Source organism: Pezoporus occidentalis, unplaced genomic scaffold, assembly GCF_034315485.1.
Source record: "Pezoporus occidentalis ecotype Australia unplaced genomic scaffold, CSIRO_AGI_Poc_V1 ctg292, whole genome shotgun sequence".
NCBI lineage: Eukaryota > Metazoa > Chordata > Aves > Psittaciformes > Psittacidae > Pezoporus > Pezoporus occidentalis.
The window spans coordinates 156,452-415,857 of NW_026914852.1; the positions used below are offsets into that span (position 1 = coordinate 156,452).

General features: G+C 55.1%; 32 protein-coding genes and 1 long non-coding RNA gene across 71 annotated transcripts in view; 18 read left to right on the forward strand and 15 right to left on the reverse strand.

Moving 5' to 3' along the window:
- Positions 1-507: 507 nt before the first annotated feature.
- Positions 508-14,398, reverse strand: GPS1 (G protein pathway suppressor 1). Of its 2 annotated transcripts, XM_062626425.1 has the most exons (15): positions 14,246-14,387; positions 13,776-13,910; positions 11,588-11,680; positions 9,459-9,640; positions 8,144-8,308; positions 7,808-7,943; positions 7,565-7,642; positions 7,114-7,174; positions 6,635-6,720; positions 6,044-6,138; positions 3,534-3,639; positions 3,149-3,229; positions 2,883-3,020; positions 2,522-2,656; positions 508-1,778 (listed from the first exon to the last, which is right to left on the reverse strand). In XM_062626425.1, the coding sequence occupies exons 3-15, from the start codon at positions 11,663-11,665 to the stop codon at positions 1,704-1,706; spliced, it is 1,416 nt and encodes a 471-aa protein (XP_062482409.1). In that variant the 5' UTR covers positions 11,666-11,680; positions 13,776-13,910; positions 14,246-14,387; the 3' UTR covers positions 508-1,703. The 2 variants fall into 2 exon arrangements, with proteins under 2 accessions (XP_062482409.1, XP_062482408.1); XM_062626424.1 differs by lacking the exon at positions 13,776-13,910 and having other exon boundaries at positions 14,246-14,398.
- Positions 14,399-14,519: 121 nt separating this feature from the next.
- Positions 14,520-20,607, forward strand: RFNG (RFNG O-fucosylpeptide 3-beta-N-acetylglucosaminyltransferase). Its single transcript, XM_062626427.1, has 8 exons — positions 14,520-15,111; positions 15,908-15,956; positions 16,463-16,565; positions 16,950-17,103; positions 17,460-17,548; positions 17,634-17,799; positions 19,169-19,254; positions 19,475-20,607. The coding sequence occupies exons 1-8, from the start codon at positions 14,707-14,709 to the stop codon at positions 19,539-19,541; spliced, it is 1,119 nt and encodes a 372-aa protein (XP_062482411.1). The 5' UTR covers positions 14,520-14,706; the 3' UTR covers positions 19,542-20,607.
- Positions 20,608-22,940: 2,333 nt separating this feature from the next.
- On the forward strand, positions 22,941-26,338 carry DCXR (dicarbonyl and L-xylulose reductase). The gene is made up of 8 exons (XM_062626433.1): positions 22,941-23,097; positions 23,175-23,272; positions 23,415-23,569; positions 24,717-24,759; positions 25,063-25,162; positions 25,326-25,390; positions 25,484-25,601; positions 26,043-26,338. The coding sequence occupies exons 1-8, from the start codon at positions 23,040-23,042 to the stop codon at positions 26,144-26,146; spliced, it is 741 nt and encodes a 246-aa protein (XP_062482417.1). The 5' UTR covers positions 22,941-23,039; the 3' UTR covers positions 26,147-26,338.
- RAC3 (Rac family small GTPase 3) lies at positions 26,329-33,377 on the reverse strand. Of its 3 annotated transcripts, none has more exons than XM_062626429.1 (6): positions 33,250-33,377; positions 29,285-29,356; positions 28,891-29,008; positions 28,218-28,280; positions 27,569-27,728; positions 26,329-27,448 (listed from the first exon to the last, which is right to left on the reverse strand). In XM_062626429.1, exons 1-6 carry the CDS (start codon positions 33,294-33,296, stop codon positions 27,318-27,320), a joined length of 591 nt encoding a protein of 196 aa, XP_062482413.1. In that variant the 5' UTR covers positions 33,297-33,377; the 3' UTR covers positions 26,329-27,317. The 3 variants fall into 3 exon arrangements, with proteins under 3 accessions (XP_062482413.1, XP_062482414.1, XP_062482415.1); XM_062626430.1 differs by lacking the exon at positions 33,250-33,377 and adding an exon at positions 31,550-31,695; XM_062626431.1 differs by lacking the exon at positions 33,250-33,377 and adding an exon at positions 31,550-31,681 and having other exon boundaries at positions 27,388-27,448; positions 27,565-27,728.
- On the reverse strand, positions 32,988-43,263 carry LRRC45 (leucine rich repeat containing 45). 7 transcript variants are annotated; one of them, XR_009966233.1, is made up of 18 exons: positions 43,029-43,263; positions 42,274-42,335; positions 41,412-41,482; positions 40,920-41,098; positions 40,060-40,188; positions 39,401-39,513; positions 38,785-38,843; positions 38,586-38,663; positions 37,773-37,908; positions 37,286-37,363; positions 37,003-37,114; positions 36,777-36,847; positions 35,848-35,940; positions 35,150-35,242; positions 34,149-34,322; positions 33,907-34,054; positions 33,237-33,489; positions 32,988-33,148 (listed from the first exon to the last, which is right to left on the reverse strand). XR_009966233.1 is itself a non-coding variant. In XM_062626414.1 (18 exons), exons 1-17 carry the CDS (start codon positions 43,246-43,248, stop codon positions 33,293-33,295), a joined length of 2,013 nt encoding a protein of 670 aa, XP_062482398.1. In that variant the 5' UTR covers positions 43,249-43,263; the 3' UTR covers positions 32,988-33,148; positions 33,250-33,292. The 7 variants fall into 7 exon arrangements, 6 of the variants coding, with proteins under 6 accessions (XP_062482398.1, XP_062482399.1, XP_062482397.1 ...); XM_062626414.1 differs by having other exon boundaries at positions 33,250-33,489; XM_062626415.1 differs by having other exon boundaries at positions 32,988-33,489; positions 34,149-34,319.
- On the forward strand, positions 43,232-44,641 carry CENPX (centromere protein X). Its single transcript, XM_062626432.1, has 5 exons — positions 43,232-43,345; positions 43,422-43,473; positions 43,555-43,608; positions 43,768-43,856; positions 43,956-44,641. The coding sequence occupies exons 1-5, from the start codon at positions 43,247-43,249 to the stop codon at positions 43,968-43,970; spliced, it is 309 nt and encodes a 102-aa protein (XP_062482416.1). The 5' UTR covers positions 43,232-43,246; the 3' UTR covers positions 43,971-44,641.
- Positions 44,642-46,911: 2,270 nt separating this feature from the next.
- On the reverse strand, positions 46,912-85,230 carry ASPSCR1 (ASPSCR1 tether for SLC2A4, UBX domain containing). 4 transcript variants are annotated; one of them, XM_062626420.1, is made up of 16 exons: positions 85,084-85,229; positions 84,956-85,011; positions 83,996-84,107; positions 81,058-81,158; positions 77,667-77,724; positions 76,780-76,853; positions 75,540-75,978; positions 69,033-69,172; positions 66,644-66,725; positions 65,010-65,076; positions 64,053-64,115; positions 63,699-63,751; positions 50,337-50,388; positions 49,571-49,640; positions 49,061-49,248; positions 46,912-47,968 (listed from the first exon to the last, which is right to left on the reverse strand). In XM_062626420.1, exons 1-16 carry the CDS (start codon positions 85,180-85,182, stop codon positions 47,955-47,957), a joined length of 1,668 nt encoding a protein of 555 aa, XP_062482404.1. In that variant the 5' UTR covers positions 85,183-85,229; the 3' UTR covers positions 46,912-47,954. The 4 variants fall into 4 exon arrangements, with proteins under 4 accessions (XP_062482404.1, XP_062482405.1, XP_062482407.1 ...); XM_062626421.1 differs by having other exon boundaries at positions 85,117-85,197; XM_062626423.1 differs by lacking the exon at positions 84,956-85,011 and having other exon boundaries at positions 85,084-85,214.
- A 6,309-nt stretch (positions 85,231-91,539) lies between these two features.
- On the forward strand, positions 91,540-99,069 carry NOTUM (notum, palmitoleoyl-protein carboxylesterase). Its single transcript, XM_062626434.1, has 11 exons — positions 91,540-91,873; positions 92,096-92,148; positions 92,247-92,342; positions 93,349-93,409; positions 94,249-94,307; positions 95,726-95,828; positions 96,513-96,704; positions 96,999-97,099; positions 97,199-97,346; positions 97,953-98,000; positions 98,091-99,069. Exons 1-11 carry the CDS (start codon positions 91,566-91,568, stop codon positions 98,395-98,397), a joined length of 1,476 nt encoding a protein of 491 aa, XP_062482418.1. The 5' UTR covers positions 91,540-91,565; the 3' UTR covers positions 98,398-99,069.
- A 3,422-nt stretch (positions 99,070-102,491) lies between these two features.
- On the forward strand, positions 102,492-104,097 carry MYADML2 (myeloid associated differentiation marker like 2). 2 transcript variants are annotated; one of them, XM_062626436.1, is made up of 2 exons: positions 102,492-103,658; positions 103,774-104,097. In XM_062626436.1, exons 1-2 carry the CDS (start codon positions 103,025-103,027, stop codon positions 103,863-103,865), a joined length of 726 nt encoding a protein of 241 aa, XP_062482420.1. In that variant the 5' UTR covers positions 102,492-103,024; the 3' UTR covers positions 103,866-104,097. The 2 variants fall into 2 exon arrangements, with proteins under 2 accessions (XP_062482420.1, XP_062482419.1); XM_062626435.1 differs by having other exon boundaries at positions 102,494-104,096.
- Positions 104,098-107,655: 3,558 nt separating this feature from the next.
- On the forward strand, positions 107,656-111,162 carry PYCR1 (pyrroline-5-carboxylate reductase 1). Its single transcript, XM_062626438.1, has 7 exons — positions 107,656-107,788; positions 107,860-107,930; positions 108,020-108,199; positions 108,657-108,878; positions 109,351-109,443; positions 109,831-109,994; positions 110,102-111,162. Exons 1-7 carry the CDS (start codon positions 107,722-107,724, stop codon positions 110,259-110,261), a joined length of 957 nt encoding a protein of 318 aa, XP_062482422.1. The 5' UTR covers positions 107,656-107,721; the 3' UTR covers positions 110,262-111,162.
- Positions 111,163-112,287: 1,125 nt separating this feature from the next.
- Positions 112,288-117,513, forward strand: MAFG (MAF bZIP transcription factor G). 5 transcript variants are annotated; one of them, XM_062626439.1, is made up of 3 exons: positions 112,288-112,442; positions 115,899-115,960; positions 116,042-117,513. In XM_062626439.1, exons 2-3 carry the CDS (start codon positions 115,925-115,927, stop codon positions 116,492-116,494), a joined length of 489 nt encoding a protein of 162 aa, XP_062482423.1. In that variant the 5' UTR covers positions 112,288-112,442; positions 115,899-115,924; the 3' UTR covers positions 116,495-117,513. The 5 variants fall into 5 exon arrangements, with proteins under 5 accessions (XP_062482423.1, XP_062482427.1, XP_062482425.1 ...); XM_062626443.1 differs by lacking the exon at positions 112,288-112,442 and adding an exon at positions 112,670-112,688; XM_062626441.1 differs by lacking the exon at positions 112,288-112,442 and adding an exon at positions 112,757-112,927.
- Positions 117,514-119,624: 2,111 nt separating this feature from the next.
- SIRT7 (sirtuin 7) lies at positions 119,625-123,953 on the forward strand. The gene is made up of 10 exons (XM_062626444.1): positions 119,625-119,775; positions 119,841-119,978; positions 120,560-120,664; positions 121,616-121,686; positions 121,783-121,855; positions 122,314-122,412; positions 122,863-123,099; positions 123,342-123,422; positions 123,517-123,623; positions 123,708-123,953. Exons 1-10 carry the CDS (start codon positions 119,680-119,682, stop codon positions 123,913-123,915), a joined length of 1,215 nt encoding a protein of 404 aa, XP_062482428.1. The 5' UTR covers positions 119,625-119,679; the 3' UTR covers positions 123,916-123,953.
- A 2-nt stretch (positions 123,954-123,955) lies between these two features.
- PCYT2 (phosphate cytidylyltransferase 2, ethanolamine) lies at positions 123,956-133,672 on the forward strand. Of its 4 annotated transcripts, none has more exons than XM_062626445.1 (13): positions 123,957-124,116; positions 124,433-124,521; positions 125,250-125,411; positions 127,164-127,230; positions 127,699-127,783; positions 128,790-128,834; positions 130,081-130,219; positions 130,828-130,910; positions 131,081-131,158; positions 131,713-131,778; positions 132,039-132,104; positions 132,565-132,653; positions 133,302-133,672. In XM_062626445.1, exons 1-13 carry the CDS (start codon positions 124,031-124,033, stop codon positions 133,390-133,392), a joined length of 1,146 nt encoding a protein of 381 aa, XP_062482429.1. In that variant the 5' UTR covers positions 123,957-124,030; the 3' UTR covers positions 133,393-133,672. The 4 variants fall into 4 exon arrangements, with proteins under 4 accessions (XP_062482431.1, XP_062482429.1, XP_062482432.1 ...); XM_062626449.1 differs by lacking the exon at positions 123,957-124,116 and adding an exon at positions 125,096-125,210 and having other exon boundaries at positions 125,291-125,411; XM_062626447.1 differs by lacking the exon at positions 128,790-128,834 and having other exon boundaries at positions 123,956-124,116.
- Positions 133,673-134,692: 1,020 nt separating this feature from the next.
- ANAPC11 (anaphase promoting complex subunit 11) lies at positions 134,693-135,126 on the reverse strand. The gene is made up of 2 exons (XM_062626452.1): positions 134,993-135,126; positions 134,693-134,921 (listed from the first exon to the last, which is right to left on the reverse strand). The coding sequence occupies exons 1-2, from the start codon at positions 135,099-135,101 to the stop codon at positions 134,776-134,778; spliced, it is 255 nt and encodes an 84-aa protein (XP_062482436.1). The 5' UTR covers positions 135,102-135,126; the 3' UTR covers positions 134,693-134,775.
- An 80-nt stretch (positions 135,127-135,206) lies between these two features.
- Positions 135,207-139,819, forward strand: ALYREF (Aly/REF export factor). The gene is made up of 6 exons (XM_062626450.1): positions 135,207-135,440; positions 135,651-135,782; positions 138,227-138,374; positions 138,489-138,552; positions 138,663-138,840; positions 139,562-139,819. Exons 1-6 carry the CDS (start codon positions 135,207-135,209, stop codon positions 139,574-139,576), a joined length of 771 nt encoding a protein of 256 aa, XP_062482434.1. The 3' UTR covers positions 139,577-139,819.
- Positions 139,820-139,969: 150 nt separating this feature from the next.
- On the forward strand, positions 139,970-148,280 carry ARHGDIA (Rho GDP dissociation inhibitor alpha). The gene is made up of 6 exons (XM_062626451.1): positions 139,970-140,076; positions 145,100-145,309; positions 145,653-145,736; positions 145,993-146,069; positions 146,347-146,410; positions 146,774-148,280. The coding sequence occupies exons 2-6, from the start codon at positions 145,120-145,122 to the stop codon at positions 146,971-146,973; spliced, it is 615 nt and encodes a 204-aa protein (XP_062482435.1). The 5' UTR covers positions 139,970-140,076; positions 145,100-145,119; the 3' UTR covers positions 146,974-148,280.
- Positions 148,281-149,147: 867 nt separating this feature from the next.
- On the forward strand, positions 149,148-157,437 carry P4HB (prolyl 4-hydroxylase subunit beta). Its single transcript, XM_062626453.1, has 11 exons — positions 149,148-149,338; positions 149,464-149,670; positions 150,371-150,504; positions 150,674-150,811; positions 153,187-153,291; positions 153,563-153,688; positions 154,101-154,301; positions 154,763-154,883; positions 155,103-155,284; positions 155,714-155,800; positions 156,415-157,437. Exons 1-11 carry the CDS (start codon positions 149,188-149,190, stop codon positions 156,499-156,501), a joined length of 1,539 nt encoding a protein of 512 aa, XP_062482437.1. The 5' UTR covers positions 149,148-149,187; the 3' UTR covers positions 156,502-157,437.
- A 151-nt stretch (positions 157,438-157,588) lies between these two features.
- On the forward strand, positions 157,589-161,166 carry PPP1R27 (protein phosphatase 1 regulatory subunit 27). The gene is made up of 3 exons (XM_062626455.1): positions 157,589-159,596; positions 160,609-160,759; positions 160,913-161,166. The coding sequence occupies exons 1-3, from the start codon at positions 159,410-159,412 to the stop codon at positions 161,034-161,036; spliced, it is 462 nt and encodes a 153-aa protein (XP_062482439.1). The 5' UTR covers positions 157,589-159,409; the 3' UTR covers positions 161,037-161,166.
- Positions 161,167-161,263: 97 nt separating this feature from the next.
- On the forward strand, positions 161,264-163,174 carry MCRIP1 (MAPK regulated corepressor interacting protein 1). The gene is made up of 5 exons (XM_062626456.1): positions 161,264-161,349; positions 161,437-161,481; positions 161,551-161,669; positions 161,740-161,838; positions 161,938-163,174. The coding sequence occupies exons 2-5, from the start codon at positions 161,474-161,476 to the stop codon at positions 162,000-162,002; spliced, it is 291 nt and encodes a 96-aa protein (XP_062482440.1). The 5' UTR covers positions 161,264-161,349; positions 161,437-161,473; the 3' UTR covers positions 162,003-163,174.
- Positions 163,175-166,946: 3,772 nt separating this feature from the next.
- Positions 166,947-175,961, reverse strand: GCGR (glucagon receptor). Its single transcript, XM_062626457.1, has 14 exons — positions 175,813-175,961; positions 170,098-170,241; positions 169,797-169,893; positions 169,573-169,680; positions 169,330-169,451; positions 169,130-169,236; positions 168,856-169,009; positions 168,633-168,792; positions 168,493-168,553; positions 168,196-168,265; positions 167,978-168,066; positions 167,724-167,862; positions 167,588-167,629; positions 166,947-167,511 (listed from the first exon to the last, which is right to left on the reverse strand). Exons 2-14 carry the CDS (start codon positions 170,146-170,148, stop codon positions 167,236-167,238), a joined length of 1,476 nt encoding a protein of 491 aa, XP_062482441.1. The 5' UTR covers positions 170,149-170,241; positions 175,813-175,961; the 3' UTR covers positions 166,947-167,235.
- A 1,423-nt stretch (positions 175,962-177,384) lies between these two features.
- Positions 177,385-184,747, reverse strand: SLC25A10 (solute carrier family 25 member 10). The gene is made up of 11 exons (XM_062626458.1): positions 184,627-184,747; positions 182,442-182,561; positions 182,190-182,304; positions 182,065-182,113; positions 181,669-181,710; positions 181,429-181,472; positions 180,915-180,985; positions 180,719-180,811; positions 180,482-180,559; positions 180,344-180,400; positions 177,385-178,367 (listed from the first exon to the last, which is right to left on the reverse strand). Exons 1-11 carry the CDS (start codon positions 184,714-184,716, stop codon positions 178,266-178,268), a joined length of 861 nt encoding a protein of 286 aa, XP_062482442.1. The 5' UTR covers positions 184,717-184,747; the 3' UTR covers positions 177,385-178,265.
- A 263-nt stretch (positions 184,748-185,010) lies between these two features.
- MRPL12 (mitochondrial ribosomal protein L12) lies at positions 185,011-188,460 on the reverse strand. 2 transcript variants are annotated; one of them, XM_062626460.1, is made up of 4 exons: positions 188,212-188,460; positions 188,023-188,100; positions 187,758-187,889; positions 185,011-185,340 (listed from the first exon to the last, which is right to left on the reverse strand). In XM_062626460.1, exons 1-4 carry the CDS (start codon positions 188,443-188,445, stop codon positions 185,224-185,226), a joined length of 561 nt encoding a protein of 186 aa, XP_062482444.1. In that variant the 5' UTR covers positions 188,446-188,460; the 3' UTR covers positions 185,011-185,223. The 2 variants fall into 2 exon arrangements, with proteins under 2 accessions (XP_062482444.1, XP_062482443.1); XM_062626459.1 differs by having other exon boundaries at positions 187,758-187,892.
- Positions 188,461-188,669: 209 nt separating this feature from the next.
- Positions 188,670-197,255, reverse strand: HGS (hepatocyte growth factor-regulated tyrosine kinase substrate). The gene is made up of 21 exons (XM_062626464.1): positions 197,090-197,255; positions 196,744-196,828; positions 196,280-196,355; positions 195,778-195,870; positions 193,928-194,051; positions 193,500-193,552; positions 192,990-193,058; positions 192,661-192,785; positions 192,372-192,450; positions 192,191-192,289; positions 191,752-191,847; positions 191,406-191,444; positions 191,179-191,322; positions 190,823-191,036; positions 190,469-190,641; positions 190,189-190,329; positions 189,934-190,111; positions 189,723-189,856; positions 189,344-189,460; positions 189,080-189,175; positions 188,670-189,004 (listed from the first exon to the last, which is right to left on the reverse strand). The coding sequence occupies exons 1-21, from the start codon at positions 197,124-197,126 to the stop codon at positions 188,894-188,896; spliced, it is 2,283 nt and encodes a 760-aa protein (XP_062482448.1). The 5' UTR covers positions 197,127-197,255; the 3' UTR covers positions 188,670-188,893.
- Positions 197,248-198,573, forward strand: ARL16 (ADP ribosylation factor like GTPase 16). 3 transcript variants are annotated; one of them, XM_062626462.1, is made up of 5 exons: positions 197,248-197,351; positions 197,576-197,635; positions 197,716-197,829; positions 197,944-198,059; positions 198,204-198,573. In XM_062626462.1, exons 1-5 carry the CDS (start codon positions 197,265-197,267, stop codon positions 198,328-198,330), a joined length of 504 nt encoding a protein of 167 aa, XP_062482446.1. In that variant the 5' UTR covers positions 197,248-197,264; the 3' UTR covers positions 198,331-198,573. The 3 variants fall into 3 exon arrangements, with proteins under 3 accessions (XP_062482446.1, XP_062482445.1, XP_062482447.1); XM_062626461.1 differs by having other exon boundaries at positions 198,296-198,573; XM_062626463.1 differs by lacking the exon at positions 197,248-197,351 and having other exon boundaries at positions 197,533-197,635; positions 197,700-197,829; positions 198,296-198,573.
- A 1,650-nt stretch (positions 198,574-200,223) lies between these two features.
- Positions 200,224-207,088, reverse strand: TMC6 (transmembrane channel like 6). 4 transcript variants are annotated; one of them, XM_062626466.1, is made up of 20 exons: positions 206,901-207,088; positions 205,974-206,080; positions 205,692-205,810; positions 205,259-205,390; positions 205,009-205,167; positions 204,815-204,920; positions 204,630-204,723; positions 204,287-204,541; positions 203,809-203,993; positions 203,590-203,734; positions 203,341-203,496; positions 203,055-203,230; positions 202,837-202,918; positions 202,219-202,316; positions 202,041-202,136; positions 201,683-201,758; positions 201,360-201,493; positions 200,849-201,025; positions 200,635-200,713; positions 200,226-200,511 (listed from the first exon to the last, which is right to left on the reverse strand). In XM_062626466.1, the coding sequence occupies exons 2-20, from the start codon at positions 206,027-206,029 to the stop codon at positions 200,440-200,442; spliced, it is 2,397 nt and encodes a 798-aa protein (XP_062482450.1). In that variant the 5' UTR covers positions 206,030-206,080; positions 206,901-207,088; the 3' UTR covers positions 200,226-200,439. The 4 variants fall into 4 exon arrangements, with proteins under 4 accessions (XP_062482449.1, XP_062482450.1, XP_062482451.1 ...); XM_062626467.1 differs by lacking the exon at positions 206,901-207,088 and adding an exon at positions 206,778-206,796; XM_062626468.1 differs by having other exon boundaries at positions 200,432-200,511; positions 200,635-200,688.
- Positions 207,089-207,191: 103 nt separating this feature from the next.
- On the forward strand, positions 207,192-209,456 carry SYNGR2 (synaptogyrin 2). The gene is made up of 4 exons (XM_062626479.1): positions 207,192-207,356; positions 207,641-207,878; positions 208,170-208,309; positions 208,414-209,456. Exons 1-4 carry the CDS (start codon positions 207,249-207,251, stop codon positions 208,609-208,611), a joined length of 684 nt encoding a protein of 227 aa, XP_062482463.1. The 5' UTR covers positions 207,192-207,248; the 3' UTR covers positions 208,612-209,456.
- A 269-nt stretch (positions 209,457-209,725) lies between these two features.
- On the reverse strand, positions 209,726-212,903 carry TK1 (thymidine kinase 1). The gene is made up of 7 exons (XM_062626480.1): positions 212,805-212,903; positions 212,637-212,668; positions 212,435-212,548; positions 212,262-212,355; positions 211,883-211,972; positions 211,680-211,799; positions 209,726-211,161 (listed from the first exon to the last, which is right to left on the reverse strand). The coding sequence occupies exons 1-7, from the start codon at positions 212,868-212,870 to the stop codon at positions 211,000-211,002; spliced, it is 678 nt and encodes a 225-aa protein (XP_062482464.1). The 5' UTR covers positions 212,871-212,903; the 3' UTR covers positions 209,726-210,999.
- AFMID (arylformamidase) lies at positions 212,901-215,799 on the forward strand. Of its 3 annotated transcripts, XM_062626476.1 has the most exons (11): positions 213,215-213,369; positions 213,480-213,570; positions 213,656-213,760; positions 213,838-213,886; positions 214,045-214,130; positions 214,204-214,276; positions 214,592-214,689; positions 214,933-215,011; positions 215,097-215,232; positions 215,420-215,524; positions 215,701-215,799. In XM_062626476.1, the coding sequence occupies exons 1-11, from the start codon at positions 213,340-213,342 to the stop codon at positions 215,728-215,730; spliced, it is 882 nt and encodes a 293-aa protein (XP_062482460.1). In that variant the 5' UTR covers positions 213,215-213,339; the 3' UTR covers positions 215,731-215,799. The 3 variants fall into 3 exon arrangements, with proteins under 3 accessions (XP_062482462.1, XP_062482461.1, XP_062482460.1); XM_062626478.1 differs by lacking the exons at positions 214,204-214,276; positions 214,592-214,689 and having other exon boundaries at positions 212,901-213,369; positions 215,701-215,790; XM_062626477.1 differs by lacking the exons at positions 214,045-214,130; positions 214,204-214,276 and having other exon boundaries at positions 212,901-213,369; positions 215,701-215,790.
- A 358-nt stretch (positions 215,800-216,157) lies between these two features.
- On the reverse strand, positions 216,158-219,542 carry LOC134167627 (uncharacterized). 6 transcript variants are annotated; one of them, XM_062626470.1, is made up of 7 exons: positions 219,290-219,542; positions 219,034-219,117; positions 218,293-218,381; positions 217,871-218,035; positions 217,603-217,740; positions 217,288-217,480; positions 216,158-216,940 (listed from the first exon to the last, which is right to left on the reverse strand). In XM_062626470.1, exons 1-7 carry the CDS (start codon positions 219,501-219,503, stop codon positions 216,603-216,605), a joined length of 1,221 nt encoding a protein of 406 aa, XP_062482454.1. In that variant the 5' UTR covers positions 219,504-219,542; the 3' UTR covers positions 216,158-216,602. The 6 variants fall into 6 exon arrangements, with proteins under 6 accessions (XP_062482454.1, XP_062482453.1, XP_062482457.1 ...); XM_062626469.1 differs by having other exon boundaries at positions 217,871-218,056; XM_062626473.1 differs by lacking the exon at positions 219,034-219,117.
- Positions 219,543-220,572: 1,030 nt separating this feature from the next.
- Positions 220,573-221,221, reverse strand: LOC134167632 (uncharacterized). Its single transcript, XR_009966237.1, has 2 exons — positions 221,028-221,221; positions 220,573-220,736 (listed from the first exon to the last, which is right to left on the reverse strand). It is a non-coding gene; the product is annotated as an uncharacterized LOC134167632 (long non-coding RNA).
- Positions 221,222-233,270: 12,049 nt separating this feature from the next.
- SOCS3 (suppressor of cytokine signaling 3) lies at positions 233,271-235,661 on the reverse strand. The gene is made up of 2 exons (XM_062626481.1): positions 235,616-235,661; positions 233,271-235,013 (listed from the first exon to the last, which is right to left on the reverse strand). The coding sequence occupies exon 2, from the start codon at positions 234,944-234,946 to the stop codon at positions 234,329-234,331; it is 618 nt and encodes a 205-aa protein (XP_062482465.1). The 5' UTR covers positions 234,947-235,013; positions 235,616-235,661; the 3' UTR covers positions 233,271-234,328.
- A 1,560-nt stretch (positions 235,662-237,221) lies between these two features.
- PGS1 (phosphatidylglycerophosphate synthase 1) lies at positions 237,222-253,258 on the forward strand. Of its 4 annotated transcripts, none has more exons than XM_062626486.1 (10): positions 237,222-237,379; positions 240,503-240,692; positions 240,797-240,874; positions 241,926-242,025; positions 242,718-242,907; positions 243,258-243,436; positions 243,997-244,530; positions 248,435-248,583; positions 251,417-251,559; positions 252,646-253,258. In XM_062626486.1, exons 1-9 carry the CDS (start codon positions 237,246-237,248, stop codon positions 251,534-251,536), a joined length of 1,674 nt encoding a protein of 557 aa, XP_062482470.1. In that variant the 5' UTR covers positions 237,222-237,245; the 3' UTR covers positions 251,537-251,559; positions 252,646-253,258. The 4 variants fall into 4 exon arrangements, with proteins under 4 accessions (XP_062482470.1, XP_062482473.1, XP_062482471.1 ...); XM_062626489.1 differs by having other exon boundaries at positions 242,718-242,872; positions 243,316-243,436; XM_062626487.1 differs by lacking the exon at positions 252,646-253,258 and adding an exon at positions 251,963-252,575 and having other exon boundaries at positions 251,417-251,563.
- DNAH17 (dynein axonemal heavy chain 17) overlaps positions 252,579-259,406 on the reverse strand; it is a 33,095-nt gene continuing 26,267 nt past the window's right edge. For 2 of the 3 annotated variants that reach the window (XM_062626483.1, XM_062626482.1), the window contains exons 67-76: positions 259,176-259,340; positions 258,635-259,051; positions 258,325-258,447; positions 257,981-258,174; positions 257,737-257,885; positions 257,462-257,589; positions 257,022-257,249; positions 256,368-256,559; positions 255,643-255,822; positions 254,915-255,323 (exon numbers count right to left, since the gene is read on the reverse strand). In XM_062626483.1, the coding sequence (XP_062482467.1) occupies positions 255,111-255,323; positions 255,643-255,822; positions 256,368-256,559; positions 257,022-257,249; positions 257,462-257,589; positions 257,737-257,885; positions 257,981-258,174; positions 258,325-258,447; positions 258,635-259,051; positions 259,176-259,340 (1,989 nt within the window). In that variant the 3' untranslated portion in view covers positions 254,915-255,110. Of the gene's footprint in view, positions 252,828-253,529; positions 253,756-254,282; positions 254,427-254,559; positions 254,743-254,914; positions 255,324-255,642; positions 255,823-256,367; positions 256,560-257,021; positions 257,250-257,461; positions 257,590-257,736; positions 257,886-257,980; positions 258,175-258,324; positions 258,448-258,634; positions 259,052-259,175; positions 259,341-259,406 lie in introns of those variants that run through there. The other variant, XM_062626485.1, reaches the window with a different exon arrangement.

A 259,406-nucleotide genomic window follows, 5' to 3' on the forward strand; every position in this document is an offset into this window, starting at 1 on the left:
TTCTTGTTTGAATTAGACCATTTTTTGCTAATACAGCTACCCTTCGGTCTGTAGCTTTTCGTACGTGTACTGAATTATTTCTTTGCTGACAAGAAACTCATTAGGCATTATGAAATACGAATTTACTCATTATGCATTATGAATTTACCAAACTTCTAACTACTCAATCTCATACATTTCTCTCAGAGTTTTCCCATGACAAATGGAAGACTTTTAACCAAAGAACTTACAGGAACTATTGCACCTAAGTCATGAAAAGCACAGAAAGCCAGAGGGAGAGAGCACTGCTGCAATTGAGCCTCTGTGCAAATGCAGTCCAGGAGTTTTGCAACCAGAACATTCTCTCAAGTTGTCCTTTCTTCACAGTTCATCCAAACTACATCTTGAATCAGATTGGAAATGACAATACAATAGCCTACAAAATACAAAACATCATCAAGCTTAGCAAAAAATCAATGGCTTGAGACCAAACCCCAACTTTAATACAAAACTCCAAATACTCACAAGCTTTTTAATCCTGTTCTTTAATGCACGAGATAGAACAACTCATTAAAAAAAAAAAAAAAAAAAAAAAGGAAAAAGAGGAAAAGCATGAACACAGTAACAGGAATATCTGGAGTCAGCTGAGGCAGTTGCCAGACCAGTCAGGGCTGGATCAAAATTCTTAGCTTGCCTTATGCATCAGCTGAATGCAAAGCTGCAGTGACTTCAGAAAATTCAGTGCATATCTCCTTTTGTTAACACAGAACACACACACCTGGGCTGCCACCTTTAATCCCTTTATAAAAGGAAAAGCAGAATAAATGCACCTGGAGAGCAGGCACCTAAATTGGCTGTTTTCAGCTCTTCCCCAGGACTTGAGTGGTATTTTATGGCATTTATCCATGCTACCAGAAGCAAGTGTTGCACATGTTGGGAAACCATCACACACTATGGCAGTAAGACTGGACAAGCAGCAGTATTTGCATGAAGTAAGAAATTTACTGCTATGATAACACTAGACCCCAAAGGCAGGTCACACACAAGTGGGAAAAACATTAGCAAACAGGTCTTTGAAAACAGAGTCCAAAGAGAAAAAACCTGTATCCAGGTAAACATAACACCCTAAAATAAAGGCCTGTGACTGAATGCATGGAAGCGGTGCCGTGTTTTCTAGTGTAGGTGAAAAAGTCATTAAGGGTTTCGCAGAGGAAGTCTCCTCTCCCACCAGAACTCTACCTCCATAACTGCAAGCAATGGAAGTTTATCTGGAATAAACTGAAAGCTCAGCACTGCTAAAAATCAAGGCAAAACTTCCAGGCCAGTGAAATTCATCTTAGATCACACATGTCCATTCAACTTAACACTATTTTTGCAGCTTTGAAACATGAAAACTAATAGCAGCTGAAAAACTCTTAAATCAGCATCTGTGTGAATAACCTGACAGCTCTTTATGGAGTGGTGGAGAAGGAAAATGGAGGAAGATGTTCTACCAAAATTGAAATGATGACCCATTGCAGGGATGCTGTTTTTAGAAAGAATTTCTTTTCAAGGAGAATTGAAGTTATAGGAATATTCATTATTATCCACCGTCAGCCCTGACCCTCTCAATCTGACCAAGAAGTGAGGGAGACAGGGACAGTTTGTGAAGCTCAGCAGTTAGTGGGTGAGACAATGGGTACAGTCCTGGAGGGACCATTTCTTTTGGTAGTACACAAAGTTTTTCACATGTTGGTGCTCATCCTGGACTGGCTGTTTGCTGGAGTAAGTTCCCCTTGGCTACCTTCTCTCGGAGGAGACTGCAACAAGACCAAAACACATCCTCGTTAGTGACATGTAAATATCCTGCAGGGTGCTTCCTGAGAGACCAAATGAAGCATAGGTGAAGAACAGCAGGATTAACAACAGTGGGAGAGAACACCCCCAACTCATAAATAACGATGGCTTTCAAAAGCTTTGTCTTTACAACTTCTACAGTTACAGTTCACAACAACTGTTACTAAAAAAGTCAAATCAGAACTTTTAAGCCACTCTTATTTACTATGTACAAGTTGCTGTTGGCCCTAGAAGTTGAATCCTATCTGCTATTTAGTCATCATAGAGATTAATATACTATAGAATTTTACATGTTCTGTGGCAGACGGCCTATCTTCCCTGAGGGCGTTCTTTTGGAACTGCATCCTGGAAGGAATACTCCAAGCAATTCATGCATTTTTTACTTCCTCTGCCAAAAAAAATTACTAAAACCAATATTTGTTTTGATAAAAGATATGTAACGAATGAGTAAGTTAGAATCAACCCAAGCATGTGACCTTCAAAGGACATTCTGCATTGTATAAGCAGGTGAATGTGTTGGCCAGAAACATCTGTTCCTTATGTATTTATATTTACTACTGTGAGAATCTGTCCAATCATAAGCACAAAAAATCCATTTCCCCCCAGAATCTTCAATTCACCAACTTTGATAGTTTCAGTTACAAAAAAAAGAAAAAAAATTAACATCTTTACATTGTCTCGAAGTCCACATTTAACACGCCCATACCTTCACATGTATTTGGTTGCGCAAGACCGCAGCACGCAGGATCATGGCTTTGGCACGGCGCTGAAACTCTTTGCCCATTAGTAAAGACTTCTCAAAAGTTGTGCTACGCTGATCTACATCTCGAGCGTAAAGAATCTGTAACCAATACAGAGAACTGTACACAAGAGCTGTGACAGGGTTCCACAGCAGGAAGTCCTTTCTGCACAAGGGTACAAACCCAAGGTATCATGGACTCTGAGTTCACACACAGCTCAGCCCTACTGAACATACCAGTCACAACAGGTGAATTCAACTTCAAAGTGTTCCAGAATGGAGAGTTTCTAGTCTTAGTACAGCTGTTCAGTGGCTCTAATGCACTCACCTTACTGTGCGAGTCTATTCTGGCATTGATCAGGCCCTCCAGGATCAGCTGTGTAAGTTCATCTTCCAGAGCAGCCACTGTAGTATTAAAAGCAGTGGCCATCTTGCGCATATCTGCTGACACATAGGGGCTGAAGTACTAGGAAGAAGAAAACACTCAATTGCCAACTGTACCCCCTGCCCTCTGGAAAACCATGGGAAAAGCAATTACAAAGATACGGCCTTTCTTACTGTTCATCCAACTCTGAGGATTACAGGAACAATTACCTGAATAAGGGCACGATTTCGAATCTGGGTGTAAAGTGTCCTGACATGAGGTGCAAGGTACATGTCCAGCAGCAGGTTGTCCTGTGCAAACAAACACAAACACAAACAGACATCCAAATATTATTCTTATATTCTGAAACAAATACGTGTATATAATTGCACATTAAGGGTATTACACTACAGCAAGACAATACCATAAAACAAGAAGGAATAAATATAGCAATCTATTTTAAAAAACTTGCTAAACTACTCCCGATTTCCATTTGCCTTATCACGAGACAGAAGACACAGAACAGCTGAACACTCTTAGCTACTTTTAACAGTCTCTGCTTCTCAGTGAAGGCAGGCGAAGGGTCTGGCTCTGCACTCTTATCCTGCAACTCACCTTCATCTCATCCAGCATCTTCAGGCATGAAGCATATTTAGATTCATAAAACTTGAAGATGATGTCACGAACCTGTGGCTCCAGCTCCAAAAACAATTTGAAGGAGCTACAGGTAAAGATGACAGTGATAAGACATTGGAACCCACCACTTAAATAGCCCACAACCCCATCACTCCAAGTTGCAAGGTTACAAACGCTCACTAAGATTTGAAAATGCCAAGATTTTACTCTCTAACAGACCACACAAACCATTTTCAACAGGGCTGGGAGCCTGGAATACAAAGAAATGCAGCACAGCATCAGAGCTATGGTGAAGGAAGGCAAGAGACTTTTGACAAACCAAGCAGTAGAAGTGTCTGTCCACACAAAACAAAAAAAATATTAGTGGGAATAGGTCAAAATGAGGACACACCACCAGAAAAAACAGGCCATGTTTGTGCATGCACTGTGGTCTGCGCTAGCCAGCTTTACAGCCTTCACTAAGGACAGCATGGCATAGGCAGGTTGAGCATGCAACTGTCTTAGGAAAATAACCTATCGTAAGTGTGGGAAATCTTTGGGGTGCACACTCTTTCTCAGCACTCTCCCAATTCTCCATCACAGATTTGCAAACCCTGGGATCTCAACCTATGAATCAGCCAATAAAATAGCACTATAACAACCCTTTTCTCACATCAGTTTAAAATTACTGCTTCCATACACTTGGCTGACCACCTTATCCTTGGTGCCATCTTAAGGCATGTCAAGGATAAGAGGGTTATGAGGGGCAGTCAACATGGCTTCACCAAGGGGAAATCATGCTTGACCAATCTCTTAGCCTTTTATGAGGAAATAACACGGTGGATGGATGATGGCAGAGCGGTGGATGTGGTCTACCTTGACTTCAGCAAAGCATTTGACACAGTCTCCCACAGCATCCTCACAGCTAAATTGAGGAAGTGTGGTCTGGATGACCAGGTAGTGAGGTGGACTGTGAACTGGCTGAAGGAGAGAAGCCAGAGAGTTGTAGTCTATGGGGCGGAGTCTAGTTGGAGGCCTGTAACCAGTGGAGTGCCTCAAGGGTCAGTACTGGGACCGGTATTATTTAATATATTCATCAACGATTTAGATGAGGGAATTGAGTGTACTATCAGCAAGTTTGCTGATGACACTAAGCTGGGAGGAGTGGCTGACACGCCAGAAGGCTGTGCTGCCATCCAGCGAGACCTGGACAGGCTGGAGAGTTGGGCAGGGAATAACTTGATGAAATATAACAAGGGAAAGTGCAGAGTCCTGCATCTGGGCAGGAACAACCCCAGGTTCCAGTATAGGTTGGGGAACGACCTGTTAGAGAGCAGTGTAGGGGAGAGGGACCTGGGGGTCCTAGTGGACGACAGGATGACCATGAGCCAACACTGTGCCCTTGTGGCCAAGAAGGCCAATGGCATCCTAGGGTGTATTAGAAGGGGGGTGGTTAGTAGGTCGAGAGAGGTCCTCCTTCCCCTCTACTCTGCCCTGGTGAGACCCCATCTGGAATATTGTGTCCAGTTCTGGGCCCCTCAGTTCAAGAAGGACAGGGAGCTGCTGGAGAGAGTGCAGCGCAGGGCAACAAAGATGATTAAGGGAGTGGAGCATCTCCCTTATGAGGAAACACTGAGGGAGCTGGGTCTCTATAGTTTGGAGAAGAGGAGACTGAGGGGTGACCTTATTAGTGTATATAAATATATAAAGGGGGAGTGTCACGAGGATAGAGCCAGGCTCTACTCAGTGGCAAACAATGATAGGACAAGGGGTAATGGGTACAAACTGGAACACAAGAGGTTCCACTTAAACTTGAGAAGAAACTTCTTCTCAGTGAGGGTGACGGAACACTGGAACAGGCTGCCCAGGGAGGTTGTGGAGTCTCCTTCCCTGGAGACATTCAAAACCCGCCTGGACACATTCCTGTGTAACATTATCTAGGTGCTCCTGTTCCGGCAGGGGGATTGGACTAGATGATCTTTTGAGGTCCCTTCCAATCTCTAACATACTGTGATACTGTGAATTCAGTATCACTGCAACTCAATCTATGACACACAAATATCCATTTTCTTCCCAAGGCTGTAATTCTCTTAACCTCGTATACATCACAGTTAGATTACGCCGCAAGTTGCATTAAGAATTATTAAATTGTATTAATACAACTAATGTACACCAGAACAAGTGATAACATGATGGCAAATTGTCTTACAGCTGCCTCTGTAGGGTTCTACACCTCTGAATTAATATCTGATATGCACCAGTGAGGAAGAGAGAAAACTGGGCTATGCATATGCTGGATTTGACCTGGGCTGGAAACTGCCATTGTAATACAAAAATTAACCACTGTGGTTTAGACAGTGAAATGTCACTTAATGCTATAGCCAAACTGAAGCTCTGTGATTCTTTTTGTCCTATATAGGAAAGCTATTACTTCTGACAGAATCCACTCTCAACTCCCATGTCCCAAAAGATGTCCAGGACATACAAACTCCTCTCAAGGCATCACTTACCTGCTGGAGATAACATTTCGTTGCAGTTCCTGACGGTCAAAGGTAGCAAGGGCACAGAGACCACCATACACAGCCACATTGCTGGGAGATAACAGCTGGAAAGAGGGCAGGGAGAGAGACAGGAAGCTGTCACTGACTACTAAAATGGCAGAAGGATGGAATTAAATATTCTACCCCAGTCCTCCCCTTCACACAGTGACAAGATTAGGCCCTGTCAAATGCAGTGGAACCACTCAGCATGCTCTCAGGCATTCACCCTGAGCCTGAGTGACTGTCCACTGTTAGGACAGGAGAAGCCAATTCCAACAGACAGATTGAGCTACGAATACATAGATCTGAGATGTGAGATATACAAATCTCACAGATAGTTCCCATGTGATCTAGAGTATATCATTTAGAGAACCCAAGAATTGAGACTAAAAAAGAAAAATGAAACTCAAAACTGAAAGCCCAAAAAACCAACACAATTCACAGCACCAAACTATGCAGGAGTGCTGTGAATATAACTACAACATCTGAATTTTACAGCCTAATACTTCGATGAATTACAACCCCTTCAAGACATGCACACACCTCCCTCTTGGTCCTCACCTCAGGGAAATCACAGTGATCAAATGATGCCAATAAGAAGCACTTTGCTGCCTGTTTGTACTTCCGAGCAGCTAGTTCAGCCAAGCCTAGGAACCAAGAAAAGTTAGTTTATGACAGCATACAAATGAGGAGAAACTGCAAAATCCAGAGAGTCCAACAGGCCCCTGGCATGGTTGCTAGTGCCTTCAATACTGAAATGAAATGAGACTCTCAGGCAGTATCTAGTGTCCTTTGAACTACGCTGACTCACACTGGCATCCTCTCTGAAGAAATTTACGGAGAAGAAAGAAATAGCAAAAACAAGTCAGCAGTTACATCTCATCAGCTCTGTCAAATTTTGCATTTCTGGTGAGAAAATAAAGTCTGACAAATCTGAGAGAAAAAATAAACGAAGTGTACACTGCCATCAGAGAACCCTGTGGATAGTTAACAGGCAGAATGATGGGGAGACAATACAGGAAGCTGAAGGATTCACTCACCTGCTGCACATTTCAGTTTGGTGAGAATTGCTTGTGTCTGGCTGTCTCTTTCTCCTCTTTGCTAAAGGTTAAGAAAAGCAGTAGTGAGCAAACAGTATGAAAACCATTTTGATCACAACTGTCCTTGAGATAATTCATCCTAATAATTAACTTGCAAATCTCAACAGCAAGATAACTTCATCTTATTTGTCTTGGGAAATATAGCAGGAACGAGGAAGTCTGGTTTTACCATGAGTCAGATTTCCTACAAACAAATAATGGTATAAAAGCAACAACAGAAAAGAAATAGTACAGCAGCCAAGGAGACTGAATTAGAGAACGAACAGGCTGTAAGATGAAAGGCGTCTTATAGAGAGCAAGTAATGAAAGGGGAAAGGAATAAATAGTTTTACAAATTTTGCAGACAGAAAACAAAGGGAATACTCATGCAAGTTAAAAAGCAGGACCTTACTTCTGCAATTTCTGGTGTAGACTCAGCCTTGCTTACATAGCTCAGAACATGAGACCAATTCTGGAGGTAGACACTGACCTGTAGAGAGCCAGAAACAGTGCAGAACAGGCATGGATAAATGGTGTTACTTTAGATAAGCAGTATCATTACAGACATGAGAAGTGTAACCAGAACAAAGTATAGGTGGCCTTCATAGCAGATATCAGAAAGACACCAAGTACCACTTCCTGCAAACCCTCCTACCTTGATGACATTGAGGCACATGTTGATAACATGTTTAGCACTGGTGCAGTAATCACGGGCTCGTGAGTAACACTTGAGAGCGTTGCTGAGGTCCCCACAGTCAAGGTAATGATCCCCTAAGTCATCATGGCCTCTCCTGGAGCACAGGAATTAAAATACCAATGAACTGTGTGCTCAGAAAGGGCCACAGTCAGTTTGTTCCAAACAAGTAACTCAACACACTGACCTAAGGCACTGAATGCAGTTGACATCCTGTGTTAGGTGCCTGGAGGAGCAAAATGCTCTTCCTTGCTCCAGCAGAGCCTTCTGCATCTCACCTGATACTCTCCATCTCACCTGATACTCTCCTTGATGGAGTTCCCTTTGTAATTTTTCAGATCTGTGTCGAGTTTCTCCAGTTTAAGAAGAGCTTTTTTGCGTGTAGCTTCAACCCAAGCTGAGTCAAGAGGAGGGGGTTCAATTCCACTATCAGGGACAGCATCGGGTGTATTCTGCAGTTCTCTGAAAGGAAAGAGTTAGAGTGGGGCTATTATTTTGCAAACTTTTCAAAACAGAGGTCTGCTCAGTGGCCCTGCTATCCTAACAAACAGCTCTGCACACATAAACCAGACCAAAGAGAAAACAAGAATGGGGGGCGGACGGGGGGAAAGATGCCAAGATCTCCAGTGAAAACAGTAACATCGATCAGAAAGCACCACAGATGTTTACAAATTCTTCTCAAAGTTATCCTACTGATCTTTTGGAGTTATTTTATTGACAAGCAAGTCATTGCTAATTTGTCAGGAACAACCTGCTCTATAAAACAACTGAAAGCAAGTTAATAACAGAGCTACAATGGAAATATTTAATGACTCTAAAGAGTCACTGAATCCAATCAAACATCTCTATACAGGACACAGGGTGCAAGTGTTTATGAGCTCTCCCCCCAGTGATATTGCAATGGCTTGGTTGCAAACCTACACTGTACAGATACTATCCAACTTCTTTTTCCATCCAGCTCAGATCAACAATACTAGCACTGAACTCACATGCCAGTATTTTAAACATTCTGAGTTTTTTGGGTGGGGTTCTTTGGGTGTTTTTGCCAACAGTCCTTTTCACAGCCTGCAATGAACATACTGTCACACGTACGTGGTAAAGACTCCCAGGGCAAAACAGAAAAGAAATCAGTATGCATAGGAACAAAAATAATGGAAAGACAGGGAGTGTGGATGGCCAAGTAATGTATCAAAGGCTACCCTCAACCAGCAAACTTGTTGTGGGAGGGGGACAAACCAAAAGAAGACAAACAGACATGGTTTTAATTTCTGAACACCAGAGCATCTAGAAGAGGCTTCATCTGCAGAATCTACTAAGAAAAGACAACTATGCTAATTACTATCTGAAGTAGTTGCAAGGATTAAACTCCCCTCAATATCTGCCTGTAGCCTTTTAAAATACTAAGACTTCAGAATGAGATTATGTCTTTAGTGTTAATCTTCTTAAAAAGCGTGAGACCTTAGGCCTGAACACAGATATTTCACTGTTATCAAATTCTAAGGGTAAAGACTATTTGCATATGGAACCTCCTGTTATTATATGCAAAGTCCCAAACTGTGGCACACTGCTCTTAAATAAAAAAGCTCCCCAGGTTCCCATGATCTTTTAGTACCTGGTGGCCTCAGACAACTTTCTGTGTATTTCTTCGTACACATCAACATTGAAAGTTCTCTGGACAAATGAAAGAGCCATCTTGAGAGCTTCCACCCGCAGCTGGGGGCAGTGATCAGCAATGAACTGCAGTCGCTCGATTCGCATCAGCCCACTGTAGCTCGAGGCGTACTGCTCCAAATCCTGCAAACAAGACCTGCTCTTAAAAGGTGAAGATGCAACACAAAATCAGGCTACTACTTTGTGACCTGCACAGGTTTGCCTGCAGCCCTGACCCCTCTATGGAGAGCAACACGACTCAGACAAATGAAATATCAGGTAAGCTTATTCCATTTCCATTTTCTTCAAAGGTTAGCAATTTCCTCAGAAACATGCAGTACATCACAATTTTCCTTTCTTTATTTCAGGTGTAATGCTGTCCATAAGGCATCAGATCATCAATTGTAAGCATCAGCTGAATCACCTGCTAGTAACTTTATCAAGTTTCCATCATTGGAGCTGAAGTTTTCTAAACCAGAAAACCATTCCAAATGTGGTTCTTCCTTGAAAAATAATTAAAACCAGTTTCTATATGACAGTTTGCATTCTTTTTTTCCCACTAATTTCTTAAAATATCTCCTCTGAGAACATATAGGATCTTTTACTCTTGAGGAAGGATTTGAGTTTTAAATTCTGAACACTTAACAGATTTTAAGCCTTGGGGTGGAAGGGAGAAGAGAAGCACAAAATGACTAGTAAAGATATGATACAGCATGGCAGGGAGCTTGCCTGAAGTCAGAAGTCCACATGCAAGCAACTATAGCAGAGTGTTCAGGGCAAAGTCAAGCATTTAGTCAGTAGGAGAGACCCAATGCAGGTTGCCTGCCTACATCTAATACACATCCTGTGTCATGTCTGACCCCCTCACCCCTGCATGTCTAAATTAAGATACCGTTACAGATGTCACGGTAACATTTTCTAACATGAACGACCTTGCTCTGAGATTTAAACACCATCGTGTGCACTGAAAATTTGTGTTTAGGATTCCTGCTTTATTTGCCTCATAACTTCAAACGTATAACATGAGCATTCTTTCTTCCACAATTTCATGCCTGATGGCGTGCAATACTCCTGAAATACCCAAGTAATTTCACTTCACTCTTCAGCTCTTTGAATGTCAAAGGGTAATTATGGTCCTTCACATAAGTTACAGTGAAAAGAAAATTGCTAAGTTTTGCAGCACACTAGATCTATAGCAATAGCAAAGACAAAGGTCACAACATAACTGCTTCATCACTCTAGCTTCAGAACAGAATTGAAAGGCAATGAAATCAAACAAAGTATCAGGTCATAGCTAAAAACCAAACCAAACAACAAACAAAAAAGACCAAACTAACAAATCAAACAAAAAACACTAAAAAAGAGAGTTGTGCAGTACAGAGTGAGTAACCATGTGACAATTGCTAATTACGCACAGGGACAAGAGGAACCATTTAAAGCTCCAGAAGTTATGTGAGATCCAAAGCTTCCTAACTAAATGCTTTATTTTGCAATTTTAATGTGGCTTTAACTTTTTCAATCAATATTTTCGTTCTCTTCTGCAACAACCATCTCTCAGTGTTACAGAGCTAATACATAAAAATTGCTCTAAGTATCAAACAGTCAAAAACAAACTAAAAATTGAAGAAACTGATACGAGCAAATACAGCCTTTTATAACTCTACAGTTCTGTGGGCTTTAGTCAGTCTCCAGAGGATCAAACAATGAAAGAATTCAATCCTGATTTATATACTTAAAGCACCTGAGCCTTGCTCCTCAAAGACCAAGCCTCAAAATACAGGAATTACGCATCTCTAAGTAATCAGAGATGGACTAAACTATCTCAGAACGGAAACTGTCTCAAACAGGCAGCAAGCAGGAAGTCACAAAGCAGCGATTCCTCCTTCATCTCAGAAAGTTCAGTAAAGGTCAGTACGTGACTAGGAGCTACAGAGGAGATCATGGCTATTCTTACCCCACCTTGCTTTGAAGAGAATCTGTTAATCTCTACATAACAATTTGATAAGGAGTAAAATGAGGGTTTTTCCAAAACCTCAAAGGAAGAGTCCATGCCCAAGAAATGTAATCCACTAGCCCTCAACCAGCACATACCAGAGTGGGGTTCTCCACGACATAGTTGATATCAGGTGCATTTTGCTGATCTTCTTGTGGATCTACGTCAATCTGCATGGGTTCTACTGCACCCTAGAAATGCAAAATGAAGTGAAAAGTAGTTTATTACATTTGGGCAAAAAAACCTATGTGATTCAATCTATTAAGAACTTGGTTAAATACACATTCATTTTTTAATGAAAAAACACTCCTCAGTCTTTGGACATGTTTAGCATTTTTCTCTAGCAATACCACTACTCAGCACCATGCTTTGTCTCAAACAAGCAGCACTAAGGCTCAGCATTCCCACAGAACATCTTATTTTGTTTGGTAGATTATTAGGCAAGACAGTGAAGGGGTCAATAAATCTGGTTCTACAAAGTATCTCAGGCATGCACCCTAAATGCCATATATTGTTGCATTTCTCTTCCTTGAGCAAGTGCAGGCATTAACATTCAGCTCAAGGAGCTCCAGAAATACCCCAAAAATCACAAGAACCTTTCAAAGGTGCTTTACTCAATGCTTAAAAGTAGTTGTTGGGTATTTTTCGGGGGGGAGGGGGGTGGGGGTGCAGAGACAAAAAAAAGATGACAACTGTTACACTTTTAAGAGTATTAAAAAAATGTAAAGAACAGAATGCAGAATGATAATTCCAGAGATCCTAACAAATACTGGGGAAAAAATAATTATCAGTTGAACTATCCCACTATCTGAGTCCAACTGGTCACACAGACTGTCTTTTGCAGAACAGCAGAATTTTTTTCTCCCAGTATATCTTGCACTGCTTTGAACCAGTTCAGTGACATCAGTACAGCTATATCAAGACAACGCCTGCAGGTCTTCCCATTTAAGAAGTAACCTGGTTAGCATTTGGATGGGAGACCACCTGGGAATCCTGGCTGGGGTTAAACCATGACAAAGACCAATTTACTATACAGTCCCACTAACAAAACCGGCATGCTAGCATGAAATTCTTTTCCTTCTCCTAGTCAAAAGTGTGCTGAACATTCACTCCATATATTATTTTCCTGATTTGATCTCAGGAAAATCATGCTGAATATGTGCAGATATTGCCATAAGCAACACCTGATTCGAAGCAAATTGTACAAGTGGGCCTTAAAAAAGACAAAACCACCTTGTCCCCACCAACACCAAATTATTTCCATGGTTTAATCGATTTTGTTGTCTGTTAAGAAATAAATTATTAGAGGGATCTGGGGGTTGGGTTGGGGTGTGTGTGAAGAGAAACAGGGCAGCTCCAGATTCCCTAGCTCTAAAATTTGATCCATCTTGTATTCCCCCACAGCCTGCTTATTCTTTCACAGACTGATATGTACCAAATATGTACATATCTCAACACTGATGTGGGTCTCCCAAAATCTAAAGTAAAGCATATAGATGTCTGCTTCCTAGCTTGGTATAGTAAAGAATACGATTCTCTGCATGAAGGAAAGAGAGGAGGATGCAAAGGAGAGTTTGACTGTTCAGTTCACTACCCAGGAAAACCGTGCATATAAACATTTAAGACATCGTACATTGAGACCATTACTTTTTCCATTTTTATCTACCTTATCTCTTTTCTTATATCAGAAACACTAAGTGTCAGGGTTGGGTTTTTTTAGGCTGTGTTTGCCTACCATAGGAAAAACCTGATATGGGCTCCTTAGAAGAAATCAGCATTACAGAAATTAAGAGTAACTCCAGCTGGTGGAACAGAATGATTTGTGTCCTGCTGCGCTGGTAGGCTGTACTCTGCCTTTCTCTCTTAACTCCCAAATAAGGAAAACCACAAGTGGGCTGGAAGCCCCACTAGGACAGGCAAACTCAGGCATTTTCAAACTAAGTCTTTATTTTGGAAGATGCAAAGTTCAATTAAGAACTACTCCAGCCAATAAAATAATGCTCCTTCCCCAAGATTTCCTGAGCCCAGCAAGGCACCCAGTTGGAAAGTTCCTCACAAGGCCTCATACAGGCCGATTCTCCGGCGTTCCCCTGAAGTCTCCGACTGTACTCACGAAAAGGTGCGACCTACTGCGGGGGTGCAGTCCAGACCTGCCACTGATGAAGAAGCTGAGCTGGATTCTGAACTATCCCTCATTCTGTCCCGACTTCCTGCAACCCTGCGCCCTGACAGAGAACTTGCTAGCTGCTAAAGGAAAGAGAGACCGTTAACTCGCAAAGGGATCACCTGTGCTGTTACTGAAGGTCCAGGCTCTGTACACCGACCCTCTCTGGGCTCCTGCGGCTTTCCCCCTGCACTGCCGACTCTCAGTTCCTCTTCATCGCCACCTCGGTATACCCTGCGCCACTACCCAGGCCCTACCTACGGCACATACAACGCGGAAATCAAGCAAGGGGGCCGCTGCGGCGGCGAGGAACGCCGCGGGCGCCAGCAGACTCTAGGCTGGGCGCTGTTCACTGCGATCGCCAGCGGAAGCGACACAACAGACCCGGCGGAAGGGCGAACGAGGGCCTACGGCCGGCCGAGAGCGGCTCCCCTGCCCGCCAGGCAGCCACGGGCGCGCACCCGAGGGGGAAGGCCGCACCGCGCCACCCGGGGGCCGCGGCAGGGCCAGGCCGCGCCGCGCCATCGAGCACCGCGCGGGAGCAGCGCGGGAGCGGGAACGGCGGCGGGGGGAGGCGGCGGCTGCCCCGTACCTGCAAGTTAAAGACCTGGACGGGCAGCGGCATCCTTCCCCTCGCGGCTACCACTTCCGGTTGACCTCCCCGCCTCTCCCTCCGCTTCTGCTTCCACTTCCGGCCCGCGCGGCACCGCCGAACCGCGTCCGACAGGTGAAGCCCTTAAAGGGGCCGCGGCCCGTCTCGCCTCCGCCGCCGGAGCCCAGGGCGGCGGCCTGGGGGGTCCCGTCGCTGTGGGGCCCGGCCGCGCTCGCCGGCCTACGGCGCCCGGGGCGGACCTCCGCCGCCGGTCAGAGTGGCCCGGGGTGCCCGGGCGCTGCCCTCTGTCGGCCGCGGCGACCGCCTGGCCGGGACCGAGCGCTGCTGGGGAGAGCGGGAGGCGCGGCCGGGCTCCCGGCGCCGGCCCGCCCGGACCCGACGCCTGCCTGCGGGGCCATGAGGCGGCCGCGCAGCGCGGCGCGGGCCCGCGGGGCTGCAGCATGAGCCCCTGCCTGGGGCTCCGCAAGGCCTGCTTCCTGCTGTCCGTTAGCGCTGCCGCCCTGCTCCTGCTCCTGTTGCCGCGGGGGCAGCCCCCCGGCGCGCCCCGCCGCCGCCCTCCGCCCGCCGCCGGGTCGAGCAGGCCCCCGCCGCAGCGGCCGGTCTCCGGGAGCAGCGCTGTGTCCGGCACGCGGACGAGCTCTCGCGGGGAGCCGGGGCACGGGGTTGGAGGCCTCGCCGGCAGCTCGCAGCTCGTGCGGAAGAGCCGCCCTGGGACCGCCGGGGGCTCGGGCAGAGAAAGCCTGGAGCTAAAGGACATCTTCATTGCCGTGAAGACCACGAGGAAGTACCACAAGAGTCGGCTGGACTTGCTGCTTCAGACCTGGATCTCCCAGGCCAGGGGACAGGTGAGCCGGGGCGGGCGGCCGGGGCCTTGCCCCGGGGCTTTCCCGGGCGGCAGCTGCGTTTTCTCCTTGTACTTGTTAAAATCCTCTTTCCTAGGGAGACTGGGGAAGGTCTCAGCCTACCTCCAAAAGACTTCATCGTTGTTTGAGGTAGTTACGTGCAAGCTGGGATCAGTGGTCCAAGCAGAAGCAGTTTGCTGACTTTTGTATGACTGGAAAATGCTACAGGATAGTGAAAGATCCTGAGTGCTGGCACATCTAAGTGGAAGTTTTGTCTAAGTAGTTCAGCAACTTAGGATTTCCATAGAATAATGTGGAATTTGTTCCCTTGTTTGGGAATTTCAGTCCATTCAAGCATGTTAATGTTTTGCCCAGCAGTTGGAACAAGACTGTTACCACCAGGACCTTTCCACCCTTTCTTTCCTTTCTTTTAGCTTGCTTAATACCTGAGGATGACTCTTAGCCAAAGAGAGGGCATGGAGTTGCAGAGGGAGGGAGGTATTACCAAAAAAATCAGTCATTCCTATATGGAAATGAGCTGTCTGTAGCCCTAGCTGAGGGAAGTAAAATCTTGGATGCTGAAATGAATTATTATTTTACTGAGACTCTTCTGTTTGCAGTGTAAAAGCTTATCAAATAAGGCAGGGGGTAAAGTTGCTGGGGTTCTCCCCACCCCGTTTCCGATGGCTACTGTTAACTAACGAGAGAGAAACCTTCCGACTTCTTACTGCAGATGACCAAAGCTGGAACTAGTTTCTGAAATTCTTGAATACGGACAAACCATTTTTGTCTTCCACAGACATTTATATTCACAGACTGGGAGGATCGGGAGCTACGTCTGAAAGCAGGTAAGCTGTGTAGTGTAGGTGCATGCTGTCTGCTAGAGCTGAGTGTTGTCTCTGTCATACTTGCCCTAGAAGTTGTTCTTTCATGCTGTACAAGCAATTAGGGAAGTTAAGATAGAGAAAACTTCTCCTTTCACAGGAGAATATGCTGCTCCTTCTTACCACCTGGACAAGATGCCTGGAACTTCCTGAATACTGGGTTCCCCTTTGCACCCACTTCCTTCTTGTTAGTAATGTTAAGTCTATCTGTTTCAAAGTTATATTAGGTATTTCCTTTGCATACGGTCTCATGGCACTATTCACATACCCTGTACTCACATTTTTATGTTCTGTACAGCCCACATGCCATATGCATAACCCATAAGACCTGTCCTGCAGTTTACTCTCCATTTGTGCACCATATGCACTTCAGATGTACTGTATTTGTGCCAAATGTGCCCTTCTTTTGTAGTCTTTTCTGGACTATGCATGCTTCTCAAACCTGAAAGAGCTGGTCTCTGATTTTCTAGGGGATCATATGATCAACACCAACTGTTCCGCTGTCCACACCCGGCAAGCTCTCTGCTGCAAGATGTCTGTGGAATATGATAAGTTCCTGGAATCTGGGCAAAAGTAGGTGAAACACATTGTTCTGATTGACTTTGTTTCTTCCAGTTCTGTATTCACAGGAAACTTTGAATAACCACCTCTGGTCCAGTAAGGAGTGCAGCATTAGCTAGAATGTAGTAATGAGCAGAGGGAAGAAGCACAGTATGAAGCCGTGTTTGTAAACCATCATTATCTGAAACATGGAAAAGACGATAATCTAAAGAGGGTTATTCATTTCAGCCTCTTTCCAGAATTAGAATCTGTGGGTGCTTTCATCTTGCAAAGTTTGTCATTCAAGACAATGGGAAATACTTTTCTGCTCCAAGCATGGAAGACTAAGACTCAGCTGTTAAACTTGTAACTCGTTTCTTTGCTCTGCGTAACTTTCTTATTTTGTTTTATTTGAAGATGGTTTTGCCATGTAGATGATGACAACTACGTGAACCCTCGGACTCTCCTGCGTCTCTTATCTGCCTTCTCACACAGCCAGGATGTCTACGTGGGACGACCGAGCCTGGACCATCCCATTGAAGCAGCTGATCATGTCCAAAGTGATGGATCAGTAAGCAAACTTTGCAGTTAGTCTGAAAGACATCCTGACCTTCTAAGCTTTTAAAACCTTGAGAGTTTGTAGGATTCCCTGATAAAAACAAGTTATATAATCTGCAAGCAACAAACCTGGTGGTTTTTCAGAGGTAGGGTCCTGGGTTAAATGAATCTTCAGTCTGACCTCCTGTGCGTATGTATAATAGGTTTGTTTCCTGGGTGGATGTCTGTTTCTCTTCCTTTACTCAGGTATGTTGATGAACTCCAACAGTATGTGATATCCAGTTGAACCTCAGGTTTCCTTCCCTGTTCAGCCAAACGGGAAAATCTGATCATCAGTAACTACTGTGTGTTTTTCTTATTGTTCTTCAGAAGACAACCGTGAAATTCTGGTTTGCCACAGGTGGAGCAGGATTCTGTATCAGCAGAGGTCTTGCCCTGAAGATGAGTCCCTGGGCCAGGTAAACACTGCTCCTAGCTGACCTCCATCAACATGTGTGTGTTAGGTTTTAAAGCATATTTCATCTCCTGTGCTCCTTCTCACAGCTTGGGTAATTTCATCAGTACTGCAGAAAGAGTGCGTCTTCCTGACGACTGCACTATTGGCTACATCATTGAAGGGCTGCTGGAGGTAAAGCTGCTGCATAGCCCATTGTTCCATTCCCATCTGGAAAATCTGCAAAGACTACAAGGCGAGTCTGTGCTGCAGCAGGTAGGGAAGCCTCATGTTCTGTTCTTATAATTACATCTCAATCTGATCACAAAGAGTACTCTCCATAAATTTCGCACTCTTCAGCAAAGAAGGATGTCTGCAGACTTGGTCTGTGCCCTGGGAGCTGTGTCCCATCCAGTTTGTTCAGTTAGGTAAAAAGCACACTTTCAGCTTAGCCAGTTAGGTCATACAGCAGTGCCCTCCTTTGGGGATATGTTCTGCTACATTGAGCCCTGATATGATGCTTCCATCTCATTCTAAACTCTGACTTTCCATGAGTCACAATAGGAGCAAGTGTAGAAGGGGGCAGTACTTAGTTTACTTACTATGAAAAAAAGTATTTGTGTCTTTGCCTAACAAAATCTCAGTCTTAATTCATGCTATTCAAAAAGACTAGTGTAGCAGCTGTATCAAGTACCTCTTCAACAGCTAAGACGTAGTTAAATGTCTGATCATTTTTAAGAATAATTTGTCTGAATCTCAAGAAACAGAATCAATGTTTCTAGGAAAACAAGTATTTTTAATTGCTTGGATACCTTTTTACTCATGGGCAGTAGATGGAGCTGTAAGGCTATTCAGAGGTTTCGCCTTTTGCTGTTTGGCACCATAAACAAAAGGGAGCGTGGTTTTGCCCCTGCAAACTGCTTGGCTGCATTTTCCTGGCAATTGTATTAGGCAGCAGAAGTGTACACCTAGGGCCAAATTCCAGCAGCATTTAATCTCCTTCACACTAGTGAATTTAACTGTAGGCTGAATACAGCATTGCATTGATGATCATTGTTTCCCTGAAGCTGTAACAGCTGACCCAAAATCCAGAAAATTTGCAATCAGAAAGAAACTGTGAGTCATCGTGTACCTGGCACCTGAAGATTTCTTAATGCAGGGCTTCTGTGGTAGAATAGCACCAAATTGGAGTTTGAGTTATAAATGTTGCTGCCAGGTTTGTCACATGGCAGTCCTTTAACAGCCAAATGTTTCTATTTTCCCTCTGTGCTAAGACACTACTATTGCAGATTTCAGGCAATGGCCAGTGAGGGTGAACATATATTATTTAGTGAAGATACAGGTATTAGTGGAATTAATGCCCTTAGAAAGCTGCTTATAACTCATCTTGTCCTTCAGAGCAATGCAGCTTTCAGCTCCTTCGTTTATTCTTCCACGTTGCCTTTAAGTGAGCTGTGGTCCATTTGATAGCTACTGTTCAGTGCCAGTATTGCTTATATTAAAACTAAACACTGTTTTTCAGATGTAATCCACAGTTCAGATTAGACAGGATCCTTGTCTTTCCTTATACCTCATGAATAATCCTACTGTCCCCACTGTTCTCTGCACTAGTGTTAAAATCTTGAAATTTTATTTACTTTTACAGGTAACCCTAAGTTACGGAGACCCTGAGAACAAACACAATGTTGTGAGTGTGGGAGGAGTGTTTGGCCTTCAGCAAGATCCAACACGGTGAGTGTCCACTTCCAAAACAAGTTCTCCCTACCTTGTTCATGTTTATCAACTGTAAGATGTTCAGACCCACTTCTGGGGTTATTTTCTCAGGTCAGCTCTCGCTACTGTGCCAAAGGCAGATAGACCCACTCTCTCTGCTCAGACTGCTACACATTCAATGCTAGTATGCTCCCTGTATGGAGAATTCCAATCTAATTTTTTTCCCCTCTCTTCATAGATTCAAATCTGTCCATTGTCTGCTCTATCCTGACACTATTTGGTGCCCTGCTAAGAAGATGTCGTAATTCTTGTCCAGTCATTGACACCTGTATCTTACCTAGTTTGCATAAGATGGGAGTTGTGGTGGACTTTTTGTGGTGGTTTTTCTTCTTCTGGAAGACAACCAGAGGTATCTACAAAGGAGGTAGACAGACTGTTTACAAAAGCAGCTGTTCAGCTGCAGCCTGGGACATTCCAAGAAGAATCCTTGTTCTTTTGTGTAGCGGCTCTTTGCATAATGACTACAGTCATATGTGTTTGAGTCACTTCACACTTTCATCTGATGCCATGTGAATCTGTGCTTGGACACACGCTAGGCAAATGCAGTACTTGCAGTGTTAGCATTCTTACTGCTGCTAGGGGCTTTTAGAGGCCACTGTCTTGAAGCTGGAGTGCTATAGCAGACTGTAGTCCCCATGGTGACAAGAGGGGAAGTTTTCACTCATCTTTCTTGGGAACAGAATTATTTAAGAGCTTCTATGGCCTGACATATTAAAACTGCAACTGTGCGCCAGAACAGGGTCTGTAAACACCAGAAATCTTGGAATCACTAGGGTAAAAAAGGCTGAAAGCTTTACTCATGGGAAAACTCATGTAAGAGTAAGCTTACTCAGGACTGGATAAGAGTTGCTTGCATGCATGTTCTCCCCTGTAGTCCATGTGTACCTCCCATGGAGGTGATTGTCAGACTTGTCTCTCTTACCAGCTGAATTGCAGTGGTTGTTGATTATGATGGTGGTCTGTCAGATCCAAGCCTATTCCCTTGATGTTTGATCCTGAAGAAGTATTTGCCAGACTACATGGTAATCATCTCTCCTGTGTTGCCCACAGCAGGTGGTATGAGCTAGAGCATGCTCACTGGCTGAGGAAACACCTTGTTTCTGATGCTGTGCAGTGTCTTTTGCTGTCTGTGACGGAGGGGGGATGCTCAATAGCAGTTAATGCCCTAAGGAAGTTTTTGATGGTATCATTTGAGGACCTTTAATTGTATGACTGTGATTACTCCAGTTTGTTCAGATAATCTGTTGATTACCCTAAGGTCTAGATCAGTGTTTATTCAATGTTTCAATAAACAGTTCATGCTGTCTCTAACAGGAGACTGTACAAGCACAAAGGCGGAAGTTCAGTGCTGCTGCTTTTTAAATTAAGTAACCTTAGTTTAGAAAGTGGAAGAAATGGAGCTACATTTGTTTCCTTTGCTGTTAGCCCAAACTTTGGCCATGTCAATCATACCTGACATGAAGAACGATATAAAAAATGATTCTGCAAAACCTCTGTTTATTCTCACAAACTCCTCAGAAAATACTTGCTAGATTAGTGCTAAAGTCCGAGGCTGAGTTAACAGGTGAATAATAGAATGGCATTGTGCAAACTGGAATTGTGGTTCCAGGCTAGAATGTGGACCTAGCAACAGTTCGAGATTTCTGAACAGCTGAAAAGTGGTGTCATGTAGGCAGAGGCCTGCAGCGGATCCAAGTATGAAACTGAGCAGTGGTGGCAGTGCCCTGCCACACACTGCTCTGCCACACACTGCTCCCCCACACTCTTGTTTTTAACAGAAACTTGTCAGTGCCTGCCTGGGTACAGTGTCCTCTCTGCATGATTTTAGTTAATTCCACTGAGGAGCAAACAAGATGATGCTACTTGCTCCAGTCCTGCAGCTCATGCTTAAATTTCTCCTTCATGTCGACTAAGGTGACCATGAGGTATTGGAGTAAGAATGCTGCAGGGAATTGGCTCCAAGTCCAGCTTAGCACAGTGGCTGTTCCAGAACAGTTACACCTGTAACTCTAACAGCCTGTTCAGAGGAGGACTTGTGGAATTCCAAGCTGTGGAATGTTCTACCTCTTTATTAGGTCTTCTGCTCACTAGAACTGAGGTGTCCTGTGGTTTTAATGATTTGTCGTTAATGGCTCTGGAGATTCCTGGTATCTGCAGAAACTTTTTTTTTTTTTCTTTTCCTAAGCCTTGTTTTCAACAATGTTTCAACAATGTTTTCAACAATTCTTGTTTTCAGTCTCCTGTAGCAGAAAGCCATGAAACTTCATGAGTTCTTGATAAGGTTTTGCCTTCAAACACTGATTCTGCACTCTTCTGTTGGAGCCTTTCTTTCTCTTCCCCTGACAACAGCTCTTGTAAGGTATCACAGCCAGCATGGACTGAGTCATGATTGTGGCAAACTTGAGTTCAAAAATAACTATATGTGGATGGCAGCAAAACTGAGTAGTACAAGTTGCAAACTGTAGTCACTGGTCACCCTGACATACCTAGTTTAAAGAGCTGCCATACTCTAAGCTGCTAGGGTGTTTCTTAAACAGAGAAATGACCACGTTCTCCTGCATGGCAATACAGAACTGTTCAATCTGTCAAACTTCTAAGGTTTCTTGTGTTGACAATGCCTTAGGCTGTGTGGATACATTTGGATGCAGCTTTTTAATCAAACTACTGTCTCATACATAAAGTGATTCTGCAAAATAAATATTTAAATATATCAAAGCCTAGTTTGTGATATTTCTTTACATATTCTCTATTCCAAAAGAGGACCATAAGCCTGCAATCCAGAAAGCTACATCCTCCTACCAGGCTCTTGTAATGCCAAATGGCTAAAAATCGTGTGAGTTACATGACTTGGATGTGCACAGGAACAGACACGGATGAGAAGAATCCTGGCACAATCTAACGATTAACAGAGTAAAGTAAAAGAATTTAAAGAAGAACTAAGTTAATTGTTGTAAACTTGTCTCTTGCACTTTCCTATTCTGTTTCTGCACTTACTAAATATGCTGCAGGAGCTCTTAAATTTAAGAGTCCTCAGCAATGATTGGATTGGGTAGTATTACAGACCTGGCTGATTGCATTGTGTAATTGTGCTTCTCTGCAGTTACACAATGCCAGCTCTGTACATCAGGCAGTGCAACTGCCATGCTATCACTGGAAATAAACCGTGGTGTAGTAGCTTATCTGTGACCTCTTGGCTAGTTCTAGCCTGTTTGTCTGTTGTACCTTCTAGTACGTTGCTGTTGTCACACAGGTGCTGCATGCGAAGTGCTGCATGCCCAGATCCTCGGGCCCACAGAGCCAGAGTACTTGGAGCTGATTTTCTAGGCAGTGACTATTAGGTGAGGGCTGCAGCTCGAAGTGGGCATAGTCCTGGGTCTTTTCATCCTCGGGTGAAACAGCCCGTTTTCCTGCGGTATCTCGGTGACACTTCAATGGGAACCAGAGCCTAGAGGACCGACCTCTGCACCCCCATCTCCTGCTGGGCGGGCCCAGGAACGGCTTCTTCCTGCGTCCTCCGGGAGCTGCCGCAGGGCGGGTCCGCGCTCTGCCCCTCCCAGGACGCGGAGCAGAGCCCGGCGCTCCCGCTCCCGCTCCTCCCCGTCCGGGCAAGCCTGGCCCGTGCGGGGCAGGCCCCGCTGCCGCCCGGCCCTATCAGGCTCCTTCGCTCTCGGGCCCCGCCCGGCCTCGGCGCCGCCTCGGGCTGGCGGGGCCGCCCCGGCCGCAGTCCGCTCTCGTTCCGCAGCATGGAGGCGCCGCTCGGCTTCCGCGGGCGCCGGGCGCTGGTGACTGGAGCTGGGAAAGGTGACGGGGGGCCGGGGCCGGGGCCGGGGCCGCGGCCGGGTCCGGCGGAAGCTCGGGCTGACGCCGTCTCCCCGCAGGGATCGGGCGCGCCGTGGCCGTGGCGCTGAGCAAAGCCGGGGCCCGCGTGACCGCGCTGAGCCGCACAGCGGCGGACCTGGAGAGCCTCGGCCAGGAGGTACCGACCGCGCCCCCGCCTCGGGACCTCCCGGGACCCCTCCAGGGCCGCGCCTTCCCCGCCCGCTGTAACCTGGCTGGGCCCCGCCGCGCCTCCCGCTCCCCTGGGGCCGCCCGACTCACGGGGGCCGCCCTCGCCGCAGTGCCCGGGCATCGAGCCCCTGTGCCTGGACCTGGCTGACTGGGACGCCACGGAGGCGGCGGTGGGCGCGGCAGGGCCCTTCGAGCTGCTGGTGAACAACGCGGCCGTGGCGGTGCTGCAGCCCTTCCTGGAGGTGACGCGGGAGGCCCTGCAGCGGTGAGTGCCACGGGGTCAAGCTGCCCGGCGGCCGCTGCCCCCGCCTGTGCTGAGGGGACGCTGCCGGCCGAGCCTCAGCCGAGCCCGGGCGCCAGAATATGGCAACACTGTCCAGAAACGGGTGTCTCCTAGAGGGGAAGCAGCTGTGCAACGGCACCAGACACGCACGCGTTTAAAAATGCTATCGTTCCCCTACTTGATGAAGCCGTCTGGTTGCTACTGCTTGTGTCTGTTTACTGTATTTCGCACTTCTCAAAATCACCTTGCTCCCCGTAAGCATTAAAAGGAAACCAAGTAAAGCACTGCCTAGTCCAGCTACTGAATAGCCAGAGCCTGTACTTTGACCTCATAGAAGGTGGTGTGCGCACACCAGCCAGCCTGTGTGGGACACAGGAGCACCTTTTGCTGTTAATCGAGCTCAGAGCTTCCAGTCTAGCTGCAACCCAACCTCTGCTAAATCGAAAGGCACTTGTTAATTCAGATATAGAGAAGACAGAGCCAGGTAACGGAGTATAAAATTGCTATGGTGGGAAATTAAATTTGCTTGCTGCAATAACATGATACCTGTTTCTCAAAAGATCCATAGTTCCAATCGGGGCTAAGCTTTAGGATACAGGATGTGGTGAGTCTGCTTCCAAGAAGATGGGTCGTGCTTTGTCCCTGTGTTAAGAATTGCTTTTGCAGGTCTATAATCAAGGATTCATTTGTGACTAGACTATAAAACGTATGAATTCCACTGACTGTTCTGCAGAACTAGCAGGTAAAAACCTGACCAAGGAAGGCCTGTGTGACCCATCCTACAGATTTGCTGTTTTACTGCCATATGAAGGGTTTGATTGACCTAGGAAGAATCACTGGCTGAGGACCAGGGCTCACAGTTTAAACTTCAATAGAGGAACTACATCAGGCTGCTCAAGACCAGAGTCCTGCTGGACTAGTTCACCTCCTGCTGCATCCGGTGAACGCTTTGCTGCTGGGAGCGCACCCTTTCTTGCTGGCCACTCAGCTGCCATTCTTGCCCCTGTTCTAGAGTACCACCAGCATTTCCACGACAGCAGCAGCAGCACTTAAGTCTCTGCTGCCTCCCAAAACAACTCCTCTCTGACCTGCAACCACTCTGTAACTTTTCAATTTGATTTATTTGTAGGTCTTTTGATGTGAATCTTCAGGCTGTGCTTCATGTTTCCCAGGTGAGAAAGAATTGTCACTGCAGGTGTTTCCATGAATAGCAGTGACTAAGCTGTTCTACATAGTGGGGATAAGTGTGCTCTGTGGGGACTAAAGGGACTCTAACCGAAAGTTAACCTGACAATTTGCCCTTTGTTCTCACTTAGACTCTCTCTTGTAAGTGGAAGGCAGGGAGGACTTACTTCCTCTAGATGTTTTTGCTCTTTTGGCTACCATAATAGCCAGCAAGATTCCTCCTGAATGAAATAATGATTTCTCCTGTTATGATTCTGGCATCTCTCTTTGTTTTCTCCCCCTGCTTCCAGATTGTGGCTCGGCAGATGATTGCACAGGGGGTGGCAGGTGCTATTGTGAACGTCTCGAGCCAGGCATCTCGGCGTGCTCTGCAGGATCATGCTGTGTACTGTACGTACATGTGGTTTAGCAGCACCCCTCATATTTCTGACTGAGCTGGAGCCCCACAGCCACCAAGCTGCTGGCTGCCAGCTCTGGGTGGTGAAATAGTTGTGTGTGTTTCAGACCAAGCGCTATGCGCTTAAATGCCTTGTGTTCTTCCCTTCTCTTGAAGGTTCCACAAAAAGTGCTTTGGATATGCTGAGCAAGGTAATGGCAATGGAACTAGGACCCCACAAGGTAGGATTCTTTCTGAGACAAAGAAAAGTGTGAAAGCTGAACCTGAGCACTTCAGAGCAGCCTGGTTAGATTGTTGCTCTTGCTTGATCCCAGATTCGAGTTAACACTGTGAACCCCACAGTGGTTATGACTGACATGGGGAGAATTAATTGGAGCGACCCTCAGAAATCTGCTGCCATGATTAATCGAATTCCACTGGGAAAGTTTGCAGGTCAGTGGTATAATTTGTTGTATCCAAGCCTTCCCTTTAACTGACATCACAGCCATAAGCAACTTGCTGCTTCTGTGGGAAAAGCTGCAGGTCTGCTGAATGGCTGCAGCTGAATTCCTGAAGCATTTGATGAGGACAGGATGAGAATCAACCTTATCTCCTCTCCTCTACAGCCCTCTTACGTTAGGAGAAGTGAAATGCACACTATGACTGGGAGGGGAGCATAAGTACTTGCTTTGAACTATGTATCACTTGATCACAACAAGGACTTTTTGATGTCCAGCTCTCAGCCACACTGCCCTGCATGCTGTGTCAAGCACAGGTTGGAGGTGGAGATATTTGCCTGCTCCCATTACAGCTAGAGGCCAAAGCATACTTTTTGGGATGTTTGTTTCTCTAGTACAATTTGAGGGGTGCATCAGATGTTCTCTCTGATTCCAGAGGTGGATGATGTAGTAAACAGCATTCTCTTCCTGCTGAGTGACAAGAGCGCTATGACAACTGGCAGCTCACTGATGGTAGATGGGGGATTTCTTGTCTCCTAAGATGACACCTGCATTTCACACCTGGCCTTAATTTCCATACTAGTACTTCATAGATGTAAACTGCATAGGAAACAATGACACAGACCCAGTCTTGCTGGAGAAGAGGGGCAGCAAGCTGGAAGCTTTATGAGAAGTGTGGCAGAAAGCTACCTTTAGAAGATGGCTATATAATAAAGCTCACGTACACCGTCATGGAGAATGTTTATTGCACCAAATAAGGTTTTATCTTGTCACTCTACATGATGATTAGAAATTGGACCTGTCTTTCTTCCAACCCTATTCCCCCAAAACACCCCTTGAGAAGCTCTCCCTATTCCATCCAACTCCATAGAGCTGGCCTGCACTTTCAATGGGAAGGGAAAGAAGAAGCTAGCAGACTCCTCATTGCTTCCTTTGTTGTCTTTAGTAGAAAAAAAACAAAACAGAGGCAACAACCACAGCCCTGCTCTGCAGAGACTGGATTAAGAGGGGGGGAGGCCCTGCTAAAGCCTGATGGGGGGGGGGGGGGAGCCACACCATGCTCTCCTAGTGTGTGCACACACAAAGAGGCAAGTACATCGACTGCACAGAGCTTCATTCAGTGAGTTTAGCTAGTACCCAATAAAGCACCTAATGGTTAGTTCTTCATATCTCATTTACTTCGACTCCCTCCTAGGCTGGTTGTGATTTCTTTAACAGTCTCAGGCACATATCTGCTAGAGCACCTATTTGTTACCTGCTAGATACAGCAGGCTGGGCTAAGAGAGACCTTACCACTCTCCTAGCTGCTCTTATCACACAGCACCATCATATCAGCTTCCTCCCCACTCCCACAAGGATCTTCACCACCTGTTTCACCTGCAGGTTGTAGCCAGGTGTTTCCAAGACAGGATGGATGTCTCAGCCCTTTTAGCTTGGGGGTTCAGGAGAGCCAAAACAGCCTATTGCCCCAAGAAGCTACTTTGCCTTCCCCACTGTTCCTCCCCTGGGGGCTGTACAGCCCCAGCGAGTCTCCGGCCCCCGCTGCCCCTTCACATCAACACTGACGTTAAATCAAAGAGACATTTAAAAAACACTGACTTCGTACATGATGAAGGGCCCTACACATCCCAGCCCCCTCCAGAAACACCCAGCTAATACGCAATCTGTCAGAGGACAGCAACATGCTGAGCCAGCGCCTCCGCCACAGCCCTCAGAACACAGTACACTTTTTGCCAGGCTTCTTCACAGGCGGTGGGCAGAGCACAGCCCGGATGGCTTCATCAAACACTGTCTTCAAGCCCCGCTGTGTCAGGGCAGAGCATTCCAGGTACTTTACTGACCCTAGGGGGAAGAACGAGAGCTGCAGCTCAGCCACTCCAGTCCGACCAGGACATACTGTCCCTCAGACACTCCAAAGGAAAAGCTCAATGCCACAAAGATCTGCCAGCGCGTAAGACTCACCAATCTCCCGAGCCATGGCCAAACCTTGAGGGTAGGTGATGGGGGCCAGTTTCTTATCACGTAACCTTTCAATGGTGTCTTTATCATCCCTCAAGTCCAGCTTGGTGCCCACCAGGATGATAGGTGTATTTGGGCAATGGTGTCGCACCTCAGGGTACCACTGAAACAAGAGAGGCATGGTAAGAAAAGTAGCTGTAGTGGTAGCTGCAACAATGAGGATGCATTTATGATTAGGAATGAGATTTTTACTACTATCTGACACAGTGGCAACACCTGAACAGGATACTTGGATACTTCTGCCTACAGTTCTGAGCTCTGCAGGAAGAAACTGGTGTAGATGTAATTATGAAGGCACTGAGACATGGCACCATGACAGACACTGCCAGTCAACTCTGCACAGAGTTTTTCCCCTAACTGTATTTTAGCTTCCAGGACATCCTGCATCTTCTTTAAGACGCAGATTCAAAAAGGCTAAAAATTAGCCAAAGAAGTAATGAAGAAGAGGTAGACCTCTCTTAAAGCCTGCAGACTCTGACCTTTCTTTATCAAAACACAACTGCTAGAAATTTTGGGCTGGTATGTGTGGAGGGGCAGGGGATTCCACTGAACCTTCCCTTCCCCTGTTTCACCCAGAAGTGCAATACTTTACCTTGGCTCTGACATTCTCAAAGGAGGCTGGACTCACAAGGGAGAAGCAGATCAAGAAAACATCCTGTGTGGAAACAAGACGGTCAGACATGTAGAAAGAAAAAGCTAAAGATTATGGAGGGAGAATGGACAGAAAGCCCAATAGATGACAACCTCCTCCCGTAAGCAATGATTGTGGCTATAAGAAATTCTTCCCCATTAAGGGTGATAAACTATTGAGAGAGGAAGAGAATGGACTTTTGAGTGTATGATTTCATCTTCTTTTACAATATTGGGCCTTGCATGTTAAGCACCCATGACCACAAATACCTTAACACTGCTACAGGCCTCACCCCTGGCAGGGGAGCCAGGGAAACACAAGTGACCTGTGGCCCAACAGTTACCTGTGCCACTGAGAAAATAGGAGTATGGCTTGACTGCACAGCAGCCCCACAGCATTCCTTTCACATGAGCCTCCCTATGGCATGCATAACTTCAAATACCATCACGAAGCAAGGACTAGAATATGACAATCTCAGGAGAAATTCAGCTGTGATACTCCTTAAACAACCAGAATGATGGCTGCAGCTGCAGGAATGTAGACTTTCCTCAAAGGAAAAAAGCCTGGCTGTTCTTGGGAACCTCCCTGACTCCAAGAGGGAGCAGTTAAAAGCCAGTCCAAGCTCAGCACTCACCGTCTGTGGATAGGAAAGAGGCCTCAGTCGGTCATAATCCTCTTGCCCTGCTGTATCCCAGAGGCCCAGATTCACTGGTTTTCCATCTACCATGACATTGGCAGAATAGTTATCAAACCTGCCAAGGAAGAGTCCCCATCAGTGACAGTCTGGTTGTCACTCACACATCTGCTTATGTAAAATCCAAGGGGGCAGTGAATCAGGAGAGGACACTGCAGCACAGTTGCAGTGGGGCTTGTCTGCCTTCCTCATACACAGCCATCCCACCAGCACCCTCCTTGTGCTAGAAGTTCACAATCTGATTTGGGACAGCCTCCTCCCACCTACAAAACCAACTTCTACACACCCCTGCATGCAGAGCAGAAACCAATTGAAGCCCAAGGCCATTACTCACACAGTAGGGATGTATTCCCCAGGAAAGGCATTTGTGGTGTAACTGATCAGTAAGCAGGTCTTCCCTACAGCTCTGCAGGGGGCAAGAGTGACAAGCATTAAGAAGGGCACAGCAGGAAGCCCTATGGCAGCAAAACTCATCTTCCCCCACCCAAAAAGAGGTTAAGTACGTAAAAAGTTACTGAGAAAATAAAGTTACCATGTAAGAAAGCAAAGCTCTAACAGTCTGGAGCTGTCAGGGACTAGGCCTAAACTTGAACTGTGCACCTTGCCTGGGCCCGGCCTCTCTCCCTCTTTTTCCCACCAGCCTCAGAACACCAAGCAAAAGTTGCTCCAAGAAGCAAAAGAGAGGGAATAAATTAGGGTTCTGTGCTAAGCTCAACACATGCATAATAATCTATCAAAATGAGCAAACAGTGAGATGAAAAAACATGCGCAACCACAATTACTCAAGCTCCTCAGATATAGGAATTCTATGACAATAAAAACAAGGGGAAAAATAAGTATCCGTAAACAAAACAGGCTTTAAAATTGACCACTGTCAGTTTGGAAAGAGATCAGTGTAGATCGTTGCAAATACCAGAACAGGGCTTTGCTGAAGGCTGGTGGGATTGATAAACACATGAGCTTTCCTTAGCCCTGTAGCATCAGGGAAAAGCTTAGTTACAGGAACAGAGGAGTCCCATGAGCATAAACAACCTTCTTATAACTGTGAAAGCTGTGAAGTGAGGACAACCTTCCAGAGAAACAGATCATAGTGCCAGTGACAGGGAATGCTGTCTCTTCAGTGGCCAAGTGAAGCTGAACAGCCAGCAGAGATGGATATCCTCTACCCAGCTCTGTAACTGGAGTGGCATAAGGAAAGAATCCAGGAGTAAGCAAGACCCCAGGGAACCCCACAGTCCCACACCAGGATGACACAAAGCACAGCAAGAACCATCACAGCAATCCACCCAGCCTTTCCCTGGGACCAGGTCCCATCTCTTGGAGAACAGGGAGGTTGCATAAGGAGACACTGCACTGACTTCCCTCCTGAACCCTGACCTCTCTCCCAGCAGTCAGGAAAGGCACACGACTCACAAACCCCACATATACCCGTGACTGAAGAGTTTTGCTGAGTTAATTTAGTGTCTGCCCTGTCAACGTGCCCTTAAAGCAAAACTCTGGACTGCAAGCTTCCAGCTGAAGTCCACTTCCATCACGCTGTGCTGCTGCTCTCCCCGCCACAAGGCTGTGCTGTTTTGCCCGGTGGCTCTTTCTCCTGACCCCTTCCTTTTGCCCTGCAGACCAGAACCCGACAGGATCAGCTCAAGGTGAGGGGGTGACATGCATGGGAAGGTAGAAAGACCAGTCCCTGCCTAAGACCAGTTCCCATTTAGCTCTCCACATCTCAGCTCTGTGCTTGGCGTGGTGATTATAAAAGCAAACAGGAATTATGAGGAAAAATAGGCAGGACAAAGTAAGAAAAGTTACGGAGCAGCATAAATCTATTGTGCGTCTGCAGCTTGCATATAGGTGTGTTCTCAAAAAAAGGCATATAAGAAAAGCCTAAAGAGCAAGAAGGATGATGTGAGGCACATGGTGAAATCAGAAACAGCGTCGTATTTCACCTTAAAACACAAGCAACAAAAGGACGTAAGAGAGAAACCTCCGAACATCAACATTTTTAGTGAGGACTTTGCGATGAATCAAGTTTGCACGACGAAAAAGGCGAAATGACGGCACCAAACAAAACAACGAGGAGACAGATTTAAACCCCACGGAAAGAAGGTGTCTGTGCTCCAGGCCAACCGCGAGCCCTGAGGCTCAGCAGCGTCTGGGGACGAAGGCCCAAGTTTATGAACTGAACAGGGAGCGGGACGCGCGGGGAAGGACAGCAGCGGCCGCCGCGGCAGCAAGGCCCCAGTCTCCCTTCCGCTCGGCCTCGGCTCACCGCTCCGACACCCGCGGCTGCCGGTGGGCGAGCGCGGCGCAGGGCCGCAGGAGCCGCCTGCAGCGCTGCTCCCCAGGTGAGGAGCTACGGCGGGGCCAGGCGGCCGCAGACTGGCTGGTGCAGCCCCGTCGGGCAGCGGGCCGGGCCTCGCCGCCGAGCACCGCGCCGGGCCTCGCCGCCGCGCCTCCCGCTGGCGGAGCCGGCTCCCCCGTGCCGCGGGGCGGAGCCGCGCCGGGTCCTCCCTCCCTCCCTCCCTCCCTCTCGGCGCCGCCAGGCCCGGGCCCGCTTTGTGCGGGGCTGCGGAGGGTCGAGGCGCGGCCGCCGCGCACTCACCCGTCGCCCACCACCACACACTTGATCGCCTGCATCTGCCCGCGATGGCGGCGCCGCCGCGACTCCGCCGCAGTGACAGCCCGCGCGTGCGGGGCGGGGCCGAGCGAACCGAGCCCAGCCGAGCCTGCCCGAGCCCGCCCGAGCCCTGCGCCGGGGGCGGGGCCTCCCGCGGGCGGAAGGCGGAGCTCAGGCGGCGCTCGGGGCCCGCCGGGGGCGGAGCAGCCGCAGGAGCGGACGCGCGTGACCCGGGCCGCCCGCGCCCGTCCCGCCGGCGCGCGCTGTGCTGCCCGTCACCTGCGGGCCTGCAGCGCTGCCCGGGCCCCGCAGACCTCCCCGCGCCGGCTCCCTCCCTCCTTGGGAGCCGCTTCCGGGCTCCTACCTCGGGTCAGGGTCAGAACCAGAACCTGAAGCCACACGTGGCCTATCCCCCTGCAACAGCCCTTCAGCCCCCGGCAGGACTAGCAGGTTCATCACGGTGACACAGCAGAAGGGTCCTCCCCCGTTAGCCAAACATCAGCTCGCCCCTGTCCGGCGTTACAGCAAAATGCAAAAGCTCTTTATTAAAAACAAAACAAAACAAAACAAAACAAAAAAAAAAAAACCACAAAACCCAGTAAGAAAAATCATACACACAAACCAACCGGTCCACACAGAGCTTCACCCTCCCACTGCCTCTCAAAACACAGACGGCAAGTTCATTTCTCCCACCACGGACTCACTACAGAAACAAAGAGAAGACTCTCACACTGCTACTTTGAGAGAGGTCTCCACTTCCTCTGATTCAGGTCCTCGCCCCCCTCCCCTTTCTCCACACCACATGAGGACACATTGACAGGAAAAGGAAGCACCTTCTCCCAGTTGAGCTCTGAGACAAGCAACGCCCCAGTGAGTTGGAAGCATCTGCAGGGCAAGGCAGAGAGAACAGGTCTCAGTTCTGGGATCCCAGGAAGCCAGCAGGAGAGTTTTGGTATTTGCCATAGTGGAATGAAATCCCTGATGCATTTTGGCTGTGAGGCCTCCAGCTCACAGCAAGGAAGCACAGATGCTGGCCCTGACCGTCCCACCAGGGTGTGTAGAGGCTTAGACAGGCCAAAGCCCAGCTGCCCAGTAAGGATATGGCCAGCCACTGCACAGTAGCCCCCCTCTGCACAGCTGGTTGCGTACAGTGAATACCTTCTGTGCTCCACTACCACCAGAGCCATGAGGGGTGGGGTAAAAGGGCCAACATGAACCCTGCCAGCCACTATGCATGTGGGCAAGAACTGGTGCGTCAGCAGCTTTGGGACCCCATGAGCATTCACAGTTCCACTTTCAGGGAACTGTAAATGCTGCTCGCTGCCTGTCATTTACCAGGTTTCATTGTAAACAGCGCTGGCATCCACACAAATGCGTCAGAAGGATCACTGCCCAGGGAACACAGCCCCTGGTAACCACAGAGTGTGCCAACAGACTGGTGCTGTACAAAAGGACACAAACTACTTCAAATGGTGCAGCAGTGCAGAGGAAGGGCTCCAGATCAACAACTCAGACCCATGAGCCTCCATCCCAGTCCCAGACAGTTGTTTCCTCCTCTCCTTTATGTGGTCAGGAGCAAGATTTCTGAAGAGCAACAGAAATTTTCTGTTTGCAGGCCTTTGTGTCACCCCCCTCTGCCAAAACTGTTTCACTGAGAAAGAAGAGGCTGTACCTGAGTTGCTCACCTTCTTCCTGACAGCAGGTATCTGGATGTTTTAAGCAATGCTCTCATTTCCTAGAACTGTGGGTTCCCAAGGGGGAGCCCTGCACATATGCCATGATGGCATTCTGCAAGAAACTTGCTCTTTGGGCCTCTTCTTCCCTCATCCTGGAGATGTCAGCCTCTTTCATTCTCAGCTTCTCCAGCAGCACAGAGATTTCACCTTCTTTGTCCAGCATTGATTCACGGTGACTACTTGATAGGGCTGCAAAAGAGCAGCAGTATTAGTGAAGAAAATTAGGGTGTCCCTAGAAATAACAGGAATAACACGTTACAGCCACAGCCACAGCCAAAGGCAATGGAAACAGGATGATCAACAGGCCAATGAGAGAAGCTGCATGGGACACTGTGAGAGGGTTTGCACAGACAAGATGTTACAATTCACTGTGCAGGAAATCCAAATATTTTGCTTGATGCATGGCTTTCGGTAGTTATGTGAGTCTTGGTCTCCATAAAATGAAGACAAGAATCCCTGCAAATATGTCAGGATGGAGGGTAAAATTCCTGGTTGTGTACACAGGCAGGAAGCACCATTGTCACTACCTGTAAGCGTAGCTAAGTTCTAGGCCCACTGTAGGGTAATTCGGCATTACCACTTGAGAAGCATGAAAGGATTCATCACCTTTCAGCTGTCTCTCCAGGGCTGCAATCTTCTCTCTCAGCCCGTCCTGTGCTGTGCGTTCAGCCTGCAGGTGTCCAATCTGCTCCTGTAATTCCACTTTCACTTTATTCACCTCTGTCACTTTCTCTTCTTCCTTACTGTTCAGGTCCTGACACAGAAAGACAAATACATTACTAACCGAACAACTTCGGCAACATGCTGTGCCCCTGTGGTGAGAATCTCTCTACTCCAGTCCAAATTACCTGCTGAAGCTCTTCTAGCCGCCTTCTGAGCCCATCAGCATGCAGGCTCAACTGACTGGCTTTGGCTTGGGCCTCAGCAACCATCTGTTTTTGCTTAAGGCAGCAGTTCTGAGCTTCATCCCGTGACTCAGTCATCAGCCGCAGCTTCTCTTCCAGGTGTTCTAGTCGTTGCTGCTGTAAGACACAACCAAAATGAAAATACATCAGTCCCATTCCATTCCTGCAAAGGGATTCTCCCCTTTTTGTTCCCAACATAGTGAACCTGCTGCTTTCTCTTGCCCTGGAAAACATTCTGATGGCAATGCTGCAACACCCAACTCGCCCCTGAGAGACAGCGGCATGTCCTTGGCAAAAGCACCAACACCAGTGCCAGCGTTCACAACTAATGCTTTAGCATTATTTCCTCCATATCCTAAATGGCTCAAAACCTCTGTAGGCAGCTAAGCAAGTTCTGTGCCCCACCACAGACACACATAGCAGCTTTTGTTTGTAAACACAGTAAAGCCTTTTCTTTTGCGATGTTACACCAAGTAAATATTCTAATAGCTTTGGTGTATTTTCCTTATCCCTTGTTCTCTTTCATGGGGTGTTGACTTCATTGCCATTTTCACAAAGTTCAATTGTACAGTGACTTTTTCTATCCAGCAGCAGTAGCCACCTGCAGAAATTTCTCTGAGTCCAGAGAAACAGGAGCAGCCCATGAATGCTGCTGTAAAACAGAAGGATTGACATCTGGCTGTTAGCTTCAAACGTCAAATGAAATCTGCTATGACAATATCCACATCAATTCTGTTACTACTGAAAAGCACAGAGCAGGTGGGGATAGTGGTTACATTCTGCAGACAATTCAAAGCAGATTTTTCATTACTCCTTCCTCAGAAATCACACTATTCGCAGGTCAGTCAAACCCAGGGCAGGGAGTTACTCAGCAGTTCCCCAAGACAAAAACACAGACTAGGCAGCCAAATGCACTCCCTCCCACAGACAGGTCTTATCTTTACCTCCTCCAACCGTGCCCAATTCCGGACTTTTATTAACTCCTCCTCTGCCTGGCCTCGCTCAGTGAGTGCAGCTGCTTTGGTTTGGCTCAGCTCCTAGCACAGAAACATGACAGACAAAGAAGCTGCATCACTGCAACACTCACCAGAAAACATGAGCAGCTTCCCATTGCAGGCTACACACAACACAGCCGTCTCCCTCACTCAGGGGCAAGACAAACAAATCCAGATTACACGTACAATTTCACATCCCACGATTGCCATCTAAATTCAATGAGAATTTCAGTCACATGAAGCTATGTAATGGGTGAAACTTTCTGAAGACAGTGGAATAGGAGAGGGCAGCACTGGATCTAGCTGGAGGAACAGGTAAGGAAAAATATGCTACCCTACTTGGATCTAGATGGGAAACCTGAGAAGTCAAATCCTGGTAAGAAACTAATAATCTTCAACAGAATCTTTATTTTTGTTTTATCAGAATCTAAAGGTTTCCCCTTGGAACCTTCTCCTTCCTTAGTCCAAAGCAGTAAAAATACTGAAGTAAAATTTTAGCTGGTAAACTGCCACTTTCTGTTCCTCCCTAAAGCACATGACAATTTTTACACAGGTTACCAACAGAAGACTCCACAGAGCTCCCCTCACAGCCTTCTCCTGCCACCACTACATAAGCATTCCATTGCACCTGGAATATCCATTCTCACCTCCTCCAGAGCTATCCTGATGGCTTCCAGCTTCTGGATCCTCTCCTGCATGGAATGTTCACTGGCCTCCATGTGCTGTGTCAAATGATTCACCTGTAAAGCAGAAGAAACCATTTAAGTAAGTGCCAGAAAACCACTCCTATCTCCAAGCATAGCAGCCTGGCTATTTGGCACGAGAAAGAGTATCCTCTCATTGACCCAACTACCACGGAAGAAAAATTTATCTCCATCAGAGCTCCACTAGGACACTGCAATATAGACAGAATCTGCCCTCTGGAAACTGGGACTATTAGAGAGAGATCCCTTCCAGGCCAAGATGAAAGATGGAGTCTGACCTCTCATCTTCAAGAGGTACAAAAGGCCAAATATTCATTTTCCACTTGTAACATGGCTGAAATCTTCCTGTCCTGAGCCTTTTCTTGCAAGGCTTCAAAATCTTCAATCTGTTGGTATAATTTTATTTTTGAGACATTTCACACCTCAGTAACACTCCAAAGAGAACCTGTCACAGCCTCTTGTCCTGTCCACTCAGACAGAATCCCCATGAAACATAACTGAGAAGGATCTAGTAAGCTGACCCCCCTTCAAGGCATCTTTATTTCAGTAAGCATGATGAAACTGCTTATTCATAACTACCTCTGTGCAAGACTGACACAAGACCCAGTCTCCAAGGCTCTAGTAGAATCACATACCACTCTGGCCCATACTCTTGCAAGCCACAAAATCTTACTCGCTGGTAGAATGTGCTGTGATCTCTTCAGCCAGGCTTTGCTTGCAGAAATGGCCTGTTACTCCCAAGGAAGCCTGAGGCCACCGATTTTTAAACTTGTTTAAGAGCAGCTGACAGCAAACAATGACCTCCAGCGGCGCCTGTATGTCAGGAGCAAAGTGAGACTAACCTCAGGATGCTGCAGAAACCCCATTCTTACCTCTTTCACCCGAAGGGATTCCACGTCTTCAAGGCTTTGTTTAAATCTTCTTTTCTCTGTCTCCAGGCGTTCTGCAGATCAAAACCAGGCATATCACAATTCTGGCATTATTTATACTCTATCACAAACTCTTCCACCCTTCCTCCTTAGTTGCCTTACCCATTAACTCATGGGCAGTAATCCCAACCCATAGGTGTCCATGAGCTCTTTCTGCTCCTCCACCTACCCTCAGCCTGCATGGCCCGCAGCTTCAGCTCTGCTGTTGTGTTGGTCAAGTCTTGTTTCACCTGGAATAGCTGATCCTGCTGAATTTTGCACTTCTTTTCCAACTCATCCACCTAAAAGGAAATTACCACCACAAGGGATTTTCTTCTCGTGTTAGCAGAGAAATTTGGCTGTACAGAACAATCAGCAGAGACACAAACAAGGATCCAAGTAGAAGCATATATACACAGCAGAACTGAACAATGTCCAAATCCTGCTCCTCAGCCTTGTACTTGCTCTCGTACCTGGTTTCTTAGAAGCAGATTTTTCTCTCCGGCTGCAGACAAGTCACGGAAAAGCTTCGCTTCCCGATCAGCACCTTCCTGCAAACAGAATCCTAATTATAGAATAGAATCATAGAACAGTTAGGGTTGGAAAGGACCTTAAGATCATCCAGTTCCAACCCCCCTGCCACAGGCAGGGACACCTCCCACTAAACCATGCCACCCAAGGCTCTGTCCATTATGAACCTGTTCTCACCATAGTTCTTGCACTGATCTACACCTGACAAATCCAACCTACCCCCTGAACACTACGGCTCCTCTCTGCACCCACCACTCACCTCTCTAACTTACTTGACAATTTTTGTCACAGCAGCTGTCATTAACCCACTAGTGTCAAAACATCACACTCACCTACCCCATCCACGCTCCCCCAAATCTACACAAACCACATGTGACCTGGAACCCTGCTCTCAAGCCTAACTATGAAACTAGGACTTATCCAGCTCACCTGTTTTTGCTGCTGGAGCTCCTTCAAGTGGCACTCAGCCATGCTGGTTTGTTCCTGCCTCATGGCATTCAGTAGCTCTCCCAAGTTGTGCACCTTCTGCTCAGACAGAGCCAGGGCAGCTTCAGTCATCTGCAGTCTACACAGAGAAACACTTTCCAGAGTCCTTTCTACAGGAGACACTTCAGTGATCTCTCTACACCACATGGTACAAGATCTTAACACATCTTTGGCAGCAGATGAAATCTAGCTAGCTAAATCTGTACAAAGGACACGTCCACACTGACACATAGCAAAATGAAATTACCTTTATCTAAGAGGAACTGAACAAGCCAGGCTTATCAGTCTGAAGTCTAACCACTGTCATGTGGATACAGCTCTACACAATGTAACACTGCTTTCAGGCAGCTCCACCTCATTGTTCCTGAGCACACAATCTTGCTGGCCAGCTCCCTTCCTATCTGCAGCAGTTCTCAGAGAACACTACCAAATGCCAGGGAAACAGGTACAGGCTCTTGCCACGCTGTAAACTGTGCAAGCAACATGCCCCCATCCCAACCACACAATCCTTTTCTTCTTTTTACCCTCTGTAATTCACTTGCTCTTACACAAATGCACTGTAATTTTACTTAAAAGCAGGCTAAATATCTAGCATGGCAAACACAATGGTCTGGGTAATTTCTGGATACTCCTGCAGAACTAAGTGACACTGTAAGCCAGCCACTCTGAAAGATTATCCCCCTTCTTAGCAGCTCTGCCCAGGATGGCCCAGACAGCACAGAACAGTGGGAAGGCAAAGGTTCTCCTACTCCATACTTGGCTTTCAGTGAATTCATAATAGAGTGCTGCTCATTCAATGCTTCCTGCAGCTGGCTGACTCGTGCTGCAGACATCCTGCATGTGGGGGGGAAGGCAAAGAAAAGGAAAAGAAAAAAGGTTGGTGATTTCTGCCAGGAAATGGAGAGGGCCCAATTCTGGTATCAAAGAGGAGAAAGCATTCAAAAATGCAACTCACCTGTCACTTCTGGCTATTTCTTCTCTCTGCTTATCTATAGTGTCCATCAAATCCAAGAACTGTGAACAAGGCAAACATCAGCGAGGAAATGGAACTGCATCAGTTTCATTTCCACTTCTCATCTTTCTCGTCCTAGTGACAGCTGAAGACAGGTCAAGTCACTCTACTGAAAGCAAGCAAACTGGAGGTTTGATGGGTTCATTAACACATCAGACTGAGGTCACCAAGCGTAGGGACTCTGCACCACTGGGTGTCAGAAGGAAGAGACTCATATTTCTAGGGTTTTGCCACTTGGAATATATCAAACCAGTTGCAAAAGAACCATCAAAAGCGTAAGTATGAGTGAAAAGAACATCAAAACTCCTCCAGAATCCAGAATGAATATGTTCAGAAGGGCATGTGTCCACACCCATACTGCCCTGGATCTGATCCCTGGGTATCCTAGCTCAGAAAAAGGACCCAATTTGCTAAACCATGCTGTGTGCTTGCCCATAAAGATGCACATACAACTTCAGATGCACAATAATCCTGTCACTGAGTGTTTCATAAAGACACTAAGGGAAAGCATAGGATTCTAGCTGCCCCATTGGAACTGCCAACATGTAAGACTGCTGACCTGCTTGGTCTTCTCATCCTTCAGACTCAAAACCTCCTTGCTGAGTACGGATGCTCGGTTCTGTGTCTCACTCAGGATAGTCTGACGGTCTTGGTTGTGATTCATGGCTTGTTCTGATGCAGAGAGAGCAGATCATGCACATGTTTCCAAAGCAACAGCATAGCAAGCACTGCTGGCAGAGACAGCACTCAAGTGACCCCCCTGGCTATGAGAAGCACCAGGATAGTAGCACTTCTCATGCTGGCCCACAGGTTGGGGTGGCATCAAAGACAGCAACGTATATGGGGTAATTAACAGCCCAGCCACAGGAAGCCATTCAAATCCAGTGATGACAAAGGATGTGCTGTGCTGGCTACATCAAAACTTGGCTACTCAGAGGTGAAGAGAGTCTCAAGTTCTCCCGTGTTCACACACAACAATAATCATCAATTCAACCATAATTCATTTTTTTTCCTCTGGCTGGTAAGTGACACCTCCATCTTGGCCAGCCCTCCCCAGAGGACACGAGCAAGCGATGTAGGGCACTGTGTAAGTGCTATTGAGAAAGGGAGGGGAGTCAGGATAGCTCTCTTCTTTAGCAGCAACTGCTCTATATCCCTCAAGTGTAGAAATGGGAAAGGACTTACTAATTTTTTTCCAGTGCAACAAGTAATACTTACCCACAGCTTTTAGGATATCACTAGGAACGTTGTTCCCAGCCAGTTCCAACCTCTTCAGGGTCTTATTGCTGTGCAGGCAGTTCAGCAAAGCTCGGCCACCCAGAAGCCCAATATTATTCCAACGCAAATCTATACAGAAAGTAAATTTTCAGCCCAGTAGACACAAATCTGCTGAAAAACACAGGCCTCAAGAGAAACCATGCTCCTTACACATCTACAAGCACGGCCAATAATCCCAGATGGTCCCAGCACAAACACAGGTGAACACTGTCTTGCTTCTCAAGACAAACAAGAGGAAGGGAAAATGACAGCCAAAGCAGGCAAGGCAAGAATGAACCTTCAGTGCAGTGAAGTGCAAGAAACCGTTACGATTCAAGAGGGATACAAATGTGCCTCTCACATTTTCATCTCATGAGCCTTCCTTTCACAACCAGAATCTGTGGATGAGGAAGAACTGGCACTAATAGCCACAAGTTCCTGAAGGAAATTCTGGCAAAATTCCTTACTTAGGGCAAAGCAAGTGTGAAGCAAGTCTCAGAGTCTGACATGAGCATGCCATCAGCATCCACAAATGGGAAGGCACCCAATCCCCCCTTCACTAAGGACTATTCTGCTCCAAGCACACAATTCTTCATCTCCAGATTTGGTTCCAGAGATTCCAGTTACAGCTCCCACTCTCCAAAGGCCATGGCACCATGAGCTCTACTCCCTGCACAAAGCCTGCAAAGCACTCCAGACTGATGCAGATTAGGAATGACTCTTAACCAGCTGGCACAGATCAGGGCAGGCTGCAACAAACCTGAAAATATATGTGTGTGCATTTGTATATATAAAGGCAAACACAGAACCATCGCTCTTACCCAGCTCCTGAAGGCTGGTGTTTTGTTTCAGTGCCATGGCCAGTTCTCCAGCACCTTGATGGTTGATCTGGTTACTGCGCAGATCCAGCCACTGGAGAAAGCTGTTTGCTCCCAGTCCCTGGCAGAAAGACGAGAAGCCCTCCTCCCCCATGCCAAGGCTGTTCCACTCCAAAATTAGGCTAGGAAAAATCAGGCAGGATTGGAGTTCATGAAATAAAAGGAGAGTTGCAAGAGCTTGAATTATACCAGAAACAAGCTACTCATTCAAACATCCATCTCTGCTCACAGACTCAAGTTTCAGAAAGCAGGATGCTGCTAGGATCCTGCATCCTCCAGAAGGGTTCCTCCAGTTCTCACTCCTTCACCTGTCCCATCCCCCATAAGAAACTGCACTTGACATTCCTCCTAGCTCAACCAAACGCACTCCCATCCCTTTTCTTATGCTGTGTGCCATCTAGCAGGACTGAAAGAGAGGTAGACACAGGTTTTTACCTCCTGAGGGATTTGTTCTGCCTAAGAAGTTTTCCCAAAGCCTCGGCTCCCATGCTTCGCAGGTTATTTCCCTGAAACAGAAGCCCCAGGTGATCAGCAGGCTATGACCCAGCTACCCCATAAACACCACCAGACACACACGCTGTAATGGGGATGTCAGTCTGTCAAGGATGGTCTGAGTAACATTTGTCTCACACATCAGTCAGCTTTCCAGAAGAGGAAAGACCCTGGGAGAAGTGGAGGACACACGCACTGCTGGGATCACACAGGACCAGTGGGGCAGGAAACGCTGGTTTGAGATAAGCAAAACATTTTAACATACTTCATTCAAAAGGGCTCAACTGGCACCAGCACAGGGGAGAAGAAAGGTATGATGTAGTCTAGGATTGTGGATTCAAGGGAATAGCTGTGCCAAAGGACTACAGACAGAAAGTCTCACAGGAGAGTGATAATCACATCTGAAGTTCCAAGCCCAGGCCAGCTGAAAGACACGCACAAATTGGATAAACTCTGCAGAGGCACAAGTCAAACAACTAGTAACTCACTGATTAATACAGCAGCCCAAAGAAAAGCCTACATATGCCTCATCTGATCAAGCAGCAACCCACAAGAGATACACAGCAGTAACTTCCTATCAAAACTGAATAAAAATAGACAAAGATGAGCTACAAAGTAACTTGGGAGAGTTGTGGCATTGCGTTAAGAAGGCAAGGACTGAGTCACTTGAGAACAAGGACTTTATGGAAATATGTATCTTGTAGAACAACCCTGCACCAGGACTGTCTATTTCTAATTCTGATTAAGCTTATACTCCTGTTTCCTTCCCCACCTTTTGATCTTAATTTTATTTGAACAAACTCACCTTCAAATCCAACAGTTTGACCGTGGTGTTGGAGCAAAGACCATGCAACAGAAGCGTTACACCTGAGTAGAAAAATACAACATTTATTTCAGAGGCACAACCCTCCGCCTAAGCCGAAGGGGAACCATCCATCCTTCCTAACAGCCGGCTCAGGAGCCACAGCTCTGATTCAACACGGGCCTGGTGAACGGCCACTGCTGCAGGAAAGCGCGAGTCTGAACTTCCAGGGCAGGTTTTTTGTGTATTCTCAAAAAAAGAAATGACCAAGTGAAGAGCTGCCGGTCCCGCTGCGCATCCCCCACCGCAGCTCTGAACGTAGCCCACGTCCAGACGGGCCGTTCAGACAAGACAGTCGCTGGCTCACCGAACCCGTGCTGGTCCCAGCAGGGACGCATTCCGCCTCCTGCAGGATCCCATCCAACGCTTACCAGCTTTAACGACCCAGCGATCAGAGCCAGCAATGGCAGCTGGACGGGGGGAGCAGCCCGCCCGCCGCACGGCCCCCCGCCAGCCGAGCCCGTCCGGTACGAGCGCGAGCCGCTCCCTCCCCCGCGCCCCGCTGCCAGCTCCAGACCCGCCGCGGCACCGCCGCCGCCACAAGGACCCGGCCGGGCGCAGGGACGGGCACCCCCCGGCGCCGCTCCGCCTCGCCCAGCGTGAAGGGACCCGCGGCCCCGCCGTCAACAGCCGCTCGCTGCGCGGCCGGGCCGAGGCCGGCTCCGGCCCAGGGAACCCCCCGGCGGGCCCCCCCCCACCTTCCCCGCTGAGGCCGCAGTCGCCCAGCGCCACCTCGGTGAAGGGCGCGGCGCCGGGCAGCAGCCGGCCCAGGGCGCCGCACGTCTCCAGCGACAGGCTCTGGGCCGCCAAGTCCAGGCGGCCGCGACCCGGCGCCGCGCCGCGCTCCCGCAGCCGCCGCAGCACGGGCTCCTGCGGCGCCGCGCACAGGCGCGCGTAGGCCCGGCGGAACTCCTCCATGGCCGCGGCCCAGCCCCGCCCGCAGGCGAGAGGCGCTTCCGGGGGCGGGGCCGCCGGGGCCATGGAGCGGGCGGTGAACGCTGGCGGGTTCCGGAAGGTGTGGCGGGCGCGGGCTGTCGGTACCGGGGGCTTCCTTCCCCCATCCCCGCTTACCCTCTCTCCTCTCCGTGCAGGAGACCGTGGACCGGCTGCTCCGCCTCCACTTCCGGGACGGGAGGACGCGAGGTACCGGGGTGGCTGCGGGCAGTACCGGGGCCGCGGCAGGCGGTGGTGGGTGGGCCCCCACGCTCCGCTTTGTCTTCGCAGTTAACGGCGACGCGCAGCTGCTGATGGCGGAGATGCTGAACGTCTTTGTCCGAGGTGAGCTGCCGGTACCGGGCCCACGGTCAGCCTGAACCGTGATGGGGGCCCGTGACCAGCTCGCGTGGCGGAACCCCCTCCCGCCGAGCTCCGGCGGAGCTGTCCCAGTCCCGCACGCCCCGAGCCCTCGGCGCTCTCCTTTCTCCCTTCCTCCGGCAGAAGCGGCGGCGCGAGCTGCGCGGCAGGCGCAGGCCGAGGACCTGGAGAAGGTGGATGTGGAGCACGTGGAGAAGGTGCTGCCGCAGCTGGTACGTACCGGCAGAAGGACGCAGCTCAGCGCTGTGCTATGGGCGGTGTTCTGGGGAGCCAGCAGCGCTGCAGGCAGGTTTGCTGCTCTCTCCTTACAGCTTCTGGATTTCTAGAGGTCCCTGAAGCATCTGTCCTGCCAGCAGAAGATCTTGGTCTGACTGCATGTCTGGTTCATCTCTGGAGTCCAGCTCTAGGAAGAAGAGTCTCAACTTTTTCTTTCCCTGCTATTTTGCTTCTGTTTCCTCTCTTCTTTACCAACAAAGCCCTAGGCAACTGTGCCGTCAGATGCTGGGTTTGAAAGGAGGCTGCCGCACGGTTGGTTTGGTCGGCTGAGGCACTGGCTTCCATCTTGAGCCTTTAGCAGGAGCCTGCTCTGCACAGCACAAGAAGATGCTGTTGCTTTCTCAGCTAATGTGAGATACAGGTGCTGCATCAGAGAGATGCATGGAAAGACTTAATGGCTGGAAATGTCAACCAAACCAGGCTCTCATCGCCTCAGCAGGCAGCTGTGGCAGAAACTTTAGGTCCAGCTCCAAGCCTGTCTAATGAATAGGTCATTAACAGGAGCTCAGGCCCAGGCTCTTGCCAAAAGCAGGTAACTGATCTTCATTTTATAAATAAACAGTGTCTGTCCCTCACTACTTTCCAGTATTTCTGCAGGGCTGTGACATCAAAGAACGCTTGGAACCTTTTAACCATTTGATATTCTCCTCAAGCTGCTTCCTCTCTGCTATAAATTTGTTCTCACAAAGAAACATCAATAAATTAAAACTGAGTCCCCCTCCCTCGTGTAGGCTTCTTTGCTGCAATTAATCATCGAAAGTCAAATTGCTTCAAAGGCTTGCAAAGTTTCCCCCTCACCCACCCTCTTCTCCAAATCTTTGTAGGACGAAAGGAAAAAGGACAGAATAACAAACAGCATGTGTGAGAATCCCACATCATGGGCCAGCCTGGCCCCGCGGGCAGCGGGGGGGGAGCTGGGAAATAAGAAACCTTACACATGGAGGCAGGACCCATGGAACTGAACTGCCTTTGTTGGGAAATCCGCAGCCGGCTGCAGGAAAGGCAGCTGACACCAGTGTGCCTGAAGGGTGCACAGTGCTGGCAGCTTGCTCTGCGATTAGCAACACCCAGCGCTTCATGCACTGACAGCTGGAGCCAGGAGAGGCTCTGTAGGTCACTGGACTCTTTCAGCCAAGAGCTATCAAGGTTATTGCTCAGGACATTAGACACTGGGAGACTTCAACTAAACCCACGATTTAATACACTTGCATGTTCTTTCTGATGACAGTACCAGCTTCAGCAGTGCCCCATCCCTCAGCGCTGCAGCTTCTTTGCCAAGACAACTGTTTGTGCAGCTGTACAATGAAACCAATGAAGGAACTGACCTAGTTCAGCCTTCAGCCCCACAGCCATATGGTGAAAAAAAAAAAGCAATAGCAAAAAATGCAAGTAGTGCTACCTCTGAATGCCCCAAAACGCCAGGGATTAGTTCAGCTACGGTGAAGTGGTACTGAAGCAAATCCAGCACATCGGGTATCTGCATGTATTATTCTGTGGCAGGGTAGGAATCCTTATAGCAGCTACCTTGGTGAAAAGCCTGGAGTTTTAAATATCTGGGCATCTTGTCCCCCATATAGAATTAACTCATACCTTCTTGCCTCTTCCAGATCTCGAATCTTTCCCCCTGTTCTGACTCCTGCTAACATGGAGGTCTCTAAAAGCTGCTGCCCTAAATAGGCTTGAATTACATACCTAGTCCATGTATAGCATTCTTGACTGAGGAGGATTGCTGATGGTAATGTTAATAGTAAAGCAGTATTTTAAAAGCAGCAGATAAAACTAACTCTAGGAAAAGAGGAAAGTAAGACTTCTGGTCTAGCTGTTGAAGGTACCAATTTTTCATCCTCCTGAAAGAGAAATAGATTAAATTCCATTTGATGCATGGCTGAGTTACACAGGGATAAGTATGGGCAGAACTGACTGAGGTATTGCACGTGGTTAGCGATACGAAGTCTCCTAATCCTCACCCCTGTACTTCACCTATGAAACTGACTCAGTAATAATGATATTGTTGCTTGTGTCCCTAAACTTTTCCTCTGTCCTCCCATATCAGGTACTTACAGGTGATAGTTATGGTGCTCCCTCTGTCAAAACTGGTGGGATCAGAATAGCAACATCAAATCAGCAGCTACCTGATGTACTACCTGATGTCTTTGCTCTTCAAAAATAAGCCTAGTTCATCAGAAAGCACAATACAACTTCCTACCAACCAGACTTCTGTTTATTCTAACCCCATCAATCTAAACCACCAGCACAAGTATCTCCACCTATCTTTAGCTATGGCTGTTAGCTGCCCCCTGATATATCCTGCATAAATTCAGCAAAGCAGCTCTAGCTACAGTCTATCTTCAGCCTGACTAAACACCTGAACAGACAGTCCTAAGTGTAGGCTCAGCCCACACTTAATTCACTAAAGTAATAAACCTTAAGCACTATTTCAGTATTTTTGGTCTGCTGCAGTATGTCTTTTATAGCCTGTCGAGCACCAGAAGGTCTTCCTTTCCACAGGAAGGATTCAGAGTAGCAGCTGTACACGGTGCTCTTGCATTAACTGCTGCCAGCGGCCGCACGCATTCCCTGTTTATGTTTGGGTGTCATAGAAGACATCAATTAACATTTTTTGCTAAAGCATTTTGCTCCCTCCCCTTTGAGCCTCCTTCTTCATCTTCCACCTTTCTTTCATGCCTCCCCCTCCCTCTGAGTTTCTTCAAAGCATCTGGGAGCATTTGGAAGTAATTAGACCTGAAGGGAAATGTTGGCCAAGCTGGGAGACAATGACAAGTGCCAGGAACCCTGGGTGCCCTTTCTAGCCACTTTGAAGTTCATTCAGATGGTACAAAGCTCCAGTTTGCTTTGTTGGGAAAAAAAAGGGGGGAGGAAGGGAATGAGGCATGACAGGCCCATTGAAAACGGAGCAGGTTCCTGTGAACTGACAGAGGAACCAAGTACTGGGGGAAGAAACATATTATCAAAGAGACCGACAGAAAGGCCTCCTATGGCCACTCTGCTTTATTACATTTACAAATTGTGCAGATGCACACACAGTTCAGGGAACAATTGTCTATGGCAGGGAAAATGGAAAACATATTACCGTAACATGGAACCCCAGCCTCCCAGTATGAATCATTGATCCATGGAGATGACTTCAAATAAAATACAGCACCCTGGCTACTGTGGCACTACACAGTTCACCTCCAGTGTAAGTGCAATTCTAACCAACAGTATTAAGCACCACACAACATCTGCAGGAGGCAAAGATCTGGACTAGTGCTTCCTGCTGTACCTGAATAGCACTGCAGAGAACAGAAACTCTGCTGAGAAACACTCGGACCATGGAAGTCCACAGATGGAGTGTCACATGAAGAGACCCTTTTACTGGATGCTTTTTTCCCCGTCACTTTTTATTCCATTAACAGATACCTGTGTTCTTTGTCAACAAGATTCTGGCAACTGAAAACAATAGGAGTGCAGCAGAAGAAGAGGTTCACACGAAAAGCCTATCTGAACTGTTGGAAGTCACCCAAGTACTTCCTCTTTGCTCACTTTCCAGCCATCTATACCCAGAATTATCAGCAGCACTAACACCAACCAGCAAGAAGCAGAGAGGTCTTATTCTAGACAGCACTTAACTATAGGTAAAACCGAATGGGATTGTATCTTGCTGCTAGAGTTCAGGCAGCTTGACTCGAGTTATCTCTGAAGGTAGAACTGGGAAGATTTAAAAATACGCATAGAAACAAAGTCCTTCACAGAAAGTATATAGGAATTATTTCCCTCTTAATTCTCTGTTCATATTATTTGCATGCAAAAGAAGCCTTAAACCTTTAACCTTGCTTCTGTGGCAATGAAGACTACAAACAGGCCTTCCACTCCTCCAAGTGGTGCAACTGCCACCTGAAATAGCAATTTTCTATTTATTACTAATGTTCATACAGAGTAGACCTCTCCAGGGTCACCAACAATTTCTTACACATTCTCAGTAATTTCCTCAGGGAAGGGGCAGAGCTGACACTGATCCAGCAGCCCAGAATGTTTCATCTCTTTCCACCTACAGAACAAACATAAGAGTATTAGAACACTTAACTGGGTAATTTGCACTGTATTGTTTCTCAATAACATGATCAGGCCAGGTTGGATGGGACTTGGAACAACCTGCTCTAGTGGAAGGTGTCCCTGCCTGTGGCAGAGGGCTGGAATCGGGTGAGCTTTAAGGTCCCTTCCAACTCAAACCAGTCTGTGATGCTATCTGGTTGTTAAGGGTTCTATACACTGCTGTACTTGGGCAAGAGTTGGATAGTATGTAGGAGTGCTTCTACAGGAGATGGAATGGTGAATGCATCATAACGTTCAAATCAGGGAACTTCATTCTACATGTTATTAACATGCACGTTGGAGCATGTTACTAACCTTTCATACCAGATACTGATAGGTAACCTGCACAGGTGAGATGTTATTTTGTACTTTATCCAGATAATCTTTACTCAGGAAAGAAAGTTCTACTCTTAAGTGGAATGCTTCAAGTATACCAAAAGTAGGAAATGGTAAGGATTCGGTTTCCCACATGATCTGCATCAGTATCCCAGTACCAGTCTAAAGCAGACAAGCCACAGCAGGGAAAGACACCAACCTACTGTCTGCAGCCTTCCAGCAACCATTTCACACCTCACACTGTGCTTGCTGGAGTTGATGGCCCCACAGTATCTTCCAGAATCAAACTCTAAAATTCTTATTCAGGAAGTTAACATTTGGCACTACTAGCCAGGGAATTCCATATAGTTCTTCCTAGTTTTATTGACATTAACAGGATTGACTGTCTTCCTTCCACCTCCTTTGCCACTGCACCAGAAAGTGAATACCGCCCATTGTTTAATTCGGGAATCTTTCATATTTTGTATAAATTGCCATATAAAAACCACATATAAGTTACTGGTTCTGGGACTAAAGTCAACGTTGCAGTCTTCTGCAATAAAAATTCTTAATGGAAATTTGGCTGCAACCTTAACTATGTAAAACCACTACTGTTGTGCAGGGAAGATTGAAAACAGAAAGACCAACTCAAAAAAAAAAAAGAGAGAAGTACTAAACCAGATTGTAACAGCAAAGGAAGAATGAGAAGAACTCTCCTCTGATTTCATGATACCTGGCAGCTTCAGCCATTTGGGTATTTTCCCAGGGGCCCTCCTCAGCACTGGTGGAGCTTCACGCGCGCTTGCTGGCTCTGGCTGCTCATTGGTCTTTTTGTCTCTTCCCACTTCTGGTTCAGACAGGGATGGAACTGTTGATTGTAAAGATGATGAAGCAGAAGAAACTAATGAGTTGGACAAACATCTGAGGAAAAAAAACAAGCAAATAGAATTAAGCTTAATCTTTTTGTAATAGCTCCTTGTACCACCTCCACCTTTAAACTTTTGAAGTCATACTGAAAAGGTTCTTTTTCATCATAAAAGGATTTACTTGATGTAGTCACTGAAATCCTACTTTGCAAAGACGGACTCACAAAGCCATGAAGTCAAGTATGCCAGTATGACTGTTTCAGGAGAAAATGAAGTCCTAGTATCTTCAGAGCACACTTCTTTGTATTAAGATGGGCTCATTTCATGCTTCCCATTCCAAAAATACCCATTTACAACTCTATTCAGTCACAACGTACCTGGCTACTAATACATCAGCTGCAGAAGGGGAAACAGCAGAGCTCAGCATGTCTGACTTCAGGTAACAGTCTGTTTAAAAATGAAACCCAAACACTTGTTTGGTGACAGAGACACTTCAATCACCACACAATCACATAGCTCTCAGCTCAGAAAATACCTGCTGTATACTACAGTAAATCTCCATCACTTTCCCCCAACTGACAAAGGACACTTGTAAACTATGACAGTTTCTTTCACAAGTTGAGGTTCCCATTTCCACATTCAGAGCTCAAAATTTTGACATTTTCTTTCAGTGCTCACTGCATCTCAAACTTTTCTGTGGAGCCAGAGCTTTAATCTGGGAGAAAAAGATTCTAAGCATAACACAGAGGTATCAAAGAATCAAATATTCAAATCTATTCGCCCATCTACAGCCAGTCCACTACAACAGGAAGTCTGTAAAAGTCTTTCAGTGTCACCTGTCTAGTTAACATTTTGAACAGCAGAATTTCCTTCTACAGACTTCTAACATTCTTGTCTCCATAGCAGACAATGTCCACTCCACAGCCTAACAAATCTCATAGGAAAGGTGCTGTGTTTACATGTACAATAAAGCTAACTGACCAAGCTAGTTCAGAGAGCTTAAGCCATTCCGAACAGGAACATTTACCAGCACTCGCAAGGACTGCATTATCTTTTACCAGAAGAACTCTACATATAAGGATGTAATTCTCCTGGATCTACTACAGGAGCTATACAGATGAAGAAGAGAGGAAATTTACTCACCCCTGCACTCTTCAGATCCAAAATGAATGACAGCAGTTGGAAAGAGTTTAGCCTGCAGCAAAAAGGGAAGAGGTCACTGACTGTACATGCTTTCACAGGTCACTGTGAACGTTAGAGACAGGTTAGACAGCTACAGACAAATTCAGAGTTCAAGCTGAGGGCACTGAGCCATCTATAATTTGGAAAAGGCTCAACGTGTGTAGAGCACAAGGTGTTCAGGGAGAGATCATAAGACATGATCTATTCTTCTACACACAGGTGTACAGTATGTGCTCATGGGACTGATGACCTGCCATTTGTCCTCCTCTGTCCCCATATCTCAGGCCATTATATTTCACCCACATTCTCCACTGCTGAGCAGACAACGTGAATATGATTAAGAATCTTTCAAGACCTGAGTGACTGATAGTAAGAGAAGGAAAATCAAGCTATGCCCTCAGAAACCTACTCTAGATGATACGATTACATTTACACCCTGTCTCTAATTGGAATTTGTCTAGTTTTCACAGCTTCCCAGGCTACAGTCTACCCTTCTATAAATCCAGCCTGAATTCCAAGTTCCTACTTGTCAGAATAACTCTGCCATATTCAAACATTTTTTTCATCCACTGAGCTCATCGAGTGACCCAGATAACTGCAGGACTGCACGTTCATTGCTTTCCACACTCAGTCCCTTACATCATGGCTCAGTAGCTTTACTCAATTACCTCTGCATAAATATATACTGAATAATTCAGTACAAAATTTGAATTATGTTCAACACACAGAAAAACAATAACACTGTATTTCTCACCTTGATCCAAAAAATAAAGAAATAGATAAAAGCAAGCAACTGCCCCTCTTCATATCATTAATGCATACGTAGGAATTGTGCAGGACAGGCTGCCTGCTCTTGAGTTTTCTTGAGCCTCTGTTGCCAGAGACATCAGCACAGTCAGGATACTGGAATAAGGGTCCTTGGACCCGATCCAGCGCAGCTATTACCAGAACTCAAAGGTTCTGTGCATTCATCTGTGGATTGATACCTAATACTTAGACTAAAAAACTGTGTTAACCAGAGGCAAAATGAAACATTGTCACCTCTCTTCCTGACTACAACCTTCAAATGAGTACATGGTATTACAACTCTGACATTAACCAAAGGCTGTAGACTTCCACATACAGCATAGCCTACATCATATTAAACTGAAGCAGGAGACTACTCCAAGTCTCAGCTCCTGCTACAGCAGTCAGGCATCTCCACATCCTTGAACTGCCATCTTAGCAGAAATCATTATTTATTAGGTCTTTTACCATTTCCCTCCTCAGCCGGCAGGGCCGGGGGTGCTGCTCCAGCCACAGAGACGGCTCGCCATAAACTTTTTTAATTAAAAAGTACCAGACACGGTTTAGAAACCCCAGAGAAAACTCTTGCAAGAGCTTTGATGTTTCCGCTGCATTTGTCTGAAGGGATCCCTCTATTTAGGAAATGGGTGCCTTAAAAAGCTCCCCCCACACACACACACATACACTCAAGCCTTTTACACACAACATCCTTTTCATGCCAGCTGCAAGTTGGAAAATGAGGGTTTTGTAGTGTGTCAGTGTTGGAATTTTTTAATAACCTCCCCTCTCTTTTTTTCCCCTCCTGACCAATTATCTTGGTAAATAATTAACATTCTGAAGGAGATAAGTAAGCACAGCATCTCAGAGCTCAAAGCCCTTTAGTTCAAAGCCCTGCCCTTTTCTCTTGCTGCCGCCACCAAAACTTCCTTGTCAATCAAGCTCTGGGCACACACATCAAAGCTTCATGTAGGAATGGCCCCAAGGGGTCAGAGAAAATTCATGGCAGGGCCTGCGTAAGGCGCAAAGAGAAAAAGAGTGAGAAACACAGACCAAGAGCTAGACAGACACACTCAACCACACAAACACACAGAATGTGCCCCAATATAAACCTCTACCCTATTTACTCACAGGTTCACAAATAACCATAGTTCTAAGTTTCAGGATCCATGTCCACAACCATTTTCCACTGCTGGCAGCACATCAGTCCAGATGTTTCAGTTCAAAATCTTTTAATTGAAAGAAACTTAAAGGAACCTGACAGCAGCTCCCAACTATACAGAATCCTTCCCATGGCTCATTTCCCTGCATCCCTATCCTTTCCTAGGGGTCAGCCAGCACAGAGTCCCCTCTTGCCAAATCTACATCCAATAAGTTCTTCGCTTTAGACAGACGATTGGCTCATTCATCCGACCCTTTACCTAGTTTCGTTCGGGCAGGATTCTCCGGTACCATCCCCATTCCAGCACTTCCTGAGGGTGCAGCACAGAAGGCAGGTAGCTACATCTCACTGATCTCCCTGGGATTCAGCCAGGCCCTGACAGGACATAACGCTGTCTGAGGGGGTTGTAACAAAAAAGTATTTGAGCCAGTGGAATGACCCCACTGGCCAAGGAATGTTTTGGCATAAAGATGAGAAGGGCTTTGCTAGCTGTAGTCCAGGAAAATATACAAACCCAAAGCCGGAGCCTTTAGTATTCTCTAACACTGCTAAGGATGCAAGGATCAAATACTGGGCAGACCATTACCTGGAAACTATATTCCCAAGTGAGCTGGTATTCCCTCATTTGTACTTTTCTAATGCATACATCCATGTCTCTAGAACTCTGCAGTTCTTAACCTGCACAGGATTCTTATCCAAACCTGTGCATAAACACATAGAAATCTCTTAGAGTCACCCTGAGCCTGTCAGATTGACCAAGAGATCATAGGCTGTTTGAAACAACTATTCAAAAATCTCCATTCGGTTGTATGTGAAGAGTTACTACAGTATGAATGAGTCAACAGTTAGTTACTATACTCAAATACCCATCATTTCTCTTCTTTTCTGATTTCCAGCCAAAGATACAATGCCACTCTGACTGGGAAAATAGATTACCTTAATCTATTGAATTATAATGTTCAAACCACACTGTGCAAGGCATATTTACAAAATGCAGTTTGATTATTAATTTGATTGCAACAGCATCTAGAAACCCAGGTGAAAATGGTGTTTCTTTGTGCAATTATATACATGTAATGAGCAGCAACATGCAGTATACATAAAAATGTAAGAAAGCACGAGGGTTTGGGATTTTATTTTGGTTTGTTGGGTTTTGGGGTAGGTTTTTTGTTTGGTTGTTTGGTTTTTTTATTTGTTAGTTGAGGTTTTTTTTGTACAGATGAGAAACTGAGACATTAAACAACTTAAGGTCACACAGGATGGCAAGTAGCAGAAATGAGAACTAAGTGTGTAAGTCTCTAGAGTCCTATCCAAGGCCTTAATCACAGGACAGCTTCCTTCTGAAGGGATCAGAAAGTCACTGACGAGGCAAGAAGTTGAGGAAGCCAGTGTCCTGCTTACTGTCCTCCCCATTCAACGAGTACCATTCCAACCAACCAACTGCTCAGGTTTTAAAGGTCTGAACAAAACAGCATCACTGTGTTACTTACAGTTGCAGAAGTTTAAATGAGAGCTTTCCATTTCAGAAGCCTGGAGACCAGCTTGCTTCTCATAAAGCCACATTTGCTCTAAAACCATGTAGCCAAGTAACTCTGAGCTTTACTTCAGCCCAGCCAGGCACAGTTGATCAGACACCACAGTGGTGAGTGTGGTTTAGGAATGCAGGGCACCCTGGCTGCAGGGTGGTACTGGGGCTACTGCATCTCGCATTCCATGATAAAAATATCTACACTAGGACAACATTCCCCTGTGAATCCATCTGCAATACCCAAAAGGAGCACTGCTGCTTTGTTTTACTGCACATCTTGATAACTTGATCTCTAGGGCACAGGGAAGATTTCAGGCAGACCCTCCCCAAATAACACCTCAACACTTCCTCCTTCACCAGGTACCTCCAGACATACACATTCAAAAACCCATAGAACACAGCTTTGCGAAATACATCCATCACTACCATGCAGTTACTCTGCTCGCTGACAGAGCGATGCTTTCAGACCAGGCAGAGACTGCTGTCTAAGGGGAACTTGCAGCTGCCAGTGAGAAGCATTCTTTCCGTTAACATGATCTGAAAAGATTAGAGTGCCACAGGTCTGCTGTTAGTTTGATGTTAAAAGAAAATAAGCACTTCAAAGGAACACACGCATGGAAGGAGAAACCCAAGCTACCAACATGAAATACTGCATAGTACACACACCCCAAACACATAAACTAGCTCTTGGAAAATTCAACTGGAAAGCCAGTGGATCAAAAGCTTCTCCAGCAAGACTGTAAAGCATCGCTGAAACAGAAATAAACACTCCAGTCATGGTGAAAGGGGCAAACTAAGTGGTTGGTGTTTATAACCTGGGAACAAAGCTGCTCAATGTGGACTGCAACTGCCAAAGAAGATGGATACTCTGCAGCCAATATGGAAGAGGTATGATCCAGCTAGAGCAAGGGACCTTCAGCATTCATAGGCAAAGATAAGATTTGAAAGCACTATTCTGAGAAGGCTCCTTCAGAAGGAATCCAGGTATAAAGAGCACTAACTGAGCTCTTGAGTTGAGCTCAGGAAGAGCTGGCCTTCATAACAGACAGCACGAGAGGACATTTGGGCAGAATTACCACTCCAACACTAGGTCCTACAGAAGGCCCTCATTGGGATGGAAGTGCCTTGCTGGAAGTCAGCTTCAGGGGCAAGGATGGACAGTGAGCAAAACAGACCGCACCAGACAAGCTACCAAAATCTGGCCAGATGAGAAAATCCTGAACGAGTAAGCAAAGAGCCAAGACTGCACACAAGAAGATGAATGCCATCCTCTGGGCTGGATGGATTTCACTATTAATTGCAATTTTCTTTGCTGCTGCTGGAAATACCTCCACCAGACTAACTCTGATGAAGTAATTTTTTCTGAAGTTGCATTCAGGTTCATGCCAAAAGCAGAGAAGACTTCACACTGCTCAGTTCATAGTCGGCTTCACTGGACAAGCAAGCCAGACTTATTGCCCAAGCTGTCATTAACAAACAGGATATGGAAACAGAACCAAAGGCAAAAAAAGGAACAAACAGCTCCTCTGGATGTCTGCCCCATGGTACCCACCAGAGGAAACACTCAGTGCGCTCTAAGATCTGATTAGAAGATCTAAATATTTATGTGGAAGCCTGCGATTCCTTCAGCTCCTCTGAAGACGGACGATGGCCTCCTGCCCTCTTTGCTGCCTTGACTTTTCCAGTGGCTGGTATTCTTACCTTCTACTAACTCTTTCCTAGCATTAACACAGCAATCAATGATTTTTTTCAACTAACCCACCCCAGATGTGCACTCCACAAGCGCATTTCTGGAAGGAGAAAGAAGCTAAGAAACAACTCCGAAAAGCTTGGCTAGCCTAGAAAAACACAAACAAGCAATAAGAGTTATATGGAACCTGATGCCAAGTGCTACAACAGGGATGCCTGCAGTTGATCAGTTCTAGAGAGCAGAACATTATAAAACACTTCAAGGGACATGAGGATAAGGCAGCCAGCAAAAACAGCAATAACAAAAAATCAAAGCAATGCCTTGAAGTCTTTATGGGTTCAAAAAACTTCACGTTGGCTGCCAATCTGTGAGCTCACTATACTGTAAATACACACATATTTTGGGAGAATTCACTTCAGACAGCTTTTTCAGCCCAAGTATCTTGGCAAACAAGTTGACAATATTTGTCTTTCCCCGGTTTTGCTTGCATCGTAAAGGTTCTCCCTTCATGGGAAGTCATCAAATTTAATGAATGTGGTTCCAATCTTACCAGCTTGAATAGAGTGAGAGGGTGGAGAGAGAGCAGAAGTGTTGATAATACGGTACTCCACCATCTGCAGTGACTCCTGCTATTAGCTACAGCACAAACTTCAGTCATGTCTAAATACTGAATGCTCAAATGTGCTCACATTGCTGCCTCGGACACCATCACTTGTTCTCACAGCCTGTACCAAGGCCGTCTGCAGAGTGCAGGACAACCTACTGCTAACTTAGGACTGGGAAAGCCAGGCACAAGTCCATGATTCATGTCTGACACTGGACAAACAATCCCAAACAGCCAAGTCCCAGTCATATCACAGAAGCAACTCTGCCCTCTACCCTAGCGGTGATACCCTCAGGAATCATACAGGCTCCTTGACAGTAAGTTGCTGAAACAGCCAGGCTGGCAGTGACCAGTGTCCAGGACACTGTGCCTGGGCTCAAGCAGGCTCTGCCTCTGTCTCAGCAAAGACCATAAGTTTCTAGAAAATCCTTCTGAAGTTCATCAAGAGAATTCCATAACCTTGAAGGATGCCATTAGAATTCTCTATGTACCAAGGCACTTCTCAAAGGAGAAAGCAGAAGGCAATTAATTAGCCTACGACTAAACTGAAGGGAATAAATAATTGGATGTTTCTCTGCCATAGTCTTACTTAAAAGTAACAACAGTGGCCCACTTGTGCTTAGACATGACACAGTCATGTATTTTGAGAAGAAGCAACCCAGAAAACCAAGGACAGACCGTGCAGAAGCCACAAGCCAACCTCTATTCCCTTACTCTTAGGTTTTCTTAACTAGTTCTCATTTCTCTCAAGAGCTTCAGCACTGTATTTGGGAACAGGAATTTAACAAGTCCCCAAGAGCAAAAGCAAAAGGAACCACATTAAAAAAAGGAGAAGCATTCCTGGGGCAGGGTAAGCACAGACCTGCATCTGGAAGTCAGGAACAGGAATTCTAAGGTTCATACAACTTCAATTATGGCTCACAGTTATTGCTCACATACTTAGGTTCAGTGCAATCTGCCCTACGATTGCCTTTGTAAAACCGGACCAAAAAGGGAGCTCTGACTAAAGCACAAAGATTTCCCTTCCACAGACCACAGGATGTCTGAAAGGGGCGAAGCCCTCACCCATGCAGAGCCCAAAGCCACCCAGCACAGCACCAGGACCGCAGCCCTGCAGTGAGGTTGGGCGCTAACCAGCACGAACTTCTCACACTGAAGAGCTCATGGTTGGAAGGCAACACTAGAGAGCAAGTGAGAAGGGTGAGCAAGGCCTGTCCCCAGCACTGCCCCGCCTGGCCCAGTACCAGAAATGTCACCTCTCTTGCTCCTGCTCTGCCCCACTGTGATTTCTCCTGGAGTGCTGAGGCTCAGGCAAAGCAGCCTGATTAGCACCAGCCACCCGCAAAGAGGGCATCCAACAATAACACAGCTGCCAGGGACACGAAAGCCAGAGCAACTTCCACACCCATTTCTTCCCTGAGAAGAAAGGCCCCTTCAGCCCCTGCCAAGCACTCGGATCCGCCACAGCAGAGGGAAAGCCTACCTGAGCAGAAGACATTATGGCACAGGCCCTTCACTGGCAGAAGTTAGAGATGAAAAAGGATTTACATTGTTAACAGAGAGCAAAGCTTCACACAGAACCAGCCAACCTAAACTGGGATAAGGCACCATCCTCCCAGGTCAGAGCCCTGTGGTCTCTGACAAGCAGTAGGGTAACCACAATGGTATGACAAGCTCCCGGCAGGAATTGTTTTTTTCCTGTTTGATGCTTCATCCAAATAAAATGCTTATAAACACACAGAATCATTCTTGCCATAACAGGACATGACCTGAAAGGGACAAAAGGCCCCAGGCAAGGGACAGAATGCTGCATGGTCACTGGCACTAAACACAGCTCTTCCAATCTGCAAACCCACTTTCCATAATGGCCATTTTACACCCAGTTGCATCAAACAACTATTTTCACACATGCTCATCTGCCTGGCCCCCAGCACATATTCCAGCAGCACAGGGGCCACTGCCCCAAAATCTCAAGCTCTAAAAAGACTGTGGAACCCAACCCCATCCAGGCACAGCATTTATTTCCCCTCCCTCTCTTCATCCCATTTTATCCTTCCAAGTTGCCTCAGCCCTTTGCAGCCTTCTCCCACCTCATCCTGAACACACATGAATTTCTCTGCTCCTCTAACAAAATAATTCCCCTGCTGTTTCTTGCCAATCCAGTGACACACCTTCACTTATTGCTAAACCTCTACTCTGCTCACCTCACTGGAGCAGTGTTGCAAGCCTCAAGCATTTGGGTCAAATCATGCACTCAATTCCAGTGCCCAGGGCCCCACAACCAAGCTAAAGTCTCCTGGAATAGAACTTGATATTTTTAAAGAACAGCTCTATTACAACAATGCTCTCCTGCTCCTTGCACCATGAACTCTATTTTGCAAGTCAGCTCTGAAGAACTGGGTGGGTTTTCCTAATTGTGGGGATAAGCTTTCGAAATCAGGAGCATTTTGAAATCTCACAGTGAATGGGCATAGGTGAATACAGGTGAATGCCTACAGCTGCGTACACATTTCCAACCATCTGAGGCTTCTGCACCAAATGGACTAAGGCAACAAGCTGCACCAGGAGCAAAAACTTTGCACAGTTCATAACTGGAGAAGGAGAAAAAAAAATAATAAAGTGAGTTCTTTAAAGTCACTATGCACTTTAGCAAGGTGCCCTGGAGGAAAAGTCTGCTTGGGTCCATTGGCATAACTGCATTAGCCAACTCTTGTAGAGCTAACTGATGCGTGTGAACAAAACCTTTACTTTCACAGAGCTGAAATTTGGTGCGCCATTTCATGTGTATTAGTCCGTTACCATTCAATCTATAGGGTAATTGAGTCAATACAGGAAGTGCTATCAGGTCAGGTAAAATGCCAAAGTAGCCCACTTCCAGCAGTACACAAGGATGTTAAGAACAAGTGTATACAGGTCACAAGTTCATTCATTCCAGCCAGTATCCTGTCTCCAACCGCAACCAAAACAACCTAAAAAAAACAGATGTGCAGAGGAGTATCCCTGCTCTTTCCCCTAATACTATTAGCTAGCAATGATTTTCACTTCAGAAGCTTCCTGACATGGCTCAAGAGAGGTTCAAGAGAGACTCACAGTCAGTATCTTCTTTGCACTTGTCCAAATTCCTCTGGAACCAGTACACACTTGTAGTATGCAGGACCCTGTGACAAGAAATTCTACACCTTGGTTTTCTGTTGCATGAACAACTACGTTCTTCTATCCCCTTGATGCCGCTCACTCCTTCCCTGGACAGAGCAAGAAATAAATCCCTTCCAGTTTCTCCTTGATATGTCATTTCTTTCCCAATCATATCTTCTGCAGACTGACAAGCCCTAGCCTACTCAGTCTTTCTCTATGCAAGAGCCATTCCACACATCTGATGATCCCCATTTCCCTTTACTGCATCCTTCCCAGCTCCTTTTTAAGATGAGACCAGATCTGCAAATATTATTCAAGATGCAAGCAAACCCTGGTTTCATCCAGTGATGCTCTTCATTTTGTTATCTACTTTGTTCTGAATACTTTGGGTTTGGAAAGGAGGTCATTTCAATTTTGACTATTCAGTGATGAGCTGATGATTCATCACCTTGCTCCATGGCAATGAGAACCAACCCAACAGGTCACTGAGATGCATATGAAGTTCAAATTATTTTTCCCAGCACATGCATCACTGCATTTACATACACTGAACCAGGTGGCTAAGAAGAAAATGCCAAGTCATGCAACCGTTGGGAAATGTAGTAACCTCTCAAAACATCACGTCACAATCCCTAACAAATGTGAAGCACGAGGTTTGTCTTTGCACATTTTACAAATAATTGTAATGATCCTGTACTCTTAGATTATGTTTTAAAAATCCACTTTTCTTCAAGCATACCCAAATTCTCAACACAAGCACTTTTTACACACAGTTTAGTCAGACTGCACTGGGATTACATGTTGCATGGAAAAAAATAATTCTTAAATCAAGTTTGGATTTGCCACCCTTTGTCTTAATCAGATGCTGTTGTTCTGTGTTCACACAGAGGAAGTGGGAAAAAGAGAAAAATTATTCCTTAAACCAGTCAATTTGCAGGAGAATGGCCAGCTTTCGAGCACTGTACCTTGGACAGTCAGTTCTGTCCTAACATCAGCTCTGCACCTCTGCTGTGCGACACCACAAACACTTCAGTCTCGGGACAGACACCACACATGGAGGATGCTTGACAGGAAAACTGACCAGGTTCTCCATCAGGTTGTGATTTCTAAAGGAATCTGAAAGACTGAAAGTCTGAAAGACAAATCCGGGTCTCTACAGAGCACTAATGTAACACATGTGTATGTCCCAGTGAGCTGCTGCAAGGAATAAATTCCGCACTACATGTCACAACTAGGAAACTGGGAACTTCCCACAAGTGTAATAAGCACAAGTAACAGTGCCAGGTACGGAACAAAGGCTTTAACGCAGCAAATGAAGCACAACTGCTGCCAGAAGGTTTCAAAGACAGGGACATGTAATTATTTCTGTGGTGTTTCACAGAACAAGTTATGTTTCAGAAGACATCCAGAGAAACATTAGATGTCTGTTGGGGGCAAGGGGTAAATATAGGTGAGAAGATTTTGAACTTTATTTGGAAGACAGACCAAAGCTAAGGACTAACAAGGACTGGATACAGCATCAGAGGCTGGATGAATAGGAGGCACATACAGGTCAGCAAAGGTGGTGCTGCATTCAAGTTCATTGAAAAGGCAGAGACACGCCCTTTTCCTTGTGGAATGAGTATGGTTTGCAAAGGATTTAGAAGCTAACTAAAAAAGAAGAGGAAGACAACAGTCACAGGAGATCTCAAGGTAGTAAGGACAGGCACGTGAGCAGACAGGGTATTTCCCACCAGTGACAGAAACAATGGAAGAAAGCTGCATCAGAAAAGTAATACCTTGAATTCAAAGGAGCAACAAAAGATCCAATAGAAAAGGAACTGAGAATAGGATAAAGGTTGATTACAGAGGCAAATTGTGAGCCTTCGGCATCTAGGATGCACTTAACAAAACAAAAAGGAAAGCCCATCTTAAAGGAAAAATAAATAGTGTCAAAACTTGAAATCCATGAGATTCTAGAGGAAAATACAGCATACTGGGTGGGGGACAACATCACTTCCTATAGAGACACTGAAAAGAACACCAGCTATTTTGTAGGGGCACAAGTCTTAAGGCTAAGGTAGGAAATAGAGAAACACATCCCAGCCAAATCTTAGAAAAAGACAGAAAAAAAAACATTTCATGCAGGAAACCTCTGTTGGTGAGAGATGCAGAGACAGCATGCTTTGGAAAGGCGAAATAAGCATTCCAAAGAGCATGACAAAAAACATGTAAATGAACTCTAGGTGAGGGATGTGCTCAGACATGACAGCTTAGGACCAAAAGAAGAGACTGAGAAGGAAGAAGGCTGTGAGTAGTGTGGTGTATCAGAGCAGTCTGTGCTAGTCCCAGCTCTCGGGCTGCTTCCTTTGCCTCAGAACTGCTAACGAGTGCAGACCATTTTTCATTATCTGCTGTTCCTCTGAAAGTTTTCCAAATGCATCATTAGCAGTGCAGCCACAGCAGCTTCCCCTTCGTGGTATTTCTCAGAATCTGAACACAAGATTTGTCCTTTGCTTTTCCCATCATGGTTACCATGTGTGTCTTGAGACAGTGTTTTGGGTGGCAGATGTGGGTGAGATGGCTCAAATCAGAGGAAGCTGAAGAACTGCCTTCATGTCCAAATGGTAAAATCTCCTGGCTCAAAGATACAAAGTGCTTTCCACTGGCATTTTCATTATTAGTTAAAATATACAAAATGGCTTTCACAGTATCACAGTATGCTAGAGATTGGAAGGGACCTCGAAACATCATCTAGTCCAATCCCCCTGCCGGAGCAGGAACACCTAGATAATGTTACACAGGAATGTGTCCAGGCGGGTTTTGAATGTCTCCAGGGAAGGAGACTCCACAACCTCCCTGGGCAGCCTGTTCCAGTGTTCCATCACTCTCGCTGAGAAGAAGTTTCTTCTCAAGTTTAAGTGGAACCTCTTGTGTTCTTTGAAAAGAAAAATCGTTGTTCTCCCCACCCACAATGACATTGTCTTACCAACACAACCATAGTCCCATTCCTGTTGGTGGAAGCACATCCATGCACTGCCCATTCAAACAGAGGCCATGGTCAAGTAGAGCACAGGGAGGCTGGTAAAAGCAGAGAGCCCTCAGGCTGTGAAGCTGGATGGAGGCCAAAAGCAACTGCACAGCAATTCCTGAGCCACAGAACCAAAGAGGGCTGAGATCCCCAAGAAGCTCCAGGCTCCCTAGGAAGCTAAGCCTGTCACAGGCATGGTGACAATACAAGGAACTCCAGCATCAACAAAACCACTCCCAAAACTTCAAATTTCAGGAAGTAATTCTTAGCAGGGTATTAGGAAGGGGAGACACTTCCCACTGTGAACACAGAGATCCACACTTTGCTTTCCTGAATATTCATTAGTCTAAAAAAGAGCTGCACGTGTATCTCTTCCAAATGACCTGGTCAGGAAGTTGTGGAATTTGGAAAGCTCCATTAAAACAACTTCAGAGGCATGCTAATCCCTACCTGATTCACCATGCTGTCTGACAAGTGCCTTCTCTGTCCCTCTCCTGCCCCACCCCTTCTGCTTCCTTGGGAAGCATCTCACTGCGGTCTGCCTGGCCCTGTCACCTGCAGCCATCTCCAGTGCCTCTTTACAAACTCCGTGTTGTTCTGAATAACAGCACATTTAAAAAGGGTGAGGCTGGGGCAAAGTCACTGGCCAAAATTACTCTATCAGTCTCTTAATACATGCGTGATTACACAGCCAAGGGTCTCTGGCCAGAGACTTCAAGTCCACCTTATTGGATATTTGCAAAAAACCTTCAAGAGTCTGGATGTCTAAAGCAGACTTTCAGCCTTGGAGAAGAGTTACAGAGAGTACGTGTTCCTCCACGTACGAGGTGGCTTAAAATAAATTCTCACAGTGATTAATAATTAACAAAAAGCTCAGATTTTTGTCTAATATGGCCTCTAGCTCCTGCTACAGAAATTGAAAAGTTACCTATCCAAATCCTGTCTCCCATCTCTTACTATACTAAGATACAACTGAGTATACTAAGTTATATATACATATATGTATACTAAGTTAGTATATAAGTATACTATATATAGTATATATAGTGTGTATATATATATACTATAACTATACTATCCAACTAAGATACAGCAACCTTACCTTAGCTCAGCTCTTGTAACAATGTTTCAAGGTTAAATACAGTTCAGAATCCACAAGGCAATAGCATTTGTATAAAACAATGTGATCCCCCCACCTCTGACACAATATGCCAGTGCATACTGTTGCACAAGGTGGACCTCTTCTGGTGAGGAGCTTGTGCTCCAAAACACCTGGTTCCATTAGCCCTGGCTAAGCAGAAGCCTACAGGGATCACAGCATGATACAGCTTTGTTTCAAGGTAACTAAAGCACATGGCAGGGTCAAGGGGAAGCAGCAAGTCAGAGAGATACACACACGTTGAGCGCTTACCTCCAAGAGCGTCAAACTTTCATTGTTCAAGATGGTTCTGGGAGGTGCAACAACTGAAGTTAAAAAACAAGTTACAAAACAGGACCACCCAAGAAGCAAAACAATAAATACAGCAGCTATGGGAGGGATTGCTGCTTATTAAAGCAGTGACGCATTCACACTGCCCACACAGGCTTCTTGATAGGCACAAGCACAAAGTGGCTGAGTGAGCAGGTTACACCTTTGCACTCTGAGGCTGTATTTAGGGAAGAAATTCTTCCCCAGGTGCCTCAAAGCATTAAAAGATCCCATATGCACCACAGCTAGGAATAGGCTTTGTAAAGTAAGGCCAAATATTACCAACAGCACACTCACACAAGTAAAATGGCAACTCTGCATCTGCAAGATGGCTTCTTACAAAGGCTCTCAAAATGCCAACTGTGGAAAAAAGAAAGAAAGGTTTGCTGAACTAGGTTTGCTTCTTCAGATGCAGGGCAAAAAGGATACCCTGTAACAGCTGCTGATAGCCTTTTCCTTAAAGGAACACTTTTACTACTACAAATATCTTGAACAACAAAAAAAAAAAAACAACCAAAAACACACAAAACCCCCCAAACAAAGCTGGACTGGTTGCTCCCTAGGCAAATTTAAGGATGCCAGTGAAGTTCTCCTAGGAAATCCAACAGCAGCTGTAAGATTTGCAGAGCCCAGCCAGGTGAGACTCTGGTAACTAATTATTAGTTCTTGTTCCATACAAAAGTACTAAAAACAACCCCCCTCACTGTAGGTAAGCATCAATGCCAGCAGAGAATGAGGGGATCTCCACTGCAATAGGAAGAGCTACTTGGTGTATGGTCTGGCCACCTTTTGTGAACTGATAGAGGCAGAAAGGTTCATCCCATTATTACAGTAGGTAAAGCTTCTTTTTCTTCTTCCTGGTTTGGGGTTTATTTCAGATTGGGACAAGGGGGTGGTGCTGGTTTCATAGAGGAGGTGTCCAAACTCATCTCAGTAACACACTATTTGGACACAAGCAACGGGATATCAGAGGAGACAGTTTCCTGACTGCAAGTACTTCACCATCAAGTAGGCTGACAGTCTCAGCCAAGTAGTCATGGAAATAAACTCCCCTTAGCTAAATTAATCCCTCCAGATTCCCCATCCCATTCAGGGGCCCTGTAAGGACAGCATAACCAGCTACTGTTGCTTTTTCAGAGCAGTATTACTTCCATGGACAGCAGAAAGATCTGTTCAGAGCCATGCCCTTCTATCATGCAACTGATCGGTGATAAGACGTCAGCTGCAGCTACACAGACTGGAGACTGCTCTTACCAGTTTCACTAGGATGGAAGAACCCCTGTAGAACATAACGGTCTGGAAAACGGACTCTCAGCACCACCTAAATCAAAAGCAAAGCACATCAGGTGAATTATTATGGCTGTACTGTAACATCCCTCCTTGGCTTAGAATTGGTGAGCGAGGTGGGGTCTGGGGGTTTTGGCTGGTAGGTTGTTTGGTTATTTTTAAATTGGGAGATTTGAGATATTTCCATTACAGGAGTAGAACACCATACTGGCAGCTCCTCAAAGAACATGGGCTGTCTGTCTTTCAAAGGCTGTAAGAGAGTTGATCTATAGCAACAGCATGATGTACAATGCAGCAGAATTCACTCAGAGAGCAGGAGCATCCTGCCTAAGTGATGTACAAAGAAGAAAGTTACACATGGACAGGTACAGACAGTGCTATCAGTATCCTCAAGTGTCCATAGCAGCAGGAATCCTCCTGCCATATGTCTGAAGTAATTCTTACCATTCTATTTCCAGCACTGGTCAAAAATACTTAACTTGGGAACTTAATCTCATACTGCTTTGCAGTAAGTAACCAAAGACAAAAACAGCATTAGGACTGCATTTATAAAGTAAGATATCTCCAATCTGAAACATCTTATTATTTAGCCTGCAATCAGATACTTTCAAAATATAAGTCTACAGAGGAGAGGCTAATCAGAAAGCTCAGTCATTAATAGAATCATAGAATAGTCAGGGTTGGAAAAGACCTTAAGATCATCAAGTTCCAACCCCCCTGCCACGGGCAGGGACTCCTCACACTAAACCATGCCACCCAAGGCTCTGTCCAACCTGGCCTTGAACACTGCCAGGGATGGAGCATTCACAGCCTCCCTGGACAACCCATTCCAGTGCCTCACCACCCTAACAGGAAACAATTTCTTCCTTATATCCAAACTAAACTTCCCCTGTTTAAGTCTTAACCCGTTACCCCTTGTCCTATCACTACAGTCCCTAATGAGCAGTCCCTCCCCAGCATCCCTATAGCCCCCCTTCAGATACTGGAAGGCTGCTATGAGGTCTCCACGCAGCCTTCTCCAGGCTGAACAGCCCCAACTTCCTCAGCCTGTCTTCATACAGGAGGTGCTCCAGTCCCCTGATCATCCTCGTGGCCTCCTCTGGACTTGTTCCAACAGTTCCATGTCCTTTTTATGTTGAGGACACCAGAACTGCACACAGTGCTCCAGGTGAGGTCTCACAAGAGCAGAGTAGAGGAGCAGGATCACCTCCTTCAACCTGCTGGTCACGCTCCTTTTCATGCAGCTCAGGATATGGTTGGCTTTCTGGGCTGCAAGCACACACTGAAGCCAGCTCATGTTCAGTTTCTCATCAAATGTTCATTTTCTCATCATTCATTCATGTGTGCACAACATAAGGGGTTTGAAACATCTGGAACAAAATCAAAGGAGATAGATTGCCTGCCCCCACCCGTGTCACTACAGGACAGCTGATTTTATGTGGCACAACTGTTGTGCAAGTCCCACAAGCAATGAACAGGGACAGAAATTTGAAGTGTCTTCCTGTAAGTAGCTCAAGGTCCTGTTATCACAACTGATTCCCAAAGTTACTCAACCCCTGAGCCTGTACTAGCCAGAGGGACTGGAAAAGAACAAAGGCTACCTTTGGGTAACGCTCTAACTTTTCCTTCAGCTGAGCCTCCCTCAAGGATTTTGTCATCAGTGGAGCTTCTTCCAGGCGTTTCCTAGATATATGGGAAGAAGACAAGCTGTCACTTCTGTAACCAGCAGAGTTGATGAGAATGCTCAACTGTTCCGTGTCTCCCTCTCAGCATTTTCCCAACCTTCTATGGCTCCTATCCCAGAATCTCATATATAGAACTACTGAGCATCAGCAAAAATACTATATAACATTAATGTACAAGTTTTAAAATAAGTTCACTAGAGCAGATGCCAGAGAAGTTATTAAGAAAAGCACAGGAATGTTTGCTTACACTACCCAAGAAGAGACAGAATTATTAATCCAGTAAAACAGTGCCTAAGTTGGATGTAATTACTCCAGGGAGCAAGAAGAGCTACTGAAGCTGTAAAACAATGCTAGCACAAGAAATTAATGGGTATTAGTTAGCAACAAGGAAACAAGAAGAGAAGTTTCAGATCATTCAAGAACTGGCACTGCAGACTGATGTCTTAAAAGGAGTAGTGGGTGAAAACAAAATTTAAAATGAAACAATGAATTCAAGAAAACAATTATATATTTTCCTGTAAGTGAAGAAATAAGGTTAGACCAAACAGATTCGATGCTCAGCTTTAGACCTTCTTCCTTGGTCACACTTAATTCTGAATAATCAATTTACGAGGCTAGATTGTGGTGAAACATTTGATCTTGTAATTCTGCACAACCATTTGCAAGTTAATCTCTTACACCTATACAATTTGAAGTATCTTGGGAATAGCTGCTGAACAAAACAAGTATAGACTTAACCGAGCATGCCCAGACTGTCAGCTGGTACAGCATATCCCAAGATGCTGTGGAAGTGCCAGCTCCCTTCCCTCTTTGTGTACCAAATACTGATCCACACAAATTTCCAGCTCTTCACAAAGTCAGAACTAAATTCTAATCGCATTTAAAATACTGCACTATGTGCAGCGAGTTTTTGGTAAGATTTGCTAGGTGAGATCAGAAGCCAACTGGTATTAGATTCATGTGTAACTTGCTTTTATTTTTACCTGTGTCTGTGAGGGGCAAATGCATTTACAAGCATCAGCGAATTTGGAAATTAGGTTTTTTTTCCGTTTTTTTTTTTTGAGAGTGCTGTATTCCAGTAACCCCCAAACAAATGATCCTACCTTTGTACCAATAAATATTCTAGACCTACAAATTGCAGAATTTTCAGGCCAATCTGTGATTTCATGTGGATTTCAACAGCCTTTGGGGAAAAAAATCAACTCTAAGTAAGAATTTCAAATCAGACCTGGTTAGAGTGTGAAGCAGGCTGTCCCATAGTCTCAGAGAACACTTGTAATGTTTAAAGGAATGTTATGACCCACTTGAAACTAAATACATTCACGAAATTGATTTCTTCAGGAAAATACAAACAGCAAAATGCTGCTGTGATGGGGAGGCTAGTTTATCTTAATCTGGATTTTTAGCTCAGAAGTGGAATAAGAGTAAAATCATGAAAATTTCACAGCAAGCTACTTGAACAGTGAGATGCATAGTTAGTCCAGCTTCCTATACTTCTTCCCCTTCTTTGTGTGTGTTCCAAACATTCTCATGTGACTAAATTTGATTTCACTTTATTTCCATTTAAGTAACATCTCAAAGTTGGTCTTTTCTGTTAAAATATAAGGTGTTTCTTAATGGCTGAAAATGCTACTAGTTACTACTGTAGTTACTGAGAGTTATTCCTATGAAGCTGGATTATTGTATTCATATATTTAGCCATCAAAAGTTACAATTTCTATTCATTTCATTCCTACTTAAGTTAATGTAAAGTCAGTTCAAAACAGATAGCATGAGCTCACTGCCACTTTGGGCCTCTAGTAAGAGCACATCTCACTACAAAGCCAGTGGCTCCTCTTTCAGAAGAACAGAGGAGGAAAGAAATAAAATGTGGTGGGGTGTTAAATGGCTTTGAGTAACTCCCTGAAATGCAGAACACAGGAATTTTTCTTCTAATCCTTTCTCAGTGGGGGCCCACCCTCATTTGCCTGAGGTTCTCAGATAAACTTATCCCCACATCAGACCCACAGACACTTCGGGATGGAAATTTCAACATCCACATGAAAACATTATCCCATGCACAAGCGCTCAACTGATTCACACAAAAACACAAGTCCTATCACAGCAACAGGACATTGCCCTTAAACTCAAATGGCATAAAAGGCAGAGATTTGCAGTGCTGATCCTTAATTCATTAATTCCACACCCAGTAACTTATCTACAACCCTTTACCCAGAGATCACAGCCAGCTATAGGCACACAGTGTCACTCTGCTCAACAAAAGCAAATGAAGCAGTCTCAAGTAGGCAGCAGGAAGGGAACTTGCCTCTCACTCTGCAGCTGTGCCAAGCGTTTCCGCACATCATCCACTGTGACTTCAAAAAACTCATCAGGAAGCTCTTCTGGGCCAGCAGGAAGTGGTTCCAGAAGGTCCAGGTGACATACAAGTGGCTCTCGGTCTACAAGCTACAAAATAAAAATGAGTTTCAATTAGTTTCAAACGCATTGCTATGCTTATGCTGTACGGGTCCTGGAAAAAAAGGAAAAGGACAATATTTGCAAATTGGTGTGGAAATCATGTCAGTAGGATCAGACTAATGACATAGAGGTTGGCAGTGTTGTCATTCTTTATTGTTGATAGAGCATGGGGCACAACTCCCCTCAGCAGGCAGCAGCAATCTGTTGTCAGAGGAGTCACGGCCCAGCAGTGACCTGCTCTCCACCATCAGTGTAGGAAGCCCAGAGTAGTACCCTCAGCAGTCATCTAATGTAAGAAGAGATAACTCCCTTCCACATAGTGCCTGTAGAATCCCTTCACTTACAATACAGTATTTTGCAGCTGAATCATATTTCTAGCTAGTTACAAGCTTGTTACAAGTACTCAGGAATCACCCCTGTCCCAAAATCATAAGCTCTCTCTGCTCTACTCCAAAATTTTTTCAGTACATAATCACTTCCTGACTATTCTATAACTTACACAGGTGTCATACTTCATACTACAGAATATAAGCTGTCCCTTAAGTTTTCACCTGCCCTGCATTCCTGTTTCACATTGTATCTTCTGTTCTCTTTGCTTCACATCCTCTTCCACAGAATCAATGGCACTAGCTCCCAACCAGGGTTCACTCCATTTCTTCTCACTCTGGAGAGCAATGCTGTGTTTTGGTTAAGGCAGTTTCTGACCTGAGCTCTCTGAACTGAGCCACTGCAGGGTTTCATTGTACATGTTGCAAATTTTTAACTTGGCTTCCAGATCGCGGGAAGCTCCCCTGGACAGTGAAACCCCTTTTGTTTTGTACTTACAAAGTACTTAGCACTGAAATCAGCCTTTGGTGTAGGCAAAGTGGGCAGATGCAAGGAACAGTTCACTGTATGTATTAGCTACAATAAAGGCACTTAATCCATTTATCAGCAATTTTCCCTATGCCCCAGTTGCTGAGCAGCACACAGCCTTCAGCCAGCCAAGATACCGCTTACCAGCGCTGCCGTGCTCAGCTCCCCCTTCCAGAGCCCCCCATGTTGCAGCGGGCATCATGAGGGCAAACCCTGAGGACAGGGTCCTGGCTTAGGACTGTGGTCACACTTATTAAAAAAACCAATGAAACCCAACACCAAGACTCACAACCCCTGAAAACCCCAAACCAAAACCCCACTCCACCCTCCCACCCTATGAGACAAACAGCATCTGCAGTCTCTGAAGGGAGAACATTATGTGTCCCTCCCAATTTAGAAGAGATTTTAGACTGGCTACTACCCTTATATCAAAAGCAGCACCTGTGGCAGTATGTGAATATAAACCACTACCAGAGTCGAATACACAAGAGGCAGTTACACCTATTGGCTCTGGAACAATTCAAGCTCTTTAAATCACAGAAATGTTTAAGCACACAGCACTTGAAAAACAAGCAGCCAGGAGCACTGTGGGCTGCAGGCACTGCAGGGCAAGCGGCGCACGGCTGAAGAGCCCCACAAGAACAAATACTCTGACAGTTAATACAGCACTGCCATGGAGTCAGCTGCCAGCCTAACCCCAGGCTCTGTGAACAAACCTGATGCTCATTTCTTCTCCCTTTATTCCCTCATATATTCTTCCAAGTCTCCCACATGTTCCATCCGCTCTCCCTTCCCCCAGGCACAGGCCCCTTGGGAACAGGAGTCTCCCTCAGTTGTCAAAGGGACAACACAAATTACAAGGCAATGTTCACTCTGCTGTGGGCACTAAAGGGTAATTTAAGAAATTAAAAGAGGAGGTTGTGTGGGTGGGACCAGGGCTACTTTTAGAAAGTTGAGCAGGGTCAGCTCTAACCAGCGGGTGAAGGAGCCTTATTGCAGCTTTCCTGGGGCCAGGGGGATGCCCAATGCTGCGGGAGGGATCCTGAGCATGCAGAGCCACCCCCTGGGAAAGGGGCTGTTGCACACTGGTCACAACTACTGCCCACACCTGCTCCAGTAAGGCCAGAGGAGAATCAGATGGGGCTCCCCGAGACTCAGGAGTACTTCAATCTCCTCAAACAGGCTGAAGTTTCATTTCATTCTGAACACACAGACTGAAAATAGACAAAAAACAGACTGAGCAAGACATATCCTATGATCCTATGGCATGTTGTGAAGGGTGCTGGGATACAACGGAGAGAATTCCAGTGTCTGCATTAGCAAATCCTAAACTTAGCATTTAGTATTGGCTCTAGCAGGCACTTCAGCTAATGCTAACAGCAGCAGGATTCCACAGGAAAAGCATCAGTCGCTGCCCAAAGCACAGCAGTAGCTAAAGACTTCAATCAAGACATCAGAAATCACGAGATAGCCAAAGGTAGACATACATTCCAGTCCTAAGCGTTCACCCCTCTTCCTTGCTGCGGGTTTACTGCTCCGGACCACTGCACGTTACAACTGTCAGTCAAGCCTCGCTTTCCACACGTTGTCATTTATCAGATAGGTCTCCACTGCCAGCAAGGTACTAAAATGGGCAGTCAGGAACCTCCTCTCTAGAGCCATTCCCCAGCCAACCAGAACTACCTACACAACGTGATACAAAATCCACTACTTCCCAGACGTAAACACCCATTCCTGACCTCCAGCTTACATCCAGCCAGATGTCCCCATGCATCCCCTGCAGCCTACCTGTGCTGGCCCTGCACAGACACACGCTCCTTGACCTCCAAGTGCGCTATTTTATCCGCTTTCCAAGCCAACACCAAATGCTGGTATCATAATTTCCAGACCAAGACACGTTACCTATCTACTACTTAACATGAAGAAACATACTTTCCTGTACAAAGGAGCAGATCTGTGCATGTCTAACCACACTGCAAAAAAACCAAACCATCACAATTAAAAGTAAGAATTTCCTAACATTAAATGTTCAGCTAACCCCCAATATCAGAGTGAGAACTCTGCAGACAGCTCTAATGAGTGAGGGTTTGGGAAGATAATTCAGGTATTTTGAGATTGTTTTTCAGAGTTTCTGCAACTCAATTCCAAAACTGCACAATGGGGTCTGATCAGAGAAGGGCAGCACAGTGTCTACTAAGCACTGCTTAGCAGCCAAAAGATCTCTGATCTGAGGATGCAGAGGCTGCCACATCATATCATCATCATATCTCTTCTGCCGTGTATTTGCACCCCATGTAATTTACATCTTGCATCCTTACAGACATAAGAAACACTCTTCAGACAGAAAGAGGAATCCATCCATTCCTACTGCTTTACCAGTTCTCTTTCCCTGGAGTCCAGCCATCACCCTGTTCCTTTTTCTTCATCCATTACCATTTGCTTGCTGAGGTATTCCAACAAGGCCTTTCTCAATCTGAGCCTTCTTTTAATGTGTCACCAACAAACTTAAAGCACAGGCAGAACCGGAAAACTACCTTCCCCTTGGAGATTACAAAGAGGCTCCAGGTGCACCACCTTGCTTTCCAGCCCACATCCCAGCTTCCTGCAGCCATAGCCAAAGGTAACCACCTCCTGTCAAAAACAGCAGTTTCTACCTCCCATTACTTAACTCTGGAGGAAAGCAAGCTCTGCATTTTGCTGGCAGGTTTCTGTCAGAGATACCTTTCAGGAGCCAAAGACGCTGCGTAATGGTTTGTCCTTCATTGTTCAAAGTCTCTACCTCTGTTACCAAGGTTGAAATGCAAGACACTTTCTACCAGCAGGCTGAAGCCATCTAATTCACACCAGTGTCTACCAGGCAGTCTAAGTAACTGCAGCCTCCGTGATAAAGCAGGTGCCAGGAGGAATGCAGCTCACTGGATGGTCACCACCACAGACCTAGGGAAGCAGGGAAGCTGAGGAAAATGTTCAAGTGAGTTTAAGTGAAGTAGTGGCAACTGTGCGTTCCACAGCAGCAAGCTCTCGCTGGAGACCCACCTCCTACCCACCACCTCAGGGAACTCTAATCTCATGGGGAATCTGGTGTAAAGTTACCTTCTAATAATTAATGTCCTGACATCAAAGTCAGCACGCAGCTGTCTGTAAATCATCCTTAGCCCAAGAAACGAAGGGACGCCAGCACAGATTTTATCCAGCCTCTCTCTTCAGCTTCAAAAACCACACACAGGCAAAGCATTAATGGGAAGATTCTTTTACAAAAATGGACCTTTGATGTTTAAAAATAATTTGTTTTGTTTTGGGTTTTTTCCTCAGGACTGAAAAGGGACAAAAAGCAGATGCCATGTGGCCAGGCCTGCTCTGCTGTAGCTGCTGAGAGCAACGAGAGCAGAGGATGGCAGGAACAGAGGAGGGAACAAAATGTAATCAATCAGCAGCAAAAGCACCAGAGATCAAAGGGCTTGAAAGCAGCCGTCAAAATCACATGCTGTTTAACACAAGGGCAGAGCCCCCCCAACAGAATCCGCAGCTGCTTCCAAAGCTGCTCTCACACTGGAGGGGAGGCTGGCTCCAGAAGTGCCTCTGAGTGGTTTGAACTGGACTGCAACCCCCAGGCAGATGGCGGATTATAACAGTCCTCAGGCCACCGCTGCACAGCTCCGTGCCCAACAAGCTGTAGCCAGTAAAATGATGAAATGAGTCGTCTCTCCTGCCAGCATACAAAGAAGTACAGACAACGGGACCAGTGAAGAATCCCAGCACAAACCCTCGCACTGCTTCTTTTCAGACACAACTGAAACTCCTCCTTTCCAAATCCCCCATAGGCAAGAGTGCAACTGAAGCAAGCAACACACTAGACTGGACAAATCACCCAGCCTACCATTCAGTGCTCCATGTGCAGGGTCTGTTCCCAAAGGTTCAACAACACCGATGAGGTGGACCAAAACGTGTTTCTAATACATGAAAATATTCACCACTGGGTTGGCAAAGCCTCTTCCTGCTACATTTGTAACTGCTCCAGAGTGCTTCCAGGGCCTGGCTTCTGCTCCTGAACAATTCGGAAACTCATAAAGAATGAACTGCCACCACAGAGAAGTCAACCAAGGTAGAATCTCCACACCAACTTGAGAACATACATACAGTCCTGCTAAATTCCTCCTGGATCAAGCTCCCTTTGAACCTCATCAGGCACTTTCTTTCTACCTAAGGCTTTCCATGGTTTAATCCCATGGCTGTATCAGAACCAGAGATAAACACAAAACTCTCACTCTAGGAGGTCCTAAAAAGTGGGAAAACATGAAGGGGATCTCTGAATGCTAAAGCCAACCATAGTGATGATATGTGCAGTGAAGGGGCAAGAGAAAGAGCTGGTCACAGAGAAACCAGGACATGAAATTCCCAATGCACAACAATGTGGAGTAAGGTACGAATTTAAAGCCTCCTGTAGCTCATTTTACACTGCCTGCCAGACATCCCCAACCTTGCTGAAGGCATTCAATTCCATACAGCTGCCCTAGAGAAAGCCTACTTAACAGCATTCAAAGGCAATCCTGTGATGGCATCACAGCACTCTTGAGCCATCAGTTCTGGTATCTCTACATGGGCTAAAGCATTTTTAAACAATACAGTTTTACTACAGAGACACCAACAATGCAATGAGATGTGTAACTGTCTTGCTGGAAAAAGGGTCAGAAAGAGGTAGACTTTATTTAAGCAGCAGGATATTTTAGAGCAAGACAGAAAAGACTTTTATATGCAAGCAAAAATACAGAAGGAAAAGGATGGAAGCTTTCTGTTTCATCTGCAATACTAAGAAAATTAGACTCACAGAAGGGATGGGACTGGACTAAAAGAAAATTGTCTAGACCTGTTTGTTTGCGATTTTTTTTCCAAGTATTGAACTCTTAGCAAGTGAGATGGAACCATAGCTGAAAAATTCCTTTCCTAGCTCTATACCCCTTTCATTCTACCACGTGTCACCTAGAGTTAAAATGTAAGTCAGAGTGACCACAGGCAGAAGGAACTCTGAGGAAGCAGATGTTAACAACTGTCAGCATGGGATAATGCTGACAATGGACAATAGCTTTACGAAGGAGTTCTGTGTCCCACAGAAAGGCTCAGATGAGAAAGCACACCTTACAACCTAGGTGAAACTCTGACCATGTTTTCAGATCTTCAAAGTCATGGAATGAAGTTGCAACAACTCTATTAAGACCACTTCTGCTCCTAGGACAATCCTACAACAAGCTACAAATGTTATCCCTTTCCAGATATAAAACTAACAAGTCCATGTGATCTGGGAGGTCAGTCAGGTACAATAAGCAGTAAGCACCTTCAGAGTATTATAAAACACAAGTCTGGTGACATCTAGTTCTGCCAAGACATCTAACTCCATATTATGGGAAAAAGTCTTAAATATGGAAACATCTTTTTCCTTGTAGGAGTTCAGCCTCAAGCAAGGCAGGATAAAAAAAGCCCTCATTTCAAACAAGTTTTCCCTTACCTGTTCTTGCTCCTTTTGCAGTTCTTGGCTGTTCTTAGACTTCTTTGGCTTAGAAGGGCCTCCAGGGCTAGAAGTTGTTGTTGGCAACATTGAAGATGACATATCTAACCCAAGAAATGGTGCAGCCACAGAAGTGTCCCCCAGACGTTGTCCATCTCCAAAAGAAGGGACAAATGGGGTCAACTCAGGCTCTGAGGAAGGCCACAGCTCTTCCAAGCTGGCATGAGATTCTCTAATTGAGTCTTGCTTGTCTGTGCAGCTGTTTAAAGACATGGCCACATCCCCGTGGTCCAAGTCCTTTGGGAATGTGTTTGCTTGAGGTAGGGGAACATCCACTGCTCCTTCAATTGGGTCTTGCCTCACTGTCAGCTCATTACACTGCACCGTGGCACCCACAGCTTCCTCCTGACCAGATGAACCGCATTTCTTCATGACAACTCTTAGAGAAGACATCAAAATAAATAAAAACAAAATCATTTATCCTAACAGTACTGCCCTCCCCGTTCCCAACATGACCATGGCATAAAGACAGCTAGACTGAAATATCCCCTAATTTAATGATCTGCTGCTTCCAGAAACTCACAAAGAACAAGCCCTAGCTGCTCTGAAGTTAAGGGTGGGGGACAGGGGTTTGCGCAAAAAAAAAAAGAAACAGAACAGGAACTACCAACTCCACAGGAAGAACTCTGGCTTCCAGGAAAAAGCAGCATTGAGTTGTAACGCACAGCTTCCAATCGCTCCTGCCTCCAGGATATAAAGCAAAGAACTGGCTAGATCACAGAAAGGCTGCCACTGTCGCCCACCTCACCCTCCCAGTCAGCAGGAGGCACTGCACGGACTGGGAGGCAGGGAAGAATGAAGTGGTAGACAACTGCCCCCTCAGAAAGATTTTTCACTTTGAATTGTCTGTTCCACTCACAGGAAAGAAGAAAAATAAATAAAGAGGAGGAAAGAAACAAGCAAGCTCCTTTAATGTGCACATGGGGGTCAGTGCCAGCAGCTGCAGCTGCGGGGAGCACATCTGGGCAGCAGTTTCTGATAAAAAGCAAATGCAACAATCCAGAGCCGTGTGGTTGTCATTCCTGAGCACTGTTCGGTGGTCACTGCTGAGCTCTCTGTTTGTCACTCTGAACTCTTTCTCTTGGGGTCCCCCCCGCCTTTTTTAATTTTATTTTAAATAAAACAAATTCACCCCCAGAGTAAAAAGACAAAATAGAGCCCAAACTTTGCTCCTCCCAACCTGACGATGGCGCTGCCTCCAGTCAGGCCAAGTGACTTCAGCGTTGTCTTCTCTAGGGCATTTTTTCCTGAGATCTGCAACAAAACCAGAGGGAAGTAATTGTGGCAGCTGCCTCCCTGGGAGAGCATGTAAAGTGCTCTTTCTAGAAAGAAGCTTCTATCCAAACAAACATCACACAGCACCAGAAACAGCACAAAACACACTCTGCAGTTGGAAATGAGATTGGAATGCATCTGTATTCACCTGTACTGCTGTACCAAATTAACTGCTTATTAAATGATGTGAAGGGAAGATGACCTACATATTCTTTCATCCCATACATCCGTCCCAAACAGATCCAACCTCAGCAAAGCATTATTTTCATGTCAGAAGTTAAATCACTGGCAACATCTCAGAGCCGACAGACAGACAATTTCATTACATACACCTCCCATGTTTGTAACGACCTGCTCCAGAATAAAGATGATCTGTCCACAGAGGTCAGCAGGAAGTGAAGGGACAGCTAGGGAGAGCAAATTCCGTAATACACACATACAAAATATTAAACAAAACATTAATAGCAAAAGATCAAAACACAGAGAAAAGCAAATATTTATTAAAATGAAGCCACTGTTTTGATTCAAGCTTTAAAAGAAGTTGGAAAGAAAAACACAAACAGGTCATTGAGCTCATTTTATGGGCTCAGAGGTCTAAACAGCCCAGTGTTAGGTTCCAAGAAAGTTTTTCCATACAGACACGTCATGCTTTGAAAAGACCAACATTTTTCTACTGCCCCTCTCAAGAAAGTTCAAAAGAAACACTTTCCAGGTTGGAAAGCAGAGCTGAGTTTTTCTTATTTTTTAGGGACAGAAGGAGGAGAGACAGTTAAGACGACTTTGCTGACTTACCTCATCTCGCATGTAAACACAGACTGGAGAGAATTCACCATGTTGTTCCATAAACTCCCTGCAGTAAAAAGCAAAATACTGCAGCACCTGTAGACAAGCCTACTGCTCCCAAAACCAATGCACAGCAATAGCAAGAAGTGCCATTAGCTAGTAACCCTCTCCTCCATGTCCCAGGAGCAACAACCATTACACAGAATCAGTATTAGACATTAGGTAAAGAACTTGCTCCAATGCATTCACTGTTCCTTAAATGCAGCCCTGAAAACTTAAAACCTAAGTCGAAATAATTAAAGTTAGCTCTGAAATTAGCTGATCTTACCAGATAAATTTGAGCACATCATTCTTCATGTGCCTTAATACCCAATCTGGATCACAATTCAGTAATACTTGCCCTTTTGAATCCCTCCTCCAAGTTAAATAGTTACCAGACTTTAGACTGTACTTGTCTTGGGACAGGTCAGTTTCTTTCTGTGTGTGCATTACAACAGAAAGAAATACTGCAAATTGAACAAAATGAAGCAAATCAGAGAAATGAAAGCTTGAACCTCAAGTTCCCTGTCTATCAGGAAAGGTGGATGATTACCATTTAGGAGGAGAGAACCAAGGCACAATGGAACACACGTGCTCATCACACAGACCCGTAAGAGACGAAACCACTTTGGCTTCCACAACCTAGTTTAATTCACCTTCCCAAACTGCTTTCTACTTCAATCCAAGCAACTCTTTGGATTGAAGAGTCATCTAAAAATGTATGGAAAATATCTGACCTTAATGAATGATACCATAAAAGCAGCAAAGAGACACAGTCATTGTCAAAACTGTCTTCAAGCATCCAAACTGTGATTGCTTCTACATAAAACAGCTTCAGAGCTGCTGAAGCTGCCAGCCAGGCAAGAGTGGGAGACAGAAAAGCAACAGTTCTCCCAGGCCTCATGCTAAAAGGGTATACAATGCTTGTGCCCTCAACCAGTCTCTGCAGAACAGACTCCAAGCAAAGATCCCCCAGAGACTTATTTTTGTATAACTCTTGTAAGCCAGTAGGCTCCTCCTCCAGCTGCTGTTAATCCGTTACATGCATTCACTGAGGCAAGCACACACATCAAACACACTGTCATTTCTTTGATGTGATGTTCTTCAGAAGGGGAACGGCAAGCAGATTAGATTCCTTCATGTAGTGATCTGACAGGGCCTGTAAACATCTTGTGCAAGGACTGCCGCACGCTGAGAGGAGGAGCAGCCTTACAATAGCTTCCAGACCTTCTCCATACCCAATTAGCCAAGATGGACGCTGAAAACCTGGGGGAAATTCCAGTGGATTTAGAATACTTCCCCTCACGCACTTAGAGCAGCTGAGTATTCCAGGAAAAGGTCTCCAGTTGGAAAGTCAAAGGAAGGACTCAGCAAAAGTCAGCAACTAGCTGACTAGTTAGTCAACTGAGTCAATACACTGAAAATCAGCTCAGCCCATGAAGTCTATATGGATGGCTACAGATCCAGCTTGGTTTGTGACTGTCTTAGGCAGCATCTTTGCGGCTTGCTGAACTTAATCAAAAGTTTGCAAAGTCCACCCAAACATCTGAGCTTCCAGGGGGCACGAAAGAACAGCTGTGTCTTATGAGCTGAAGTTAATAATGCTTAGCACACTGGAGCAGTTAAGAAGCTTAAAAAGAGCAGCATGTACATTAGCTATTAGTATTACAATAACCTGCGACAAAAAAAAAAAAAAAAAAATCAACAAAAAAAAACTCCGAAGGAGCAAAACTGTATAAAAAGCTCAAAATTTTAATTTTTTAATTCTATATAAATGCTTATAATTTTAGTATTGAGAAATAAGCAGCAAAAAGCCACACAAAGGCTATTTGGCACTGTCCATAACTGCCACTCACACCAGTCTAGCAGTTCCTGAACTGCAACAAGCAGAGAGCACAAAGTACAAGAGGGCCCCTAAACACCTAGAAAAATTGTACCTGGCTCCTTTTGTCTACCTCTTTCCTCAATCAAAAGAAAAATCATTGTCTTCTCTCTAGTATTTACACCAAGACTGTCCTGACTTCAGTAAATGTCACAGGGTAGACCAGGTCCCTGACCATTAAAGACAAAGCGAATGGTAAGTAAGGCTCATTTGTATCACTTTAGAGTCAGTAGACTTCCTCAAGCATTACCCCAAACTATGGTTTGATGAAACAGCACATTGAGTGCCAAAACTGACATGCACCACTCCTACCCACCTGCTGCTTCCTCCTTTTGGCTCCTTGTTTCCAGACATGCTACACTTCCTGTCATAACTGCCTATGAGGGGCAACCCTTAACTGGGTTAGGGAACTTATCTACCTGAAAGATAATGTAGGGACAACACTATTTTTCACCTGCATCAGCTATTTAAGCCAATTCCCCACAAAGCTGAAGCTGCAGAAACAATTTGAAGGGAGTTAGACAGGAAGGCAGGAGGTGAGCACTAACTCTTCAATGCCCTGCCGCTATACAGATGTCCCTGATCCAAACTCCCTCCCTTGGGCCAGCAGCACTAGTCACTTCTTTGATCTTGTTACAGGCAAGTCCTACTAAGCTAGCAAGAAAGGAACAAAATCGGGGGGGGGAGGAACATTATCAAGAGAAAGGCAAAGCCAACTACCATAGGAAAAAATGAAATTTGGGAATTCTGTCCAGAATAGAATGGTTGTCACAGCTTGAAGACTTCATCTGCCAAGCCATGACAAAAATAAAAGAACTGTCTTTGGAGAAAAGTTCATTAGCTCGACATTTCAAAACAAAACAGTATTTTTAAGTCAAACTAAAGACAAAAGAAAGTTCTGAATGTAGACTGGACTCAAATAATAAGATTTATACCACCTGCATATATTCAACAAACGCAGGACCAGAAATTCTTCCATTTAAACAGGACATAATCAATCTTCTGAAGATTCCACACTAGCCTGCTGAAAGCTCCATATTTTCTTGAATAATCATAGAATCACAGAACAGTTTGGGTTCGAAGGGACCTTAAAGCTCATCCAGTTCCAACCCCCTGCCACAGGCAGGGACACCTTCCACTAGAGCAGGTTGCTCCAAACTTCGTCCATTGAGCACTGCCAGGGATGGGGCATCATTAACATGGAAGTACAGTTTCTTCCTGGCCTTAGCAGTCCGTTACCAGTTCATGCCCTGAACAATGAGTGCTACTCCAGGATTAAAAAATAATAATGAAACTGTGGAGTGTCAAATCTAAAAGAGCAAGGAAAAGGCAAACATCTTGTGTGGTACCTGAAAAACCACAGTCAAATAAATGCAATTTCTACAAATCCGCAGGACTTAGCTGGATCACTGTAACTATAACTAAATACTGTCATGCAGAGTTACACCTAAATAAGTATTTTCTCACTGTGTTGCTCACCTAATCTTTGCAAAATGGTTGAGAAGTTCCCACAGAGTCTGTTCACAGCGAAAGGTGTCTTGTAAACGGGAGCCATCATCCAACTGCAATGCGATCCGAACCTGTGGGAAAACACACTGAATTGATCTGGAAACTGAATGAAAACTTCCTTGTCTTTACAACTTGTTTAGGTATTTCAGTGATCTGTAGAACCTGCTATCCAAAAAACCATGACTTCCTTCTAAACACTTCCTGCAAAGGGTTACACTATTAAAAATGCAGAGGTGTATTCAAATGATTACTTTAGGAGTCTGGCATTTTTACCTGACTTCCCACTGGAATGGACAGCTCCTGAGCATGGAGGAGGCAATCCTTGACTATTAACCAGCTTTCCTGGGCCCTTCTTCCCTGACACATCCTGAACTGAAACGTATTCTGAGACAGGCCAATGCAAACGTCCCATTCAGTGTTTCCATGTGTCCCTACCAACAGGGTCAGTGCATCCTCCCACTCTGTGAGAGCGAGTGACACATGGGAAAGCATGCAGGGGAGAGCAAGAGTGTGACGGGAAAAAACAGGCTCCACACACTCCAGCAATCAACTGTGATTTCCTTGGTGGAATATGTTTGTCATCTGCCTCAGCTCCTACCAGTCCTTACAGGACTGCAAATTGTCATCTGCTGGAGACAGGAGTTTTTCTACATAAAGGGAACAGTGACATCATCAACAACTAGCCAACAGAACTAAGTTGTGTCATCCCACCATTAACACAACCTCCTGGTTTCTCCTATGCTGGAGACAAGTATTACATTATTCTCAGCTAGAGCAGAGTGATGACAGCTGACATCACCATTCTATAAGAACCCAGCGCAGAAATTCAGACTACTAGTTGCATCAGTTTCTGGGCAACAGTTCAAAGCTAAGCATGTCACGAAAGTCCTATTCAGTCAATTAGAAGTCTTTTTGAAAACCCCAGGCTCTATAAATAAAAGATAATTGGCACTGGTCTATTAAGTTTACAAACACATAAACAGAAGGTTAACAACTTTAACACTAGAACTGTACTGATGGTACCCCTGTATCACCCGCCACCACATAGGAGAATTTGTTCAACTTGTCACTAAAGAACTGTCTTATGGGAATTAATGATTTTTACATGTGAAAGAAATCCATCTACTTTAAATATATCATGTTTGCTGAACAAACTCACAATTTATCCAGACCAGTGTTCTGGCTCTAGGGGTAAGACTGCTGCCAGTGACGACAGGAAAGCACACCTACTTCCATGCAAGTTACCTCAATAAAGAGACAATAACAAAAGGCACAGAACCAAATTCATCCCAACATTACTGCAGCCGGCCTGCGTGATCAAGCCCACATCTCAGCTGCCACTGTATCAGGGCATAACACCAATGCCACCAGAGTCAGCTCTCGTCAAGCTAACTGGCTGTTTTTAACTCCCTACAGTATTTGACACTCATTCACTGCGGCAGTGAATTCTTTTGGTCAATTGTTCCGTACAAAGTGTTTTCTTATACTGTCTGTAAAATCCTTCCAAGTGGAATCTCTGCTCTTAGTTTATGGGACAGCGACTCTGTTTAGATTGTACTCTTCACAAGCGTATTTACTGTATCTTCTCAGCTCCACAGAACAGCAACAAGCGCTCTGAGGGAAGCCTTGGAGTCACTTCTGTAGACTGTTCTGTTGAAATACAACTAAACCATAATAAGTTAAACTTTCATTGGCTCTTCTCCATTGTGATCTAAAGCACTGATTCCATGTTATAAACCTTCTCTTACAATGCACAATCCTTCTCACCCCTTTCACAACTTTAACTGAAAATTTTAAGCAGATGCTACCAGCTTGTGGTATTTTTAACTAAATACGTCATATGGAGCATAAACTTCTTTCTACCACAAAGTCAGAAGAAAACATTAGCACCAAAACAAAGCACATGGAGGTTTTACAGAGAAAAACATAGACATTTGTGACTCCCCATACTGCACTGTACACCCACAGTGAACTACAGCAGAGACTGAAAAACCTTTGTGTGCTACAAAGGTCACTTTTCAATGTGTGTATCAGTTTGTCTTTGTGACAGGTAAAGCAATTGCCTATGACAAAATACCACTAACACAATTTGACAGACAGACATTGAGAGAGTAGCACTAATAGACCTGAAACTTTCTCAAAAAATGAGAAACTCCACCTGAAGAAGTCTTTAAGAAGAGAGATGACTGTTAGTGACAGACAAATTTTCATTCCCAGGCCACTTAAGTAAGACCGTACACCATTTGTACCACATTCAATGTTTATACTCATTAACACCTATGCATCATTTCAAAAATCATGTCTCCAGTTGTAAGAACGACACGCGTCAAAGATTTTTAAACCTCCTAAACATGACAGTAATTCCTGTAGAACACAGCATCCGTAAGCTGTTTGCAAATTACACAAAGCAGGGACATTTGGCAACTGCTAAACACACTGCATGTCACAAAACATTCTAAAGCTGTGTGAACACACCGTGAAGAGCAGTGCTGGGAAAGAAGCAAAAGAGAATCTTGTAAGAATGTGAGATTTAGTAAAAATTCAGAGGCAGACAACAGCAACAGAAATAGAAATTAGGAAATGGAACTGAGCTAGTAACTCAGCTGCTGAGCAAAGTCATCAGTGATGTTTAACTTCCTACACGTTCATGACTACTAGTTTTTCATGTGCCCCAAAAGATCTCCCTACCCTCCACTTGCAGCTGGAACTCTATCAACATGCCAACTACAAGCAAAGACTTCCAGCTACTAAATTACCACTTTCCACCACACCTCAAACAGTCTTTGGGTGGTCTCCCACTCAAGCATTGGCCAAGTCTAACTATGCCCTTGCTCATGAGATCTGACATGACCACATTCAGCAAAAGTGATAACTGAACTAATCAAGCATACCGCGAAAACCAACGTACCATGTTTCCAATTCCCGCTCTATGAGAGACTGGCACCATCTCCAGCTTGGCATTGTTGGGCAGCCTGGCAAATCTCCACTGTAAAGAGAGATCCAACACGCTCCTCTGAAACCTAAACAAGAACAGAGCCCATGAAAACACCAGGAACCATCCTATGTAACCTTCAGATCACTTCAGGGACTGACAACAATGCAAAGTACAGGTATTGAGCAAGGTAACTCCCTGCAGGCTGACTAGGAGCCATAGAGCAGCATTCAACAATGCAGAACTGGTAACTCAGAAAACATTCCACAAAAATTATTCTGCATATCAAAAAGCTGCAGTTTGTGGAGATCACAGATAAGATACTCAAATTTATGTTTCTCCTCAGGCTTTAAGAGGGAAACAGAACTGAATAGTCAAGCCTGGTGCTCAGTGTTAAATAAAAAGGTACTTTTTTTACTGCCACTCAAATAATCTCTTGCTTATGATACCGTAAAAGTCTATGATCAAGAAACAGGGTGCGACTGGAGCCCTATCAGTCAGTGAGCTGCAGCTGCGGGTGTGGGGAGAGACACCTCTGTGGAAGTTACACAGGATCTCGGTATCTATCCAAGAGCAAAGGGAACTTAGCACGGGGAAATCGGGAGAGGTTAACTGGAACAAAATCCCTTTGCTGGAGAACAACAGCCCACGGACCTTCTCTCCCCATGACTATGAGCAAACCCCCGAGCTCGGGGCCCGCAAGCCCGGGCACCCACCCGTGGCAGCCACCGCCCGGCAGCGCGCCGGGCCACGGGCAGGCCTTCGGCACCGGCTGGGCCCCTTGCCAAGGACGCGGCGGCCGACTCGACACCGCCGGGCCCGACCCTGTCCGGGAGCGCAGCCGCGGGCCCGCGCCGGGCCTCTGCCACCGGCGGCGCTGAGCAGCCTTCAATATGGCCCGGCCAGAGCTGCCGCCGGCCCCGCTGAGAGACTCACTTGAGGCCGTACTCGCCGGGGCTGCCGCCCTGCTTCCTACAGACCTCCTCGAGGATCTGCGGAGAGAACAGAGGCGTTACGGGCCGGGCCGGCCCTGCCGCCGCCGCCCGCCGCCCCCGGGGACCCACCTGAAGCAGCACCGTGCCGGGCCCCACCCGTACTGTGACCCGCCGCCCGCTGGGGGCCAGCACCGACACCGCGGCACCCCCCCCGCCCGCCGCCGCCATCTTCCCTCCCTCCGAGGCGCCGGCCCCGCGCGGCTGGGGCGGAGCTGGGCCCCGGGCCGCCCCTGCTGCAGGCCGCGCCCCGCCCCGCCGCGGAGCCGAGCGGAGGTGAGGCGGGGGCCAGGCGGCCGCGGCGGGCGAGTCCCGCCCTGGTGGGGCCGGCCGGGGACTTCCGGGGCCTGGGCCTGGGCCTGGGCAAGGGCAAGGGTCGGGGCCGAGCCAAAGGTCGAGGGTCAGGGCTGGGGCCTGTGCCCGGGTGGCCGCGGCGGGAGGTCACGGTACTACCGGCGCTCGGAGCAGGGGCAGGGCAGCCTGGCGCAGGGTGCCCGGCACACGGGCGCCCGTGCAAAGCGTGCCCCTGGCACACGCTGTCCGCTCGGCCGAGGGAGCCACCAGTGGAGCGGGAGGAGCCGGAGCCAGGGTTGCGGCTCGCGGCGCGTTTCCTGCCGGGTTTGCGGTGTTCGGATCGGTCAAACAACTCTGAAGAAATAAAACGTTTCTTCGCTGTGCCGGGGCTTTTCCCGGCAGCGCACGGCGCGGTCCCCTCACCGAACCGGGCACGCGGCCCGTCGAGGCACTTCAGCTCTCTCAGCTCTTCACCAAGCGGTGATGGCAGCGGCCGGCTCCAGGTACCAGAGCAGTGCTCCTGGGCAAAGCACTAAAGCTACTGACAGCAGCAGCCACGTTGCAGGGAGCGCTCCCTCTGCCATGCAGGTGTCCAGGCAGTGCCGCAGTCAGGACACCGCGGGTTAAGGCCAACCACAGGACCCGGTTGCCTCCGAAGGCCATTCCTTCTGGTCAAAACAACAACCAAACAAAGCTGTTGATTTTGCATCTCGGGATTAGTGTTGCAAACTCAATCGTTCAGGCAAGGGCACTGCAGCTATAGGGAGCTAAGATTATCTTATATTTTACAGCAAGATTTCATAACCTTTCACGCTCAGCACCACCTTTTCAGTGTTGAAGGCACTCTCAGAGATTCAACTCTTTTGTTTGCTATCATAAGGAAAAAGAAAAAAAACACACCAGCCCTTAGCTTGGGTAACCACTGGAATTTATTTAGCCTAAGTTGTTACCACATGCCAAATACTTTCTCTACTTCTTCTATATTTGTCATATATGTTGAGCTTAAGTCCCCACCGCTACCCCCAGCGCCCACAAAAATGTCTGCTCTGTTTGGCTTATAAAGGAAAAATATCCTTTTAAGGGAAAGACACTTTAGTAAAAGATAACGCTTGTTTTTACCTTATCAGCAGTGTGAGAGAAGGGAGAAAAAGAGAGGATGGAAATTTTAGTGATGGAGAGACATCCCCTAGCTTATGCATGTGAATTCCTGAGTCCTCCCAACACCATAGCTACTCAGTTAAGTTGTATTAATAGTAACAAAGGGTGTCCTGGTGTATAATGTGTTCTTTAAAAATAACACCTAAACATGCCTTTACACTTCTTCTTTCCATTCTATTGGGAGGTATCATCATATTACCTACACAGCTACAGCATTCAGGATATTGGCATCCCAGGCCATGTTTGTAAATCCTAAACACATTAAAATGGTTGAAGTCGTATTTTACTTTCAGAGATGGGACGGACAAGGGGTGTATGGCCAGCTACCACAGGACAGCGCAATAACTCGTCAGTCATCTGTCAATACCCTGAAGTTGTCTGTGTGCACTTGTTTTTACTATTTTGGCTAAGCAGCTGTGGAACTTTCTGAATATAAACACAACGGCTGTATAGAGAGGTATTGCCACCATCCTCCTTTCACTTGTCAGTTCTTGGCTTATGTAGTGAAGAACTTTGTTCATACTCTGAAAGTCAGTATTGTGCAGGGAGGTCCTGACCATCCTCTCATGATTCTCTTTTCTAGGAGAGAGGCCCACATTGTAGAAGAGTTTCTTCCTCAGAACAGCTCACACCAAGGTAATCACAGCACTACCTCTGACAGCAGCTGTGAACAGCAGCACAACAGCAGACTGCCATTATGTTTTCCCCAGTATTAACTTCCAGTTTTCACCAGTCCGCATCTTGCAGACATCCCAAGTCAGAGGTGTGTCTTTACATCTAATCTGATGGATTACCCTCACATGAATTTGCCTAGCCACGTTTTGAGCCCACCTGCACTTTTGGCACCCGCAGGATCTGGGGCAGTGGATGCCACAGTCAAATTGTGTGGTACGACAGAAGTACCTAACTTTGATTTAGAATTTCTTCCTTGGTGTTCCACAGCTTTTATCAAGAAACAATCACTAATCATTCTCTGTTTCCACCTCTGTAACACAAGTCTAGAGACATGCTTCTTATCATTCTCTGCATTTTTAATTGCCTTTGCTGTAAAATATGTGAAGAAGCCTTCACATATATGAGGCCTTAAGGGCAAGACTGTTCTGAAAGTTGACACATTTTTGCCTATGAAGGGTGCAACAAATACCTATGGTGTGCAAATTCATCTTAGTCTTTAAAATAGGGTTCAGACCCAAAGCTCTGCAAGTATCTCACACAGAGCGAAGACATCTTGTCCTTCCACTCATCAATACCTTCAGAGAAGGTAAGAAGAAGCAATTATAATGGCCATGTTAACACCAGTGATTGTTCAACTGCTGAGGTGGAGCAGCCATGAGATTCTAAAAGATACATTTTGACATTTTGAGTTACATGGAGCACCCCTCGAACTGGTCTTGTTTCTGTATGGGGGTAGCTCCTATTTGATGTCTGAAGCAGACAGATGTTTTCTATTTTGCATTTGGAAGTGCCACATCCCTTAAAGAAACGTTGGTCCTGTTAAAAAGACACCAATGTAATTTGAGCTGAACATTTCCAAGTTGCGGGATTGGAGAGATTATTCTGTTTTTTAATGATATGTCATAATCAGAAAGTGGCATGGAGGTTAAGGGTCACATTTCATACCCACAGCCACTTCTAATCTCAAATATTTATCTGAAATTAGAAGCATTGCAAGAGAAAGAAGGGGGAGGTAACTACAACCTGGAGTTCATTAAAGTGCTACAAAGAAAGAGGAACTCATTAGGGAATAGTTAAAAATACCCTTAACAACTTGGTTTTCTGCCACTGTCAGGACCAAGTGATGCCTGCAAGTCTGCCAGGTGGGCAAAATGTATGCCATGCCAAGACCTTCTCAGAACCTGCATTTCATTTGTGGTTACAGTGAGCAAGCTGCAGAATGACCTTTCCCTAAAATCACCTTCCCTTCCTGGCAGCTAGTGCTTTGCATTAGATCTGTACCCCTGGCACGATGCAAGTTTGCATTGCCACAGCCATACAGAGAATCATGCATAGATTTGCTTCATGATAAAGCATAGAAACCTCTCCCCCACCCCCACTTTTTAATTTCTTTTTAATTGATAGGAATTTAACTATGAACATCTAGAAATATGTTACCACCAGTTCCAAACTATAATGCAGAACAACAGTTACTTACCGCAGTAATGACGATTCCAAAAAGATTTCCTCCCATCTGTACCAACAGTATGTGCTGCCGATTACCAGTGTCCTGGGGACGTTCAAGAGCATGGCTCCCTACCACAGCATTGCACAGCACATTGTGTTGCGCTTTTGATCAACACAAGACCCAAGAACAAGTCAGGGGAGTTCAGCTCAGCCAGGGCTGCAGAGCTGCCTACACCAGGTGTGAGAGCTGGCTACAAAGGAGAAAGGTACTCAAGGCATAAGTGCTGGCCAGAACTCAGGGCATCATCCTCTCAGCTTCTGAGAGGCAAGTCCTAGAGCTGCCTTGATCCTGACAGAACTCTAGGGAATCTCAGAACTGTCTCATTTGCTATTGTATATCAGAGTCCAATACATTTCAACATACATGAGGACATAATGGAACACCCTGCAGGATAGTTCATTTTGAAAGGCATTAAATAGTAACAGCATCTCCCTTAACATTATTCCCAACCATTAAGAATCTCTTGCTGGCCTCCTTCGAGCCTTACTCCCACCCATAAATATGCCCAATCTCCAGTGCCTGGAGCAGGAGTCCAATTCCTCCACAGCTTTCTCTGAGCTTCCTTCCATACCAAGCCCAAACCATTCAGTGTAGGGTGTTTCTTTTAAAAGATTAGAAGTTAGCAAACCTCTCCTTCTGAAGAACGAAATTCTTTGAAACCTGTGTGCACTTGGATGTTCTCTCAAGTTCAGCATTTCAAACTGTACTGGATTTAAATATCTAGAAGAGAGCAGTCTGTCATGCCATAACCTCACAAGCTGTATAATCTTTGCACTCTTTGTAACAGCCCCCTGCTCCTTTTTGAGAGGTAACACAAAAATGGTAAGAGTGCTCTGAAAGAAATCCTCCTGTTACCGGCACCAGAAGAGGTAAGGCCAAGACAGACACAATTTAAATGTCTTTTCTTCAACTCTTTGGACAAAGGCCCAAAGATCTGCAACTTTAACTTTGCCCTATGGTTTTTCAGTGGTGAATCACACTCAGTTGCCCCTACACAAACCAGCTGGTACAATGTGTTACAAGGTTCAGTAACTGCAGCCCCCCCCAGTCCATCCTGTTTTCTTGCTGCAACAAGTGAAATACAAGGTTCTGGAGTTGTTTATACCACCTGTTCCATGATCCTGAAGTTCTTTTGGGGACTTAGTGGTTCATCTGGTCAGACTTTTTGCAAACTAACCAGTTTCCAGCTACACCTCTGCTCAGGCAGCCAGGCATGGTCTCTAACTGGCAATAACTAGTGCTAGTGATGGATTGCTCGTATCTGCCAGCCAGTGAGGAAGGGATGTTTAGGCCAGTGTAGAAAAAGATAACAATGATACAGACTTGTGCTGGGACTATATTGAGTAGATGTAGTGTGTGTGTGGAGGAGCGTGTTCAGTTCAGTGGCTTTTCCTGGCTTAAAGATACTATTGGTACTATCAGCACTTAAATAAAATAAAACATTTGGAGGTAAAACTCTGCACGAGGACAGAGCTAAGATCAAGATTAAGTGAGAGTAACTGAAAGATTAAGAAAAACCTAACATGGCAAGCAACTTGCAAACCTCTGTGCTATGTAGGAAATTTAGAGCTAAGGATACACTTAATAAAGTCCAAAGGTAAAAAGTACACTTGCAGCAGCTGGTCAGCCTTAACTCCTGCTCTGCAAAATCTCTCCACTTACTGTTTTAAAATGATAATATTTTCACCTTTTCTAGTCCCAGACAGATTGCATTTCCCGGTGAAGACAGCCGGGCTCCTGCTCCTCTCTGGAGGGCTGTTGAGCGGGTGAGCTGCGCATCCTGGTATCTAAACGAAGATGGAATTATTCAGGGTGGAGCGTTTTATCTGGTTTTCCTCGGTTTTTAACACTGAGGCCTGTGACACAGACATAACTTCCCTGACATGCCAGTTCTCACAGGTGACACCCTGGAAGCTGGCACTTAACGTGGCTTTTTCTGCGGGGTTCTTCTTGCAACCACCTGGAATGTGCTAGCCCGGGAGTAAACAGGGAGAGTTGCTGGGGGGAAATCCCCGAGGGTGGCTGAGCCCCCGCGGCGCGGTCCCTGGCCAGGGGCTGCAGCCGAGGGGAGGACCCGCCGCCCCCGCGGAGGCTGCCCCCGCGACGGGAAACGCTCCCGGCCTCCCCCAAACGCGGCCGGTAGCGCCCCGCCGCCGCCCCCGTCACCTGCGGGCTTCCGGCTCCCCGCCGCGCCTTGCGGGCCGGAGCTAACCCCGCACCGACGGCGGAGGGCAGCTGGGGGGGGGGCACCTCCGCCCACGAGGAGCCGGGGAGGAGCCGCCGTCGGGGCCGCCAGAGGGGGGCATCGAGGGGGCGGCGCGGGCCAGGGGCGCTGCCGCGGGGGCTGCCACGTGCGGGTCCTCGCGCCCGCACGGCCCGACCCCCCTCCCCGGCCCCCGAGAGGCCGCCGCGCGCCTCCGCCGCCCTGCGGGCGAGGCTGGCGGGCGCCACCGGCCGCGGCCGCGGTCCCGGCGCCGGCAAGGGCGGCGATGGCGGCGCCGGAGGCGGGGGGCTTGGGGTGCGCCCCGACGGAGCGGGCCGCCGTGCCGGTGCGGCGCGGCTCAGACCCCCCACTCCCTCCGCCTCGCTCCGAGGGGGCGGAGGGCAGGGCAGGGCGGGGGCTGGCCGGCTGCTGCCCCACGCGGCGCCCGGGCTGGCGGCGCCCCCGGCGCGCTCCCCGCGCACTCCGTGCCCCTCTGTCATGCTCGCCGCCTGGGAGCGGGTGGCGGGCTCCTGCGCCGGCAGCCGCGCCGCTAAGCCCGCGCCTGCGGCGCTGTCCTCGCTGCCCTCGCCGCCCGCCGCCGACCCCCGACCCCGCGGGCGGCGCGGCGGGGCGCGGCGGAGCGCGGGCGGCGCTGCCCGCCGCCGGGGGCTGGCTGCTGCTGCCGCCGCGGCGAGCGGCGGGTGGCGGCGGGCGGCGATGGGCACGGCGGCCGTGCACCTCCTGCTGCTCCTGGGGCTGCTGAACGCCGGGCCCGGCGGCGAGGGCAGGAAGGGCTGGCGGCGGAGGGGCCCGGCGGCCCGCGAGCGCGGCGAGGCGGCGGCGGCGGCTGAGAGCTTCCCGCTGGACTTCACGGCCGTGGAGGGCAACATGGACAGCTTCATGGCGCAGGTCAAGAGCCTGGCGCAGTCGCTGTACCCCTGCTCAGCCCAGGCGCTGCCGCACGACCTCCGCCTGCACCTCCTGCACAACGCCTCGGTCACCTGCAACGACGGCAGCCCGGCCGGGTGAGTCCCCGCGCGCCGCCGCCGCCCGCCGCGGCTGCCCGCGCCGCGCGCCCCGACCCCGCCGCTCCCCGCCCGGCCCCGAGGGCTGTGGCGCCACCTTGCGGCGGCGCGCGGCGCGGCGGCGACAGGTGCAGCAGCGCTCCCGGGAGGCGGCGGCGCTGGTCCCGGCGGGCGCGCGCTCCGCCCCGGTAACGGCGCCGCCGCCGCTGTGTCTGTCCGCAGCTACTACCTCAAGGAGTCCAAGGGCAGCCGGCGGTGGCTGCTGTTCCTGGAAGGTGAGCGACGGTGACCGCTGCCCTCCGTGCCCCGGCGCGGGGCCGCTGTGCCTCGGCAATTCCGGCCCCATGCGGCTGACCCCTCTCTCCCCTGCCAGGAGGGTGGTACTGCTTCAACCGGGAGAACTGCGACACCCGCTATGACACCATGCGGAGGCTCATGAGCTCCCGGGAGTGGCCCGCGACCCGTGTGGGTGAGTCTGCCCGGGGAGGCAGTGCCCGAGGAACGGCACCGACCGGGACAGCCGCGCGCGGGTCGGCATCGCCCAGCGCCCCCAGGCACCCCCGGCATCCGTGCGGGCACGCGTGTCGCTGCGCCGTGGCTGCTCCCGCCCCGTGCCACGGCTCGGACAGGCTCTCGTGCCACACAGGTGCTGCTGCACGGCTGCCCACGCGTGCTCGGTGCGACGTTAAACACGGGCACGTCCTCCCAGACCTGATGGCATCTTCAGAGCCGGGTTCGGTTTTCTGGGTTTTACAGCGACTTCGTGTTCCTCTCACTCCTATCGGAGGAGCTCGGGCCTCAGTCGGTTTGTCAGGACACAGGCACTTTCTCCCGCGCATGTTTCCTGCTGCGGGACCAGGCTTGTGAGTGTGGGAAGGAATTGGGTCTACCGTACGGGTTTCACCTGCAGCCGCCTGGTTCCGCCTTTCCCCGTTTACAGCTGTGTAAGCTCACATAACCGGCTGCAGGCATTCTCTGAAAGCGAATGTTTGGTGCATGTGTAAAGTATTTGTAGCATCTTCCATTATCAGATGTAGGGAGGAATTAGCACCCTGATGCCCATGCTCCTGGCCAGCAGGCTCCTGAGGCAGCAACGAAATGCTGAGCACTGAAATCATGAGCTGCTCTCTTCATCCTCGCTGTATATGAACACCAAAACCTCTCCCATCACACGGATCTGTACTTGCATGTACTGGCATTCACCTGCTTTGATTTGGGTTTGGGGAAAGGGCTAAATCTTAGGTGTGTGTCACTGGTTCTTTTCTGTGCTACAAGAGGCCTCTAGACCAGCTTCATACCCAGCGTGAATCAGATTCTGAAAGTCACGTCTGCCTAAGGGCAGGTTCAGAAACACCCCTCTCACTGCCCTTAACAATGTTTCAGCCTGGATGTTTGCTTTCTGTATGTTCAGAGGTGCTGCATGAAGTCACGGCCTGTCAGCAGTGCCTTTCTTTTCTCTTTGTGCCCATCTGCAGGAACCGGGATACTGTCGTCACAGCCGGAAGAGAATCCTCACTGGTGGAACGCCAACATGGTGTAAGGAGAGACAACGGAGGGCAACAGGGGGATACTTAAACAGCATCTCCTGCCTTCTAGGCTGGCAAGAATGCTACAAAGACAGATTAAGACCAACACTTGCGGGAGGAAATTGCATGTTTCCTCATTTGTTTCAGTCCAGCTCCCTAACAACCAGCGCTGGCAAAGGCTGGAGAGACTTTAGTCCAGGCTCCTTGGAGTTGTAGGGTGATCTAATGAAGAAAAACTGGGGCTAGCTTAGAGAGCCTTCTCAAATAGCTGAAGTGCCAAATACTGCTGTGAGTGGTGGGCTGAGGGCTCGAAGGGAGAAATGAGAAAGACACTAGTTTAAATACGCATCTCTTTAAGGGAGCAAGAGCAGAGGAGGGGGCTCTTATCTCTCATTCTGCAAGCTGGAGACAAAAAAGGGAAGATAAATTAATTCCTGCAAAAACCTCCAGTGGTTGCAGTCAGCATTTACACTGCTTTGAGAAGGTCTTCTCATTTTTCGTGTGAGAAACTGACACACAGAGTTTCCCTGTGGCAGGCCATCCATCGTATCAGTGGGACAGCTAAGAGCAAAGTCTCGGTCATTGTTCTGTCCACTGAGCTCAGTGCTTCAATTAGGTTGATAAAAGACACGTTATTTGTTGATTGAACTCAGTAAAACTACCAGTGTTCAGGAGAAAAGACAGCTCCGACTGTCACTTGGTGTGCCAGAAGGTAAGGTGTCTGAAGGGGAGAGAAACTTCCCTTTTTCCCTCACCAGGGCTTAATTTTCTGCCAGTCACCTGCCCCTGTCCTCCCCCCCTCCCGGGATGTCAAAGGAACATCAGTGCTCACACAACTCTCTCTTGCAGATTCATCCCTTACTGCTCAAGTGATGTTTGGAGTGGTGCCTCTTCCAAGTCTGAGAAAAGTGAGTGTTACTGATGGGCTGTTGCTGCCCCAGACGTCACACATTAAAGGATATGGCCAGACTTCTGTGAAGTTACATGAATGAATAACAGGCTTTTTCTTGCTGAAGGGCAGGAAAGGATATCAAGCCACTTCCAGATAAAACATCCTGATCTCTTTAGCTTGGGCTGTTTTGACATAGTTCAGAGCTGCTTTCAGAGATGTTGCATTGATGCAGTTTGTGAGGATTAGAGGAATAGAATTCCTTTTAGATGAATCTCCAGGTTCCAGCACACAGCAAAATAAATGGTGTAGCTGAGGAACCATGGTGCGTCGCATGCAACTTTGGCTTTGCTGACCTGAGAGGCAAGTGCAGTAAATTTAGTTTCAGACTTGTAGCAGGAGGATATTTGGCCTTTGAAAGGAGCTGTCCTGTGTCAGGCCGTGTGCAGGTTGCTTTGGGGAACAGGAACAGTTCATTTTAATACATGCAGTGCCATCGGCTGTCATTCTGATGATGATGGAACTTAGAGTCTGCTTAAAGGAGTCTTTCTGAATTAAGCTGGGCTTCCTGCAGGTGGATTGTGCTACCTCAAGCATTTCTCTGTGTTTCCCAACTGAAGCAGGATTGGTGTCTGGGTGCAGGGATGCCTATAAAACCACCAGGGGCTTAGCTCTCCTCTTGTTTGTTCATGAAGAGTTTTCTTTGGCCAGGATGAAATTAAGGTTACACAGCACTGTTGATGCTGTGAGCAAAAGGATTTGGCCCAAGCTGTGCTGTGCTGTGGCACTGAAAAGGCAGAAGGTTAACACTTCTCTTTGAGCTGGTCTGTGAGTTCTGGCCTTAAATCAGACACTGTCACTCCATGTCTGTGGTCACTAATGCTTGCACTGGGAAGCTGACTGCTGGTGAATACCATGCATACACATTTCGTCACCATAAGGGAGCTTTTTGCTCCACTGATTCTTTTAGCTGTCCTTGTGAAGCAGCTGCTCTCCAGCAGACAGGGTTGCCTCTTGGAGGTGCAGCCCATGTAGGTGTAACCTTTGTGAAACGCGGCTTGACTGGAGTGGCTTTATGAACTGGGGAGAAAGGGAGGCAGGACGTTGGAACTGAGATTCCAGGTGGTAGGAGGGTGTCTGTGTTCCTCGTGTACAGAGGAAGGCACCCAGCACCTGCCTTCTTGTTCTCTGCATGTACCGATTCCTGCGTGCTGCTGTTGGAGGGTGTGCTCGTGCTGCTCTGTAGGCTCTTCTCTTTCTTTCAGAGAAGCAGGGGGGGAGTATCCTTCGTTAGATGTACCTGAGATGGGTGGAGAAAATGGGCCTGGTTTTAGGTTGATAACCTCTTCATAAGGTTGCTAAGCATTCATGGGGAGGAAGCAAAAGTCTTAACCTGGGCAAGAAACAGTTCTGTTGACACTGAGCTATCTCTTCCAGATGAATATGCCTTCATGGGAGCACTGATCATTCAGGAGGTTATAAAGGAGCTGGTGGGAAAAGGCCTTGGCACTGCCAAAGTGTTGCTGCTAGCAGGGAGCAGGTAGGTACCTACATTTCCTGTGGTGAAGAGAGGAGATTTCCACAGCAGAAGGCTGTTAGGGGGCAGGTCTCAGCAACAAACCCCGTATCTCTTCTGTTTTCTTCTTTATATGGTAAAACCAGGGATAGGGATATAGAATATCAAGGTGAAAGATTTGCAGGAGGGAGGGAATGTTTTGTTCTTCCCTGCATCAAGTGTGCTGGCTCCTGTTGGCCCACACCATAAGATGTGTGCCGCTGGGGAATGGACTTCGCACATGTGAATGGAGCCATCAGACTTGCCTGACTGGGTGCTCTGAACCGTGCTGTGCTGCACAGAGCTATGGGCTGCTCAGCGTATGCTACATGGGTGGAATATAGAAGTTTGCGAAGGGTGAATTTGTCTCACTTCAGATTCTTTAGTTTTTGAGCAGCCAAACCTGACTGATACAAAGCACATAAATCCCCCAGAAGAATGAATAAGAACAGATCTGGTTTCTGAGGTATCACAATCGTTACTCAGCACTGGCTTTATTTCTAAGTGGTTTGAAAAGCAAAGGAATAATTTGGTGACTACCAAGTTTGCGGTACCTTGCTGTGTAGACAGATGAAGTTGTCCATAGGGTGTCACTGCTGTGAGAGGGTATATGTGCTAGGCTGTAGCTGTGTGCGCTTCATGACTGCAGTGTTAATGTTGCTGTTGCAGTGCTGGAGGGACAGGAGTGCTCCTGAATGTGGATCGAGTGGCAGAGCAGCTGGAGGAGATGGGTTATCCAGGAATTCAGGTTCGAGGCTTGGCAGACTCCGGATGGTTCTTGGATAATAAACAGTATCGCCGAACAGACTGTATTGATACTATCACATGTGCTCCAACAGAAGCCATCAGAAGAGGCATAAGGTACAATCAGATGCTCTAAAGGGCTTTTGTAAGAGGTTAGGGCATGGAGAAGATGACCTCCTTCTCTATATTCCTCCATTTTGATACTTAAAGAGTATTTATCATCTACATTGGTATTTTTTCAATGATTTTATTGGAGAAGACAATAACTTAAAATCTAGACGTGCAAAAGATTGTGTGCAATTGTGGATGCTCTAAAATGTGACTGATGGGACAGTATAGCCAAGATAGAATGGAAAGGCTATTGTTAAGATTGCACTATGGCTTTCATTCTGTTACTGCTTTGTCTTTTAGGTATTGGAATGGGATTGTTCCTGAACGCTGCAAGCTACAGTTTAAAGAGGGAGAGGAATGGAATTGCTTTTTTGGATATAAGATTTACCCTACTCTTCGATGTAAGTATGGGAGGAGAGATATCAAATGGATTCCAGGGTTTCCTCTGTATCTGCAGCTAACTTAGAGCAATCCCTTTTCCAAATCTTTTGTCTTCCCAGGTCCAGTCTTCGTTGTCCAATGGCTCTTTGATGAGGCCCAGCTTACTGTAGACAATGTTCACCTCACTGGCCAGCCTGTTCAGGAGGGGCAGTGGCTCTACATCCAGAATCTGGGTAGGGAGCTTAGAAACACCTTGAAGGATGTGACGTAAGTATTCCATTGAGGAAAATCTGGCACATTTCTTTCTAAGAGACATTTTTATCCAGCATTCTAGCAGCATTTCTCACATCTCTGCAGAGTTGAGTGTTGTGAATTTGGTGGCTTTCAGTTCATCTACAGCAATGATCTTGCCTTTTATTTCTGGGTCAGCGCGAAGTAACTTCGAGCTTCACAGCTGTCAGCTGCCCTTTGTTATCAATAGGAACATGTTTTTTTCTTTCCTGCCTCCAAGGCAAGGTCAGACTCCTTGCCACCACGCAGCCATTTACCTTGCAGGGATGTTTTGAAAATCATAAAACATCCAAAGAGTTGATGAGACAAGAGAGGAGGAACTGTTAATGTGCCTTACTTGCTTCACATGAGAGCAGGCACTCAGGAGTCCTGTTGCAGATGTACACTGTTAGGCAGGAAGCAGTCCCTTTTCTTCTGGATACTTTCCAGTCCAGACAGGGTTTATATCACAGTCATGGCTGTTCCTAAAACTCTTGCCAGGGGCAGCAAAAAATCCACCTTCTCCTGAGTCCGGAAGGTTCTCTTTAGTAGGAGTGAGTTTGTCCTTCCAAGACCTAATCCGTGTTTCCTTTCTTCCCTCAGTGCTAGCTTTGCTCCTGCCTGTTTGTCTCATGAGATCATTACACGCAAGTGAGTGCTTTTGCAGATCCCATGAGTGGGCAGCGGGGGGGATGTGCTTGTTCCCACAGCCTGATGCGGGCTCTGCCGCTGTCGTTTCAGTCACTGGACGGACATCCAGGTGAAGGGGACATCGCTCCCCCGTGCCCTGCACTGCTGGGATCGGAGCCTACACGAGAGCAACAAGAATGGGAAGGCCCCTCTGAAAGGCTGCCCAATTCATCTGATCGACAGCTGTCCATGGCCTCACTGCAACCCCTCGTGTCCCACCATCAGGGACCAGTTCACAGGGCAGGAGATGAATGTGATCCAGTTCCTCATGCACATGGGTTTTGATGTTCAGAAGATGGCACAGCAGCAGGGCCTGGAGCCCAGTAAACTTCTGGGGATGCTCAGCAGTGGTAACTAGGAAGGGCTCTGCAGAGGGGCGGAGATTAGATCAGGAGGAGACTGAGCCCTTCTCCCACACTTCCTAATTTTCCCTATGCTCATGCAGGCAGCCGCACGCTCACACCCATGCATGCTCAGACTTGTACACACCAGTACCAGTGCTCCCACACTCTTGCACACTTAGGATGTGTCCAGCAAAAAAAAAAAAAAAAAAAAAAAGGCAATTTCTTGCTTACACCATTTGACCAGAACGTGTTACCTCCAAACTCCAGGGCTCAGCTTCGCCCATTCACATCCTTTTCCTGTGTTACACAAGGCAATCTGATACAGGGAGTAGCAAAGCCATAAATAGCAGCAATGAGAATCTTCCCCAGGTCTAGGACTTCTTCCCTTGCCATGAATTTTACATCATAGACTTGATACAAGTGGTGAACAAAGCAAGCACTGGATTTCTTGTGTCCAACTAGGAGTGAAGGAACGATAACCTGACTGCCTGGAGGTCAGCATCTCGCGGTGCGTCATCACGTACAAGCCCAGGACACGTGCTAGGGATGGACACTCTTGTACTCAATTTACTTTCATATTATTTTATAAAATGACTTTTTTATTACTTTTTTTAAACTAAGCAAGAAATATAAATGATATTGTTTTGTAACATATTTTTTTTAAATAACGAAGAAACCTCTTGCTACTTGGGCAATGTGGACATATTTATTTTAATATGTAAAACGCTATTTATAAGGGCTGACCAGAGAACCGTACATACGTCTTTGTAAAGTTGTATATGCTGCTCGTTTGGATGGGTCACTTGTATGTGGGAGAGGGCTGAGGGTGGTGTTGGTCTTCTGTATTAATTAGACGTCTGTGTTCCCCTTGCAGTATGCTTTGTCATTGTTTCTCCTATGAAGAGGTTGTAATATGGGGTCTAAGTACAGAGATTTTCACCCAGCATCTGATGTTTGCATACTTGCACACCACTTTCAGCTTGACTGATTTGGCAGGTATTCCAGGGCATTGCATTTGAAGATGCAGGGACATTTGGTTTTGCAGCAAAGGCCTCTGTTCTACTGAGAGCCATGTCTGATGAGCCTGTCTGGCCTGTCTTAAAATGGGGAGCATTTGGAACATAAAAGGCAGAGAACACAAGGCAAGCACCAACATATTTCTATTATTTTAGTCATTTGTGAACACACCCACCTCAGAACACAGAGAATCCCCTTTGATGGTAATGGGAGGAGAACAAGGGAGGGATCAAGAATGTGTGTTGGGGCTGGAAAGAGGAGAGACCGTTCCTCAGGGGAAAAGCACACGGGCAGAAGCAAGAAAGCAGAAAAGCTCCGTCCTGCAGCACGCTGCAGCTGGTACAGACAAACCTGCGCAAGCAGCATCGGTTGCATCCCTTCTGCAGGAGTTCCTGACACCAATGTGGTGTTGGCTGCACCCGTGTGTGGCCGCAGGAAACCGGGGCCCAGTTTTACAAGGCACGTCACGCACTGCCGAGATGGGTCCTGCCAGGTTGCAGGGCTGAAAGGGTGTCCTGAACCTGGACAAAGGGGCGGTGCTGTTTGTGAGGTCCCTTGGCTCAGGCGAGTGAACCCCAAAAGGAACAAAACTGCAGCCATTCAGGTACTTCTCACGGACTCCAGCAAACCCTTGGGCAGCGCCGCGTGGGCGATCGCCCGTCCTCCTGAGCAAGGGGGGTTACGACACATCAGGTAAAAGTAGCTAAAGAGAAATGGTGCTCCCAGCTGAACTGAAACCCAGGGAAGCTGCCAGGACGGACATGTGGGAAGTGGGATTCCTCTGAGAGCTGGAGCCACACAGAGCCAAGTGCCGGTGCTTGAGCACCGGCCAGGATTTCAGCTGGCACCGGTTTGTCAGTTGGGAGCACCAAGAGAAGCTGCTGTGAGCACCAGTTGTTTGCAGGATGATGCACCCCCAAATACAGCGCCTGCCCTGCGCTGCGTCCAGTGATGTATTCCTGCTAGGGAACAGTAAAGTAGCAATACTGGTGCTGCAGCTGGGAATGCTTTCTGCAGAGCCAGTCACCTGTGTACCCAACACGTTAACTCAAGACTTCATTTCTAAAAGGCAAAGACTTTTTGGAGGAGGATTTTTCCTTGCAAGCGCAGCTCCTCTGTGGCATGGGACATTCCACAGCACAGATGGTAACAACTGCTGCTAGAACGAAGGATTAACATCACAGAGAGTCGGGAAGGACAAGACCTGAGGGTGAGAGCCCATTCACCTGGAGCTCCTGGGCTCCCTCGCTGCATTTCCTGCTTGTTGTGATGTTAATTGTGCAGCTTCCACCCGAAATGAATGCAGGTTTTCTACGTTTAGCACCAGAGGTCTTTTAAGGAAGATGGGAGGGGTTTTCATGGAAGAGACACTGAGGTTACAGGGTGGTGAGCAGGCTGAGGTTCACAAAATCTGTGCTGTTCTCACACAAGTCTTTCTGTAAAGTTATCCCTGGCCTGCGTGTGAGCTGCTGGAGTGCCGCAGTCACTGCTTTTCACCACGAGCAATCCCGGAACCTGTGTCTGTCTCCATTTGGCTCTTAAACCGCAGCTGGATCACAAGTGATGCTGCAAAGCAGCGATTCCAGCTTAAATAGCTCCTGTCCAACCCCCCGGTCTTGGCTGCTCTGTCAATGCCACTGCTGTGCGGGACCAACCGTGTGCACCTGCAGCACGAGTCAGACCCGTGGCGACTCCCGGTTCAAAGCAACCCCTGCCAGGCTCAGGTTTCCGGTTCTGTTTGTAAATCCGAGGCCAGTGCCCTGTGCCGGCAAGGCCGAGCAAGAGCCTGGGAGGAGGGTGGGAACAAGCAGCTGGACACCGGACGTGCGGCATCACCTCCCAGGCCCCTTCTGCCCAAGCAGAGACTGGCGCTGCTGCAGTCACGGTCCGTGGGCTGGTGCTGAGCGCAGGCACCCTCCCCGGGGAGCTGGCAGCTTCCAGCTCTCTGAGTCCCAGGCACAGCTCGGTGAAGGGTCCTGGGAGAAGAGGGAGCGTCCTTCCCGCAGGCAAAGCCAGGCTGCCCCAGAACTGCAGCGAAGGGCACGAATTAGAGCAGAGCCTCTTTTGTCAGCTCCTCTTTACAGTATCTAGCACTGCGTGTGGCGATGTCACATCGTCACGTTAACATACAAGCATGGAAGACATTAAGCCATTATTACCGTTACCAAGCACAAGGGTCAATTATAATTCCTAGCCAGGAAGTTAGGGCTGGAAGCAGCACAGCTGATGAGCATCTCGAATCATTCAGAACGGGTTTAAGGCTCTGGGCCTGGCCTGGCCATCCTGATCTCCCCACCAGTGCAGAGCTCTGGGGATGACCCCGCTTCCCCCCAGGGACCAGCACAGGGGGAGCCAGGCTGCAGGTGTGGAGGCAGTGACGCTGCCACCAGGCAAGTGAGGAATTTTGTACTGTGCTGTGGTTTTCATTTTCCCCATTTGGAGACTGCAAAAGGAATTTTCTTTGGAGCTTTCAGAGTTAGAATTAAGAGGCTTTTGGGTAAAGATCAAGTCTGGGAAAATGTGTACCAAAATCAGCTGCCTGGGAATGATTTGATGCATGAGGAGGGAGGGTTTGACACTGTGCATTGAAACCTGTGCTCCAAACCTGAGCTCACAACATCAAAGCAAGTCTATTGTTTTGGCTTGGGTTTTTTGTTTGGTTGTTTTGTTGGTTGTTTATAACTGTCTTTAGTTTTGGCACTCAGAGATACAGGAAGAACTGGTTCCCATGTAAGTAAAACAGACAGGGAAGTGCTTGAGGAGCCCGTGAGGATAGGTGCTCAGAACCTCCTCAGCACCATGCCCTTGCTAATGCTCAGAGCACAGCAGTGCCTTTCACAGCAGGTAAACCTATCAATGCTCCAGATCAAATGGACCAAAGTGAGTCAGCTTTTATTGTAGCTTCTGGCTGAAATCCTTTCACAGGGCTTGTGGTGCTGCCGGGCTCGAGTCCCCGCTCAGGGGCTGCAGCACCGAGCTCCTGCTTCTGCAGGATCACGTCCCCCTTCCCCAGGGAGCCTCCACGGTGTGGAGCAGCGGCGTTCTGGTGACCCCGGCTTGCGGAGGAATCACAGCAGGATAATTACAAGCCCCTGACGGAGCTCACAGCTTCGGTGTTAACTAACACCCGCTCGCCGTGGCTGAAGGGGGCAGGACTCATTCCAGAACTATTAATATAGCCCCTATTTATACTCGCGGGTCCCTGCAAGCAGCACAGCAGAGCTACAGCTGCAGAGCTAAAATGGAATCAATGTCAGCCCCCAAGGAGAAAGTGATTCTCTCGGCCATCGTGAGGGGAAGGAGACGGTGAAAGGACAGAACAAGGCCGGTTTCAGACCTGAGAGCGGGGGTGAGCTGCTCGCGGCACCCCGAGATCCCAGCTGGTGGCAGAGTCAGCCAGAAACCTCCCTTCAGCCAGCAAGTCTGTGCTGAGGCTGCCAGGAACGCAGCAGAAACGCTGCCCAGCGTCAGCACAGCACCCACAGTGCCGGTGGAGACAAGGCGGGGACTGGAGCTGCTGCTGCACTGATCCAGTACCTGGTGTGACTCAGGACAAAAGAGCAGAAGCCTAAAAAGAGGTTTAGGGAGGGCTTTGGGAGCACCGTCTGCTGGGCTGGAAACACGATGGAGAGCACAGGAGGGCCCTATCTGAACACTGCTGCAGTGACATCCCCTGTGGGAATAGCTCGCTTGCTGCAGATGATGTTTGGATGCACCACATTCAGCCTGGTAGCCCACCAGGGCGGCTTCAGTGCCGCGTATGGCACTTTCTGCATGTTTGTCTGGACCTTCTGTTTTGCCGTCACCGTCTTCATCATCACCTGTGAATTCACGCACCTCCACAGCTGCCTCAGCATCTCCTGGGGAAACTTCACTGCCGCTTTCGCCATGCTCGCCACACTCATGTCCGTCACGGCTGCGGTGATCTACCCGCTCTACTTCGTCCAGCTTGACTGTTACCCCATCAGCTGTGAGGTGAGAGACTTCCGCATCGCCGCCAGCGTCTTCGCAGCCCTCCTGTTCCTTGTGTATGCTGCCGAGGTGTTCTTAACCCGGGCGAAACCGGGGCAAGTCACCAGCTACATGGCCACGGTCTCCGGGCTCCTGAAAATTGTGCAGGCCTTCGTGGCCTGCATCATCTTCGGGGCGCTGGTGAACGACAGCCAGTATGGCAAGTACGTGGCGACGCAGTGGTGTGTGGCCGTCTACAGCTTCTGCTTCGTGGTGACAGTGGTGGTCGTGGCCTTCAGTGTTACAGGTAAGACCACCTTGCTGTGGTTCCCCTTCGAGCGCTCTGTGGTCATCTACACCCTGGGGGCCGTGCTGCTGTACGTGAGCGCAGCCGTCATCTGGCCCGTGTTCTGCTTCGACAGCAAGTACGGCTCCGCGCAGCGCCCCGGCTCCTGCGCCAAGGGCCGGTGCCCATGGGACAGCCAGCTGGTCGTCGCCATCTTCACCTACGTGAACCTGCTGCTCTACGTCGTGGACCTGGCGTACTCGCAGCGCATCCGCTTTGTCCCGCACCTCTGAAGCGCGGGGCTGGTGCTGGGAGCAGCAGCAGCCGGGGGTGGGCAGGAGGTGGGGTGCGGGAGGAGGCGCTGATCAGGCCCAGGCACAGGAGCCACCGACTGAACTTCGGGGTCAGGACTGAGCTGGCTAGCAAATGAATGACCTGTCACGGGTGGGCTGGGGAAAGCCCATCTCCCATCACCCAGCGTCTGCCCAGCACCTGGTGCCACAGCAAGGAACGGCCTTTTGTCTCCAGGCAGCAGAACTGCTTCCTGCAGCAGCAGCGGGTCTGCAGGCTGCTGCATCCCAGAGCCAAATATTAGGAAAGGCACCAAGGATTTTGAAACTGTTACCAGCACTTAACCGTAATCAAGTGACTGTCCAGGAAGTGGGAAAGTTAAAAGTTGCACCAAGGAACACCAGTTCTGGACATGAAAAACAATCCCTCAGAGTTTGGGTTAGCCTGGGCTGTGTGGTGAGACATGAAATGATTGCGAGTTTGGGAAATTCCAGTCAGGATGTTTCTGAGAACATCGTAGCTGTAATAGTGTTGTGAAGATTGCCAGTCCTTTCCTTTCCTCTGCTCTCCTCTGCTGTTTAGCACAGAAAAGGAACATCTTCAAGCATGCACCTTGGGGGGGGGGTTGGAAACATGGGATATTCCTATTTGGCAAACACTGAGTCATTAGAGAGATGAATGTTTGTGAAATTCGGGCTCTGCTGCCAAGAAATGGCACAGAACAGAGCCAGGCTGCACAGTGTCCATGTGTACATTGCATCCCCGCCCGAGGGTGGCACCGGGGGTACCTTGGCGCGTGCTCCCTCTGCTCAGCCGCCACCGTCCCTTTATCCCCATGGCACAATCACGATTTCTTTTCTGGAAGCTTAAAGGCGAATTATGGGGGTGAGCGGGGAGAGGTGAATGGATCTCACAGTGCTGCAGGAAGAGCAAACCGGGGGGGCCTGGCTGGGAAGGGAGAGAACCTGGATACAGCAGGAGCAAGCGGGGTTGCTCCTGGGCTGATGGGGCGCTGGGGCTCCTCAGCTCCTCGTGTTACCAACGAGCTGCGTTTCTCCAACCCACCCCTGACAGAACACGGTTCTAAGCCCCACAATGCACAGCACAGACCTTGAACTTCATTTCTGACCCGGAGAGAACCAGAGTGGCCCCAGTTCCTGCACAGGCCTGGTTCAAGTCTCATGGAGCTGCGTGTCAGAGCAAGGCTTAGTTCTTAACGAAGCTAAAATAAAGCTGGATGGCAGATGGGTACCACACCTCCCGAGATCCGTGTGCGTCATCCTGCTCTCACACAGCTTTTCTTCCACCAGTAGTGCCCCTTCTACTCCCTGCTGAAACCACAGCTCAGTTCATTTTGCTGTATGGAGATTGAATGCAACCCCAGGAGTATCCAAACAAGACAGGCGAGGGCTCTGGCTCTGCTGTCTGTAGCAGTCACTCAGGAAGAAGGAAGGCAGCTTCCCTCGCACCAGTGCTCTGCATGGGGCTTGACAAGCAAAGGAAAAAATTGCTTGGACAGGTTGTGCTGGGTAATTCTGCCCCCAGTAAGAACCAGCCTGGAGCAGTGGGAATTACGATCCCCTGAAAAGGGTCAAGAATCAGTATCTAGAACGAAGGGAACGCACTGAACGCCCTTCCAAGGGAGTTTTTCTCTTCTGTGATCCCCATTAAGGGCAGGAAGTCTGGAACATAATGGTCCAACAAGAGGCTAGCCAGCTTGTTCTAGGGCAAGACACAAGACTATGTACTACAGATGCGCAAAAGCAAATGGGGGGTTGTACAATTAGGAAATGATCGCTTGGGAAAATGAATCCATCTGTACAGGAGGAGGCAGTGCACAAAGAGCCACTGCCCGCACCAGGAGCCTGGAGCAGTTACCATGTAGTCGGTTGAAACCACTTATTTGTTATTACTACAGAGTGCTTGGGAGCAGGCAGGTGATCGCGGCTCCTGCGGCACTGCCAGTCCTTGGGGCAGCAGAGCCTGCGTGGAGCTCCTCAGCTGGCAACATCTTTTCCAGCTGTGGATTCACTTGCTTTTTGTTGTGAAGATTCTGCACCAAGTAGGAAGGACCAGCAGGAATACGGCAGAATCTACTACTGACACAGGTTGATGCAAATTCCACAGTGCCGAGGATGTAAAGGTCCAAGAGAAACAGGGAAGTGGGGAATGGTGGGGGTAAAATTCACTGTCTTCACAGTAAGGAGGAAATAGAATTTAACATGGAAATCATGATACCACTGACTGGAGGAGTGGAAAGACAAGTCATTGCCAAGAACAGTGTGTTCAGATTTAGCTTTCTCATCTGCCAGCCAAAGGCTGAGCAAAAAATGTTAGCATGGTCAAAATGGCAAAAAAAAAAATAATTGTGTGGACAGCAATCCACTCTCTTAGGAGAAAAAAACTACCAAAAAAAATCAAAACCTCATGCTCCAGTGGTTAAAACACTCACTAACCATTGGAAACTATGAGATTACCCAACCCAGGACAGACACAGCCACTATCTGCTTAATGTGATTTTCACAATCAACTTTGTCACGATTCAGTTCATTTAAAAACCCTTTATTTTCAGAGCTTCTCTTCCCCTTTAACAACTCCTGACCAGGTAAGCGGCCACACAAGGGGCTCCACAGACACCCATCCCCTCGCCTGGTTTGTAAGCTAATGTCAGATGTACGTGCACTCATTTGGGATTACGGACTTGGGTCTGCATCCGATCCAGATGAGTCCTAGAGCATCGCAACCTGAAACAGAGATTATATAACATAAACCTGACTCTTTCCTGGGTTCTGGGTTGGTTTTTTCCCCCTTGTTTTCATGTGGACTGGGACTCAAGTGTCCCCAGAACACCGCGTCCAGTGACGCTCATCCACAGGAGCTGCGCCGAGATTTTGTTCTGTCAATGAAGGAGCAACAAAGCTAAAGGAGAGCAAAGCCCCAGCCGAAGCAGCGCCGCCAGGTCACAGCCGGGGCGAGCAGCGCTGCCGGGTGCCCGGCTCTGGCAGAGGCTGTGCCGAGACGACCGGGTCCCCTCAGCCGGGCCCTGAGAGCGGGCGCAGCACTGCCGCGGTGCGTGAGCCCGGTCACCGGGAAACCGCTTCCCTCGGAACATCCGCGGGCAGCGGGACCGATGCTGCAGAGCAGGAACTGCGGCAGCGCTCCAGGGCCGCTTTACCGGGGAGTCGGGGAGCACCCGCCGGGCACCCGCACCGGGCGGCCGCGCAGGCGGGACACCGAGAGCCGCCCGTGCACCCGCCTGGCCCGGTGAGGAACGGGAGAGACCGCGCTCACCGCGCGGGGCCGGAGCATCCCAGGAATGTCCGGGGCGGCGGCTGGGGAGGGGCCGGGCCCGCCCCGCGCTGGCGCCACGCCGGAGGCGGAGGGAGGCGGCCCCCGCCGCTCGCAGCCCGCGGCACCGCCCTGCTGGGACCCCCCCGGCACGGCCCTCACGGCGGCGGCCCGGGGCCAGCGGCGGCGCCCGAAGCTTCCAGAAGGGCGGGCGCCACCGGCCGGCGGCTGCTGCGGGCGGACAGCGCCCCCTGACGGCGCGGCTCGGCGGAGGGCCCCGCGCGGCCCCCGTAGGCCTTGAATGATGCAACAGCCCGCGCCGGTTGCGCCAATTGCTGGCGAGGGCCGCGCCGGAGGTCCCGCCCCTCGCCCGTGAGTGGCGGAGGGGTGGCGCGGCCCCGCCCCGCCGCCCGCCGATTCGCTTCGCCTCCAGGCCCCGCCCATCAGCCTCCCGGCCTGCGCGGCCACGTGTGCGGCGGCGGGGCCCGGCTCCCGCAGCGCTGCCATGAGCGTCGGCTTCATCGGCGCGGGGCAGCTCGCGCTCGCCCTGGCCAGGGGCTTCACGGCGGCAGGTGCGCGCGGGGCGGGGCGGGGAGGGCCGGGAGCGCGCACGGCGCTGGGGCTGACGCGGTGCCGTTCGCAGGGGTCCTGGCCGCGCACAAGATCACGGCGAGCTCCCCGGACACGGACCTGCCCACCGTGAGCGGGCTGCGGGTGAGTGGGGCCCGGCGGCGGGCGCTGTGTGTGCCTTCTCCGGAGGGGCCCCCGGTGACAGCGGCCCCGTTTCTCCCGAACCGCTGCAGAAAATGGGCGTGAACTTCACGGTGAGCAACAAGGACACGGTGAAGAACAGCGATGTCCTCTTCCTGGCCGTGAAGCCCCCCATCATCCCCTTCATCCTGGAGGAAGTGGGCCCCGATATCGAGGCGCATCACATCGTGGTCTCCTGCGCGGCCGGGGTCACCATCAGCTCCATCGAGAAGGTGAGCGGGCATGGGGAGGGCCGGGGTACCCCGACAGGAGCCACAGCAGACACCCGGTGCTCAGGAACTGACCTTGCACTGGTCCCGCTCCTCCGGCCCCCAGGAGTGTGTGCAAAGGACGGGAGATGCTCGTGCTTCCCAGGGCTAAACTGGTGCTGCAGCCAGGTGATTGTTTTGGGTCCCCACCAGAAGAAGCTGTAGGAGCTTTGTGCCAGCTCCTCTGTCACACGAGGTATATCAGGTCTTTCCCTCAGCAGAGGTGGGTCATGGCTGTGGCTTAAAGCAGGGGATTTGGGATACAGGAGTGTCTCTTTTCTCTTTGCTTGTGGCGTTCTTGCCAGGGGAGAGTCCCTCCCTAGATAGCTTCTTTGGTGTGCCAAATATGCACTGAACCTCATTTTTCTCCTTTCTTTTCTTTCCTTCTTTCTTTCTGTCTCTAATGATTTTCTGTCCTAAGAAACTCTCTACCTTCTGCCCCACACCAAAAGTGATCAGGTGCATGACCAACACCCCTGTCATTGTCCGGGAAGGCGCTACAGTCTATGCCACTGGGACTCACGCAGATGTGGAGGATGGGAAGCTCTTGGAACAGCTGATGGCCAGCGTAGGCTTCTGCACCGAGGTGGAAGAGGACCTGATTGATGCTGTAACAGGGCTCAGTGGCAGTGGCCCTGCTTATGTATGTGCTCCTTCCTCAACTTGGGGTAGGCCTGGGCATAGCAGTGGGCTTTGCATGCAGGGAAGGTCCATGCAGCTTCAGTTTGTCATTCCTTGTTTTCCTCATTGCTCATGTTAGCGATGAGACGTAATCCAGGTGTCCAGTTTATAACCAGCTCGGGTCAACAACAGAAGTCTGTTACCAGTTGGATAAGTCTGAAGTCCACAGCCAGTGTGCAGTGTCCATGTTGCAAAACATGGACCTGCAGTTAGTATGACACAGGAGCTGAATGTCTCCCATTCCACCCACTCCAGAGTGGGAAGCAGCGGGAGGGAGGCTTGGCATGGCAGCCAGTGAAGGGGAGGCAGTGAAGACAGTGAAGTCTGTAAGCGACAGCAGTCGTAGTGTGATCCTGGAGCCCTGGATTCTCTCCTCCCTGAGACGCTCTTGAAGTGGAGACGTTCACTCACCTTCTTCCTCTGTCTGGTCTCAGGCGTTCACTGCCCTGGATGCGCTGGCAGATGGGGGAGTGAAAATGGGTCTTCCTCGCAGGCTGGCTGTTCGGCTTGGAGCACAGGCTTTGCTGGTCAGTATTCCCTCTCCAGAACATGTTTGATTCTGTGCAGAGCGTTGTGCGCATCATGGGTTTGAAGTGGTTTCAGTCCTCTTACCGAATCTACTGTGAGCCCCAGATTTGGTTTGCCTGCACACAGGTTCCCGGTGAGGGGACATCGGAAGGGTCTGCAGCACCCTGCTGGTGTGTGGTATTGTGGGAGCTGGGGCTTGGGGAACCCTGACTTGTCTGCAGGCTTTTCAGCTCTGAAAAGTGTTTCGGCAGCCTGCTAATGGCTGTCAGGGGAGCTCCGTTTGCCCCTGTGAGTGTTGGGTGCTGCTCTCCACAGTGGTGAGCAGGAGTGTTTGATGGTGGGTTTCTCGATCAGCTCTGGCAGCCGTTTTCTCTTCCTCGCCTCAGGGTGCTGCCAAGATGCTGTTGGAATCTGAGCAGCATCCCGGGCAGCTAAAGGACAACGTCTGCTCCCCCGGGGGAGCCACCATCCACGCCCTGCACTTCCTGGAGAGCGGTGGCTTCCGCTCACTCCTAATCAATGCTGTGGAGGCTTCCTGCATCCGGACAAGGTCAGCACCAGGGAGGTCCTACAGGGCCTCCTACAGAGAGCCTTGCCCTGCACGCTCCCCATCTCTTCCTCTTGCTATGTCTTAACTCTCCCACCACCCCATTGCAGGGAGCTGCAGCATTTGGCAGACCAAGAGAAGATCTCCCCAGCAGCCATAAAGAAGACTTTGCTGGATAAGGTGAAGCTGGAGTCTCCTTCTGTGTCACTGGCATCTGCCAGCAAAGTCAGTCTGTTCAACAATAAGCACCCCGGCAGCAAGAAGAACTGAACAGGCTGCTGTAGTCTGGCTGTGCTGAATATCAGTCTCCTCTGTGCCCTTTCTTTTTGTCTAAGGGGAACGCTCGCTCTGAATGCTGGTGTCCGCCATGCCTGGCTCTTGGCAGCTGTGGGATGGTGCAGTGCTGTAGAAGAGGGTCTTTAACTTGTAGTGGGGTTGGTGCAAACTGTCCCTGGCATTGCTGATCTCTGTTGGGCAGGGGTGATGCCATCTTCAGAGCTTCGTCAAGAGCATCGTTTATTCAGAAGCCTTGGGTACTTCTCGGGCAGTGTTCGAGTTGTCCCATGCAGAGATGGCTTCTAATTGGATTTTTAAAGAGGTTTCAGAATGTCTTTCGGTTTCCAAGACCCTATCTTGCATCTGCTGTCCGAGCCTGTGTCTTCTTACTGTCTTTATTAGCTAGAGCAGATGCCATGAAGATGCAGTGCTGTGCACTATGTTGGAGGCTGCACGCTAAAGCGCCTCTCGGAAGGGACCAAAGTGCCTCTGCCCCATCTTCCATCTGCCTTGACTTTGAGACAGATGGTGTGAACCTCTGGACACACTCTTTCTCTCTGGCACTGCTCCTTCTCTCTGTTCTGGTGTGGGGAACCGTGAGCTGCTCTCACTGTCCCTACTTTGCTACTAGCATTGCTTGGGTGGTTGGGCAGGGGAGGGGTAGTGAGGGCTCCCTTTTCACTTGGTTGCTGAAACTTCTTCATGCAGGTGATGCAGGAAAAGCATTTTGGTATGGATGCAGAGGCTGCCAAAGGTGCTGGTAATGCTAAAGCAGTTTTAGTGCTAGGCTCTGAGCTGGTAGCAAGAGTTTGACCCTGTAGGCATGACAGATGGTTGCTCCTCTTCCCTCTAAACATAATAAACTGCTGCTCCAACAGAGCTCTGGCTAACCCCAGCTGTTTGGACTGGGTGTATCTCTTGCCTCTGGCAGTGCCCACTGGGTCCTTGCTGCCTGAGGGAGTGTGCCCAAGGTGTGCTGCCAACCTGACTGCAGATGGTTTGTCCGGGGCGGGCAGGGGAGCACATCAGCCCACTGCTCGTCACCAGTGCTTCCCGAGTAACAGCCCAACAGCTGTTCTGGGGCCCTGTGCTCACAGTTTTCAGGGCTTCAAGAGAAGGGAAGGAGGAAGGGCTGAGTATCCCAACTGCTGAGGCTTTCTAGAGGTGCCACTGCACAAAGATTCCATGGAGGCAAGTGAGTGCTGCATGTTCCTCCATTCCCATCTCAGGAGCTGAAAATGAAGAGGAATAATGAAGAAGGATTCCATTTGGCTGATCTGATAAAGTGTGATGCAGAATAAAAGGTGGGATGGCCACCCCTCTGTAGAGAGGCTTCTGGGCTGCCCTTGTGTACCCCCAGTGAGGCAGAGCTATAGATGAGCTTCCTAGATGCTGTAGAGCCACGACTGAGCTGGTCAGCAGCAGGGGACACCAGCCTGTCAAGGTCCAGGAAGGAGCCCTCAGGGCTCGAGCTCACAAGCCCCGAGCACAGCAGGGAACAGCGGTGCCGCTCTGAATGACCGGGGCCGGGCCTATTGATGTGGCCTTAACTCCCAGTTTCATTGCTGATGTTCCACTTGCCCTTCACTGCTGCACTCATCTTGCCAGCGCTGCTTTGTTCTAGCACAGCAGTTAGTTCAGCTGGCAGCAGTATTCCTGCGTTATGGACCCACCGTGACGGGAGCAGAGCTGGGACCACCCTGAGCAGCGGGTCCTGACCCCGGGGAGTAGGAGCCAGCCCCGGTGTTGGCGCTTGGCCCGGAGCAGGGGGCTGCTGCAAAGCACGCTGCTTGGTCAGTGCCTCCGCTGGGGCCCGCCTGCTGCTCCGGCAGGTTCAGCAGCTCCAGGATGCTGCGGGTGCAGCCGAGGAGCCGGTTTCGCCGCGGAAGGCCGGAGGCTGCACCAGAGAGGCCGGGAGGTCCACCGGGGCCTTGGCGGGGGGAGCCGGCACCGGTCAGGCCATGGAAGCGCCGCCGGTCACCGCCGCCGCCGCCCCTTTAAGGCGCGGCCCCCTTAAGGCCCGGGGCGGTTGCGTCGGGCGCTTCATGAATGGAGCCACGTGACCCAAATATCACGTGACGCGTCCGTGAGCGGCGGCAGCGGCGGCTCGCGGCGTCCCGGTCCCTCCCAGCGCGGCCTCCCCGCCCGGCCCGGCCCCGGCGGCCCCGTGAGGAGGTGAGACCGGAGGGCGCGGCTCGGGCGGCGGGCGCGGCCCTCGCACCGGGTGGGGGGGGCGGGCCGGTCTCCGGGGGCGGGCCGGGGCGGGGCTGGCGCGGCGGGCCCGGGATGGCGGCCGGGCCGCCGCCGGTTGGCGGGTGTACCGCGGGGCCGTGGCCGCTGACTCACGGCGGGGTTCCGGGGCCGTGACCGCCCGGCGCTGCCCGCCCCTGTCCGCTGCCCCGCCCCGCGGCCGAGCAACAGGTGCGTGGGGCCGACTGCGAGCACCTCGGGCGCGTCCCGCCCCGCCCTTCCCGGTCCTGTGCACTCTGCGGCCCGGCGGCCCGGGCCCGCCTCTCCCGCGCCCGCTGCTCCTCCGGCCTCTCAGCTCCCCCGCTCCGGGCGGCGGCTCGCGGCGGGTCCCGGGCGGGGCTTCCTCAGTGACCGGCTTCCTCCCCCGGCCGCGCCGCCGGCTTCCCTCTCGTTGGGTGCCCCTCTGGGAGGTGGGCAGGCAAAGGAGGGTCTGGAGAGGGGGGCGAGTCACGGAGGTGTCGAGCTCCTTTCCCTGCGCAGGGGCTTGGTCACAGGACATGCTCCATCACTCCAGCACCCATCACGGTGTAGCTGATGCCGCCTAGGAGAGGGCTGGTGGCTGAGGTGATGCGGTTCCGAGGTTCTGGCCCGCATCCTGGAGGGGCCTGTGCCTCGTGCCCTGCCAGAGGCTACGGTGGGTGCAGGGAACGGGCTGGGGCTGTGGGTCTGCTCGGTACAGCCTCCTTGGAGCTGAGCAGATCCCCTGTGTGGTGGGAAGCAAAGCCCCTTTGGTGGGACTGCGGAACAGGCTGTGGCGCCAGACTGACACAGAGCGTCAGTGTGCGCTGGGGGTCTTGCTCTCCAGAACTGGGGATGTCTCTGACCACGGTATGTGATGTTTGAGCTGTGAGGTTAGAGGAAGGCACTGCCAAAGGCTGGAAGGGCTCTCCGGGAGCCAGCTCTTCCCTTTATCTGTGTAAGTGGCTAAATCCGGCTGGGTGGGCAGATGCCTTTATGGAAGATGGGCTGTCCAAATGGCCTGGGTCGGATGTGAGCTCACCAGAGACTCCTGGGGGGGGTGCACGGCGCAGGCCCAGCCCTGGCTTTGTGTGTAACTGGGGGAGTCACCCAACGCGCCTGGGTTACCGGGGGAGCTGCGGGAGCTCCCGTGCGTAAACGGAGCCGGAAACGCACCGGGAGAGCCGCGGCGCGGCAGCCCCGGGCACACCGCGCTGCGGGGCCGCTCGGGGCGCGCCCCTGCCCGGGTCCCCGCGGCGGGGCCTCCCTCCCGCCAGCGCCGTGCGGCGGAGCGGGTGACGTCAGCGTGTTTACACGGGGCTCGTGGCGGGGCGCTGACGCCGGGAACGTGGGGAACGGCGCTGGCTCATGCGCGGTGCGGGCGGGTCCGAGCGGCGCCCGGCAGCGGTGGCCGCGCGTCTGCTGAGCCCGCGGGAGCGCGTTGAGGCTGCGTTTCCTTCGCCGCCTTCCCGCGGCTCTCTCTGGGAAGCCCTCAGGAGCTCACCCGGCCGCACTCCGAAGAGCCAGGCCAAGTCTGCGCTCTCGTCTTGCTGCCAGCTCTCGGGTGTCCCGTCTGCGAGCTGCCGGACAGCCCTGCCCGGTGCAGCACCTTGGTCTCCTTGTTTGTTTGATTTCAGCTTTGCTGTAGTGAAGGTCGTTGAGCGTGTGCCAAGCACCTGGAAATCCCTTAGTGCCCCAGGGCAGGTCCCCTGCCCCTGGCTCCCTGTGCGCGCCAGAGGTGCTACAGGGATGGCATTGTTGGTCTCCCAGGTATTCCCTGCCTTCGCCCCTTTTCCCAGCAGCGGTGTCATTTGCCCCGTCGGAGCAGAGGCAATGCCACCGAATGGGAAAGAGAGAAGAATCAGGTCTACAAAGCAGCTGGCTGTGTGCTGTCTGCCCTGTGTTAGCTGCCTCACTGCAGCTACCTCCTCTGGGCGCCAAAGTGACCCTTCCTGTGCCAGCACTGCCAGGTTCTAGCATACATCTCATATCGAGGAGCGTTGTCCTCTGGGTATAAATAGCCTGCCTCCAGGAAGGCTGGAGGCTTTGGGAACAGCTCTGCCGGTGCCCTGGGGAATGCTGACCCCATTCACCTCTAATAGGTGGTAGATGCACTGCGGGAGTCTGTGTCACAGCTGCTGGAAGAGCACAAATCCATATTCGCTGACTTGTGCATCTGTTGTTTTGGCTATAACCGTGTATCAGTGCCTCCTACGCTTAGCAGAGAGGTGGCAAACTAAATTGTTGTTGACTGTTGGGCACTGAAGAGACAAAAGGGGCAGAAGTGTTTGTAGGCTGTGCTTGCACAGGAGTGCTTGCCTCCCAAGGAGCTGTGCGGTTCTGGCTGCCCGAGGCACAGCCATGTTGGTTGAGCAATGTCTGAGGGATTCATTCATTGGGCAGTGCAGTAGCCCTCTGAACTACAGCCTGAGGGGAGCAGGTATGCAGGGACAGAAACAGGAGCCTGTTTGGCGTTACTGTGGGAACAGGCCTGGGGGGTTTGCTGTCACTGACTCTGAAGTCCTGGGGCAGTGAAGGAGTCTGTTCTCTTTTTTTGGTTGCCCTTGCTTCCTTATGAGCGTACCTTGGCTCTGAAGCTAATGGAAGGAGAAGGTGGTTCTGGGCCCCTGAATTGCCTGGGACCAACAGGGACTCTCTCGCAGAAGAGATCAACAGCTGGGGTCAGTTTTGTGTGAGTGGGAGAAGGGGAATGCTGCTGCCGCACTGGCCCAAGACTGTGACGGGATTCCAGTGTGCCCAAGCGCTCCTTTGTGCTGCAGTGTCAGGTTGTTCTGTTCCTTGGGAAAGGTTGGGTGCAGAGCTTTGACTGGAACCTGGGTGTGCTGGCTTTCCTGGGGAGCACAAGACGTTTGGAGAGCTGTGAGCACAGCAGTGGCGTTCCCCTCTCCCGCAGGATGCCCAGTGAGCTGTGTTGTGCTCCTTGCTGAACTGCGCTGGCTGCATCCCTGGGGGCACCTATGGGCTGGTGGGACTCGTGTCCTGGGGTGGTTCTGGAGCTGGAAGGGCGAGCGGAGCGCCAGGGCTGCGGCTGGCAGCGGGAGGCCGCGGTGCCAGTGACGCTGAGTCAGCGTGACTGGCCCTGAGCAGCGAGCCCGGACCCGGCCGCTGCTGCCAGGCTATTTTTAGATACTCATGGCTTCCGTGTACTCAGGCTCCTCCTCGTGTTTTAATTTCCCCCACCCCAAGGGAGAAACCGGCATTGCCCAAAGCCTCTGTGGGAGGGGGTTGGAAGGGCAGCGGTTCCTGCTTAGGGACAGAACCTGCCGCTTTGAGTCCGGCTCAGGCGGGTGCTTGTTGAGGGTGTTCCGGGGAGCGGTGTGGGATGTGCTGCAGTGCCAGGGGCGGCCCTGCCACAGACTCCGCTGTGTCCCGGGGGGCTAACCTGACTTTCTTCCCTTCCAGCACCTGCTTGACAAGGCTGTCGTGTTATGACGACCCCCAACAAAGGAAACAAGGCCTTGAAGGTAAGGCAGGTGGATAGAGGGCTGCAGGTGGTGGGTGCATCTGCTCCAGGTTTCACAAGTGTGTGCCACCATCTCTTCCAGGTGAAGCGGGAGCCAGGTGAGAATGGGACCAGCTTGACAGATGAGGAGCTGGTGACCATGTCTGTGCGGGAGCTGAATCAGCATCTGCGGGGCCTGTCGAAGGAGGAGATCATCCAGCTGAAGCAGCGCCGGCGCACGCTGAAGAACCGGGGCTACGCGGCCAGCTGCAGAGTCAAGCGTGTTACCCAGAAGGAGGAACTGGAGAAGCAGAAGGCAGAGCTGCAGCAAGAAGTGGAGAAGCTGGCATCAGAGAACGCCAGCATGAAAATGGAACTCGATGCTCTCCGCTCCAAATATGAGGCTCTCCAGAACTTCGCCAGAACCGTGGCCCGGAGCCCTGTGACCCCTGCACGGGGGCCTCTCACCTCCAGTATGGGTCCCCTCATCCCTGGCAAGGTCGCTACTACCAGTGTCATCACGATAGTGAAATCCAAAACGGACGCCCGGTCTTAGTGAAGCGAGAGTTGCCTCAGCTTGTCTGTGCAGGGCAGTTAGGCACAAAACCAGCCTGGAACCCCCAAAGCACAAACCCTCCTCAGATGGGTCCGGGTTCCTTCTACTTGGCGCAGGACTGGCCTGCTGATCACTCCAGTTTTGTTTTGTTGTGTCCAGATTGGTATGAGCAGTGGTGATGCGTCCCTTGTCCTGTGCAGACAGAGCCTCCCGCCCAGTGATCTGCAGCCCTCGGGCGCCCTTGGGACAAGCTGCGAGATCTTGGGTTTGTAGCCAAGGAACGTCTGTGCAGTGTGGCTGAGGGCAGGCGACGGGAGGGCTGGGGAAGGTCTGGAGGGAGGCTTTCTTCCCAGGGCTGGGAACCCTAGTTTTCAGTCACTTCCAAAGGTTTTATTTCATTACTCTTCCTGGTGGTGCATCTCGGTGCCCGACTGCCAGGCACCTGAACCTGCTGCTTTTGTCTCATTTGGTACCTGTAGTTGCCGTTGGGGTGTTCTGTGTAATAGGTTTGTATTCCTTTCTTGGTGTGCCTCTGTGCCCTGACAGTGGGTTTCCCCTCAGATGTCCGTGGCGTTAGCTGTGTGAACTAGCAGTGGTGGACAGAAGGATGCTGCTGTGCCCCTGCCTCTGCCCCAGCGCTGGGCCAGAGCACCCCAAGGGAGGGAGGGAGGGAAGGTACCATGTTGACTGCAGGCCGGTTTTGTGCCTAATGTCTTGCACTGAACAAGACCAAACTCACTAGTTGTTCCCGTGTTTTGAGGGTATCAAGTGTCTCTAGTGTGATGGTTTACACGACCAGTTTATGTGGTTAAATAGCCCTTTATTTAAAGAGAGAAACATCATTTTAAGAGTTATTAAATTATCTAAGTTTAAAATTAAAATCAGACAGAAAAGAGAGCGTATTTATAGTCAGCTTTTTTATCTGAGAGGGTGAGAATATTTGACCATCTGAATGGGGAAATATTCTCGGAGACTTTGCTAGTAAAAAGTTAATAAATAATTTTAAAGTTTCTCATGAACCTCCCGCACGCCGTGGCTCTGAGGTTAGTTTTTATAAAGAGTTATCAGACTTTATTTATAAAACTTAGAAAAAGACAAAAAAAGAGGCAAGTCCTGTTTGATATCTTTTTGCAGTTGTACCAAAAGTGACTTATTCTTGACCTCGTTGGCTTCCGTCGTGTCCCCTCGTGTTGCGCTCTCTGTTCTCTGAGCTCGCTGTGCTGTGCTGGTGCCAGTGGCTGCCTTTGCCGTGTGCTGTCATTTTCTCGCTGCCGTTGTTTTCCCTAAGCTCAGCCGAGAGATGGAGTTGGCATCTCTGCATTCTCCAGGAGGATTCTGGCACACTGGCAAAGGGGCTGCTGTTCTTGAGGGATGGCTGGTGTAGCTATTGGTGATGCCTGTCCAGAAACACGTCCCTGCAGAGGTGTGCTGTGTGAGCAGCCGGCACCGGAGCGCTGTTACCTGAATGGGGAAACCGTGCTCTCCTCTCTCCAGCAGAGCTGGCAGAGGAGTAACGTAAGGGAGAACTGTCCAAGTTTAGGAAGAGGCTGATGGGATTTAACTGTGGAATCGGATCCTTCGGTCAGAGTTTGTGTTGCTCTTAGGGCTTATCTGACAGGGGACAGTGCCAGTTCTGAGTGTCTGTAGTGCTGGAAATGGAGCTGTGGCCTGGTTACTGCCCAGCCTGGTACAGCTCTTGCTTGTGAGTGTTGGAGGAGCACTCAGAGCTGCGCGACACAGCCGAGGAGCTGTTTGTGGCCAGGCTCCATTTCCTCAAATACTTTATCCCCCCTGCCCTCCCCAAAGCTTTGAGCTGATTACTGAGTAGTTGCAGAGAAGCAGGACATGGGGGTGAAGTCCATGTGAGCTCCTCACTGCCCAGAGTCTCCTGAGTGGAGGGGACAGGCCAGGATGGCACAAGTGACGCTGCAGCCTTGTGGGAGGCAGTTTACTGTACTTGGTGGGTTTGATGCATTTCTCGCGTAGCTGATCTGGTACTGTTGTCCTGAGGGCTGAGAAGCAGGTAAACTGATGGAAGCTGCAATGTGGCAGGAGAGGAGCAGATAGTTGGTGGGCATTTCCTGCTGGAGGAGATCAGCTTTGCTCTGACTGATTGGGAGTTTAGGGAGGAGCTGTTTTGAAAGGTTTTCCCAGTCCCAGAACTTTCTGAACAGGGAGCAGGTTAGAACATTGCCTCCAGGCTTCCCTCTCCCAGCCCTGGGCTTCTTCTCGGAGCTGAAGCATGCCACTTCCCAGCTGTCGACTGGCTGGGCTACGCGCTGAGCAGCACTTGGAGCTCTGGGCTCTAACCTTTGTCTTCCAGCTGGTGATGTGCCTGGAAGAGGTGAGACCTTCCAAAACGCGATGACCTCCAGTTGCTTGCGGTGTCAGCCCCAGCCCTGTCCCTCCTGGTGCCAGCCTGAGGTCAGACCTGTCCAGAGCTGAGCTCTGGACCCAGCTGGAGGCCTGGTCCTGCACTGCTGCTGGTGAGACTGTGCCGCTCTGGAGCGAGAACCAGAGCCAGGAGGGCAGAGCCGGCGGCAGCGCTCCCCGCTCCGCACCCTGTTAGCGCTGCGCTCTGGGGAGCGGGTGCGAAGCCGTGGCTGGAGGGGCCGGTGCGGGGGTGCCGCTCTGTGGGTGCGGGGGGCACGCGGGTTCCCCGCGGTCGCCTCCGCTGTGCTCTGCCGGGGGGAGACGTGCTGGACCCCGGGGTGTCTCTGCAGGCGGTGCCGGGGCCGTCCCGCGGCCTCTCGTGTACAGTGTTCCGGCGTGGCGGTTCTTGTCCCGAGCTGCTCGTCCCTTTGGTTCCCTGCTGTGACGGTGTCGTGTTTTCTTTCTCCCGCCCCGGGGGCCGGGGGGGGGGGGTGCGGTGCCGCGGGCCCCCGGCGGTTGTGTATCGTGTGGTGACTTGTGTACGGGCGCCGCTGCCCGGCGGAGCGGGCGGTATTTATTGGTAAGTGATGCCGGTATTTATTGCTGTACATAGAGCCCGGCCGCCGCCGCCCTTTTGTACGTGACAATAAACCGCTTCCAAACAGCCGCCGCCTCGCGCTTCCTTAGGGCGCGGTCCGCCGCGCCGCTGGGGGGCGCCGCCGCGCTCGAGGGGGGCGGGGCCGAGGGCGGGCGGAAGCGGCCCTGCGGCCGGGCGGGCGGCGGCGGAAGCGCGGCGCTTCCGGGGGGGGGGGATGGCGGCCGGCGGCAGCGCGAGCCGCGCGGAGCGGAAGGCGGCGGCGCGCGCCGAGCTCCTGCAGCAGGAGGAGCAACGGGACCGGCGGAGACAGGTACGGCCCTGCCCGGCGCCGGCAGCCCCCGCCGCGCGGCCGCCCTGACCTCCCGTGCCGCGCAGGTGTCCCGCATCTGGAGGAAGCCGCCGGCGGAGCGGAGCCCCGAGGAGTGCCAAGTGCTGGGCGAGAGCGACGACATCGTCCGCGAGCTGGAGCGGCGCCGCAAGCGGCGAGAGCGGCTGCGCCGGCGGCAGGAGGAGGTGCGCGGCGGGGCCGGCGCGGGGGCGCTGGAGCTGCGGCGGGAGGAGCCGCGGTACCGGGAACGTCGCTGCTCCGCTCGCGGTTCCCTCCCTCTCGGGGCTGCCAGACCCGTGCGGGCGCGTGCCTCGGGACCGGGAGATGGATCCGCGTGTGCTGCGATCCGGGACCCCCTTGGGCAGCAACGTGTTCTTTTCAGCATGGAAAAGACGGGGGGTGATGGGCACAGGTTATTCCTGGGGAGATCCTGCCTGGGCACGGGACGAAAGTTTCTCGGAAGGAGAACCGCCAGCCATTAATATGATCTCCACAGGGAAGTGGTGGATTCCCCAGCACCGGACACTTAAGATCTGGCTGGACAGGGTGCTGGGGCAGCTAGCCTAGGGCATGCTTTGCCTGGGAAGGTCGGCCCAGATGATCCATAAAGTCACTTCCAACCTGAGGTTTTGGGATTCTGTGGTTGTTTTTCTTTGGAAGTCAGTTCTGGTAACGGTGATGGCCCTTGTCAAGCGTGCAGAGTGCTCCGCTCCCCCAGTTCACCGTATCTCAGAAACACGTGAACTTGCTCAGTTGTGTTTTCCAGGTATGTGACGAACCAGAGGAGTTAAGGAGAAAGGCCACTGAGCTGGCTGCTGCCATCTGCAGTGCCAAGCACCTCGTCATCTACACGGGAGCCGGGATCAGTACGGTAGGTTTCTTTGGGGTGAGTGGCTGGAGCTGTGGGAGCTCCTGCAGGGCTGTTGCAGTGTTGTTTGGGCTATTTTTGTGGTTTCTGACTGACTGCATGGTGCGTGTTTGGAGCCTGGGATGCGGTGGGAGCACACACACCATGACAAGGGCAGTGGTTAGTTTGCATCCTGGGCTAATGCCTCCTGCCCAGGAGATTCTGAGGCTGCATCACCTCTGTGAGCATGTGAGGAATGTGCTGCTTAAATGGGAAGATCACCAGTCTGCCTCCATTCCTGAGTGTCTTTGACTGCTTTTGGTGTAAAACCTAAAACCAAATTGACTCATTAACATTGTGCTAATGGACAAGCAGGAGTAGCTGGTGTTACTGGAACTTAGCAATGACACTTCAAGAAATGCTGTGATGGCCTCTGGGAAAGTGGAAATCTGGGAAAGAGGTGGCTCTTCCTCTCCTAACATGATGTGTCACCTTTACTGATACCTGAGATGGGAACCCTACTTTCTGTCCCTTTTCTACAGTCCGTGCTGATACGGGGCACGATTCTGGGCAGGGTGTACAATGTTATGAGTATTTTTTGCTGAGTGTGAGCTGCCAGAAATCAGTCTAATGAAAGTAAGGAAAGATTCAAAAATTAAGTTCTGTGTAAGGAATGGCGATACCAAGGATCAGAAAGAGTTCTGGAGGGACTCCATAATGGTAAAATTGGAGAAAATAAATACTGGGCGTGAAAATGGGAGCTGTAAGGTAGAAGAGATGCTGAAGAAAGAAAGAACGTGAAATTAAGGTTTTACTGCAATTAGGGAACCACTGCTCTAGAAACCTTGGAGTGAATTAAAAAGCCCCTGTCAGTGAGGAGTGTCTGGAGGTCCTGGGTGCGACCGGGTTGATGTGTGTGAGGACAAGGGTGTGAACCTGCTGCCAGGCCTCATTTTTTCTCCCCTGATGACACAGGCAGCTTCGATCCCAGACTACAGAGGCCCTAATGGCATATGGACGTTGCTGCAGAAGGGCAGGAGCATCAGGTAAAAAGACAAATTCCGAGCTGTGTGGCAGAAAGCTGAGGCTGAAGGAGACGTTAATGGCAATTCAACTTTATTTTTTTCCTTGCTCCTTGTCAGCGCCACAGATCTGAGTGAGGCAGAGCCCACGCTCACCCACATGAGCATCGCCTGCCTGCACAAGCACAACCTGGTAAGATGCTTTTGCTGCGCCTCACTTTTGTTCCTCTGTGTATGGTAACTAAAGCCCACCAGGGGAAAAAAAGCTTTTCATGAGGCTGCCTAACTCCTGTTTTCACTCAGGTGGCTACATGTCCACGTGTATAAATCACACGTGCTCACATACAGTTGAGTGTCCCTCAGGCTTGCTCCAAGCTGTAGCCCTGGCAGCTTTTCCCCTTGTGCCTTGTCTTTCACACTGTGTGCTTGCATCTTGTGAAGCTGGGCTGGCCACAGCGTCAGCACCACTGGCAGCTCACTGATACTGCTGTCTGGCAGGAGGAGCTCTCACAAAGCTCTGTTCTCCAGGCTGCCTTATTTCCCATCCGTCCTGCACCGGGTGATTTGGTGTGTGTTGAGACACCTCGTTTGAGTAACACAGTCAGTGCTGTGTGTGTGTGGTGACTGGCTCAGTGTGTTGTTCTCCTCAAGGTGCAGCATGTGGTGTCTCAAAACTGTGATGGGCTGCACCTGCGGAGTGGGTTGCCCCGAGCAGCAATATCCGAGCTTCATGGAAACATGTACATAGAGGTGAGTGGCCAGAACAGGGTGAAGTTACTTCACAGGGAAATAATACAAACTATTTATCTATCACTAGCTCAAGAAGAACTAGGAAAAGGGCTACTCTTTGCTTAGTTAAGGCCATCAGGTTTGGGATGAATGAGCTAGCAAGCACAAACTGAAGCATTCTGTCCGACTCTTGCTGTACTTGCTAAAGCTTTCTGCTTCTGTCTGCGCTTCTTCAGGCCTCCTCTGGAATCCCTCCTATGGCAAAGCTCATAGGCTCCCTGTAATTCCACTTGCTGGCTGAGGTTTTCCAAACTTTCCTTAGTTAGCATCTGATTCCTGATGATCCCTCCTAGCACTTCCACTTTGTTGTCCCCAGAAAGTGCTTTTCTCCTGAGAGCAGTGGCTGGTTCCTGGCCTCCCACAGTCTGGATGCTGGTGGTGTAACAGGGTTTTGCTTTCGTCCCGTGCCAGGTCTGCACTTCGTGTACACCCAACAGAGAGTATGTGCGAGTATTCGACGTGACGGAGCGCACAGCCCTGCATAGGCATCACACTGGCAGGATGTGCCACAAGTGTGGGGCACAGTTGAGAGATACAATCGTCCACTTTGGGGAGAAGGGGACGTTGAGGCAGCCCCTGAACTGGGAAGCAGCAACAGAAGCTGCAAGCAAAGCAGATGTGATTCTTTGTCTGGGTTCCAGCTTAAAGGTAACTTTAGAGACTCGGTGAAGATTGTTAGCAGCATTCCCTCTTGGTGCTACACCTTGGTGCTGAGCAGTCTCCTCCCAAACAGACAACTGTAAACTCTGGTGTCAGGATTCGCCCACCATCTGTGATAGTCTCTCTTCCTCCCTCTTTCCCCTCCTGGTAATACATTCCTTTTCCTCTCGCCGATGCGGGTCGCTGTTCCGCGGCCGTTGGCTGTGCTCAGCACCTCTGTTTTGTGACAGGTCCTGAAAAAATACCCCCACCTTTGGTGCATGAGCAAGCCGCCGCCCCGGCGTCCCAAGCTGTACATCGTGAACCTGCAGGTGAGCGCCCTCGGCACGGGGTGGGAGGGTGCGGGACAGCCCGGGCCGGGGTGCGGGAGGTGCTGCAGCCGCGGCTCTGCTGTCGCTCCTGCAGTGGACCCCCAAGGACGACCTGGCCGCCCTGAAGCTGCACGGCCGCTGCGACGACGTGATGCGGCTGGTGATGGCGGAGCTGGGGCTGGACATCCCGCGCTACGAGCGGTGAGCGCCGCGGCCCTGCCCCGCACCCGGCGGTGCCCGCCCGGGGCCGCCCGGCAGCCGTCCCACGCTCGCCTCTCTCCGCAGGGCGCGGGACCCCATCTTCGCGCTGGCCGAGCCGCTGCGCCCCGGCGAGGAGGGGACGCACTCGCGGAAGCCGGTGGCGCCGCCGCCGGGCGCCGAGGAGCCGCCGCGGAGCGAGGAGGCGCCGCGGGAGCAGCCGGGGCCGCCGGGCCGGGCCGGGGGGTGGCTGGGCCGCGGCTGCGCCAAGGGCTCCCGGCGCAGGAAGAGCTGAGCGCGGGCGGGGCCGCGCCCCAAGATGGCGGCGGGGCGGGCACGGGGCGGGGCGGGCGGCGGCGGCTCCGGTGGCTGTGCCGCGGGCGCGCGTTGCTGCCGGTGACAGCGCGACCATGCTGCGCAACGGGGCGGCGGGCGGCGGCCCCGCGGCGGGCGGCAGGGCTGCGGCGCGGCCTGTGCGCGTCTGGTGCGACGGATGGTGAGTGGGGCGGGCGCGGGGCCGGGCTGTCGCGGGGAAATAAACGGTGTTGGCTGCGCTGGTGCCTCCGGCTCCTCTGTGACCGCGGCCGGGCCTGGGACGGGACCGGGCTCCCGCGCGGTTTGTGCGGCGGCGGGAGGGGAGCCCCCGCCGGGCCGTGCCCTGCTTCGCCCGGGGCTGGGTGCAGCGGGACCGGGCGCTGCGGCTGCCCCGCGGAGCCCGGCGCGATGTGGCAGCGCTGCCCCGTGCGGGGACGGTGACCCCCGACCCGCGGGCCGGCTGCGCCCGCGGGCTGACCCGGCCGCTGTGTTTGCAGCTACGACATGGTGCACTACGGGCACTCGAACCAGCTGCGCCAGGCGCGGGCCATGGGCGATTACCTGATCGTCGGCGTGCACACGGACGGTAAGAGCGCTGCCCCTCGAGTCGCGCAGCGGCGTCACCCCGAGAGCGGCCCCCCGGCACAGAGCGGGCGGCCCTCGCCTCCTCAGGGAGCAGCAGCCTCCAGAGAGCGGCTCTTCCCTGGGCAGGGGAGAAGGGCTCCCCCTTTCCCACTTTCTGGAGCGAGGTTCGGTAGCTCCGAGCTCTTGGGTTTCTCTGAGGCGTGACCCGTGTCCCGTGCTGTAAAAACAACTGCACCAGCTGAAAACCTCTCTGGTTCTGCTGTTGCAGACTATAGAGCTGATACTCCAAGGCACATCAGTGTGTGGAGAGAACTCGTTGTAGCCCATTGGGAAGTTAAGTGTGAAGAACTGTTTCTTGTGTGTGAAGACGGATTTTAAATTGGTTTATGGATGCGTATTTTCTAGCATGAAGCTGTTGTTTAACGGGAATTTTCCCTTGGGGCTGCCAGGCGGTCCAGGTACCTCCCAGTAGCAAGCATCTGGGTGCAGGGAGGCACTGGGTCCTTCTGCCTTCCGAGGGAATTCCAGTGACATGCTTAGGAAATGCAACTGAATTGAAATCCTTTCTGATCTAGCTGAGGCTTCCTCCTCTACCCCAAACCAGCTCCAAGCTGAGTATGAGTCCATGATGCAGTTCACCCACCCGTGAGATGAGTGAGGCTCCTGTAGGAGAGCATCTTCATAGCTGTGGTACATGCTTCTAATGGGGCTTTTCTGTTTCTTGCTCAGAGGAGATTGCCAAGCACAAGGGCCCCCCTGTCTTTACACAGGAGGAGAGGTACAAAATGGTGCAAGCCATCAAGTGGGTGGATGAGATTGCTCCAGGAGCTCCCTATGTCACCACACTGGAAACTCTGGACAAATATAACTGTGACTTCTGTGTGCACGGTGGTGAGTGATATTCTGAGGTGTTCCATTAACACAGACCCTGTGGGGCTCGTGTGCTGCAGGCTGAGGAACATGCTGGCCAGTGGGTACATCGTGTGCAGGGATCTGCTTCCTGGCTCCTGACCTGCTGTGGTGGGGAAACACGGCTGTGTGCCAGGCTTAGCATGCTGGGTACCCCAGGGGTGGCCACATCCCTGGGCTATAAGCAGCCCTCTCACTGACAGAGGGGACGTGCTGTCTGACAGCTATCCTGAGGTTGCCCTTAGCGCTAGCAGAAATCTGTGCAGACCTTAACGTGAAAAATGCTGTTAAAAGGTAAATTCAGAAATACAGTTGTGTTTAAATCTACTTATCCTGGGATGAGATCAGATCTGGAAAGCTGCTCTCCCTTTATCCAGCTGATAAGCTGTTCAGGGGCTTAGCTGAGCGTGTAGTCAGAGACCCAGTTCCTATTGGGAACACTTTTCAGTTTACAGTCACTGAAGAGCACCTGTGTTCTGGGAAACATCCTTGCCCTTGCACTCTGTCCCTTCCTGGGCCTGCTGCTCGGATTCAGGCAGCCTCAGCCCTTCCCCAGCCCCTCCGGAGGTGTTCTCTCGGTTTGATCAGGAGGAGTCTTTGCACTCATGTCAGGGATCTTCCTCATCTGATCCCGGCGCCTGCCGTTGATTAGCCAAGTATTTCACTAAGTGTACATAAATCGTTAATCCTGTGAGACAGACGGGCTTTTTCACGTGGACAGGCTGATTATCAAATTCCTTGTTAACTTAGTTACGTGTCCTGAACACGTTTGGGGTGCGTGACCCTTCCTAGGCTCAGCGAGGGATTATGGCAGCAGAGCTGCGCTCGTGGCCTTTGCTCCGGTTGCCCTGTGCTTATCCCCTCTGCCAAGTCACTCTGTACTTGCACCTGGGTGATGCCCTCACGCTGCAGCTTTGCCAGGTTGTGTTGATGCAAAGGTAAGTTTTGCAATAGCTGAGCTGAACTGGGAGGGTGACAGGCACAAACCCAGTGTTTGTGCCCTCTCCTGGCACGCAGGGCTGCGCTTGCAGCATGTCCTTGTGCCCTGACGTGAGGGTGTGGGGTTTAGGACTCCTGTCACCCATGAGCTGCCAGCGCCTGCTATGAACAGGCTGTTCTGCCAAATGAGAATGGGTTTTCACTTGTGAAGACTTTGCACTGTCACTGAGAGTAAGTGAGAGGTGGTTTTGTAGAGTGAGTTGGGAACTGTGGCAGACAAACCAGAGTTAACTCTGAGGAAGGGTAGCTCCATGTGGCTGTACAAGTGTCATCGCTGCGGGAAGGAACTGGCTGTTGGAGGGCTATTAAATTGGCTGGAAAGGTTGTAACATGAGCCAACAGCCAAAAGCAGTCCTGGGGATGTGAAGGTTGAGGTGCTTTTTGGTAGGCTGATGGGGGCTGCTCATTGTCATTCAGGCAGTAATTCAGTCCTGGCTGCTGCTGGTGTCACTGCAAGGGCAGCTGGCTCTCATCTTCTGGGCTACCTACAGAACAGTGGGCTGGATGGCTAATGGTGACCAGCATGCAGGACTATGCTTGTCTCCACAGATGGAGTGGTCTTGCAACCCCCTGGCGTTCCCGTGGGATGCAGGATGTATCCCCTGTGTACGCAGAGGGGTTCAGCGCAGGAGTTGTGGTGTGGCCGATGTGCTGAACCTGTTCAGCTCCTGCCATCAGAGCAGCTACTGTGCAGCAGGGCTTGGGTGCGGTTCTGAGGCTTTTCTCTCTCTGCAGACGACATCACCCTCACGATAGATGGCAAGGATACCTATGAGGAAGTGAAGGCTGCGGGGCGATACAGGTAACCTGCGGCTGCTCCCCTTCCTCCCCTCCTTTGGGCAGAGTTTCTGAGAGTTTGTGCCCTGAAGGGGATCAGATAAACCACAGCTGTCCCCGGGTTACACTTGAATTTAGCTGTGTCGTGTGCCAGAGCTTCAGTTGGTTCTACCACTGTGGCTGTGGGAAGTGTTGCAGCCTGGCAGCTGGTGGGGCCTGCCTGGTCCTGGCAGACGCTAGATCTGGCCTCAAGGCTTCATTGGGAGTTGGCTCTTCTTGGGAGCCTGTGCAAGGTAAGCTCTGCTCATGTGAGCAGTTGCTGTGGGGTGAAGAAGATACAGAGGCTCAGTGAATGGATGCTGTACTTTATATCAAGAGCAGGTAGAAGCACAGCCCCTCGTTTGGGTTTGTCAGGTGTTGTGTGGTAATGGTGGGAAATGAGGAGGAACACCTTCCTGTGGCTTCTGCTCTATCTTTGCTTGTCTTCCTGCAGGGAATGCAAACGCACCCAAGGTGTGTCCACCACTGACCTCGTTGGCCGCATGCTGCTCATGACTAAAGCTCACCACAGCAACATAGTGAGTCACAGGGCTTTGGGTGGGAGTTCGGAGTCCAGGGCATTTGCCAGCTCTTTCCTTTTGCTGTCCCAAATGGCAATGGAGCTCCTGGGCCTGGCTCCTGGGTGCAGGGAGAACTGGCAAGCTGATTATGGGCAGTGGCAGCAAAACAACCTGCTTATGTTTGCTTAAGCCTGCCTGAGATCACAGCGATCCCAGCCCGTGCTGCTTTGGAGAAGGGGGAGGTTGAGGGGTGGTGAAAGCTTCAGTCCTTGGTGACTGGCCTGGGAATCAGGGAATGTTACAGGCACTACAGGCTAGCCTGTGCCTTCCCCGGGGGTGAAGCTGCACCCTGCAGCCAGGTTGATCCATCACCCCTGTGCTGCCACAACTGGAAAGTCCTCTTCCTTCCCACTGAGCTGCATGCTTCTGCCTCCTGCTGTCTCTAGTCTGATCAGACCTGCCTCCAGTCTCTTCAGTTCACTACATGCTAGATAGCTGATGTAGCCAAAGGAAAATAAAGGAAGTAGTCATATGGTGGTTAAGGAGTGGAAGTTCCTATATAACAGCAGGGACAAGACAAAGGACCAATTCAGGGATCAGGGGAGATCTTCCAGTTTGCTGAGCTGTTAGATTGGCTTAGATGGACTTCAGAAGCTCACCCCATGCCATGGTGCAGTGCTCTGGCTGGCCGCAGGGATCTGAGCCCATCTCCAGTGGAGTGTCTCTGGAAGGAGGAGGGACACCGTCCTCTTAGGGGCTTGCGTTGTTGTGGGAGGACGTAGGTTTGAAATGCTATCAGGTCTGCAGGTTGGGCAAGAGCCACCGTCACTGTGTGGTGCCAGGCGGGGATCAGATGAGGACACGATTCATCTGACTCACGCTGGGACACGACTCTGGATATGAAGTGGTTTGTCAGTGTTCAGAGCCAGGGATCTGGTGTGCAGCCTGGGCCACCCACGGCCATGTTCCTGGTCACGTGAGCTATGTGAGTGCTTCAACATTGTGACTCTTTATCTCCCTTCAGGATGAGGACCTAGACTATCGGAAGCACACTGACAACTTTGGGAAGGTAATGTGAGTTCTGGTCACGGATGTCTCGTTGTTGTCCTGTCCAAGAAGGATTCCAAATGTGCTTTCAGCCTCTGTTGCAGGCTTGTTTTCCACCCCGTATTTAGTAGCAACCTCAGTAAGCGTTTGCTGCTTGATAAAGGAACTGCTGTAGTTAGTGAAATAGGTGTGGCCGTGCAGGGCCAGAGAGTGAAGTGTCCTTCAGCGATGCCATGGAGCTGCTGCACCCATTGAGCCTTTGCTGGTGTTCTGGCTTGCTTGTATGTTCTTAACCGCTGTTCTTTCGGGTCCTAAGTGCCTGCAGGGACAGCCCAGGGAGAGCCTCTGTGGATGCTGCTTTCAGTGCTCATGTTCTCAAAGGTGTTGCATCAGGTCTGGGAAGTGTCTGTAGCAGGCACGCGGCTGGCATGAGTGTGCTGCAGGACTTGTGTGCCTGGCGGAGCCGTCCTGGGTCCGGCTCAGGCTCGCACTGCCTCTCAAGAGCTGTCAGCCCCCCTCTGTCCCTGGGTGTTGGACTGTGCCCGATTAACAAGTGCCAGTACTTAAAGCTCGAGTAAAGCTCTTACTCGCAGGGGGTTTGCTGGTTGGGCTGAGTTATCCTCTCTGTTCCCCACCACGTTGGGGTGTTTGAGCAGCATGAGGGGTCTGTTGCTGCAGCATGGCTGTTCCCTGGTGCTTGGATCACCAGGTTCCTGCATGGCCCCACAGCTGAGCCCCCTTTGCATGCTGTGTGTGCCTGACTTGCCCGCTCTCGCCGGGGTTGTCTTTGTTCTTGCCAGTCTCGTAGAGCCCAAGCTTTAGGGGTCAGGCAGGTGCCCGAGGGGGTGACCCAGTGCCTGTTCCCAAATCTGATGTGTGGGGGGCTAAAACTCCATCCTCGGTTTCATGGCACTGGTATCAGCTCCTGCTGGAGCCAGGGGGAGGCTGCTGGAGGCTGGAGAGGAGCGAGGGTAGGTTGTGTGTTACTGAGCCTTGTCTCTCCTGGCAATCCAAACCTGCCCTGTTGCTTTCCTCCTTCTTGAGCTTTCTCCTCGGCATCTCCTGAGCTGGCTGTCAGGGACGATTTGCACCGTGTTTGACAGAGCAAAAATGGCCTTTGAGATTGCTGAGCTCTTTGGTGCCAGGAGCGTGGGAAGTCTGAGCTGCTGAGAATTGTGATACTCGCAAATTGCCTGCGGCTGCGTCTGTGTTGTCCAAACCCCTCCTGGAGCCTGGAAAGAAGACATGTGTGGGGTGTGTTTTCCCAGGGACCAAAGGGTCACAGTCCTTGGACGGGCGTCTCACAGTTCCTGCAGACATCTCAGAAGATCATCCAGTTTGCTTCAGGGAAGGAACCACAGCCCGGAGACACCATCATCTACGTGGCTGGAGCCTTTGACCTGTTCCGTATCCTGGACTTTGTTTTGTCAGGAAAGCAGCACTGGTCTTTCAGTTTAATGTTCTCATGTTCTGAGGCGCCAGACCAGGATATTTGTCTCTTTTTTTTTTTTTTTTTCCCTTTTCCTTTCTTTCTCTCTCTGTAGTTGTGCAAGTGGGGGTAGGCAGCATTCTCACTGCCTTAGTTGCAGGACACTGAGGAAGGAGCTGTAGCTGCTCTCTAGAGAGGCTTGTAGCTGTTGGAAGATGGCAGGGAGACAGGCGGTTGCTCTCCCTGCTCTAGTGATCACACTCCAGTCCCCCCTGAGGGCTGCTGTCATGGCCCAAGCACCTGCCCGGGCCACCTGCAGCAGTCTCAGAGGCACTGAGCCAGAACACCCAGATCAGGTAGAAATTCTGCACAGAGGCAAAGTTGAGTCCATGTGATGCAGAGCTGGAGAGGTCTGGTTTTTGCCCAGGACCTGTGGAGGAAGGAGGTGACTGGATATGGGCAACGAATAATGCAGAAATCGAATCCATAGGATTTATGTCTCCCACTGTGGTTTTCCAGTGTATCTGTTTCTGTCTCCCTTTCCCTATTTTCTGTGTTAGTTTCAATTCCTTAAAGTGTTCTACAGATATTGGGCACGTGGATTTCCTGGAGAAGGTTCACCAGCTGGCAGAGAAACCCTACATCATCGCTGGGCTGCACTTTGATCAGGTCAGTGTATAATGTTGTCCAAAGACAGAGCGTCTTGGCCCCTGTTCTTTCTGTGCTCAGGAAGCCGGGAACAGGATGTGTTGGCAAAAACAGGGTTTTCATGCTGGGAGAAAGTGAGAGGGAAAGGGGTTGCTTTGTCTCTCTTTAACTGTGCCTGGTGCTTTGTTTAGGAAGTAAATCGTTACAAAGGGAAGAACTACCCCATCATGAACATCCATGAGAGAACACTCAGTGTGTTGGCCTGCAGGGTAAGTGCCTCTTGGGTTGGTGTCTCTGCACCATTTCAGAACTTGCCTGGAGCTTGGTGGTGGTCTCCTGTAGCCAACAACCTCACGCAGGTTCTTTGGCATGTGCTGGGGAAGCAGAGATGGGTCACTTCAGGCTGCCAGAGGAGCTGGTGTGCTCTCAGGAGTCGCCCTGGGCTCTCCTGTTGTCCTGGCTAACCTGAGCTATTGAACTCCCCCACCTCTGGTTAGCAAAGGCAGCAGGGAAGAAAATTCCTGGGAAATAAATATGGGGAGGCCCAGAAGTGTGTTATCTGAGCTATAAACTCCTGGATTTGCTGTATATACTTTACCAGAAAGCATATTCTGTAGTGGAACTAAAAGATGCTGTGTGACAAGCAGTGGCTGCTAAACCTCCTTCCGTGTTCCATTGCTTGAGTTCCTACCTCTCTAACTGGCTGACCTGCTTAAGGATGTTCATGAAGCAGGCTGGCCCCTGGTTTGGGGGTGTTGGTTTGTGGTTTTGGGGTGTGTTTGTTTTTCCCAAATCTGGACTCTTTACCTCATTTTTCCTCTAGTATGTCTCAGAAGTGGTGATTGGAGCCCCCTATGCTGTCACTGCTGACCTGCTGGATCACTTCAGGGTGAGTCTTTGCATATAGATGGATGTGAAGATGTTGGGTGTGATGTGCTTGGGGAACTGAAGTGGTGCAGTAAAACACAGGGGTGTAGAGGGGAGAAGGTCCAGCTCAGCAGGGTTACTGGCAGCACCAGATGCACCACCAGGGCCAGTACAGGAGGGGTGGCTTTGCTGGTCTCCAGGCTGTGCTGCAGCAGGTGCAGTGGCAGGGAAGGTCCTTATGCATTTTATGGGTCTTGTCAACAATTTTGTATCCTTCTCCAGGTAACACTTGTGTGTCATGGGATGACGGAGGTGGTGCCAGACAAGGATGGTTCTGACCCATACGAGGTAAGGCACCAGCTGCTGTTGGCTGTGCTGCTTTGTCAGCATTGGATAGAGGCAGTGTGGCTTCGTGTTCCCGAGCTGGGAACTTGTATTGCAGAGGATGCTCCCAAGCAAGTGCAGCGCAGGTGAGCCTGGTTTTCATCCATCCTTGAGGGTGGCTGCTTGGAGCAAAGGTGTAAACAGCTCTGTTCTTGCAGTCCCTCTTTGGTTTGCCTGTTTCTGGTGCCTTCACGGCAGAGTGAGAAATCCTGTAGCCTTTGCTCTATGCCAGTCCTGGGCAGCTCCCACAAACATAAGGCTTTGCTTTCAGCAAGTAGTTATCCTGCCTCCTAGGAATCATTTTGTGTTGTGCCTGGCTGGGTGCCCTAGGACCTGCCACGGCTTCTGCTCAACATCCCCTGCTGAGCTGTAACCCCGAGGGCCTGCGTGTCTCCCCAGCTCAGTCTGCTGTGTTTGTCCACAGGAACCGAAGAGACGTGGCATTTTCCAGCTCGTGGACAGTGGCAGCAACCTCACCACAGATCTCATTGTGCAGAGGATCATCAAGAACAGGTTGGTTTTATCTCCCAGTTCTGTCACATACTGTACTGACCAGCTTGCGTGAGGACTAATGAATGGGATCAAACAGGGAGAGGAGTGGTTACCTAAAGGCACAGAGTCAGTAATTGGTCCTTCATCTGCCATAGCTTGGGGAGGCTGCCTAGATGTGGATGTACTGGACTGCACAGGGAAAGGAACAGCTGAACTCCACTGTGTGTGTGTCACTGTGTTTTACTGGTCTTCCTCTTCCTCTATCAGTGATAAAATTCCCTTGCTCTATTCCCAGGGGGAAGGAGCATGTTGCTTCTTTCAGAGCTTTGCTCTTTTAGGCCTGAGCCCTTTGCCTTCAGTAACCTTGGCTCAGTCAGTGGTAAATTTGGTTTTGGTATTATTAAATGGTCTGTTCCAGGACAGGCCAAGCACGGAGCAGCAGTGTTTGCTGCTGGGGCAGAAACAAGTGGTGTTTGCCCAGTGTGGGAGCCTGTGAAGTGGTGGGAACGGTTATGGGAAGCCCTGGGTGCTGGCTCTTGAAAGCAGTTGGGAGGTTACTGGTGGTTTCTGAAGCGCTCTTGGAGCAGAGTAGCAGGAGCTATGGTGCTCCCCTGCTCCAGCTGAGATAGAGATGGATGAGAATTTCATGGCATTTTGTGATTGATGCAGGCTGGAGTTTGAAGCTAGGAACCAGAAGAAGGAAGCAAAAGAGCTGGCTGTGCTGGAGGCCATGAGGAGACTGGAAGAGGAGCAGCACTAGGCCAGCACAGAGCTGGTGTGTGGGTCACAGATCGCCGCAGCCTCACCTCTTGAGAGCAGACAAGCTCTTGGAGGGGACCCCTGGACGGGGACCCCGCTGCTGGTGCGCAGGGTGTGCTGTCTGCCCTCTCCTGGCCTAGCTCCTCCTCCAGTAACTGCAGCCAGCGAGGCCGGAGCCTGCTGCTGCTGCTGCCTGGTTTCTCCTCCATCAGCCCCTTCCCAGGGGAGAGGTGACAGGGGAAAAAAAAAAAAAAAGAAAGTTTTAAAGGTTTTAATTCTAACCCATGTTTTAACCCCTTGATGTGCTTTTACTGTTGCCAGTTCTGGCTTTTAGTAGGAGGGAAATGGAGCAGATGCCCAGGCCCCAGGTTTGGCTGGAGCCTGTGCTCCTGAGCAGCCTGGGGGTGGTGGTGGGAACGGTCACCCTGGGGACGGCCCCTGCACAGACAGAGCTGCTGCAGCTCCAGCTGGATCTGCTGAGCCCCGGGGCCCCAGGAAGAGGCGGCAGCACAAGGGGCAGGGGCACAGGCACCCCCAGGGGCTTCCTCCACAACCTGGTGCTGTCCAGACCTGCTCAGAGCCTGGAGTCCACCTTGTGCCCAAGGGCTTCCCAAAGGGAGGGACTGGAATTTCAGCTGAACCCAGGGCTTCTTGTAATGTGCAGCATGTGAGTCCCTGCACAGTGGTGCTGAGCCCCTTCCTGCCTCTTACATTCCAGGGTGCAGCAGCGGGTGCCCTGGGCCACATGGTCCTTCCACACCAGTTCTGTTGTCCTCTCTGTTGTAAACTTTTGTTGCTGGTCATTAATAAAACATTAGAATTCTGTGTTGGTATCTCTGGGCCCAAGGTAGGGTCACAGAAAGGGGCCAGGTTCTGGGCTGGCGCATCCCTGCTACAGCTGCTTTTTCTGGAGCTGTGGTGGGAGCCTGGGTGAGGCCGCTGCAGCAGCACCAGCTCTTTGCCCTAGGGCACAGCCGGGTGCTGGGCATGATGGGGTTGCCCCGGTGCAGGGACAGCTCTGGCCGGAGACGTTTGTTCTCCCTGCGGGAGTTTTTTGCTGAATTCACTAGAAATGGAACCAAACCGTGCGAGCGGCCCTGGCTTGGCTGTGCTGGGCTTTCCGGAGAATGAGGTTACAGCATTTGCACTGGGAGGGTGTTCCGGCAGTAACCACCGAGCAGCGGCGGGGCCCGGCCCTCCCGAGCCCGGCAGAGCCGCTTCTCCCCCAGCCCCGCAGGCGGGTTCCGCGGAGCAGTCGTTTCCCCCCTTCCCGTCCCCGGAAAGACACCGGACACCGGAGAGGCGCGAGGCCGCCGCACGTTTATTGAGGGCAGAGCACGGCCCGGGGCGGGGAACGGCGCCCCTCGGTGTACCGGCGCCACCGTCACTCCTTGAACTTCCACTCCTGGCGGCACATGGGGCAGTGCTGCTGGACCTGCTGCGAGTTGAGCCACTTGAGGATGCAGTGCATGTGGAAGCAGTGCGAGCACTGCCCCCACACCAGCGGGCAGTCGTCCCCGGGCACCTTGCCTGCGGCGCGGAGAGCGCGTCAGCGCGGTACGGCCGGGCCCGGCCCGCCCCGCCCCGCCCCGCGCACTCACAGTCGGGGCAGCAGCCGTTGAACGCCATCCGGCAGATGCCGCAGTTCTCGTCGTTCGCCACCCACAGCCAGGACGCGACCCCGTGCCAGCTCCGCACGCGCACCCGCATCGCCGCCGCCAGGGCCGCGCCTCCGCCGCTCGAACACCGCCTCTTCCGCTTCCGGCGGCGGCGCAGCGCGGCCGGAAGTGCAGGCCCCGGAGCGGAGCCGCCATCATGGCCGACAAGATGGACATGTCGCTGGACGATATCATTAAGCTCAACCGCAGCCAGCGCGGGGCCGGCCGGGGCGGCGGCCGTGGCGGCCGAGGCCGGGGCGGCGCCACCCGCGGGGGTGGGCCCGGCCGGGGCGGCGTGGGAGCCGTGCGAGCGGGAGGCGGCGGCCCCGTGCGGAACAGGCCGGTGATGGCCCGGGGCGGCGGCAGGAACCGGCCCGCGCCCTACAGTCGGGTACGGGACGCGGCGGCGGCGGCGACGGGCGGGAGCGGGGCCGCCTGCGGGGCTCGGCGGCGGCGCGGGACGGGGAACCGGGCAGGGCTCTTCGGCGAGGCGGGATGGGGCGGGCGGGTGGCCCTTTGTCCGCTCCCTGCGGCGCGGGCAGCGGGGCCGGCGCTCTGCGGTGCCCCGGCGCCGGTCAGCGAGGTACCGGTCTCGTTGCAGCCGAAGCAGCTCCCCGAGAAGTGGCAGCACGACCTGTTCGACAGCGGCTTCGGGGCGGGGGCCGGCGTGGAGACCGGCGGGAAACTGCTCGTCTCGAACCTGGACTTCGGTGTCTCGGATGCGGACATCCAGGTGGGGGCTCGGGAGCGGCGCCGCGGGGGATGTTCATGGGGGGTTTCATTCATAGCGTCGGGGTAGGGCACACCAGGCAGCCGCGGGAGCGCCGCAGGTCCTGCTCCCTCCCTGCGCGGACAGAAGAGCCCCGGGTGAGTTAACTCTGCATCAGTGGTGAGGTTTGTGCCACGAGCCCTCATCCTGCAGCGGCTCTGGTGATCCTGAGGGGCTGTAGTTGGGAGCAGCCACCATTGCCTGTGGGGCGCTCATGGTGTTGTAGGGTCTCTGCCATGGCGCAGGGGGGAAGGTGCTGCTGTTTTGCTGGATCCAGCCACAATGGGAGAATTGACCATAAACTGCTCAAACTCGAGGTCTGTGTAGTTGCAGCGATGCCGGAACTGTGCTGCGTGTACAGCCGCACGCCCTGGGTGTACAGGTCCTGGTTGTGTAGCTTTGCTGAGTGTTGAGGTGTTCCATGGGTGTACCTGGGAGGAGTTATCTGTGAGGGGTTACCTGTGGTACCCACTGTGTTGTTTTCTAGCCAAGTGACGTCCTGTGCTCGTGTCCCTTCTTTCAGCCGTGCTTTGGGTAAGAACCTGCTGGGTTCTCCTGGTTGGGTGTCGCTGTGCTCTGTCTCCATACCATGGCATGGGGCTCCCCTGGTGGGGAGGGCACCGGCACCAGCAACACCTGCGAATACCGGGGCTGTATTGGTTCCGTCATGCTGTGAAGCGCTTTCTTTTGGAATGGTTTCTGGTCCTCACATCCTGACCAGGGAAAGCAAGCAACTGCAGCAGGCAGCTGCCTTTGTTGTCGGTTAATTCATTCGGTTGCTCCGTGTGCCAGTCTGGCTGTGCCTGACGGATTGGAAGGGAGCTTTTTGAGGTCACCTTGTTACTGGGTAATGCACTTAAAACCTGCCCTTTACCCCTGTAAGTGCAGATTTGGTTTCCGTAAGTGTGTTGCTCTGTGAAGTGACCTCAGTGTGACCAGCTCGTGTGCTTCCTGCAGCCGTTGAGATTCACTTTTTCTGCTGTTGGCTCTGACTGATGTGTGGATGAATTTCCACTCAGGGTTATTCAGCAGCAAAGTTGATTTAATGGCTTTGCACCTATTTGTTGTTACTCATTCTATAACGGAGCGCTGCCTCAGGTGTATGATGCCTTGCTTTGTTCCTGTGTTAGTCATGTCACTAACAAGGTTCAGCAGGTGTACAGCAGGCAGGAGTGGCTGGAAGGAGCCTCGGATGTGCGGAGCTGCGCAGCGCAGACTGAGCCTGGCTCTGGGAAGCTGCTGATGAGTGCTGGGAAACGTTCACCTCTGGTGCATGAGCACAGGGAGGAGCAGAGCCGCAGCCCTGCTGAGCACGGTGTGCTGGGGAGGTGAAAGACGTGTGGTGCTGCGGCCACCACAGCGGGGCTGCGGTGGTGCTGCGGCCACCACAGCGGGGCTGCGGTGGTGCTGCGGCCACCACAGCGGGGCTGCGGTGGTGGCTCCACAGTGGGTCCAGCAGGAGGTGACTGTTCCCTCTGGGCAGTAATGGGGCAGATATTGAGCTTTTGAGGCATGGGGTGCCGGGGTACCTTGTGAAGGGGACATGTCCTGTTGACATCTCAACGTAGCACCTGCGAAACAAAATCGGTGGCTCCATTTGCTGCCTCTTCATTTCCATCCTTTGGGGCAGCAAATGACGTAGAAGTGTAGACTGGTTTGGGTTGAAAGGGAACTTAAAGCCCATCCAGTTCCAGCCCCCTGCCACGGGCAGGGACACCTTCCACTAGAGCAGGTTGCTCCAAGCCCCTGTGTCCAACCTGGCCTTGAACACTGCCAGGGATGGGGCAGCCACAACTTCTGTGGCACTCTGTGCCAGTGCCTCAGCACCCTCACAGGGAAGAGCTTCTGCCTAAGAGCTCATCTCTATCTCCCTTCTGTCAGTTTAAAACTATTCCCCTTATCTTGTCACTACATGCTCATATAAAATGAGACTTAGTTCAGTAGAGGATGTTCTTCATCCCAAGTTTTGGGGTATATTCCTATGGGCTGTGCTTCTAAATTGCACCTGATCTGATAAAGATTTAGTTGGGGGAGAAAGAACTTCAGCACAATGAAACTGTGGCCATCTTTATATGTGTTCATAGGCTGTTCTTCCTCTGTGACATGGGTCTGGATTATTTTTATTAGTCACTCTTTGAGTCAGCCTCAAGGCAGCGTCCCTTGAGCCTACTCTGCTGCTGTGAACATGTGCCTCACATGTGGTGAACTTGAAGTCCCTCTTGGCTTTGACACCTGTGGCACCTCCCTGCTGGGGTTGTGCTCCCTCTTTCACTGGTCCTTTGTCTGAGTTGTCCATAATGATTTGAAAGGCACCTCTGGTGGTGTGCGTAGGGATGGGCCGGCACCATCCTGGGCTGCGCAGTGTTCGCGGCACTGACGAATGTCTCTGCTCTTCCCCTCTTTCTCAGGAGCTCTTTGCAGAGTTTGGAACCTTGAAAAAGGCAGCCGTGCACTATGACAGGTCTGGCCGCAGCCTCGGGACAGCGGACGTGCATTTTGAGAGGAAGGCGGATGCGCTGAAGGCGATGAAGCAGTACAATGGCGTCCCCTTGGACGGTGAGTGCGTGGCCGTGGCGCCTGCCAGCACCTGCATCCCTCCTGCACGTCTCCTGCATCCCTCTTGTACCCCACATCCTGCTCATACGAGCCCCCGGGCTGCTCTTCTTGCAGGGCGCCCCATGAATATCCAGCTGGTCACGTCACAGATCGACACACAGAGAAGACCAGCACAGAGGTGAGTGTTGAGCACCCAGTGCAGGGCAGGAACCTGCCTGGGCCCTCTCCTGTGGAATCTCTGTGGGTTAACCACCAGCCACTAAATCAGCTGCTTTTGAAAACTGGCAGTGTAAATAGAGGTGGCATGACCAGGAACCGCGGGGGTTCGGGATTTGGTGGTGGTGGCGGCAGCAGGCGAGGCACTCGTGGTGGAAACAGAGGGAGAGGCAGAGGAGCTGGAAGAACTTCCAAACAGCAGCTCTCCGCAGAGGAACTAGATGCACAGCTGGATGCTTACAATGCCAGGGTAAGTGCTTCCCACAGCATCTCCTCCTGGGAAATGTGGCAGCCCAGAGTCAGCAGGAAGAGGTTTTTCATAGAATCCCAGCCTAGTTTGTGTTGGAAGTGACGTTACAGCTTACCCAGTTTCAACTCCCTGCCATGGGCAGGGATACCTTCCACTAGAGCAGGTTGCTCCAAGCCCCATCCAGCCTGGCCTTGAACACTGCCAGGGATGGAGCAGCCACGGCTTCTCTGGGCAGAGAACATTTTCCAGGTTTTGGGATTAACACCAGCTCCCTCTAAAGGCAGGCAGTGCCTCGGTGCAGTGTTTGGCTCTGCTCTCCACAGCAGTTGAGCAGCTGCTGTTGCTGGCAGCTGGGAAGCTGTTTGCAGGACAGCTGCAGTGAGCAGTAGCTGCAAACAGAACCCCCAGGGATAACGGGCTGTGAAAAGGGAAAAGCAAAAGGCAAAAACAGGAGTCTCTGCCCTGTGGGTGGATTAAAATCTTAATAGAGAACCGGGGTCGTGTGTGTAGTGTAGGAATGGGTGAAGTCCCAGTGAGAGTGCAGAGTGGGATGAGTGGAATTGCAGATGGTGGCTGGGGGAGGGGGGAGGAGCAGCGCAGCAAATCTCACTTGTGCCCTTCTGTTGTGGGGCAGCTGCCCTCTGGGAGCTCCAGGGCCGGCAGGGGTGTGGGAGCTGCGTGTGCCCCGCGGTGACGGCTGCTCTCATCTCCTCTCTTCCAGATGGACACCAGCTAAAGCGGCGGGCACAGGGAGGATGCGGCTGTGGCTCCTGGCTCCTGGCGGGGCTGTGGCCGCCACCTGGGGATGGGATTTGTTTTATTTTCGTTCTGGGATAGGTTTTAAACTCCTGTAAAGGTTTTTTTTAATTCCGAGCAGACCCGTTTTGTACCGAGTTATTTTTGGGATAAATTTTACTGTTGCTGTTGGGCCGAGGTGGCTTTTTCACCTTCGCCGCAATAAACTAGAACCGTGTCTAGAGCTGTGGATGCCGCCCCCCGCGCGCGCCTTCCCGCGCCCCGCCCTGCGGCGCTCTGCTCCTCCGCCCCAACTCTATGGTCGGCCCCGCCATCGCGCGGGAATCCCCCCGGGCCAATCAACGCGCCGGGCTGTGGCCGGAAGTGAGGCGAGAGGCTCGGATAACGGGAAGTGACGGGCGTGTCCCGGAAGTGCGGGGGCGCGCGGGCGGCTGGGCGGATCCCGCGGCGGTGTCAGCGGAGCGCGGTCGAGCGGCGCCGGTAGGAGCGGAGCGGGCGGGGCGGGACGGGGCGGGCGGGGCGGCGGGCACCGGGGAGGGGGAAGGATCCGGCCGCGGGGCAGCGCCTCCGCCGCGCGGGGTCGGGTGGGGCCGGGCGGGGCCGGGCCGGGCGCGCAGCACCGCCTGTCCCGGGGCCGCGGCAGGATGCGGGCCCGGGGCCCCCAGTGCCCTTGTGCGACCTTCCGAGCGCCGCGGGAAGGCGCTGGGCCGCTCCGGGGCAGGGCTCTTGGGGCGCGGAGCCGCGTTAAGGGCGAAGCGCGGCCGGGTTCGGGGGTCGCGCCCCCGCTGGAGCAGGGTCTGCTCCCGGCCTCTTCCCGGGGTTCCGCCGCTGCCCGCGGGGCGGGGGGAGCCGGGGCGCGGGCCCTCGTTTGCCTTGAACAGGTTTTCCATAAATAGTTTCTAGTCATAGAATGAGGGGCTCGGAAGGTTTCCTTCCGTGTCAGGGCAATGAGCCCCTTTGTCCCCGCGGTGCCGCACGTTAAAGTAGCGGGGGCATCGCCGTGCGCGGAGGCTGCAGCTCGGCTCCTCCGAGGGGAGTCGGCCTCTCCGGCCTCCCCAGCTTCGCAGCAGGTCTGGAAGTTGTAACTTCCTTTCACTGAGAGGAGCTCCCAGTCACGTGAAGGGGGCGAATTGTTGTTGCCTTGAGGGTTCGGGCCGTGGCCGCGCTGCTGCTGCTCTGCCCGCCCGGGTGCTCCTGGTCTCGCTCAGCAGGGATGGTTTCGCTGCCGTTCTTCGTTGTACAGACGGGCCACGAGCCGGTGGTGTCCGCGCTGCAGCCGTTACCTCGGTGTGCGTTTGCACCCTGGGGACAGGGTTGGAAGATTCACATGCGGAACTCTGCTCACTCCTCTGTTTTTGCTCTTGACAGCTCCTGCCTTGCAGGTGCGCTGCGGAGCAGGGCTCTGCCACCAGCAAAAGGGAAAACTAAACCAAAGCACGACATGTCCCAGCTGCCGAGTGCCCGGGAGGCAGCAGCTGGTCCCAGCATCCTTTATCCCAGCGCTGTGAGGGGATTCGGGAGTTCTGCAGGATGCTCCCACACAGTGACTGGTGCAGCGGTGTTATCTGGGTGTCCCCTTGGAGCCCAGATTCCCGGGTGGTGTCAGAGGCAGCCCTCACCTTGGGAAGCATCAGCGGGTCCCTTTCAGCCCCTCACCTGCTGCTGCCTTGGGGGTATCCGAGCCCCATTTATTCCTGGTCCCCCTCGGTGGTGCCGCTGTGTGCAGGGTGGCAGCGCAGCCTGGGCTGGGTACCGCAGCTCAGGCTGCTTGACCCCGCAGTGCCGCAGCGGCTGGGATAAGCAAACAGATCCGGCGCAATCCACTGGAAATGAGCCCGGCAGAAACGGCTCTGCACTGAATTCCAGCCGAGCGGCTGCCTGAGCCTCCCCTGTGCTGCGGGAATGAGGAAGGCTGGGATGCGGGATTGGCACGTCTTGTGTCCGAGGCTGCCCCGTGGCCTGTGGACATCCGGAGCCATTGGCTCATGAGGAGGCTCGGACTGACCCGGCTCCCACTGGTGCTGCGGGCTCTCGTCCTAGGCTGAGGGAGCCGCTGCTCACCGCTGCAGACGGGCAGGGCTGGTCCCCCGCAGTTTCCCTCTTGGGCAGGAGATGGGGCTCTCGCATTCGCTGCTGCCGGCTCCTGGCTCCTGCGCCGTAATGCCGACAGAACCCGTGAGGAACGGCTGGCCTGGCAGAGGCAGTGGATCCCCAACGGGAAGCGATTCGGCCTCCTGCTGTCTTCCGCAGGCTTCTGTGGCGCCGGGCACAGCTCAGGGGGTGCCTCTTGCAGAGCAGTGGAGGCACCAGCTCCAGTGTTCAGCCACTTCGCTGAGCCTCAGGAGCCAGAGAACCACCACACACGGCCCCTGAGCATCTCCTTGGTGTCAGGAGGAGTTGGTGAGGAATATCCTTCCAAACACGCTGAGGCCTGAGGCTGAGCTCCGAGAGGCAGCAGGGCCTGGGGCAGGTCAGCAGCATGCAGGAAGGCTTTCCCTAAGGAGCTGAGCCCTTGGCAGGGCTGTGGGCATGTCCCTCTCCTCCATGTTGGTGCCCTTGTGGGGCAGTTCTGTTCTCTCCCAGCAGTGCAGTGGCTGCTCATTCACCATCCCAGGCTCTGGTTTGCTGACCTGAGCTGTAATAACAGCTTTGTCCCAGAGGCTGAAGGTTGAGGCCGAGGCCCTGATGATGGTTGGGATGTGCTGAGTTCTCTGCCATCTCAGAGCTGGTTCCCACCACTGCTGCTCCTGGGGAAGCCTGATGGAAGAGCCAGACTGGGGTTTGTGTCTCCAGGGCTTCCCCAGGGAGCTGCACCCTGCCTTGGCCTGAGCTGCCGTTGATACAGGGCTTTGTGTTGGTCTCAAGGGCTGTTTTCTCTCCCTCATGGGTTTCCATTGTCTTAGCTATCCCGTGAGGACCTGGGTGGTTCTTGAGGAACCCATGGAGGGGGGTGATTGTGTCTTGAGCTCTGGATCCCAGGGTGAAGGCTAGAGATGCAGGAATGGAACCAAAGAGCTGGGCCTGTGGGGTGTTGGGTTTTGGGGTTGTTCTGTGCCCTCTGTGGCACGGTTATTGCTAAATACCTGCGGTGGGAGGGGTTACCCCAACGGAGCTGCTGTGTGGGAGGAAGCTGTTACCGGACTATTGCACCCGGGGTTGGTTATCGATGAGCGGTGGCTCCGGGTGAGACCAAAGAGTGCATTTCTCAGCCCCACAGGGCCTGCAGGACATGAGCTGCTATTTCAGCTGCCAGAAATCAGCACTCACACCATGGCTGCTCCTGTGTGAGCATCATCCAGACCTTGTGCCAAGCCCTTGTGATGACCCCAGAGTGTCACACCACCCCCCACCTTTGGTGATAAACCTTACTCAGGCTTTAATACCCAGAAATACCAGTTGCATCCATTGCAAGTGTCCTGCCCCCAGACACACCAGGAGGCTGCCAGGCCAGGACAAGTCTGTTCTCAGGTTTGGCAGTGGGCAAGGGGGAGGGAAGGAGCCCCAGGAGCTGGAATGTGCCTCACCCCAGAATTGGAGAATTTGGATCTTTTCAGTTGGAAAAGACCTTTAGGACCATCAAGTCCAACCGTTAACCCAGCAGTGCCAAGGCCACCACTAAACCTTGTCCCGAAGTGCCACATCTACACGTCTTTCAGATCCTTTCAGGGACGGTGACTCAACCACTTCCCTGGGCAGCCCGTTCAGTGCTTGATAACACTTTTAGGGAAGAAGCATTTCCCAATATCGACCCTAAACCTCCCCTGGTGCAACTTGAGCCCGTTTCCTCTTGTTGTGTCACTTGTTACTTGGGAGCAGAGACTGACCCCACCTCGCTACAACCTCCTTTTTGGTAGTTGTAGGAATGAGAAGGTCCCCCTGAGCACCTCAATGTCTCTCTTTTAGTGAGGAGCCCAGAGCTGAACACAGGATTTGAGGTGCAGCCTCACCAGTGCCCAGCACAGGGAAACAGTCCCTGCCCTGGCCCTGCTGCCGCACTGGTGCTAACACAGGCCAGGATGCTCTTGGCCTTTCTGGCCACCCAGGCACAAGCTGGCTCTTACTCAGGCACTGTTGACCAGCAGCGCCAGGCCCTTTCCCATGGGCAGCTTTCCATCTGCTGTTCCCCAAGCCTGGAATTGCGTGGGGCTGTTGTGACCCAAGTGCAGGACCCAGCACTGAGCCTTGTTGCCCTCAGCCCCTCAATCCTGTGTCCTGGCAGAGGGGCTGGTCCCGGTTCTCCCACCCCCTTTCCTTTCTCCTCTGTGTTTGCTGACACATCAGCTGTAGCCTTCTCTTCTGCAGAGGTGTGCAGAATTTCACCTCCTGTGCCTCATTCCCTCCTTTGCCATCCCCAGCAAAACAGGCAGGATATTTATGGCACAAGAGGTGAGTGGGGCCGGGGGGCAGCTCCGCTGTGATGGTCACTGCAGGTGTGGGGAGAGGCGGCTGTGCCGCGGGTGCAGGTCACGCGTCAGCCTGTGTTCAGGTGCGTTGCGTGTGTTGTGCTCCTACCAAATGTTGCAGTTCTTGATCCATGTGGAAGCCAGATGCTGCAGCAGCAAGTGCAGCCCTGTGGTCTGTTGTGAGTTGTTTGTTGGCGTGTTGCTCCATGCGGGACTATTGAATGGGGGTGGGAATGCCAGCTAATGGCAGAAACACCTGGATCTGTCAGCAGGTCACTGGTGAAGGGTTTTGTTTGCAGAGCTTTGTTTCCAAAGCTGTCACTGGAAGTGTTTTAAGACTTCCGAGGGTCCAGGCTGACGTTTGCTGTTGGTGCCGCTGGGCTCAGCACCCACAGGAGCACCAGGAACCTCCGTGGGTGCCGCTGCCTTGTGCAGTTCTTTACCTGGGTGCTGGCATTGCCCCCAGGGTTAGGGTTGGGGTTAGGGTTAGGGTTGGGGTTAGCAGCGGTGATTCCCGGTGGGAGCCTCCGCAGCCGAGCCAGGCGCTGCGGTTTCGATCCCTTCTCTGGAGACACGGAGCTTCGGGAAGGGCCGAGTGGGGGCTGCACCGAGCAGGAGCCTCGTGCTCCTGCCCCGGCCCCCAACTCGGAGCGGCTCCGAGGCACGAGCTGTGAGCTCTGCGCTGCAGCAGAGGCTCTGGGCACTTGTGCCAGTGGTGGGGCAGGGCTGTTCTCAGCTGGAATTGTACGTTTTAGAGAGCAGAACTGAACTGGGGTTGTTGTGGTCTCAGGTTTATTACGAGATTGCCCGCTTGTCTTGTGGAGCAGCGCATCCTCCCTATGGCTTTGGGTGTTTACTTGTTCCAGCTTATGAGTAAAGCACCGAGGCTGAATTTTCCCCTCTCTGTGGGCCTCCATGGGCTGAACATGAGCCTTGGTCTGGAGGAGCCTGCAGGGGCTGCACCAGAGGCCTTGGCAGGGCTTTGTCCCTGCAGGGGCTGTGCCACAGGCCCTGGGCAGGGCTGTATCCCTGCAGTCACGGTGCTGAGGAGGCCTGGCTGGAGCAGGTGGGTGCAGTTTCACTTCTCCTTCCCACTGCAGTGTACGTGGTGCGTGTGAGGATGGCAGAGCAGGAGCCCACAGCCGAGCAGCTGGCCCAGATCGCAGCTGAAAATGAGGAGGACGAACACTCTGTCAACTACAAGCCCCCTGCCCAGAAGAGCATCCAGGAGATCCAGGAGCTGGACAAGGACGATGAGAGCCTGCGAAAGTACAAGGAGGCGCTGCTTGGTGCCGTCACTGTGAGCGCAGGTGAGCCGAGGACGTGGCTGTGCCTCGCTCAAGCTGCAGCTCCATCAGTCACCTCCTGCCTCCTCCCTGCTCCCGGCCAGGAGCAGAAAGACATGTCTGTGCTCCCTGGGCTGATCTCCAGCCCTTGGAATAAGGTGCAGGAACTGCAGGTGTCACACTGCCCTTAGAGGGGGCTGCTCATGGGGACACTGTGGGCTGGCCCCACATGGTGGGGACCTCGGCCAAGGGGGACATTCTTCTCACTGATTTTCTTGCTCTTTCTAGAAGAGCCCTGGAAGGAAAAGGGTTTGTGTTGGCTGGTTTTAGGGAAAGGTGTTTAACAGCCTTTGCACTTGTCTTCTAGATCCCAATGCTCCAAACGTGGTGGTGACCAAACTGACTCTGGTCTGCACAACTGCCCCGGGCCCTCTGGAGCTGGACCTGACAGGTGAGCCAGGGAAGAATTCCAGCCCTTCCCAGGGAGAGCCACTTGGAGCAGAGCCTGTGGGAGCCACTCCCTGTTGGGAATGCCTGTGCTGCAGGCATGAAGGGTTTGTCCCACAAGCCTAGGCTGGGGCCTCCGCAGCCCTGTGCGGAGCAGCCGTCCCACTCCAAGGGTCACCGCCTGCTCCTGCAGACACTGTCCTCAACACCCCAGAGCACAATACAGAGGGACCCTGAGCAACCCTCTCCCTTCTCTGTAGGTGACCTGGAGAGCTACAGGAGGCAAGCATTTGTGCTGAAGGAGGGTGTGGAATACCGGATAAAAATCTCCTTTCGGGTAAGAACGGAGGTCTCAGAACAGAAGAACGAATGAACACTGGGATGCTGCAATCCCAGAGGGATTCCTGACCCCAAAAAGGGGGGTGATGGGGGAAGCAGTCTCCTGCTGTGGTGGGGTGGGCCATGTGCTGAGGAGGTTTGAGCCTCCACCTTAGTGGAAGATGTCCCTACCTGGGGCAGGGGGTTGGAACTGGATGAGCTTTAAGGTCCCTTCCAACCCAAACCAGGCTGGGATTCTGTGGATGTCTGCACAGTCCTTGCTTGTCTCCCTGCAGGTTAACAGGGAGATCGTGTCAGGGTTGAAGTACATTCAGCACACGTTCCGGAAAGGAGTGAAGAGTAAGTGCTGCTCCGAGGCGGGTGCTGCTTGTGAGGGGTTCTGCTTCGTCTGCTGGGGGGGCAGCCAGTCCCAGGCACCGCAGGGTGATTTGTGAATGCTCCCGGTCTGTGTGGCGCAGCAGCACCCACAGCACCCGGCTGGACACGCTCCTGCCCGGGGAGCAGCTCGGTGCTGGCGGAGGGAGTCGCTCCCTGCAGCAGGAGCTGTTCCTGGAGCAGAGCTGTGGATGTGGGTGACTCCTCTGTCCTCAGAGCTTCACTATGGCCTGTAGCTGTCACAGGCCTCGCATCTGCTTTAGCCTTGCCCCAGTTGCAGGGGAGGCTCTAAACCAGGCGCTGTGCTCCACTCTTGTCTTCCTGTAGTTGACAAGACCGAATACATGGTTGGCAGCTACGGCCCTCGAGCAGAGGAATACGAGTTTCTGACCCCCATGGAAGAAGCCCCTAAGGGAATGCTGGCCCGGGGCAACTACAATGTCAAATCCAAGTTCACAGATGATGATAAGACTGACCACCTGTCCTGGGAGTGGAACCTGACCATCAAGAAGGAGTGGAAGGAGTAGCCCTTCCCGAGGCCAAACCCCAGAGCGCGTGAATCAGACAGTGGCTACCGTAGAAATTCCCCCCTGTACCAAAGTGCTGACATTGGAACCCTCCTCCCTTCCCCCCACCCCATTATGATTTGACCAGAGCTCAGTTTTGTATTGTGCCCCCTCCCCAGAGAATCTCTGAGTGCATTGTCCAAACCCTGCTGTCTGCATCTGGTCTCCAGCTGCCTGGCCTGGGCCATGCTGCTGGTGCAGGGCTTGGCGCCTTCCTGCTTCCCACCTGCCCTTATCCCGGTAGGTGCTGGAGGGGAGACACCTGTGCCCTCATAGCTCCTGTGCTTGGCCTCCTGTGCACAGCTCAGGGTAGTTACTGCCTCCAGCAGCTGAAGGACTTTGATGCCAGGCAGCTCCTGACCCCATGTGTTGGCTCAAGTCATGCTCAGCCTGCCCCTCCACCCCGCCGGTGGCTGGGAGCTCTGGCAGCTTCATTTGTGGATGTTCCCTGTAACCATGATGCCTTAATGTGTAACACGGATCCTCTAGGGAGGGGGCCCTGCCCCTGTTACACTTTTTAATCATGTCCCCTGGTTTTGGCATGGCGCTCATCTCGGTCACGCCCCTCATGGGTTATTAGGTAAGAGTCACAACTTCCCGCTTTGCTGCTGGTCCTTCCTCCCTCGAGACGGGACATCTCCAGAGGGAGGGTGGTGGGTGACGAGGGCACGGGAGGCACCGGCTCTGCCGTCACTTGCGTCGCTTCCTGTCCCCTCACACCCCGGCAGCCGCAGTGACTGCGAGCACTGAGGTTCCAGGCCAGCGCCCACCCTCCTGCCGGCTCTGGGCTGAGGATGGACTTGGCTGTTTCTGCAGCTGCTCCTGACACGGTCAACCAAGAGCTTGTGATGGACAGGCTCCAAAGCGGTTAATGCCTTATGTATCTGTTCTGCCTTTACAACCTGTGCCTGGCCTGGCGGCAGTTACTGCCTTCACACTCCGATGCCGCAGCGGTGCCCGGGGCTGCGCTGTCGGTGCCTGGAGTGGAGGAGCCCTTTGGGACCCCTGGGCCGGACAGGCCCGTTCCCGCTCCACAGCCGCCTCTTGGGATCAAACCACACTGAGGCTGTATTAGAACCGGGACCAAGTACATGTGGCTTTCTCGTAGCTACGTCTCTGCCTCTAACTCCCCCCTGCCCTGCCCCTAGAGAGGTTTTTGTTCATTTGATTTGGTGCAATTGTCTGTAAGTCCTAGACCCGGGTTAACAGGTTTGGAATCATCGTCTGCTTCTCCTTTTATGACAGTAAAATAAAACCTTTGAACTGACTGCCCACCGCGCTCTGCTTCTGCTCTGGGGCTGGCGGGGAGGGGGGATTCTGCCAATGCCCGGGGCAGGAGATGGTCCCTGGGCTTAGAGAGCGTGAAACGGGACGGGGCAGCGGCCCTGCTGCGGCACGAGGAGGGCGTGGGGCAGCGGCAGCTCCGGGGGCGCTGTGTGCTGAGCCCCGGCTCCCCGGACATTCCTGCACGCGCCGAGGAACGAAGGAGTGACCGGAGCGGGAGGCGCCGCCGCGATAAAAGCGCGCGGGTGTTTGCGTTCGGGATAAGGAAAGCGCAGCCCGGGAAAGCTCTTCATGAGCCCCGCAGCGCTGGGGGGAGCGGCCGCTGCTTGTCCGAGCCTCGGGCTCTGACCGAGGGGAACCGCCGAGCGCCGGCACCGGGAAAGCGGCTGCAGCCGCAGGGACCGGCCCGGGACCCGCGACAGCGCCGCCGGAGCCCGCGGACGCGCCGGCCCCGCGCGCCGGGACGTGCCCCCGCCGGCACGTGCCGCGGAGCTCCACCCCCGCGAGCGCAGGAAGCGCCGCCTTTCACTTCCGGGTCGGGTCAAACGGCGGCGGCCGCGGGCCAGTCAGAGTCCACCACGCTCGCCTGGCCGCGCGCAGGCGCAGTGCGCGCCGCCGGGGCCGTCCCAGTGCCACGTTCGAGGGCACGCGGCCGCGCGGAGGGGGCGGTGCCGACCAACCGCGGGTGACGCAGCGCGGGAAGGGGCCAGGCGGCGGGCAGGGGGCGTGTCCTGCGCGGTAACCAATAGGAGCCGCGCGACGGCAGGATCTGGCGCGCTGGGCCAATGGCGGGCGGCGGCGGCCGGGGAGGCGGCTTTATAAGGCGGAGGCGGCGCCGCGGCCGCACGTCCTGGCCCGGCCCGTTCCGACCCCGCCGCCGCCATCAGCGCCATGGCGGGGCTCTGCGCGCTCGCGGCCCTGCTCTGCCTCCTCCTGCTGCCGCCGTCCGTTGCCCCCGAGGAGGAGGACGGGGTCCTCGTGCTGCGCGCGGACAGCTTCGAGCAGGCGCTGGCGGAGCACCGGTACCTGCTCGTCGAGTTCTGTGAGCGCCGGGAGCGGGGGGGCTCTGGGGCCGGGGCTCCTGGGGGGGGTGGGGCCGGGCTGGATGGGAGCGGGGGGACCCCTCCCGGGAGCGGGACCCGCCGGCGCTGACGCCGCGTCCCGCAGACGCGCCGTGGTGCGGGCACTGCAAAGCGCTGGCGCCCGAGTACGCGAAGGCGGCGGCGAAGCTGAAGGCGGAGGGCTCGGAGATCCGGCTGGCCAAGGTGGACGCCACGGAGGAGGCGGAGCTGGCGCAGCAGTTCGGCGTGCGCGGGTACCCCACCATCAAGTTCTTCAGGAACGGCGACAAGGCCGCTCCCAAGGAGTACACGGGTGAGCCGGGAGCAGAGGGCAACGACGTGGCGCCAGGTCCGTGTCCCGGCCCCGTGCCCCCGGGAGCGCGGCTGTGCCCGGATAAGGTCCACTGGGGCTGAGCGGCGGCCGTGCTCAGCAGGTGCTGTTCTGGGGCGGTGGGAATGGGGCTGCCGCTGCAGGCTCCTGCGCTGGAGCTGGGGACATCCCTCCTGTGAGGTGAAGCAGATGGCTGAGGTTTGTGTAGGAAAGTGGAGCAACCCAAGCCCGGGTTGTGGCTCAGCTTGACTTATTTAAGCAGTGAAGCTCCCAGAACTGCGCCAAAAGCTTGAGTGGTTGGGAAAAGGAAACATGGGATGTAAACTAGAGGTGTGAGGAAGACCAAGAGCAGCGGGATCCAGCTAAACCAAACCTTGTGCTCGGCAGTGAGCTGACCACCCGCATTCTGTTTTGGAAAGGGAGAGGGGAAGCACTCGCATGGGAAGCCTGCTCCTGTAGGAGTGTGGTCATACTGGTCAAAGTTTAAGAAGGTGCTTGGCCGGGAAGGATGGATTCCGGGGAGCCCCTTGTACCTTGACTTGGCCACTGGGGATCAGCAGAACCGCCCTGGGAGGGAAGGGGAGAAAGCTGTGTAAACGCTGTGTTGGTTCTGCTGGTGCCGGGGTGGGGGTCGGGGTGAGCCGGGAGGCACAAAAGCAAGCGGGTGCCCCTGTCCCCACAGCTGGCCGGGAGGCCGAGGACATCGTGAGTTGGCTGAAGAAACGCACGGGCCCGGCTGCGGCCGCACTGAGCGACGCCGCCGCAGCTGAGGCGCTGGTGGAGTCCAGTGACGTGGTTGTGATCGGCTTCTTCAAGGTAGGGTTTGTGCTTCCCTCCAGGAAGCTGTTGCCTGGGCAGCGGGGGGGAGGCTCTCCTTGTGCTGTCCTGCCCTACTTGATCTTCCAGTTCTCTGGCAGGTGAGCCCTGGGATCTTTGTGCTGCGCTTTGGTGTGTCCCGTGTGAGACACCTCTCTCTGTTCTCCAGGATTCGGCATCAGAGGCTGCAAAGGAGTTCTTGCTGGCAGCTGAGGCTGTGGATGACATTCCTTTTGGGATTTCCTCCAGTGCTGATGTCTTCACCAAGTATGAGCTTAGCAAGGATGGTGTGGTCCTCTTCAAGAAGGTACTGGTTGGTGCAGCGCATGAGCACCACACTTGAGTCCTCTGCCTCTTCTTACCTTCTCTAATTAGTTAGACTCAAAGAGGGCAGTCCTGGATGAATCCATATCAGTCTGACTGTTTCCAAGCCTCAGAGCTGGGCAGGCGCAGAGAAGTGGAGCCTTTAGTCAGCAGAGAGAAGCCTCAGCAGCTCCTGGCCCTCCTGAAGCTGCTGGGCTCCGGGTCCAAGCTGTGGCTTCACTCGAGCTGTTTCTTGGCTGTGGCTGCAGTGCAGTAACAGCCCGATATTTAAAATACTGCTGGCTGTAGGCAGTGAGGTCTCCAAGCTACTCCATGTTCACTTGCAGCTTAGCAAAGCTGCTTTAACTCATACTCGAGATCGACCTCTGCTGTAGGCAGTCGAGGCTGCATGCAGGAGTTGTTCTGTGTCTGGCAGCGCTGTGGGTTCTGCAGGAAGTGAGTGATACCAGTGGAGTTCCTAAGAGGATTTGCAGCTCCAGCTGACTTAGGCTGGGGCGGTTGGGTTACATGCAGGGGGATCTGGCCATCTACAGAGTCAGAAATAAACTTACTCATGCCTTTTACTATCAAAATCCTAAACCACTGGCATGAATTTTTAACTTGGAGAGGACAAGTAGATGTTTTTTGGACTTTGTGGTACCACACACATGGGTGCAGTGGGGCAGGATAAAGCTGCTTTGGCTTCAGACTTAATAAATCTGTCATCTAATCGGTCATTGTTCTGACCAGTTTGGTGTAAGACAGGCTGAGGAGCTGAATGAATTCCTGTCACTCTTTGTTCAGCTAAAATAGCATGTTTGATTCCAGTACACCTGAATTTGCACTTTTGGTGTTACAAGCTTGCAGACTTCAGCTCTCAGACAGGGGGCCCTCAGATTAGTGTGGCTGAGGGTGCAAGTAAATTTCCTGCTGTGTGGTTCAGAACACCAGAGCTTTGCAGCTCAGGGAGTTGGGGTGAAGGGAGCAGCATTTTGTTCCTGGCTGACTCACTGCCTTTATCGTGCTCTTGCGCGCAGCTCTGTAAGCGACCTCCCTGCATGCTCCGTTCATGGCCAGCGCTGGGCTGAGACTGCTGCTTGCAGGGCTTCTCAGCTTTGGCTTGGGGGTGCCTTTGGGATGAAAAGCAGCTCTGCACCCAGCAGCTCTGTCAGGTGTGTGGGGAGTGGGAGGAGCCGTGGTCCAAAGGGCAGTTCAGGAGCTGCTGGGTCACTGCAGGAGCGCTCTGCTCGGTGTGGAGAAGGCGAGATGTGGATGCTGCCTCCCTGGTCCTGTTTTAGTGCCATGTCAGGAGAACTCTCAGATAAGCCTGTCACATTAAGGGGGTCTTTACCCCAGTAAGGGGTATCCAACCCCAAACCAAGGTGGAAATGAGCACCAATGCTGACAACACTAGGGCATAAGAAATAGTTTATTCTACCAGCAGTTCTGTGTTTGGACTCTGGCAGCTGGTTGGGTTTGTTGGATTGGCATTCTCCTCTTGCTCCCTGTGGAAGCTGTGCAGACCTGCAAAGACCCTTGAAGAACTGCTGAACGTCGCCTTAGCACCTTCGGAATACTCTGAAGTGTTTACAGAGTTGATCTCCAATGTGGAGGGTGTTGCTCAGCTCCTCAGCTGACGCTGCTCTGCCTCTTCCAGCAGGAGGTTATCTGAGCCCGGGCTCTTGCTGTGCCAGTGCCTCGGTGCTGCCCAGGCACGGGACTACCCTGTCCCTCCACATCCTCTTTAACCTTGATGGGCCTCCACAGCTGTTCCCTTCCCGGCCTGCCAGGGAGCTTCTGAGAACCTGCCCAGGGCTGCAGGTGATGTCCTGCTCTAAACTGGGCCCTGGCACCTCTCCTGGCCTGTGTTAAACAGGTGCCCTTGTCTCTAACAACAGACTGGACCAGCCCTGCAGAGCCAAGTCAGTGCTGCTCTGTGCAGTGACCGTGGGCTCAGTTGTCACACTTCCCACAGCACTGGTTCAAATGTGTGTCTGCTCTCACGTGGCTGATTCCTGCAGCAGAAGCTGCCTGTGCCCTGGGAGCTGCTTGCTGTGGAGCATCTACCTGATGCCTCCACAACGTTGAGGCTCAAGTCCTTGGACCTGTTTCACGTGTTGCTGTGTGACTGTGCAGAACAGTGCCAAGATTAAGCTGTCTTGTAGCTGCTCACCTTTTGCTGCTGGGGGCATGGTCTAAGGCTTTGCTTGCCAGGAAGATTTATACCTTGATCCGGGTGTTATGTGAATATGTGGTGACTTTGTTAAGAGCCAGAAGTCTGCTCTGAGCAAGTGCAGCTGAGATCTGCTGGGGCAGTGACTCTGGTGGGATCTGTGTGGGATCTGAAGTGTTCTAATGCAAGAATTTCTGGGTTTGCAGTTTGATGAAGGCCGCAACAACTTTGAAGGGGATCTCACAAAAGATAATTTACTGAACTTCATCAAGTCCAATTCGTTGCCTCTGGTCATAGAGTTCACTGAACAGGTTGGTCTCTAGATACATGGTAAGGCCTCTTCCCATTGCCACCACATGAATATATCAAAGCTTAAATTGCAGATTGTGTCGTATCTTGGAGCTGACACTAGTCTGGGGTTATGGAGGAGTGTGGAGAACACAAGGGAGTGGAGTCAAAGCTTCTGCTCAAAGTCCTCCTTTAACCTGGAGGCTCCTATGGCTTGCTCAGAATACCAGACCCAAGCTGGTCTTGACACCAGTTTGCCTCTTCCAGAAATAAAGTTTGTTTTCTATTCCTCAGACTGCTCCTAAAATCTTTGGAGGGGAGATCAAGACTCACATCCTGCTGTTCCTGCCAAAAAGCGTGTCTGACTATCAAGAGAAGCTCGACAACTTCAAGAGTGCAGCTGGGAACTTCAAAGGGAAGGTGAGATGGGTTTCTTGCATTATGAGTTAAGTGGCCACCTCCTGCAGAGGAGTGCAGCACGGTCTGTCGCTCTCCATTTCACAGTTGTGGAGCAGGACTTGTAGCAGCTCTCACTCTGCCTGTGCCTCATGGTGAAGGTGACTGAGTCACTGGCTTGCACAACTGCTGAGGCAATAGCAATCAACTACAGACTTTCCCTCTTGTGGATGTAAATCTGACCCAGCCCTTAAATCAGGGCCAGGCTGTGCCCGTGCTGCAGCTCGTGTTTGTGCTCTGGCAGGGTGCCCCCTTCATGGGCTTGGAGAAGGAAGAGTGGCCAGTTCAGCCACTACCTGTGGGAGTGTGTGTGTACTGTGTTGTTAGCCAAGAGGTGCTCATCTTCACCAACTGCCTTTGACTTTTTCCTCCAAAGATCCTCTTCATCTTCATAGACAGTGACCACAGCGACAACCAGAGGATTTTGGAGTTCTTTGGCCTGAAGAAGGAAGAGTGTCCAGCTGTGCGCCTGATCACCCTGGAGGAGGAGATGACCAAATACAAGCCGGACTCGGATGACCTCACAGCTGACAAGATCAGAGAGTTCTGCAATAAGTTCCTGGAGGGCAAAATCAAGGTAAGGAAGAGAAGTGCTGCTGGCAAAAGTACCAGGGCATGAAGACTGCGGGCCAGGGAGCTGGCACCCGAGTGCAGTCGGAGCTGCCAGCAGTCTGTGGAAGGTGTGAACTTGTGCAGCCCAGTTCAGAGCTTTCAGCTCTTGTCTCGGGAGCAGGCTCTATGCAGCTTATACCAGAGGTGACTGTTTGGTGAAACTCAGCCCTGTGGGAATGGCAGCAATATCACTTCCTTCCTGTGGAGCTCAGTGGCAGCTCTCTGCAGAGCAGCACCTGATATTCCCACTGGCTTTGGATGGGGAGGAGACTTTATGTAGGAGAAGAGGAAGTGGCTGCTTCAGTGCTTGCTCACAGCCTGTGATTGGGGTGCTGAGGTGGGTGGTTAAGCTCTGGGTTGCCAGGATGATTGCGTGTGCATTCCAGCAGCTGTGTGGCTATCTCTGAATTTCACTTCTTATTCTAGCCCCACCTGATGAGTCAGGATCTTCCTGATGACTGGGACAAGCAGCCTGTCAAAGTTCTAGTTGGGAAGAACTTTGAAGAAGTTGCTTTTGATGAGAATAAGAATGTCTTTGTGGAGTTCTGTGAGTATCTTTCAGCAGCTGATTCCAAGTAACTGGCATGAAAGGAGTGCCAAAATTCCGCATGACCGGGATTAGGGAGGAAGCACCCTACAGGATCTAAGCTGCAAAGGGAGTGCCCTGGCTGAAAAGACGTGTGTGAACTGTCTGTGTGGGCACTTGGGGGGGGCTGGTGGTCGCTCATTAGGCTGCTGGTGCTAACTGGCTTTCTGTAATTAACAGATGCCCCCTGGTGTGGTCACTGTAAGCAGCTGGCTCCGATCTGGGACAAGCTGGGAGAGACCTACAGGGATCATGAGAACATTGTCATTGCCAAGATGGATTCAACAGCCAATGAAGTGGAGGCAGTGAAAATCCACAGCTTCCCCACACTCAAGTTCTTCCCTGCAGGCTCTGGCAGAAATGTAAGGAGGCAGCTGACCAGGGTGGTGTAATGAGGGAGCCCCAGGAACACTTAGCTGCCTGCTGGAGCTGGCTTGGATGAGCCTTTGGGAGGCCTCTCCACTCTGTCAGGATAGAACACACCAAGTCTACAGAACATGAGAGACCCTGTGTGGGAGCTGGGCTGTAGGAAGGAGTTTGGTGGGGGTGGGAGTGGGGAAAACAGGGAGCATAGAGGACAGTGTGCTCATCTGCAGGCTATTCTTTCCTCGCAGTGATCTCTGAAGTCTAGTGCCTGAGCTGTTTTCCTTCGTCTCATATGGGTGAAGGTGAATTTTTAAATTCCCTTTTGCTTGGCATGTTGACTTTTGCTCAGAGAGAGAATTCTCCTCCCCAGGCCTGTGGTTCTGTAGGTGCCCGTAACCATTATCCTGATGTTTTTCCCTATGTAGGTAATTGACTACAATGGGGAGAGGACGCTGGAAGGCTTCAAGAAATTCTTGGAGAGTGGAGGTCAGGACGGGGCAGCAGCTGATGATGTGAGTAATGTGAATGTGGCGGCAATTCTGGGCCTTCAGAACAAGGAGTGGGGGTCAGACCTGGTGCTGGGCTTCTGTCCTCTGTCCCAGATAAGATTCTGGGTGGTTCTGTGGCAGGAAAGGTATTGCTGGTGATCAGCATGTTCACCAGCATCAAATTTTCAGTTGCAGCCTGGCTGCCAGTGGCTTGTAAATGACACCTTTCATTGGCAGCACTTCAGTTGGGTGTGAAATAAATGCTTTTCAGAGGCCTAAACAAACGTGTGGAAACAGTTGGTGAAGCTGTAAATGTTCACAGGCTGTCTCTGGCTGTTGTGCAAACTGCTGGAGTACTTTAGGGGCTTGTTCTTTACTGAGAAGTCCTGCTCAGCTCTTGAAACTTAAGTAGTATGATGCACATTACGTGTCCTGTGTATCTAGGGTGGAGGCTTTTACAAGTGAGGTACCAGCTTCCAGGGGTTTCTAATACGTAATGTCCCAAAGACGTTCAGAGCTCTTGGTGGAAGTCTCTGGGTGTTTAACATGGCAGCAGAGAACAGTGAACAGATCAGATGTACTGTTCTAGGATCTGCCTAGTGCACCAGAAACCAGCAGCTGTCTGTAACCTTTTACAGGATCTGGAGGACCTGGAGACAGATGAAGAAACAGACCTTGAAGAAGGTGATGATGAAGAGCAGAAAATGCAGAAGGATGAATTGTAAACAGAAGACTGATCGACATCACCCAAAATATCAGACACTAAATTGGCTGCTGTTATGCAGCCCAGCGAGTCAGAACCATTGAGATTTAAAGCAGAAGGTGAATGACTGAAAATCCAGGGATTGGCTTTTAAAGTAACACTTTCCCCTCACTTGTCTGTACACTCGACTCTTTTCTGTTTGGCTTTTGAGAAGGGATCTGTCACCAGGGAGCCGGCCCCGCTGCGCTCCTCCTTAGTGGGATGTACTCTTTTGTACACAGCTTTTGCTTGAAGTATTCTGTTCTTGTGGGTAGAAGCCGATTGTGAAGCCGCAGCACGAGCCCTGGCTCAGCCTCCTGGAGCTTTGCCACTGACACCTCCCAAGAAAGATTTTTATTTTTTTTTTCCCTTTGTTTCTTTTAAAACTGCAGCCTGCAGCTGATTCCTGCACCTGGCAGGGTCCTTAATGCTCTCAGCAGCTCTTCCCTGGAATTGGCCTTCAGTGTAGGTAGGCAGCCTGGTGAGAGGTGTATATGCAGGTGCTTCTCTTCATGCTGGCCAGATGTTTCCTTTCCCTTCTGCTTTAAGACACTTGGAGATGACTATTCTGATCACCCAGAAGGGTGGAGTACTGTGCACTGGCTGTGGCAGGCTCTGGGGTGGAGGTGAGCGCTCGCCAGTGCAGGCGAGACCTGGCTCTGTTGCCATCCTTTGATCAAATGCAAGACTTTGCAATCATTTTCCATGCATTATTTGGAGGGGGTCGACAGGGGGGTGGTGTGGGAGGGTCTGATGAGCTGGATCAAACAGGACACTTGCAATTATTGGGGTTTGGGGAGGAGCTTGAATGGGGGAGTGCCTCAGAGGCCTGAGCTGCATCAGGCTGGTTCTTAGCATTCTGCTACAGTAACATTGGAACTCGATTTGTTGGCCAAATAAAGTTGAGATTTTAATACTACTCTGTCTCTGTCTTCTTTGGAATAGGGGTGGATGTTTGCTTTCTCAAAACTCTACCCATGGTTTTCAGAGAAAGGGCACTTCCAAAACACTTGCAGCATTGCAGGTGCCTTCTGATGACTTAACCTAAAGCCGCTTGTGTTGTCTGTAAAGGGAAAAAGCTTCAGCTTGGCCATGTCCTGTCCAGGTTAGACCTGTTCTATTAGCAGTGATCAGACAGGGGCTTGGGCTAGCTGGCCCTCACTGCTCCTGAGCAGTTAACCGAGGACTCTGCCTACGGCAGGACCTGGGGCTGCCTGCAGCAGTGGTGCTCAGGCTCACATGACCCGTGAGCTGCGCTGCTATTTCCAAACCAGTCACTTACTGCTGGAAATATTTTTGTAAGGAAATAATGCTATAAATGTCAGAGGGGAGGGCAGGGTGAGGCTGGAGGGCAACACGTGAGGCTACTGGTGTCTGCCACTGAATGTGGGTGCTTGGGGTGGTAGAACAGGAGCATGTTCCACGTGTGTCTGCAGCTGCAGCCTCTTCTGTGGCTCCCTGGAGCAGGGCCCTGGCATGGTCTGCACAGGCCTTTGGCGCAGCAGAACCAGGGCTGGGGCGGAGGAGGGGGCTCTCCTCATGCACCGAGGCTCCTCTTGGTAGAGCAGGGCATTGTCAGTCACCCTGTGTACACAGCTAATTGCTGTTCCAAGAAAGGAGGCTAAAAGCAGTTCGCTCAGTCTGTTAGTGTTCTGTCTGCAGTAACCTTGAGCAGGGATGCTCAGTGCAGAGATCAATGCGTTTGCCAGCAGATAAACAAGTGCAGGCGGTTCTCTGGTGTGTGCCTGAGCTGCTGCAGGGGCAGAATGTGGGAGCTCTGTGACTCCTGACACGCCTACCTGGACAGGCCCATTGGCACAAACCAGGGCACCATGTGCTTGTGTATCTTCAATGACCAGACTGTGATGGGGAAAAGCACAGGAGAGCAGTTGCTTGAACCCTTGGTGGATCTGAAAGATTCCTGTGTGGTAGATGGGTTTGACAGCTACAGCTGGAGGGTAACAAATGCAGAAGTGTCTGGCGGTGGTGCTGTTCTTCAGCTATTTTCAGATAGTTCTACAGCAGCCTGCCCTCGTGTTAAGTAGGACATTGAACACTGTGGACTGGCATCATGGGCTTCTGGTTCTGTGCCTGCATCAGGAGCACCAGTAGCACTGCTGTGCTCCAATATGCTGGTGCTGATCCTCGTTAGCTGTATGCTGCCTCACTGCCGTGCTGGGCAGCACAGCTCATTCTACTCCTTTCAAATTGTCTGATGCAAGTACAGCAGAGTGACTTAGCTCTGAATGTATTTGGCACCGCAGCTTTGACACGTCCGCTGGTTCCCCTCATTGGTGCTCATGCTTGTGCCTTTTCCCTGGCACACGTGTCTGTGTGTGAGGGCTTGCTGCTGGGAAGCTCTGGTTTTGGGGCTTTGGTGCCTCCTCGGAAAAGCTTTCCATGAAAAAGCCAGAGCAGGTCTGACCCCTTGGATGGGGACATGGACAGGTGGGTGGTAAGATGAGACACCCACTTCTGCCCAAAAGTGGCTGCTGGCCCAGGCAGCTCGATTACGAAGTGTCATGGCAAAGAGCATGAGCTGCATGTCCTCAAAATAGCCCGTGGGAGCCTTTATAACACAGCACTGGGGCAGAAACATCAGTCCTGGGCCAAGGGCCTGCGGGAAGCACATGTGCTTACTGCTGCCTCCTGTGTCCTGCATGGGAGCATAGGGAGAGCTTCACAACAAGGGAGACCCGACCCACCAGGGACACGAGACGGGTGTGAGGGACTGCAGTGGTGCGGCTGCCATCACTCCGCTGCTGAGGAGGGACCCAACACACCAAAACAGAAGAGGAAAAGCAGCACCTGGAGGACAGTGAGCGGCAGGACGAAGCACTGAGCAACGTGCGCCTCCTCTCCCCCCGCAGTGCCTGAAGGCTGCCACCAGCATGAAGGACTATTACCTGGTCTCAATGCCGCGGTACAGTCGGTACAGGCAGAAACTGAGAGCTGCACGCACCGTGCACTTCCCCAATGACATCGTCTTTCAGGACCACATCAGGCAGGGGGACCTGGAGCAGGTGGGCAGGTTCATACGTGCCAGGAAGGTGACACTGGACACCATCTACCCCTCTGGTGAGTGCTGCCGGGGTTGGCAGAGCTGGAATGTGCAGTGGCACACAGGGAGCTGTGTGGCCAAAGCTAGGATATGGCCCCCATCAGCAGGGTGATGGGTTGGAATCGAGTCGTCTTCCTCCCCACTGAGGAGCGGTGCCTCAACATTGCCAAGCAGGGCCCAAGAGAGGCCCACGCCAGTGCCCCAAAATCTTACCCAGCAGCGTGGCCAGTGTATGCTGCAGGAAGGGGGCAGGTCGACCCCTGCATCCCTTCAAGGCACGCTAGGGACCTACAGTGTGGTGGGATCTAGGCAAGCAGCAGTGGGCACAGGCTGGTCTGCGAAGCCCTGCATGGGACCATCCACCCTCTCTGGAGCATGTGCTCCCGCTCTGTTTCTCACAAACACCATCCTCTCTGCGTATCTGGGTGTGTGGACTTGCAGCAGGTCTGTCTGTGGGAAGGCATCGTGCTGTGGTTGCACCAAGCCTCACGAGCAACTGTTCATGGAATGCTGTGATCCACAGTGTGCGGTCCAGAGGGCAGGTTTGTCCCTTTCCTGTGCTTGGCTTTGGCTTCTGCTGTCACATGGACATGGAGACAGGGTCTCAAATGACCTCGAGCTTCCTCCTGTCCATGCCGATTGCTTCAACACTTGCTCCATGAGAGCTTCCAAAACTTGGACAGCACAGAACCCTACACGCACTCTGCCCATGTCCAGTGTGAGTGCCGCCCGGAACCTGGGGCTGGCTGCTGGCCAGGGACTTCTGCAGGAAGGGGCATCTCCTCCTCCCTGGATCTGTCCTGCCTGCCCCAGTGCGGAGGTGGTTGCTACCCCAGCTTGGGTAGGGCGTGGAAGGGGAACAGAAACCTGCGGCAGCTCCTCTTGCTTCCTCAGTCTCTTTCTTTCCCCAAAGTCATCCCCCTGATAACACGGGTTTGCTGCTTCGGTCCTTCCTGGGCCGTGGACACTTGTGAGCTCAGCACTAAGCCTCCTGCCCCGCTCCAGGGCTAACAAACCCTCTCCTTCCAGGCATGGCAGCCCTCCACGAAGCTGTGCTCACTGGGAACCTGGCCTGTGTCGAGCTCCTGGTTAAATACGGCGCCGACATCCACCAGCGAGATGAGAACGGGTGGACGCCCCTGCACATGGCCTGCAGCGACGGCTACGCCGACATCGCCAGGTGAGGAGGGAGCTCCTCGCTGGGCCCGGCATAGCCCCGAGCACCGGACCGAGAGCGGCGGGGCTGCAGCGAGCTCCGGCGCCTCCTCCTGGGGGCTGCCCGGTGTCGGCGGTGCACAGGGGCCTGCCCGGGCTCAGCCCCCGTCTCCTGCAGGTACCTCATCTCTCTCGGGGCAAGCCCGGAGGCCACCACCGACAGCGGCGAGAAGCCCTCGGACCTCATCGACCCCGAGTACCAGGACCTGGTGCAGCTCTTCGGGGCCGCCACGATGGGCTGAGGCGGCGCTCAGCGGGGAGCGGAGCGGGGCCGGGGCCGGGCCCGGGCTGGGCCTGGGCGGGCGGGCAGGAGCTCGCCCGGAGCTGCGCCCCGGGAACCACTTTGTACTTTTCCAATAAACCAAGTGCCGGCACCGCCGGGTCCGTGCGCGGGGCGGGGCGGGGCGGAACCCGCGCGGGGCGGGACGGGGGCGGGACCGGGCGGAGCGGAGCGGAACGGAACGGAACGGAACCAGATCGGGGCGGGACCGCGCATGCGCGCTGCGGCGCTTCCGTGGCGGCCCGAGGGCGAGCGGAGGCGGGAGCCGGGCCCAGGTGAGGGGCGCGCGTTGCCATGGCGACGGGCGGGGGGCGGCCCGCGGCCTAGCCCCGGCCTGGCCGCCCTCTCCTTTCTCCCCGCAGCCACCGAGCCGAGCCGCGCCGCCGCCGCACCGCCGCCATGGCCAGGTGAGCCCCGCCCGGCCCCGGGCCCAGCCGCGGGCCCGGGCCCGGCTCAGCCCCGCGCTTCGCTTTCAGCTCCCCCGTGTCCCGCGTGGTCTACAACGGGAAGCGGAGCGGCGGCCCGCGCTCCCCCGGCGCCGGCAGCGAGATCTTCACGCCGGCCCACGAGGAGAACGTGCGCTTCATCTACGAGGGTGAGCGGGGCGGGGGCGGGGGCCGGGCCCGGCGGCGGCGGCGGGCGGCCTCTCACCCGTGTCCCCGCAGCCTGGCAGTGCGTGGAGCGCGACCTGCGCAGCCAGATGGGCTCCGAGCGCGGCCTGGTCGAGGAGTACGTGGAGAAGATGCCGAACCCCAGCCTGAAAGGTGAGCGGGGCCGGGGGCTCCCCGCGGCTCCTGCCGGCCCTGGCCCGGCCGCACCGCCCCGCGGCCTCTGCCGCCAAAGCCCCTCCTGTCTCCCCGCAGCGTTCAAACCTGTCGACCTGGGTGATCTGAAGAGGAGGAACACACAGGACGCGAAGAAGTCCTAAGGCGAGTTCCCGCGGATCGGCTGCGCTCCAAGGGCCTCAAGCAGATTTCATTTGAGATTTTGTGTTGATTTCCTCCTCTGGTCTGTGCTCCCAAAAGCCTACGGGAGAGCCGGTCAGCTCCGGGGCTGGCTCGGAAGCTACCTGAAATCAAAGGTGCTCGCTGAGGATGCTCAGAGCCTGTTGCAAAGGGTTCCAGTCCCCCACTCATGGCTTTCTCTGGCCTCAAGCTGTCCTTCTCCTCTTCATGCTGGGCTCACAGGTCTCCTGTTCTCCTTCCATCTCTGCCCCTGGTGCATTGTGTGTGTGGGCTGCCTGGGCTCTGGTGTGTGGCAGGGCTCAGGGCAGAGCAGACCGGCCGCGTTGTCAGCAGAGGCAGCGCTAGTTCTCTGTCTCCTTCTGTGCACCGAGGATTTACCACTGCTGGGGAAGAAGGAGGGAGCATCAGTTCCATCCTTGTGCCTCGGGACGGCAGCCCCGGTTTGACACCCCTTGTGGTGCACCAGTTGCACCCTGGTCATTCTTCCTTGCTTCCATAGAGTGTAATTTCCACTGGTGCTGCTGGTGTTTGGGGCTGGTCAGCGCTGTCAGAGCTGTTGGGCCTGTATCCGAGGCTGGATTTACTTTGTGCTTAGATTGGGCCGATCCCTGTGGAGCTGGAGGTGAAGAGCGCTGGGGTGTCAGCCCTGGCCCCTGCCCCGAGTGCCTGTGGGGTGCCTGGAGGGGGGTTTGGTGCCCCCACCTCAGAGCTCTGCAGCTCCAGAGCAGGCAGCAGCAGGGGGTGGCCGGTTCTGACTGTTGCCGTCCCTTCCAGAGCAGCGCTGGGTTGTGTTACACCAACACCACTTCCAGATGTGCACCCATGGATGAGATTCGGCCTCCACAGATGGCAGGAGTGTCACTGGGGGGGCAGCTGTAGTCAGTGTAACTCACACCAGGGGGGCCTTTCTTGGGCCCCTCACTCCAGGCAAGGCTCATCATTGGTTCTAAGGGCAGGGGCTGCCGGGGCTCTGGCCAGCACCAGTGGATTTGGGGGGTGCAGGGGACCTGTGGCTGCCATTCCCTTTCCTCTCCTGAGTCACTGAGCTAGACTGTTCTGGTTTGGTTTTTTTTTTCTATTTTTTCTGTTGTCTGTCACTTGAGGCGTGTTGTAAATAAAAGCTGGTGTCCTTTTGGGTCTGCCTTGGTGTGGTGCTGCCCACTGCAGCCCATGAGCCGCTGCCTTGACCGGGCACAGGGCTGGTCCCTTCACTGGGGGTTGTGTGCTTTGGAGCAGTGGGATGCTGCCTGGTGCTGCCACGGCCCAGGGCAGGGCTATGTGGCTGTGCCATTCCGGTGAACCATTCCCTCTTGATTCCCTTGTCCCTCCGCTGCACTGTGGGTGCTGCAGCCACGCTGGGGCAGGGCCCTTGTTCTTCAGCTTTTTAGTCTTACAAACCATTCCTGTTAGAGGAGCCCCATGTTTCCCATTTCAGACCTCAGCACTGGCTGTAACGGCCTGACCAAGTCCTCGGGAGCAGTCACAGGGCACAGGAGTTGTTGCGCACTTTTATTTCTTGTTTCCAGAAGGAATCTTGCCCTTGCTCTGGGCTCCTCATTCCACCACAGGCGTGTATGACCTGGCGCTGCTGGTAGCACAGTGCCCTTGGGCACTGGCAGCCCTCCTGCAAGCCAGCATCCCAGGGGCTGTCACTGGACTAGACATCTAAATGTTGAGACTATTAATACACCCGGATCCTCTTCCCTCCCCTGCTTCGATGGCATTTAAACTATACTTAGCATTGCTAGAATTTCTCCTCAAGTGCATCTTCACACTTAGCCATGACCCTGTTTCCCTCCCATCACCAAAACATTCTCAGGGTGCAGTGCCTGGTTCTGGCACAGAGGGGCAGTGCAGGAGCCACCCTGGGGAGGAACCCTGCAACCCGTGGCGTGCCGAGGCAGGAGGTGAGAATTGCCGCTGGCACGGCCCTTCTCCTTTGACTTCTGCAGGATGTGTCCTGTGGTGTGTCTGGGAGCGCGGCAGACACGTGTGGCTGCCCTGGCTCGAAGCATGGCTGGAGCCATGTGTCCTAAGGGGTGGGAAGGGGCTGGATCCTGCACCTCGTGGGTGCTGTGAGGGGAGCAGGATGGGGCTTCCCCAGCACACCAAGAGCTGACACTGCTGGGGTGCAGCAGCTCATCCATGGGGCCTGTCCCCCATGCTCCGGTGCAGTGAGCTGCCAGCGACTGGCTCCAGTGCCCAGCCAGGGTCATGGCTGGTGCGGAGCGGGCTCTGTGAGGTGCCCACTCCTCTTCCTCCCCTGGCCGGCCACTGCCACAGAGCCCAGCTCTGCTCCCTGTGGCGGGGGCTGCAGCTGTGTCCCAAGGCACATACTGGGGGTCCTGCAGCCCAGCCCCACTGGCCCCTGCCTTGTTTGTGTCTTGGCTCGGGCCCTGTGCCGCCAGAGGCAAAGTCGCTCCAACCTTAATGCAATGTACAAACCCCATCCCATCTCCGGGGCATGTTTATAAATACTAATACCACACCGGGGTGAGGAGGGCGGTGGGGGGGTGCCTGTGAGGGGCTGAGGCCGCAGGCACAGAAATGAGGCTGTTTACCTCTAAAAATCGAATCCAGTGAGGGTTTATTTTCCCTATGACTCGGATACTGTGCTTGTCATTAGATTAGCTGGTGGGAGGAGGAGAGGTATGCGTTGTATCATTGCATTAGCGGTGCGAAGAGTGGCCGGCAGCAGGCAGGATCTACTTAGAACACCAATTTGTGGTGCTCAATTCCCTTGATAAAGTGGGAGTTCTCATGCGAGGCGCTGCTGCAGCCGCGGGGGAGCTGCTGCCCCGGTCACTGTGATGGCTCCAGCCCCGTTCCACACCTTTGGTTCCCTGAGGTGGTACTGCAGCAGCCTGGGCTCGGCCCCAGCACCGCTGGGGAAGAAACTGTTCATGCTGAGGGTGGTGGGACACTGGCACAGGGTGCCCAGAGAAGCTGTGGCTGCCCCATCCCTGGCAGTGCTCAAGGCCAGGTTGGGCACAAGGGCTTGGAGCAAGCTACTCTAGTGGAAGGGGTCCCTGCCTGTGGCAGGGGTTGGAACTGGAGGAGCTTTAAGGTCCAACCCAAACCAGTCTGGGGTTCTCTGCCTGGGCTGTACGGGCTGGTGGCAGCACCTTCACTCCACCAGGTGCTGGGAATAATGGCTCCTGATGGGCAGCCGGGGGCTGTCTCTGTGTGTTTGTGTGTGTGGTGTACAGGTTGTGCTGCCTGAGATGGACTGTGGGGTGCTGCATGCAGGCTGTGCTGCCGAGACCTGCACCCTGGGGTGCTGCCAGGGTGCACATGGCAGTGCCACACCATTGTGCTGGGTGCAGGCTGTAGGGACATGCACGAAGCTCCCCACAACCATCAGGTACAGCCCTGCTCAGGGTGCCACCAGCCCTGAGCCCCAGCCAGCCCTTGCCATGTGCCTTGGCCCCCAGGGGTGGGGGGTCAGGACTCAGCTGCCCCAACACAGGCCCCTTGGGGGGTGATGCGGCCAGCCGGGGAGCAGGACACAACAAGGGGCTGTGGGGCAGTGCCATAGACATTGCCACAGGGATACCACAAGGGCTGCTGCTGGCTTGGGCTCCCTGTCATGGTGTGCAGACGTGGGGCCCTGGGCAGGGTCTGGGGGTGCTGTTGGCTCTGTGGGGCCTTTGCAGGGGTGAAAGTGGGGTGTTTCCATGGCAATGCTGGAGCAGCAACCCCGCGCCTGCAGTGCCCATATTTACCTTCCCAGAAACAGCTCCCTGCTCCAGCAATTTGCCTCAATTAGGCCCGTTACCGCGTCAGGAGGCCGCAGTGACGCAGCGGCCGTGGGGCCAGCGGCTCTGTGGGGGCTGCCGCCTCCAACCCCATGGCTCTGCACAGGGTCTGTCCTGTCCCCCTCCATGACCCCATCCCTGTCCCTGCATCCCACCCACACAGACCCTGGTCCCTCATTCCCCTCCCCTTTGCCCACTCAGCCCCACAGCACGGTTCCATCACGGGTAACGTCCCCACGGCACCGCTGCGCTGCCCCATCGACTGCCGCAGGCACCGCGGCACAGACCCCTCTGCCCCACGTCCCCGCTGCTGGCTCTGCGCCGGCCCCTGGCGCTGGGTCCCGCTCGGCTGCGGCAGACAGAAAATTGTCAAGTAAACAGAGGAAAAGTACTGGGTGCTGGGAGCCGGGCGCAGCGCAGCGGGGCTGCGTGTGGGGTGCACGCAGGGGGGCACCCCAGGAGCCATCATGTGCTGAGGGCCCAGTGCTGGGGGACGGGCAGTGCCCCGGGCAGCGGGGTCACGCCAGGATGCTGTGCATCCCATCATCGCCCCTCGGGGCAGGGTGCCCCTGGCCAGAGGTTCGTCTGCCTAATCCCTGCACACCAGGCAATTGTGGCGCCCAAAGCCTCGGCATCCGGGCTTAGCGCTCATGTGCACAGCACAAGCCTCTTACGGTGCCGGTCCCCCACGCTCCCTCCCTGTCACCAGCACAGAGGGACCCCAGGGCCCTGCACCCCATGGCGCTGCTCACGGTGCCGGCACTGGAGGTGGCTGCTGCCCGGTGCGTCGGGGCCAGCTCCCAGGAGAGCGGGGTGCCGGCGGGCAGAGCCAAATGATTTAATTAAGGGCTGCTGGCAGCGGCAGCACGGACCCGATTAGCAGCCGGAGCAGCGCGCAGCGGGAGCTGGAGCCCCGGACAGCAGCAGCGCCGCGGCTGCTGCCTCCTGTCTGATGCTTGCGTGGGGCTATGGGGTTGTGGGACAGGCAGTGGAGCTGGGGCACAGGCAGTGGGGCTGTGGGGCTGTCTTCTGGTACAGCCCATCCATGCTTGGGTAGCCCAGCTCCCCATCCGTGGCTGTATGCGTCACCCCATGGTGCCCATGGTATCCCCCATGCCCACAGCGCGGACAGAGAGGTGCAGGCAGAGCTGGCCCTGCAACCCGGCACGGGCACACACCTATTTACAGTTACAACACATAAATTACAGCACCGCATGAAGGGTCTCAAAGGCGCACACAGGCAGCACCACAGGACGAACACCAGCCCCACACACGGATTCCCCCCCCCCCCCCATCCTTCCCCACACCGTCTGGGTCCTGCTCTCCCTGCCTCGCTGCAGCCAGCCCCGCCACGGCGATTCCCCACGCACTCCCAGCCACGGGCGGCATCGTCCCGGCACGGGCAGGGTCCCGCAGGGAGCATGGGGCCGGGCCCGGCTCAGAAGTGGCTCTCGGCCGTGGTCTCGGGGAACTCGTAGCAGTGGTGCCGGTCTCCCAGGGCGAGGTGCTCAGCAGCCCCACGGCCGCTCCTCTCCGGGCGCTCGGCGCTGCGGCCCAGCCCGTTGGCGCAGCCGCTCACCAGCTGGTGCTTCTCGCAGGAGCCGCCGGCGCCGTTGCGGGCGCTGGGCGCGTGGCTGTACGTGTGCTTGTACTCCTCGGCCAGGTCCTTCCCCAGCTTCCAGCGCTGCCACCTCTTCAGCAGCTCTGCCTGCACCTGCGGGCAGCGCCGTCAGTGCGGCCTCGTGGCCCTGGCTGCCCCCCCGGCTGCCCCCCCATGGCATCCCCCTCACCTCCTTGTTGACGAAGCAGTAGAGAATGGCCACCAGCATCCCCTGGAAGAGCAGCATGAGGTGCACGGCCGGGACACGACCCCAGCCCTGAGCTGGCCCCTCCCAGGATGGGGGGTCCCAGTGGCTTGGGGCTCACCTGGAAGGAGCTCAGGAAGAGGTCGAAGAAGAGCTTGACGTAGCGCAGGGTGCCCTGCGCGTGCTCGTCTGTCACGAAGGCGAAGACCACTTCGTGGATGCCCAGCAGCGGGATCAGCGTCAGCGTGGACTTGGCCAGTCTGTGCAGAGGGGCGTCACGGGGCGGTGCATGAACAGATACGTGCACACGTGCACGCATGCACATCAGCGTGTGCACCATGGCCCCGCAGGGCTGGGACCGTGCCCGGCACCCACCTGAACTTGTAGTCAGTGTAGCGCATCTGGTGCGCGCGAAGCTTGGAGACCAGGATCTGGATGATGCGGATGAAGATGAAGAAGTTGATCTGCAGAGGAGCAGATGAACTGTGAGGGGCAGGGGCAGGAAAAAGCAAGGCGGCTCCATCCCCTGCCCAGGGCATCCCCTCTCACAGATGCTGAACATGGGGCTGCAATGGCCAGAGCCTCGGACTCACCAGAATGGCAAGGAACACGGGGAAGCGAAGGATCCACCAGAAGTCCATATTGTTGTTGGTGGTCCAGCACCTGCACAGGGGAGACACAAGGACAGGGACCAGGCAGCTGCTAGAGCCTGGTGTGCCATTGGCAGCCCCAGCTGAGCAAGCACCATGGCCAAGCACTCTCCTTGCACGGGGTGAGGATTTGGAGCTTCTCCAGGGTCACCAAACCATCCCCACCATCCCTCAGTGTGTCCTACGCGTGCCTGCCCATGCCCCCTGCATCCACAGGCTGCTGCAGGGGCTGGTACTCACTGGATGTTTTCATAGAGGAACTTCACAACGACCCAGGGGATGAGGAAGAGCAGGGGTGCTCCTGGAGGGGAGGCAGCAGGGCCAGGTGAGGCACAGCAAGGGATGGGAATGGGGCTGGGGCACCAGCCACCTGCACTCACCCCAGCCGATGCACAGGTAGAGGGTGAAGTAGCTCCGCTCAGAGAAGACAGCCACCACCAGGAGGTTGTGCAGGTAGATGCCCTCCACCAGCAGCCAGCAGTAGTTGGCCACGATGCCGTACTGCATGAAGACTGTGGCTGCACGGCAGCCCGCAGCTGCCTGTGGCAGGGGTCAGCGCTGTGGTGCTGCCTGCACACCCCCGGCCCCCAGCCCCACACTCACCTCGTCGCTCAGCCAGACGTGCACGTTGTAGTCGTCGATCTTGTCGCTGTAGTGGGTCTTGAGCAGGGCATCGATGACCAGCACGGAGACGCCCTTCAGGATGAAGGAGGCGAAGAGGTTCATGTGGATGTAGTTCCTCATGCAGTGCAGTTTGCTGCAGAAGTGGGGAGCTGCGGTCAGTGCCCACACCCAGCCGCTGGCACAGCCCCAGCCTACCCCCATCTCCTGCCCCAGCCCCCAGCACGGGTGGCCATGCCCATGCCCATGCCCCTACCTGAAGCCCAGCAGCAGGCCCAGGGCGAGCAGCAGCGCGCACAGGGACACCGAGTACCCCACTGTGTATATCACCTTGAAGCTGCCGTAGGTCTTGGCAAACTTCTCCTGGTGCAGGCAGGAGCGGGTGAGGATGGGGGAGGGTCGGGGGTGAGCAGGGGCAAGGGAGGGCTCCCCGCACCGCTGCCCCCCTCTGCCCACCTGCGCCGCCAGGTCCTCGGCGTCCTGCTTGCACTGTGTGGCGTTGCGCAGGGACTGTCCCCTGGGGCCCGTCACCCACTGACCGTCCGCCCCACAGGTCTTGAAGACGTGTCCGTGCTTCACTGCACAGAGGGGAAGGGACAGTGGGGCATGCTGGGCCCCGTGTGACTGCCTGGACCAGAGCACGCACACACGTGTGCACACACAACACACGTGCACGCACGTGCACCCTCCAGCCGTTACCTTTCTGGTACCAGGGCAGGAACCAGGGGCAGGGGACGCTGGCGGTACTGTTGGGCGCCGTATCGGGCCAGCAGGAGAACTTGTCGAAGGTGCGGTTACAGACCAGCTCTGCGGAGGAACGGACGTGGCCGTGCCTTGGCCTCACCTGCGCAGGGTCCGGGCACTGGCCCCACGCTGGCCCCTGTCCCTGGTGCCCGACCCACCGGGGCCCCTGCAGCACTCACCGGTGGGCGCGGGCAGGCGGCTCATGTTGCGGTGGCATTCCTCGCGGTACGCCTTCCAGCTCTCCAGCAGGGAATCTGTGATCTGGGCGCAGGGGCCCTGGGGGCAGCGGCGAGCTCTTGTCACCCTTGTCACCCACACCCATGGGGGGATAGCCGCGGGTGAGCACAGGCTATCACACTGTGCCATGCTGTGCCACATGGCTGGCAGGGCCGGCAGGAGAGGGCAGGGGACACCGTGATGCTGCAGTGAGGGGCGGCTTGGGCACAGGCAGCACGCTGGTGTGGGTTATCCCGTCCTTACCTGGCAGCAGAGCAGCAGCAGCAGGAGGCTGAGGACACGTGGCCGGAACATCCCTCCGCATGGGGAGCAGCGCAGGGCCCTGGTCCTACCGGCCCTCGGCACCTCCTCTGCCCTGGTGACGAAGCCGCTGGCACGTGGGTGACCCTGCACAAGATGCTGGGTCATGGGGAGCTGCCACGATCACAGCCCCACTCTCCTGCCCCATCCTTGCCCCCCCCGGCTCTAGCATTCAGCTGGTTGGTGTGTGCTCTCCAGCAAGGCTGCAGAGCTGCTCTGTACCTGCCATCTCCTCCTCAGGACAGCATCGGAACTATGGCTACGACACCCCTCTGCCCACCAAGCCAAATTCCCCAGCTCCTCCCTGGCCAGAGCACCAGAGATCAGCCCTGCACAGGGCAGACCCTGGCATTGCCCCAGTGGCTGCCTACAGAGCCCCCTGTGCACAGACACAGAGGGGGCCACCCCACACCCTGGCCCCGAGAGCCCAGGACCTCTCTTCATGTCTGAGCATCTTCCCAGAGGAGGTGCCCCACTACTTCCCCTCCTCGCCTCCCCACTGCTGCCACTGCTCCAGCAGCACCAGCTTCAGACCTGCTTCCAGCAGTGGAGGTGGCCAAGACCCCAGACACCCTGGGACACCCCGGCCCTGATCCTGCCGGTGTCCTGGTGGGATGGGGACAGGCCAGGAGCCGATGGCCACCAGCCCCAGGGCATTAACCAGTAACCTGAAGGGATCCCGGCTCTGCCCTGCCCCTGGGACCAGCTTGTCCCTGCTGTGCCACTGCGTCTCCATTGCCCCCAGCTCAGGCGAGCGAAGAGGTGCCTCGTCCGACACCCAGCACCACGTGCACAAAGCCCAGCTCACACGGCCCTGTAATTCCCTCCATCCCCCTAAGCCGGTTATGGGGCTCCTGAGGGGGATTTCAGCTCTTCCAACACGGGGCTTCTCTTACGGTGGCCCCACGGCGCTGCGGGGTGAGGGGCTGCAGTGCTGGTGCCACCGCAGACACTACAGCATCACGGTGGGGGCAGCGGCTGCGCTCCCCGGCCAGCGCCGCTCCCAGGGCTCCCTGCTCTGCCTGAGCCTATTTTTATCCCTGGGAAAGTCGCGTCCCGCCCGTGCAGACCCACTCGCCGTGTCGCAAGCGCGGCTGCTCGAGGAGCTCATTAATCAGAGCGCAGGGCTCCAGATGCGGCTCCGGGAGCGGCTCCTGCCGGCGCCACCGTATTTAGACAGTCCCGGGGCAGAAGGAACCGTCTCCAGGGACAGTCCTGGGTGGGCTCTGGAAGCAGGGACCTTCGGTGGGTGCCCACTGGCCACCAGCCCCGCACCACCCTATCTGTCCTCACCCCCCTCGCCAGCCCCAGCCCAGCTTCTCTGTCCTCATCCCTTTGCCAGCCCCATGTCACATCCCTGTCCTCGTGCCCCCATCAACCCCATGCCGCATCCCCCGCTGCCCCATCCCACCGCTACCCATGGCCCAGCTCCATGAGAACCTCCCGGTGCCCGGCCCCTGCCGAGCATCCCTGCCCTGGGAGGAAGCCCTTCTCCCGGCACCGCGGGGCAGCAGCGCCTCGCTGCCAGCCCCTCTCCGGGCCCGGGGAGGCAGCTCTGGGCCAGAGGTGTCTCTATTCTTAGCTCCTGCACTGGGATTTAGCTGCGGGGAGGGCTCTGGCCCGGAGTCCCCCGGCCCCGGGGCGCAACCGCGGCCAAGCTGGGCAGACTGCACTGGGTGAGGGGTCCTGGCGCGGGGCAGGTCACGCTCCTGCTGCTCGCACCGGCTCCCCCTCGAGCGGGCCCTGCCCGGGCTCTTTGCCCCAGCCGCCCGCGGTGCCGTGCCGCCGCGCTCTGTGCGTCCCCGCGGGGCTCAGGGCCCAGGGGCTCGGCCGCCCCATGGCGTGCTCCCAGAGCCCCGGGCTGTTTCTATCAGACACGTGCAGAGCAGCCATGGACCAGCTGCCCCTGCCTTGGTGCAGATGGGCAGTGCAGGGAGGGAGCAGAGGACCCGTGTGGCTGCTACGGGGGTCTGGGGTGCTCGGACCTGCCCAGTGTTGGTACCCAGAGCAGTGGTCACTGCAGGCTGGATGTGCCACGGCCACCAGTAATGGGAGCCCCTCAGCAAGGCAGCACCATAGGAGGGACCCAGCTCCACCTCCCTTCACTGAGCCCATCTGGCTCCAGATGGTTCACAGCCCTTCACCCCCGGCCAGGACCAGGCTTTGGGGTCACCCAGCCGTGCTGACCATGGGCACTGGTGGAGGTTCCCGGCACACAGTGGGTGCATTGGGCTGCGATGGGCACAGGGGACTTTTGGCCCATGCTGGCATTGGGCAATGTGGTGTGTTCCCGTGTCGCGACTCTGTGGCTGCTGACCCCACAGAGGCTACATACAGCTAACACTGCCCATGACAGGAGAGGGGGGAACAGGAACCAGCCCCAGGATGGTGGCACCCACATGGGGAAAGGTGCTGAGCTGGGGGTCGGAGGTGTCAGACGTTGGCTCCATCATCCACCACTGTGGTGGGGAGAGTGGAACCATCACCAACGTCTGTGTTCATGTGCTGAGCCCTTCCTGAGCCATTGGTGCCAAGTCCTGCAGCACTGGGGGCAAAGCGGAGAACCTCGAAGCCCCTCAACCGGCTTCCCTGTGCCCCCAGACCTGCAGCTCATGGCCCTCAGGTGTGCTGGCCTGGGGAGGGAATGGGGAGAGCCCAGTACCCAGAATGCTGCACTGCCAGGCTGCTGCCACTGCTGCAGCACTGCAGCAACCAAGAGGGGATGGATGGTGCTGCCCTGCAGAAGCTCTGTGCCCTTGCAGGTCCCCATGGCCGGCTGAGCACCAAGCAGCCCTGCCTGGGGTCAAACTCCCTCCTCCTCACACCCCTGTCAGCTTCCAGCAGGGATTTTGCTGCTCAGCTCTGGCTGTCATCACACGTGTGAGGGAACGAGTTCCACATCTGGGAGCGCTGGAGCCAATTGCCACATGGATCAGCGGCTTGGTGCAGCCTCCACGGGGACACTCATGGGCATCTACAATGTGAGCCGGGAGCTCCCTGGGACAGCCATGGCCCTGCACAAGCACCAAGGGGCTGGTACAGCCCGGCACAGCCTGAGCCGGCCATGGCCCTCCCCACAGCGCAGCCCCATGCCCAGCTGCTTGCTCGGTGGGTGAGGGGGGAGGCTGCGCTCTCCGGACACAGGGATTAGCCCCCAGCGTGCTAATGCGGTGCTTTCCATGGCTGGCTTGGCTGGGAGCTCAGAGCTCCACGCCAGCACGGCAGGGGCTTCGGCACTTGGCAGATGAGCAATGGTGCAAGGCCAGGGCTGATGCAATGCCAGCACGAGCCTGGCCATGCAGATGCTGCTCCACTTTCTGCCCAGGACCATGGCAAAGCAGGACAAGCCATGGGGGAGACAGTGGCAGTGGGGAGTCTCAGGGGGTCTGTCCCTGTTCCTGTCTCTGCCCTGAGCTTGGGGATGCCACCCGCTCCCCACCTGCCACCCACAGTGGCTCCAGTCCTCTCCGGGGAAGTGAGTACCATGGACTCTGGCAGCGGAGGCAGAGCTGAACTGCCCGGAGCAGCCCTCTTGACATCAACTGGTTTGCACAGAGCTGCAGGGCTGTGGAAGCACTGAGCAGCGGCACACAGAGAGAGGCACCCACGATGGCAGATTCTGAGTCACTTTGGACCAAGCAAACCTAAACCAACCCTGACAGCTTTTTCGTCAACAGCAACACAGGACGCAAACAGGACAAAAGCTCTTTGCATCACCTCCAAGACAGCCCTGCCACCAAGAGAGCATCTTCCATAGCTGTCTGGTACCAAGTACCAGTACCACACTGCTCAGTACCATGTGTGCTCTGCCAGCACACCTGTGCAGCCAGGCAGTGCTTAAATAACACCCCTTGCCTAGCAGGCTCTGGAGAGGGCATGCTGAGCCCCTCAGCATTGTGTGAAGGGCTCACAGTGAGCCCCTGGCCCCATTTTTCAGGGGGTGAAAGCTTGCACTTCTCTGTGAGCCACACATGGGATGCTGAGCACCCTGGTCATGGCTCAGCGAAAGGGGCATTTCTTGTTCATCACATCGCTTGAAAGCCCATGACACACAGGAGGATGGCGCGAGAGACACGGTGTAACACACGTGGTTGGCATGTCACAAGGGAAGCAAAGGGCTGGGAAAAGTCTGGGAAAAGGTCAGTGCAGAGCTGCATGTGCACACGCCTGTGCTGGGAGCTCAACACCCGCCTCCCCACCAGCTCGTGTCACAAATGGACACCGTGGTCACCAGGGAGCTGGGGACCAGCTCCCAGTGCCCCACTGAAGAGTGAGCTCAGAGCCTGCCCTGCCCATGTGGGCATTGAACACAGCAGCCATCCTAGAAGGGTCTCGCAGTGTCCCTGCCTGTCCTGAGTCACCCACTGCACCACGGCATGGCCAGAAACCAGCCATCAGCAGCCCGGAGGCCGGAGGTGCTGCAGGGTGGCCGAGCCCAGCCATGGTCCCCAAGCCCACTGGGCTGGGACACACAGACAGGGACAGGGCACTGGCCACGGGGGACCAGGACAACAGGATGCAATGGAGGAGCCCCGGGGCACGGAGCAGAGCGGCTGCCCCGTCTCCCTTGCTTCTGGCTGCCGCTGCCTGGCTCAGCACAGGGCACGGAGCAGCGCTGGGTGCAGGCTCTCAGCCCTGTGCTGCTGAGCAGGGCTCGCAGCCACATTTGTTCATTAACTATTTTGAATGCACATTTTGCCTCTTCTCCGTTCAGCCTTTTCTCTTTTTCCCTCTCCAGGCAACAGAGCACAGAAAATCCTGCACCGCGGCGGGCGGAGCGGAGCAGGATTGGTGGGAAGGACCCGGGCTGGCAGCTGGGGCGGCACTAACGCGCTGAGGAGGGGTCCTGTGGGCCCTGAATTTTCCTGCTGATGCACAGATAAAGCTGAGGAAATCCCAGGGGCAGCAGCTGGATTTGCCGTGGGTCAGGACACTCACAGCAGGGCTGGGCTCCCTCCGAGGGAGCAGGACGCTGGGAAGCGCAGCGCCGGGCACGGGGGGATCTCAGCGGCTGCTTTGGAGATGCGCTTGCGGTCAGGAGGACGGCAAGGTCACATACCCAACATGTCCTGATTAAACAAAGCCATTTACCAACGCCGTGTTGACACAGCAGAGCTTGGGACAGAGTCACAAAGGGCATTCGCGATGGGCCCCTGCAGCACCCGGGAGGCTGGGGCGCTGGGAGGGTGGAAAAGTGTCCCCTGCTTGCTCCCCTCGGCTGGGGAGCGGCAAACACCGCGGTGCCCACGGCGGGAGATCCGGCGGGCACCACCCGGCCCGGGGTTTCCCCGGGAGATGCTCCCGCTGAGGCTCACGACAGCGCCGGGGTGCCGGTGCCGTGAGACTCGGCGGCAGAGTCGCTTCCCCTGCGCCAGCGGCAGCGGCGCGGGCTGGGAGCAGGAGCAGCTCCGCCGGGACCCCCTGGCCCAGGACACCGCTTCCCGAGGCGTTCAGACCCGACGGGGCCGGCGCCCAGCACCGGGGCGGCTCCGGGAGCTGCTGCTCCGGACTCCTGCGGCTCTACCGCGGCCCCGGGGATGCGCAGCCGCCACCCGAGCCCACATCCCCCCGCCGGGACGGGCGGCATCCCGCCGGACAGGGACCCCCGAGACCGCGGGGACGGGCGCTCCTCTCCCTCCTCACCCGCGCTCCTCGTACCTGTCAGGGCTGGGCTCGCAGCAGCTCCCCGGTGCATCTCCGTGCTGGCGGGGACCGGTACCGGAACCGGAGCGCTCGCCCGCTCCGGAGAAAAGTTTTGCCGGAGCCGCGGCGGCGGCGGCTGTGGCGGCCCGGGGGGAGGGACCGGCCCGGGGGGAGGGACCGCGGGCGAGGAGCCGCGTCCACCGCCCAGCTCCCTCCGCCCGCACGGGTGGGGCGCAGCCCGGTGCCCCCCGCCCGGCCCCGCATCACCGGCGGCCGCACTGCAGAGCTCGTCCCCCCCCGCAGGCTCCTCCGCCCAGCTCCCGGGAACCGGCTCTGCTCGGCGGGGGCAGCGGGACCGCTCCGGCCCCCGAAGGAGCGGGACCGGAGTGTCCCGGGCTCCGGTGCAGCCCCGCTGGGTGCCGCTGGGTCCCCCGGGGTGGTTTCTCCGGCCCCGCTGAGGCGGCCCCGCTCGGGTCTCGGGCAAACCTCCTCTGGGCGGCAGGAGCTGCTCTGATCCCCGCTCCGGCCGGCTGCCGCTGGAGGAGCCGGTCTGTGCTCACCGCTGGCGAGCACATCCCGCCGCGGCAGCTGGTGACCGGGCACACACCAGGGTTTGCGGACCCACCGCTGCTGCCCCAAAGACAGCCCCGCCACCCCACGAGAACCGGCAGCCCCAGCACCATGTGGGCATGAGGAGCCCTGTGGGACGCCCCCCAGGTAGCGGGGCTGGGGATTGGGGCGCTACAGGGGGCTGGTAGAGGGCAGGATGGGACCAGGGGGATCCGGACAGCAACAGCAAGTTCAGGTGCCACTGGCAAGGGGCTGGTGCCAGGCCAGAGGCCTCTCATTCTCCGATGTCAGTAAAAAGTGCTCCTACATGTGCCACACTCTGGCATGCGTCTGGCCATCGGCCAGGGAGGCTGCGGTGAGGCTGCTGTAAGGGACATGGGAAGAGGAAAGGTGGGTGCTGTGGCCCAGGGCTGGCGCAGATGGTGGCATCACGGCTGCTGCTGGCTGGCACCAGGCTGTGCTGCTGGAGGGCAGTGGGGTTGGGATGGGCCCCGCAGCTCCATCACTCTCCTGCTCCACCCCAGCCTGGGTGTGGGTGCAGAGCAGCACCCACCAGCACGGCTGGGGGTTAGAGCCAGGGGTTCAACTCGCCCCACACTCACCTCACCATGGCTCTCACCCGGGGCCAGGCGCAGGAACAAAGTGGCGATGCCAGCCAGCATCATTAGGCTTCGTTAAGGTGACGAGCTTTCAGTGCTCTGCCCGCCCGCGCTGGCTCTGTTCCGCCTGCTGCAACCCAATTAGTGACACATCCAGGAGGCAGCTCCCGCAGCGAGGCAGAGGCTGGCGGGCGCCCTTGGCATGGCTGATGCTGGGCACAACTCGGCACAGGGCTGGCCCAGGGCACTCAGCCCACAGCTCCCCACTGCACGGGGCTGGGGCAGGTAACAGGGCACAGACCCCCCCCCCAGCATGGAGGGAGCCATGCTCTGCTCTCTGCACTTGGCTCCCAAACTGACCCCTCGCAGCAGGAGGGGGCACAGCATTCCTCATCCCCTGAGGCAGGACACCAGGCCCTGAGCTTGTTCCACCTTTTATTACACATGAAGGTCACAGATATTCCAGTTCTTTGATCCGCTGGGACCACCTCATGCAGGGGTGCACGTGGCCGGGGGCTGCAGCCCCCATGCAGGGTGGTGCAGGGTGAGGGGGGCACAGGGCAGCCCGGATCCTGTAGCCTGGGACAGGGCTGGTGCAGGACATGGGGCAGGTCCTCGAGCACTCATTGCCAGGCCTGGGGCCATGCCCTGGGCGAAGAGGGGCCAGGAGAGAGGGACTCCCACTGGCAATGGAGCAGAAGGGCAGGGGCTGGGCAGCTCCCCCCCTCCCTGATCTCCCATCATTGGTATGAGGCACAATCCCTGAAGAAGGCAGCAGCCACCGGCGCTGGCGAGTTTTGGCCAAGCAGGAGCAGTGGGGGGGTGTGGGGACACAGAGGCTGTGCTGGGGCCAGGGGAGCAGCACAGGGGCCACAGGCACTGTGGGACAATGGGGCTGTGCTAAACCTGCACCTCCCTGTGCCCCTCGCCAGCACCACCTGTGCCCCAGCACAGGCCTTGCTGAAGGGCGGGCTCTGGCCCCCAGCCCCACAGGCAGGAAGGATGGGGCTGAGGGGGGCATGGACAGCACTTGTGGGCAGTGGGAAGACGCCAAAAAAACCCCAGACCAACAGTGCAGAGGGGAGAAGGGGCCCAGGATAGCCCGGAGGTAACAGAAATACTGAGAACAGGGGTGAGAGGAAGGGGAATGCTGGGACTGGCCAGGCACAGCGCTGGCAAGGCACAGGAGCAGGGGTGAGGGCCAGGGGACTGGCACCGGCTCAGGTAGTGGAGGGGTCCTGGGGTCTCAGTGGTGACCCAGCGCTCACCCTGGGGTGAGGCAGGGCCTGTCCCTCCTCCTCAGGTGCTCACTTTGATCCCAAAGTATTTGCGTAGCTGTTCCAGGAAGACAAAGGTGAGGATGGTGTGAGGAATGAGCCGGATGGCAGCAGGAATGAAGCCCTGGAAGAGGACAGGGAGAAGGGGAAGAGTCAGCGTGTGTCTGGACCTGGGCCTCCCCGTCATGGCCAAGGTGCCCCGCAGCACCCTGAGCGGTGCAAGGCTGCGGGCACAGTGAGCCCCAGGGAGCCGGGGCCTTGGTGACGGGCAGGGACGGTCACAGCAGTGAGGGAGGCACCGCAGCCATCGCTGTGCACTCAGATCTGTGCCAGGCATTGACCCCTCTGCCCCAAACACATCAGTGCAGCATCACTGCTGTGTCAGCAGAACTGTAGCAGAAGCTCCGGCACAGGAACCAGCCAGGCTCCGGCACAGGAACCAGCCAGGCTATGGCACACAAACCAGCCAGGCTCCTGCAGAGGAACCAGCCAGGCTCCGGCACACGAACCAGCCAGGCTCCGGCAGAGGAACCAGCCAGGCTCCGGCAGAGGAACCAGCCAGGCTCCGGCACACGAACCAGCCAGGCTCCGGCAGAGGAACCAGCCAGGCTCCGGCAGAGGAACCAGCCAGGCTCCGGCACACAAACCAGCCAGGCTCCGGCAGAGGAACCAGCCAGGCTCCTGCAGAGGAACCAGCCAGGCTCCGGCACAGGAACCAGCCAGGCTCCTGCAGAGGAACCAGCCAGGCTCTGGCACAGGAACCAGCCAGGCTCCGGCACAGGAACCAGCCAGGCTCCGGCACAGGAACCAGCCAGGCTCCGGCACACGAACCAGCCAGGCTCCGGCACACGAACCAGCCAGGCTCCGGCACACGAACCAGCCAGGCTCCGGCACACAAACCAGCCAGGCTCCGGCAGAGGAACCAGCCAGGCTCTGGCACAGGAACCAGCCAGGCTCCTGCAGAGGAACCAGCCAGGCTCCGGCACAGGAACCAGCCAGGCTCCTGCAGAGGAACCAGCCAGGCTCCGGCACAGGAACCAGCCAGGCTCCTGCAGAGGAACCAGCCAGGCTCCGGCACACGAACCAGCCAGGCTCCGGCACAGGAACCAGTCAGGCTATGGCACACAAACCAGCCAGGCTCCTGCAGAGGAACCAGCCAGGCTCCGGCACACGAACCAGCCAGGCTCCGGCAGAGGAACCAGCCAGGCTCCGGCAGAGGAACCAGCCAGGCTCCGGCACAGGAACCAGCCAGGCTCCGGCACAGGAACCAGCCAGGCTCCTGCAGAGGAACCAGCCAGGCTCCGGCACACGAACCAGCCAGGCTCCGGCAGAGGAACCAGCCAGGCTCCGGCAGAGGAACCAGCCAGGCTCCGGCACACGAACCAGCCAGGCTCCGGCACACGAACCAGCCAGGCTCCGGCACACAAACCAGCCAGGCTCCGGCAGAGGAACCAGCCAGGCTCTGGCACAGGAACCAGCCAGGCTCCTGCAGAGGAACCAGCCAGGCTCCGGCACAGGAACCAGCCAGGCTCCTGCAGAGGAACCAGCCAGGCTCCGGCACAGGAACCAGCCAGGCTCCTGCAGAGGAACCAGCCAGGCTCCGGCACACGAACCAGCCAGGCTCCGGCACAGGAACCAGTCAGGCTATGGCACACAAACCAGCCAGGCTCCTGCAGAGGAACCAGCCAGGCTCCGGCACACGAACCAGCCAGGCTCCGGCAGAGGAACCAGCCAGGCTCCGGCAGAGGAACCAGCCAGGCTCCGGCACAGGAACCAGCCAGGCTCCGGCACAGGAACCAGCCAGGCTCCTGCAGAGGAACCAGCCAGGCTCCGGCACACGAACCAGCCAGGCTCCGGCAGAGGAACCAGCCAGGCTCCGGCAGAGGAACCAGCCAGGCTCCGGCACACGAACCAGCCAGGCTCCGGCACACGAACCAGCCAGGCTCCGGCACACGAACCAGCCAGGCTCCGGCACAGGAACCAGCCAGGCTCCGGCAGCAGGGTCCCAGTGCTTCTCTGGGCACTCACCTCTGCTGCCAGCCAGCCCAGCCTCCCCCACTCCACCCCACCAGCCCATCCCATGCGGCCCCAGGTAGGCACCTTGTAGAAGGCGAGGGGTCCGAGCTTGGCAGTTTCCATGGCACAGTGGGTAACACCCTGGAACAAGAGGGACAGACATGAGGAGGTGGCAGGAGGCAGGGGCCAGTGCGCAGAGGGGACAGGACGGGATGTACTCACCCGGTACTCGCCCTGGGAGTTCATGAGGCGGGTCTTGAGCACGTCCAGGGGCTGGCACAGGAATGTGGCACATCCGCCCTGGGGAGAGTGAGTGGGTCAGCAGCTCATGGTGCCAACAATGGCCAGGGCACCAGAGAGACACAGAGCTTCGCGTCTGGCCCTGTCAGCAGCTCCGGCAGCCCTGCCTGCCAGCAAACCCCATCCCAGTCCTGCCTCCCCTCATCAAGCCCTGCTCACAGCGATGAAACTGGCCAGGAAGTGAGTGAAGATGTTGTCTGACAGCAGCCCAGTGGCAAGAACCAGCTGCTTGGCCTGGTCATAACAGGAGAGCTGCAGAGACACGGCCCATTACTGGCACATCCACCCTCCTCACCACAGCAGGGACAGCCCCTGTCCCTACCCGGGCACCAGCTGCCCTCCAGAGCTGTCCTACCTGCCCAACAGTGACCAGGGCCCCTCGGCTGGATGCCATTGTGGCTCCAGAGAAGAGTTTCTTCAGGCCCTCTGCGGACAGACAGATTGGGATCAGCACAGCCCTGGGACATCACCCACACTCCCTTCCCTGCCCAGCCCATGTCCCAGAGCGCCCCAGACTCCCCACCCAACAGTGCTTGAAACACAGCAGCAGATCTGCTGCACAGCCCTGCCTCCTTCCTGCTGCCGTTCATTCCCCTTCCCACCCGCTCCAGCCCCCCGTGCTTTTCCCAGCAGCTCTCCCGTTCACACCGGAGCACAGCCGGGCTGCCCGGCCCTGCCCGGCCCAGCCCCAGCCAGATGCTGCAGAGGTGCTCTCAGGCCCCCTTCCATCCCCTCTGCCTGCCCCGGCTGAGCGAGCACACGCGGCAGCTCCAGACAGAGCTCCCGGCCCCATTCATCCAACCGCGCATTCCCGGTGCCAGCGAGGAGAGCGGGGGCAGGCTCACCCTACCCGGCTGGCACGGCCTCACCTTCCCGAAGGACGCGGTACATGCCGTCCAGGGCATGGGAATAGCTGGAAGGAGCGAGAGAGGAAGGTGTCAGGGTCCGAGGCTTCCCGGCAGCCCCGCGCAGGCGGCTGAGCTCCCGGGGCTGTGGTCCCGCAGCCCCAGCCCCGCCGTCCCCAGGGAACGAACGGCCCCTGCCGCCGGTCCGGTGCTGCCCCCCCGCGGCCGCAGGGACCCCCGGTCTGCACCCGAGCCCTCACTCACTTGCGCCGCTGGGAGGGCGGCTGCTTCACGTCGTTCTGCATCCTGGAAGACAACGCACCGCGGGGTGAGGCGGGGCCGGGGACCCGCTGTCCACCCCAGCCCCAGGGCCCCGCCTGGGCAGCGGGCAGAGGCCCAGCAGACGATTGTGTCTCCCGACTGCAGCAGGACGGGAAAGGTGTCTCCAGCCCCACCGGAGGCCGCTCAAGGGGCTGGGGCTGTCGCACCGAACACAACAGCTCCAGTCCTGGCACAGAGCCTCCCACCGGCACCGGCCTCCAGCCGCAGCACGGCCGGTCAGGAGAGAGGTCAGGAGCACGGGAGCACCCACCACCCCGACTGCCATCACACGCCAGCCACGAGCTGCCCCCAGCAGCACCAGGACGTGGCAGCACCGACCTGACGTTCACCAGGTCTGCCGGTGTCCCCACGAGCCCGCCGGTGAAACCTGCAGCAAAGAGCTGGGGTCAGGGGCTCCTGCGGCCTGAGGCAGCCCAGGGTGAGGGTTCCTCTGCCCCACTCACCTCCCACTGCACCCAGCAGCACTTTCTGGTAGAAGGGGGGAGGCCCCTGGCTGCCCCGGCCTAAGCGGTCCCGCGCTGTCTCATAGATGCCGAAGCGAGTCAAGGAATACGTCATCTGGAGGAGAGGAGGAAGAGCCACTGGGTCCCACTGGGCAGCCTGTCAGCTCCAGCCCCGCTGCCAGACAGCAAGGGCAGTGCTGCGACAGGAGCTCCATGGGGGACCAGAGGCCACCGAAGCACGGTGGCACTCACCTGCCGGCACAGGGAGGCGCTGAGCCCGTTGTACAGGGCCAGGAAACCGTCGTTGCGGATCACATGCATTGCCATCCCCATCATCCGCATCTTCACCTCCTGCTGCGTCTGCAGGTGGACCTGGGGCAGAGCCGGCAGTGTCAGGGCACCGGCCTGATGCTGGGTGCAGGGAGCGCAGGGACAGCCAGTCTTGCCAGGATAACTTGTTAGCACTGGAGCAACAGCTCGAGGCTCCCTGCACCTCAGCAGCACTTGGAACCTGCCCCGAGCAGCTTCAGAGGGAGGAGGCTGGTGGGAGAAGGTGAAGTGCTGAGGCACCTGACCCAGCCCCCCCCAGGCACTGCGCTGCTCCGAGCACCCACTCCCCCAAGAAAGGTGCTGGGCCAGAAACACGAGTGAGCAACCGGCAGGAGTTTGCTCTGAGGAACCACGCCGGGGCCATGAATTCATGACCTCGTGCTGCCCGCACCCTCACCACACACGGCGGCCACGGCCTTCAGAAGTCACTTCCCCTCCTTCCCAGCCACAGGAATCGCAGAGGCAGGAACACAGCCCCGCTCACGCGCTGGATGCCATGACCGGGCACAGCCTGGGAATGAGGGTGCTCCGCTCCCAGCCTCGGCAGCGGGACATGGGGCTGGCCGGGACAGAGCAGCATGTCCTGAGCAGCCCCCTGCCCTACACCACAAACATCACGTGTGGGTCAAAGGGCCAGCAGATAAAATTAAGAAGAGCAAAGGGCCGCTGGCGGGGGGCCAGGCCTGGCTCCCGTTACGGAAGCGCCGGAACGGCCGGAGCGTGGGACACGCCACAGGACGCTGGGAACAGCCTCCCTCTGTGCGAGGCCGCAGGGCAGAGACCTGCCCCCGGGCCCGGCAGGCGGAGCCTGGACAGCAGCGGCCGGGGCACGGGCAGAGGCACCGGGCAGGCAGGTAGGGCAGCACCGCAGCAGGAAGCCCGCTGCTGCCTCCCTTCCCAGGGCCGCGGGCGGGCAGGGGAGGAGCCGGGCAGCGCTGCGGTCACTGCCGGGACAGGCAGCCCCGGGGGCGGCCGGTGGCTGCCCGCGGCTGGTTCCAGTGGTCCGGCGGTGCCACGGGCTGGCTCCCACCAGGTTAAGGTCCAAAGGTACGGTGAAGCACCCTTCACCCCCTACCCTGCAGGCCCTGGGCCCCTCGTGCTTCCCCGGGCCTGCACCAGCCCCAGAGCAGATGAACTCTGGGCCAAAGGCAGGTCCGCGGTCAATATCCAGGTGTAAACTTGCTGGCAAAACCAGCCCAGGCTGCTGGGCTGCAGGGCACACAGGGGCTGCCTTGTGGGGACACAGCCCAAAAGTCACACCCATCACTGGCTCAGAGGCAGACCTGCAAGCATGTGCCAGACAAATTCCCTTTCCTGGCACCTCACCAGGGCATCCTCCGAGCCCCCGTGGGCTGCCAGCCAGGCACAGCAACAGGCCGAGGGCCGGGGAAGCAGCATCCCCCTGCCAGTGCCGGCTCCTCTGCTGGGCCGGTGCCCGCCGCATCCTCTCCTCTCTCCAGGCGCGGGGTGGGTAGGGGCTGCCTGCCCCAGGCCGTGCCCTCCCGCTGCCCCTGCGAGTCCCGCCCGGGCTCCCTGCTGCTTGGCACAAGGCTCGGGCAGCGCTGGCATTCGCCCCGCCGTGGGTGCTGGCAGCGCAGGGCTGCGCGCGGCGCGCTTTGTGCGGGAGCAGGGATGCCAGCCCGGCCGGGGCGCCTCGGTGACACCTTGGCCTGAGGACACGGAGTGCAGCGGGCCCGCGTCCAGCGCTGTGAGCCCCGGAGACGCTGCCGTGCCCTGCCCGGGCTGTCCAGGGCGTCCTCCACGGCCCCGCATCCCCCCCGGGCCGGCACCCCGAGCTCCCCGGAGCCCCCCCCCCCCCCCACCGCATACCCACAGCTGCCCCTGGGCCCGGCCCGCGACCCCTCATCCCTGTCCCTGTCTTCCTGCATCACTGACGTGTGTCCGTCCCCCCGCCCCGAGCCGCGTCTCAGCGCGCTCGGTGCCCCCACAGCTGCGAACCGGTCCCTCAGAACCGGCTTCCTGCAGCCGTTCACGGGTCCTCCGCAGCCGTTCAGCGACCCCGCGGAGCCGTTAAACATCCCCTGCGGCCGCTCCCTATCCCCTCCGAGCCCCCCCCGGCCCCCGGAGCCGCTCTCCATCCGCTCACCTTGAGCAGGTCCAGCGGGTGCGTGCAGCAGGCGGCGCCGCACGACGCGAGGCCGCCGAAGTACCAGCGCGATACGCGCCGCTCCGCCATCGGCGCCTCTCCGCGGGGAACACACGCCCCCAGCCGAGGCCACGCCTCCTCAGCAACATGGCCACGCCCCCAAGCAAACCACGCCCCCTTCGGGGGCAACGCCACACCGCCCACCTGCAGCACCGGGGGTGGAGAACCGGGACGATGATGCCTGGGACTGGGAAGGGAGGGGGCCCAGCAGTGGGGCTGCCATAAGGAGCCTGGGGTTGTGGCGGAGGCTCCTCTGCCTCACAGTCCCGGGCCCCAGAGCCACGTTTCCCACCCGCCACCTGGTTAACAGGGAGGGATGAACCATTTCTGAGGGGTTTTCGGCTATTTATGAAGTAGAGTTCATCGCAGTGCCAGGACCAGATGGCAGCCCCACCAAACCGTAGAGCATTCTTGCACAGGGCCCCTTCCAGAGAGCATCCCCACTGCACTCGGAAGCACCCGGACCCTGGTGCCGGGGATGGTGGCAGTGGGGGTGGCTGCCATCGCACCAGTCCCTCCGTGGTGAGACAGGGATGTCTACTCCAGAACCACAGTCCCTCCTGCTGCCTCCAGTGCTGCTTTGATCTTCTCCGCTTCCTCCTTGGAGACGTTGGCCTTGATCTCCTGCGGAAGGGACTCCACCAGCTTCTTTGCCTGCGGGAGGGAGAGAAGTGTGAGATTGGGAACTGGCTTTCACTAATTGGCTTAACAGATTCAGAGCCATGAGACTGACCTCAGCATAAACCCAAGGTGCAATGCCCAAGACTTTCACTTGAGCTATAGCACATCAAACCAGGGGCTGTTTAAATCTGACTGCAAGTGATGGCGCATCCCCTTCAGCTCTGGAAGACCTTTATCAGTGAGTAACTGCTCTTCAATTCCTCCCACTGCATGCTCGGTGCCCCTGACATGCAGCCCTGGTGCCTGGGCCGCACCACAAGGGAGCTCCTGGCCTTTCCAAGTGTGACTGTTTTGGTTCACATGTTTCTGCCAGCAGGGAGGAGGCTGCAGGGTTCAGCTGTGCCAGAACACACTGTACTGGGTAAAAGAACTCCAGTACCGACAACACAATCTTCCTATTTGTGGGACTTTTTACTCAAACCACTGGTACGCTGCAGTTCTTCAGTGGTTAAGACAAGCTGAAAAGCTGCTGAGCTCATTTAAAGGGAGTTCCTGCAGGGCTGCTGTGAAGAAAGGACAGGAACCCAGACAATAACCCCTGGTGCAGTCGGATGTTCTTCCTCTCACCCCAAGCAGCACAACAAAAGCTCCTCAGGTCCTTAAAACAGAGCTCACGAGGTTCCTGTGGCACAGGGCTGTTGCAACATCTCTGCCATGTGGCTCTGCAGGTAGTGAGCACCAACAGCCTGACTACTACCAGCAGAAAGAAGGGTTTGTGGTTTTGATTCCAGCTGGGGGCAGCGATGATGAACCCACGGTGGCAGAAAAAGGTTGGTTTTGCTAGGGATGAGGAGGGGTTGTGGCACAGGCAGAGCTTGGCAGAACAGAATCCGGACAGGAGCCCATTGTGGCTGGCTGGGATGAGGACAGGGGAACAGCCAAGGCTATCTCCAGTTAAAACCCTTCTCGCCAATGCCTAACCACTGCTCTAAAGCAGCCCTGGTCAGAGCGGCTGTTCCTGGTGCCCTGCAGCAGGCCCCAAGCTGGTCTTGGACAGATCAGCTGCTCCAGCCCCAGCCAGAGTACAAGGAGACAGGAGGTGAGTGTGTGCCTATGGAGCTGCCTCAGAACACCTTTCCTGAGGTGCAAACTAGAGCCCAGCTTGTGCTGACGACACCCCCATCTCATCGAGTTGTTCCTGGGGGAACTGACCTGAGCCCATCGGTGCCCAACACCAGAGGTTCTCCCAGCAATTCTGGCTTCCAAGTCATGGACAGCCCTACAGGCAGGGAGGGATCCCCGCAAGGCTCGTTAGAACACCCCAACCAGATGAAAGCAAAACTGACAGTAAAGCTGCACCAGCCATGCTCTGAACACAATCTCACAGATAGAACCAGCAGCAGCAGTGATGGTTTTGAGTCTGGGTGTGCTTGAACCAAAGCACCAGCTCGGATAGGTCACACCTGGCAAAGTCTGCCAGCAATAACCTTCATCTACCAACCTCGGACCTGCACGGGAGCTGAAACCGGCTTGTTTGGCAGGTTCCATGCACGAAGACAAGTTGTTCAGCTTGAGTTCTCCAGGGAGCTGCTAATTACCCACTGGTTGTGTCCATTACTGGGTCTGGTGTTTTAACGTTCACATGAGACCCATCAGCTGGACCAGCCAAGCTGACAGTCACTCAAGCCAGCAGCCAGTGACACTCATGGCTCTGCCACTGGAGTTCCTGTTACTGAACTGTTTGCTTTGGGGCTGATCAACATGAACAGGTCAGAAGATTTTCTAGAAATCCTCTCAACTCCTGGGCTACCAGTAAGAGCAGCCTCTCCTCCCTGCCACCATGTGAACAGAAATGGCTACTGTTAACTCCAAGGCATGAAAGCATCACCTGTAGAGGACTGAAGCACATCAAATGCTTCCCCAGTCACAGTTCTATCCCATTCTTTCTTCCCAGCCTATGTTGCGGCTCAAGGGCACGAGCTCAGGCCCTCACAGGACCGTGAAAAGCCCATCTCCTCCCAGGAAAAAGGAGGAGGCACTACGTATGAAAAGAGCAGCTCTGGAAAGGGCCAGAAATATGGGCTGCAGGATGTGTGAACTGGAGAAACTGGACTAAATTCAGAAATATGACGGCCTTGACCAAGCAGGGAGAGACCCAGCAAACCCAGTGAGCTGGGTCCCTGGCTGCTCCCAGCTCTGCAGGACAGCTCACAGTAGCTCTTGGATTTGAGGCTGGCACAGAGGAATTTGAGATGTTTGCTCTGAGCCTCCTTCTTCACCCCCTTGCTCCTGCCAGGGCCTCTGCTGTCGGCCACGCAGCAGAGGCGGGGGGGAAGACCCTTCCCTAAATATGCCAGATGCATGGATGCAACCAACTCCTGCTCCAACCTCGTCTGCTCCCCTGCACCGGGACTGTTCTCCCAGGCCCGGGGATCCAGCCCCCTCCTCACCTGCACAAGGTTCACTCCTGGCACAAAGTTCTTCACCTCCTTGATCAGCTTCACCTTGTCGGTCGCCTTCAGCTCCGTCAGCCGCACGGTGAAATGGGTCTTCGCCTTCTTCAGCGGCACCTCCTCCTCCTCCTGCTGGAGCCACGGGCGCGCGGTGAGCAGAGGGGGAAGCCCAGGAGTGGGGCCCGGGCCCCCAGCCCACCGTCCCCTCCGCATGGGGACCCGCGGGGCCCAACTCCCGTCCCCTCCCCGGAGAGCCCGGTACCTGAGGAGCCGCCTGGGAGGGCAGGAGGGTGGCAGCCGCCGCGGGCATCACCCCCACGTCCGGGATCTTCAGCGTCTCCTGCGGGAAGAGCGGCCGGTGAGGCGCAAGCGGGCAGGGCCGGGCCGGGCCGGGCCGAGCCGAACCGAGCCGCGCCGAGCCGAGCCGGGCCGAGCCGTCCTCGCCACCTACCTTGAGCAGCGCGTTGAGGTCGGCCACCTCGAGCAGCGTCAGTCCCGCGATGTCCCGCACGAGCTGCTGCACCTTGGGCGAGTACTGCTTGGCGGCCGTGTCCAGCGGCGCCCCGGCCAGCGCCTCGGAGCGCCGCGCGCGGCCCGTGCCCAGCGCCCGCGGCCCGGTGCAGCGCCAGGCGGGCGGCGGGCGGCGGGGCAGGCGCGGCGGCAGCGCGCGGGCGGCGGGCAGCATGGCGGCCGCAGAGGACACGGCGGCGCTCTGCCCCGCTCTCGATGGTTCCGGCGGCCCCCGCGCCGCCGCTCGGTGGTGGGGCGGGGCGGACGCTCTAGCCGCCGGGTCCGCCAGCACTCGTTCGCCCCTGTCGCCGCCCCGCCCGTCGCAGCACACCGGGCGCGGATCGTTCCCAACTCTTTATTAGCGCCGGTCGCGCTCGGTCTCCCCCACGGGGACGGGGTCGGGGTCCCGGGGACGGGGGGGAACGGGGTGGGGTGATGGGGAACGGGGCTCGGCGGGACGGCGCGAGGCTGCTCCTCGGGCACCGGGCACGGTCCCGGGGCCGCGCTCCTGCTGCTGGGCCCCGCGGAGCCCCGTCCCCGGGGCCGGGAGGGCAGGACGAGGAGCGGGAGAAGGGACGCGGTTCCGGAGGTCGAGCAGGGTCTCAGGCAGCGCCTCGCCGGGGTCAGTCGAAGGAGATGAGCTGAGCCTCGCCGCTGCCCTGCGGCGGCTGCGCCGGGGCTGGCGGGGGCTGCTGCGGAGGCTGCTGCTGCGGGGTCCCTCCCGCAGGTGCCATCTGCAAGAGGCGAGAGGCCTCCGTTAGAGGCGGCCCCGGCATCACGCACCCCCCGCACCCGGCGCCCGCACTCACCTGCTGGTAGAGGGGCTGCTGCCCGGGCAGGTAGGACTGCTGAGCTGGCAGAGAGCTCAGTGCTGCTTCCTGGCCCGGCAGGGCAGACATGAGACCCTGAGAGAGCGAGGGGCGGCTGTCAGAGGGGCTGAGGGACACGCAGTGGGGCAGAGGCCAAAGACCCCCATCTCCACCTGGCCAACAGCAGCACAGGCCCAGGACTGTCCCATGCACTAGAGCCCACCCTGCAGCCAAGCAGCAGCCAGTGGGACAAGGGGTGCTCACCTGCATGCTGTAGGGCTGGTAGCCCATGGAGACTGACTGGGTGCCCATGTAGCCCATGGCACCCGACTGGGGGGCTTGAGAGATGGCCGGGATGCTCTGTGACTGTGAGGCTGCACTCTGGGGAGGAGAGGCTGGTGAGAAGCGGTACCAGCTTGACTCAAACCATCACCCCAGGAGCAGCAACACTCCCCAAGCTCCACTGGAGACAGTGCAGCATCTTCTCTCTGTGCCATGGGGAGCCCAAACCAGCCCTGACTCCAACCCACTCCCACTGTGAGTTGAAGCAGATCCAGAGATGGGACCAACCAGCCCATCCTCCCTGCTGGCAATCCCATTGCCAGATCCCCGAGCCATGCAGAAAGCCCCAGCCCCTACTTGCCTGGTAGCCCTGGGTTGAGGTCGGCTGGTAGGAAGAGTATGCAGGGGTGGTGGTGGGCACCGCGGGGCCCTGCTGCACCGCCTGCCCACTCCCTGCCCCTGCCTGGTACATGTAGGCATTCACCATGCTGGGATCTGGGGCAGAGAGGCAGAGACTGAAGCTACCACCTTGCCCACAGCCTCCACCCCAGTGGGCTCAGCTGGGCACGTACCTGTCCCTGCGACGGGCATGGCTGTGTACGGCCCAGTGGTCCCCTGCGCTGCCTGGTTCATGTACACGCCATGCATGGGAGAGCCTTCCACTGAGCTGGCTGGGCTGAAGGTGCCAGGGAAGCTGCTGGGCCCAGAGGGCTGGTAAAGCACCCCACCGGCGGCAGGCATGGCCTGGAGCTGTTGAGGGAAGAAAAGCAGCTCTAGGCCATGTCCCATGGGACTGGGCAGGAGGGACTCTGGCCCTGCAGACGTACTTGGGCATAAGGCAGGGAGAAGGCTGGCATTTGGGCTCGCATCTGGATGGTCTGCTTCTGCTGTTCCAGGCGCATCTGCCTCTCTTTCTCCTGCTCCTGCAGTCGCTGGATGGCCAACTGACGCTGCATCTCCAGGTACTCCTGTGGGAACAGGGCTGTGACAGCCAAAAGCCAGGATGCTGCAGCATCCCGCCCTGCCAGGGCAACCCTGGGGCAGAGCAGCCAGCAGGCCTGAGGGCTGATGTGCCCCACGTACCCTGGAAATGCTTCCCTGCCTCACCTGCTTCTTCTGCCTCATGATCTCCAGTTTCTGGGCCAGTTGGATCTGGCGCTGGCGCTCTGCCTCCTCTGCTGCACGGCGCAGCTTCTCCTGGTGCTCCTCCCGCAGTGCATTCAGGGCTCCACGCGCATCCCGGATCTGGGCCAGTTTGTCTTGCAGGCCCTCGTAGTACACTGGGGAGGGAAGAGACACCTCAGGGATCCGCCTGGGACAGAGCACTCCAACCTTGTGCACCACACTGCCTGCTCTCCGGAGAGACTGCATCCCAGCAATGCCAACCCCAGTGCTGGGGAAACCCCTGGCAGCCACCCCAAGACACAGTCCCATGGCCACGGCCACACAGCTCCCACATACGCCTGCGCTCATCCAGCTGGTTGAGCAGCTCCAGCAGCTGGGGGTGCATGTTGTTGATGGACTGGAAGAGGGACAGGACGGCAGAGTCGTTGGTGATGCTGCGGCCCCGCATGTGGTTGCTCTTCATGCGGTTGACAAACGTGGTGACTGCGTTCTGCAGTGCCTTCAGGAACTGCTCGTGGTTCTCCTCAGACTCGCCATTCTGGTACTGCTGCTGGAAGGACAGGGCAGCCCCTCAGCTCTCCAGCGCCAAGTCAACTGCAGGCCTGCAGTGCTCTGGGGCCAGGCTGCACCAAGGAGCTGGGTGCTCCTTGCCCCTCAGAAGCTGCCTGGCAAAGGTCCAGGCCCCCTCTTACCTCCACAACACTGAGCGGTGCAGGGTGGGCCTCCCCGGGCTGGGCAGCTGGCTCTGCAAGGGACAGGGGTGCTGATGGCGTGGGGCTCTTGCGAACCTCTTCTTGCTTCTTCTCCCAGTAGTTGCGGTTCAGGTACCGAGCCAGCTGCCAGGGAGAGAAGGAAGATCAGCATCATGCTCCACAGGGAGCAAGCATGTGCCATGGAACAGCAGTGCCTGGCTCCTTACCTCTGGGTCAACGTCCTCAGCCAAGGGAGCAGAGGAATTCTGTAAAGAGACAAACAGGGAAATGTGATTCAGAGAAACAGGAGACTTTCAGCTCCCACAAAACATCCTGCTCGAACCTGGCCATGGACAACCCAGTACTGAGCATCAGCAAGAGTGTGGAAGGGAACAGCCACCTCCTCCCGAGTACAGACCTTGCTGACAACACAGCAATGCTGTGACAGAGCAAGGGGCTGAACAGGGCAAATCTCTCAGAGCAGGAATTCAGCCTGACACAACCAGGGCAGACTCTGGGCAAGGACAAGGCCTGTGTCCACCTGAATCACATTTGGGGCCCCCACGAACGTACCACGGGCGGGGAGTAGAGCGTGCTGACCGGGGGAGCTGAGGATGTGACGGGAGTGGGCTCAGCCTTCGGGTACATGGAGTAGGTTGTTTTCTGCCTCTGCAAAACAGGAAGAACAGTTGGCTTGGGGCCTGCCCAGGCTCTGGTCAGCAGCAGACTGGGCACACCAGGTGGGTGAGTTCCTGGTGATGGCCAGGCGTGGCAGACCCAGCCTCATGTTCCGCACAGTTCCCACAGGCCAGCGTGTCCCTGGGCTCCCAGCCTGGGCACAGCCTCCTTCCAGGATTTGGGATTGCAGTGCAGCACAGTCCTGGCTCCACTGTCACCCCCTCATTCCACAGGCCCTGTGACTTGCTCTGTCTTGTGACACCAGGACATGCCCAGGATCTGTCACGGCACAGCTGGGAGATGCTCAGCACATCACCCCCAGCAGGGCACAAACCATTCTCTCCTTCTCCTCCGCCTCTGACTGAGACAAGGCAATTGCGAGCTGCAGCTCCTCCTCCTCTTGCAGCGCTGTCTCATCACGCTTTGGAGGCAGCTGCGAGCAGAAGGAAGAGGTGGTCAGTAAACAGACACCAAATAGGTCAGGATCACTACAGCACCTATAGGCAGCCACTCACCTGGGACTGCTGAGAGAGGGGACTGGTCAGGTATTCGGGGGGCAGCTCGGAGGTGGCAGCAGCTTTACCCTCAGCTTTCCTGTAGTCAGAAAGACATGACAGTGCAGGCTGAATGCTCCTTCCTCCGCACCAGAGCCCCAGCACTGCACAGCACTGCAGCTGAAAGCCCCATTCCCAAGAGGATGGGAACCCAGCCCAGTGTGGGGAACCCTCGCTCTGCTCTGCTCAAAGCTCCTCCCTCACAGTCCCAGCTGCTGCAGGCAAAGAAACACACCACAAAGGTACTGACTTGTTGAGATGCTCGTAGCAGGGCTCACAGACTCTCACTTCCTTCTCAATCCCAAATTTTGGGATGGTGGAATACTTAGAAGAGCATTTCCCACAGAAGATCTGCCCACAGGCCCTGCAATGATGCTGCAAAGGATGGGAGACATCAGTGTGGCAGCAACACGCTCCTTCACCATCAGACACCACCTCTCAGGCACTCCTGGCACTTCCCCGCCAGCAGCCAGGGAGCACTGCCCAGCCCCAGCACTTCCCGGCAGGCTCAAGGAGTCCTGCAAGTCCCTGGGGACTGCGCAGGACCAGGGAACCCAGAGGGGCAGGAGCAGCACCCACCTTCCGTGTCACAACCCCAAACTGCACTCGACATCGGTGGCACTCCTCAGCATCCACCCAGTCTGGAGCCTGTCCAGGGTAAGGAGAACTGGGTCAAGGAAGGTGAGAGCCTCAAGGAGATCGCCTCCTCAGAGCTCCTCAGGAGCTAACTAAGGTGCTCTCATGAACGGGGATACTGGAAGCATTTGCAGCTCAACAGGAATTACTGATCCCCACATTATCCCCTCTCATGTTCCTAAAGACTGGGATGCTTTGGGCAGCAGTGATGCTGGGAGCCACCAAGCAGGGCAAGATGAAACCAGCTCCCTGTCCTGCTCACTCTCCCCTCCATGGGGTAGCTCTGTACAGGAGCCCAGAACTGCCAGCATGGCACTGGGAGCATTGTGCCCCCACCCTGGGCTCTAATCTGCACAGAACGGAAGAGTGCAGGAGCTGAAGGTTCAGTAGAAGGGGACAGGACAGTGAGGTCTGTCCCACAGCACCAACTCCCTCCCCAGCAGCATAACTCACCCGTTCTGCCGCGAACATGGCATCGCTCTCCTTGAACTCCGGGAATACATGGCCTGGGGGGAAGAGAGCAGGAGCATGGACCAGTCCTGGAAGCACTAAGGAAAGCCTGGGAGGATGGAACTGCAGAGCCCTCCCCAAAGGACACCCTGACTTCAGGCCAGTTTCCTGAAGCAGCGCCTCGCTGCCAACCCTTAGCTGCCAGCTGGGCTGATCCAGGGGCAATGGGGTTGTTCTCTCTTTGCAGTGGGATTCAGTCACCTCAAGAGGTTCATTTGGTATCAAGACACCAAGAAAAAGCTCTGTATTGAAAGTCCAGACTTTGCTAACACCAGACAGGGTCCTGACAGCCCTTCCTTCTCCTGCAAAGCTCCTCCAGAGCAGAGCTGCTTGGCCAGTTGTCCACCCACCTTTGCCCACAGAGTCCTCACCTTCAACCTTCATTATCTGATAGGTGTCCTGCACCACCTTGTACTTGGGCTCATTGCGGAAGGCATGAGCCCAGGCCTGGATAAGGTACAGGATCTTACTGCGGACACTGGTCTCCACTTGCCTCTGCACAGAAAGGGAAGAGAAAACAAATCCGAGAAAAAGGCCCTGAAACCTGAAGGCTGGTGTGAATCTGCTGGAAGCCAGAAATACCAGTCAAGTATTTCAGAAAGACTTTAGAGCACTTGTGCAAGGTGAGAGCTGTCAGAAAGCCACAGGAAGGACAATTCACAGCAAGGGCTGCCTGCTCCTTCAGCCCAAATATGAACACATCCTTCGGAGCAGCGTGGCCCAACCTGACAATGGGTTAGGATGCTTCTAGAAAACACCCACAGAGCCTGGTGTGAGCGCTGCCCTGCCCAGCTCTGCTCACCTCCCACAGGAGCTGCTTGTCCTGCACTCAGAACATTGGGTCACCTACAGTCACGGGGCTGGGCAGAGCAGCAGCAAGCGCCTCAACCAGCACTGCTGGGGCTTCAGGAACTGGCACTGCAGGGTGCTGGTGCTGGGCTGTCAGTGCCTCCAGCCCCAGTGCTCCTGCCCAGGAGCACCCGAAGCTGCCCAAGGTAGGATCAGCAGGGCAGGTGCCCTTTGGAGGCAGGGGTTGTGTCACAGTTCAACTTGGCAAGCCTGTTCCTGCCCCAGCCTCGAGAGCAGCCTGTCATCAGCTGCCTGAGTGACCACAAGTCCACATGACCGGCTGCTCCAGAGGCAGAGGAGCACTGTCCAACTCCGATTTCAGCTCAGCTCGGCCCACACAGTGTGACTTACTGACCATTCCAAAAATCCTGCATTCCACACGTGTCACAGCCCTCAGCCTCCTCAGAGCTGAGACCATTTTACCAGCACTAGGCATTCACAAGCAGCAGAGCAGAGAACGGGTCTGCAGCAGTTATGGAACTACAGAGGCAGAGGACTGCAGAGAACCACAGAACCTCTTGATCTGATCTCCTCAGCAGGAGTGGCTGTGCTACTACCCCTGGCCATGACATTCCTGGCTCAGCAGATCCTGCACAGAGACTGAGCCAGCCCTAGCAGCAAGGTGACAGGAGACACCCTGGTACCGTGTGCGAGGTGATGGGACCTGCACAGCTCATTCACCAATTATGTGGGTCATCCGGTCACCTGTTTCTGATGAAGACAGAGGCTGTAAGGAAGGAAAAGCTACGCTTTGCCTGGGCATTGCACTCTGGGCAGGGAGCCAGAGACAGGAGTTCCCAGTTCCACTTCACCTGTGGAAGTCCACTCCAGGGACACAGAGCGCTCCTGCAGGTATGACATTATATCAAACTGGCAAGTGACAGCTTGTGCCAACAGCCCGTCAGTGAAAACAGCCAGGTTTGCATCCTGCAAAACTCCTCAAATGATTCCACAGGCCAATGGAACAGCCCCAGTAAAGAGGAAGCTTTTGGCAGTTCTCCCCTTGCTCTTTACCCTCCTGTGTGCCTCACGCTGTACTGTGAAGGGAACCCCTCAGTCCTCGATGAACCGCCAGAACATCCCCTGGTTCCCTTTGCTGCCTCCTGCCAAGCAAAGCATTGCACCTACCATGAAAGGGTCAAGGCCTTTGCTCCTCACCTCTCACATTACAGCCAAACATCACCTCTGCTCTCAAAACATCATGTCTCCTGAGCTCTCTACACACCACACCACAATTTGCCCTTTTCTCAACTGCATTTCCAGACAGTTTCCCTTCTGTTCCTTACACGAAGGGAACAGAAGTGAGGACACACACAGAGCTCCTGCTTTTCCAACCTCATTCCAAAATGACAGTAAACCAAGCTGTATTTACCTTGAGTATTTCCTTCAGTTCCTCCATAGTCTGTTTATTGGCCACCTCATCATGGACCGTTTGGCCACAGTTTTTAACCACTGACTCCATGACCTGCAGGGGCAGAGGACAGCATTAGCCTAACACATTCCTCCCTCTCTGCAGCCTGTGAGGAACCCCAGCACACAGAGACACAGCACTATGTGAGCAATGGGTTGCACTGGGGCAGCATCAGTAAAGCCACGCTGGAGCCTGAGCTCCCCTTCTCCTTCCCAGGGGTCTCTGCACAGCTGCTGTGTACAGACCCCAGGGAGGGAGTCTTAAATCCCACTTTGCCTGTTCCTAAAGCTGAGATGGGATTAAAGATGGAAATTCTCATGCTGATCAGTCACAGAACTCCTGTGGTAGAGCTGGGAGGAGGCTCCAAGCTGTGACCAGATGCTGCATGCAGCCTGTGCAGTACAGAAGGCTTGGTAAAACTGGGATGTTCCCTGGCCAGCGCCATGGTTTGGGCTGACGTTACCTCCAGCGCGTAGAGAGCCACGTGAGGATTCTTGTCATTGACTTTCTTCTTGATCGCGTTGACAGCGTATTTTGCTCTGGGTAAGGAGAGAGAGAACATGATCTTAGAGAGTGAGGAATCCGAGGGGAGATTCCACTTGCGGGTGGTAACCTGCCACCCCCCCCCCCCCGCAAACAACAGAGTCTACGGGCTCAGAATCACAGAATGGTTAGGGATGCAAGAGACCTTAACATCACCCAGTTCCAACCCAGTGCCCCGAGGGCAAACTGGGAGAAGGAAAAAGCGCGCTCAAACCCGAGTGTCTCTGAGGGTTTCAGGCCAGAGATGACCTGGGCCCCCCGAGGCCGGGGGGATGGCAGCCCCTCAGGGTGGGTGTGCTGTGCTGCGAGGGAGCGATGGGGCAGCGCTGCCGCAGGCAGGCAGGAGCCGCGCTCCCGGTGCAGCCGAAGCCCGGGAGCACTTACTGGGTGTCTCCCTGCCGGATCATGTCGCAGATCTGCAGGATGGATTCCCAGTCCGTCTCCAGCAGGAGCTGGCTCGTTGCCTTATCTGCAGGGAACAAACCCACGGGGCAGCTCCAGCCGCTCTGCTCCCCCCGGCCCCGCTCTGCGCACCCCCCCCTTCCCCGCCGGCGGTGCTCGGGGGCCAGGAACGACCGGGTTGTCCTGGACCGCGCCGGCGCTTCCCCTCCAGACCCCGGGAACCCCGGACCCGCCCGGTGCCGAGCACCAACCCCGGGCCCATCCCGGCTCCCTGGGCCCGGTCAAGACGCGCGCCCCTCGCTGCGCCCGGGGAGGCCGCGTCCAGTACCGAGGAGCCGCTCGAAGGTGCCACCGCCGCGCCCCATCGCGTCCCCCGGCCCGGCCCGGCCCGGCCCAGGCCAGCCCCGTTCCACCGCCCCTCCGCGGCGCTTCCGCTTCCGGCTTCCGGAGGCGGGGCTCCTTCCGGGGGCGGGGCTCCTTCCGGGGGCGGGGCCCCGCGTCGGATGGCGGGCGCGGGGCGAGCGGTGCCCACGTGCCTGGTGCTGGGGGTGGCCGGCGGCGGGAAGAGCCTGCTGGCGCGGCGGCTGCGTCATATCCGGCGGGGCGGACACCGGGGGGGGGGGCACCGAGGAGGGGCACGGGGATGGCCCCGGGGGGCGGGGATCCCGTCCCCTCCTGTCTCGTCCCGTCCCCTTCCCGTCCCGTCCTGTCCCGTCCCGTCCCGTCCCGTCCCGTCCCGTCCCGTCCCCTCCCCTCCCGTCCCCTCCCGTCCCGTCCCCTTCCCTTTCCCGGGACCGATCCTTAACCCGCGGCACAGCTGAGCGCCGAGGAGGGGCCCGCGGAGCTGGGCGAGCCCCCGGCCACGCTGCCCACGGTAGGCAGGGCCCGGAGGGGCGGGGGCTCGGTGCGGCCGCGGGGCCCCGGTGCACGCAGCCCAGCCGCCTGTCCCCGCAGGTGGGCACCAACCTGACCGACCTGCGGCTGCCGCGGCCCGTGACGCTGCGGGAGCTGGGCGGCTGCATGGGCCCCATCTGGCAGAGCTACTACGGCGAGTGCAGCGCTCTGCTGGTGAGCGGCAGCCGAGCGTGTCCTGAGCCCGTCCTCGAGTGAGGGACTGGGCTGGGGGCACAGGGCAGGCCCCCGCAGCACACCCGCAGCAGCACCTTCCCGTGTCTCCTCCAGTTTGTGGTCGATGCCGCCGACCCGACCCAGGTCTCCTCGTCCTGCGTGCAGCTCCTGGCCGTGCTCTCCGCAGCGCCGCTCGCCGCCGTGCCCGTGCTCATCCTCTTCAACAAGATGTGAGGAGGGGGCACCCGGAGGGTGGGGGCAGAGGGCACTGAGGGGCTGCCATGGCTCCTGCGTCCCTCCCGTCGGGTGGTGGACATGTAAGGAAGCCTGGTGTGTCCTGGGGGGTGGCAGCAGCCCTTTGCTGTACTGCCCAGGCTGGCTTGGGCTGTGGAGACCCCCGGGCCAGGGGCTGGGCTGGCAGGAGAGCCGGCACTGTGGGCTGATGCAGACCGTCCTGCCGGTGCAGTGACCTGCCCTGCTACATGTCCGTGGCGGAGATGAAGTCGCTGTTCCGCATGCAGGACATCGTGTCCTGCGCCACACAGCCCATCACGATTCTGGAGACCAGTGCCCGTGACGGCACCGGCCTGGTCGAGGTCCTGCAGTGGCTTCGGGCCACCCTTGGAGACCCGCGGTGACACCAGCCCTGCCCATTGCCTGCACAGACCCTGCCGGGAGCGGTGCTGCAGGCTGGACGTGGGCAGGACCCCACAGGACTTCACAGTAAAGCTTGCACTGTATTGACCAGGCTTCGGCTGCCCTGTACTCCAGTGCAAATCCCTCCTCCTGGGGAAGGGACCAGCAGGAGACGGGCTGTGCAGCCATGGGGCTGTGCTGGCACCTGCGGGATGGGGGAGGTTGTGGGCAGCAGAACTGGAGGCTGTGGAGGTGCCTGGACCAGGCTGGGCAGGGCAAGGGCTGGTGGCACCTCCCAGGTTGGAGGCTGAGGGCATGTGAGGCTCTGGCAGCAGCTTTGGTTTTGCCATACAGGGCACAGTGGGGTGACCTGGGTGGGTGTCAGGAGCTGGGGCTACCTCAGCTGGGGACATCCCATGAGCTGCAGGGAGTAGCAGCCTGTGGCTGCTCTCTGGCACTTGGAATCAGACAACAGCTGGGTCAGTGCAGAGAACCCAGCCTATGCCCGCAGGAATAACCTGTGTCTGACAACTGCTTCGTGTCCCTGCTGACAGCCCCATGCCCAGCACGAGTGCTGGATCATGGGGGTGGTTGTGGCCACCTGGGCCTGGCACATGCTGTGGCACAACCCTCCTGGGACTGTTGGTGTCATGCCACAGGGGCAACCAGCTTGCCAGGGCTGCGGTGGGACACAGCTCTCAATGCTGGGGGCTGCAGGGACCACACTGATGGTGAATGGTTCCTGGCGCCACACACGATGGGGCGGCTGCTGCTGCGGTCCTTTCCCTGGAGCATGGGCACAACCTGATGGGCAGGAGACACTGAGGAGCCTGAGCAGACCCAGCCCCTGAGTCACCAGTGCTGGGGCACACCAACACCCCAAACCTGCCCGCTCCCAGCCCAGCAGGTCCAGACACGGGCCGGGAGCCCTGCACACGGCTGTGTTTAATGGGCAGCTCAGTCTGAAGTGGGGGACCAGAGCCCCCGGTTCCTCTGCCCAGCCCTCAGCACCACAGTGGGTTGCTGAGCCTGTCGTACGGGCAGGTGCAGGATGACTGCCTGGGGGGGACACAGGTGGCCTTGTGCATGGGGAAGGTATTGTGCAGCTCCTCTCCTCCTGCTGGGACATGGGGCTGGAGGTGCGTTGGGGCTGTTCTGGGCAGTGCAATGGGGCTGCAGGTTCTGTCCAGCCAGTGTCACTGTCCCCAAAGGCTTCTGAAAACAGCCCAAAACTGTCCTGGGGCACTCACGGGAGGGAGCATTATTCTCTGCTGACAGTAACCACTCATGGAGACAGCCCCAGCCCAGGTAGCTCTGTGCCCTACGGTCCTGCTGCATCCCCAGCAGCTCCGGGCAGTGGGAGCACCCATGTCCCTGTGCTCCAATAGGTCCTTAACCGCGGCAACCCAGAGGAGAGGATGCTCCACAGCACTCCCTGGTCCTGCTGATGGCTTGGAAAGACGGAGAGATCCATTCCCTGACTGCGAGCAGAGTCCTGTCCCGTCCTGCTCCTTCCTGGGCATCTGACACTAAGAGGACAGATACAGACCCTGAGACACTGAGTGTCTGCTGCCCCATTCTGCCCCACTCTAAATGTCCCAGCCACCTCCTGCTCCCTGCCCCAGTCCTATCCCAATCCTGATCCTGGCTCTGCTGTCAGCCGGAGCCATTCTCAGGCACCAGCAGCACCATGGATCCAGCATCCCCTGGGACACACTGGGTACCAGAGCAGCCTGAGCACCTCCCCAGCAGGCTCAGCCCTACATCCCTGGCTGCCTGTGCCAGCAGAGCGAGTGGACATGGAATGCTGGGCTCAGCCCAGCACCTCCTGCACCTTCCTGCTCCCCAGCAAGCAGTGGGGCTGGCCCTGGCCATGTTGCTCCCACCATTCCAGCACAGAGCAGAGGAATGCCCACGTGCCCAGCTGAGAGCCCTGGCAGTCCCTGTCCTGCTCGTGCAGGGCTCACCCGGGGCTCAGGCGCGTCTCCCCCTCTGCTCATACACGGAGTGAAGCTTCTGAATGAGGAATACTTTGTCTTCCCCTTCCTGCAATGAGAGACATCGCAGTGAGCAGCCGCCGGACGTGCCCTGGGATGTGTGAGGTGGCACCGGGCAAGAGCCCGAACGCGGCCACGCCGGGGCTGCAGCAGCCGGGCCAGGCTCACGCACGTTGGCGATCTGCTCCTTCAGCAGGCGGATGATCCTGCGCTGCCCTCTCAGCACCTGGATGTTGAAGTAGGTCCCGGCTCTGCAAGGACAGGGAGGCAGGGTGGCAGCATCGGGGACACCGCGCCCTGGAGTGAGTGCGGCTCCAGCCCTGCTTGGGGCTGGGACAGGGCACCCCAAAGCACATCCCTGGGGGCAGCCTCGGGTCCATACTCACAGCAGGACCCCGGAGACGAAGAATGGGAGGAACGGGTTTTCCACCAGGTGCTGGTGGGCCCAGGTGAACCAGGTGATGTTGGGGTTGGACTTCTCCAGCACTTGCCCCCAGGCCTGCCAGGACTTGTAGATGGTTTCCAGCCCCTGGAAGGGGCCACAGGTTTCTGACGGCTGCACCCTGAGCACACAGAGCGATGGGGCCGCTCAGAGCTATGGGCAGCCCATGGCCCAGGGCACTGCCCAGCCTCAGAGATCCAACCCTCCAGGGACCAGCCTGCCCAACCATCCCCCTTGTCCTGCATCAGGAACAGACGGGAGCAATGGTCACAGTCCAACTGCAGCTGTGCTGTGTGCAGTGACCAGCAGCTGGGCAGCATCTCCCTGCCCAGGGCAGCGATGTGCAGCCCTGTGCCAGGCTGATGTGCTCCATGTGCCATGAGGGCTGGAGGCACCATCTCCTTCAGCGGGCAGCAGCAGTTCTGTGCCCAAGCCATGGTCCGGCACATACTCACGACCAGATGGTGTACAAGAGGAAGACGGCTGCACCCAGGAAAGATGGGAAGCAGAGCAGGGTGATGAACACGGTGCTCATGTGAGACGCTTGCCAGGGCTTGCTAGGGGACTGGCAGTTGTGCACCAGGCTGGTCTGCAGGCAGGGAGCACAGTCCCGGGCTCAGGGAAGCAGCCACAGGAACATGAGCAGGACAGATGCTGTCCCATCCACGCGCTCCACTGAGCAAGCCTGGAGACACCCTGTCCTTGCTCCCGAGGCTGCGCTGGTGGCTGCAGGGCAGCCCGTGGCACTGCACAGTCACAGGGAGGAGGCAGCTCTCACCTTTTTGATGTAGAACAGCAGCAGCAGCTTCAGGACCTGCACGGCCGGCAGGAGCGGTGCAAAGAGAACACCCAGCCTGGGAGAGGGGGACCATGCACTGAGCCGGGTCGGAGCCCCAGGGAGGCAGCGGCGCAGCACCCACACCAGCTCTGGTCAGGCTTCCACGCAGCCAAGAGCTGGCACCTGCGCCCCTGCCTGCTTTGATTTGTTGCCCCCATCCCACCCGTGCGGGGCTGAGGGGTCCCCCATGACCCCACTGAGTTCCCAGTGCCCGGTCCCAGCCAGCCCCGGCGCTTGCAGGGCCCCCGGCGCATTGGACAGCAGAGGAAGGAGCTGTGCCAGGTGGGACGCGCCTCACCAGGTCAGGGTCTGGCCGTAGATCAGCTCCAGCACGTTCCGTGCGATGTCAAACTCGGGCTTCTGGTTCCTCTTCAGCCTCTTCTCCAAGACGAGCCTGGGCAGGGGCAGAGCTCTGCTCCCACGCTGCTGCTGGGGCTACGGCAGCGGAGCCGGGGGACACCTCCCGGGGCAGTTACCTCCACACCAGCTCCCCGAGGAGCGTGTCCAGCAGCGTGAATACAAAGTCCATCACCACAAAGCGATACAGGTCCTGCCCCACACACGTCTCCCAGCACTGGGGAAACAAACGGAGTGGCACAGACCCGTTGGCAGTGCACCCTGCCGGCTCACGCTGAGCCTCTCTCATCACCCCAAGCCCTTCTCCTCAGGGCTGCTCTCAAACCATTCTCCACCCAGCCTGTATCTCTGCTTGGGATTGCCCCAGCACACATGCAGGACCCCGTGAGGCTCCTGCTGGCCCACCTCTGCACCATGTCAAGACAAGCTGGCAATGAGGCTTCTCTTCCTCGGCCTTCCCGTGGCTGTGAGGGGCTCTGGGACCTTTTCCTCCCTTGCACCCATTTAGCAGCCACCCCAACTTTGGAGAGCCCCTGTCTGGCTGTCACCCCCCTCTCCCCTGCAAAGGAGCAGATGGTGCCTGCGGTGCAGAGCCCTGCTGCAGCCTTGGCTTTGCTTTGTGCCCCCTGGGCAAGGGATAGTCTGGATGCTCAGGATAGCTCCAGGGGGCCCACAGGGGCTCTGGGTGCCCCTTGCACTGACCCACACAGAGTCTGACATTTCACAGCAGCACTGACCTCCTCCACTGAGCAGACAACCCTCCGGCTGAGCCACTGGTAGCAGAGCAGACCAAGCAGGACCATCTTCAGAATGAGGTTCCTGGGGAGCAGGAGCAGGGCCAGGAGCCCCTGAGCCCTTGGGTTGGGGGGGGGGCCTGAGCCCCACGGACAGAGTGCCCGGCCCCAAAGCCTCCCCACGCCGCAGGTGGGGCACAGGATGCTCCCGTCCACCCTACCTGCAGACGGCCACGTAGACCTGAGCCCCGGGGTAGTCCTGCCTCTCCCACGCTCCCAGCAGGTTGTACACATGGGGCATCACCGCGTTGAGCCCGGACACCACGAGCGGCAGGGCCAGCAGGAGGGTTTCCTGCTGCCGCTGCCCCCCGCCCCGTGCCCGGTGGTCCTGCTGGACCTGGCGAGCAGCACCTCGGTGAGGACATGGGGAACGACGCCGTGGGGCTGCCCCTGTCTCCAGGGCTCCCCAGTACCCAGCCCAGCGCCAGGGTGAGGGGCAGCACTCACCACGTGCATGTGCTGCGAGAAGCGGTGCACAGCCACGGCGCAGCCCAGCACCGTGCTCAGCGACAGCAGCCAGGCCAGGAGCAGCACCGCGCCGCGGCCCAGGCGCTGCCACAGGCTCCGGGAGCAGGAGCGGGAGCGCTGCTCCGCCAGCAGCTCCTGTAGGGCAGAGCCAGAGCCAGCGCTGCCCAGCCTGCTCCGGGCTGCACCCAGGTGGGACCCAGAGCGTGCGGGACCAAGCTGAGTGCTCACCTTCAGCAGGGTGCAGATGTTCTCACACTGCAGCTTCACTGAGCGCCTCTGGACCACCTTGAAGTCCCAGGCACAGAACACTTTGACAGGCAGGTCCCGTGAGGAGCTGCCTACACGGTAGCTCTCCCCGAAGGAGCGGGACATGCTGCAGCGAGAGGAAGGTGTCAGAGCACCAGTGCTGGGTGAAGGCTGCGGTGCCTGAGGTGCTGCCAAACCCACCTGTACACCAGCAGGACACAGGTGACGAGGAAGGAGACCCCAACACTGGACATGTAGGCCAGGGGCATGTTGTATGGGAGCGGGGGTGCTGCAAGGGGGCATGTGCTGGGGCTGGAGGCACAGGGGCTGTTGAGGGTGGTGTTGCTGTAGTAGCCGTAGTAGAGCAGCGAGTGAGTGAAGTAGCCCTGTGGAAAGGCACTATGGGGCCCATGGCTCCCCGCCCAGCCTGGCACATCTGGGCCAGCCCCTGGGGAGAGCTGGGTTGGGGCAGCACCAGGGCCCTCTTCTGCACCCTCAGCACTGATGGTCCCAGTGCCCTGGCTGTGCAAGAGGAGGGACTGGGGCATCACTGTGGTGGGGATGCAGGGATGCAGGAGAAGGATGGGGCACCGCTAGGGGTGGGGGGGATGCAGAGCTGAACCCCGGGCTGGGAGCAGCTCCTGGCCTGGGGATGCACTGGCAGTGGTGCAGCACTTACCGCTCCTGTGAGGAGCTCAAGGCCAGTGAAGGGCTGGGGGTTGGCTGAGGCAGGGGGATACGCAGCCTGCAGGGCCACCACAAAGACCAGGAGGATGAGGAATGAGATGATGTTGAACATAAAGAGCGTCTTGAGGAAGAGGAAGTAGGAGAGGACACTGGAGCCGAAGCGGCCACCAATCTGCTTCAGTGCGTAGTGCCAGGGCTGCGCGGCGGGAAGCAGGGACAGGAGCCTGTACCAGAGCCTGCGGCAGCACTGCAGGGACAGCACAGGGAGAGAACTGGGGTCAGACCCTGCACCAGAGCCCCCGGTGCTGCTCTGCACACCCGTGCCCTGGACTTACGAGGATGATGTGGTCCTTGGACCCTCCGCAGGGAGACGGCTCCTGGTGCTGGGCACGGTGCCTCAGGGGCCCCCTCTGCCCGCTCAGCTCCTGCCTGCCCAGCAGAGAGGGGTGTTAGAGGGGGTGTGGGCCCCGGGACAGCTCTGGCTGTGGGAGCCCTGTGGGGCCGGTAGGACCGGACGTACCGGAGGGCGCGTTTCTCTGCCAGGCACAGGGGCACAGTCAGCAGCATGTGGCTGCGGTGGCTGGGCGAGAGGCTCAGCAGCTCATTCACCAGCAGGCTCCGCTTGTCTGGGGGCACAAGGAGCTGAGCAGGATGCAGCCACCAGGACGTGCCTGTCCCAGACCTGCTGTGGGGACAGTGCCTGGCGATGCTCACCCTGCAGTGTGGCCGTGGCGGGGTTGGTCTCCAGGTCGTACAGCCGCAGGCTGGGCCGCGCTGCGCGGCAGAGCTGCTGCAGGGGCGGGCGGCTGCTCCGGCGCCGCAGTCGTGCCGTGCGGTTGTAGTACTGGGATATGATGGCCCCGCGGCTCCGTCCTGCAAACGACAGCGGGCACAGGGTGCGTAGCCACAGGACAGCAAGGGGACAGGAGAGCTCCTGGGTCTGGGGCTGCCGGGTGGCACCTACCGATGGTGCGGCTGGGCATGCTGGCAAGGATCCGCAGGGAAGCAGAGGAGTACCCGGGGTGCTGCTCACCCTGCCTGGGCTCTGGCCAGGCTGTGGCACCGGTGTCTGGGGTAACCTGACAGGCCAAAGGCTCTGGGAGAGGGAGGGGAGCACATAGAGCAGTAAGAGCCAGAGCACCTATGGCTCTAGTCCCTGTGGCTTTGCTGCCCTGCTCTGGCACTAAAGCCAGGCACCTGCCCCAGTGTGTGCTCCCTCTGGCACACCCTCTTCTCCAGGGCCACTCTCCATGTCCCCAAGGGCAGGTCTGTCCTGCTGCCTGCACTGGCGAATGGTCAGCAGGCTCCTGCACATGCTTTGGCAGCAGCTGGCCCAGGCAGGGTCCAGGCACACACACTGTCCCTGTCCCACCCTGCCTGTGGCCATGGGGCTTTACCTCTGCCCCTGTCCTGCATCTCCAGCTCCAGACCTGCCTCCATCAAGCTGCTCTGCTCCTGGATAAGCTGGTGGAAGGAGGTGTGCAGGGCTCCTTCATTGTCCGGGCTCGGCTCCTCGCTGTGGGGACACAAACCTCTGCTCCTAGGGCTGGGGCAGGCTCCAGGGCCTGGAGCCATGGCAAAGCCCCAGTGCCAACCCACAGCCTGGCCATGCTGCCCCATGGCACAGGCACCCAGAGCCTGTTGGGGGGCAGGATGCTGGAGGCACCGTTCGTACACACCCATCACTCCCGGTGTCCTCGGAGACGTGGAGGGTAAAGGAGGGTGGTTGGGACATCCTGCAGGGCTGAGGGGTCTCGGTGGCACTGCGCTCCCTCCGGTATGTGCCCTGCCACGGTGAGCAGACACGGGTCAGCGGGCCTCGTGCCACAGCACCCCGATTTCCTGAGCTGCCCGGGGGGTGCCGGCCGTTGGGACGGGGATGGGGAGGATGCTGGGGCGAGCCGGGGCTGTGGGGCTAAACCCGTATCTAAACCCGTGAGGAGCACAGGGTCCGCCCGGCCCGGAGCCAGCGGGCTGGGACCTGCGGAGGGGCAGGAAGGAAGGGCAGCGGAAGGCGGCGCAGGTTCCGCCGAGCAGGTCCCGCCGCACGGGGCGCCCGCACCAGCCCCGGGCTGCGCCGCGGGAGCCCTCCCGCCTCCGGGGCTCTGTGCTTCCGACCGGCACCCGCGGTCCCAGGGCGGCGAGGACGCCCCTTCTGCGGGCCCACGGGGCTCGAATTGGCCCTGCGAGCTCGAACGGCTCCCTCCCCCCGAGCAGAGCCGTACCTGCCCCCCCAGCCTGTGCCCTCCCGGGACCCGACAGCGGCTCCGCAGAGGCCCCGCCGCTCGTGTCCCGCTGCCCCCGCCTGCCGGAGCCCCAGCGCCTTCTCCTTCCTCCCTTCCCTGCTCCCCCTCCACCACCCCAAGCCTCGGCAGCCCTCCCAAGGCAGACTGAGGCTGCTCCTGGCAGGGGGTGGCACCCGCGAAGCTCCCGGCCCGACCCCCGCCGTGTCCCCCCCCGACATCTCCCGCCCGCTCTGGTACCAGGAACCGGCGTCTCGGCGCGGGAGCGAAGCCGCCCCGTCCAGCTGACCCCGGGCCAGCCCAGCGCTCCCGGGGCCGAGAGGGGCGATCCCCCAGCGAAGCGCCCTGCTCCCCGCCGGTCACCGAGACCCGCCGCGGGGCCGGGCCTGTCCCGCGCACAAAGTACTTCGGGAGGTGCCGAGCGCTCCCCCGCCGCGGACCGCGTGGAGCTGCCGTGGGGCCGGGGCTCCCCGTGCGCGGCTGCCGCTCTCCCCACCGCGCGGCACCGATCGCCAGCGAGGCCCGGAGGTCCCGGGGCTGGGCTCGGGGCTGGCGCTGCGCTCAGGGGCCGGGCTGGAGGGGACCCGGTCTCCACAGGCTGAGCCCGCTCCGCCCCGCCCCGTTGGCAGCGGGGACCGCCCTGCCCGGTCCTGCCCGCCCCGGGGCGGTACCGCGCAGAAGCGGCGGGGACGCGGCGGCGGCTCCGGTGCAATGGAGGGCGGCGGCGGCGGCGCTTACGGGGCTGCCAAGGCCGGCGGCGCCTTCGATCTGGGCCGCTTCGTGCAGCAGCCGCAGGTCGTGGCGAGGATCGCCAGCGCGGTGAGTCGGGGCTGGCGGGACGGGAACTGGAGGGGCCCGGCCCGGCCCGACCTTCCCCTCCTCTCCCTGTCGCCCGCCCCCTCCGGGCCCCCCCGGCCCGGCGTTCCCTTCCCTTCTGCCCGCCCCGGAGCCCGCCCGCCACGGCCTTCTCCTTCCCCTTCTCTTTCTCTCTCCCGGCCCGAACATTCAGCGGAGCCCGGCCCGGCCGGTGCCGGTGCCCCCAGCCCTGGCAGGACTCCTCGGCCCCGGTGCTGCCCACCGGACCCCCGCTCCCATCTCCGCAGGTCTTTGCCCTGATCGTCTTCTCGTGCCTGGTCGGGGAGGGCTACACCAACACCTCCAGCTCCTCCCAGCTCTTCTGCATCTTCAACCGCAACGAGGATGCCTGTCGCTACGGCATCGGCATCGGCGTCATCGCCTTCCTCGCCTGCGTCTTCTTCTTCATGGTGGACGTCTACTTCCCACAGATCAGCAACACCACGGACCGCAAGTACCTGGTCCTGGCAGACCTCGGCTTCTCAGGTGCGTGCGGGTGTGGGCAGGGCTGTGCCTCCTGCGCTGCCACAATGGCTGCCCTTGTCCCATGACGTGGCTGCTGGTGCCTGGCGAAGGGAGTCGCTCCCGCCTGGAGCACTGCCCACAGACCACGCGCTCGTTGCTCAAGGCACTTCGAGGAGCCACGGGAGGCTGTGCCGGTGCCTGCGCCAGCCACCAGCCCTATGCAGCCTGGTGGGAGCAGGGTCACGGCTGGGGGCCCTCCTGGAGCAGCAGGGTGCAGCCCTGGCCCCTCATGCTCCTGCCTTCCTCCTTTAGGTCTCTGGACGTTCCTGTGGTTTGTTGGCTTTTGTTTCTTGACCAACCAATGGGCCTGGACACGGGCCGAGGATGTGCACATCGGGGCTGACTCTGCCCGCGCTGCCATCACCTTCAGCTTCTTCTCCATCTTCTCCTGGGTGAGTGCTGCCGCGGGGGAGCTGGGCGCTGCCGTGCTCGGGAGGGTGGTGCAGGGGCTCCCCGCCCACAGAACCCTGACGCCACCGGCCCCTTGTCTCTCTAGGGCCTACTGATCACCTTCGCTTACAAGAGGTACAAAATGGGGGTGGAGGACTTTGCTCAGAGCTACATCGACCCCAGCCCGGAGGTTTCAACTCCCTACTCCAGCTACCCCAACATCAGCCATGAGAGCTACCAGCAGCCACCTTTCACCCAAACGGCGGAAGCCCCTGAGGGGTACCAGCCGCCGCCAGTGTACTGAGCCATGGCCGGGGCCCAGCAGGGATGGCTGCACCGGTGCAATGCTCTGCTGTGGGATGCAGGGGAGGGACCTGCCACGTGAAGGGGGACGGTGGGTGGGAAAGTGGCTGCTGCTTTGTGTGAAGGCCACTGGCCGTGGTGTGAGGTGCAGAGCTCCCCAGTGATAGGACCCGGTGTGCAATGCACAACTACTGAGTGCAGCCCCATGGCTGTGGGGAGGGTGAGTGTGTGGGGGTGGCCCTGTGAGGCCAAGCTCCTGCCCTTGGGGAAGCTGCTGTGGGGTGAGTGTGTGGTTTGCACCCCCAGCTCTGCCCTGGCCATGCCCATGACTGCTGCCCTATTCTGGTGCCTTTCCAGCCCCGCTGGCTGTGACCCCTCAAGTGCCAGCTTTTGCTGCCATAGCACAGCTGGGCCATCCGGCTCCTGCCTCTCCCGTGCCTTCCCCTCAGCTGCTGCTGGGTGAGCTTCATGCCAAAGCCCTGTCTTATCTCACCTCTAAACTCTGCTGTGCCTTCCCACAGCCTGCATCAGAGCTGCCAGTGCTGGGTGATGCTGTTTGGGATCTGTGGGAGCAGTGAGTGCTGAGATCTCAGTGGGTCCAGGGCTGACCCTGCTCTCCAACAGGGGCCCTGGGTGTAATTCCTGCTGCTGCAGCCCCTGCACTTGCCTCTGCATCCCACACCCTGCTCAGCTCCCGGCCCATGCCAAGGCACTGGTGCAGGCTGCCTATCTCAGGTTGTGTGTGCTGCTGCACCCAGCAGCAGTGTGGTGTGTGAGCTGGCGCTGCTGGGGCTGGCCTTCGAGTAATTCTTTGCCACTGTAGATACGGAATAAACTTTTTCACCTTGCCCCCCCCCTCTGTCTCTCTTCTCTGGGGAAGCAAAGCAGGATTCCTCCTCTCCCCCCAAGGCCCAGGGCCCCCAGGCCAGGGAGCAGCAGAGCAGACCCAGCCAACTCCTGCACTGCAAACAGCACACTCATGCTGGGTCTATTTTTAGTCTGTTGGGTAGGTTTGGGCTCCAGCACAGGCAGCTGCTGTAAGCTATCAGCCCGTGCTGGTCCTTGCAGGGGAGCCTGCTCAGAGCAGATGGGTATAAAACACACACAGAAACTCATTTATTTATTAAGCTTAATTCATCGAGTTAGTTATTAAAGGGGAAAGCCCAGGCCTGGCACTTGCACACTTGTGTGTGCTAGAACTGTTACCACCTCGAGTAATGCAGAGGGACACATGCTTACCCTATTGTGTCATAACCTCCCAGGGAGGTCCCTCCTCCTGGCTGCTGGGTGTAGGCAGAAAGCACTGCATTGCACAGGGAGATGTGAACTGGCCAGAAGCAAGAGCTGCTGCTTGGAGCTTGTGGGCACTGGCCTAAAGGTAAAAGTGCTTTGGGGAGGAATAAGGAAGAAAACCCAACCTTCCAGAAAGCCAAAGGTCAAACAAAGGGAGAAGAGGATCCTTCAGCCAACCTGCAGCAGAGGAATCAGCCTTGAGATGTTTCAGAGAGCTCAGAAGGCAGCAATGTACATGAGTAAGAGCTGAGAACCACTCACCCAAAGCAGAGACCCTTCTCCACGTCACTGGGTCTTTGAAGGAACAGCAGCCCAACCCTTAACAGGTTGTCCTGAGCCTCCAACCCCTTCACAGGTAACTGAGCATCGAAGGGGCAGCACTGAGCTTGGCCCTGAGCAAAATCCCCTTCCAAAAGAACCCTGTCTTAAACACAGAGGCTACTGCTAGACTAACACTAGTAAGAGCCTGCTGTCAAGCTGCCCGTCACCCTACCTTTCCCCCTCTTTGTTTCAACAAAGATTTACAGGACAGTTAGATCAAGAGTGTAATGGCAAAGGGATGAGCCACATGCAGTCATTCAAAGGGAACACCGAAAGGCTGAGGGATGGGTTATCCCCTTGGACTGCATGGAAAAGGGAAGTGGGTTAAACACACTGAGTTACTGTACGTTGTGTCTTAAGAAACCTGGGATTTAGCAACAGGGCACCACAGAGAAACAGTTGCATTCCCAGGTGAGGGAACCAGCCAGCAGAGCCAGGCTGAGCCTATGCCCAGCCCAGGAGAGCAGCTGGAGCAGTGGGAACCTGCAGCCCGACTGCTGGGACAGGGTTCCAGGGCTGGTTTGGTGGCAGCATCAGTAGCTACACCTGTCCCTTCCCGTGTTCTGAGACAGGAACTCCCTTTGAGCCAGGCTTCCGCTTCTGTGTCAGGTGCAGCTGATCCTCTTCCTCCCCGTGCCTGGAGCAGGGGAGTGGCAGGGGCTTTGCAGGGGGCACTGGGCAGTTCGGTTCTGCGGAAGCAGAGGAAGCCGGAGCACTGGGAGCTGCAGCCTTCAGCTGCCTTCTGCTTGGCCTCCTGCACACAGGAGCCCAGCAGTCAGGAAGCAAAGATCTTGCGGCAGGAGGCAGCCACATTGAGCTGCTTCAGCATCAGGGGCACATTCTCCTTGTTCTCTGGCCCAGGCTGAGGGGGCTGATGGCGGAAGTAGCAGGCTCTGCAGACGGAGTGGTACTTGTCTGCTCCTCCAATCACCTCAACCTGGCAGGAAAAATGGGGGAGTGACTGCAGAGCTCAGCTCCCCTGAGAAGATCCCTCCAGAACAGCAGGACTGGCAAGGTGAAGCTACTGCAGGGCTTTCTCTTCCAAGGGAATCCTAGACTGGTTTGGGTTGGACCTTAAATCTCATCCAGCTCCACTCCTCTGCTACGGGCAGGGACCCCTTCCACTGGAGCAGCTTGTTCCAAGCCCCTGTGTCCAACCTGGCCTTGAGCACTGCCAGGGATGGGGCAGCCACAGCTTCTCTGGGCACCCTGTGCCAGCATCTCGGCACCCTCACAGGGAAGAGCTTCTGCCTAAGAGCTCATCTCAGTCTCCCCTCTGGCAGGTTCAAGCCATTCCCCTTGGCCTGTCCCTACAGGCCCTTGTCCAAAGCCCCTCTCCAGGTTTCCTGTAGCCCCTTTAGGCACTGGAGCTGCTCTAAGGTCTCCCCTTAAGGAACCTTTTCTTCTCCAGGTTGAACCAGCCCAGCTCTCTCAGCCTGGCTCCTTAGAACTCACCTCCCTCTCTGCTCCCAACCTCTTTGTGTAGGAGGCCTCTCGGTAGCACTCCATGCACACAGCATTCAGCTTCACCACACTCTCTGCCAGCGGCACCAGGTTCAGGATGCTCCCGAAGGCCTGTGCCAAGAGAGCAGGATGGTTCTGTTGGATGGTTCTATGAGGGGGTCAAAGCAGCTGCTGTACTAAAACAAATGTCTTACCTTTCTCTGGAAAGTGCCATCAAGAGCAGCAACTATGATGGTTTTTCCGGTGTTGGCCATCATCTCACAGAACTCCACAATGTCTGGGAACTAGAGGGGGTACCGAAACAGCGTAAGGAGTAAGAAGGGGCAGTACTCTGCTCAGGATCCAGCAGCACAGGGCACAAAATAAAATGGAGGCATGCTGCCTACCCCTAAAATGGGCTCCAGCCCCCCTGTCCTCAGCCTGCAGGAAGGACAGCGTCTGACTGTACAAGCACAGGGGGATCAAATAGCCCCAGGGTATTCCTCCCCCTATTCCCCCCGAGGATTTAGACCCTGGGCTGCGTGGGGGAAGTCCCATCCTGCAGAGCTTCCCAGGACCTGCCCTGGCACTTACAAACTGGCCCTCATCGATGCCGATGACTGTGGAGCTCAGCGCCTCCTGGTACACGTCCTTGAGGAGACAGGCTGGCACAGCCTCCATGGTGTTCCTTGGGAAGGGAGAGCAGGTGAGGCCCGCAGCCGAGCTGCTGGGCCCGCAGCGGGGGTGCCCCTGCTGCAGGGACTCACTTGTCGTGCGTGGAGACACCGGAGGACCCGTAGCGCGTGTCCTTGGCGTATTTCACCAGGAGGCAGCGGTACTGAGCGAGCTGGAACCGCCGCACCCGCCGCATGAGCTCCGTGCTGCGGGAGAGACGGCGGTCAGCGGGACCGGGGCCGTCCCCTGAGCCCCACACGGGCCCCCTCCTGCTCCCGCCCGCCCCGGGCCTACCTCTTCCCGGAGAACATGGGTCCGAAGATCACCTGCGGCAGAACCGGGTGTCAGCGGCTGCAGTCAGCGCGACGGAGCCCCACAGGCAGCTCCCGCGCCCCGCCTGGCGCTGCCCCGGGCCCCCCCGCAGCCCGGCCTCAGCACAGCCCCCCCCCCCGGTCCCGGTACCTGGATCTGCCCGCGCGGGCGGCCGGGGGAGCCGGGGTGGACCCCGGGCACCGTGAGGCAGCTCATGACGGCGCTCACCGACCGACTGACCCCGCGCGCCGCTCCACCGCCCCGCCCCACGGCCAATCAGAGAGGCCTCCCGCCCCGGCTCCGCCGCGCCAGCCAATCGGAAGTGTCCCTCGCCGCGCGTCGGGCCAATGGCGGCACGGGCGCGAAAATTCTTTTTTCCCCTCTGAGAGCCCGCGCCTTCCCGGCGTGCACCGCGCGCCGCGCTGCGGTGACGTCATCGCTCTGCCCGCCCGCCAGGTACCCCCGGCCACACCCCCCGGGCTGCCAATGGGAGCGGAGCGGCCCCGCCCGGGGCTCCGCCCCCGTCACGTGCCCCGGCCCCACCTCCCGAGGTGCCAATAGGAGCTGGACTGCCCCGCCCCCGGGCGGACCTGGGACCGGGACCGGGACCGGGACCGGGACCGGGACCGGGACCGGGATCGGGATCGGGATCGGGACGGGAACCAGGACCGGTCCAGGCCGCAGCATGGGCGGGTGGTGGGACATGGCCGCGGAGGTGGGTCCGGGGGGTGGGCAGCGCACGGCTCCCGCCGGGTTGCGGAGTCGGGGTCGGGGTCGGGGCGCCTCGCCCGGTCCCCGCCGCGCCGCAGCCGCCGTGCCCCGCAGGAGCTGGAGCAGCAGTACTCCCCCAGCCGCTGGTCTCCCCGCCTGGGCCCCGACGAAGTGATCCAGGCCCACCTCGCGGCGGCGGCGGCAGGTGAGGAGCGGGCTGCCCGGTCCGGGGGGCCGGGACCGGGAGCAGGAGCGGGGCTGACCCAGGCGCCGTGTCCCTTCTCCCACAGGAACCCAGCGGGCCCGGGCTGGCGCGCAGACCTCGCTGCACGTCCCTTACGGAGACGGGGACGGCGAGAAGCTGGACATCTACCTCCCCACGGACCCGTCTGGAAGTAGGTGACGGGCAGGCCGTGGCAGCGGTGGTGGGCGGGGGCTGTGACCCCTGCTCACCCGGGGCTGTGCTGCACAGCCTTCCCTGTCCTGGTCTATATCCATGGTGGATACTGGCAGTGCCTGAGGTGAGGTGGGCTGTCGGCGAGGGAATCCCTTGGGAAGGGAGTCTCCAGGCCCCCGTTACTGCTTCCCTCCTCATGACACCGGGCTTGTTCTCGGTATGCTGGGTCTGGACCCAGAGACCGCGACCCCCACAGCCTGGCCACCTTCTGTTTCCCCGCAGTAAAGACGAGTCAGGGTTTGCTGCCCCCTCGCTGGTGTCACAGGGTGTGGGGCTGGTGGCCGTGGGCTACGACATCGCTCCCAAAGGTAGGTGCTGGCCGGGAGAAGCTGTGGGTGCCTCTGCTAGCTCCATGCCCTCCTGACGCTCAGCTCTGCCCAGGACACATGGACGCCATGGTGCTGCAGGTGCGGCGCAGCATCGCCTTCCTGGTGGAGCGCTACGATAGGATCAGGTGGGCTACAGGCCACCCCCGGGCCCCTCTGCCCCACCAGCACAGCTGGCATCTGGTTGTCAAGGCAAACTGTGCATGTGGTGGTCCCTGCACGGGGTTTGGTGGTGGCAGCCGACCCCTGAGCTGTGATGGGGCTTTGACAGCTCAGTCTGAGCGCTGGGCAGCACCAGTGGCTGTGGCGCCTTTGTCGCAGTGTGAGGTGTCAGCCGATGGACTGAGAAATGTGTTTGGGCTGTGTTTGGATTGTGGCGCTTGTGGAGAGAGCAGGGTGTCCCCAGGCTCCTGTCCCACTGGCTCATGGCTCCCTCTCTGCAGAGGCATTTATCTGTGTGGACACTCAGCGGGGGCTCACTTGGCAGCCATGGTGTTGGCCACGGACTGGACGGAATACGGTGTGGTGCCAGATATCAAAGGTAGCAGCAGCATGTCCAGGCACAGGGGCTCAGAGGGAGATGGTGTCTACACCCAGGAAGAGGTGTCTCTGTTGCCCAAGGAGACAAGTTGCCCAAGCTGATGTCAGCCAGGACATGCTGGGAGTGTGGGACTTGGCTCCTGGACAAGCTGCCCCCGTGCCCACCAGCCACTCTCTGAGGTCTGGGATGTGACATGGGCACAAGAAAAGTGGTCTCACAACCCTTCACCCTCCTCTGGCCCAGGAGCTGTGCTGGTGAGCGGCGTGTACGACCTTGAGCCCATCCTGCACACCTACGTGAACGATGCGCTTCATATGAGCCGGTGAGCGGGGCTGTGCCCTCTGCCTGCCGGGGCACGTGGCTCAGCACACGGGGCTGCGGCCACTGCCACCGCGGTGTCTCCTCAGGGAGGTGGCCCAGCGGAACAGCCCCCTGCTGCACATCGCCCCTGCAGCACCTGCGGCCGCAGCCTGCAAGGTGCTGGTGGCCATGGCCCAGCATGACTCCCCGGAGTTCCGCCGGCAGTCGCGGGAGTACGTCCTGGTGAGCGCCGGCAGGAGCCGGGACCCTCCAGGCTGGGAGGAAGGGCTCGGGTGCTGTGTCAGCAGCAGTCCTGCTGCTGTGGGGGATGACAGCGGCTCAGCTCGGGGGGATGCTCGTCCTTGAGGAGCAGTGATTCCCTCTGCTGATGGGGGACGGGTCCCTCCCACCAGTGCCTCTCTCTCTGCAGGCCCTGCGTGCAGCTGGCTGGTCCGTCTCCATGCTGGATCTTGCCGGCGTGGATCACTTCGACATTGTTGAGAAGCTGTCTGAGGACAGCTACATCCTCACTCAGGTAGGGGAAGAGCCCCCATCCTCCCTTCCCTCCAAGCACAGCCAAGATTGCACAGCCCGGGGGGCTGTGCTGAGGGGAGTGCTCCCTGCATATGGGTGTGGGGCTGCAGCCTCAGGCCTTCAGGAGCAGAGGAGTGGAGCCAGGCACTGCTCACAGGGCTCCACTCCTCATCTCAGGTGATTCTGAACATGATTTTGAGAGCCTGATGGCATGGCAGGAGCAGAGATGGGAAACAGCCCTGTGCACACCCAGCCCTGCTGCCCTCCTCCCTGGCTCCCTGGTTGCCCTCCTCCCCGGGCTGATGCCTGCAGCCAGGCAGGGGGCTGGATCAGGGGAGCACCAGTTACTACCGGGGATAGCATTCCTTTGCTGGGGTGTTTCTGCCCATATGAAGTGCATGGAGCTGGCAGACATGGTGGGCTATGTCTGGACAAAGGGGTGATGATGTTTGTTCCCTTTAAACTGCTTATTGCCAACACAAAATAAACAAGGAATAACTGCCGCCTGGGTGGAACTACTTCCTGGGGAGCTGGGGGTGTGCTAAGCCAGCAGGTACCTCCGGGCTGCGATGATGTCCCTGCTGCACAGTCAGGAGAGCTGCACACCTGGGAGGAAACACCCTGCGCAGCCACAGCCCTGCCAGAACATGTTTATTTCATGCCCTGACCATCCCTCGGGATCTGCCTCTCCACTGCAGCATCCTCACACCCATGCAGTGCACGTGAGCCAGGCACAGCGTGTGGCCTTGGGGTGAGGGGTGTCTGGCTCCACCTTTGGGTGCTCTATGGGACCCAGGTTACAGTAGCTAAGCTGCTGCAGGACCTAAAGGATGCCCTGAGGATGTGTTTGCTGGGTGACCCACAAGGCAGGGACCCTGCCTCTGAGGGGACCAAGTGGCGGAGTGTGCTGTGGGCTCCCAATGTTACCTCTGGATGTGTCTGTGAAGATGCTCCCACTGCTAAGCAGGCTGGGGTGTCCCCTGGGCTGGGCTCACACTGGCTTGCGGGATGAATGCTGTGCTGCAGATGCTGTGGCTGGTCCCAGCACCTCAGCTGCCAGGACAGGGCTGGGGGGATGCTCAGGCTCCCCTTGCACTCGGAGGGGTTGGGCGCAGCCCCAGGGTCAGCTTCTCCTGGCACTTCCTGGCCACAAACTCCAGCTTCTTCTTTGCAAGCTCGGTGTCGCGGGCCGAGATGCCGCAGTGCCAGACAGCGCGCACGGTGTGTGCCGACCAGGGGAAGAGCAGGACGCTGACAGCGTGGCCAGTCTGGGCCAGCTCCTCCTCGCTCACAGCCCGCAGGTGCTCACAGAGCTCCACAGGGGATGGGTAGGCCCCGCTGATGTTCACCATCACAATGTTGGTCTCCACCGCCGTGAGGTTGACAGAGCAGAGGGGCGAGTTCAGCTCCTGAATGCCTGTGGGAGGTAGGGGTGGCAGGCACCGAGCCCAGTGGCTGGATAACCGGGAGGGGAGGCTGCACTGGTCTTGGCTGAAGGAGGGGCCCTTTGCCCTCCCCTCTGTGTGGCACTGTGGGCACAGGCACAGCATTGTCCTGGCGCTCCAGCCAGGCAGCATCATCCTGGCCTGGCTGGAGATCCAGCCCAGGGAAGGTGCCTGTGCCGCTGTCCTGCAGCAGTGCCGGGTGCACTGGAAGGGGTGGCGAGCCCATGCCAACCCAGCAGTGCAGCAGCACAGGGAAACAGAGAGCAGCATTAGGCTGCTTCTGCCTGCGCCTCCCGCGTGCAGAGGGCCCCCAAGATACCTTCAGCAAAGCGCCAGGCATTGTCGTGGTCCCTGCGCAGCGTCACCCCCATGCGCTCAAGGCCAACAAGGGCTGCAGCTGCCAGCACTCCGGCCTGCCGCATCCCACCACCCAGCAGCTTCCGCATGCGCCAGGCCTCGGCGACAAAGTCCTTGCGCCCAGCCAGCACTGCACCAGCTGGGGCACCCAGGCCCTGCTGAGACACCAAGGGGTGACCGGGGCTGCCCCTGCTGGGATGTGCCCAGGGACACCCCAGCCTGCAAGCTGGGTGCTCCGTCCAGTGCCCCTGAATACAGGCAAGGCCCCAGTGAGCACCTTGGAGAAGCAGAGGGCCACGGAGTCGCAGTGCTGGGTGAACTGAGCTGGCTCCATGTTCTGTGCCACTGCCGCATTCATCAGCCGTGCTCCGTCCATGTGCACCTGCAGCCCGTAGCGGTCAGCGAGCCCACGGACCTGGGGGGAGGCACTGAGCTGGAGGGACCCCTGGGCCGGCCAGCGCCAACACAAGCCACGTTCTGAGCTCTGGTGTCCCTGTGGTGCACCCTGCCAGCACCAGCAGCCGGCTCTGGCTGTGGGCTCGTACCTGCTGGAGGTAGGCAAGGGGCAGCACCCGGCCCCCAGCAGAGCTGTGCGTGTTCTCCAGGCACACAAGCTCGGGGCGCGGGTGGTACCGGCTGCCGTGGGCCTCACGGATTGTCAGCTCCAGCAGCTCCAGGTCGAAGGTGCCATCGGGCAAGTCCGGCAGCGCCTGGGAGTGGACACCAGCGACCTGCGCTCGGGGCAGGGCAGAGCAGAGCTGACCGGGGACGGGGACGGTGCCCGCGGCTCCCAGCCCAGTCCCACTCGCGGCCCGGGTGATGCCGGTGATGTTTCCGCGCAACCCAGCGAGGGCTCCTCCGCCGAGCGCGGCGCCGGCAGCCAGCGGAGGGCAGCAGCAAGCCGCCCTCCCGCCCGCGCCCTCTGCGCTGCCGGTGCCACCGGGGCCGCCCCGTCCGCGGCACCCACCTGCGCGACCCCGCCGTGCTCGTAGACGTGCAGATGGGAGTCCCGGCCCAGGATCACCTGAGCTCCCCGGCGCTGGCAGTGGCACATCACTGCGAGGGAGAGCGGCCGTGAGCGGGCAGCACCCCGCTGGCACACGAAGGCTGATTGTGCAGCACAGCGGGAAGGTCCCAGCACCGCAGCCTCCTGCGGGCACCGGGCGCCTGCTCTGTCCCCCAGGTGCTGGGAGTGTTGGAGGTGGGGATGTACTGGGAGGGGCACGGTTCCCGCATCCTGGTGCGGACAGGAGGCCAGGGCTGGAGCAGGTCCCATGCTCCCAGGCAGCACATTGTGGACCCTGGCCACAGGAAGGCCGGGAAGCAAAGCTGGTAAAAGTTAACATAGCAGGGCAGAGGCCACACATGGGACTGGTACGAGCAGACCCAAGGCAGGGCGGGGTTGCTTAGCAGGGAGCAGTTCCAGGGTCCAAACAGAGTTGTGCTGCTACAGATGTGAGGTAGAGGGGGCTGAGAAAGGGGTGAGGAGATGCACCTAGGTCAGGGAGGACCTGCTGCCCACAGCTCTGTCCTGTGGCCACCTGAGTGACTTGCCTAGCAAAAGCAGGGCTCTCCTTGGACCTTGGGGAGCAGAAGGGCTGTTCTCGCCTTCTGCACCCTCCATGGGCTCGGGGCACAAATCTGCCCCTGGGTTTGTGACCTGGCTGCCCGGGGCCAGACAGGGGCTAGGCACAGCCCCAGCACTCACCAGCAATGAGGTTCGCCATTGTGGCCGTGGGCACAAACAATGCCTCCTCCATGCCCAGGGTCCCCGCGGCCAGGCGCTGCAGCTCTGCAGGAGGGAGAAGCACCGGGATCCTGGGGGGGGGGGGGGTCTGCTGGCTCTAGGGGGTCGATAGGGAACCCCACAGGCCCAGGCTGCTGCCCCAAGCCTCGGAGAAGCCCCCTGGGGCTCCCCATCCCCACTGCCCTTGACTTTGGGTGGCTGCAGGCAGGGACCCCACCGTTAACCGTCGGGTCCTCCCCGTAGTCGTCGTCTCCCACGGCGGCGCGGGCCATGGCGCTGCGCATCGCCGCGCAGGGCTGGGTCACGGTGTCGCTCCGCAGGTCCACAACGAGCGGCGGGAGGCGGGGGGGACCCCGCGGCTGCACCGAGCACATCCCAGCCCCCGTCGCGGGCAGCCGCCCCCACCGCAGAGCGCCCCGCGCCGCCAGCATCGCCGGGACCGCCCCGCCGCAAGGGCTCACGGGCGGAGGGAGGGGCGGGACCGGGACCGGGATCGGGATCCGCGGTGCGGGTTGCGCGACCCGCAGGGACGGCCGGGCACAGGGCAGCGGGCACCTCCCGGGACTGCCCCGCAGCGCGGCCCCTCCAGGCCCCCATCCCTCCATCCTCGCTCCTGCCTGGCCTCTGCCCAGTGCCCACCGCAGCCCTGAGACACGGTCGGGGGTGCTGGACACGGGTGGGCGCTGCTGCAGCCCCCGGCTCGCCCGCGGGCCCCTGTTTGCCAGGAGCACCCATCCCGGGTGTCCTGCCGGAGGGACCCGTGCCCCCTCGGCCTTGGCTCCGTGAGGACACACACGTCCCATGGCACCATGTGCTGGACGGCAATGGCTCCTGCCACACCGCCAGCAGGGACAGTGCAGGGTGACCTTGCGGCTGGGAATTGGCTCTGGCTTCTGGCTGCGTCTGCCCTGGAAGCAGCTGACGTCCTGTGCAGCGCAGGCAGTGCGTCCGGCAGCTCCACCGGTGTTGGCTGCAGAGCTCCACAGCTCTCGGCACTCTGCCTGCACTGGGGGGGCACCAGCACCTGGCAGAGATCGCTGGAACAGGGGAGCATGTGCCCAGCACAGCAGCAAGACTCCCCCCCCCGGTGACCCACTGGGCTGGACCAGCCAGAGGCTGGTGAGGCTCTGTGGGGCAGACCTGATCCATGATCATGGGGCTCTACTGGGAGGGCCTACACCACAGCCCCTGCTACACCTCTGCCTTCTTCCTCCCTTCACCATGTGCCAAACACATGGCCTAGGACACCCCAGCTCTCCCCCCCCATCTGAGAGCCCCCTACCACTGCCCTGGCTGGCCGCCTGTGTGCCTGCTACCCTGCCTGCACCCCTGTGCCCTGCCTGCATCCTGCCTGTACCCCTACACCCTTCCTGCACCCTGCCTGCACCCCTGCACCCAGGGCCTCATCACCACTGCCTGCTGCAGCCCTGCTGTCAGACCCTCAGATGAGTGAGCCATAAACAGTCAGTCCTTCACAGAGACGTTTTTCACACGCAGGGCCACATGTTAACAGTTTTTCTTTATTTACTGCCTCCATTTCCTCTTTGTTCCAGGAACTTGTCCTCCAGCTTCAAGCTGCTCATGATTAGGCAAAAAGGCCTCTAATCTCCCCGATCTGATTTACCGTCACTGAGAGCAGACGCTTCCCGTTACTGGCCCTGGACCTAGAAGCACGGACAACTGAGCTGTGCCGGCTGCCGAGCCCAGCCGAGCCTCCCCAAAGCTGCCCCGCCACACGCGCTGCCTTCCCAGCAGCTTCCTCTTCCAGTAAGCCCTGGGCAGCCCAGCCAGGCACGCTGCAGGTGACAGGCTGAGGAGGGAAGTGCAGCCCTGGGGCCCTGAGCCTGGGACCCCACTGTATGTGGGGCAGCTGCCCTGAGGTGGGGCAGGCTCCAGAGCCGCTGTCTCCACTGCCTTGGGAAGTAGAGCATCCCTAGGCCTCCCCATCTGCTCACCCACTCATCCTCTCCTGCTGCTCCCAGCTGCGGTGGCCCTGGAGTGCCCCATGGGTGTGGGGAGCTTCCATCTTGGCCATTCCTCTCATCTGAGCCCCTCAGGTGCTGGTGCTGGAGAGCTGAGGGGGGTGGCTCTGGCTGCGCAGCTCCCTCTTTCCAGCCCAGGCAGGGGCTCGCTGCTGGGAAGCCGCTGCATCCTCGGCAGGGCCCGAGCGTGGCACGGCCTCCTCCGCAGAGCCCCACGTCCTGCAGCCCCGCTCCCTTCCCGGGAGCTCCAGGCTGGGACGTGCCTCGGGGTGACCCCGCTGCGGCACCCGGAGAGCTCCCCCGGCAGGGCTGCGGTGGGGCCGGCACTGGGGACCACGGGCGGGGTTGGCCAAGTCAAGGCTTGCGGGCAGCGCGAGGGCAGCACCGGGGGCTCGGCCGTCACCTGCCGGCGCCACCGCGTGAACGCGGGGCCGAGCTCAGGCTCCCGCGGAGCCTCCCCGGGGCTAAGATTAGAAGCCGAGGCCGGGCCGGGGAGCGCAGCCGAGGAGGGCGAGGATCGGGTTTCCCCCCACCCCGCCCTCCCTGCCACAGAGCTGGCAGCCGCCGGGACGATTCCCGGAGCCGGCCGGGCTCCCCCTGCCCCGGCCCCACCGGCAGCCCCAGAGCAGCCGCTGCCAGGCCCTACCCGCGACACGTCCCGGCCCCGAGCGCAGCGTCCCCTCTGCAGTGCCTCAGGAGAGGCTGCAGGACGGGGAGCACGGTGTCGAGCACCAGTGTGGCTGTGCATCCTCGGACATCACTGGGATGAGGCTCAGGGAGCGCTTCCCAAGCACTCGTGGCTGCCCCGGGAGCAGGGCTGGCACTTGGCTCCCAGCATCTCAGCAGAGCCGGGGGGCTGTGGGCAGGGGCTGTGGGCACAGGACTGCCCTTGGTGCAGGCGGTGAGCTGGGTGGCTTGTGCTGGGTGCCTCGCGCTGGCCACGTGCCCGGCAGCGACCCTGAAGTGCTCGCCATGAGCTTGGGGACATTTTCCTGCCAGGCTTCCTTGGCCCCGCGGTGGCCCTGCCTGCACTGCCTGCGTGGCGGGCACCATAGCTCATCCTCGTGGGCTGGGGCTGGCCACCCTGTAGGGTCTACTCCCAGCTGGGCAGGGGGAGCCACCATCAATCATCCCTGGAGGGAAGGAGCCGTGGAGCCAAGTGATTTCCTACTGTCGGGAACTGTGGAGCGATGCCTGGAAGCGCTGGGACGTGCTGGGCTCCTGGCTCAGCCTGCTGGCGGCACAGCCAGGCCTCCCCTGTGCTGTGCCACGCTGTGGTCAGTGCCAGCCTGTGCTGGAGACGGCACTGAGGAACTGGTGCTGCCCTCTCCACCAGCGCTGGTGTCCTGGTGCAACGCTGCTGTTCATGTGCTGGGCACACCTATACTGGCGGCTGCTCACACACGACACCCAACGGGCCTGAGCCCAGAACAAACCCCTCGATGGCCTCATTGGGATGCACCTGCCAGGTCTGGTGGAGTGGCACTGCCAGGGTCAGGGCTGGTGAAGGTGGCCAGTGCCATGCGAGGTTCGGCTGTGGCTCTCACACCGCTGTGGTCCAGGGCCGTCTGTTCCCCACGGGGCACTGGTGTGGGACACAGTGGGCAGAGCTGCTGCGGGTGGCTGTAGGTGCCCGGGTCCCGGGACTGGCCTGGCCCCAGTGGCGGGGCCGCGGGCAGGGGCAGCTCTGTGAGGGTCCAGGGGCTCCGGGAGCAGAGCACCATGTCCCACCGTGCGGACAGCGAGCCCCGCGCGGGCCGGCGGAGTGGCCGGTGCCGGCCCCGGTCCTGGAGCCCGTTGGGCGCTGCCGGTCCCGGTGCCGCGGGCGGTGCGGGGCCGGCCGGTTCCCCCGACCCCAACCTGCCGGGGCCGCTCGGCTGACCCCTCCCTCCGCCGGCAACAACTTTTCCAGTAAAACCACCGCAGAAATCCCGGCTTCCCGACAGGACCGCCCCTCGGCCGCCGGGGGGGCGCGGGCCGCCCTTAACCCTTCCCGGCCCGGCCCCGCCGCCGCCTGACGCCCCCCGCGCTGTCCCGCCCGGTGTCTCCGAGCCCCCGGGACCCGGCGCCCCGTGGCGCCGCGCTGGGGGCTCCGGCCGCGCGCCCCGGTTCAGCGATGCCCCTGCCCTGGCGTGCCGGGGGCCAGGGTGGCAAAGCTGGAGCGCCCAGACCCCCCGTGCTCGGCGAGCTGGGCACAAAAAGGAGCCCTGGTCCGGCGGGACGTGGCACCCGCAGACTGCCCAAGTGTCACTCGACTGGAGGGAGACCCCTGAGCTCGTAGTGCCAGCGGTGCAGCTCGTTCTCCTTCCCAAGGGGCAGCTGACGTGAAGGGAACAGGACTCAACCCTGCCATGGGCAGAAGTATCCCAAGGTCCAAAGAGCAGGAGAACTGACTGGGAAACAGCCTCTTTCCAAGGGGGACTGTCCTCAGTGATGCATGAAGCTGGGCAGTGCTGGGGCCATGCAGCCTGAGCCCTTGCTTGGGTGGACACCCACAGCTGGGCCTGGACATGGTTCCAAGCTGTATGTCCCTGGGCTGAGGAGGGGGAGAAGAGACCACTGCAGGCGGGTGGTGAGGAGGGAGCAAGTGGCTGCCGTGTTCTTGCTGGGTGGGACGCAGAGACGTGGCAGATTGGGGTTGGATCCACGGGATGTGCCCTGTGACAAGGAGTAGTGCAGGGGCTGGGCAGGACCCCTCGGTCCTGAGCCCTGGTGCTGGGAGTGGCTCCTGGAGCACCCTGGCCGGCTGGGGCTGTGCTCCTCTGGGGTGATGCTGCCAGGGGGGCAGAGCCAGGCACTGGGCACTGAGAGCTGTGTGGCCATCCTTGGCCATGCTCTGCCTGCTGCCAGCCCCAGCCCCACGCTGGCTGCTGCACTGGCCGAGTCAGGGCTGAGGTAAGTGCTGTAATTGTTTTCTCTGTGGCCCGAGATGAATAATTGAGAGGTCTTTGAGGAGAATTAATTAGCCCTGTTATTGGCAGCAAATGCTTCTCTCCAGATGATGAAATAGATCCTGAGCCACCCGTGGGGCAGGCAGATGAAGGTCACTGAGGCTGCTCCGGAGCTTGGCAGTGACAGATCCATGGGCCGGCCCTTCTGGTGCCCTGTAACCACCATGGGGCAGGCACCGGCCCCCGTTGCCTCCCGGCAGCACCATGTGCCCAGAGCTCACTGTACCCATGGCAAGTGCTTTGTTCAGGGGACCCTCTGAGAGCAGAGGCACCAAGGGGCAGGATCCTGCCCCCGCCCCATGGAGAAGCTCCTTCCAGGCTGCTCTGGACTGGCAAATCCTTCTGGACAGCCCCAGCCAGCTCTGGCAGAGTTCTCCCCCAGGCCATGGCACAGCACAGGGGGGCTGGCACCATGCAGAGAAGCAGGAGTGAGCCATGAAGCCCTTTGTCTTCTCAAAGCTGTCAGCTTTGAAGGGCAGCAGTGCTGAGCCTGCCCTCAGTCACCCACTGCAAGCTCACCAGTGGACCTGTGTCCCCATGAGTCACTAGTGCTGATGAGGACATGCAAGGACAGATCCCAATGCTGTGGTGTGGGAGCCTTCTGCCCCCCACCATGTCCTTGTGGCTACTGCTTCCTCCCAGCTCACAGCCCATGCTGGGGGCTCCTGCCTTGTGCAGACCCTGCTACATCCCCTTGTGTCTCCTTCCTCGGGGCTGCCGCGGTGGTGCCAGCTTGGAGGCTGTGGCCTGTGCTTCCTCCTCTTCTCCTCCTTGTCCTTCTCCTCCTCCTCCTCCCCTGGGCATGAGGCAAAGGGCCCTGCAAGGCCAGAAATGCTTAAACAAGGATTTCCTTGTTGCTGCACGAGCTGTTTGCCTTGCTCCCAGGCCAGCGTTAATGAGGTTTGGCAGGAGGCACCGGCAGCCCCAAACATTGGATTTCTATAAATCAACCTAGTGCTAATGCGTGGGGCTTGCAGGGGTGGAGCTGCCGGGCCCTGGTGCACAGGACCGCAGCCCGCAGGCGGCTCAGGGTGGCCATGGAGCTGCTCAGCATCTGTGTGTGGGACCGCAGGGGAGGGGGGGGGAGCAGTGTCCCAGCTTGCGGGGCCGCAGGTGCTGTGCGGCACAGTGCTCGGGGCAGGCTGGGCTCAGTAACCACAGACCCTGGGGCCATGGGAGCCCCTCTGGGCCTTGAGCAGCTCCCAGGGGAGCTGGAGGCAGCCCCAGGCACAGAGCATCCTGTGAGGGCAGAGGGATGGGGCCGAGGGGCTGTGGCAGTTCCGAGCAGGAAGGTCAGGGCGGCCCTGGCTGCTTCCAGGAATGACAGAAAGTGTAAAGCAAAATAAAGCAGCTTCCCACATCTGCCGCGTGCTGATCCCTCCCCACGTCCCCCAGCCCCGGAGGGCCCGTTGGGTACTCAGCGAGCAGCTTTGCCCCCTGCCTGCCTTGCCTGTGTCGCACGCGCTGCGTCCCCAGCCCTGAAGCAGCCTCGGTCATGCAAAGTAGCACAGGCAAATGCGCCAGCGCTCCGGGAAGCATCGCTGCGGCTGGTGGCTACCGGGAAGCAAGGCGGTGGCAGGGCCAGCACACGGGCCTGCTGCACCAGAGCTGCCCATGGCACCCACATCGTGCTGGGCTGGCCTGGAGCGGCTGTCCCTTGGACACAGGCTGTGCCATGCTGTGCATGGCTGGGAGACTCACTGGGACACCTGGAGTGGGGCACAGAGGAGATTCCCATCAGGGGCTCTTGCAAAAGGGCTCTCGCAGGTCCTGCTCCCTTCGGGTCAGCCCTGTGTCCAGGAAAGCAGCTGCTGGGAAGCAGGACCCGTTACCTCTGGTTTCCCACCGCACTGTGCCCCCTTGCCAGTGCAGGGCTGCGAGCAGCTGGGCTCTTTGCTCCTCTCACCCATGGGCTGGAAGCGGCACAGCCTGTTCCCCCAGTGCAGGGGCTGTGTTGGGTCCTGGGGCAGGGGCAGCCCGGTTACCGCAGAGGTGTGGGAGAGCAGCGGGGCTGCCTGGGAAGAGCCACCAGCCCCGAAGGTGACATTTCGGTTCGTGCTCTGAGTGCACTTCCCCTCATCAAGAAACCTCTGCTCTCGCTCTGAGAGTTTCTGCAGCGTGTGGAAACCGAGAGAAAGCCCGGCCCTGGCATGGCCCTGCTGCCCGCCCAGGGTCACCCCTGCCTGACGGGAAAGCCCTGGCCCCCTCCTCACCAGCCATAGCCTGGCCCCAGGCTGCAGCAGCCCATGTGGATGCTGTCCCCCCATTCAGCAGCAGCCCCCTGCAGTGACCCCACACAGGATGGCACCAGGATATGACATGCCTCTGCCCTGGCAGTGTCCCGCATCTGCTCCGGTCACGCTGGGTTGTCTCCAGCGATATGGGGGTGGGATGTGCCCGGTCGGATGCTACTGCTAAGATGATGTGGCCACTGCATCTGGGACCTTCTACTTCACCTGTCGGCACCTGCCTGTGGGTGTGAGCACAGTGGGGTGCTCTGAAGCACAGTGGTGGGCTCCGAACCGCAGTGGTGGGCTCTGAACCGCAGTGGGGGTTCTGAACCACATCTGGGGAGCTCTGAACTGCAGCTGAGCACCGCAGCGACAGCCCATCGGCGGCAGCAGCCATGCGGTGCTGAGTGCAGGGGGCACTGGTGGAACCCACTTATGGGGCAGCCATATGGGACATGCACAGCTCTGTGGGTGGGGGCACCTGTGCCATGCTGGGGACATGGGCTTGTCCTGGCATCCTCAGCAGCTCCAGCACTCCCAGGGCCCTGCTCCTCGCCTCATGCTGGTGCCTGCACCCTCGGCAGCTGTGGCTGTGGTGAGGCCGGGGCTGGGAACAGGAACCCCGGCAGGAGGTTGTGCAAGGAGGAGGGTCCCGGCACAGCCCTTGCCCATGTCGAAACTCCACTGGCTCTTACAGAAAAGCCCCTGGGCAGAATTCCTGACAGGGGTGATTCATTCCCCGCTGGAAGCGATGACTTTGTGTCTCCAGTAAACCCTCTTCAGCCCAGCAGGCTACAGGGCAGCAGTGCCCCAGTGCCCTCACCATTGCCAGCACATGCTCTGGGGTGCCAGGGCTGCCCTCAGGCCCGTGGGCAGTGCTGGGTGCCAGGTGCCGGGTGCTGGGCTGCTGGGGTGCCGGGTGCTGGGGTGCAGGTGGCTGAGAGCCACTGGCAGCAGAGAGGTGGGTGCCATGCACAGAACTGTGCCCCAGCTCCTGTCCCCGCGGGGCTGCCCCTGCCCCGGCTGCCACCCGAGCCTGGTGCTGCCTCCAGGTACTTTGGGGGTCCGTCCCCACCAGCGAGGGCGCACGGGACGGCCCTTTCCAGGAAGCGTGCGTGAGGGCAGCCAGGCTGCAGAGTTCCCGACAGCAGCTCTGGTTTTAATAACAGCAAATCAATGGATGCCCGATTCCGGCCAGAGCAAACCCCTGCGCTTCCTGCCCCGGCCTCCCCGGCCGCTGGCTTCACTGCAGGGCAGAACCGACCAGGGTGGGCTCCCTGAGCCTGGCGACTGCACGGGCACTGCCGGGCACTGCTGGCCCATGCCTGCTTCACCCTGCACCGCGTGGGAGGGCCCGGGTCCCCGCTGCCCCAGCGAGCCCACCGTGCGCGGGCTGCTCCGTGGACGGGCATTCCCATCTGGTCCCGCAGCCCTGTGCTGTGATTCAGCCTCCCTTCCCCGCGGGTTTGCACAAACCTCCGCTCTCTTTGTGCTTGTTTTGAGAACAGATTAGTCATGGCTCTTAGCTGGCTTCCAGCAAACTGCACAACAGCACCATGGAAAAACGAGAACAGCAAAGTGATGACTCAGCAGGGCTCACGCTCCTGTCCCTTGGGTGCCAACTGTCCCCTGCTGCTGCACAGCCCCGGGCATCCATGGGGACCCCCAGTGGGTGCAGCAGCAGGGCCAGGGTGGGTGATGCAGGGAAAGAGCCCGGGGCAGAGCTTGCCAGGAAGCAGCAATGGATGAGCAGGGGCTGAGTGGGGGATGCCAGGTCCCTGGGGGTGATGGGCCCTGCAATGCAGCCTCTGCCCCATCCCGGAGCCTCATCCTGCACCCAGCAAGTGGCGGCTCCCCTCCAGCCTGCTGGCACCTCACTGCCCCCGGTGGAAGCATCCCAAGGATGGAGCTCGGCTCAGCATTAGCGAGGCCGCACGGTGCAGGGGCTGCTGTGTGCAGGGGCTGCTGCGGTGCAGGAGCTGCTGGGACCCCGCTGGAGCCTCAGGGATGGGGATTCCAGTCTTTGGGCTCAGCAGGCACTGGGGCCCTCCCGGCTGGCACCTGTGGCTGGGGCCGTGCCAGTGACAGGAACGCTGGGGCGGGCCCTTCCCGTACCTCACACCTCGCTCAGCAGCTCCCACTGCCCTGCCCTGGCCGGCTGCCCGGTGGCACGGTGCACTGCCAAGCCTCCCTGCCAGGTGGCTTTATCGTGATCCCACGGCGCTGGACACCAGCTGGTGCCGGCTGCCAAGGATGAACAATGTAATTGCTGGAATTACAGTAAAGTGCTCCCATTCCCACTCGTTAAATGCTGAAACAGGGCCCTTGAGTCCTTCTAGGGAACATCTGCTCCAGCTGTCCCCTCTGCCAGTCACATGCCCCATCCTTGCCCATCGTGGTGCTGCCATCACCCATCGCCACCAGCCTGGCCAAGGAGCTGTTCCCTGCCAATGGGACCCAGGAGCCGTGGGACAGACACAGCCCTTGTGGGCACCTTTGGGTCCCCAGCACTGTGCGCTAGGGCACGCAGCTGGACAGGGAACAGCAGCACCCACCCCACAGATGCGGGTTCCATGTCCTGAAGCCCCATCTCCAGCTGGGTGTGCAGCAATGCTTCTGCTGCTGCTGCTGCTGCTGTTGCTGCGCCGGGGCTGAGCCAGGGCTGATACGAGGCCAAGGGATGCTCCAGGGCTGGGGTTTGGCACCTGCCCATGGCTGCTCTGCTGGGGTCATGCGAGGACTCTGCACTGTGCCGGGCAAGCACACCCAAGGCAGCTGGCAGCCTGGAGCACCCGCGGGGACCTCCCGTGTTGTGCCACTGGTGTGCCCGTGCCAGCAGTGACCACAGTGGTGGTCAGTGCCTCACTGCTCCCCGTGAATGCAGGTGCAAGAGTGGCCCAGACCCAGACCTGGCTCTCTGGCTGGGGGGCAGGAGGGGGCTGACCCAGGGAGGGCACAGGATGGGGCCTGCCCATGTGCTGGCACCCGCAGCCTGTCCCGGGCATGGCACAGGCACTGTTTGGCAGCAGGACCCTCTCCCCTGGCGCAGGAGCAGGGCCGGGGCTGCCGGGCGCATCACGCGAGCATCCATCCACCCAGCGCCCCCGGCACCGGGCTGCTGCTTCTCCGCCTTGGCTGTGTCCCAGCTGAGGTCCAGGAGGGGGGGTCTGCGGCTGCCATTGCCGCAGCAACGCGGCCTTGCTTGCAGCCCTCCTCTGAAATGTCAGGACTTCCCTTGGGCTGCGGCAGCCGCTGCCGGGATGAAAACTTCCTCCGGGGTTGAGGAAACGTGCGCGGGGGGGATTCCCCTTGGACCTTCCTCCTCTGTGTGGGCAGGGAGGGCTCTGCCCGCGCCGGTGGTCGGAGGGTGCAGGACTGAGCTCGGCGGCCCCAGCTGCGGGGCAGGGGCAGGGGCAGCGGCTGCTCCCTCGCAGGGTCCCTGGGGCGGGTGAAGGGTCCGGGCCCCTCACAGGCAGCGGGACCCCCGCGAGCAGGGAGCCGGTGGAGGTGGCTGGGGCGGGGGAGCCAGGGCAGCGCAGCCCCGCGGAGCTGCTGACGGAAAGAGTGAGGAATCCGCAGCGGCTGGCTCCCTGCGAGATGACTATGGTCTGGCTGGAGAAGCAGCAACAGAGCGGGGTTTCCATGGGGATGTACACAGGCCTCTGGGCTCGCCTGCATCCCAAAATACACCCTGGCCTGGGCACAGGGTCCTGCTGCTGCTCTGTGCTCCCTGCCTGCCCGGGCTGGGAAGAGCCAGGGCCCGAGCCAGGCACACGATGTAGGGGGGCAGGCCAGCCCCTGCAGGTCCACCGGTCACCAAGGCTCTGCCACCTCTGCACCAGTGATGGGATGTGTTACAGCCAGCTGGGGCTGGGGGCCTTGTGGCACACCACAGGGCTTGTGAACCTGCCCAGGGCAGAGGGCGAGGTGAGGGGATGCTGCGGGACCAGAGGGATCCCACAGGCCCCAGGGACATGCATCTGCAGGGCTGCACATCCCGGCTCCCCTTCCAGAACAGGGACCCGTCCCCATCCCCTTCCTGCACCCAGGCAGCTGACGCCAGCCCTGGGCTGTGCCGCAGAGCCTGAGCTCGTGCTTCCCAGCAGCATTCCATGGAGCAGATGTCTCAGTCCCTGTTCCCAACCATCCCTGTGGGCCTGGCTCGCAGAGGAATTGCTATGTAAGGAGCAGGTGGTGCCATTTACAGTAAGTCCCCGGCTGCTGTACAGCCCTTTCCTGCATCCGACTGGGAAAGGCGGCGGTGGATGTGGGAACGTCCTGGAGCTGCAGAGCGGGGCAGGAGGAAGTGCGTGAGGGTGTGACATGGGGTCAGGGTGTTCGCAGCGAGCTCCCTGCCTGGCCCTACTGCTGCCGGTGCTGCCGCTCGCTGCCACCACCCTTGGGTGACCGCCAAGTCCTGGGTGGCAGGACAGGAGATGGTGGTGGCCATGCGGGGCCACCTCTGTCCTGCTGCAGGCTGTGGGTCGTGCCTGGTCCCACGGCTGCTCTGTCCCATGCTGCATGGGGCTGGTGCCTGCAGTGCAGCCTGCCCTGCTTGCACATCCCGCCAGGAAGGACCCAGTGTGGCCCAGGGACAAAAGTGCTCCAAGCAGGAGGGTCCCATTCTGGCATGGCCACTGCTCCCATGAAGGGAGTGGGATGCTCCCTCACACCAGGGGCATCTGTGGGTCCCGGGGTGGGGTTTGGGTACCTCTGGTTCTTTCCTGCTCCCCAGGGATGGCCCTGGCTGTGTCCAGATGTGCTTTGCCGTGTGGCTGGGTACCCACAGCAGGCCCTGGCCGAGCCCCCCTGAACACCGCTGCCCGCAGCTACCACAGGCTGCAGTTGTTTCCTGTTTTGGGTCTGCAGGTGCTGGTACACACCAGAGCAGATTTCCTGCACCCCCTGACCCCACAGGGCTCGGGTTTGCCATCCCGGCAGCACTTCCTTCTCATGCCAGTAACAAGCCAGCAGTGTGGTGGGAAGCATTGGTGGCTGCTCTGTGTCTCCCTGGGCAGGCAAGCCTAGCGCAGCACGTCCCCTGTTACTGTCCCACTCGGTGGGCAGCCTCCTGTGCCCGTCTGGTGCCCAGCCCCAGGCAACACGGGGGGGGGGGAGCTGCCGGACCACAGTGCCCCAGCCCTGCTCCCAGCCCCCTGTGCTCATGCATCAGTTCCCATCTGGTTCCCAGCACCCACCACAGTGACAGGGTTTAATCCGCACCGAGGACACGCTCCCCAGGCAGGGAGCCCCCTCGGGTGAGCTCAGCGGCTGAGAGGAACTGGCAGCCCATGACACACTCCATCAGGCGCTCGTGAAACCCGGGGCCAAGTCCACTCGGCTCCAGTGGGGAAGGCGGGAGGTTTGTGAAAGCCGGGGCAGGGATTTGCCGCTGGCCGCTGCGTCAGCGCTGCCGCGCGCCTGGGCTTCTTCCAAGAAAGCCGTGGGGCTGGCGGAGCTTCCTGGATTCTCGGCTCAGCAGTGGGCTGCAGCCACGGCCAGAGCAGGACGGGAGAGGCCCTGAACGCAGTGGATGGGGCCCTGCTGGGAAGTGGCGAAGCCAGGGGTGCTCCTGCAGGGATCGGGGTCCGGCCAGGGGTGTTGGTCAGTGCTGTCACAGGCAGCTCAACCACCCTCCCCAGGGCAGCTTCCCAAATCTGCCCCCCCCCCGTGGGGTACTGCAGAGCCATTGCTGTGCCGGGGGGTGCTGGGGTCCAGGGTTCCCCATTCCCTGCGGTGCTTTGTGCTGCCGGGAGCTACGATGCTCCAGGTCCCTCCCCAAGTGCTGGGAGCACCGTGGGAGCGATGCTTGGCACTGGCTGGGGGCTGCCCCCACCCTGTTCCCTGGCACGGGGCCGGGAGTCACCGGTGCTGCCGGGAGCCCTGACGTCGGGGATGTGCCTCGGCAGGGCCTGGCAAGCGGCCACCCGCACGCATGGACATTCCTCACATAGCTCCGGCGGGTGCCCGGGCAGGCCACGGCGCTTCCTGGCAGCCACGGCCCCGTGCAGCAGCACCAAAATAGTCGCTGGGACCATGCCGTGCCTGCGGCCCGAGTGGGGCCATCACCATCCTTCTGCCCGTGGTGATTCCTCAGGGAAGCCTCTTCCCAGCAGCTGGGGTTCCCGGGGCAGGAGCACGGTGCCCAGTGCCCGGCACGATGCCCCCAGTGTGGGACTGGGTGCTGCGGGCGCTGGGCACAGCCTGATCCCTGCTGCAGGGGTCTGCAGGTTTGTGGGGGGCTGGTTCCCTCCCAGGAGTTTCCCTTATGCCCCCCCAAACACGGGTCTGCAGCCAGGCATTGCTCCCCTCCAGACACACAGAGCTGAGGGGTTATTCCAATGCCTGCTTCACACCCTCACAGCCTCTGGGAGTAGGGAGGCAGGAGACACCCGAGGGAAATCCTCTCCCTCCTCCTCATCTCCTTGCTCTGAGGCCAGGCGGGTGGGTTTTGCACAGGGCAGCCCTGATGGCTCTGGGATGGAGCAGTTAACTCTGGCTGGACCCTCTCTGCCTTCCTGCTTCCCCCTGGCCCAAGCCTGCTGTGCTCACAGCAGAAGCACCACAAACCCCTTTTCTCACCCCACACCATGCCCTGTTCCTGGAGCCCTTCAAACACCACCTCCACCTTCCCCTCCCCAGACTGGGCTGGGGGCAGGAGGGAAGTGCTGCAGAGCCAGCGCTGCGCTTGGGGCTGTGCCAGCAGCCAGCCTTGGCCACCAGCTCTGCTCCTCCACGCCCGGGGCCATGGGCTGCGTCCCACAGTCCAGGGACAGTTTGTGGCTGAACCACGTGCCTGGAGCCCCGAGTGGACCCAGCTGTGCGAGGCTGAGCTGTACCTGGGCAGCACTGATGCACCACGCCTGAGTCACCGCAGGATCACCCCGCACCAGTGGCTCCAGGAAGCCGATGCTGACGTGGTGTAAACACCATCCTGGCGGCAGCGAGGGCAGAGGCCAGTAGGGAGGTGGGTGACCCTGGGTGGGCCCGAGCAGCCTCAGGGCACAAGGGAGGAAACGAGCCAGATCTGAGGATTTTCATTAAAAAATAGTGCTCTTTATTATAAATTATGGAAACATTTCCTTTCTGAATATAAATATAAATATGTGCAAAGTTTCATCTGAGTTTTGTTTTGGTTGAATTTTCAAGCATGGTTTTGCTCAGCCCTCGAGGCTGGAGGTGAAGATGGAATCTTTATAAAAGACAGTGATTCACGTTGGCCTGTAAACATCCCTTCGGTTCAAAAAATAAAGTAAAAAAAAGCCAGAAAAACCCAACCACTTCTCCAGGCGGACACAGAAAAGCACTTGTGAGACGATGCACTCCAGGGGCTCCTCCCATGGGAAGCGGTGCCTCTAGAGCAGCCGGGCAGAGGTGGGTGCAGTAACGGTCCGGCAGCAGCGGTGGGGCCCGGGGTGCTCCGTGGGACTCAGCAGCCTCAGGACTCACCATTTCCCCTACGTTTTTTCGGCACATAACCAGGACCGTTATCTCACAGCATCACCAACTGATGTGCAGTGACCCACGGGGCAGGGAGAATATTAAGGCTTAGTGCCCTGGAAAATGGCAAAGAGGGGAAAAAAGGCAGCAACCTCCAAGTCTGGGGCCTGGTGTGAAAGGAGCTTCCACTCATGAGGAGGCAGCAGGAGGTAAAGTACAGTATGGGCAAAAAACACTTTCCCCTTAAAACCGAGGAAAAGCGATGAGGCACTCGCAGGATCCAGTGCGTTCCCTACTCTGGTGGCAGAGGGGAGCTCTTGCCAGGACACCCCAAGGGGGATGTGGCTGCCGGGGCGCCTGTCCCTCCATACGGCAGGTGCCGTCCTGGCTGCCCAAGTCCGTGGGGGCTTTGCCGACAGAGTCAGCCTCCAAGCTGGGCACACTGTAACATCCACACTCTGACCAGAGCAGTCTCCTTCTCCATGGAGAGGGGGTGTCGCACTTCCTCGGGGGGGGGTGTATCCCCCAGCACCAAGGCTCACCCCAGTCCCTCCTTTCCTCCCCAGAGGGAGAGGCTTGCCGTGTCCCATGAGGCGTTGTGCCTGTCCCCCGCTCTTGTGCTTGTAGCGTGCGATCTCGCTCCACCGGCCCCTTAGAGAGGGGCATCGTACTGGTCCAGGAACTCCTTGATGGGAGCCGGCAGCTGAGTCATCTTCTCGTAGGAGTCCAGGTGCCCGTTGACAGTCTTCCGGCAGAGGTGCTGAAGGGTGGAGACGCTGGAGGAGAGCGGGCGGCTCAGCACCAGAGGGATCTTCTCGCCGCCCGAGTAGATGTAGTAGGTGCGCTTGGGGTGCAGGGCCCCCCCCGGCTGCTCGGGCACGGGTGGCATGTAGTGATGCACCAGCTTGAGCACGCAGTCGAAGCGGGGCACGGGTTGGCTGCTGCGGGGGTCGCTCTGCAAGGAGAAGCTGCCACCCTCGCACTGGATGCGCAGATTCTTGGTGCCCGACTCTGTCTTGACGCTGAGGGTGAAGAAGTGCCTCTGGTCTGAGCTGTCCCTGATGAGGAAGGTGCCGGCAGGCTCAGTGCTCAGCAGCAGGTTGGCCTCGCCTCCCGTCACCGTGCTCCAGTAGAAGCCGCTCTCCTGCAGCTTGCGCACGGTGTTCACCACCAGCTGGTACTCGCTCTTGGAGCTGAACGTCTTGAGGCGCAGGCTGGTGTCGAGGGGGCGGCTCATCCCGGCGGCGGGGAACTTGCTGTGGGTGACCATGGCGCAGGGAGCCAGCTTTGCGTGCTCGGGGTGCTGCTGCCGGGAGCAGCCGCTGCTACACCATCACCTGCAGCAGAGATAACGCTGAGCCTCGGCACCCCCGGATCCCCGTTCCCTTCGCGGGAGCACCGGCAGCGCCGGGCTCCGGTATTCCCCTTCCCCGCAGGGCACCGGCATCGCCTCGCCGGGGAGCACCGCTTTTGCCGGTCCCCGTCTACCTCGCTCACAGGGACGCACCGGCAGCTCTGGACCCTCTCTGTCGCCCTCCCGGGGCACCGGTATCCCCGGCTATCACCCTCCCAGGCAGCACCATCCTGCGGCTACTGCCCTTCCAGGGCATGCCCGGTTCCCCCCCTCCGGGGGTCACCGCGCCACCGGTCCTCGGCTATCACCTTCCCGGGGCACCGGTACCCCCGGCTAACACCCGCTCCAGGGTCACTGTGCCCCAAGTCCTCCGCTACCACCCTCCCGGGGCACCGGCATTCCCGGCTATCCCGCTCTCTGGGGAGCACCGACATCACCACTTCCCGGCTGTCGCCCCTGACGGGGGGGCACCGGCATTCCCGGTACGGGGCTATCCGTCCCCGCAGGACACACCGGCCCCACGTCCCCCTCCCGGTGCTTGTCCCCGTCCCCGTCCCGTCCCTCCCGCCGCGGGCAGCGCTGTACCTGGGGCTCGGGTGCCGGGGCCGGTCTCGGCGGTGGACGGCGTGGCCCGTGCGCGGCGGCAGACGGCGGAGGAGCTGCCAGGGCCGCCCGGAGAGGCCTCTTATAGGGGGCGCAGAGCCCGCCCTCGGGTTCCTGGAACTGCGCGGCTTCTTGTAACGCTCCCCGGCGCCCTCCCGCCGCCCCGCCCGGCCCGGCCCGCCTCGGCGCGCCGCCAGCCACCGCCGGCCCATTCCGGGCAGCGAGGCCGCCCCCTCCCGCTCCCCTCCACGCTCTTTCCTTCTAAGAAGAGGAGAGTCCTGGCCACGGCCCCCCCGCGCTCTGCGCCCTCCTCTCCCGTGGCCGGCCGGGACGGGCTGCCCCGAGCCCTGGCCCCCCCCCGGCAGGGCGGCTGCAGCTGGGGCCCGGGGATGTCGGGGCCCAGGGAGGGCACCGCAAAGCCACCCCCGCGTCTTTGGGGGCACCCCCATTTGGCACCCGATCAGGCAGTGATGGTTTGGGCCCGGTTGACGGGGTGCACCGGTTCTGGCATCAGCACATTGCTGGCCTTTGTGTCAAGGTGCCAAGCTGCTGCCAGCACCGCTGCGCTTCCTAGGGGAGCACTGCGAAATAACCCCCCCTCTACTGACACAAGGGGACAATAAGGGGCAGATCCTCCCCCGATGCCGTGCCAGGGGCTCCCAGGAGACGGCCACCCGCCTGAAGACTTGCTCCCGGGCAGCTGTGGCCCCCGAGGGCTGTGGGATGGTGGAGGTAGCCCCAGTGGTGCCTGTGCCCGGCAGCTGGGGGCAGTGCTGGCTCCGGGAGCCCTTGGGTGCTCCGTACGTTCGGCTCTTTGGCACCGGCCGCGGCAGAGGACAGGGGCCCAGGCGCCCGTCCGCAGGGGGCGAGCAGCCACGGCCCTGCCGGCCCTTGCCCAATGCCGCGGTGCAGCGGGCTCTGTCCCGAAGGGATTTCCGCACCCCCCTGAGGTAACCGATTGTCGGTGTGGACCCGGGAAACAGCCCCGGCTTTGTCCGCGGGTTTCTTTCACACAGTTTAATTTGCCCTGGAGGAGCCGGCGCTGCCGGTCAGGGATAAACTCCAGCCGCGCACTTCTGGGAAGTGAGGCTGCGGTGAACCAGAGGGGCCGGGACGCGGACGAGCTCTGGAGCTCTGCCTGCGGCCGCGGGGCGCGCGTGTAGGGACGGGCGGGACGCTCCAGCCGGGGCGGCGGCTCCGGGCTCCCCGCAGCGGGGCTGCGAGCGGGACCGCGGGGCTCCGCTGGGCACGGGCACGGGTACGGGCACGGGCACGGACCCGGACCCGGACCCGGCCCAGGCGAGGGGCTCGGCCGCGGGAAGGAGTCGCGTGGGCACGGGTGGCTGTGGGTGACCGGAGGGGCTGATACTGCCGCGACGGCGGTCACGGCTGGCGCGGGGCTCGGGACGCGCCTTGCGAGGGCAGGGAGGGACCGGACAGCGAGCCCCGGCCGGGCCTTCCCCGGTGCCCCCGGCTGCGGCCCCTCCCGCCGCTCGGGGCCCAGCGCTGAATGGCGGCGGGGGGGCGGGCGGCAGCAGCGGCCGCCGGAAGCGGAAGCGCGTGACGGCACGTCGCCATAGTAGCGGCCGGAAGCGGAAGCGTCGCGGGGCTGATGGCGGCGGCGGGGGGTGCGGCGCTGTGGCGGCGGCTCTCGGCGTGGCTGCCGCGGGGCCGCCTGGGCCTGGCCGCGCTGCTCGGCCGCCTCTCGGATCGCCTGTCCCGCGGCCGCGACCGCCGTGCTCGCAGGTAAGGACCGCGCTGAGCGCCCCCGGCGCCGGTTCTGCGTTACCCGGGAGCGTTGCCCCCCACCCGCCGCTTCTCCTGTCCCTGCCGGGCCGGGGCCCGTTCCGTTCCTGCCGCTGCGCTTTGCGCTCTCCGCTCGCTTGCAGCGGCCTCAGTTCTCCCGCGGCTCTCAACGAGCGCTGCTCAGCCTCCGCCACGGGACTGCCCGGGTTTGACTGTGCCCGGGTCGGGGTTTGCCCGTGGAAGGCGAGATCCCCCCGCCTGCCCTAAGGGAGAGAGAGGCGGGAGCAGGGCTCGGCCCGGCTGCGCTGCGGCTGCGCCTGAGCGAGAGAGGTGATGGAAACGAGAGAGGTGAGGGGAGCCGGGACCGCGCTCCCTGTGCAGCCACCGTTGTGCTGGAGCAGGTGAGCTGTCAAGCACGCACACGGGGTGTTCTCACCATCATTCCATCTCCCCTGAGCTGCTTCGGCTCTCCTGTTGGCCGCTGCCTTAGTTTTGTGCTGCTTTCTGTGGGGCTCAGCACAGGTCATGCTAAAAGCAAAACGTTAAATACCGAGAGGGGATTGTTTTTCTGTAGAACCACATCCTGGGTTCAGAAATGATCAAGCAAAATGCTTTGGAGTTTTTAAAGCTCAGAAACCAGCCTTTTCCCGCAGTCTTCAGGCATCACTTTGCACTGTACTGGTAAGAGAGTGCTGGACAGATGTTATGTGTTTTGGTTTGGGTTTTTAAACCCATTCTGCAGGGGCAGCCTCTCGCATCACAGCACGTCTTCATGCTGCTGCTCTCTGCTCCTTGCTGCTGTCTCAGCCCATGTTCTGCCAGATGTTCTTGTTAAGCCAAGGAAATTCTTACCAAGCTTCTCTTTTGGTTTCATTGGTGTTTTTAATGTAGATCGGTTGCTGGCCTGAGCCCTGGAATGAGACATCTGAGCTCAGACACGCGATCTGCAGGTTCCCCGGTGCAGTGACGTCTGTGTGGTGAAAGGACAGCACCGAATCCTGCAGTTTCACTTCACCGTTGGTGCTGCAGATGAGGTTTTGCACCGAAGGAGTGTTTCAGCTCCATCATGAGTCTCAGAACCAAAACCACAACTTTTAAAAATAGAACACACACAAAAAATCCCTCATTTATATTTAGGGTCAACATTGACATAGAAAAGATTTGAGGTGGTTCCTTGTAGTTCCGTTTTCTCTTCCCAGTTAACTCGGTGGTGAGGAGTACGTGGGAAGGGCTCCCCCCACCCCCATTTCTGTTTCTCTGAAAGCTGGTTTGTTGAAGTGTGGAATTTTGGTGATTTCTTCATAGTGTTACAGGGTTCCTGGCTGTGGTGTGTGTTCAGCTGGAAGGATCCTGTGGTGTTTGGGTCGTCACGAGTTCAGTGATGGGTGGGTAGAAGCTGCTGCTTTGGCAGGTGGTTGCTGTCGCATTGTTACTGTTGGCTGCAGCAAAATACTGATTTCTGGGCTAATTATAAAAGCCTCAGGCCTTCAGCACTGAATAAGGTCTGAAATGCCAGTGTTGGATTAAAAGATCAAAGAGTGAGGAGGCAATAAAACTCTTGAGTGCAGAGTTAGTGGGTATCATGCATGTGTTGGGTTAATCTGGAGGCTCAAAACGAACGGTGCTGGTGGCACTCACGGGTTGTACTGGCAGCAGCCAGGAAGGGGCTCTCTCTGGAGCACAGACCACGCGCGGGCACTGCCACTCATGGTTTTCATGCTCTTTGGCAGGAAATGGCTTCTTGGAATCGTTTCCGGAGAGTGGCTTCTCAGCCACTGGCTTCTGGAAGTGCACGTGGCCAGGATGTACGAGTGGGATTATAAAGAAAATATTTATTTACTGAAACCAGTCTTTCTTGTATTTTCTTTCTGCTTTGATTCTCCTTTCTGACCTCATTAGTGGAACATTTCCATTGCTTTAGCAGCCTGTTGGTAACTGTACAGCTGGTGGGTGTCGAGTCTGAGCCTGGTCCACATGATCCATTGAAAACCACCATCCTAGGAATTCTTGCAGGGATTGACTCAGATTTCTGATGTGATGAATAGTCAGTGACAAAGTAGTGGATTTTCCAGGAAATACAACTGCCAACTGTGGCTTCTGCATAAGGGTGTTCAGAAACCTTGTGAAGATCCAGTGTTTTATCGTGAAGCAAAAGAGTGAAATCATCTTCCTGGAATCTGAGGTCATTTGGGCTTTGGATTGTGGTAAAACCTAAGAGTTCCTCGTAACAAATTCTGGTAAAGATCGTAAGCGAGTCTCTTTGTGGTGTGTGGTGGTGCAGGCACTTGGGCATGGGTCACGGGATGGTGGCTGCCTGTTGGTCCTAAGGATCCAGCCTTCCTCTGGGTGAGACCAGCAGCGTGGTTCTGTCTCACTCCTGCCAGTAGGACCTGCAGGCCAGAGTGTGTCTCTAGTTCAGTCCCTTGCTCACTGATTCCCGCATCTCATGGGAGTTGCTGCTGCTAATTGTGCTGAAATGTGGCTTTGTCATGTGGGCAGTCTCCTGCCAGGGCTTGTTGTGTGACTTGATGAATTTGCATGCACAAAGCCTCCAGAGAAGACAAGATGCCTTGTGCTTCTTTCCCTGCCCCCCACCCCCGCCAGCGTGACTGTTGGCAGTAAGTTGGTTTCTTCCCAAAGTGACTTCAGATGAATCAAATTTGTTCTGAAATTCCTTTTTAAAGAATGAGCTTCCTGCTGTTTCCCTTACAGTTCCTTTGAAGTGTGTGGAAGTCTTGACCCTCTTTCAGTCCTTGTGCAGAGTGCAGGCAGCGTCCTTATACAGGCTGCCCTGTGTTCCTCAGTTGTGGTTATTGGCTTGTACCTGTTGAAACGCACTCGATCACCTGGTCCTTCTGGTGCTGTGACTTCACTGCTTTTGCTGGGACTTGTGCCAGACACTTCTTGTGTTGTGGATCTTTCTTTTTGGATACATGTGAGGGGTTGAGGCATTTTTTCATTTTGTTGAGGAACTTTCAGAGTTCAGCTGGGATTAAGGAAGGGAAATGGTGTTCTTGCCGTCCTGTGCTGGCCCTGGTTGCAGCTCTTTCTTTCCCTGCTTGGAGGCTAATCGTGGGAAGCGAAGGCTCCATGTAAAGAATTTCCCCATCTTTCTTTCCACAGATCATCATGGCTTCTCCTAGCCCCATTGCTCACCCCTTCTGTTCCTGTGATCACAGCCCCACCTTGTTCCCTCTGTCCAGAAGGAGCACACAGGTTCCAGTGGATTGGGAATCTGGTTCCAGAGTTTGGAATCTCCAGCTCACATATCAAGGTGCTTTCATCCCCAGCTGAATTCTATGAACTCTTGAAGGTAGGTTGTGGGTTCCAAGTTGCAGCTCTCCTGTGCCCTGAATCACAGCAACTTGTGGTCACAAGACCAAGGATGACCCTTAACTTATGTTCTGCTGTTCCCAGGTACAGATAAAATCAGCCAAGCAGCGAGTGGTGATGGCTTCACTCTACCTGGGAACAGGGCTCCTTGAGCAGGAGCTGGTGAGTGTGGAAGGGGTTTAGGAAGGGGAGAAAGTGACTGAAGGGAAGTGTTTGCCTTTGTGACAAGCATCCCGCTCCTGTGGTGGAAGAGCTGTGTGTGAGGAGCAGTTTGTGAGCTCGTAAAGTCCTGAAAACTTTGATACAGGGGTTCTCCTCTCCCAGAGAGTTTTGTAGGGTTCCTGGCTGCATTTGGGGTGGAGAGGGAGGAATTTGGAAGGGAGGTTGTTTTTGCATGTAGTTTCTGTTTGAGGCCTAGTATAGAGCCATGGAGCTTCCTCACAGGATAACTAGCCTGAATTTTCCAGCCTGTCAGAAGCTACTGTGAGTGTCCATAGGAGGTTTGTGGAACTGGGATCAGGGGTGAAGGGTTTTTCTGAACATTTCTCTTGAACACAAAGTTGATGTGTGTAGTGCTGTGTTCTGCCCCTGAAGTGCAGCAGCTCTGTGCATTCAAGACAGAGGTCAGCTTTGCTTCATGTTGTTTACCTTTTCCGTTTCCTGTTCTTTCCCCTGGAAACAAAAGTGTTATTTGTGAGCCCTTTAAGGCAGAAGCCTGACCTTGGCCGGTTTCTCATGCTAGAATGCAGATTCCACAGCAGGATAAAGGTGGACAAAGGCCTGCCCAGGGCTTTGCCTGGCTTTGTCTGGGCTTGTACACAAGATGTGAGTTTGCATGTGACAAGCGGCCTTGCAGTTAAGGGATGAAGCTGCCTCTGCACCGTTTGTGAGTCGCTCCAGGGTTTCTCCTTGATAATGCAAATCCTGTGTTTCGGGAATGATGGTGGGAATTTTTCTGCTAATATTAATTGCTCTTCAGAGGCTCAAGAATGTGCACATGCAAAATCGATGCCCTTTCATGTATTGCTTTAGGCTGACAGAATAGGGTGCCAGTCTGAGAGATGCAGAGTCTAAACTAGCAGTGATTTGCATGAGTGGGAAAGACTCATAGCAGGGTGTGGAAGCTTTCATGGCCACCAGCCTCCTGGCTGCTGCGTGCTTTCTTTATAAAGCTTTATTTGCTTTCTGTAACCAGAGAAATGTCTCTCTGCAGGTGGATTGCTTAGAAGAAACACTGGAGAAATCCTTCCAAGCAAAGGGATCATCTGACCTCAGAGTTTCCATTCTTCTGGACTACACCAGAGGATCTCGGGGTAGGTGTTACAATGCTTTCTTTCTTCAGAGGCTTAGTGTACAGTTAGGCTGCGTAGACTGCTTTTTCAGAGAGAGTTTGTCTTGACCAGTTGGACCTACTTGCTTAAATCATAGACCTCTCAAAAGTGGCCTTTTGTGTACCAGGAACTACTTATGCCCAGAAGATCTTCAAGCTGAGCAGCTTTTCTTCTGAAATAGGTGGTTGGAGCAAGAATGGCAGAACTCTGCTCTGTGAAGCTTGTGCTTTTTTGCTTAGTTCACTTGTCAGTGCACTTGCCCTTATCCAGCATGCTCTCTTATATTTTCATTTCTAAAAGAAAGTGGAAATTGTCAGAAGTAGCTGTACACCCTTGTGGTACCTCTTTCTGGCAAGTGTTACTTGTGCAAGGTGTGGCTTGATCAAGAAACTTGGAAGGTGTCAGACCTGCTCAGTGGTGTTTCCAGGACCCTTTCTCAGTGAAGGTGCAGGTCTAAGTGTGGGTTTCAGAACTGACCTAGTGGAAATGAAAGTGACTGAAAAAGAAATAAAATGGAAAGGAAAGAAATGGAGACAAGTTGAGGGCCAGCAGATGAGCTGGGTGCTCTGAGGGCCAGCAGATGAACTGGGTGCTCATGCTGTGACCAGCTGTGGTGCCATGAGGTATCCCCTGGCTGGTGAGATCCCCTCTGTGAAACTCCCCTTGTCTCCCAGGTCGGAAGAATTCCCGGACGATGCTGATTCCATTGCTGCAGCGATTTCCCGAGCAAGTCCGTGTGTCCCTCTTCCACACCCCGAACCTGCGTGGGCTGCTCAGGCTCCTGATTCCAGAGCGCTTTAATGAGACCATTGGACTGCAGCACATCAAGGTCTATCTCTTTGATGATAATGTGATCCTCAGCGGGTGAGTCCTGCCTCTTCAGGCCCTTCCATGCTTCGTTTAGCTGAGGTGTTGAGGCAAGGTGTGCATGCTGCCAGCACTGTCTGAGCGTCATAGCTGCCTCTGGCCGTTCCATAGTCATTGTAGCAATGCTCTTCTGAGATGGAAGAGCAACCGCAGCTCTGCCACATGAGATTTTCATGTGTAAGAGAGTCTTTCTCAAAAGGGAAAGAGAAAGGTTTCTCAAGATTCAAAAGGAAATGGCCAGTTTGTATTTAAGTTATGTTCAGAGTGAAATCTGTGATGGGCCGAGGTGTTCAGGATCACAGGCCTATGCTCAGTTCTGGAACTCAACTCTTCTTTTTCTCTCCTAGTGCAAACCTGAGTGATTTGTACTTCACCAATCGCCAGGACCGCTATGTTCTCCTGCAGGACTCTCCTGAGATCGCAGACTTCTTCACGGAGCTGGTGGATGCAATTGGAGACGTGTCCCTGCAATTGCAGCGAGATGATTCAGTGCAGATGATGGAGGGGATGGTGCACCCCTACCAGGGTAGGAGGGAGTTCTCTTACCTGGTTGGAGGGTATGGTCCAGAGGAGGGGGGTGACAGTTGGAGCTGATGGATGTTGAACTCCATCCGTTGGCAGGTTGCTGGGTGTCTGACCATTGCTACCAGGCTCAAGGGTGTCCCATTTCTGTGACACCCATTGCTGGAATCAGGTTTGCTCCAGTTCTGAGACTGGGTCTTTTGGGGTGTTCCTAGCACAGTGGCTGTCACCAGCTCACCAGGCAGAGGAGAGAACTGGCCCTGTACCTGTCTCATTGCTTGTTTGTAATTCTGCTGATGACCTTAAACAAGAACTTAAATTCCTTGAGAGGTTCTTTCTGGTTTTGATACTAATAGCTGTAAAATGCCAGATGTTCTGTGTGTACATAATGTGAAACTTTCATCTGTTTTTGAGACTTGGGGAGGAAAGTTGTGCGGTCTCTGTGTTAGCTCTTTTTTGTTCTCATGTTGGTGTCCCATCAGTAGTTTTTCCTGCTACATGATAGGTGATATGTAGGTCTGTACCTTTAGGTCTGAAACCCAGTGTCGTGTGTTTTTCCTGCAGGGGACAAGGTGGCTTACTGTGAGATAGCAAATCGGAAGGTCATGGAGGTGATCAACTCTGCCAGGACCCGGCAAGAGCTCCTTCATGCAAAGACTTTCCACAGCAGCCAGCAAGGCAGCTCCTTGTTATCCCAGAAGGGCTCTCAAGCATCCAGGGATCTGAAACCAGAACCCGACACCTGGATCTATCCCTTAATCCAAATGAAACCTTTTGGGATTCAAATAGATGAGGTGGTCACAGAGACGCTGCTGACAGAGGCTGAGCGGGACGCCAGGATATACCTCACCACTGGCTACTTCAACCTGACCCAAGCGTACATGGACCTCATCTTGGGCACGAGGGCTGAGTATCGGATCCTCCTGGCCTCACCGGAGGTGAATGGGTTTTTTGGTGCCAAAGGGGTGGCAGGTGCCATCCCTGCTGCATACGTTTACATAGAACACCAGTTCTACAGTGAGGTCTGCTACCTCCACCAGCAGGAGAGGGTCCAGCTGCAGGAGTACTCGAGGGCCGGGTGGACTTTCCATGCCAAAGGTAAGATGTCCTTCCCCAGGAAGATTAGTTCAGAGGTGTTTGAGGCTTGTGCATACTTGGATTGTGCAACTGGTGAGGGGATGGCTGAGTGCTGGGTCTGGACTTGACCTCCAAAATACTCATCCAGCGGTTGAACATCTTGTGTAAACCTGGGAGGTTTGGATCACTCAGGGCACAGCCATGCAAAGTCATGTCTTGCCCCTGGATTTCTGATTTGAATATAGACCCAGAGATTATCCAGGAACTGTCCCAGTGATAAGAGGCTTAATGTGAAAGCATCTGGACGTGTTTATGATCACAGTAACTGGTGACTGTGGTGACTGTGCTGGGGCCCCTGGGGTGGGATCTGTAGCAGGAGCAGGAAGAGAACTTGCTGGTGCCTCCCTAGGGGTCCTGGGTGCTGTGTTCTCTTGGCAGCAGGTTTTCACAGGGATAATACAGGTGTTAAGGAATTTGTACCAGCTTCTGTTCAGGGCATACAGAAAAGTGCAGCACAGTGAGTAACTGCACCCATGTGCCTGCTGGGAGCTGAAGGGGAAGTTGCTGAGAAATGCATGTTGCTTAAAAAATGTAGTTAATAACAAACAAAGGTAATTAATACCACTAGCATGGTCTGCTGCAACACGTCAGATTCTTTCCTGCTTGATAGATGTGTACAGCCTTCACAAGCTCAGTGCCACCTTGATCAGAGCATGAGTGTTTCCCCCAACTGGTTGTTGCTGGTTGTGTCTCCAAATTCTCCTTCCAGAAAATGCAGCCCTTGACTCTTACGTTCTCCTACTTTAGACGCAGTAGGAGGTATTTGATTGCTCAGTAATAGATTTTAATGATGTGAATAACTTAGGAAGTCTAATGGAAGGGTTATTGGTTTAGAGAAGACAGATGCCTGTGACACTTCATAACTGTCGAGGTTCTCAGGGTCTTCCCACATGGAGGTGCCCCAGTGGAACTCCTCACAAAATGACTTGGTCTCAGGCTCAGGCAGCCCTTGGCCGAGCTGACATCTTTGCCATGTTCTGTTTCTCAGATCTCCTGCGAGCAGAGCTCTGGGCTGTGTCACGGTGTCACTTCCTGTGATGGTTCAGTGCTCCCCTTGGACAGCAATTCCTGTAAGCAGTTCCCAGCTTGGCAGTCATTTCCATGAGCCATTCCTCAGCCCATTCCTCAGCCGTATGGTGCTGAGGGACATCCCCATTGTTTGCAGCACGTGGGATTTGGGCACTGGAGGATGCAGCCCCCAGGCTCTGGCCTGTTTCTTTTCCGAAGTTGTTCTCCTCTGTTTATTTAAGGAGACAAGTGCTCATGACTGTGGGGATGCCTCTGTGTGCCCCGCTTCCTGCAGGGCTGCCCAGAGCAGGTTCAGAAGTGGCAGGGAGAGAAATCTGCTCAGGCTTTCTCTTGACTCAAGAAAACACACAAGTGTTACTCGCTGCCTCTGTGTTGAAACTACAAACCTTCCTAAGGAGTGTTGTGCCCCTCCTGCAGCGAGACCAGTCACTCTGTCCAGTAAACCCTTATCTCAAGTCCAGGGCCTGAAGGAGGTGCCTGCCTGGGAAGTCCTGTGTGGTCTGTCTTCCAGGAAGCACATGCTGAAGTGATCTGTGGCTCACAGGTTCCCCCCTTGCTGGGCACTGCTGACTCCAAGTGGGATTTTGTGGTTTGGTGTGGATTGAGCTCGGGCATGGGCTGCTTTTCCAAGCTACCAAAGTGTTTGTGGCAGCTAGTCCCTTCTTGGGCAGCTGTGCCTTCCAGAGAGGTGCTTTGGGCTCTGTCTGTGTATGATATTCTCTAGAGAGGAAGTTCAGGAGGTCCTGTGCCTGGCAGGAGGGATGTTGGAGGTGTGTGCTGCCTTTGCAGGGCTGCAGGGATCAGCGTGTGGCTCCTTTCTCTGACACGCTCTGCCCCTTGGTGCGTGTTTGATTCATTCTGCAAGAGTCACCCAGTGTGAGTGAAAGAGAGTACAGGGCAGAAGAGGGAAAAGGAGGAAACCTTGGAGACAGATGGAGGGCCGTTGCACATGGAGCCTGGCTCCTGGGAGGACATGAGATCTCCAGCAGCCCATAGTGCCCATTGATACTTCCTTTTTGGGCTTAGACAAGACACCCCTTTGTCTCCTGTAGGATACCCCTCCAGCTCCTCTTAAAACATTTTGTGTCCTCAGGCACAACAACCACCAGGGTTCTGGCTGTCCTTGGGTTTGTTCAGTGCAGAGAACTGCGGGAGTGGGAAATACAAACCCCTGCAATGAGAGGGGCTACCTGAAGCCTCCCTGCACATCCACCCATCTTGTGCTGTGTGGCTGTACGTGCTGGTGGGGGTGACGCAGGACGCCTCACGATTAGATCCCTTCCATGCAAGTGGGATGACAGTGCCGGGCAGGTGCCTGTTTGCACGAGATAAACCTGTATGACTGCTCGTGAACAGTGGCTGGGAAATGGCTCTTCCCCTTTCTGGAAAGGTGAGTCACTGTTTGAGCAGATCCTGCCAGGTGGCTGTAAAGTCAGAGACACCCTGAAGCCTTGGTGCTGCCACGTGACTGCTCCGAAGGAGCGAGGAGCATGTTCCTGTACCGGGCAGAGCCTTGTGCTGCCCTGAGCCCAGCACTGGGCACCGTGGCGGTGGCAGTGGGGTGGCAGAATTTGATGGGTCTCGCTCCCCCTCAGTTGCTTTGTGGGGTGTCCCAAAGCCCCCCGTGTCAGAACCAGTCTCTCTGTGGGGGGTGACCTGTGCAGGAGCCAGTGGTGCCCGTGGTTTGGGCAGTGCCAGCACTGTGCTGGGACGTGTAACTGAAAGTGGCAGCGATGCTGCTGACTGCAATGTGGGGGCTGGGAGGAGGTTACAGGAACCAGCAGTGAATCGGCAGTGTCTTACTCAAGGCATTCTTGGAACTGCTCTGGGGTTGAGTTAGGAAACCTGCTGCTATTTTAAGGACTAGGTGGTTTTTATGCCACAGTTTCTTTGTTGTAGTCTTTGTGTGACTTGCAGTAGGGATAAGCCATCTATCAGGGACGTGCCCAATGCTGTTCTAAGTGCTTGTGCTGTGCTGAGTGGAGAGCAAACACTCCTTGGGTCCATTTATACCCAGGAATGGCTGTATGGGCTCTCCTGGGCAACAGCCCTGGCTCTGCTGTGGCATCCCTGCCGTGCTGCAGTGGGTGTTAAGAACAGCGTGGTGTTTCCATCTTGTGCTGGAAAAGAGAGTCCTGGGTTGTGTCACGCTTGCCTTTGTTGCACTGGTGAATTCGTGTGTGAGCTGCAGTAGTGAGTGGGCTTGGGAGTCCTGCACCCTGGCAAGAGTGATTTCATCTTCAGTGGCTGCGCAGGAAGTGAGTGGGTGCAATAGTTTGCACTTCTCTTACGAGTCTTTATTTCATGTGAATTCACCTGTCAGAGCAGGAGATGCCTCTTCATACGCTGCCGTGTGCAGCTTTGGGAGGGGGTCAGTCAATGGGTGACTGACCGTGCTGCTCTCTGGGCTGGTCCAGACCTGCCCTGTGCTCTGTGTCAGTTTTGCTTCACTGAAACCCAGTTTGTCTCATTTCAGCATTTCTGGGATATGCTGTGGTGCAAAACAACCTGTAACTTGATGATGGTGACTTATTCTGGGTTATTTGGGGCCCCCATGCAGTGTATGTACATTCCTGAGCACGTGTCCCAAGGGTGGCACTGGGTGATGTGCAGCCCTCTATGAGCACCCATGTTTGAACAGCACAAGCTGTGCCAGGGTCCCCCAAGGTTCATATGAAGATTTGCAAGATCATTGCAAGGAAGCTCCTGTTGTGTCCTGATCTTTCATGGTGACTCTCATCTAATGTGCTTGGCTCATTCTAAGCACATGTGTGAAGCTGCCCCAGTCACATCCTTTGTCTGCCAGGCTTCCTTTCCTCTCCTGTTTTCCCTGCAGGCCTCTGGCTGTACCTGGCAGGAAGTGATCTTCCCTGCCTCACCCTCATTGGCTCTCCTAATTTTGGATATCGATCAGTTCATCGTGACTTGGAAGCTCAGGTCGCGATAGTGACCGAAAACAAAGCTCTGCAGCAGCAGCTCCACCAGGTGAGTGGCTCATCCTGGGGGGATGACGGGGATGTTGTGCTGCTGCCTGTCACACAGGGAATGCTGGTGACACAGTTGCAATAAAATCCTACAGCTGCAATAATTCTAAACCTCCTTGAGCAGAGGAAATCTCAGGAGCTGTCAGTTAAGTGACTATTGATGAGATGCCTGCTGCAAGTGCCTGTTTCTGGGAAATGGAGACCATAATGGGAAACAACATGTGTCCCCAGTGAACTCGAGCATCAGGAGTGCTCAGGCACTGGATGCTGAGCCATGGCAGTCAGGGAGGATGTGCTTGCTCCTTGCTGCTCACACAGCACGTTTCTGGGCCTCAGCCCCAATGTTTGGGCACAGCCAAAGTCTCACTGTGCTTGAGGGTATGAGGTCAGGCCCCTGGAATTGCTCATCTTGGACTTGGGGAGGGTTTTGTTTCTGGGGCATGTGGGAACTGCTTTGTAGGTATATGAAAGCCAATCCTTCCTTTAGCTTTTGAGTGGCTCTGAGGAGGTGAGCAAAGGCCGGACTTTTAGTGTAGCTTCTGCAAGAAGAGGGTTTCTGGTCTGGTTGGATTGCCCATGAAATTACATGACGCAATATAATCTTGAATGATAATATGGCAGTCTTGGCACAAACTGCCGCAGAAAAATTATGGACTCAGTCCGAGATCAATGGGATCAGACCAAAGCCGTTTATTATAGCGTATCAATCCTTTTTGTGCTGTTTCTCTGCCTCGGCTTACAATAGCTTGCTGTATTACAATCAGATACATTTTCTTGTAATACACCACAACTACGGTTACATTTACAATAGCTCGCTGTATAATATTTGGATACATCATCAATAGCTCACTGTAGGATAATTAGATACATGTTCAATAGCTTGTTGTATGATGATTGAATACATATACAATAGCTCAGTATACTATGCTGTGATACATATTCCTGCAGCACACAGCAACTAGTAACAATAAGCTTATGAGAACTTAACCTTTAAAATTTGCTAACAGTCCACTATTTTGTATCTTAGCACAGTCCAGTTTCTTCTTATCTTGCTTGCACTGCTACTTTTGCTACTGCTACTTTTGCTTCTTTACCCACGTCCTACTTCATCCTCAGTTCATGTCGAGCTCCACGTAGGCACTTGCTGACTTGGGAATGTGGCCGTTCTTTGCTGAAAATCCATCCACAACAAACATTTTTCAGTGGATTAGTGCTCAGCATCCCAGTTTGGTGTGGGTTTTTTTATTTAGTATTATGATTTTTAACTGGGCAACTTGGACTGCTCAGCACTTGCTGCTTCTCTAAATCCTGTCTGTCTTGACTCTGAACCTTCTGCTGGAACTGACTGTCCAAAGTATTTCCTATGTAGAGTTCTGATACAAAACAAATTGGTGTGGTTCTTCTGTGTGTGACTTAGGGATCTCAAAAGTGTATCCTGTTAAGCCTAGCCCTGGCGTAAGCAGGCACGGTTGTCTTCAAGATCAATGGGAATTGCCCTGTTGCATCAGGGCTCTTCCACAGGATGAGTCAGAGTCTGTCTAATCAAAAACAATTCTATTACTGGAAGAGTTGCTCGAATATTTCAGTTCATGTCTTGCCTCTGCTTGTTTCTAATGGAAGGGAAGAATCAATGAAAATATGACAAAGGAATTTTCTCAGGGGGTGCTGCAGTGATCTCATTGAAAGGGCTTTAAACCATTCCCATTTGCTGGAAGCTGATTTTGAGGTTGGCTGTTTGTTTACTGTACTGTGATCTTTATTTAGAAGACTTAATACATTCCTGGGGTGCTGCCATGAAATCACTTTGTCCATGTAACATCCAGTTCCACTGGAAAGTGCTGCTGAGCTCTGGGCTTGGGTGTCTCTGGGTGCTCCCTCAATGAACTGGTCTCTCTTCCTGTGATCAGACAACCTCATTGCGCTGGCTGACCACGGGGCACGACCTCAGAGCAGGGCTGGCTGGAGCACTTGGAGATTCAAAAGTCAGACTGATTTGGCACACACATGTCTTCCTTCTGTTGTTGGTTCACCTTTTTGGTATTACTCTCCACTGCTTGGTTCCTGCTTCCCTACTCCACTCTGAGTTTATACCCAGCGCAGAGCCTGTTCTGTTGATTGTGACAGCTTAGCTAACGAGAAACAGATTATGAACAGATTTACAGGCTGCTCTTTGTTTGCCTGTACCTCTCAGCCTGTCTGCTTTTGATAAGAGAACCGCTTCTACCTTTGATCAAAGAGCTGCTCTCACGTGTGATGTGAGTGTGTATTATCATGGTGACAGTTCATTTCCTCCAGCAGCACTGTGTACACATGGGAGAATCCAAAGTGTTTTTGGTAATTCAGTTGAAATCACTTCTGCACCTTCGGTTGAAACATGGTGCTTGGGCTGTGTCTAGAAAGAGCTGCAAAACCATGTCTTAAGGCTATGGGCAGGTTTCCTCTCCTGGCAATTGCAGTGAGGGACTCAGGAGCTTTCTGAAACAGAAGCTCAGCTCTCCTGCAGCTATGGGGCACAGCAAGGCAAACCCTCCTGCCTTTGCTCTTTGTGGAGTTTAAGTTGCTAATTCTTGAGGTTTTATTATTGAGTGTACTAAGAGTCATGGGGGGGGTGTGCTGTGGCAGCAGATATGAAGGCAGATCCTGTGCTGGCCCCTCTGTGGTGTAGTTGTGCTGCATGGAATGAGGCTCTTTATGTGCGGGCTTGAGGAGAAATGATACACCTTCTTGGCAGGGGCCATGGCCAGTTTTATCTGAGTATTCACTTTTCCTCCTAAAGGCCATTACATGACTTAACACTTAGGATTCACTGGGATGATGTTTATTTCCCTGTACAGGAGCAGGAGCAGCTTTACCTCTGCTCAGGTGTAGTCTCATCATCAACATTTGAGCAGCCAAATCGTTACGTGAAGCTGTGGGTGAAGCTGGTAACACCTCTGATCAAGAATTTCTTTTGAAAGAAGAAAAGTTGCTGCTTTGGGTGAGTTTTCTGCCATTCTTATGGGGAATTTATATTGCACTGACTGCAGTTAGGAAGTACACATGATGGAAATATGGATGATGTGAGGAAAAACCTGGCATCTTTTCTGAGGTACTTGCCTCTGACTAGATTCATTGTGCAACGTCTCTGTCGGGTTTCATCTAGAATTTCTGGAAGGGTCAGTGAAAGAGAAGCCTACAAGGGTATTTCCCATGCATAGGAATAAAACTTCCAGTTCTGAAATGTCCCTTTTAGAGTTCTGTGGGGAGGAATTGTGTTCAATAGAAAACAATGTTGGAATATTTAAAATGCATTATCACCTTTTTATCTGATCCCTGCTTTGTTTGCCCCTGTAGATGTTGGTTAACAGGGGCAGTTGTTTTACCTTGTCTGTTCCATACAGTGCCCTGGATGTGCCTGGCTGTTCAACCACCCACTGACTAACTGGAGCCCTCCTGAGCTTCCTGGAACTGCTCCTAGATTTCTCTCTGTGCTGTGCACAGGTCATGCAGTTGGCACTTCAGTCTGTGTCCTTGATGCTGAGTGTTCACACACCCATTGTATTTACATATATTTCCCTCCATCTCTGGGGACCCCTTTGATGTACATGTTACAATGTGTTACGAGTGTCTTTCACGAATTATGGAGAGGCCTGAGAGGACCTTTGGTGCTAATGTGAATTTTGGAGGCTTCCCACTTGCTGAGAGTGGGAGGCTGAAACCATAAAAATGTGCTGTACAGAAGACAGAGTGCTGTGAGGAGGAAGGGGATGGGATAGGTGCTTGCAGTTGTTCTGTTTGGTTTCCTCCAGTGGTCTGGCTCCCGACCAGCACTTTATCAGAAACCACCAATTGAAACGCAGCATCCGTCAGGAGAAACCCCATGTCCTGAAGGAGCAGGTTCACCATGACAGCAGCCCCAGCACGGCTTTATTGATACTTTGCTAAAATACTTTGGTACAATCAACCTTAGCCTAAGTTACACAACACTGACTTATTTTTGCAAGTAAAAGGATCCACTTTAGCTCTGTAAGAGCAGAGCCACGCCAGCAAGGACCCACTTAGCAGCTTTCTCTTTTGTCTTCAGGTTAAAGGTCCAGACGTAGGTGGGACCTCGCGTTCGTGTCTTATAGACAGGACATTCGTAGATGTTCTTGGTGTCCACGCGGTCCCCAGGGATGGCTCTGATGAGCATGACTGGCATCATGGGCGTCAGCTCCTTCAGCCGCGAGTCTGCGATCGTACCCGAGGGGATGTCCCAGCGCGCACCTGCAATGACACCACAGCGGCAGCGTCCTGGCTCTGCCCTGCCTGTGACACTGCGGGGTGCTCTCATAGCTGCTGGGGGGAGGGAAGGAGCTGCTGTAGCAGCAGTCAGGGAGGGAGTTGCAGCCATGGTTGGGACGAACATGTTCTCATCTCCCTGGGACTCATGAATGCATTTTGCCTTATACCTGTGGGATGGCAAATAAATTCTGTCCCCACTCATCTCCTCAGCATGGGTTTGCATGAACAGTGCATGGCCCAGGGTGGCACTTGGCCGTGGTGGGAGCCATGCTAAGCTGTCTGTGAAATGGGCCCCTTTGGTGCTCTGCTGCCACTGCCCTCTCATTCCCCCTTGCTTTTTAGCAGTAATTATTTTAGGTTCTGAGGTTCCTGATTTGTCTTGCTCTCACATCAAATACAGTATAATACATTTACTTTAGTAACCATGTAGCTTCAGCCACCCCAGTCCTCAGGTTTATGACGCTCAATTTCCAAACCCCAAGTGTCTGGTTTGTGACCGGGCGGGTGCTGCCCTCAGCTGGTGTGTCCCGGGACTCAGAGTGTGAGCCTGGACTCAAGGCTCTGCTACATACAAAGGGCTGTGCACATGGGAGTAAACCAGTGAGTAGCAACAGCCTGAAGGATTTTTAAGGCTGCACTGGCCTTTCTCCAGGTCTCAGCCATCTAAAGGATGCAGTCTTTTACCTTCCATGAACAATCCATGCACATAGGAGCCTTCTCGGGGTGGTGCTGTTATCTCCTCATGGTTTTTCGTGGTCACGTCCACTGCGAGGCACATCTTGTCCAGTGGCCACTCGTTTTTCCTGGCCATGGACTGCATGATGGCCGTGAGGAAGGACTGGGGGTTGAAGAATCCTGCCAGCCACACCGTTGCAGGCAGCACAAAGTCTGTTGTCCACACTTCCAGTTGCTGAAAAATAAAATTAGCAGAGAGTGAAATGTGTGCTTTGAGGAGCAGAACAGCGCTGGGAGCAGGGACAGACAGAGGTGATGCTTCACAGGCCCCTACATAAATGTCTAGCATCTTCTAGCCGGGGACACGGGTCTGGAGGTGGGTAGTAGTGAATCAGTGGCAGCCTCCTCTGCAGCAATGGAGCTGAACCCTTCATGTGGTTCGCAGGAGATGCTGCTGTTATTTTTTTAGCAAAGCTACATTTAAATAGACGGTTTTATGAATGTTTTTTTTTCTTCTGAGGCATATAAAGCTCTGACGGGGTTAACAATGTTCTTTCTTTGGAAATGGTGATATACTCTAATGGGGAACCCTTCTCAAACCTCTGCTCTTGTTCTTGGGTAAGAGGCCACTGCAGGTAAATCCAATGGCTTAATATTGAAAAATAAAGCAGTCAACCACTGTACACCGATGGAGGTGACCCCTGGTCCTGTGTGGTGTCCGCTTGCTCTCTAAGCTTGAACTTCCACAGGAAAGGTGCTCACCCTGATGCGCAGGAGCATGTCTGCATACCAGGCTCCTAAGCTGAGGAGAGAGGGGTAGGCATAGCGGGTCCAGGACTCGGGAACAGTGTCGTAGAAGAGTGCATTTGCCAAGTCCTCCATGTCGGCCGTGATCGTTAGCTCACCCTTTAGAAGAGACACACGGGGGCAGCTTTAGCTGAAGGCAGCAGCTGGGGGATGTGCTGGGTCTGAAATGCAACTGCAAACTGGGAATGTTTCATCCGAGGGAGCGGCTTCCTGGGCTTGGCCTCCTGCGTACCTTGAGCCCCAGGTCCAGCTCCTTCAGCGAGCGCCTCATCTCATGCATCAGGGAGTTCATTCTTTCGCATTCCTGGAAGGCGACCACCACGTATGGGGTCTTCTCCTCAGCTTTAGCCATGAGCTCTGCCATGATGAAGGGCTCTGGCAGCCGCTCCATGATCTCATCAAGGACTGACTTCACCTGGGAAGAGCAGGGGAAATGCTGTCAATTAGCAGACCACAGCCTTAGTAAGATTTTTCTGTTCTGCCGACATGTTTTCCTGTGCTTTCTCCTCTGTTACTAATACTCTAGTCCTTTACTAACTGCTCTTAGATCCTGAAGAGCTGCAGCTCTTTTGATAGCCAAGTTACTTAAATAAAACCTGGACAGGAATGTCCTGCTGAGCCAGGACTGCAGCATTTGTTGTGAGCTCTGCAGCGATAGGCACTGAGCTGGGATCACTCTGTACTGCCTTGCACTGGTAAGAAATCACTTGTTGCCACAGGGCATATTCCCCATCCGTTGTGTGAGTGGCTGTGCTCCCCACCTGCACTCGGAATCGCCATCACTTACTGTAAGGAGGCAGAAGCTCCACTTGCCTTTTCCTCGTGGGAGCTGCCCACGCCACCTCCCGCGTCCGACTCCTTGGGCTGCATCTCCAGAACGGTGCGGAAGAGCCTGTCGGAGGTGATGGTGAGGAAGCCGATCTCCGCGTTGGGGTGCAGCCCGTACAGGCAGGGGCTCTCGGGGGGCAGGTTCTCATCGATGTACGCGTGGTAGCCCTGCACACAGGGCAACCCCGGTGTTACTTTAGCGCATCCGGACAAAGGAGTTGAGTGGCTCCAGCCTTGGGAATGTGGCACCGCGGTGCTGTGGTGGGGACACAGCTCCTGGTGGTTCTTATTCAGGGTGGTTTTTCACTCACCTCTTACCTCAGGTTTTCACTGTCCCAGCCCCAGGAATTAGTTTTGCAGCTATTTTACATGTTTCCGCTATTTTTCCCTCTCCCCTCCCCTTTGGTTATAGCATGAGGGAACTCTTGACTAGTGAACGCTTACCCGAGCAGTGGGTTTCCACAGCAAACGGCAGTGCTGATCTTACCTTGTAATCCAAGCTGGGAGGGACCAGGAACCCTGGAGCCAAGTACACTTCCCCGTCCAGCATCTCCACGCGGATGTACTCGCTGAGGTACGTGCGGCACAGCCGGCGGTCCCAGTCATCCGTGATGTGCCCCCCGTACATGATTTCACCAAAGAGGTACCGGAGATCGTCCCACGGCACCTACAGGGAGCAGCTCACCATCGGATTCTTGTGGCTGCACACGTGCTGCAGGGCCACAGAGCTCTTGGAATGATCTGTCCAGTGTCCAGGGAACCGATGGACCCTGGACCACAGGGTCTCATTGACCAAGTGAAGGGGGCAAGACAGGGGACCTTGTCTTGGGTGTCTCTTGTGTTCAACCACAGATACCACCTTGTCCTGGGCCATCCATACTTTGAACCCATTATCCCATCCTTATTCAGATCAGTGTTGATCATGTCTGTAAGGCCAAGGGAGAGCAGGACTCTGCTGAAGGTGAGACCTCAATCCTACTCATTGCATCTTCATTCTTGGGGCAGGCTTTGCCTTTTGGGTGAAATGTCATTTAAAAATACCGAAACAAACCCAACCAGCCACTGAGGCACCAGCCAGAGCGAGCCCTTGTCCCCACCTGGTGCTGAACCCAGCCCAGGAGGACTCTGCACCTTCTCTGCTGACATTTTAAGAAGGGTTGATTGTCATGGTGTGTTTTGTGCTGGGGCACAGTGTCTTTGTCAGCCCCTTACCTTGGGGTTGGCCTCCAGGTAGTTGAACAGGATGTTAATGGATATGGTCAGGTCCCCGTTGTTGAAGGGGTAAGGTCTGTTCCAGCCCTGGGCACCAAACTTGCGCCGCTCAGCCACCACTGAGTGGAAGTAACAGAGTGCAAACAAGATGCATTTGAACTCGATTTCTTTGGTGCACATCTCCAAGGTATCCTGCAGTGGAATGAAAGGGAGAGGGGATTGGCAAGTGAGTAAATATCCCTGTAGAGAGGAGGACAAAGGAATCTGATGGTTGTTTATTAAATAAATAAACATGAAATTACCTTTTAAAGACTTGCTGATTTGTTAATTTTTGCACTCATTTGTTTATAAGCAACTTAGGACTACAGACACACACATATACATAGACCCGCCCCTGCTGACAGTGCCGGCAGCTCGCTCATGGCACCAAGCTGCAGCAGCTCGACATCCAGCCTTGGGAAAGGCACGAGCCATCCAGCACCCTCCCTGGTTCAGGAGCCTGGGGTCAGCTCTGGTTACTCCCAAATCACATCCCCACAGGCTGGGGCTCTGGGCACACAGGAGGATGTGCTGGGGCGGGCCAGCTGCTGTGCCTGCAGCGATGGCCATGCTGATGCTCAGCCCGTGGTACCAGCTGCGTGCAGTGGCGGGTACCTGTGTGAAGAGGTCGAGGGCTTGGTGCAGGTTGGCGAACATGCCCGTCGGCGGCTCGTTGGTGATCTTGATGGAGTTTTCCAGCAGCCCCTGCGGGATGATGTGGGACTCGGGGGTGGGGGCTGGCTCGGCGCTCATGAACAGCCGGTAGTCGTTGTGGCTGCCTGTGCTGTACTGCTCCACTCTCTTATCCAGCATGTGCAGCCACCGGGCCACCAGGTGGATGTTCTGCAACAGAAATTCTCCTGTACCGCTCAGACAAGCCTGGACCCAGTGGCTGCATGGGCTGAGACCGCGGCTCTGCATGATGGCCAATCCACCGGGATGGGAGCCTGAGCTTCAGCCATCCCGCGTACTCCACTGGTGCCAGTGGGAACACCAGGGATGGGAGAGCCCAGGGACACTCTGAGCCATGGCTGGCAGCAGCGCTCACCACCTACCTGCAGGATGACCCAGTGCCCCTGCTCAGCTGCCACCTCCAGGGCTCTTTCTGCCATCGGTTCCTGGCCCTGCCCCAGTGACACGTTGTGGATCCTTCCGTTTTCGATGGTGAAGTTCAGTTTTCTGCCTGGGGAGGGGAGGAAAGCACCACAGCCTGAGACCCTTTCTTGGCGCTGTCGGTACACGGAGGGGCCGTGCTGGCCGCTCATGGCTCACGCCACAACCGCAGCAGCCACTGAGGGCCAGTGCTGGTGAGGAGGGGGCAGCGGCTCACCCAGGGCCTCCACGTCTTTCAGGGGGTCGACACCAGGGGAGAGAATGAAGAAGAGCGGCGTGGAGGGGCTGCTCTCCTTGTACACCTTGGCAAGCTCAACGCTCCTTCCTTCCACATACTTGCTCCCCATCTTCTCTTCCACAAAGGCCCTACAGAAAAATAAACCCATAATGTGAGTTGGGACCAAGCATGGTCACGGCTCAGCCGGTGTGGTGATGCCGCGGGGCTCTGGCCAGGACAGCACCTGATGGCGTAGGTCATCCTGTCTGGCCGCATGCACCGCAGCATGCACAGCTTCTGCAGTGCAGACTTGTTCTTCCACTCCTTGGGGAACACCTCCTTCTCTGGCAACTCTGACTCCACAAACTTCTTCCATTGCTTTGCTGAGCCCTCAATGTCACTGTCCAAGTTCCTGAACTCCTCCATTTCTGAGAGCACCTTCAGGTCCCACAGAGAGGGGACAGATCACTGCTGGGCTCTGCTCGCCCTTGGGGACCCCGGGGATGGAGGGGACCCTCCACTTGGAGGTGCTGCAGGTGATCCCGCACCCGCGGCGCTGCCGTCGCCTCGGCACAGCGGGCGACCAACCTTGATGGCGCCCCAGCAGCGGTGCTGCAGGAAGTCCACGGGGGACGTGACGCCGGTCTTGGAAGGGAAGCGCAGCAGGAAGTCCAGCTCTGCGGGGTTCACTTCTTTCTTGAGGATGAGGACCTGGCAAGGTGAGAGCGCAGCTTCGCCCCTGCCCCGGCACACACAGCCCCTGCGCGAGGGCTGCGCCTCAGGGGCGACACTGCTGAGCATTCAGCAGCAGCGCGCAAGTAAGAGAACAACCTGCCTAAACCCACACAAACTCACGTACAGGAAGATACCACAGACAGCCCAGACCCGTGCGCAGTACCTGGAAGGCAACCTGGGCCAGGAAAATGAGTTTGTCTCTCTCAAAGAGCCCCTGTGCTGTATACACATAGACCGAGTAGGTGATCTCGTCCGTCAGGTTCATCACCCTTTCCTTGATGTCATCGCTGGGCGTCGCGCGCTCGATGGCTTTCTCGAAGATCCCGTGGAACGCCTGGGGAAGATGCAGCGGCAGCTCAGCGCCTGCACTGCGGGGGGCTCGGTACCAGCTGAGGCACCACGAGCCCCCAGCCCAACCCCATCCTTGCTCCACGCCTGCCTTGAGAGAGAACTGGTAGATGGGGTTGATCTTGTTGAGGTCGCTCAGGATGAAGTATAGCAGCGACGCTCGCTCTGCCACCGGACGGTAGGTCTCTCTAGCGACGTTTGTTTGCGTTTCGGTGACTTTTGCTTCTTTGACCTGGACGCACACCAGGGTCGGTGTTACCAGCGCCCTGGCACGTGCCCAGGCAGTACCCAACCTCTGGCTGAGTGCCAGGTGCCCCAGGACAGGTCTTGCTGCCTCACTGGAGCACCTCACTTACCTTTTCCTCTATTTCCATGGCCGTGCGCTTTGTGGTTTCCAGGTTCTCCACCAGCACCGTGTCCCCCAGGAAGTCCCCCCCAGCAGCAGAGAGCCAGGCGAGCAGCGAGTCCTCCAGCTCCTTCAGCTTGATCTTGAACTCGTTCTGGCTCTTTGTGAGGTTTGCCTACGGCACCAGCACACAGAGACACGCGGCGGTCAGCCACCAGCTCACGGTGAAGCAGCACAAGCG

Bases quoted from the DNA above. Each gene is read 5' to 3' on its own strand.
- LOC134167627 (XM_062626469.1), bottom strand. From the start codon at position 219,503: ATGCTGGCGGCGCGGGGCGCTCTGCGGTGGGGGCGGCTGCCCGCGACG. The intron at 218,057-218,292 runs GTGGGTGCCGCG...CCCCGAGCGCAG, and splicing joins AGCACGGCGGGGTCGCGCAG to GTCGCTGGTGTCCACTCCCA. The intron at 217,481-217,602 runs GTGCTCACTGGG...GTGTCTCAGCAG, and splicing joins TGGCCCTCTGCTTCTCCAAG to GGCCTGGGTGCCCCAGCTGG.
- ALYREF (XM_062626450.1), top strand. From the start codon at position 135,207: ATGGCCGACAAGATGGACATGTCGCTGGACGATATCATTAAGCTCAAC. The intron at 135,441-135,650 runs GTACGGGACGCG...GTCTCGTTGCAG, and splicing joins GGCCCGCGCCCTACAGTCGG to CCGAAGCAGCTCCCCGAGAA. The intron at 138,553-138,662 runs GTGAGTGTTGAG...GAAAACTGGCAG, and splicing joins CAGAGAAGACCAGCACAGAG to TGTAAATAGAGGTGGCATGA.
- SIRT7 (XM_062626444.1), top strand. From the start codon at position 119,680: ATGGCGGCCGGCGGCAGCGCGAGCCGCGCGGAGCGGAAGGCGGCGGCG. The intron at 119,776-119,840 runs GTACGGCCCTGC...CGTGCCGCGCAG, and splicing joins AACGGGACCGGCGGAGACAG to GTGTCCCGCATCTGGAGGAA. The intron at 119,979-120,559 runs GTGCGCGGCGGG...TGTGTTTTCCAG, and splicing joins TGCGCCGGCGGCAGGAGGAG to GTATGTGACGAACCAGAGGA.
- NOTUM (XM_062626434.1), top strand. From the start codon at position 91,566: ATGGGCACGGCGGCCGTGCACCTCCTGCTGCTCCTGGGGCTGCTGAAC. The intron at 91,874-92,095 runs GTGAGTCCCCGC...GTCTGTCCGCAG, and splicing joins AACGACGGCAGCCCGGCCGG to CTACTACCTCAAGGAGTCCA. The intron at 92,149-92,246 runs GTGAGCGACGGT...CTCCCCTGCCAG, and splicing joins GTGGCTGCTGTTCCTGGAAG to GAGGGTGGTACTGCTTCAAC.
- GPS1 (XM_062626424.1), bottom strand. From the start codon at position 14,278: ATGCCGCTGCCCGTCCAGGTCTTTAACTTGCAG. The intron at 7,944-8,143 runs GTGAGATGGAGA...CCTGTGCTCCAG, and splicing joins TCCATCAAGGAGAGTATCAG to GAGAGGCCATGATGACTTAG. The intron at 3,230-3,533 runs GTGAGTTGCAGG...TTGTTTGCACAG, and splicing joins AGATGCTGGATGAGATGAAG to GACAACCTGCTGCTGGACAT.
- CENPX (XM_062626432.1), top strand. From the start codon at position 43,247: ATGGCCGCGGCCCAGCCCCGCCCGCAGGCGAGAGGCGCTTCCGGGGGC. The intron at 43,474-43,554 runs GTACCGGGGTGG...TTGTCTTCGCAG, and splicing joins CCGGGACGGGAGGACGCGAG to TTAACGGCGACGCGCAGCTG. The intron at 43,609-43,767 runs GTGAGCTGCCGG...TTCCTCCGGCAG, and splicing joins GCTGAACGTCTTTGTCCGAG to AAGCGGCGGCGCGAGCTGCG.
- PGS1 (XM_062626486.1), top strand. From the start codon at position 237,246: ATGGCGGCGGCGGGGGGTGCGGCGCTGTGGCGGCGGCTCTCGGCGTGG. The intron at 237,380-240,502 runs GTAAGGACCGCG...TTCTTTCCACAG, and splicing joins CGCGACCGCCGTGCTCGCAG to ATCATCATGGCTTCTCCTAG. The intron at 240,693-240,796 runs GTAGGTTGTGGG...TGCTGTTCCCAG, and splicing joins AATTCTATGAACTCTTGAAG to GTACAGATAAAATCAGCCAA.
- SYNGR2 (XM_062626479.1), top strand. From the start codon at position 207,249: ATGGAGGGCGGCGGCGGCGGCGCTTACGGGGCTGCCAAGGCCGGCGGC. The intron at 207,357-207,640 runs GTGAGTCGGGGC...CCATCTCCGCAG, and splicing joins TGGCGAGGATCGCCAGCGCG to GTCTTTGCCCTGATCGTCTT. The intron at 207,879-208,169 runs GTGCGTGCGGGT...TTCCTCCTTTAG, and splicing joins GGCAGACCTCGGCTTCTCAG to GTCTCTGGACGTTCCTGTGG.
- SLC25A10 (XM_062626458.1), bottom strand. From the start codon at position 184,716: ATGGCGGAGCGGCGCGTATCGCGCTGGTACTTCGGCGGCCTCGCGTCG. The intron at 182,305-182,441 runs GTGAGTGCCACC...CCTCTCCTCCAG, and splicing joins GCGCCTCCCTGTGCCGGCAG to ATGACGTATTCCTTGACTCG. The intron at 180,401-180,481 runs GTGAGTACATCC...CTCTTGTTCCAG, and splicing joins ACTCCCAGGGCGAGTACCGG to GGTGTTACCCACTGTGCCAT.
- HGS (XM_062626464.1), bottom strand. From the start codon at position 197,126: ATGGGGCGCGGCGGTGGCACCTTCGAGCGGCTCCTCG. The intron at 193,059-193,499 runs GTGAGTTATGCT...TACCCTGGACAG, and splicing joins CCATGTTCGCGGCAGAACGG to GCTCCAGACTGGGTGGATGC. The intron at 192,451-192,660 runs GTCAGTACCTTT...TTCTGACTACAG, and splicing joins TGCTACGAGCATCTCAACAA to GAAAGCTGAGGGTAAAGCTG.
- TMC6 (XM_062626465.1), bottom strand. From the start codon at position 205,914: ATGGGGCAGCATGGCCAGGCTGTGGGTTGGCACTGGGGCTTTGCCATG. The intron at 205,168-205,258 runs GTAGGTGCCACC...TGTCGTTTGCAG, and splicing joins CATGCCCAGCCGCACCATCG to GACGGAGCCGCGGGGCCATC. The intron at 202,317-202,836 runs GTCAGTGCTGCT...TTGTTTCCCCAG, and splicing joins TTGTCTGCTCAGTGGAGGAG to TGCTGGGAGACGTGTGTGGG.
- PPP1R27 (XM_062626455.1), top strand. From the start codon at position 159,410: ATGAAGGACTATTACCTGGTCTCAATGCCGCGGTACAGTCGGTACAGG. The intron at 159,597-160,608 runs GTGAGTGCTGCC...CTCTCCTTCCAG, and splicing joins GGACACCATCTACCCCTCTG to GCATGGCAGCCCTCCACGAA. The intron at 160,760-160,912 runs GTGAGGAGGGAG...CGTCTCCTGCAG, and splicing joins GGCTACGCCGACATCGCCAG to GTACCTCATCTCTCTCGGGG.
- ARL16 (XM_062626461.1), top strand. From the start codon at position 197,265: ATGGCGGGCGCGGGGCGAGCGGTGCCCACGTGCCTGGTGCTGGGGGTG. The intron at 197,636-197,715 runs GTAGGCAGGGCC...CTGTCCCCGCAG, and splicing joins CCCCGGCCACGCTGCCCACG to GTGGGCACCAACCTGACCGA. The intron at 197,830-197,943 runs GTGAGCGGCAGC...TGTCTCCTCCAG, and splicing joins GCGAGTGCAGCGCTCTGCTG to TTTGTGGTCGATGCCGCCGA.
- MRPL12 (XM_062626459.1), bottom strand. From the start codon at position 188,445: ATGCTGCCCGCCGCCCGCGCGCTGCCGCCGCGCCTGCCCCGCCGCCCG. The intron at 187,893-188,022 runs GTACCGGGCTCT...CCGTGGCTCCAG, and splicing joins CCTCCCAGGCGGCTCCTCAG to CAGGAGGAGGAGGAGGTGCC. The intron at 185,341-187,757 runs GTGAGGAGGGGG...TCCCTCCCGCAG, and splicing joins CAGGAGTGAACCTTGTGCAG to GCAAAGAAGCTGGTGGAGTC.
- TK1 (XM_062626480.1), bottom strand. From the start codon at position 212,870: ATGAGCTGCCTCACGGTGCCCGGGGTCCACCCCGGCTCCCCCGGCCGC. The intron at 211,973-212,261 runs GTAAGTGCCAGG...TACCCCCTCTAG, and splicing joins GCATCGATGAGGGCCAGTTT to TTCCCAGACATTGTGGAGTT. The intron at 211,800-211,882 runs GTAAGACATTTG...CTCTTGGCACAG, and splicing joins ATGGCACTTTCCAGAGAAAG to GCCTTCGGGAGCATCCTGAA.
- PCYT2 (XM_062626445.1), top strand. From the start codon at position 124,031: ATGCTGCGCAACGGGGCGGCGGGCGGCGGCCCCGCGGCGGGCGGCAGG. The intron at 127,231-127,698 runs GTAACCTGCGGC...GTCTTCCTGCAG, and splicing joins AAGGCTGCGGGGCGATACAG to GGAATGCAAACGCACCCAAG. The intron at 132,105-132,564 runs GTAAGGCACCAG...GTTTGTCCACAG, and splicing joins ATGGTTCTGACCCATACGAG to GAACCGAAGAGACGTGGCAT.
- RFNG (XM_062626427.1), top strand. From the start codon at position 14,707: ATGAGCCCCTGCCTGGGGCTCCGCAAGGCCTGCTTCCTGCTGTCCGTT. The intron at 17,104-17,459 runs GTAAGCAAACTT...ATTGTTCTTCAG, and splicing joins ATGTCCAAAGTGATGGATCA to AAGACAACCGTGAAATTCTG. The intron at 17,800-19,168 runs GTAGGGAAGCCT...TTACTTTTACAG, and splicing joins GCGAGTCTGTGCTGCAGCAG to GTAACCCTAAGTTACGGAGA.
- RAC3 (XM_062626429.1), bottom strand. From the start codon at position 33,296: ATGAGAGCATTGCTTAAAACATCCAGATACCTGCTGTCAGGAAGAAG. The intron at 29,357-33,249 runs GTGAGCAACTCA...TGCCCCCTGCAG, and splicing joins TACCTGCTGTCAGGAAGAAG to AGCTGTAGGGAAGACCTGCT. The intron at 29,009-29,284 runs GTGAGTAATGGC...CTTCCTTGGCAG, and splicing joins GGGGAATACATCCCTACTGT to GTTTGATAACTATTCTGCCA.
- MYADML2 (XM_062626435.1), top strand. From the start codon at position 103,025: ATGGAGAGCACAGGAGGGCCCTATCTGAACACTGCTGCAGTGACATCC.
- SOCS3 (XM_062626481.1), bottom strand. From the start codon at position 234,946: ATGGTCACCCACAGCAAGTTCCCCGCCGCCGGGATGAGCCGCCCCCTC.
- AFMID (XM_062626476.1), top strand. From the start codon at position 213,340: ATGGGCGGGTGGTGGGACATGGCCGCGGAG. The intron at 214,131-214,203 runs GTAGGTGCTGGC...AGCTCTGCCCAG, and splicing joins CTACGACATCGCTCCCAAAG to GACACATGGACGCCATGGTG. The intron at 215,525-215,700 runs GTAGGGGAAGAG...TCCTCATCTCAG, and splicing joins ACAGCTACATCCTCACTCAG to GTGATTCTGAACATGATTTT.
- ASPSCR1 (XM_062626420.1), bottom strand. From the start codon at position 85,182: ATGGCGGCGGCGGGCGGGGGGGGTGCCGCGGTGTCGGTGCTGGCCCCC. The intron at 65,077-66,643 runs GTAGCCTTTGTT...CTTTTGATTTAG, and splicing joins AGTTAGAGCGTTACCCAAAG to GTGGTGCTGAGAGTCCGTTT. The intron at 49,641-50,336 runs GTGAGTAAATTT...ATTTTTAAACAG, and splicing joins TGGATCTGAAGAGTGCAGGG to ACTGTTACCTGAAGTCAGAC.
- P4HB (XM_062626453.1), top strand. From the start codon at position 149,188: ATGGCGGGGCTCTGCGCGCTCGCGGCCCTGCTCTGCCTCCTCCTGCTG. The intron at 150,812-153,186 runs GTACTGGTTGGT...CTGGGTTTGCAG, and splicing joins GTGTGGTCCTCTTCAAGAAG to TTTGATGAAGGCCGCAACAA. The intron at 154,302-154,762 runs GTAAGGAAGAGA...TTCTTATTCTAG, and splicing joins TCCTGGAGGGCAAAATCAAG to CCCCACCTGATGAGTCAGGA.
- DCXR (XM_062626433.1), top strand. From the start codon at position 23,040: ATGGAGGCGCCGCTCGGCTTCCGCGGGCGCCGGGCGCTGGTGACTGGA. The intron at 23,098-23,174 runs GTGACGGGGGGC...GTCTCCCCGCAG, and splicing joins GGTGACTGGAGCTGGGAAAG to GGATCGGGCGCGCCGTGGCC. The intron at 25,391-25,483 runs GTAGGATTCTTT...GCTTGATCCCAG, and splicing joins TGGAACTAGGACCCCACAAG to ATTCGAGTTAACACTGTGAA.
- ARHGDIA (XM_062626451.1), top strand. From the start codon at position 145,120: ATGGCAGAGCAGGAGCCCACAGCCGAGCAGCTGGCCCAGATCGCAGCT. The intron at 145,310-145,652 runs GTGAGCCGAGGA...CTTGTCTTCTAG, and splicing joins TGCCGTCACTGTGAGCGCAG to ATCCCAATGCTCCAAACGTG. The intron at 145,737-145,992 runs GTGAGCCAGGGA...CCTTCTCTGTAG, and splicing joins TCTGGAGCTGGACCTGACAG to GTGACCTGGAGAGCTACAGG.
- MCRIP1 (XM_062626456.1), top strand. The intron at 161,670-161,739 runs GTGAGCGGGGCG...GTGTCCCCGCAG, and splicing joins CGTGCGCTTCATCTACGAGG to CCTGGCAGTGCGTGGAGCGC. The intron at 161,839-161,937 runs GTGAGCGGGGCC...GTCTCCCCGCAG, and splicing joins GCCGAACCCCAGCCTGAAAG to CGTTCAAACCTGTCGACCTG.
- MAFG (XM_062626439.1), top strand. From the start codon at position 115,925: ATGACGACCCCCAACAAAGGAAACAAGGCCTTGAAG. The intron at 115,961-116,041 runs GTAAGGCAGGTG...CATCTCTTCCAG, and splicing joins AAGGAAACAAGGCCTTGAAG to GTGAAGCGGGAGCCAGGTGA.
- LRRC45 (XM_062626414.1), bottom strand. From the start codon at position 43,248: ATGGAGGAGTTCCGCCGGGCCTACGCGCGCCTGTGCGCGGCGCCGCAG. The intron at 40,189-40,919 runs GTAAGAGCGATG...CTTTCTGTATAG, and splicing joins CACCAGCCTTCAGGAGCTGG to ATTTGCGTTGGAATAATATT. The intron at 34,323-35,149 runs GTAAAGATAAGA...TGTGTCTTACAG, and splicing joins ATTGGGCACGGTTGGAGGAG to CAGCAACGACTAGAACACCT.
- PYCR1 (XM_062626438.1), top strand. From the start codon at position 107,722: ATGAGCGTCGGCTTCATCGGCGCGGGGCAGCTCGCGCTCGCCCTGGCC. The intron at 108,200-108,656 runs GTGAGCGGGCAT...TTCTGTCCTAAG, and splicing joins CCATCAGCTCCATCGAGAAG to AAACTCTCTACCTTCTGCCC. The intron at 109,995-110,101 runs GTCAGCACCAGG...ACCCCATTGCAG, and splicing joins GCTTCCTGCATCCGGACAAG to GGAGCTGCAGCATTTGGCAG.
- GCGR (XM_062626457.1), bottom strand. From the start codon at position 170,148: ATGTTCCGGCCACGTGTCCTCAGCCTCCTGCTGCTGCTGCTCTGCTGC. The intron at 169,894-170,097 runs GTAAGGACGGGA...CGCTGCCCCCAG, and splicing joins TGCTGCTGCTCTGCTGCCAG to GGCCCCTGCGCCCAGATCAC. The intron at 168,266-168,492 runs GTGAGTACCAGC...TCCCCTGTGCAG, and splicing joins TTCCTCTATGAAAACATCCA to GTGCTGGACCACCAACAACA.
- ANAPC11 (XM_062626452.1), bottom strand. From the start codon at position 135,101: ATGCGGGTGCGCGTGCGGAGCTGGCACGGGGTCGCGTCCTGGCTGTGG. The intron at 134,922-134,992 runs GTGAGTGCGCGG...TCCGCGCCGCAG, and splicing joins CAACGGCTGCTGCCCCGACT to GCAAGGTGCCCGGGGACGAC.